At 42.7% G+C, this 288,358-nt stretch overlaps 2 protein-coding genes and 1 long non-coding RNA gene across 13 annotated transcripts; 2 read left to right on the top strand and 1 right to left on the bottom strand.

Annotated features, from left to right (window-relative positions):
- Positions 1-53,582: 53,582 nt before the first annotated feature.
- On the top strand, positions 53,583-148,239 carry TNC (tenascin C). Of its 9 annotated transcripts, XM_019454038.2 has the most exons (29): positions 53,583-53,917; positions 81,761-82,354; positions 85,048-86,457; positions 87,751-88,014; positions 89,013-89,128; positions 90,101-90,257; positions 93,641-93,910; positions 95,185-95,370; positions 95,611-95,700; positions 97,147-97,410; positions 105,590-105,862; positions 106,681-106,953; positions 107,557-107,829; positions 110,274-110,546; positions 112,840-113,112; positions 114,256-114,528; positions 120,476-120,748; positions 122,314-122,586; positions 128,117-128,239; positions 129,606-129,749; positions 131,925-132,044; positions 134,105-134,248; positions 135,016-135,146; positions 138,408-138,540; positions 140,196-140,347; positions 141,114-141,210; positions 142,434-142,595; positions 145,129-145,292; positions 147,505-148,239. In XM_019454038.2, exons 2-29 carry the CDS (start codon positions 81,898-81,900, stop codon positions 147,613-147,615), a joined length of 6,879 nt encoding a protein of 2,292 aa, XP_019309583.2. In that variant the 5' UTR covers positions 53,583-53,917; positions 81,761-81,897; the 3' UTR covers positions 147,616-148,239. The 9 variants fall into 9 exon arrangements, with proteins under 9 accessions (XP_019309583.2, XP_019309586.2, XP_019309584.2 ...); XM_019454041.2 differs by lacking the exon at positions 107,557-107,829 and having other exon boundaries at positions 53,585-53,917; XM_019454039.2 differs by lacking the exon at positions 114,256-114,528 and having other exon boundaries at positions 53,585-53,917.
- Positions 135,419-231,482, bottom strand: LOC109269915 (uncharacterized). 2 transcript variants are annotated; one of them, XR_008424322.1, is made up of 4 exons: positions 231,097-231,482; positions 137,349-137,539; positions 137,143-137,194; positions 135,419-135,957 (listed from the first exon to the last, which is right to left on the bottom strand). It is a non-coding gene; the product is annotated as an uncharacterized LOC109269915 (long non-coding RNA). The 2 variants fall into 2 exon arrangements; XR_008424323.1 differs by lacking the exon at positions 231,097-231,482 and adding an exon at positions 138,176-138,333.
- Positions 215,499-251,302, top strand: TNFSF8 (TNF superfamily member 8). 2 transcript variants are annotated; one of them, XM_053908232.1, is made up of 5 exons: positions 215,499-216,235; positions 226,052-226,094; positions 238,848-238,919; positions 240,612-240,713; positions 250,480-251,302. In XM_053908232.1, the coding sequence occupies exons 1-5, from the start codon at positions 216,041-216,043 to the stop codon at positions 250,569-250,571; spliced, it is 504 nt and encodes a 167-aa protein (XP_053764207.1). In that variant the 5' UTR covers positions 215,499-216,040; the 3' UTR covers positions 250,572-251,302. The 2 variants fall into 2 exon arrangements, with proteins under 2 accessions (XP_053764207.1, XP_019309592.2); XM_019454047.2 differs by lacking the exon at positions 250,480-251,302 and having other exon boundaries at positions 215,507-216,235; positions 240,612-244,449.
- Positions 251,303-288,358: the final 37,056 nt, after the last annotated feature.

The following is a 288,358-nucleotide window of genomic DNA, read 5'->3' as shown; positions in this document are numbered from 1 at the left end:
TAACAATAACAATGAAATATCACATTCAGATTATGTTTACTGTTGGCCCAGGAATACAAAGATGTTTCAGTTGGCATAAAAATCTATCAATTTAATCCACCAGTTTAGAATATTAATTACAAAAAACATATCTCTTATTAGTGAAGAAAAATCCATCGATGTAATTTGGCCTTCAACTACAAAGAGAACTTAAGGAAAAGTAGAAATATAAAGAAATTTTCTCAAGTATATAAAGGCTTCATCAAAAATATGCAGTAAACATTATCATTTTCATCATTATCAAATACTTATTAAGTATCTAATTTGTGATAGGCATTGTTCTAAATATTATGTATGTATACACACAGAGAGAGAAAGGAGGATTATATATATATATATATATATATATATATATATATATATATATATATCCCAAGTCATGTATATCCCTAGTCACACAACTTTTAAGTAACACAGCCTAATTTCAAATCCACCTGGCCCCAGAGTTGCATTTTTAACCACTATGCTCCATGGGCTTTCTATGATGGAACACTAGAAACATTCCATTGAAAATCTAGAGGAAGCCAAGGAGGCCTGGTGTCACCCCTACTATTCAACGTTGTCCAAGAGCCCTGGCCAATGGAATAAGAAAAATAAACACATCATTTTAAAAAATAGATAACAAGAGATAAAATGGCCTTAACTTGCAGACAATATGATTAGAAAATTCAAGATAATTACAGATAAAACTTTAGAAAAGAAAGAGAATTCTGCAAATTGCAAGACCATTCACAAATCAGAAAATAGTTCTACCAATGAACAAATGTAGTGGAAATTAAGGATACTTTCATAATAGCAAGAAATAGTTTAGGGATCTTAAAAAATAAATATTTCTAACAAAAATGTAAATAAACTTTTAGGAGAAAATTGTAAGGAATTTTTAAAGGATCTAAAAGAAAGCCTAAATAAATATTTATAGAAGAGAAGATTCACTATGAAAAAAAGTCTCTGTTCTCCCATCAAAATAATCTAGATAGTCATTCCAACTTCAGCAAAAATATCAAGTTAGAGCTTATACTCTGCATATGGAAGAATAGAGAAATAAAAAATTTTGAAGAAAAATATTTAAGAGTACCAAAACCAGGAGTGCCTGGTTGGCTCAGCTGGTTGAGCATACAACTCTTGATTTCGGCTCGGGTCATGATCACACTCCATGCTAAGCACTAAGTGTGGAGTCTGCTTGGGATTTTCTCTCTCCCTCTCTCTTTGCCCATCCCCTTGCTCGTGCCCTCTGTCTCTCAAAATTAAATAAATAAACTTTAAAAAATAAAAGTATCAAAACCAGACATCAATCCTTATTCTAACAATATAATATTCAAGACAATGTGTTATTAATGTAAGAAGGACAAATCAATGTAATAGACTCAAACTCCTTGAAACAGCCTCATGGAAACTTGGCATTCTAAATAAATAGAGAAATTATAGACTATTCAATAAATGGTACAAGGACAATTGGCTTTCACCTGGAAACAAAACAAAATTAGTACAACATAAATTTGCACTAGAGTAAAATAAATTTCAGGTAGATTGAAGATCATAATGTAAGAAGCAAAACCTTTATAAGATAATGATTAAAAAAATACTCAGAATCAAGGATTTACTAAACCAGACACAAAACCTCAAACCATAAAAGTAAAAAGTTTGATAAATTTGACTGCAGTAAAACTAAACCTCTTTTGCATGGTAAAGATGCCACAAAAAATGTAAGCAGCATGCTGTAGACTTGGAGAAGTTATCTGCAAGTTTTGTTAGTTTTTAACTAACCAAATATTAATATGCAGACTTCACAGAGTAAACATTTCTACAAGTCAATAAAATAAACACTAAACATTAAAGACAGAAAAGAGTCAAGGCATGAACAGGCAAGTCAGGAAAGAGAAAATTCCAGCAGCCAATAAGTACATGAAAAGAAAATTATTCTCACTAATAAATGTAAGTTAAAATGTAATAAATAAATTTGAATTTTTTTCTAACAAATGCAAATGTATAAAATGAAACACTTTGTCAAACCTATCAGCTTGTTACATATCTGACAATATCATTTATGGGTAAGGATGTAGGAAAATGGAAATTCTCCATAAAGTGCTGTTGAGAAAGGAAATTGGCATGGCAATGTTGGAGAGAAATGTGTTTGATATTACCTAGTAAATAGAAATATGGGCCTATTATGTGACCTGGAAATTCCATATCTGGGTATTCATTCTACAGGGACTTAAGCAAATATGTATACAAAGAGATGTGTACAAGGATGCCTAGTGCAGTGTTGTTGGTGATTGGGAACATTTGAAACCAACCTAAATGCCTGCCAGTAGGAACATGGATATATTAAATGGTGGGATATTCACACAAGAGCACTCCATAGAGCAGTTCAAATGAATACACTTTATGTATATGTAACAACATGGCCAATTCTCAAAACACAATATTGCATTGAAAAAAGGAAATTTAGGGACGCCTGGGTGGCTCAGTCGGTTAAGCGGCCGACTTCAGCTCCGGTCATGATCTCGCGGTCCGTGAGCTCGAGCCCCGCGTCGGGCTCTGTGCTGACAGCTCAGAGCCTGGAGCCTGTTTCAGATTCTGTGTCTCCCTCTCTCTGATCCTCCCCTGTTCATGCTCTGTCTCTCTCTGTCTCAAAAATAAATAAAGGTTAAAAAAAAATTAAAAAAAAAAAAAAAAAAAGGAAATTTACAAAAGGTTATATATAGTGTGATAGAATGTATGTAGTTTCAATGCATGTAGAACAATACCATATATTCCTTTTATAGATGCATATATGTAATTTTTAAAATTGCTAACATTAAATGATACAGCTATTCATTATACTATGAGATACTTTTCCATATGCTTATATTATTTTATAACATAAAATCTTTTTATAAACAAAATGAATTAGAGAGGGCAAGCCTCTAGGCAGGGAGAACAATTAGGTCATTTAACATTTTAGGCAAAGCACAATGGTAATTTGGACCATGATGGGTGGGTGGTGGGTGGTGACGGTGTAGGGGAGGGTGCCACATCTTAAGGAATATCACAAACCAAGACCAAGGGCAGAAAATGTTTTCGCCAAACTTTAGGTCTGAGATCACTCTGGTAGCAATACTTAATGTATAAGATCAGTTGGGAGCATTCCTTTTCCTCCCTCCATCAAAACCAGGGAAATAAAAGCTCAATAAATATTGTTATCAATTTTAAAAATTTTAATGTTTATTTTTGACAGAGAGAGCTAGAGAGAGAGAGAGCATAAGTGGGGGAGAGGCAGAGAAAGAGGGGGAGGCACAGAATCCAAAGTAGGCTCCAGGTTCTGAGCTGTCAGCACAGAGCCCGACGTGGGGCTCAAACCCACGAGCTGGGTTTGCAAACTGGGTTTGCATGACCTGAGCCAAAGTCGGATGCTGAACCAACTGAGCCACCCAGCTGCCCCAATATTGTTATCAACTTAAAAACATGTATTGGGTTGCATGTACTTAGAGTTGTGGTCTAAGAGGAAATTGACTTCAGTAAGCAGACAAGTAACTTCTGAGTGGATGTGATCAATGTCCTGTTTTCAAGGGGAGGCATTAGTCACAAGGAATCCATAGACCAGGAATGTAGAGCAGCAGAATGGAAGGACCCATGTAGATAGATGCCCAAGAAGGCATTGATCCATTGCTCAGCCTTTAAGGAAGATCAATGGTGAAGCATGCAACATTAGATGTTACGTTCCCTTTAAAAGTTTTGCAGAAGTAGTTCAGCATTGAGTAGACCTTTCTAGATTTGTATTTATGAGCTCTATGACTCTGAGCAAGTTATATAAACTTTCCAAGCATCAGTTTCCTCACCTAAAAATGGGAATAATAATAGTACCTCCTTTAAGGTTTATTATAAGATGTCAATTAAATACAGCATAAAGCCATCCAGTAAATTACAATTGTTCAATAAATGTTAGTTGCCATAAGTTATCATTGCCTATGTTCCAGATAGAAAGAACCTAAATCCAAAGCAAATCCAATCTATCTTCTTCGGTCCTTGGCAGTTCTTTGTGCAATATAGTCTCACTGCCCTAAGCCTGCTGAATTTTTGGTTGCATCTGGAAGAGCCAAGAATTGAGCTAAATCTACCACTATCTGATTCTACTTTCAAGGTTAGTACAGGTCAGAAACCAGGACTCATGGAGCACCTCTGCAGCCCTTTCCTGATATGCACACAGAAGCAGCCACTCCATAATTTTTAAGTAGGCTAAATGCCAGAAATCTTGAATATATCTTGTAACACCATATGTCTCAGTCCTAGTAGATCCTTTGAAGATTACAACAGCTTGCTGGGTTCATCCTTTTAGTTTTTTAAATTAAATGTTTAAGATGCATCTGGGTGGCCAACTGTAAACCTCCTCTCTGCATTAATTATTTGCAGACATTGTTGCTATGAGTTAGGGTGGAGGGTGCTAGAAAAATCTGTGTCACTTGTTCTGCATCAGGACATAGTTTGGTACACATATTTACAAGTGTGTGAGCTCAATATAAAAGTTTAACTTTGTCCAAAATATTAAAATATGTTTCCTGACACCTTAAAAAATGGAATTAAATTCAAAGCAGTCTAGAAATACTAAAGAAGTCCATCACACAAGAAGAGGATAGCATCCAAAGGAAGTAAACACTTTCCATATGCCAGGCACTCTGCTAGGAACTTTAAATGTATTGTACTATTAATCCTCATCCCCACCCCCCACTAAGAAGTTGCTATTACTGTTTTTTTTTTAAACCCAAGAGTCACCTTTTTTTTTAATGTTTATTTATTTTTGAGAGAGAGAGAGAAAGACAGACAGACAGAGTGTGAGCAGGGGAGGAGCAGAGAGAGAAGTAGACACAGAATCCAAAGCAGGCTCCCAGCTCTGAGTTGTCAGCAGAGAGTCCAACGCAGGGCTTGAACTCCCAAACTGTGAGATCGTGACCTGAGCCGAAATCGGAGGCTTAACAGACTGAGCCACCCAGGCACCCCAGAAGTTGCTATTATTGTTACCTTCATTTTACAGATGAAAAATCCTCAGGATCAGAGGATTTAAGTTGCCTAAGGTCATACAGCTGACCCAGTAGAGCCCAGCAGAAAAGCCAAGTGGTTCTGATTCTAGAGCCAAAGCTCTTTTCTCTACTAGAGCTTCAGGAAGAATGGATAGGGAAGTATGAGATGAGCATGTGCATAGGACTGAACAGTTGCCAGCATTGTTCTAAACTGCTGTGCAATCCTCACAACACTAGGAAGAGGGCATTATTATGATCATTATCCCCATTTTATAAATTAGGAAACTGAGGTTTGCCCAAAAATATCCAGCCAGTATGGGCAGAGCTGGAATTCTAATGCAGGGTCCACTCTGCTGTATCGCCTGTTGGGAAAGAGTGCAGCACATGACAAAGTTGTCTCCAAATGTACAGAGTCTTTCTGGTATTGTCCGTCCTGTTGAGAATGGTATCCTTTGGCTAATCAGTGATGCTCTAAATTGTAGGAGCGGAAAAGGCCCAAAACTTTTAGTTCAAATAGGACCCAAGACTCAGAGATGGGAGTGGCTTACTCAAAGTTAAAGGACCAGTCAGCGGTAATGCTGAAGCAAGCCTCCCAGTCCCCTGGCCTGAAGGCTGTATAGTTATGAGGAGGAGGATCAAAGGGCAGAATTGCTGCTCTAGGCAGAAATACTGTAATGGAAACCATTTTACAGGCTGGGGTAACACAAGTCTTCCTTCCTCATCACATTTTAGCTCTGGGCAGAGTCTATGACTCATCCGGGGCATTTGGGTGTGTTTCTTCCACAAAGTCAGGGTATCCTGGGCAGAGTCCCAGAAAAAAGACAGAAGGAATCAGAGGTCTCCCCTACTCCAGAGACAGGAAAGTGGCTGTCCATCCAGAAGTACTGAAAGGTCCCTCAAGTGTTCCCCTGTTGTTACCAGGGGAGTATGGACATGAAATTTCATGGCATCTCTCATTCATTCATCTCAAGCATGAGAAAATAATAGTTCTGGAGTTGGAGTATTGAAGTGATAGGAAAAGAGTGAGTTTTTAAGGCAGATTTATTTGCACTCAAATCCTATTTCCATTTCTCACAAAAGGAATGAGTACTTTCATTTGTGCAGCCCTCAGCTCCCTCATTTATAGAATGGATATCATAAATGTCTTTCTTGTAGCATCACAAGGGGGTTCATAGAAATAAAGTATGAATGTTTCTAGCAGAGAAAAACTGTACAACAGGTGCTTAATAAAGGTTGAATTTGTCTCCTCTTAGTAAGGCTGAACTAAATCCAATGAAAACTATTTGGAGGATAGAGTAGGCTGAACATACGGCAGAAGGGAACTTGTATGTGTGGTTAAGCTAAGGGTCTTGAGATGGAGGTATTTTCACATGGGTCCTTATGAACTGGGGCAAGAGTGACAGAGTTAGGGAAAAGAAAATGAAAGGAGCTACATCACTGGTTTTGATGATGAATGGAAGGCCATGCTCCAAGGAACAAAGGTGATTGCCAGGATCCAGAAAATTCAGGGAAACGAACTTTTCTCCAGCACCTTCAGAAGAAGTGTAGCCTGCTGACACTTTGACTGTAGCCCCATGAGACTGATTTTGGACTTCTGACCTCCCAAACTATGAAATGATAATTTTTAAGCCAAATTTGTGATAATTAGTTATATCAGCAATAGAAAACTAATACATTAGAGTATATTACAAGCAAAACATTCACCCCAACACTGAGGGCATACTTGCACCACAAGTGCACCACAGCTCATGCCCAATAAGAAAGGATGAAGCAGATTGAAAGCTTTTCACACCTAGCTTCTGGATCCAAAATCACCAAGTGTATGAGCCCCTCCATCCCCCCGATCAGAATGAGTGTGGGTTCAGAGTCCATAAGCATCACGCCAATGGCATTCCTTCCACATAGAGTATTACTCCCACTGCAGCAGATCATATGGGTCAAAATACCCACTGCCCCTCTCTACTGGGCCCATCCCTATGAGAGTATTATCTTTCCTGTGTCCATGACACTTGCTCTGGTTGGCAAGAAGTGAGTTGAAATGGCATTTCTCCCCAGATGCTTTGAGAGCCATTGCATGCCTCTGCCACCTTTCCTTTTCTTCTGCATGGAATGTCATGTCCCAGACTAAGCTTGTATATCAGCCTTGAAGAAAGAATAGAATAGTATTGTCGTCATCCCACAGTAGACATGAGTTTGAATTATAAGTAAATATTTGTTGTTTGAAGCCAATAAGATTTTGGAATCAATTGCTATTTTAGCCTAACTGACCTTACACTTAGGGATGCATGCAGGCTTCTCCATGCCACACACAGCCATAGTAGCCAGCAACTTTCCTTTCTACCTGGGTCTCTATTTTACATTCTATCTACACATCCATCCATCCATCCATCCATTCACTGAGTGTTGACTGGGCACCAAGCTTGGTGAGAGACATCAGAGCCACAATGAATAAGACATGTCGAGAGGCGGAGCTAATCATGTCAAAAACTAACTTGAATGGGAAGTGGTAAGTGCAATGTTAGAGGAATGTGTAAAGTGCAAAGGGGGGCCAGAGAAGGAGCAATGATTCAGACCAGTGGAGGGGCTCAGGAAAAGCCCCAGCAAACTCTGCAGGAGCCCTTCACTCCACGGCCCTCCCATAAAGTGTGGATGACACACTTTAGGTATATCTTGTTATTGCCCCTGTTCTCTGGAACACATACCTAGATGAAATGGTGACCAAGAAATTGAGTGAATTGAGTGAATTGCCCAACACAGCAGAATATATGTCAAATTCCAAGAAACATGGTAAGAATTCAGAGGAAGGACAGAATATTTTTATCTTGATTCTGCAAGGAGGTCTTTGGAGAGGAGGCTGGGTTTCAGCTAAGCAGTGAAAAGTGGGTTGAATTCTTCCCAGTGAGAGGATTGGGTCTCTCCAGTAGAAGAATGCAAGATAAAGGCCTGTCATCCTAACGTGACACAAGCCACTGAAGTTTTCTGAACATGGAAATGGCATGGTAGAAAAAGCATTTTAGAATAACGGGCAAATGACTCTGGCATTGTGGAGGATGATATGGAAGGGCCAACTGGAGATGACACAACGAATTAGGAGGCTGCTAAATGTTCTGGGAAGGAAGTAAGGAGTCCTTTGCTGGGAAGGGGGGTGGTCAGAAGGATCCATAATTAATGGTGTAGAAGTGCTAAGAAGAGTTTGGGCAGTCATGGGCAGTGGCCCCAAGGAGCCATTAGAGTTGAGTCCTGAATAATGAACAAAACTCAGATTAACTAAAGGGATCAGAGCAGTGTAAGGAAGTACAGAATTTCAAGGTGACATGACTAGCTTGGCTAGGTAGAAGTTTTCTGTAGTGGTACGACTAAAGATGAGGTCAGCAAGTTAAACACAACAGTTCTACTTAACATACATGGTTCCTTTGCTTTCCTTCTTTTCATCCTCCGAAGAGCCCTGTATATTTTGCACTATTAGCCCATTTTACAGATGAGGCAATGGAGACTCAGACTGGCTAATAATTTGTGGGGCCTACTGAAAAATGAAAATGTAGGACTTATTCCAAAATTATTAAGAATTTAAAGACAAGGGCACTTGGGCAGCTCAGTTGGTTGAGAGTCTGGCTCTTGATTTGAGCTTAGGTCATGATCTCATGGGTTTGTGGGATGGAGCCCCGAATGGGGCTCTACACTGATAGTGCAGAGCCTTCTAGGGATTCTCTCTTTCTCCCTCTCTCTCTGTCCTTCCGCTGCTCACTCACACACACACACACACACACACACACACACACACTCTCTCTCTCTCTCTCTCTTTCAAAATAAATAAATAAGCATTAAAAATAATTTAAAGACAGTGATAGCAGAGCAGTGAGCTAAGCAATCTGTGCATTGGGCCCTGTGTGATTGTACAGGCCACATATCCATGAAGTCAACTTCAACTTAGCTGCTATGACTGTCCCAAGCTCATGCAATAAGAGATTGTCATGGTTGGAAGTCACATTTCTTTCCCAGCAAATGGGGAAGTGGGTTGATGTGGAAGCTCTAGAAACCTGGGTCTCTAGTCACTATGATGTGTAGAGCCCCAAGTGTTAATAAGAGTAAATCATCTTGTTGCTTTGAGCCACTGAAATCTTGGGGCTGTTTGTTATGAACCAATGTATTGGGCCACAAACAGATTTTTACAAATGAAGTGATTTAGCAAATGAAATATAATAGAAACTTTCTTTGTGTATTACACATTGTAGTGGCATTTCTCATGAAACTTTTTTCCAGGACACATGTATGTTCAGAGTCATAATATAAAATTGACTTCTTGCTATGGATCATGTCAAAAAGTTTTAAAAGCCACTGTTCTACATCATGCTTTCAGCACAGGAAAGGAGAATAAGTCTACACACATCACTTCAATGATTTGGAGACTCATAATTCCTTTTAAAATTAGCTAAATGGGGGGAAACTTGAGTCCTAATTGCCAGCATAGTTAATGCTTTGGACTTTACAGTTTCCCAGATAGGAAGCATTCTAGATTCTATCCAAGGAGAAACTTGAACTTTGTAATGTGCCCCTTTAACTCCATTAATCCCCCCACCTCCTCCATCCTAACTTATTCCGCCATGAAGTCATCGTTTCCGATACAGGAAACAAAACTTCATTGTCTTTTGACACAAGCCGACAAATCCGGGCACAGATGTGCCCACTAGGGCAACAAGTAAAAAGCAGGCAAGAAGCCATTATGTCACCAGCTTTGGGCCTGATGCCAGGCCCCTTCCTTTCTTCTAACCCACGATGGGGCTGAGCCCCTCAGAAGTGAGTCACCGATGAGTGCCAGCATCTGCCCACGGAGGGAGACACACTTACTCAGGAAAAACTCTGCGGGCAGCATTGGTGCTTTGCTATGCCAGAAGCTGTCAAGCCTGCTTCTCACCACTGCAACTGTGGGACCAAACCCCCACTTAAGACAAAGAGAGCTACAGAAGAACCAAAAATAGCTTATTTTCAATTACTTGCTGAAAACTCCCAGATGTGAGCGGCAATGGCTGCGTGGTACACGCATTTGAGTTTTGAGTGTGGGTATTCTCTCTAAATTCCTCCCGGTGGCCAGCAATTTGAGGCAGGAAGGACACTATTAATCATTTAAACAAAGGCTGGATTTCTGCCCCACCCTTCTTTCATAGGGCTTGACTTCAGGGAGTTAGAGGTTGAGGGACATTGTCCATGATTTCTCTCTGGGCAGTAATCATCTTCCCCGGATGTAAGGTGGCTGCATCCAGCTTGTCAAGTTCCTATCTCTAGAATATGTTTTGAGTCTCATCTTCTCTCATTGTATTTCCAGACCACCCTCATTTCTGGCCGGAAATAGTCTAACCTCTGTAGTCTCCAGAATTTCACTCTTGCCCTGCACACTTCTCTTGTGGCAGAGAGGTGCCACAAATCTTAAATGCAAATCCAAGCAGTCACTTTCTCCCTTAAGATCTTTCATTAGTTTCAATGGCTTCATTAGGATAAAAACTAAGCCCTGCCAAGGTCAACAGGACTCTGGGGGTCTGGCCCCTCCCACTCTCAGGGCTCATCTCAGGATGGAGAAGATCCTTTATCCTCTGAGGCTTACAGATGTTCATTCCTCGCTACCTGTCTGTGGTAATAAGATTCTAGCACTTGTTATGTGCTAGGCAGTGTGCTATGGAGAGAAATCTAGCAAAGAAAAAATTGTTTCCCCAGCAACTGCTCTCAAAGAGCTCACAGCTAGTGAAGCAACAGTCAAGTGAAGTGCCAGTAACAAAGCACTGTGTGTGGAAGAAGGATGCAGGAAGCATGGACTTGGGCATTGGGGAAGACCTCCTGGAGAAGGGGCACCTGATCTGACTCCTGGGGGTTTGCAGTGGCTCCACATCACCAGGATTGAGTGACCTTCTGGGATACATCAGGCAAGAGCTTGCCTCAGAGCCTGCTGTTCTTGCTGAATATAATGAAACCATACTTTTTACATGCTCCATGTTATCAAAAACTAGTCACCCTTCCCTTCTCAGCTGAAACGCTTTTTCAAGAGACCTGCCAGGACCCTCAAAATAAACCAAGTCACCCCATGTTCTCTCTCATGATGTTATCCTATTCTGCTACTGCTTTTATCATGATATATAAAGAATATGATTTTTGGGTGCCTGGGTGGCTCAGTTGGTTGAGCGTCTGACTCTTGATTTCATCTCAGGTCATGATCTTGGGTTCGTGGGTTTGAGCCCTGTGTCAGGTTCTGTGCTGGTGGTGTCTGTCTCTGTCTCCCTCTCTTTCTGCCCCTCCCCCACTCTCTCACACTCTCTCTCTCTCTCTCTCTCTCTCTCTCTCAAAAATGAATAAATAAACCTTAAAAAAAAGAATATGATTTTGAATGTCTCTCTCCCACTAGACTAACTTCACAGGGACAAGGGGCGCCTGGGTGGCTCAGTCGGTTAAGCATCCAACTTTAACTCAGGTCATGGTCTCACCATTCATAGGTTCAGGCCCCGCGTCGGGATCTGTGCTGGCAGCTCAGAGCCTGGAGCCTGCTTTGGATTCTGTGTCTCCCTCTGTCTCTGCCCCTCCCCTGCTCACACTCAGTCTCTCTCTGTCTCTCAAAACTGAATAAACATTTAAAAAAATTTTTAATTTCACAAAGACAAGGACAATATTTGTTCCCCCTCTGTACCCATATCTTAGCACGGTGCCCAGTACATTGTAACTAGTAAATAAATATTTGTTGAATAAGTACTAAAACCCCTTGAAAAGACTTCTGTGACATCTAAATGTTTGCAAATGATTTATTTGGCTAAGAAACTATTATCTTCCTAAGAACAAATGACTAAACCTGTCTCCCTTTTTTCTTTGGATGCCAGGAAAGCCAAAGCCCCAGTGAGGCTCAAATATATCAATTCTGTGAGTACGTGAGGTTTGCATATTTGTATTTTCTCTTCCCTTAGTCTTAATTTTCTACTTTCAATTACACTTTGTCTTCTTCTGTGGTAAAGAATACTATGTGGTCCTACTATGGGATACCATTGCAAACCTCCATGGTAAAATTCAAGACATGAAGGCATGTTCAATTCTTTGAGGAAAGAAGCAAAGGTGTATATTTATCTCTTTGGTGTCTGAAGAAATTTCAGATTGGAGGCATGGAAAGGGACTGGAGCAGCTGCCATGGGAGTCAGAAGGCTTGGAGCACATGTTCATGCTATTAGCCTCAGCAATTCACTCCCCAAACCATAGACTCCCCACCTATAAATGAAAGAAACTCTTGTGTATAATGCACAACACTATTGAAACACTGTATGACAGCACTGTGTAGTCTGAAAAGCAAACACACGCATGCACACACACGCCAGAATATATGGCTGTGATCAAGGGGGGAAAGCTTTGATGAGATCACATTTGATTTCAGGACTGGCTCATGGACAAGTTTTTAAGTGAGTAAAGTTTTCCACTGTTGCGTTCCTTCTCTCCAGCGTCTCTTCTCCTTTTGGGTCTTACTCATAAAGCTTCTCAGTGCTCTCTGGCTTAGAGACCCCCACTGGGACACATTTTCCTTCTACTTCCTATTGTTCTCCATCAAGAACTGTCAGTCCTGTGAAAGGTTTTTCTCATGTCTCCTGAGTCCTCTAGGTGATAAACTCATCTGGTAAACTAATTAAAGCTAAAGATGGCTGACGTTGTAGAAAGAAAGATAATTGAACAATTAATCTATAACATGAGTAGGGCCATGATGTGGGAGGCCAAAAGAGGCTTCCCAAAGGAAGATTTATGCTGAGTGCAAAAGGGCAGTCGAGTTATCAAAGTAGAGGAGGAGAAGGAGAAAAGGTCTGTGAGCAAGAGGAAACAGCATAGTCTGAAAAATGAAGATGGGTGTTAACTTTGGCTTATATTTCTACCTGCTAGTTCTGAACCACACTGAAGTCTGTATCTCTGATAACCTGAGATATTGCAGGATGAGGATAAGCAGGGAAATTCCTGAGGCAAGGAGCTCTCTGGCTATGCAGGGAACCTCATCTAGGAAGCATGACAAGGTGGGGGCAATGGTCCCAAGACCCGTGGCTATAGGGGGCAGGAGGAACTCACTATGACATGGAGCTCTAGGGAAAGCTCAGGACTTGTTCAGTGACACTTTCCTGGGGGATCCAGCATTTGTCATCCCTCTACCAGTAGACTGACTGGGAAATGGCACCCCTAAAGATCACCAGCTGGATCAAGGCAATCTGGCCAGCAAAGCAGACGTTCATTTCTCCCTACAAGTCTGCGGTAATAAGATTCTAGCATTTGCTGTGTGCCAAGCAGTGTGCTATGGAGAGACTCTAGCAAAGAAGAAACTGTTTCCCCAGCAACTGCTCTCAAAGAGCTCACAGCTAGTGAAGCAACAGTCAAGTGAAGTGCCAGTAACAAAGCAATGTGTGGAAGAAGGATGCAGGAAGCATGGACTTGGGCATTGGAGAAGACCTCCTGGAGAAGGGGCACCTGATCTGACTCCTGGAGGTTTATAGTGGCTCTACATCCCCAAGGATTGGGTGACCACAAACAGCAGCTCTCCTGACTCTCCCAGAATCTCCAACAAGCTCCTCAACTGCTCTTGGAAGATATTTTGACCACATGATAAAGAAATCACTGTTATGGGCAGAATGTGTTCCCCTCAAAGGGGAACTTTGAAGGATTCATAGGTTGAAATCCTAACCTCCAATGTGATGATATCAGGAGGTGGGGATTTTGAGGGTGATTATGTCTTGAGTGTGGAGCTCTCGTGAATGAGATTAGTGCCCTTATAAAAAGAGACCCCAGATGGTTCTCTTGCCCCTTCCACCATATCAAGACACAGAGAGAAGACAGCCATCTATGAACCAGGAAATCGGCCCTCACAGATACAGAATCTGTGGCTCTCTGATATTGGACTTCCCAGGCTCCATAGCTACAAGAAATAAAAGTTTATTGTTTAAGTCATGCAGTCTATGGTCTTTTGGTCACAGCTGCCTGAACTAACTAACTGTCTATGATCCTGGGAACACCTAGGGTCGAGAGGCTTATGCAGTGCTCAACACTTGCATCAATCTTCCTGTCTCACATCCTCAAATAAAGAACAAATTATGGCCAAGAATCAAGCCATCTCCTTTTCTTTCCCTAACAACACTTGGTACATACATGCTCTATAAATATTTGTTGATCTGAAATGAATTCATTCCATTTTGGTTAATTGTTATCCTCAGCGTTTGCCAAGGAAAGTGTCATCTGCCCAGTATCTTGTAGTAGGAAGATAATCGATAAACATTGACACCAAAGAGGCGCCAGTTTAAATTCCAGCTCTGATGCTTACCCTCATGTGATTTTGAGTGAGTTACTTGACCTAAGTCGTATTTTTCTCATATTTAACATTAGGATAATATCTCCTTTGCAGTGCTGTTGGATTGAGGATTGAATGTGATAATGTACTCAGACAATACTGAGCATGGTAGGTTCTCAATATAAGTATTTCTAATAACAGCAAAAGTGGGTTGATTCTTAGTATGTACCAGGTAGTTGGCAAAAGAAATTTACATACATGATCTCATTTAATTTTCACATTGGCTCTAGAAGACTGGACCCGTTCTCACACCTATTTAATAGGAGGGAAAACTGAGTCTCAGGAACGCCAAATAATGTGCTCAGTGTCACACACTGGTCTGTGTGGCACCCACCACACTCTACGCCTGATTCTTTTCCATGTCAGAGCCTGAGCACTAACCATGACCTTCAGCTGCCTCACATATGGTGTCCATCCCTCAGTGGGGAACATCAAGATCACACAAAGTTATATGATTTATGCAAGGTCACACCACAGATCACTGGCTGCTGTGCCATGTTGAGAAATGCATTCTGGTAAAAGGACCTTCTCACCATGGTTAGGCAATAGGATCCAACATCTCCACTCCTTTTTATAGCTGGAAATGATGTGTAATTGTGGAACCCATGGAAAGGCTCAACAATGCCCAGCACCACTAATTTTTGTTGCCAGTGGCTTAGCTTTTTCATTAAGACCCACGAAGGAGGGAGAGCAATGAAATGCCAGCACCCAGCACATAAAGCCCATCCCAGGAAGGTTCAGAGGTGACAGAAAACACATTTGGGCTCTGCAATTGGCTTGAGAATAAAGTGATGAGTGGTCTGGTTCTTGTTTCACCACATTCTGTCAAAGGACCTAATTTACAGGCCATGCCCATGAGGGTATCTGGACTCTGTCAACTGCCCCCAGGATCTATGCCTGTCTAGACCAGCTGTCAGAGTTAAAGAATCTCAAGATTAAAGTTCAGCTTAGCTGTCTAGATTGATGGGATGAAGATTGATAATACAACAGTATCATCACTAAAATTTACTGAGGCTTCCCCATGTGACAGTGCCGTGGTAAAGGACTTGGCATTCATTCTCTGTTAGTAGACACAACAGTCTCAGAAAATGAATGATCAATTTCATATATGAAAACAATAAGCCTTAATAATTTGCCCAATAATCCTAACAGTAATATGAAATTTTTCTTTCGCCACTGGTTCCAACTCTGTATCTTCTCAGCAGATAATATCCATTTATTGTGTTTTAAAATCACCCTTCGTTATTTTTATAGTCTTACCCTGGCAGGGTAGGTGTTGGGTGAAAGACACAGGCAGCCACATGTTTCATTCTTTACCATAGACTGTGTCAGGCACTTATTACACATCTTCCAAATTATTCTTCACAAAACAACATGTTATCATTTCCTTTATGGTTAAGGACAGTGACACTCAATGAGGGTAGATGATTTGCCCAAAGGACATATTGTGTAAGTATGAGCACCATAGCCCCTCTGACTCTAGCTCATGCTTTTTACACTACCCAGGAGAGCAACCTAACAAGAAGACAAGAAAAGTCAAATAATATGCTAGATGAAGGGCCTGGATGATTCACCAGTTACATGATATATCCTAGAAAAATGTGGCATTCTGTTTCCACGGAGATGTCTCCGTATCAGAAAAAGAATAACAATAGGACACAAAGAAATGGTTTAAAAGGTGTAGATATTCCTGAGTCTCTAAATTGTCTTAGATGGGAGGGAAGGCTGGGCTTGTTTGAACTGAACCTTTGATTCATTGATTGCTTCATTCCATCATTCATAGTTATTGCACGCTTGCCTAAAGATGCGAGAATCTCCAGAATGCAGTGCCTGGCCCCAAGTAGGAGCTCATGCACCACATGAGGAAAGAAAGGAGTGAGAAAAGAAGGAAAAGATGTGAGACCCTGTCCCTGTCCTCAGGAGCCCAAAGTTTAGTGTCAGTCTGGAAAGGAAACAGGCAATGCGTAGTAACCAATACAATTATTAGACGCCAGTTGTGATGAAGGCTATGAAGGAAGAAGGAAAAGACGAATGTCATGCAAGTCTCCCCAGAGAAGTGATATGACTTTCAAGCAGAGATCTAGAAAACACATTTGAGTAGAACCTAAGTCAGAAGTTGTAGGAACAAAGCTGTTCTAGACAGAAGTATGCCAAGGCCCAAGGTGCTGGGACCTCGTCAAGGGTTCATGCATCTCAGAAAGATGGCAATAGAGATTGTGGGTTCATGTGTGGGGAAGCCCAGGGCAGCATTGTTGGGGCTGGAAGAAATGGGTCAGGAGATGAGCTGAAGAGACTGACAGAGTCCAGCTTTTAATGAATGTGGAAAGAGAATATGAAAACATGGGCTTTTTGGAAAAGCAGAAAGCCATGAAGATTTTCAGCAGAAGTGAAATGCCTTTACACTTGTCTGTTACACATAGAGTGGATTGGAATCGTTGAGACTGGGGTCAGAAAGATAAGGTAAAAAACACCTGCCATAATCCAAGTTAGGACTGTTGGCAACCTAAGTTAAGGCAATTTCTGTTTCAGAAGGTTCATGGTCCAAAATGGATAATTGGAGATGTTTCAGAATATTCTGAAAACATAAGCAGAAACTCTAATGCCAGAATTAGTGGTGAATCTTCCATAATTATATACCTTTGTGGACAAACCTCTAATTTTATCAAATATAATAACTACAATAACAAAAATTCCACATACTTGCATAAATATTATAAATGACAATGTGTTCCCACTTAACCTTACACCCAGATAAGTCAGCTATTCAGTAGGTATTCAACAAATAAAGTATTTCACTGGATCCCCCAAATGGTTCTTTGAGGCAAGCCACAGAGCTATGATAAGCATATACATTTTGCAGATAGGAAAAGTGAGACTCAGAGAAGCCCATGAGTGCCTGAGGGTTCAAGGAAATTCCAGACCCAGGAGCAAAACTAAAATTCCACGTGGTCTTAGTCAGTTATTCTAGCCACCTCCACTCTGGAGCCCAAGGGCATAATTCTTGGGACAAATAGAAAGGAATCTGACTTTGTGAGCATCCTAATGACAGTTAATCTTAAAACTTATTTTTAAGACACAGTTTTAAAGGAGGATTTGAGTTCAAGGTACTCAAATACAGCTGGGAAGCAGGAGGAAAGCAAGAGAGCTTGAAACATCTAAGGAGACAAAAAGTGAAGATGATCTCTCCCCCAAGGCTCCAAATATTCAGGTCAAACTGAGTCTTAACCTGGCTTTTTGAGTGCTAAATCCATATTTGTGCACATTTATTCCTACTGACAACAAGTAAAGGTCTGGTCATTGTCCCTGTCCTTGGCTCACTCTCCCTGGCTTCTGCAGCCCCACACATGTCATGAGTCCATCCTTACCGCTGGCACCTGCTGAGCTAGTGCTGGCTGCCAACAAGAATTTCTCAGGGGTCTGGGCCCTGGGCTTCCCTGTCCTGGGAGAGCATTAGGAAAGACACAGCCTGTCCCAACAGCATTAGGAAAGACACAGATGGTAAAATTCACTTTTCTGCCTCCAAAAAAGCCACATCCTGCCAGGATCTTCTTGACTCTGGATATAAGGCTCTTCCCTCAGTCTCCCTTTCTGGGCCAGGTGGAGATGAAGTCAGCCTTTTGGCTCCTCCCCTCCAGCTCGTCTCTGGCCATTCAACTCAGACCACAGCTCTCCCACACAAAGTGAGGCTGATGACTAACCATTAGGAAAAGAAGTTTGGGGAGGTAGACCAGAAGGAACAGAAAGCACAGTTAGATACTGCCCTAGACCCCTATGGTAGACAGTATTATTGTTCATCCACCCTGTGCCTCTTGCATGGAAGATTATTCACTCTCACCCTGTTAATTTTGTGAGAGTCGTGTGACTTGCTTCTGGCCAAGGAAGCATGAACAGAGGTGACCTGTGTCACTTCCAGGAGGAAGCATGTAAGAGTCCACATATGGTTACTGTGTTCTCTGTTTACTCAGTTAACACTCTAGGTAGAGACTGCTCCCTCAGCTTGGGTCCCAGGCTGAGGTTAAAATGGAGCAAAGCCACAGCTAAGCCAAAGGCCACATAGCATGATAGAGAAATAAACTCTGTGGTTGCAGAGTGAAACTTAGGGGTCATTTGTTCCCTAAGCATAATCTAAACTATCCTGAGTTTCTCTGACTTCCTTTCTGCTCTCCTCCAACCCACTAAAGTGAGGCATGTACTTCCCCTCCAGGTTCTCTGAAACAACTCATGCCATGTGTATCTATATCCTAACATGTACCATAGCAATTGGGTTTTTATGTTGAGTAGCTATCCACCAGCCCCCAGGTTCTATGTTGTTTGATCTATATCTACACAGTTCCTAGCATATGGGCCTCACTTACTAAATGCGTATTGAAATGAACTGAATTTATTTATTCCTGAAATTCATGTTTTGTGTTATCCCTTCTTTGAGTATAACACTTTGCTCTATACTTGTATGAATGGTACCTTTATTAAGCTCCGAGGAAAGTAGGGATAATATTGCCTGACTAATTATTGGTTGACTAACTAATTGACTAATTGTTGGTTGACGAACTTACCACACATTCCTGGTGGCATTCTCACTTTCTCATCTCCTCTAAGGAAGCTGGAAAAGCAACCAAGAGTGGTCATGGAATTTGGTTCTAGACAATTAAACATAAGTGGGTATTTGCTAGGTGTTGTAGGAGAACTCTTGCTTTCTGCTAAAAGGTTTGTGTAAATAATGTCACCTATCTCCTTTCTTTTTGATTTGAAGCTGCCTGAGATGCTTGGAACTGTTACCACCAACATGAGATTGTTACACAGTGGGGAAGAAGACACTGGCTCTGACATTGTTAGGGTGAGATGTCCTGATAGGTGAAAAGAGTAAACAGAGTTGTTCTTCCCATTGTTAGTGTTTTTGTCACTGTCAACCAACCACATCCTAACTGGTAAAGGGCATATGTTGTTTATTTTTGAAACATAAACCTTTGCCACTTGCCTTCCTTGTCTAATGCTTACTGATCCTTCAAGACTCAGCTCAGTCACTATATCCCTCCTGAAGACTAGGTTGAAAATCAAAGCATAAACCCTAGATTCATTCTGCCTGGATCAGTAAAACAAGCCCATTTCTTTTTTTCTCTTTTCTTTAATTTGAGAGAAAGAGAGAGAGAGAGCAGGAGAGAGGGGCAGAGGGAGAGGATCTTAAGCATGTCCCACACTCAGTGTGGAGCCCCACATGGGGCTCAATTCCACAATCATGAGATCATGACCTGAGCCAAAATCAAGAGTCAGACACTTAACCAACTGAGCCACCCAGGCACCCCAAAACAAGCCCATTTCTAAGTGAATCCTTTTGCCACATTATGAAGAGCTACTTGTATTATCCTTACCACTTCTTAGTGACGAATTGTGCTCAGATCTTTTTTTTTTAGTTTATTTATTTATTTATTTTGAGAGAGACACACACAGAGAGAGAGAGAGAGAGAGAGAGAGTGCAGGCAGGTTAGAGAGAGAGGGAGAGAGAAAGAATCCCAAGCAGACTCCACACTGTCAGCACATATTCCAGTGCCAGGCTCAATCCCACGAACTGTGAGATCATGACCTGAGCTGAAACCAACAGACGGATGCTCAACCAACTGAGCCACCCAGGTTCCCCAGGTTCTGCTCAGATCTTTGATATCTGTTAGGTTTCTCCAATGAAACCATTCTCTCTGGATTGCACATTTTAAGCTTTCCCCCAACAGAACTTTAGTGTCTTTTCTGTAAACTGCAAGGGGTTTGGCTGTAACCTGGGGCCAACCTGGGAAATGCAAAAGGCCATCAGCAAGATCTTCTGCCTCTATCACATACTTCAGGTTGCTGGTTATGTTCAGACCCCAGAAGTGTCTGTGAGGATGGATCTTACCGAATTCCTGATATTTCCCCAAGAATCCTCTCTCCTCAGTTCTTTTTCTTGGCATGGGACTGGAACTAAATGTGCCCCCTTGTTTGGCTTCTGCAAAGACTGTCAATTATACTGCCCTCTACCCAGCAGACCCTCCCCCCACTGCATCATCCCAGTAAACCAACACACATCTCATTGTGTCAAATGGTCTGGGACGGGACCTAGGCTCAAACCTTACCACAGTAGATATAGAACAAAGAAAGGAATGGCACATCGAGGAGAGGGTAGGAGTGTAAAGACATCTTCCAGATCCTTGTGCACAGAGATGATGGTATAACCCAGGGCTAATGGGCAATCTATGGACTTAGATAACCAGGGCTTAAATGTTGACTCCACCACGTAATAGCTGTGACTTTGGGGGAATTAACCTCACTGTGCCTCAGTTTCTTATTTAAAAAGTGGGAATTACAGGGGGAGCCTGGGTGGCTTAATTGGTTAAGTATCTGACTTTGGCTTAGGTCATGATCTCATGGTTCATGAGTTTGAGCCCCTTGTCGGGCTCTGTGCTGACAGCTCAGAGCCTAGAGCCTGCTTCAGGTTCTATGTCTCCCTCTCTCTCTGGCTCTCTCTCTCTCTCTCTCTCTCTCTCTCTCTCTCTCTCTCTTCCCCCCACCAAAATAAATAAACATTAAAAAAAAGAATTATAAAAAGTGGGAATTTAACAGTACCTACCTCATAGGTTGCAGTAAGAGGATCAGTTAAATCAGCACATTCAAAATGCTTAGAACATTATCTGATGCATAGTAATTGCTCAGTAAATTCTAGTTGACATTATTAAACTATAAAAATAGAGGTAAATTGGTTGGCCTCCAGCATCAAGGCTCTGACAGGTGCTGTCAGTGTCAACCTTCTGAATATGAAAAATGTATGCAAATAGACAACCAATAAAAGGAATCAAGGAAGAAGAAAGCATAATGTCAATAAAAATTAGATCAATCAAAAGACAATTTTGAAAGCCAGATTGTTAACTCATAGGAAATGATTCTGGCAGTGGATCAAGTAACTCGATTTGGATAAATAATTAGGCTGGAAACAAAAATGACTAAAAGGAAAGGGGGTGAGCTCAGTGTCGTAGTTGAGAGCACTTCCTCATTTCACAACGTGCTTTCCCTGGGATGAGCTCAGTTTGGGATTAAGAATTCGATTCCCTCCTCAGAGATGCTGAACAGCTGCAATGCATTTTCAATTCTTGTTAAGGAAGTTGGATGCAGGAAGCTGGGGCAGGAATAGAAGGATGTGACACTGATAGAGGCCATATTCACCGGGGGCCATGAAAATGAGGTAGATACAGAGGCATCCATGATTTCCAGACAGAATTGTAAATTAGGAAACCTTCAATGTGGTAAGATGAACTCCTCCAAATATGCATTTCCTCTGTTCCAACTTGGAAATGATTAAGGTGCATCATAATTCTGTTGGCTAGATGCATGGGTAAATGCATCTAGCTAAAGCCCAGGTCTGGGAGCCTTGTACCACCAGCTAATCTGCTAAGTAGCCTTGAGTAAATGCCTTCCCCTTTCTGGGCTTTCAGTTACCCCAACTGTAAAATGGGTGAGTTGGATCATCCAAATCATCTTCCAACTTTACATGGACGTGGTATGTGGCCATAAAAAAAAGCAATAAATAACTGACTATTGTTGCAGTTCTAAGGACCCTAATACACAACACCCTATGCCTCTGTCCAAATTCGGCACCAACTGTATAATTGAAAATAGAGTCCTATTTAAAAATCAGAATCCAAATGTCAGCTTTATTAGGTAAAAGTTTGGTTGGAGAACATGGTGTGAAATCATGGGCTTTCTCACACTGCACCTGTAATTAGCATACGGGAACACCCAGTCATAGGCAACTCTGCTTAACCACATATCCTTCCCCAAGACTGTTTTCTTTAAAACCACATGGCAGAAAGCGCACCAGAACATAGCTCTTCTGCAGACAGGCAGAGCCAAAGAGAGAAAGGAGAAATCAGCTAACCTGAGGTCTTCACATTTAAGTGGGCATCACAATCATCTGATGGGCAGTGAGCTTGTTAACAGATGGCTGGGCCCACCCCCGGAGTTTCTGATTTAGGAGTAGTGGGGGGGAGTGCTGAGAATTTGTATTTGTAACATGTTTCCTAATGATATGGATGCTGCTTGTCCTGGGACCACATTGAGAACACTGAGCTAAGTATGCCCAGTAACTTCTCCCAAACTCATCAATATGATTCTCCCTCACTGGGAGTCAGAGGGTAGGAGAGTCTCCAGGAGCTCTAGTAGCTATTTCTACACATGCAGTGAGAGATGAGTGCTCCCCAATACTAACTATTGAGTTTTTAGTGAGATTTATTCATGTAGTACTTATTGATCTACTGAAAAAAATTTAAAAAAACTATGCTATTATAATTGTGCTTTATAATAGTAACTATAAGAATTGACAATTCATTAGAATACTGGTATAATTCCTAAGAATAATTATAATAACTTAAAAATAAAGTTAGATAATATAAAGTAAAAATAAAGTTAAATAATTTTCAGTGGGTTAGCTTCCAATGGAATATAATAATAAGCAGATGGACCAGGAAGAGAATTTCTACAATTCTTATTTTTGAAATTACAGCAGTGTTGAATTAGATATTGCCCTGGACCTTACACTTGTGTTATTGATTTAAGATTGCAATCTTTATTAAAGAAATATCAAGGGGTTGTTACTTTCTGGTATGGTGTGTGCAGGCAAAAGTCATTGTACTTAAAATTACAAAATCAAGATTTAGAATACCACGTTAGCTGTTTTCTTAATTGGGTGACCTTGGGTATGTCACATCCCCTTTCTGACCCTCTTCCTAGTCTGTAAAAATCACAGATGATAAGATCTTTAGACAACTGAAAGGTCTGCACACTCTAAACTCTGTTCAGCCTTGAGTACTTTCTATTTTTATGTGACTTCAGATGTGTAACTTCATTTGCTGCTTGTTGATTAAGAGCACTTAAAATCAAGCAACTCATCTCATTCAGTAAAGCAGGAAAAAAATTACAGATGCTTAGAGACGTAGCATGCTAATAAAATGCTAGCTGTCAAGTTAGCCTTCTTTTCAGTCTAAATTGATTTGATTAAAGAAGATAAGATTTCCTCTCACCCCTAGGTCTAGGGAAGAGCTCTTCATGCTAAATAGGCAGCTGGAAGGAGTTTAAACATTCCCCCAGCTTTGGAATTACTCTCAAAGTTGAAAAAGCTAAATTAAATCAAAATGTGTCATCATCAAACATTCAAGAGGAATAATTTTCATCATGCAATTACTTGGAGAGCATGGTTTCTCTGCCTTCTTAAAGAATGTCTACTATGAGGATTTGGAAACAGGTAAAGAGGAACAAGAAGATGAGTCTACTTTTATCTAATGAGGCTGACATTGGGTTTCTCTTGTTTAACTATGACTCTAATTTCAATACTGCCCTTGGTTCTGAATTTGGGGAGAGGGATGGAGTGTTGTTTACTGGGCCTTGTAAAACCACAGTGGTCATTTATTTGTTTTATGGCCATGTATCATGCCCATCTAAAGCTGGAAGGAAATTTGGAGTAGTTTAATTCACTCACTTTACAGGTGGGGTATCTGAAGCTGAGGAGGGGAAGGCATTGACTCACAGGTCAGTTAGCAAATTAGCTGAAGGGAGGAGCCTCCTGTCCTGGAATTAAAAAAAAAAAAAAGGGAGGTGCATGATGGTCACTTTTAAATCTCTTAATCAGATGAGAGTGGTTTGGCTGACGCTTAGCATTCCATGCCCACAGATAGGAGCTGGCTATTAAGTCTGGGCAGAGCATAGAGGTGTAGAAGTTGTTAGAGTCAAAGCCCAGGCATGTATGACTGTGTGGTGGCAAACAGGGATGGAACTAAAGAAAGAAGAGTTGCTAAAGATAAAATCCATGGGAAGATGAAAATTTAAGAGAAAGAGGAGAAATGGACAGTGTGGTTCAAGTAGAAGAATGATGCAAACAGATGCCAAAAGGAGATATAAGCTTCAGGAAGGACCAATTAACATGATCCATTCAATGAAGAGGTCTAGGAAGATGAGAATCAGAAAGATGGGCACCAGGCTTAGTAACATGAAGACAGGATTGACCTCAGTGGGAGCAGACTCAGGGAAGCGAGGGTGGAGGGAGAAGACTGGTTAAAATGAATTGACAAGTGATTATAGGATGAGAAGTGATAGTGGGTACAGACTCCGCAGGAATAAGTTTAACAGAGCCTGGCACAGAGTATGTGATCAGAAACATGGGAACAGAGAAGAAAGAGGATATAGGAAAAACAGGAAAAATAAAGAGGACTATATATCCCAGGATGGGAAGAAAATGCCATGCGGGGCACAGCAGAAGGACAAGGAGGCTAAGGTTTCTATGTAACTCTTTTAGGTAAATTGATAGTTATGTATTATTCAAAGACATATCCATGAGTTAAATTACAAGCCTGAAGAGAACAAAGAGAAGGTCTCTTATCCCTCTGGACAGATTCTTTGCATCTTTGGCACATTTTCTATTCAGTCTAAATATTTATGGACACAGCTTTACTTGGACTTGTACCATCTCCTTTAAGGGATGTTAGCAACATGACAAAGAGCCAGAGAGGGAGAGAGAGAGGGAGAGAGGGAGAGAAGGAGAGAGAGAGAGAGAGAGAGAGAGAGAGAGAGAGAGAGAGAAGAATGTTCAATGTAGGATACATAGTGGATGGGGTGGGTGTGGGTGTGGGGGCCAGGGGTTCTGAGCTCTACATTTTCCAGAGACATGTTTTGATGGAATCTGACCTATGGCAGGAACATGAAGTTATCGTCATAGGATGGGTAATCAGAATGATTCATTTGCTGTTGGCTTTACCTTTCTCTGTGTTGATGTCATGGCATTGCCAGTGATGCCTACCAAGAAGGAAAAGGTTGAAAAGCCCTTCTCCATTTGACTGCCTAATCACTTACCTGTGATCTACACATCCTGTGATCTGGTCCCTTTTTGCATCTCTATCCCCATCTTCTCTAACAGTAACCTTCACTAGGTCCTCTGTCCCCACACTGGCTTTTGCCATGACTCAAATACACCAAACTGGTTCTGACACAAGACATCTGTCCTGTTTTTTCCCTCTGCCTGGGAAGAAGTAATCAAGGATAACTGAGGTACATCTTCATTAGTTCTCTGACCAAAAGACGTCTCTTGAAGGAGGCTTCCCTGGCTCCTTTTTTTTTTTTTTTTTTTTTTAAATAAATCCCAACCCCATATCATTGTCTAGATCTTTGCCTTGGTATTTTTTTTTCATGACTGCTACTTTGAATATTTTCTTTATTTATATGTCCCATCTCTCCCATTACATAGAAAAATATTTTGACTTTCTTAGTGCTGTATCCCCTAGTATCTTAAAGAGTACCTGACACAGAAGAGGTACCAAAAAATATTTGGTGTATGGGTGAAATAGTTAAATTGATTTAATTCATTGATCCTCCAAGAACACTCCTCTGTTTTCCCAGGCAGGGGAAGGTGCCCCTCATCTCTGCTTCTGTAACCCCTTGATGTATATTCCATGTGATTATATAATGAATTAAAATAAATGTTCTCATGTCTGGCTCTCCCACTTGTTAGTAAGTTCCTAAAGCTGACAGCTGATTTTTTCTTTCCCTCCCCAATGTTACACAGCATTTTGTTCACTGGACTAAAGGAGAAAGGTTTTATACACTACATGCTGATAACTACCAGCCAGAAAAGAAAAGTGGGACAGAAGATGGATTCTTCAGATTTAGCAATGACTTCTCTAGAAGAAGGGGAGATTGTGCTCTCATGAATTAAATTAAAAAAAAAAATCAACCAGCAAAATACATTAAGTATCCATTCAGATTGATGTTCCTGGTCAAAAGGGAACATTTTTTAGCTGAGGGACAGCCAACCTCTATTCTGGCTGTGGACTTTATGTGAGAATGAACAAGGATGATAACCTTCCTTTCAGGCCCATTCCCATCTTTATAGTGAAAAGATTAGACCATGGGGTGTCTAAAGGTGCTTTTTAACCTTGATGTTCCAGAATTCTACATACCTTGGACAGTGAATATTGCAATTGAGTAAGAAAAATATGTAGAATGCATAACCCTGCCCTCAAGAAAGGCAAACTTGGAAAATTTGGAGTCAAATACACTTGAGTTTGAACTTTGGCTCTGAAACTTACAAACCTTGTGAATTTAGGCAATATTAAAATCAGTCTAACCCTCCGTAAAATTAAAACAGTAATTCCTAGCCTACACTCAGTAGACTGTAGGCTTGCTTTGCACTTCTTCATATATCCCACAACTAGTCTTTTAAGTGGAGCTGACTGAAGAACCAGAAGGGTTGTTTTGGTTTTTTGTTTTTAAAAAACACCTTCCTAGCATGTTGGGTAACTCAAATGCTGCTTCAGCTTCAGCTGACCCCTGCGTTAGAGTAGACAGCCTCTGTCACACAACTCAAGTTTTCCAAGTCCCCTTTGGGGCCTCTGAGCAGACTCCATTTGTGTACCCAGGAAGTTTTCTGAGCCATTTCTTTTGCTAGAATTCCATGGTAAACATTCTTACAGATGATTTACCGTCTGTCACAACACTCTGCAGCTCCCTTTCCAAAAGGAATTCCTACAGAATGAGGTCAATCACTTACTAATGATAACTTCCTTTTTTTTTTTTTTTTTTCCGCTCTTTTTGGTCTTGCTTTTAGGATGCTGAGCAACTCCTTTGGCTACATCGATGGGTCTCTTTCAACAGCTGTGGGAGCAAAATGTTCTGGTACTGTATGACAGGAGCCTGGAGGAACTGAGGAGATGAAGCACAGGCTCTGGGTCCACTGGGGGAAATGCCAAGTGAGTAGATCCAGTAACTGTGAAGTAGAGTTAATGAGAAGTTCTTAGATATGCTGCTAGAGGATTTGGAAATGGGTAACATGTGAAGATATTTGTCTTTCCATAGACGTACTTCATTCATCAATGGTCCCATAATGTCAGGAATGATGTTACTTCTTATTATGCTTCATAAATGTTGGAGACCCTTTGAAGAATTGAGCTAAGCACACTGTGCATGGAACTCCTTACTTGGCACACTTCTAGCAGCTCCCTCTCCCAGGCATGTAGGAGGGCAGGCCAAGGGCCTTCGCATAAACATCTCCCACTGCTCTCTTCAAGACGAGCATGAGCGTCTCAGGGAACATCAGAATGTGTGCACAGGCATATGCTCATCCTCGTGTGCTCTTGGTGCTGAGTTATGAATAAATTTAATAAATCACTTTATCTTTCATCTCATATAGTTAATGCTTATGTATGATGGGTGCAGAGGTAAGGGTTGAATAGATTGAAATGAAGATTCTTGGCCAACCTAATTTAGGAAACTTCTGTTTTTATCTCTAGCAGATAATAATTTCCCTATGACTTCTGATCAAAATGATGTTTCACAAACAGCAACAGAAGAACTCAGTTTCATTCAGTCAGTCTTCCAGTCAGTCATTCAACAGACTTTTGCAGAGCCCCAAGAGAAACATAGGCTCTGATGCTGTATTACCTGAATGTCAACCCCAGCCTCTTGAGTAAGTTACTTAATGTCTCTGAGCCTCAGTTTTGTAAATTACAAAGTGGAGATAATAACAGAACCTATCTCCTTGTCCAGAATATTGAATCAATGATGTAAAGTAGTGCTTGACATTGAATAGGATCTCAACAGGTATTAGCTATTACTTCTGAGAGTAGCAGTGGTATCCTAAGAATAGTAGTTGTAAAAACACAAAGGCAGCAGAGAACATGATGTATCGGGGGCATTAGCTTTCTCATATGGTTGGAGGAAAGTGGGTCTGCGTGAGTTTGAATGGGTTTGGATGGGTAGAAGGCAAGAGGAGATTCATAGATGAATTTCAAACGTCCCTTAAGTCCGGAGGAAAGAATACTGGAGAGGAAGTAAGAGGACTAGAATTCAAGCCCAAACTCTGACAGTTACACTTCATGTGATCATGTGTAGGTCACCTCACTTTTCTTGACCTTAGTGTTCTCACATATATAATGTGGGCTGTGCACTAAATGGGGAATGAGATGAGAACAGTGGTGCCAGGAGGGAAGAGCTGTCAAAGATGGACTCACAAGGTAGGGGTGGCCAGTAGGGAATGCTCTGCAGTACTCGATTGGCTGCTATTTTAGACCATCAGCTCCCAAGAAAGGGACTCTATCTGATTTACTATTATGTCCTTCATACTCAGCACCATGTCTAACATGGAGTAAATACTTAATGAAAAATTGTCAAATGATTGCTTGAATGGACAAACAATTAATAAAGAACACAATGTTTTGGAGAAAGTCCCTTTTATTTTTATTTTTTTAGGGTTTTTATTATTTCAGACGACCATTTCATCTCCAGATACTTCAAGTGCCTCTTTGGGGCTGGCTTTGTCCAAAACAAAATCTGTAGGGCTTTTTTCTAAGGAGTTTTCCAAAGATTCTCAGTTTCATGGAGCCAGACTGGGGACATATGTTTGGCATTTTATAGATGGAAGGGGGGAAAGGCAAATTCCGGAGTAGCACCAAGCTGAGCCCAAGTGATAAGAGAAATGGCTAGAGAAGGAACATTAAAATAAACTTTTTGAAAATACTCATGAGTGCATAAATCATCCCATAGCAATGCTGTCCTGATTAGAAACCCAAAATAGAAAAAAAAATCATTTTCTTCTGTGCTAATATTTCATTATAACTGCCAGCTCAAAACCCCTGGGAGCCTGGAGTTTGTGGATCTTTGAGGTGGGAGCTGGAAGGACTGATCTCAGAGCATTACCTTACAGAGAGTTCTCAGGAAAAAAAAAAAAAAAACCCACAGCACTGAGTGTGGGCTTCCGGAACCCTTGTGGAGACCTCTCATTCCAGCACAGGGTTTCAAGGAGGAGACGGGGCTCCCCCAGGGGGCTGGCCAACAAAAGAAACAGTTAAAGCATAAAGTCATACCAGGCATGATGCCAATCCCCAAGTAGCCCTGGGGATCACTGGCTGAGGACCAGACTGTTAGGGGTCTGCCAATTGGTCATTTATGCAGCACCCTCTGTGCCTATGACTGTACTTGGTCAACTGAGACCATAGTCACTGCCCAATACTCAGTGGCACGGTGAGTAGAAAGAGGAGAGGCTCTGTAGATATAAAGCTGTAGATTCAAGTGTTGGTCCTACTGTTAAATATTGCTTACCCAACCTAAATCTCCAAATTCTTGTTGAAAGAAAGAAAGAAAGAAAGAAAGAAAGAAAGAAAGAAAGAAAGAAAGAAAGAAAGAAAGAAAGAAAAGGAAAGATGGAGGGAGGGAGGAAGGAAGGAAGGAGAAAGGAAAGGAAGGGGAAGGAAAGGGAAAGAGAAAGGAAAAGAAAGGAAAAGAAAAGAAGAGAGAAATGCTGTTGTAAGAACTAAATGAAATCACATATTTAAAGCATGACTCCTTGCACACAACATAACTTTGTAGAATATTAGTGCCCTTCATTACAGTCTCTCACTGTTAACATAAGGATCTTTTAGAGTGCCCCTGTTACTCAGTGCAGAGGTCCCAAATTTGTGCAAATTCACATAAATTGGCCCTACTGTTGTCCCCAAATGAATATAAATTTAATAAGCACTTAAGGTGTTGGGGATTGCTCACTGTGGTGAGGGTAATGAGGGCTATCTGTTCTTCTTGAGCACATCATGTTCACCTGGCAATGTCTCCAATGACCGTATCCCTTATTGCTTGCAAAAGCCTATAATATTTTTCAGTTTAAACTTTCAAAAGTCAGAATCCCAGTGGCCTAGAAGATAGGTTTTGGGTCAGCCAGGACTAAATGAAAACGTCAGTTCTACCAATTACCAGTTGTGTGGTTCTGGAAGTGTTATTTAATCTCAGAGTCAAATTCCTTAGCCATAAATGAAAATATTTATACCTCATGACATTTAAATATTAAATGGAATTGCATGCACAAAATTATGCAACAAAGGAGGTACTCATTTGCTTTATTCATTCATTCACTCACTCATTCATTCAACAAAGATGTATCAAGCATTTTCAATGGGCCACATGGTACTCTGGGGACTGATGATACAATTGTGAACTAAATGATGCCTTGCCCTCCTGAGGCTTACTCTAGTAAGGGAGGCAATCAATAAAAAGATAAACAAATGATTTCTCTCAGCTGGAGCGCACTGTGGAAAGAAAGCAGAAGGGTAATAGGATGAACAGTGATAAGATGGTGATGCTAGAAATAAACACTAGATCCTTTCCCCTGTTGCTCACATAGTTCTTTTCCTTTTGAATCCCAAAGTCTCCCATCCTCTGACCACGGGCCTCCAGGAAAGATAAACAAGAGGTTATAGTCTGTTGAATGGAGTCATCTGACATCCTTTAGATAAAGTTGTAGACACCAACAGAAGAGTCCGTGGTCAACAGGATGGACAATTTGGGTGTTGCTTTGGAGACCCGTGGAGACTTGTAGCTATTCTGTCTCCGGGCTTGTCATGGTTGACACTACAGAGGCAATTCTTGGGGAATGACACTTCCCCCAAAGGATTCAGTCCTCAATAATGCCATTTTTGTTGCAGCAGAACATCAGTGACCTTGTTCTGAGCCGGGTCCAAGCTGAAGGGAAAGAAAGGAACGGCCAGCTGTGAAAAGATCAATTTGTTTCCAATCCACTCTTTCTTACCGTCAGAGCGGCTGGCTCCCCACATTGGCTGGGTCTGTCAGGGACAGATGCCAAGTAGGGCACAGACTTAAGAAACACCCCCTGTTCCCACTGAAGCAGGAGCATTCAGCCTTTTGAGCAGAGTCTGTGGCATTAGCCGTCACCCATCTGTATTGCTTTGGGGAGACACGGGTGGGGGCAGCCAAGAGGGAGGCTTCAAGTCTAATTCAAAACTGTAACTATTCAAATCCTGTTCTTACCTTTGAAAATACCTAGTGTTGGTTGGATGTGAGGGAGCCAGCACTCCCATATACCATAGTTTGGAGTGTAAATTGATATAACCTCTTGAGAAGAGTAATAGGAGAAACCCATGTGACAAGATCTGTGAGAATTGAAAGCTTTGTTGCAGCCAGTCCACTTCTAGGAATTTATCCTTCAAATAAATTCTCAGAAATGCACCAAGATGAAATCACAGGGATGTTTACTGCAGCATTGTTTACACTGTCAAAAGTCTGGACTCAACTGAATGTGATGTTATAGCTAAAAAGAATGAGGCACATGGAGATTTATGTGGAAAGAGGTCCAAAAGGAGTTGTAAGGCAATACGCAATTCAGTATGTATGGTAAAATCCATTTGTTATATATGAAGTTAATCCCTCCATCAGTGTATAATCCTGTTGTACCTCTGCTTATACTTCTGTCTACTCCCACCCCAGTCCTACAATTTGATAATATTCATGTGGTGAAAGGACTCATCTAGGGCACTGTGAGTGTGCGAGATGCTGGGAATGAGTGGAAACCTTCGGTAGATGTAACAGTAATAGGCCTTGCAAGCCTCTGTTAACTCCACTCCACCTCTGGGCCAGGGTGACGTAGGACCAGTAGCCAGGTGAGTAGAGTGTTGCTTTTATGGTTTTGATTTTTCCTGAGCTCCTTCTGGATGGGCAACTAAGACCACCCTGCATTTTCAGCATCCTCATAATGGCTGACCTATTTCCTTCTCTCAGCAAATAGCCATAGAGAACGAATGTGAAAGGAACCTAAAAGCTCCCTAAAAGAAAGAACAGTTCATATTTGCACAATAAGATTTTCTCCCTTCCAGCTTGAAAATGTCCACTTTCCAGTTGCAAATATGATTAAATTCACAACAAGCACCAAACGATGAAGAAAAAATAATTCTTCCCATCCTGCCACTAATTAGCTGTGGAATTTTGATCGAGTTTCCTGCCCTCACTGGGCTTCAGCTCTCCCTGTGGTCCCTGTGCTATTCCAGGCGTGGCTTATACAGAGCACCTGTGCAACTTCTCTCCCGCTTCCACTGACAGGCGTGAGCAATCAGTCATAGCATTCTCTCCTATAGATGATTCCTCTGAATCCTTCTTGATGTAGAACTCCAAGCAGGCACTAAGGATTAATCCAAGCCAGTATAGAAGATAACACTTCATGGGGTGCCTGGGTGGCTCAGTAGGTTAAAAGTCTGACTCTTGATATCAGCTCAGCTCATGATCTCACAGTTCATCAGGCTCTGCGCTGATAGCGTGGAGCCTGCTTGGGATTCTCTCTCCCTCTCTCTCTACCCCCTCCCCTGCCCTCTCTCTCTTTCAAAAATAAAAATAAATAAATAGACATTAAAAAGAAGATAATGCTTCATTGCCTTCTCCAGACTAGATGCTCTCTAAACTTTATTCCAGATTTAGCATTCTGTTTCCATAATTCAAGGATTCATTTGAATCCAAGCTCATTCATGAAGCCAGCCCAGATTGCAGAAACACAAGTTAGTTTTTCCCACTTCTGAATTATAGAATAGGATCCATATAAGTCAATATGAACTTGACTTCTGGCTGCTTTGCACTATTATCTTATTACTACCTGTACAATCATGCTGCCTCTCTGGGAAGTCTTAATTTAATTACAGAAATGATATAATTCACATCACAATGTTCAAACTCCAGTACACTGCACCCACAGAGGTACTCAAGGATTTTCTAAGGGCTCCAGTTGGCAGATAGATTTAAGGGAATTTTTAGGTTCTCAACTTTGATTTGTACTCTTTCTCAAGAATCTGAAGATAAGGAGTCTCTTTTCATAAATGTCATTCACTCACTTTACAAAAGGAAGCCATACCTCTCACTCATCTTGAGTTGCCTTGGGGTATAAAAATCTCTAGGAGACCAAACAAAAGTACAATTCAAAGTTCTGTTGAATGACTGATGATCTAGTAGCAAATTATTTTTCAAGTCATATGACTTCCAATGCTTTGTTCACAAAACTAAAGGGGGACCTAATTAAAATGTCAGTTGAAAAATTATTAAAAATGCTTTTTGATGATTATTCCTATGGGATTTTTGGCATACAACCTGGTAGAAGGTTATAACACTGCTATAACAAAAGTTCTTCTTTTCTCATCTATTCATTTCTGTGAATGGGTTTCTCAGTGCTTACAACCAAAAAAAAAAAAAAAAAAAAAAAAAAGACAAGAAAACTTGGAATGATATTCATATAATACCATCTCAGGTTAGCAATAATGAATATTCCTTAACAGATATATGATCTAATTGAAGAAAATTCATCTTATTCAGAAAGCATCTCCAATAAAACTTTGTTTCCTGTCATATTTATCAAAATCTTATTTTTAAAAATTTTTTAATTAATTATATTATTGAGAGAAAGAGTGAGAGAGAGAGATGAACAGAGGAGGGGCTGAGAGAGGGAGAGAGATAATCTTAAGCAGGCACCCACCCCACTGCCAGACACAGCCTGATGTGGGGCTCGAACTCACAAACCATGAGACATGACCTGAGTCAAAATCAGGAGTCAGATGCTTAATCAACTGAGCCACTCAGGTGCTCCTATCAAAATTTCATTAAGTGTATAGTGGAGTTGTCAACTTAGTACTTCTAATAATTGTTACAATAATTCACTCCAGAAGAAATTGTCTTGTACTAGAAACTTACACTTACCGAACATTAAAGAAATTTTAATATCAATTTATGTACATGTTTTGTTTTAGAGGAATAGGATAACATGATCAAGGGAAGACTTTTAAATATAAGATATACCACATTATGATAAACTGTGGAGGAAATTGAATGGAAATACACATTTAAGGAGAAAAGGAAACTATGTAAGTTTTCAGCTATGAAGAAAGATCTTATTCATATATTTCTTAATGGATAAATGATATCAAATCACAACAGAACTTTGGTTTTATCAAATCTATTTAGAAGAGTTTTATTTTTAAATTATATGTATTTAACATACTTGAAATTCTGTCCTTTGCAACTATTTAAACGTACCATAAAAGCATTTGTCAACTTGAAAGGTACATGGTTTTCCAAGATTATTTTAGAGGGTAAAAAGCAAATTATTGAAAACTACTGTATTTTACCACAGTAAATTCTCTTCAACAATTATATTAAGGCAGATCAAATGGTAGGTGTTCAAAAGGACACTATTTACTGATAAACTGATCTGTATAAAAGAGGTAAAGATGACACATTTTCTAAGTATAAATGTTTCCTGCCAAGTTAGGCTGAGATTGGAGTAAATCTGGGCCTCTTTGTCGACCCCAGTCTAGTGTTCCTACCCGTGAACCTATGCTACCCTTTGTAACTGGGTGCCCTATCTTGCCTTAGGAAATGGAAAGATTTTTAAACCCTGGTTTTTTGCTGAGAGGTTAAAAAAAAATCTCTTTGATTACAGAATATAACGCTGGTGCCTTGGAATCAATGCCTTATCTGGAGAACACAAGCAAAACAATAAATATTTTAAAATCATTTTGTAGGATGCCCTTTCCTTCTTTGGTCAATTCCAGATGTTCTCCTTTCTGGGAAGATTGTTGAACTGGGGTGAAGGCAAGTTAAGGAGATGATAGGAGGGGAAAAAATGCATGTTGTCTATCTACTGTTGCTTCAGTTTTAAGCAGGTTTATTCATCCATTGAATCATTCAGTAAGCCTTACCTAGACACTCACTCTGCACCAACTTCTGGGTTAGGATCTGGAACTTCCAAGGCTAAGAAGATTCAGAAACTCTGAAGAACTCAGAGTTTACTAAAGGAAAGATAAACTCATGGAAAATAAGTAAGATACTCTGTAGTAAGCATTATATTAGAAGAACCATGAAGACTCTAGGGATCAGAGAAGGGTGGATAGAGTGATCCTACAAAAGGTGATGATATTTGATCAAGTTTCAAGTAGGTGAAAAGTTAAGGGCAGTTCCAGCAGGAGGTACAGCACATACTTTGACATGAAAAGAAAGCTTAGCCTAGCACTGGATCTCTCAATTCCATTTTCTCCCTCAAAAAAAAAAAAAAAAAAAAAAAAAAAAAAAAAAAAAAAAAGAGAGAAGGGCTCTGAATCCATGGCCTTTAGTGCATCCAGTAAATGTTTTACCCTAATAGGAGGAGGGAATGTACCAAGAAGATAGCTACTCATTTGTTTTATCAGTGTTTATCAGGTACTTCCACCCTTACAGATGGTTCTACACACTTTTTTTGTTTTACAGTAAATTTGTCAAGTGGGAACTATGATTCTCACCTTATAATGTATACACTGAGTCACAGGTGGGCTAAGTAACTTGCCCAAGGTGACACCACAGTAAGAATTGACTGTTTGCAAACCCAGGCAGCCTGGCTTACATGCACTATGTTACTATTCTGGACTGTGAGAAGAAAGCATATCAAACCAGTGAGGAGAGCCCCTCTAGAGATGATTTTGGCCTACCTTTGGCTCCTTTGCAAGTGAGAGGTTTCTACAAATATGTGCTCACAGGCCATGTCTAGAGATGAATGGAACATGGGCAGTATGTCCTGCTGAGGCCAAGGTGACAAAGGAGTCTTATCATTGCTATTGCCTCTATTCCTGAGCTGAAACTTCCAGGTTCAAATGGTCGTCATCCTCTTCTTCTCCTAGTCTCACTTCGGTAAGCAGCATCAGCATCCACTGGGCACCCCCCTTCAGGATGCTGCTTCTCTCTATTTAATTACCCACATCTGCTCAGTCACCAAACTCTGGCAAGCTTGTCTTTAATGTCACTAAAACCTGCCACTTTACTCCATCCCCACAGCTCCAACCCTGACCCAAACCACCATTATCTCTTGCTTAAATGACTATGACAGCCCCTCAGTGGTCTCCCTGACTCCCATTTTCCTTCTTCCTAACTTCACTTCAAACTTCAACCAGGATGATATTTCTAAGGTATGAATCTATCCTTGTCACTGCCTTATTGATGTCCCAGAATGGCCTTCCATCACCTAGCTGGTGGAGAGATCAAAATCCTTCACATGGCTTTCAAGGCCTGTGTGAGAACCTGCCAACCTTGCTCTTCTCACAAGCCCACCCCCTGTGCTCCCTCTGCCACCCCACCAGCATTTCTAGAATGCAGGATGCTGTTTTTCAGCTGCACATTCTGAACGGGCAGATCCCTCTGTCTCTCTCCAACTCCCTTCCTTCTTCCCTCTCCTCTGTAACTCTAAATCATGTCTGAGACTCTGTTCAGGTGTAAACCTCTCTTGCAAGCTTCCCCCACCTCCACCCATGTAGATCTTCTGCTCACTCTGTCACGGCACTCATCACATTGGATTACAATTGTCACTTTACTTGTCTCCTCCCTGGGCTCTAAGCCTTTTCAGGGCAAGCCCTGTGGTTCATCTAAATTCCTCACTGCCCAGAGCAATGCTAAATATAGAGCAAGTGATAAATATATATGTATTAAATAAATATCCTCATATCATCTTCACCTTGTAATGGACACTATATGTTCTCAGATACTGTGTTTGCAAACCGAGTGATCAAAGAAGTTAAATGAGCTTGAACTTTGTCATTAACTCATTAGGGCCACCCCCAGCCTTCCTCTCCTGGGGATAGTAAAGATGCTTCATCATCTCCGTGAGACCATGTTCCCTTAGCAGGAGAACCAACTCATCCAGTTAATTGAAAACAGAGGCTAACAAATGCTTTCTCTACAATTTTAAAAGTCTGAGCAGACCTTCTGACTGTGGATGAGAACATAATGGATTTTTCACACCTGCTTTTCCAAAAACAGAAAAGCTCTGCAAAAGAAGAGCTCTTGTAACATTTCCTTTTTGGGGGGAAATTTTCCAATTCTGTGGGCCCTAGACTACTGAGTGGAAACCACCTCCTCACTTTTGCCTCCTTCCCAACACACACACACACACACACACACACACAGAAGCAAGTTTTTAAAGACTCCCTTTAATCAGGGATTGACCAAAGGAAAGGTTGTGTTTCATAAGCTCTTTCAAGGGAAAGGCACATTGGGGCTTGCCAAAGGTCAAGAAAGAAGTTCTGAAAAAGGGTAGGACACAGGGTGGCCCACGTGCCCTAGCTCTTTCCATGCGGTGACACCTAACTGTTTGGGAGGAGTTTTGAAAATCTGATCCTAAAATATATCACAACATCAGTGAGAATTCTTTGTATCATGATGAAGCACAGAACAATACACATCTTATGGTAAGTGCCTGTGGCAGAAGCCCAGGATGTAGTGCTCGGACTCCCTGGTTATGCTACTGTTGAGCTTTGCTAGTATTTGTTTTCTAATATAACACAAACCTTGGATGGATATTGCATTACTTGGGAAGGGAAAAGAAGAATCCCAAGGATATTTGTTCCTACCACTTTCAGGAACTATCATGCCATAGTGGTGGAGCATGCAGAGTGAGATGAGACCTACGTTTGTTTTTATTTTTATTTTTATTTATTTATTTTTTGAGAGAGAGAGAGAAAGAATGTGAGCGGGGAGAGGGGCAAAAGGAGACAGAGAGAGGGAGAGAGAGAGAGAGGGAGGAAGAAAATGAATGAATGAATCTTAAGCAGACTCCATGCTGAGCATGGAGCCTGATGCAGGGCTTGATCCCACAACAGTGAGATCATGACCTGAGCTGTAATCAAGAGTCAGACGCTCAACTGACTGAGTCACCCAGGCGCTCCTATTTTTAAACACTCCAGGGCTTAACATCTAGGAACCCCATGCACTCACTCTTAATATGGAACTGGTAGCATCTGCCCACAGTCAATTTGAGAAGATTCCATAAAAAAAATGTGTAAAACAATTATCCCAGTGCCTGGCACACGCAGGCTCATAATAAATGTTACCTTATTCTGTAATCTCATGAGACAGACACATATGGAAACAATTATTTAAGATCCTGTTAAAGTGAGTAACCAAGGAACAAGATACAAGTAAAATATAGAGACGCGTTCTGAGCAGAATATCGAGGAATGACTTACAGAGCAGGTGGCATTTGAGCTGAGTGTTGGAAGATGAAATGGCATTTTAGATAAGATGAGAAAGCTGTCTTCCCAGAAGTCTGTGTAACTGAAGCACCTCATTTGAGTGAGCAAAGAAGACATTTCCTGGCTCAGCTAGTTACTATTGTGTCATTTGTTAACATTATCAAATCTTTTCCATGTGTTTCTGCTTCCTATCCAGCAATAGATTACAAACGAGAAACTGAAACTCTAGTTCCCAGCGCATCCTCATAATTTGTCTCTTTCATGAATACCGATGGCCACAGGGTGTTAAGACACTGTAGAGTGATGATATAGTGACTCAGTCTTCTTCTCTGGAGACCAGAAACAGTTATCAGTCCTCTGGGGATGAAGGAAGGGAAGACATCATTTTATTAGAGAGTCCTTAGGAAAACCAAGAGTGGTACCCAAGGGGGCAGAGAATCAGTGCCCTCTCTGGCACACGTAATTCCTGTAAGAGGCTAGAATGTGTAGCAGAGGTTGTATGTGGACTACAGCTGCAAGGACACGTGACTAGAGGAAGTCCCTAGCCTAGTGACATGCATTTGGGTGTGTTGGTGGTGCCTAAGTCACTACGGACAAGCAGCAAGTTCTCACCAGGACAAGGCATGGGCAGTTCCATTGTGTTCCATGAAACTCCGTATTCCCAAGTGGACATTTTCACTTCCAGAAGGTCAGAAAAGCTTCCTCTTCAGGTGCCCACAGTACTCATCATGATCTAGTGCAGCCATATCTATCCCTTATGGGCCCTGTATTCATCCCTCCTGAACTACTTGCTGTTCCTGAATGTTCTTCCATGCCTCCTTGCCTTTGCACATGTTATGTCTTCTACCAGAACATTATTTCCAAACTGCTTTGCTCTGAAGATGTTTTAAGACTTGGCGTAGAGATAAACCAGCTAATCCTCTGTCCAGCCTAGGTTAGATGATTCTCATCTAGGTTGTTCCTACCTCTGCCACAGGACTCATTCTGCTGGATTGTAACAACCCCATTCCTCATCTTTTACACACTTGAGTATCAGCTCCTCAAGAGCAGGGACTGGATATTTAGGTCCCCACTGCCTAGCATTGTACATAGTATGCTCAAACGAATGTTTGTGGAATGAGTCAATGAATTAATTACAAAGTGTACATTCCCATGGAACAAAGATAAGAGGGCCCCGCTAATCCTTCTTCCGAAAGAGTTCTATTTTCATCCTATAAATTGGTCCAAACCCCAGGGGAGGATTGCTCACTACCTCGTCCCTATTGCCACCCAGGAGGGAGGTCCATACATAGAAAGAATTAGTAATCAACCGAAGGGTGAGATCTGAGGGGTGTGGCCAGATCTGTTACCTACCAAAATTTCTTCTATATCCTGGACCATCTCTTCGAAATTCAAGAACAAGTTCATTGATTCCCACTGTGGCAGGGACTGTCTAGCTCTTCATAAAATTTGTTTCCCTCACTTTGTCACTTAGCGGCTTTTGTCACTTAGTAGCTCTGTGCCCTTGGGTCACCCAGCTTCACTCACCCTATAACAGCTCTCAAGTGGAGATGGTAATCTACACATCACTGTTTCAGAGTTAACATGAAATAATAGTTGTTAAACACATAACCTAGTATATGGAATATTATAATCACTTAATATTAGCACCCATTTTACTCTTTCCTGTGAAATACAAACTCCTTCAAGATTTCTATAATTTATGTGTTTCTTTTTTAAAAATTACAGACAACTTAGCACCTGGTGTGATAAGCACAAGAAATACACACAGAGAAACACCCAGTCCCTGCCTTCAAAAGAGGATTCCAGCATCCTTTGCCTCTTTTCTATTTCTCACCTTTCTCCCTTTTGATAGATAGACCTGCAGACAGACCCTCTCCTTGCTCATCTTGGGATGCCTTTGGCTTTGGAAGGTCAAAGGCCGGCCCAGAGAGCACCAGGCAACTGTGGGTCTCTCAGAGCCAAAGCTGCTGTGGATGTAATCCGATCTGACCACAGAGAATGTGACTAAGCGAAACCCCATCTGCTGTGAGGCTTCCCATGTTCCCAGGAGGGACCAGAGCAGGATATGAGGCGGTGGTGACTGCGAGGTGAGGGGTCTGTGCGGAAATGGTGAGATCCCCCACGTGTACTGTGTCTCACCGCAGGCCTGTGTGGGTCTCCCCCCCAGCATGACATCATCCTGGAGCTCACTCAGGACTCCGGTCTCTTGCACACTGTTCCCTTCATGGAGGCAAGGATTTGGGATGAGTGTGAGTTTGTGTGTGTGTGTGTGTGTGTGTGTGTGTGTGTGCACGCGCTTGCGAGCTAGAGGGTATAAACCAGGGTTCCTCAGTCTCAGCATTCCTGATATATTTGTACTGCCTACATCTTTGGAAGTTGGGGGGACATCTCATGCATAGCAGGATGGTCAACAGCACCCCTGGCCTCTATCCACTAGCTTCCAGTAGCGCTCCCACCCAAGTTGTGACAGTCAAAAATATCTTCAGTCAGGGGCGCCTGGGTGGCTCAGTCGGTTTGGCGTCTGACTTCGCCTCAGGTCATGATCTCATGGTTTGTGGGTTCGAGCCCTGCGTCAGGCTCTGTGCTGACAGCTCGGACCCTGGAGCCTGCTTCTGATTCTGTGTCTCCCTCTCTCTCTGCCCCTCCCCTGTTCACGCTCTGTCTCTGTCTCTCAAAAATAACTAATTGTATAAAAAAAATATCTGCAGTCATTTCCAAATGCCCCCTGGGGAGGAAAATCCCTTCCTACCCAGTTCAGAACCACTGGCACAAACCAAACAGTGAAACAAATCAAACCCCTTTTTATTAAAGGCAGGGGAAAGAATTCAGGAGGTAACTAAACTACAGTAAGTCCCCAGCTCCTTATCTAGTTTTAGAAATGAAACAAAAGCTGCTAAGGAAGCTTTATTCGATAGTTCAGATGACATTTATTCAATAAAGAGAAAAATCTAGAAGCAATAATAACTACCGACTAATTAGCACTTTCTATGTCCTAAGCATGGTACTAAGTCCTTTATCTCACTGGCTTTTAACGACAGCCCCGAATGTCACTGTTCTTATCCCCATTTCATGAATGAAAACACTGAGGCCCAGGGAGGTGACCAGTCTTGCCCAGGAGAATGAAGCTCAAAAGTCATAGAGGTGGGATTTGAACCCAGGTCTGCATGATTTAAAGTCCCAACTCAGAGCCATTGGGTAATTTTAGTGCATTATTTTGAAGTCTGTATGCAACATCATAAAAATTTCAAACTCTGTGACTTAAACCAGTGAGTATTTTATGAGAACTTCAACATTCAACATCAGCCTAGACAGAAGTGGGTGGATTTGAGTGGAAGAATCAGACTTCCTAAGCTCTTACTTAAACAAGACTAAACAACCCACATTTATGTATCAGCACGAGATAGCACATAATTCACCCCTAAGTCAGTGGTACCTGTTAAAGGCACATAAAGCAAATAGTATGCTGAAGAGAAAGAGTACATTTCAATGACTATCTTTCTAATATTCTGTCCCTGGATGCGGTGGCCCGTGTACCACGAGGCTCCTCAGTGATGATGTGGAGCTGAAAGTTTGTACTTGGCCTTGGACAGTGCTGGGATCTAATTCCAGCTCTGACAGTTACCAGCTGTGTGGATTTGGGCAAAGCACTTTACAATGGGGAGCCTGAGCTAACTCCTCAGCAAAGTAGAGATTAAAATACTCAGCTCTCGTGCCAGTTAGATGGGCACATTTCAGAGTTCGTTTGCCTTGGTAATTCTTCAAGGGCAGGATAGTGGTGATAAGCAGGGACTCTGGGGGCCACATGAACTGGATGGAGTCCTGGTCCTGCCATTTGTCAGCACAGCCTTAGACAAGTTATCTCACCTCTCTGAGTTCCTGAGCGGTTTCCTTAACTGTACAGTGGAAATAATGATAGTAACACCTCTCTGATAGGTTATGAGGATTAAGTGAGTTACCATCTGTAATGCACTCAAGTCCATAGTACAAAATAAATATTATAGAAATATGTTTTATTTTTTAAAATATTTTTAATGTTTATTTTTGAGAGAGTGTGAGCAGGGGAGAGGCAGATAGAGAGGGAGACACGGAATCCGAAGCAGGCTCCAGGCTCCCAGCTGTCAGCACAGAGCCCGATGCAGGACTCAAACTCAGGGACCAGGAGATCGTGACCTGAGCCAAAGTCAGACGCCCAACCGAGTGAGCCACCCAGGTGCCCCTATAAATACGTTTTAAATGAGTAAAGTGAAAACTCACATCCCCTTTGTGTAAATTGCAAAGAAAGCCCGTGTCATTAATGAAGAAAAGTAGTTTATGTTATTTTTTTCTATAAATAGCAAGGCATTTTAAAATATCTTAGTATTTTCTGGAGAAATTAGTCTTGTGTACAGAATAATTAGATTATTTTTTAAAAATAGAAGTTTTAAAAAATACCCCTCTGGACTGAACTAAGTCCAGGAAATGAGAACTCATGTAGAGCACCTCACAGCACTGGGTTCTTGTTGTATCACACTCCATCACTGTTTTGTTTGTAATTATATATTTTTTGTGTATTTATGTGTTGAATGGCCATCTTCCCCACGAATCAGAAAGTTCAATGAGAATGGGAGCTGTGCCTTTTATTCTCTGCTTGCCTAGCACCTGACTTAGTGTGTGGCACATAACAGATACTCATTTAAAATATGCCAACTACATAGAGAACGTTAATGCACTCTTTCTCCCTGCATTTTCTTGTAAGGTAATGAATCTCCTGATACTGGGAGCATTCAAGCAATGGAAAAACTTAGGTTCTCTATACCTCTGCATCCCTATCATAGCCTCTCACAGTGACTTTCACAGCAACACTTTTTTTTTAAATTTTTTTTAACGTTTATTTATTTTTGAGATAGAGAGAGACAGAGCATGAACGGGGGAGGGACAGAGAGAGAGGGAGACACAGAATCGGAAGCAGGCTCCAGGCTCTGAGCCATCAGCCCAGAGCCTGACACGGGGCTCGAACTCACGGACCTCAAGATCATGACCCGAGCCGAAGTCAGAGGCTTAACTGACTGAGCCACCCAGGTGCCCCACACAGCAACACATATTACATTGTTCTGCAATTACCTGTTTCTGTGTCTGTCTTTTCCCACAGGGCTATAAACACCTGCAGTACTGGATGGGTCACCTTTTAATCCTTGTGACAAGGTCCCATTACCCGTACCCAAGGTGTGATACATGTCTGAGTCCAATAGATAAAATTTGTAAAAAGCAACATCCAACAGTCAGGAACAAAAGATAGCAGCCCTTATTTTTATTGCTACAGAAAATCGTAGGCAATCAATAATTCTGTATTCAATTGGCTGCTTTTATCAGGAAAAAATGTGAGCCAGATTTTTCACATCCAAGCTTGTGCTTCAAAGATAATTAGATTCAACCATTCATAAAACAAATATCTATAGAGTGCTTACTATGTGCCAGCCACTGTTCAAGGTGCTGGTTAAATCTTGTTGGGTCATTCGAGACCTAGAGAATGATTTTGCCATTGGGCATTTTTCTCAGCTACCCAAAGGAAACCAGATGTTCCTACTGCATTGTTAGGGTTAGAGAGAGCAAAAGGACTTAGAAGTCTTGGAGACAAACTCTCCATTCTCTAACCTCCACACCTTTGGAGAAGGGAACACTTGATACACAAAGGAAACAGTTAATTAAGCCACAGATACTTCATAGCCAGAGGGTTTAGCCTCCAAAGCAGGTGCCTGGTCATTGGGAAGTCTGACAGACTTACATGTCTCATCCCTCCGACCATGATACAACTCCCCTGAAAAGCAACTTCCTTTGTTACTTCTCTTTGATTGTTCTCAATGGGAAGGAAGAAGGAAGTTGGTATTTTCTTTCTTTTTTTTTTAAACATTTTTTTATTTTTGAGAGACAGAGAGAGACAGAGCATGAGCATGGGAGGGGCAGAAAGAGGAGGAGACAGAATCCAAAGCAGGATCCAGGCTCTGAGCTGTCAGCACAGAGCCCGACGTGGGCTTGAACTCACAAACCACGAGATCATGACTTGAGCCGAAGTCAGATGCTTAACCGACTGAGCCACCCAGGCGCCTCAGAAGTTGGCATTTTCTATGGCTGGGCATAAGCTGGTAGCTTTATGTCTATAGTCCTGTAGTAGATACAATACTCTGCAATATTGGACCATAGGAAACATCTCATTTCCTTATTTCTCCTCATTTCTCTCAACTCTACCTTTCTGCTCTATGTCCTCACTCAAGTAACTGGTAAAATTAAAAATAATAATAATAATAAAATAAAAGTCACAAAGTATCTGGTACAATTTAATCTCAACTCTGGTGGGGAGTTGTTCCTGGTTTCTTCAGCAGTCCAAGGGTCTTACAAGTCCCAGAACATCTGGGAACCACTGCATGCCTCATGAGACTCTGGCCATGGCAGATTTTGTTCAAGCCTGCATTCCTAGAAGCGAGTGGCTCTGCTTGTTGCATATGCAGCTATGGTGCTGGGATCTCAGCAAGACCTAAGTTCACTAGTTGAACTAATATGTAAGTGCCATCTTTGTAGGTCAAATGTAGTCGAATACCAGCAGTTTCCCATAAATCATCTGTTAGATTCTGCAAACAAGATTGCAACTTGCTGAAGAGCCAAAGTACTTCCACTTCTCTTAAAAGCATCCATTCACTACTGATTTGTGCTCATTAAACCAGGCTCCCAGAAGATTTCTCATTGGCAACACCATACTAGCTTAGACGAGCTACTGGCAAAATATACTTCAAAGTAATCACCCCTCCACTGGTCTTCTACAGTGCAGCTGTCCCACTGATTCATTCTGGCTCCCACCCTCTCCTGCCCATGGGGATTATCAAGGCTTCACTATAACTTCCTTATAAAGTATGCTCAAGGAGGAAGTCTTCTATCATCTGTCTCAAACAGTGAGTCATGTATCTATACTTACTGTAGAGCACTCCCTGTGTACCATCCTTCTGCAAGTCAGGTCCAATCCTGGCCTGGGCAGGTGTTCCAAAGAATTTACAAAGCCTTTGAACTTCCCCTACAGAGGCCATTCTCTGAGACAGTGCCTGAAAGATTGGCTTGGCATCTCATTGTGGGACTCCTTCAGTCCCCAGATACGATAGCTCCATCTGATGAGGTCACTGAGTGAAATGGACACCTGAGGGAAGCAAAAGAGAGAGGACTTGCAGATTGTTCATGGGAGCAAGGGGGAAGAGCGGTGCCTGGCGAGTGTCCCCTTACCCTTCTCAGTCACCTTCTTCTATCTTTTCTTTCTAAGTCTACTTAGAAACTCTGCGTGAAGGATTTTCTAAGATATAAACTCTTCCAGTTTCTGTGAGTCTTACAGAAATCTAGACAAGTCGCTTCCTCCATGTGAAACATTGCTCCAGGAATAAGCAGAGTTGGATTTTAGCCTCAGCTGACCACAATTCACAATGTGTGGGCAAAGTAGGCCACTGCTCTGAGCCTCCTTTTCTTATCTCTCCCTTCAGCACAATGATCTCTTAGCTCTTTGGACTTGACAAAGTATGCTGTGGATGGGTTTTCAGAGTTATAGATGAGCAGCTACCCAGATAAGCCTGACACTTATTAGGGTCAGGCTGACTCTGGAATGATAAGGATGTAATGTTTAATTCCAGTTTTACCCCTGTCTCTGGGCTAAATCACTCAACACTGCAAAACTCCCGCATCAAGAGGCCACTTCAAAACTGTCAGCCTCATGGGGGAGGTTGAGCTCCCTCCAATTTCCATTTCTTTCCCTGTCTTCCAGACAGTGCCTAAAAAGTCATATTAAAAGAGGTGCAGTAAGAAGATATTTAAAAAATCCAGTGGGATAGAATTATCATTTTTAAGGTTCTGCTGTGCACAGGCAGAGACATTACCCCATTGAGCCCTTGTATTAGTTACCTGTGGCTGCTGTAACAAATCAGCACCAACATAGTGGCTTAAAAGAACAAAAATTTATTCTCCTACAGTTTTGGAGAGCAGAGTCTTTATTGGGCTAAAATCAAGTCGTCCACAGGGCTGGTTCTTTGTGGAGGCTCCAAGGGAGAATCTTGTTCCTTGCTTCTTCCAACTTCTAGTAGCAGCCAGTATTCCTTGGCATGTGACCACATCACTTCAATCTCTGCTCCCTAATCACACTGCCCTCTCCTCTCCTGCTGTCAAATCTCCTTCTGCATCCCTCTTATAAGGTCACTTGTGATTGTATCCAAGATAATCTCCTTATGGCACAAACCTTAATTTAACCACATCTGTGAAGTCCCTTTTGCCATATAAGGTAACATTTATAGGTTCTGGGGAATTAGGTCATGGCTATCTTGGGGAGCCATTAATCAGCCTACCATAGTCCTCCTGTCAACTCTATGAAGTGTGTATTCTCACCCCCATTTTACAGACAGTGACACAGATGGGGTTCACAGCAGAGAAGGAATTTGAAATGCTTCACACACGAATAAATGATAGAACTGGGATTAAACCCACACCTGTCCAGTTTCAAATGATGGGCTTCTTCTGTTATACCCCTGTACCTCCTAAAACTGATAAAATAATACCCCATATATATGGTTTCCAAAGTAGAAACCAAGGATCCCAGTATTTCACTTGGGGAGACCTTCTGTCAAACCATGTATTGGTTATATGACTTTAAACAAGCCTCTTGACCTCTCCTAACCTCAGTTCCCCAATCTGTAATATGGGGGTAACCTAGATGTGAGAACAGAAGTAACATTAATGCTTTGTAATGTTATTAGCAAATATAAATGGGTATATTTCCCACCACCCCTGCTGTCAGAAAGCTGAGGCATAGGGAAGGAATAGAGGTAAGACTGCCCAGTCAGGACAAAGGCCAGCTCGTGGGTGCTCCCCAAGGAGAAGAGTGATTCCACACTTCTGTGATACTAGTCCACCAACCTCTAGGTCCTGCTAAGGGAACTTCCAGCTCTGAGGCAAGTGATACCATCCACCTGACTCCAAATAGGGGAGAATTGTACAGCACCACTGAGGAAACAGAATAATATGCAAAGACTCAGAAAGCAATGACAGAACAGGGGCCTTAATGCCCACTACAGAAGGGATAGGTAAATGTAGTTCCACTTTTCAAAAGAAGCTAACACTATTTCTCTCAGATAAACAATCTCTAAAACCAATATCAAATATCCCTTCAGGAAAATACCCAGTGAGCTTGTGTGTGTGTGTGTGTGTGTGTGTGTGTGTGTGTGTGCGCGCGTGTGTGTGTTGCATGAGCATAACAGGATGGAGGGGAAATCTATGTAGGCTGTTTGAGTAAATAGAGTAACCAGAGCACTCACTTTGGTCAACCTGGAAATCTCAAGGTGTATCTCAATCTCTGTATGTTCTTTCTGTTAAAGAACTGTTTATTTCTGTTTATTTTTGTTAAATACTGTTTATTTCAGTACCTTTCTAGAACATGGCTCTGAGGTGATGATAAAGAGAGAAACTAAAGGCCCAGAGTAGAATAAGTGACTTGTGTATAATAGCCAATGACCACCATTTGGAGATTATTTAGAGTGTAGCAAGATAAACATTTGACTAAGTGTATTTCCTTAAATCCTGAGAACAATTCTGAGAAGTATCAGTGACTATTGTACCTATTTTACAAATGAAAGACCTGTAACACACAAGTTAAGTAATATGCCCAAGGTCCTACTTCTTTTCATAGCTAGTTAGTGGTTGAATTAGGATGGGAACCAAACGCATGCCAGATACTTTCACAATTCCAGCATTAGCACAGACGAGTATGCATTTTCCCCTCCACCCTGCTGCTAGATCACCCAGAGACACTTAACCACTTGCCTCATTAGATTTTTATTCACAGACGCCATCGTCACAGTGGTCCACCTGAGTCCAAGCATGCCATCTTTGCCTTTGGGTAATTGTTAACTTAAATACATAAGGAAGCACCCCCAATAATAGGAAGTTGGGGATGGAGTTTACAGGCTGAGTTTGGATCTTTTTCTTGCTGCCATTTATTATTCCTGTGTCTGGCACAATATACCTAACATCTCTGTACCTCCTAATCCTTATCTGCAAAAGGGGAATAATGGCAGTATCTACCCAATAGGTTAATTGTAAACATCACAGAACTAAATACATGCTTAACTACTTACAAAGTGCCTACATAACGGTGACTATTTATTTATTTATTTATTTATTTATTTATTTATTTATTTATTTATGGCAAGCTGGGAGAATGGGAGACAGAGAGAGAGAGAATCCCAAGCAAGCTCTACACTGAGAGCAGAGCCTGATGTGGGGCCTGATCTCACAACCTCAAGATCATGACCTGAGCTGAAATCAACAGTTGTACACTTAACTGACTGAGCCACCCAGGCTCCCCTAATGGGGACTACTCAATAAATGTGAGCTACCATTTTCTATCATTGTCCACAAACAAAATCTAAGAAAAACCAAGGAGATAAAAGGAAAAGGGACAAGTTAAACTTCCTCACAAGTGTCTCACTCAGCTGTGGCAAATCAGTCAAGATATTTGATCTGCATTAACTTCAAAGCTGTGTATTCCCTCTGTGACCTGCATTAAACCCCAAGATGGTTTGACTCACTTGTATCTGTCACTGCAGCCTGAGCTCAGACCAGAAAACATACCCCAAACCACTTCCCCAGCCATCTGTAGGGAATCCACAACTCCAGACTTTCCAAAGGGCCAATGCTAATCTTTTGAATCCTCCCTCTTCCCCTTGTGCCTCCAGCTGAGAAGCTGTTTTTAGAAAGTGTTAGAAGACAAGACTGGGCCAGGTGGCTTCAACTCCTTTCTCTCCTGCTAACTCTGAAAAAATAATTTAGATAGAACCTGGGACTCATGCTTCCATAAGTACAATACAGCCATGCAAAGTGTAAGCTTTTGATGGGATTTTAGGTGGAAAAATCATTCATCATCCCCCAAATCTGCCTAAGTCATCACAGTTTCTCTTCCACTTCCTTAATCTTTAAACCAATACTAGGAGGTACTCAGGGTAGGAATTTTTATCCATCTCACTAATGAGGAATCAGAGTTTCGAAGAATGGACATGATTTCCTTGAGGTAATTCACCTTGTAAATGATCATGTTGATTAAACCCCAAACTACCAGTCTTATGCCTTTTCCATCATCTAGCCAATCAGTTAGTAAGTCATTTCATGGGAACATTAACTGACTTCCCAGTGCTTTGGGAGGGAAAGCACCATTCTTGTCCTGAAGGAGCTCTCACAGTTCCACTGGGGAGATGGATAAGTAAATCACTAATAACAATAAAGGCTCCAATCATCCAGTAAATCATTCCAAGAAAGTTGGTATGTTTTTTTGTTTGTTTATTTACCTTCAAAATCCAGCATTGATCTATGTCATTCTAAACCCCATAGTTTTCAGGAATGATATTCAAAATAATTGACAAGTGGCATGGCATAGGAACCACCCATGAATAGATGCTGGCTATAATAAGCAGAGGAAAAGGATGGTGCCTACCCTCAAAGTGTTTATGGTCTAATGGGGTAAAAGTGTTCAAGAATTAAAAATGAAAGCCTGGATGAGAATAGAAAAGGTCATGTAAATGTTCTTGGATGTACAATGAAGTATATCTTGAAAAATAATATAAGAATTTGCCATGTGGACAAAGTGGGAGGAGGGTTGTTCTAGGGACAGAGAACTGAATGTACAAAATCTCAGAGCCCTCTAAGTTATTTCTTTGATTTTTTTACTTAAAAATTTTAAGTTGCTAAGATCCTTAGGGGTTGCTCATTTGATAACCAGGGCACTGAGAGCCAAGGAAAGGAAGGGATTTCCCCAAAGTCACACAGTAAGTTGATGTGCATCAAGGACTTGAACCCACTTAAAGCCAAAGCTCCATCCGCTCTGCTATGCTGACCAGAGAATTTACCTAGTGATTGATTATGCAGCTGATTTGCCCTATTCAGTTGAGCAGGAAAGCTCTCCTCTAGGTTACAACTCATTCAATGATGACTTTCAGCTTTTTGTCCTTTGTCATCTAAGGAAAAATCAGAAGAGATAAATAGAGTACTGAACAAAGACTTGCAGACAGCAAGTTGGGGAACCTTGATGCTAAACAAATGCATGTGATTGAATGACCAGCCCATTGTGTTGGATCAGAGCTCAGTCTTTGCTTTGGGAGAGATTTCTGGCAATTGTAGAGTCACATGGGATTTTTGGACGGGAGTTAGCACACTAGATGAATCCCAAGAAGAGGAGGAGGTTGGGAGCAATGGAGTGGCTAAGCAGGTGGGAAGCAAGTGATCCTATAGGAAGTGGGTGCCAGACTTCTCAAGGACATGGATGCTTGACTGTCTCAGCTCTAGTCCTGGCCAACATTCAATTCACTGGCTGATCTGTCTGGAAAAACAAAACAAAACAAAAAAAAGCATTACATTTAACAGACCTTCAAGGAAATGAGAATGATCTCACCTGAGGCAAACCTTTATGCTCCCTCCAAACCACAGCCTCCACCAGCAGCCCGTGAGGGAAGATTACACACAAGCAACAACAATGTCAGTCTTTGGCCAAGAACTCCATGCAGAGGTGTTTACAAGTATTCACTCCACTCTCTCACATGGAAAAAAGCACTTACAGTACCAAGAAGGGAAGACTATAAGAGATTTGATGCCAAGAGGTGTGGCCTCTACCAAACAGGAGGATGAATGGTTATTAATTCTATAAACATCCTCTGTTGTAATGTCTAGGGTGAAAAGCAGCCATGGTAGCCTTGGGCAAGTCATTTCTCCTCTGCGGACCCCCTTTCTTCATCTATGCAATGGATGTATTGGACACAACAATCTAGCTTTCCTCTCATGTTCTGTGAGTGAAAAAGAAAGAACTCAATGGTAAAGCACAGCATGTCAAACATTCAATTGTTCCTCCATTATGTAATTTATTCAATAAACATTTACTGAGTTTTTGCAATACCCAAGGCTCTGTGCTAGGCGTAGAAAAATCAGGTGTGATCCCTGTCCTCTGGAAGCCTAGAGTGTAAGAGGAAAACCTAGACATACAAATACCAAGTACAAATAATGAATATCCTAACAGAGTTCCCAAATGCTATGGTGGATGGAAGCACTTCTTATGGAAGAAATCCAGGAAGTTCCATCATGAAGTTGGATCAAAACTAGATGATAAGCCTATGTGAGGAGGTGGAGGTACGGATTCTAGGTAGAGTACAGCATTGGCCAAGGTTCAAGTATTGGAGAGCATATGCAGACCCATTTGCCTGTAATGGAGGCTGTGAAAGGTCAGGGATGGATGGAAACAATTCCTTGTCTGGGCTCCTCTTACTCAAAAGCCAAGGTGTGGCTCAAGATGCCACATAGGTTTTGGAGAAAATTCCTAAAATTTGTTTCTCTTCTAAATATGCATAAATAAAGCTAGCCATGTCTTGTCTATGTTATCAGAATATACTTCTATTATAGTAGTTTAATGCTAGTAATATTCTTGTTTGTTTGCTCCACTGGCCTATTCTTGCCTTGAGGGCCAGCCTGGTGATATTTGGCTTTGTTTTCCCTCTGATTGGCTAAGCCACCTATAGTAGACCCTGGTCAATGGCTGTGGAATAGTACGAGGGTAGGGGGGGTCAGGTTGGGGACTTTCCCAAAAGTCATATTTATTACCTAGTTTTCTGGCATGCTCTCTTATCTCAATTAAATACACACATAATTGCAAATATATGTTGATTACATATAATATGTGAATATAACCTATATGCCATATGACATGTACTCTCTACTATTCTAATGTTTTAGCCCCTAACCTGAAACATAAACCTGGTAGAATCTGGAACACCAAGAGGCACAGAAGCATTCACTACTCGTTAAAAGACACAGCCTTGTGCTACTGCAACATACTTTGGCTAAAACACAGAATTAAAAGCTTCCAAAACAACCAACATTTGAATCAGCCAAAATGTTCAAAAGTTCACATGGGCTGTTTTATGACATGACTATTTATGGGCTTTCTTGCTGTCGGGAAAAGTCACTTAAGCAGAGAATCCTAGAATGCCAGAGCCATAAGGATCATAGGGATGACCTAACCTTGTTGCACTTTTTCCAGATGGAGAAACTGAGTCCCTCAGCAATAATAACAACAAGGAATTGTATCATTCATTATTAAAAGTAGGCAGATAAATAAAGCCTTCATTATTAGTGATCAATTAAAAAAACAACAAGGGTCTCCTATTTAGCTGTACGGAACAAAGAAATCTATTTTCCATATTTAGATGGTGACTGTTGTACAAGCAGTTTTATATAAGTCAATAGGGTATAAAACATTTAAATATCATCTACAATGTTCCTGGGCAGTGATGTGTAATAGAAAGAACTACGGAGCCCAGTGTTGTCATCAAAACGCTTCCCGGGTGTGTTGCCTAAGTAGAGTTAAGTTACTTCTCCGAACCTCTGTTTCGCCATCTGTCAAAGGGGACGACACCAGCACCTCTTGGAATATAGTGTCTGTGAGCATGTAACGAAATAATATCCATAAAGTACTTTGCAGAGCATCTAATACAGACTTCATACAGGCGGGCCCAGCGATAGCCACAGGTTACGCAAGGCCTCGTCTCCCTCCACTATCACAAAACCACTGAGTGTTGTGACAAGCTCAAGTGTGGGTGCCGTGCCCTAGCTGCCTCCCCACTGCCTCAAATGCCTGTGTGTGCCCTGCGGATACTCCGTGCATGCTAACACCAAACGAATGGATGACTCAGAGCTTGGAAAGAATCCACAGCAGGCTGGAGAGCAAAGGCACAGTTTATGTCTCAAAGATTAAGTTGTTACCTTCCCCTCCCCCGTGTGCCGGACACCTTTCCACATTGAGAAGAAACTTCAGAGACCTTTCCCCAGGAAGTGCAACGTAGAAGACAGGCCCACTCACGGGCAGTGGGGCCGGACGGTGAAGCCTCTGAACAGCTGGGCACGGCTCCCTCCCACACAAGGGAAGCCGGGCAGATCTGCGCTCCCAGCACTGCCCCACCTGCTAAGCACTAATCCCGAGTTCTCTCTCTCAGCTGGCCCAGAGAAACCCAAACGCCCCATGCTTCTGAAGGGCTTTATCTCCTCTTTCCAGGAACTGAGCTCGGCCCCTTTCCGAGGTGCCGCCCGCGGAGCAGCTGCCGCCCTGAGCCCAGGCGAGCTCTGGGTGGCGGTTTCAGCCTACCCGAGTAGCAGAGCTGGAGCCTCGGATCCTACTCCCTCTCAGTCCCTGGGCTTCTGTCTCACAATTAGAAAATCCGTTTGGGGAGCAGAGCAAAAATCACACCTAGCTAACAGCTGCTCCGGGTCGGGGGTGGGGAAGGGGAGGAGGCGAGGGAAGCTGGAATTCCTACTTTCGCCATAAATTGTATGCAAATGGGTTCTTTTCCTGGCAGGGAGCAGGGAGTGAGTGCGTCTTTCATGAGCTAACCCCGTTCCGCTGGGAGGGCTGTTCCTTTAATTCACCAACTGAAAAAGTAGGAAAGGATGTCTGGAGGCGAGGCGTCCCATTACAGAGGAAGGAGCTGCTATATAAGCCAGCCAAAGCTGGCTGCGCTGGCCACAGCCTGCCTACTGTCACACGCTCTCCCGCGCGCGCAGACACACACCGGCCTCTCCTCTGCACAAAGACTGTGCGCTGGGGGTGACAGTGGGGGCAGCGCACGTGGGAGCCCCGCTGCTCACAGCCAGGTCCTTATTCCATGGAGCTGGTTCATTTAAGGATCTAGGTCTTTCCCAACTCCGGAAAGGTAAGTGTGCTTCACCCCCATCAGCAAAGATCATTATGGTACACTGCATTCCCGGGACCAAAGATGTTGTGGATTCATAATTATAACACTTTTGCTGTATCTTCGCTGCCGGTAAAATGGGGTGTTTGTTGTGATCCGATGCGCCTCGATTGTCTTCTACTTGTGACTTCCAGTCTTGTAGATTTTTGTTGTGTGTCGGTGGGTTTTACTTCTAGGAACAGCCACACGTGGAAGGAACTTTTGGTAAAGTTTTTATCTCTGCGTTCTTCAGAGGAAAAGTAAGAATTTTCTGTTAGCTCCCTGCCTGGCTGATTTCACCTGTGAGTGTTTTTGTTTGAGAGTTAGAGAGGTGGAAGTTGAAGGTGGACATCGTTCATGGCCTCCCTGTGGGATGGGTTAAGGGAAGGTCGATAGAGGGTTGTAGAGAGAACATTAAGATTGTATTTCTAAACGGCGTTCACCTTACAGTTTACAAAAGGTTTTTGTCCATCCATCATTCCACAGCATCCTCCCTGTGGTTAGGCATGGAAAGGGATGAGGCCAGAGGGCAGAGGGAGGGGGCGACTCCTAGGGCCACATGAACAACTATGGACTTCAAGGTGGGAGCGGTAGACACCAGCTTTTATCCTGAAGGGCAGGGGGCCTCCCCGTCGTTGATACCTCCTGAGTCACTGATCCTTGGGCTGGGTATATGTGTGTTTCCAGGGTGCTTAGGGCCAGGAGTATCCTGAATCTTTCTAGGATCACCTCTCCCTCCTCACCTCTCCCTCCTCACCTGTCATCACAGAAAGCCCTGAGAAACACCTTGCCCCAGGGTTGGGAAGCTCTACCTGGAGGGTTGTGAGAAAAGCACAGGGGTTCCTCTCTTTCACCAGTGTAATAAGGGGATTAAGAGCTCAGGTTTTGAAGCCAGAGGTCCGTCACTTTGGTATCCCCACCACCCACCATCAAAGGTGTTACACCAATGACAATATGTAATCTCTATGAGCCTTAGTGTCCACTTATCAAAAATGGGAACAATAACTTCTGTTGTCATTATGAGGAGGAATGAGGCATAAAGCATTTGGGAAAGTGAGTGTTCAGTAACTGGAGGTTTGGATAATCATTGTCATTATCAGAAATAGCCATCACCTCGGAAGTTAAAAGAGGCATTTAGGCAATCTTGGATTGTTTTTCATGTGTTCCTCACTCCTTTACCCCCAACCCCCATTTTTTTAATCTCACAAGTCTGAGGGTGTCTCACTAGGCTGGCAGGTCGGAGACTTGGCTGTATTTTATAAGCAGGACATTGTTCTGGCACAGGTCGGGGAAAGGGAGCAGCCCGAGGGCTGGAGGTAAATGTCGAGTTCTGACTCCAGATGCACAAGGTTTTGAGTTTGGGCGTTTGCAGATTCTAAAGCTGTCAGCTATAAAGTACGATGTTGCCCGGGGACTCTTTGGAAATGCTTTCCATCCAGAGTGAGAGCGGGACAGGGGAGCTCCACTTGAAGAATGAATGCCTCTTTTTCATGTTTTGTGGACCTTTCCCCCTTTTTTATGAAGGTTTCCCATATGTGCTTTAGAAATAAAACCTGCTGCCCACCCCAGCCAGCTTCCCGCCTTGCCCTTCAATATGGTAAGCCCAATTGAGGACTGGAGGAGGTTTGTTCAGTGCTAAAGAAGCCTGTGGAAAGTTTGCTGGCATTGTATGCATCTCAGCCCATTTCAGTTGATGTAATTGTGCTTTGACCATGTGTTTCAGGCAGGTGACGGCATCTGGGGGAAGAAAAGGGTGGCAATATGAATGTTCTCTGGTTTGCTCAGAACAGTGTGAATCAGATAAGGATTGAAAAGGGGGTATTATCAGCTTTACAATCTTTAAAGTATTTTTTTTCTATGCTTTGTTTGAAAAAAACCCAGCTTCCCTCTCTCATCTTCCACTGTACTGCCTGTATCCTCCTCCCAAAGAAGTTACTGATCTTCCAGCTTTCAGTGATGTTGTCATATAAAGAGGGTGATGATCTGTATCTCTCAGGGCTCTTGTGACATCCAAATGAAATAATAGATGGCAGACTCAGTATCTGACACATAGTAAGGGCTCAATAAATAGAGGGCTTTTGTTGTTGTTTTTTGGTTTTCTTGCTTATCAACTTATAAGGACTTATCTGAAATTAATGTCCTAAGACGGTGGTTTTCAAACTTTTATTTAGCCGTGGAAATATTCATTAAAGGACACTGATGGCAGAACTCCAATATGAGAGGTAAATGTGGGGCTGCTTTGGTTGAAGTGAGGGTGGAGGTTCCAAAACTCGCCCCTTTGTTCTCAGCCTCTGGTACGTTTCCACAGAACCTTGAATGACACAAAACACGGTATAAAATAATGGACCCAGGCAGTGTGCATTCAAGCTGCGATTCTGCACTTCAACAGGGTCGTTTGCCCCTTCGGGTCCTCACCTGTAACAGAAGCCAATGCAATTCCCCAAGTAGTACAGTAGATAAGAATATAAGAAGTTTAAAATGCTTAATGAAGGAGGATTCTTTTAATTAATCTTGAGGATAACAATAGCCAAAATGTATGGCGAGCCTACTCTATCCTTAAGATCCCTTGTGTACATCATCTCACTAAATATCCACAGTCTGTCTCTGAGGAATGGACTGTGCCTACTGGAAAAAGACATAGCTTGAAGGGGGGAGTGAGCAAATAATTTTTCCAGAGTCCTAGAACACAGAGTGATGGAGCTGGTTTTCAGACCCATGGTCCCCAAATCAGAAGCACATCCCACCGTGTCCCTTCTGAATGCTGCTGCTTTCTTGCACTACCTTTAGAAGGAAAAAAAAAAAAAAACAAAAAACTTCCTTTCTGACTAAATCCACCCCTCCAGCCAGACTGTGGCCACCCTTAAATACAGCAGTAGCCTGATCATATAACCAGAATGGAATTTGGAAAGGGAATTCAAGCTGACAGAATGAAAAACATGTCCCCTTTAATCCTGCCCTTTCTAATGCTCACAATGAACCAAGTACACCTAGTCCCTCCTCCCCCTGGATTTCTATGGACAGATAGCCATGTTTTCTTACAGGAAAATAATACCTAAGCTGGTGTAAAACACAAGTCCTTCCAGACTGAAGTCATTTTAGTTTGAAAAGTAGGAAGGAGATAACAAACCTTTAGTTCACTCCAAATACCCAACCCCTTTGTGATGATAAAACACACACAGTAATTAATACTGAGGGCTAACTGTGTATCACTTATGTGAGAGGAGGGTTTGTCTATGGTTTTTCATCTAATTCTCACCCTAACACTGCAAGTTGTAAATCATTTGCTCCAGTTTTATGGACAGAGGACCAAAGCCCAAAGAAGTTAAGTGGCTGACATGAGGGTTTTCCATAAGTGAGGAGCACTGTTGGCTTTGAAGCCAAACCTTCTGACTAAAACTCTACTATTCTTTCCACTATGCTGCACTGCTTCTGGTAGGCAGGGCTGACCTCACAGAACCTTGAATGATGTCTTTCAGTGATTGGCCAGATGGTAGAGAAGCCCCCAACTGGCATTGGTGTCTATTGACTTTACAGAACAGCCCTGCCTGTATCATTTTTCATGGTGCTCAGAAAAGGTCAGCTCATGGTGGTGCACTTCTCTGCCTGGAAACAGAAAAGTTCAAATTTCAGCCGAGAGAGAGACAGAGAGAGAGAGAGAGAGAGAGAGGGAGAGAGAGAGAATGAGAATGACACTAAAAGTAGCAATCTGGTTATTCCTGTTAGTTTTCATCCCAGGAAAGTAGGCATATACTTTGCTGTGCTCTGCAAGCTGGAGCTCATGGGGAGGGCAAGGCTGTACCTGTCCCTGCACCCTCTTTGAGAGTCAGGTGAACAGAGCACCTGGTATAAAAGGGCCGACTGGTGGGCCAGAGTGCAATCAGTGTGCCCAGTCTTGGGGCAGTGAATCTCAGGATGATCAGGAAATGGTTGTAGGCTCCAAGCCACAAATTTCCCTGAAGTCTCAGAGATGAGGGTTATGGTTCAATCGCTTCTCACTTTGAGAAGATCAACGGGAATTCCCATGAATCTAAACGCCGCCAGTTAGAATACCTTCAACATGTTGGGAAACGTGAGATGAAGGCTTCCTTCCAAGGGGGACAACTCCCTCAGAATCCTGCAATCTCCAGGCAATAATTCCATCCGTGCAAAAGATAGCAGTGGCCTTGCCTACCATAAAAGGGCTGTACATACCTTATAAGTTCTTGGTGGAGGAGAAAAGTCTGTGTACCTACCTGATTCTAACCTGGGAGACCAGACTTTTATTTCAGTAATTCCCTTATGCCTAGAATTTTTTTTTCTGTTTCCTTTTGCCTTGTCTCATATTTCTGGCCTCTATTAAGCAGCAATCTAATTCAATACTATCATTGCATCCTTTGACCCTCCATCATGGAATAAAAGCAAAATGCCCACCCTGAAAGCAGATTGTGAGAGTAAAATCCCTCCCATATGCATTTCTAGTCTATTTGCACATGGAAGTGAAAAAAATCATGTCAAGTTGTCTCAGATTTTTGAAATTTCCAGAAATCCACAAGTTCTTAATTATACAGCCATGGTAACTCAAATAGTTTTGGTTGGCCCTCTAACACCTACCCACCCCTCAACACCCTGTGTCAAGAACCAGAGAGCTTTTTGTAAGCTCTGAAAGTAGACAGCTTTGCTTCAGAACTAACTGGTTAACTCTTACCCTGGAGGAGATGAGTTGGCTGCTACTAACTTCTGCATGAATGGGTCCAGAAAGTTCTTTTAGCAGGGGTGGAGGAGGTGATTGTAATAGCTAAAATTTCCTGACAGTCATTATGCCATTTCATCATCAACCGTCCAGCAAGTGTAACTGTCCCCCATTCAAACACAGGGAACCTGAGGCTGAAAAAGTTTAAGTAGCCTCCCCAACACCACACAGATAGTAAATGTCTGAGCCAGAACTCAGACCCAGCTCCCAGTCCTGCACATGTGGCTATAACCATTAGGATATGCAAGCCATACTCAGCACCTTAATTCTATCCATCTCTTGACAACAAAGAGGGCTGGACACCACAAAGCTGAGAAAAAATCAAAAGCTCATCTTTCAGACCACCATGTTCTGTTCAGCTGGGCGGCCACTGTTACTATCTTCAACTTGCTCCTTCTGGTTTCACTTCCTGTGGAAACTGTAATCAAATAATTAGCCTATAATTCCTAATGTAATGTGTTTCCTCTACGGGGCTCTAAGCTGCCTGAGGGTGAAGCCTGACTCACTCCCCGCACCCTCTGCCAGTCTGAGACCTGAAGCATGAACACTCATAAGCAAGTGCTGCCTGATGCAACCAGGCTTGCCCTGCAGGCTGCCTGAAATACCCCTCTTCCGGGTTCCCACAGAGCTCTCTGCTTCCCCCACTGACATCTGTGTATCATGTATACTTCGATAATCACCTCCCCCCACCCCACCTGCCTGCACACCCCCAAGGTCAAGATCATCGGTGAAGCAGGAACTGTGTCTTGCTGGTGCTTGTGTTCCCCAAAGCCTAGCTACCTGCTGACAGGTACCAGGCCCTTAGTAAGTTGTTCTTGAAGAAACTCTCTGCTGTCCCAAAGCAAATGGAACAATAGCGCAACACTGCCTTGCTTCTGAACTGAGTTCTATGGTTTATGCTGGATAAATTTTCAAGAAAGTAGGATACACATGAATTTATAAGCGTATAAAATAACTTTTCCATGCCTCACTTTTGGATGGTCCCAGAAACTGTAAATAACCTGACAGATAGGTAAACTGAGGCCTAGAAAGGTTGTCATCAACACAGAGTAGGAAGTGGTGGCACTGTTGTTCCTTCCCATGCCAACTCCCGTGACTATGCTTCTTCCACCATGCCACTTAGCACTCAGGTGTTATTCCCATTTTTCAGATAAGAAAGAGGTTAGAGACAGCAGGCTACTTTCTAGAGGGATATTTACACTTTTATTTTTTTAATTTTTTTTTTAACGTTTATTTATTTTTGAGACAGAGAGAGACAGAGCATGAACAGGGGAGGGGCAGAGAGAGAGGGAGACACAGAATCAGAAGCAGGCTCCAGGCTCTGAGCCGTCAGCACAGATCCTGACGCGGGGCTCGAATTCACGGACCGTGAGATCATGACCTGAGCCAAAGTCGGACGCTTAACCGACCAAGCCACCCAGGCGCCCCTATTTACACTTTTAAAGGGTAGTTCAATAGAGAGGGCAATGCTTAACAAATAAGAGAATTACTAGTGATGGACTTCAGGCAAGGGGATGCTTTGAAGGATTAGGAAAACCCAACTTTTATCACCCAGGGCCCAGGGATGTGTTCAGGGGTAAAACCATACTTAGTAGATAGAAGAAAGATGGCAGAGACTCAATATTGAGTGCAAGTCAGTATATTTTTGTTCAGAACTCGAAGCCTACAAATGCAGCATAGGGAAGTCCTGGGTTGTAGCACTGCACTGGGGATCTCAGCGACACTGGACACTGTGCCACCCAGAGACTAGCAGGAACACTGCATCCAGTAGGCACCAAGATACGAAATAACAACAGTAACAATAATAGTAAAGCATGTGAGTGCATCCAGACAAAAAAGCCATGACTTTCCACTTAGGGAAGAAACAGTCTGGGAGAGGCAAATACCTAGGGAGCCTCAATGCAAAGGAGGGAACCCACCTGTTGGGAAGCTCAGGGAAGAGAAACTCAGCTCATGCTGGGCATAGGCAACTTTAGTTCTACCCCCAAGGGAAGTCATCTGCTCCTTGGGAAACTTATGCCCTGGGTCCTGGGATGGTCTCACAGAGGTAGCTTGTTGCAGAGATGTCACAGTAGAGTGTTTCAACTCATAGGTAGGTTGTTAAAAAATGTTTTCCTTAGAACCCACAGAATTTTGAAGTTAAAAAGGCTCATTGGCAGCCTCTAAACCAGGGGCTTGGAGACTGGATTTAAAAGACTCCTCCAAGGTGATTTGGAGGCTCCCACAGAGAGATGGAGAGGCCAAGCAGGGGCTCCATTCAATCTTATTTTAACTTAAGCCCCTCCACTTTTACCTGTTTTGTACATGGAGCTTCCTCATGAAATGTTGTTTGGTGAAGGAGTTTTGTGGCAAAATAACAATAATAACAATAATAATAATAATAATAATAATGTTTTTGTAAATTGCTGGCCTAGTTAAACTCCCCTCATTTGGAAGATGGAGAAACAGATTCAAAGGAGAGAAAAGTCCTCCTAAGATCTCACGCCAGTTGGCAACAGGCTCAGGACTCAGTCCGAGGTCTTCTGACTCTTGCTCTTGGAAGCCAGGGACAATATAAAAAATGTCAGAGTTAATATATTATTTAAAAAGGAAAAATTAGCAGAGTCTTACTCTCTGAACAGCTTTAGTGCACACGGGTTGAGGCAAGAGTCCACTGTATTTGTTATCTCTCACTGCATAACAAATTGCTGTGAAACTTGGTGGTTTAAAACAACACCCATTTGTTGTCTTATAATGTCTAAGGTCAGGAATTTGAGCATACCTTAGCAGGACGTTCTACTTTCATGGTTTCTCACAAGACTCAGTCACAGTGTTGGCCAGGATTGGGGTCTCATCTTAAGGTTCAACTGAGGAATTATTAGCTTCCAAGCTCACTTACGTGGTTGTTGGCTGCATTCAGTTTCTTGAGGTCTCTTGGCCCAAGGCCACTCTCAGTTCCCTGCCACATGGAACTCTCCAGCATGCCCATTTGTTTCATCAAAGCCAACAAGAGAGAGAGAGAGCCTGCAAGCAAACAGACATCACAATCATGTGCAGCTTAATAGTGGAACTGATATGCAACACCTTGGCCATATTTTGTTTTGGTTAGAAATAAGCCACAAGGCTGTCCCACACTGAAGGGAAGGGAATTGCACAAAGATGTGAACAGCAGAGGCAGTATCATTGGGGCCCATCTTAGAGCTTCTCTGCCCCTCCAACAGTCCAATGTTACCTATTTCTGACAACTTCTTACCAACAACAAGTTCACCCAATCCACCTGCACTTCTGTTAATGAGCAATCAGGAATTATGGCAGCCACTAGAGGGGACTGGGTCTTAATTAAGCTTTCTATCCATTTATAAGGGAGAGCCAGATGTTTTGCATTAGATGTCCTAGTTCACTGTGGAGCCATAATTCATCTTGAATATCCCAGGACAGGATCTTTCAAGGCAATGACTTCAAATACATTTCATTCAGTGACAAGACATTGAAACTGAAACTGAAACTCATCCATTGTCTCCCCTCCCCAATCTATTCTTCTGTTAGCAGATGTGAGGAAGACTAAAATTTGGGACTAATTCTTTCTCCCTTTCCACTTTTTCCTTACTATGCCACCATACTCCAACTCTTGTGGACTCTATTGCCTTAACAAGTAAATCAGATCATTGCCTCCCCACCCACTCCCTCATCCTCCTACTTCAGGTCGTGCATCTCACAGATAGACCACAGCAATGATTTCCCCATTGGACCCCATCCCTCCAGACTTTCCTTTCAATGTGTCCCTCAACCTGGGTTGTAGGTCAACATTCCCAGGCTTAAAGGTTTCCAAATGGTTCTCTTCTGGCCACAGGAAAAATTCAGATCTCCAACCTGGCATTCAGTTTCTTTCATGGTCTGGTTTCCGGCCTCCAAACAGACCTTTTACTTCAGCTATAATCCATGCTTTCAACACCAACTATTTCATGCTTTTTATGCCCTGGCAAATATCACTTCCTCTTTCCTAGAATATCTTTCCCTATGTTTTTCACCTACTCCTAATCTCCTTTTAAAATTCAATTCAGGAACCACCTCTCTCCTCTGGGTCGATGAGATGTCCCTTTATTGTCATCCCCTTCCACCCCATATTTTTTTCTGTCATCACCGTTATCATGCTGGAATTGCCTGTCTGCTCATAGATCAACTCTTCCTGTCAACTCTTGAAAGGAGAATTTGTATCTGGTTCATATGAAATTGAGCACAACTGAAATAAAATTAATCTTCAACCACAGACAGGAGTCCTTGCTGTGTCCCAGATTTGGACCTCCGCTGCCTCATCTGAGTTTATTCAGAAAGCCCAGACCTTGAAGTTGTTTTCATGCCTTGCCCTCTAGGCTCTCAACTGTGCAGAGTGATGTCATAACATGTGACAGGAGGAAGCCAGCCTAGTTCTGGGACAGGAAACCGTCTCAGGACACAGACTTCAAGGAATGTCCTTGCTTTCGGAGGAGGCCTCTGGGATCAAAGCATGCCCTGCCTGGGATTTGGAAAAACCAGTACCAAGGACAGAGGAGACCTGTCTGGGGATTTGAAGCTGAGTGACAAGAGATCCAAGTATCTGGAGGTTATAACAAGGATCAGTCTACAACCGGTGGGGGTAATGAAAGGACACCAGGGAGGGATGGAGACAAAGAGCTCTGTATCTTAGGACATGAAGAAATTCATAGCCCGGTGGCCAGGGGAGGATTGGCTAATGGTTAAGAGTCTGGCATTGGCATTAGTTCTGGGTTCAAGAGCTTGATATTTTCTTGTTAACGTAATCTTGACCAAGTCTTAACTTCTCTAACCCTCGTTTTCAACCATATTAAAGGCAAAATAGTAGCACCTACTTCATAAGGTTATTGTGATGGTTAAAATACATAAGTGAGCATGAATTGCTTAACACAGCACTGGCACTTGGGCATAAATGTTTTATAGTCATTGTTACCTGTTGTCACAATTGTTGCTGGTTATGAGGCTCCATTAGACAAGCAGTTCCCCAGACTGTGGCCTGCGGCGCACTGTACTCATGAGATGCACCTGTAAAAGTGTTCTGTGGACAAAGGGGTTTAGAGGACACTTGGCACTGTGTCATGTTCTTGGGAATTCTTACTCAATACATGGTTCTAAGGGTGGAGATATAGTAGATAAAGGAACATTCAAGATCCTTATAAGCTCTTCATAGCGTTTCCATTATAGTGGAAGGAGGTAGATGATAACAAGGAATCAAACTTATAAGTACAATTTCAGGCAGGTATTTGCTAAGAATAATCAGAAAACACAATAAAGGAACAGGCAATGACTGGTGGTGAGTGGGATACTCTTAAGTAGGGTGAGACATGGAGATGACATTTAAGCAGAGATCTGAATGAACTAGGGAAGTGAGCTCTGTAGATAGTGGGTAGGAGTTTAGATTTTATTCTGAGTGCGATTAGAAGAGTACATGCTCTGAGAAACCTAAGCAGTTAACCAATTCAGCTTTGTTGAACCCAATACCCCCCAAGTTACTTGACCACAAATGCCATTTTCCACAGGACATGTACCTAAAAACATCTTGGAATATAATCTGGTAAATTCTGTACTAGAGCACAAGGCTTCATAGATTTTTTTAAAGGACTATAAATTTGCTCTCACTCATCTGGACCTACAGTAAAAAGTCCAACAAACCACTTGGGCTGACACGGGCATGTCCAGAGCAAGAAAACCTAGCTCTAGAGGTAAATACTTGCAGGGTGTCACCCTAATTAGCAACTCTTTTTGGCCAAGATGATCGATGAGCACATCCAGGCTTCAGTAGACTCTGGAATCCCATCTCAGGCCAAAGGAAACTTGCCAACATCTGCCTAAAAGCTAATAAGTGTTTGCAAACAGTACACCTTGGCTTAAGCATTCTCCAAAGGGGAAGTGTACAAAACATGAGGTCTCCCAGCCAGAGGCTCTGGGAGAAAGAGCCTGTCTCTCTTACAAAGAGACAGCCACCAGATTGCTACTAAAGATCTAGGAAATGGAAGGTGAAGGTGTCTGCTTGGGCTCTGATCTCTCTATTGAGCAGTGCTAATGTAAATTTCCACCTGATATGAACGGCAGGAAGTTGCTTGGTGAATCAGCCCAGCGTAGTAGTTGAGAACAAGCATTTTAGAGTCACAAATTAGGGTCCAAATGCTGACTGTCCCTCTAAACCAGTCATTGAATCTAGCTAAGTCTTGATTCATTTAACTTCCAGATATGCATAATAATACCTGTCTCACCAGGTTGTCATGATGAATGAAAAGATATATGATAACATGTATAAAAATCATCTAGCATAAGGCATGGCACAAAACAGGTATATAGCAGGCTCTCAACAAAATGTTAGTTTCCTTCCTGTCAGGTTCAATCTGTATTTGGTTTTATAATAATAGCTATCATTTTCTAACAAACTACTATATTCCAGCAAGGGTCAGGAAACCACCAGGTGGTGGCTTATTTTTGTAAATAAAGTTTTATTGGAACACAGCTATGCTCTGGCTACTTTCTCTGCAGTAGTAGAGTCTTTGTGACATAGAACATCTAGCTGCAAAGCCTAAAATATTTGCTATCTGGTCACTTAGAAATAAATTTACTGACTCCTGCCAGTATGCTAATTTACATATATAATTTCCAATCACCAGAGCCTACCAAGGTTTATATTATTATACTTCTACGTATAAAGGGATTGAAGCAGAAACAAAAGCTCACCTAGTAAGTCCCAATCCAAAACCATAATGCTGAAGGAAGCTTCAAAGAATGACAGAAGAGTGATTCATTTGTGTGAAATATCCTCGATTTCCCCCCTGACCACCTCTGTCTTTTATCTCTCTCAGGCTAAATTTCTTGATTTTCCTGCTGAATTAAATGCTGAATTAAATGTTGCTGTCCAGAAGGGATCCCCCTCCTCTTTTCCTTATTTGTTTATTTCTTTCAAAATGAAAGTTGTAATTCCTAAACCCTCTGGAAGACCCTCATGCCTTGACTGATTTCTTAGAAACAATAACTCTGTTTTTAGTTGTACATAGCATGAGGGCCAGTTTTCCAAAAAGGAGAGATTTGTTAAGCTCCTCTGTCTGCTACTTCTCACTTTATCTTCCTCTCACTTACTCACTTTCTCTCCAGGCCAGACTCAAAGAGAGTAGGCTGTTTCCAGGGGCTTTAAAGATTTGCCTGAGACAAAATTATTATAGAGCATTTGGCTCTGTGCCCCGCTCAAGTTCAAAACTGTACATTAAATGGCTATGTGCACTCCAGAACCCCAGACCCACCCTCCCAAAGGGCCCCATTTTAGGGATCCAACAACTCTACTTGCATCAGTGATATTGGATGTCATCTGTGATATTTATTGCATAAATATTAATTCTTTAAACTGAAAAAAAAATGAATCTTGCTTAAAAAGATAAGTTGGTGTAGCAGAAAGAGTATAGGATTTGGAATTCTACGACTGAGTTATTAATTCTGAATCAAATAATTACTGCCTGGGCAAGTTATTTCATGTTCTGAAGCCCTCAGCTTTAATAACAGTAAAATACGAACAGTGCTTCCTAACTCACAAGGTTGCCATCATAATTAACTGGCATCTGTTAAGTTCCAGGCACAGGATACATGTGAAACTATCTGTGTCACTCATGGTTTACATTGGTAGAAAGTCTCCATCCAGGAGCTTTATACTCAGAGACTGGCCATAGTTAATCATCACTCCCATCTAATGTGTAAAGAAATGGAAGGAGAGGGTCTAGATTTGTTCCAAATCTGCACTTTCCCTATTGTGTGTCATCAAACCAAATCCTGTGATGTATTTCAAACACAAAATAATCAAATAGCTTTGGAAAACACTATAAACTCTCCTCCTCTTGGAGATTTCCAATGAACACAAACACATTAAAGACTCTGGAAACCCTGAAGTAAACAAAGCTGTGTAATTTGTTTGGTTTAAAATAGCATTTGGTTTAAAATAGCATTTTCCAAACATGTTTTTCCCTTGCATTAATATTTGCCAACATGTTGTAGATTCCACTTTAGAAAATGCTGCCTATAGTTATAGAGCTAATTAAATCCAAGTCAGGGGTTCGAAATATCTCTATTTCTCAGGCTCGTGTACAGCTTCCCAGACATTATCCGGAAGTCATAAAGTTCCTTCATTGTTACTGTGGACCCTGACAACTGGGTTTTTTGGAAGTTTGCCTTTTTACTTTGGTTGTGCAAACCACACTTTTACATCAATCAAGGATGACTGCAAAGGTGAGGGTTAGGAATGGGGTCTCTGACATGTGAGCCAGTCCATCTGAATTAAACCCCTGCTCCCCTCTGTCTACCTGTGTGAGCTTGAGCTGTTTCCGTTTCCTCATCCCTAAGCTGAAAAAAATAAAGGTAGCTACCTCATAGGTCTTGGAGAGAATTCAACGAAATACCCACACAAGATACACATGAAGCAATTCTTGGCACAGATATCTTCAATCAATGTTAGCTGTTATTGAAGCATTTAAACAGCCTCGTTTGAGAAAGAGAAAGTAGACAATGAAAGTATGTTTCCTTGCATGATATCACACAAATTAATTGCTGGAGCAGTGTTAGTTTTTTTCTGAGAGTCCAGTTTCTTGCTTCCAATCTTAGAAGCATAGTATCAAACTTTATTGCACTTGACTCATACAGGCTTTTACAATTGTCAGAGAATCCATCTGGCTCCCTCTGACTCAGGCCTCAAACAGCATTCCATGCATTTGAATATCAGCACATTGGCTTGGAAAAGATTGCCAAAACTACCTAGTCTTGCTATGCCAAATATTTGACACACATATCAACACTCCTTCACTTTGGTACCCATGGCATTCATTGCTAAGCCATCACAGCACTTTTTCCCCTTGAGTGCAAAGGAGGCCATGGAGTCTTTCTCAACACAGTGCTGGATAGCCATGTCAGCTCACTGAGGTTGACACGTAAACTGAAACTTAACTGCTTTCCCAAACCAATTCAACCTCTCAATCAATGCTTGAACCACCTCTACAGTATTACTATCTATTTTTTCATCTGTCCGATGTTGTGAAGCTCCCCTATTAAGAGAAGCTACAGAGGAAAAGAGAAAAAGAGAATAGATACTAACAGTTGGATAGCATTTACAATCCTATTATTCCATTCACTGTCTCCAACAACCTTGGAAAGATCCTTATTTTACAGCTCAAGAAGCCACAATTCAGAAAAGTTATGGGACTTTGTCTAACGCTTCCCAGAAGGTAAACAGAATTTGATCTCCTGTATTTCTGCTCATCACAATGCCTCCTTAAGAATTTTCAAAGTCTTTCAAGGCTACATCTCTGGCATTGGGTAGTAACAACAGCTTCACAGAAGTCACCATGTCACAGAGCCCTTGTCAGAAGGTCTCTTATTTAACGTTGAGGTATGAGCCAGTCTGTAAACCTTCCTAGATAAATCTCTGATCTCTTCACCTTGGCTCAAGAGCTCAAGAACCAACTTCTAGTACTTTTGAAAGAGTCAACTAGATTTCCTAAAATTCTGGATGAAAGCCAGAGGAGGTCATTGTTCCATTAGGAAATGAACTGAAATTTATGCTTGAAACAATTTTTCCAGAATTTTACAGGAACCTATATTGTTGCCACTTGGTCGGACCCACTTTTTATTTTCCTTTATGTCTAGGTAAGGAATAGGAGAGAGAAAGCAAGTGCTCTGCAGAATTTTTATTTCAAAAATTGAAACCAGACCACACCAGGGCAGTCTGTGGTCTGAATGTATCAATGGATCTAGTCATATTTCATCTGAGCTTTTCTTAGGTATACTAAACCACAAATATGAATCTCATTATTGTGTCTGGATGGAAATATTTTATGGATTAAGATTTGTGAGCTTAATTTGGTTGGTAATGAAACTTCTGTTTGGGGGATGGGAAGACAGAAGCCACAAAGCACCACCAGTGTTTTAGCCAAACAACTAAAGAAAGACACAGTATTGGGGGGTGGGAGGAGGGAGTGCTGAACATAATATTGGCTACTTGACATGGGTCTGAAATGAAATCCAAATTTAAGTTCAGCAGAAATATTGCCAAATTAGCGGTAGACCACAGGTCCCTAGAACCAAAGAGTCAGGGGCTAGGGGCACACAATCTTGCTTATTTGACGAGAGAGTGGATGTGACCTGCTCAAGGTCTCACAGCAAGAGGCTGGTAGGACTGTGCTGCGGAGCTCATCTCCTAGCCCTTTAATCCACTGTACTCCCCACCACACGGTCCCAGGAGAGCCTCAAATCTCTGGGAGCTGAAAAATAAAAGTCAGAATTCAAAAGGAGAGAGTGATCTAAATTTAACCAACAATGAATACTGCAAGAAAATTGGGAGAATGGATAATAACCCAGGATGCTTCATTCACATTGAAACCAGAATTTTACACTGAGTATATCACAGGCCTGGTCGAGGTCATCTCCTGCCAAATGTCTAGTTGAGTTGACCTTTATCATAGAGAAGGTTTATCTCAAAGCAGATAGTACTGGGCTCTCAAGAACCCTTGAGGTATTGACTGGAACCTCATGGGAAGGAGCCCACAGCGTCTTGGTCAATTTTGTAACTCCTGTGCTTAGTGTGGTATCTGGCACACAGTACATACTCACTGAGTAACTGAGCAAATAAAAATGAACTAATTCTGGGAGTGCAGCTATGATGAATTCCTTGATACATCTTGTCTTAGAAGAGATCATAGGAGAACTAATTCCGTTAGGGCTATCAGGAAAACAAAAGTATTTGTTCTTTCATTAATTCCATGAATATGTCTGCTATGTGTAAGTTCAAATCAAGAAATATATTTAGCGTTATTTTATGTAAATATAAACATATTGTGCCTTCACTATGCTGTAGACACTGAGCTTGGTGTTGGGTACTAGAAGATGAATGACTCAGATATAGTTCCTGCCTTCATGGAGCTTAAAGATTACATACAATCTAAATCCTTACGGTCTGACATAAATACAAGATAGAATTGGTTTATGTTCTAAAAGAAGAAGATACACATACATAATAAAGTCACCCAAAGTCAATTTTAGAATGACACATGATGGAAATAATATCAAATTAAGAACTCAGAGAATTCAGAAAGAAAAAAAAAAAACAAGAAAACTTCTAATAACAGATGATTTTTTGAGCTCTATCTTGAAGGACAAATAGATTTGTTCACTCAGAGATGGCAAAGGGGCTCTTGAGCAGCCTTCAACAGATCTGGTACCCTCTCCCATTGATAACTGAGATATGATCATGTCTCCAAAGATTTTCTCTTTTGAGCCGGGTGTTTGAAAGTAATGGAAGCAATGCTTGGGACTGGTCTTGAGCCATAACTTTTTCCCTTGGCCCTCAGCACAAAATGCTGTATAAAATCGTAGTTCAGAGCACTTACTTTGGACTCAGATGGACTTGTGTTCAAATCCTGACTCTACTTAATGAATATCTGAACTTACATAAGCCACTTAACTATTCTCTGCCTCATTTTCCTCACCTTCAAACTGAGAATAAAGATAGTGCCTCATATTATTTTTCTGAGAATTTAAAGTTGGAAATATAAAATGCTTACTGGCAAAATAAGCCATGCAGTGAATGGTAGTTGATGATATTTTTATTACTTTTGTTATCACTGTTATGATTTCAGCCTCTTCCTTATCTTCTCAATCAATATTTGGTGATTTTAATCATTTCCTCCCCCAGGAAGTCCTCTGGGAACTTCCAAGCTCAGAGTGATACTTCTTTCTTCAATTCCTTCATTCAGACCAGCACTGCCACTGAACCCTGCATTGTATTTTCTAGTTTCTGAGATTTCTGGAAACAGAGAGTAAATCCTTAGTCTGCCTCATCTCCCTAACAATCAGCACACTGTGCAGCCCATAAGCTTGAGAGTATGTGCCATGTTCCCAATCTGCAGTGACACTTAAGAATAGCACAAATATTAAATCCAGAGTACATGGATTTTAAAATCAACTGCATTTGTGAGCTTTTAGGAGGAAATTATAAGCTTTATAATTAGAACATGCTGATCTTCTTCATTGTAGTATCCTTCATGGTTAACTCAAGGCTTGGCAGATGGTAGGTATTTAACAAATATGTACTGAAAAGATGTATAGTTGGATGGATGAATGGGTGGATGGATGGAAGGAAGGATGGATTGACGGATGGATGGATGGATGGATGGTTGGATGGATGGATGGAAAATTGAAGAAACCTTACAGGGCCAAGAAACCTGGAAATCTCTTAACACAGGGTCTCTCCAAGATCCTATTGGTGATATTTTGCTCTGGGAACCTTTACAATGACCTTTACTAGAAGCTTTCCATATGCATCTATTTTTTTTAAATTTTTTAACATTTATTTATTATTGAGAGACAGAGAGACACAGAGTGTGAGCAGGGAAGGGGCAGAGAGAGGGGAAGACACAGAATCTGAAGTAGGCTCCAGACTCTGAGCTGTCAGCACAGAGCCCGACGTGGGGCTCGAACCCACGAACTGTGAGATCATGACCTGAGCTGAAGTCGGTTGCCCAACCAACTGAGCCACCCAGGCACCCCCATATGCATCTATTTTTGAAGGGCTCTCAGTAGCCTGGGAAAACCAATAAACCTCAATCAAATTCATTGACCAAGAGGGAGGATCTCTGGGTTTTAATATAAACTTTACCACTAATTAACTGCTGACCTTCTCTGGTGTTTCTGTTTAGTTATTCCCTTTCACGGCATGTACTACCTCTAATTATTCGCATGTGGCGGCCTGGAGTGATGTATTCATAACATTTCTGAAGTAGGGCTCTGCAGAAATGTATAGGTGTTGATCAGCAATGCCTGCCATGTGTACTACAAGGATGTGTCGGTGCCACAGATTTGCCACCCCAGGACTCAGTGATCCTCCCAAGTTGCTTCTAAGCCTTGCTCCACTCTGATTTTGACTCTATAATCTGATGTCTGTCTGTGTCTATGGAAAATGCTGAGAACCTGAGCCAACCATTTCCCGTCAGGAGTGATGTCTTAAAAGACTAAACCACAAGCAGCCTGTTCTGGAGAAATCCCTGGCAGAGCATCACGGACAACCATCCCAGTAGCAGCACTGCCTCTTGGCCAGAGTACTGACCTCCCAGAAAAAGAGCTCCACCCTAGGCTCACAGAATTGTTTTTCTTGCTACTGAATGGGAATAGATCAGGAGGAAAACCCGAGCTATCTCCTAGGCCTCCTCACTCCCCTGAGGATTTCAGAATATCCCTGTCACTTGACAAACTGAAGTACTGACAGTGATACAATTTCAAGGAAAAAGCAATCGTGGGCAAAAGGGGGCTCCTCCACATTCCTTTACGAATCTTTCATCCTTCAGAGACTAACCTTTCACTAACTGCCTTCTCTAAACAAAGGACACAAATCACCACACAAAACAACATACATTAGTTACTGAAATCTCTCTCCTGTTAGGCATTATCCTAAGTATTTTCATAGATTATCTCATTTAGTCCCATTGTCTCCCAGATAGAGTTGAAAGAACTTTATTGTAGGGTTGGTATTCTTGTTACCATTTTACAAACAAAAAAGTTGGGGCTCAGAGAGGCAGTGTTACATATCCAAGGTCATAGTCACTAGATGGAGCCATGTGAAGTTGCCTCTGTCCAACCATTTGTGACCTACAAAAATGCGGCAATGCCTTACGGGCCAAATTGATAGCAAGTGGCAGAACCAGGGTTCAATAGTATCTGACTGATTCTAGAACAGATATTCTCAAACATAGCACAGACCCTCCTTGGATAGTTGTCAATTTTAGTGTTTATTTTCCTCTGTAACTGTTTACATGTCTGTTTCCTTTATTGAACCATGAACTCAATGAGAGCAAGAATTACTGTCATGGGTCTCTGAAACACCTCACTCTCCTTTGGAATATCTTAGCACTCATTCAGTTCATCTCTGTTGAATGCAGGAATGAGTAAGTTTTTAAATGAATTAATTCTCAGGCCTCTAGGATGATTGCTGGCTCCAGTAGCATCCGAATTGGGCACTAGGTAAGCCACCGTGCTATCTGAGTGGATAAATGCTTTTCAGTGCTGGAATTCAAACACCTAGGGCTTGGAGGTGCTTTGGTTTGGCAGTCAGAGCTCTCTTAATTCTTTGAAGACAGGTTGTGCTGGCCTCACTCAACTGTAAGGATCAGATGTCCTCGGAAAAAATTCACACTTAAGGCTGTTTCCTGGCTCCTCTCTCTTCCTGACACATTCCAAGAAGGAATTTATGGATGTTGGGAAGGACAAGGGGTGAAGAATTTCTAGAACCTTTAAGAACGCCCATGTAAGCAGCTCCATGCTTAACTGACTGTGCACAATAAAATTCTCTTGCCTGTAAGCAAGAAGAAAAATTTGGTGCAAGCTGCCTCATATGTTGCCAAAATGATGTGGAAAGAGATTCATCTGCATTTCTAAACAGTAGGAATCCTCGTTGCCCCCAGCCTAGGTATTTCATGTACATGCCTAAGTCAACAAGATAGATATATTCTGTGAGCCACTAAAAATTAAGTCATAAGTAACGAATTCTGAAATGTGATTCTAGCCAGTTGGAAGTTTAATCTTTATCTAAAAATGAAATTGTTTATTCTCCAGCTGTGACCAGGAAAGAATTCAAAGATTGTTGATTCCTTCATCTAACAACGGTCTTTGTCCTGTGGTGAGGTGCCTAAAAATAACTGATAGTTTATGTCATGCTGCTTCCAAAAGGTTAGCTACCAAACAGCTCTACTTGGGGATGGGGTAGGGACAGATCTGATAAACAGACAAGAGGCACTTTAAAGCATAAAATTATTGTCCAAAACGTCCTTGGGATATGGCTCCCATGATACCAACCGTGGTTTCCCCATCTATTAAATGAAGTGTTACATCAGAGTAAAGTTCTGAATAAAAATATGTAATTCCAAGCTCTGGAAAATGATCTACACTGGCAACATCTAATACCAAAGAAGTTGAAATAAGAACTAATTTTTATATTTTAACAGTAATGAAGTCCTAATGGTTTAACACCCTCCCCCACTTAAAAGAAAAAAAAAAAGGCTTCAGGACCATTATTTTTATCTTTTTAAATTTTGAGAGGGAGGAGGCAGGTACCATAAATATGCCAGGTATTTGGAGACCAAGGGACTGAAGACAGAAGCCTGTGTTCTACCTAGTCCCCTTAGCAGAGGACACTGAGCTATTAGACATCTATTCTTAGAGAGATGCAACACTGCTTCCTGGGCTTAGTGCCAACTCTTCACATTGACCTTTCATGTACTCCTTACTATCATTCTACCAACTCCATGTGCTTGCTCCTTTCTGCTCCCCCTAATGTTGTTGACATGCCCAGGAGAACTAACCTTCAGTATTCCATACCCTTTACCCTACCTTTGCCTCTATCAGGGAGCCACAAAGGGAAGCATCTGTTATTACTGTCATCTTTTTTTAGTTAAATGCTTCTTTCTTTATTTATTTAAAACATTTTTAGTGTTTATTTCTTTTGGGAGAGAGCGAGCAAGCAAGTAGGGGAAGAACAGAGAGAGAGGAAGAGAGAGAATCCCAAGCAGGCTCTGGGACGCCAGCACAGAGCCCAACGTGGAGCTCAATCCCGCAAACATGAAATCATGACCTGGGACAAAATCAAGAGTCAGACGCTTAACTGACTGAGCCACCCAGGCGCTCCTATTTATTTATTTTTAAAAAGAGAGAGAGAGAGAGACTGAGAGAGGGGCAGAGACAGAGGAAGTATCCCAAGCAGGCTCCAGGCTGTCAGTGCAGAGCCTGATGTGGGGCTCAATCCCAGAAACCTTGAGATCATACCCTGAGCCAAAATCAAGAGTCAGATGCTTAACCAACCCAGCCACCCAGGCACCTCTACTGTCAACTTCTTTATTCTCCTTATCAGCCATGCATCCCAACTTTTTTTGCCTTTTCTCTGTTCCCTTTCTAAACTTCCACAGGCTTCAGATTCTACCCACCTACTACAGTGATATCCATCCACTTTTCAAAGTGCCACCCATCCTTCAGATCCATCTCAGATGGCATTTCTTTCAAACTGTTTTACTTAAGCCCCTCACAAAAGTGCAGCCTCCCTCCACTTTAAACATGAATAGAGTTAAGCCAGCCAATCTCTGTTGTTACCTATTATATTATTATAATCATGATGTATCTCTCTGATTCTCTCATCCTTTCTAGATGCAAAATTTTCTTTCTGATCCATTCCCTATTTGACCAGTGTTATTACTGCTTCTATTATTATTAGCCACTATATGTAAAGTACCTACTGTGTGCCAGACACTATGCTAGTGGCTTAACATACATCTAACTTCATCCCAAAACATGATGAAATAGATATATGTATAAGAATGTAGGGGATGAGGCAAGTGAGGCTCAGGAGAAAGTGAATGTCCACAGTAGCAGCTACTAAGTGGAAGAGCTAGATTCTAATGTAGGTCTATTTCCAAAGACCAGGCTCTTTCTCTCACACCCAGCTGCTTCATTGACGGAATAGTTTATATTACTGAAGTAAATGGACTGAGTCCCCTCAAAAACTTTGGGACAGAGTAGTGTAGGGTCAATAGAAGAAGAGCCATAAATTATCTTTGTTTGACAAGTTCTAGCATCTTCCAAGAAAAGGGTGAGGCAGAGTAGGACAAGATGTTAGGCATGGCCAAAATGGTCCCTAGAGTAGCTAGTCTTTGGTTTCACTTGAAGAGAAGAAACTCATAGAGAACTTGGGGCTCTAAGGGATGCAGAAAGAGGAAGAAGAAAAAACTTCCTATCCCAAGGTAGAATGGAGGGTGGGAGGGAAGGATGCTGACCTGAGGCAAGATGGATGTCCCTTCAGATTTGAGGAGGACAGTAGCCATTAAGACCACATGTACCTGGATATGTTTGAACATGTAAGGTCCAAAAATGTAATGGAAATTATAATCACATACATATTTGCTTGTGTTTAGAAGATGCCATCTTCTCTCACTAGTCTCCTTCCTCAGGTACTACCTGACGTACTCACCCATCTTCATTAAACAGGACACGTATCAACATCATATAGTGCCTCTTTGACCTCTCTGAGCTTCAGTTTTCTCATTTGTACCATGGACTTACTATCACTAAGCACCCCTCTAAACCAATACTGCTCAGTAGAACTTCCCTGAAACAATGGAGGTGTTCTTTATCTGCACCGATGTTATGGTCACTGGCCACATGCCATTGTAAAACACTTGAAATGTGAGCATTATAACTGAGGATGGAAATTTTAATTGTATTTCATTTTAATTCATTTTATTTTTAACATCCACTGGTGACTAGTGGCTACCATATTGGACACCACAGCTCTAGACCAATGAATTCAAAATTTTCTACTTCTTCTTGAACCTTCTATCTTATGGGGAAATGTTTATGGTAGTTTTTTTTCCCCTCCAGATTAATTATGTTTTGAGAAATTAACAGGAATGGAGGGGCCTAAGGGGTCTCATAAAAAAATAGTGTGCAGGAGTTCATTTGGCTCCAGAAATTGCTTTTGATAAAGACACACAGTGAAGTTTGATCTGTGTGTACTTTTCTGCACCCGGAATATCTGCTGAGACAGAATAAAGACCTGGGCAACATGCAACGCTTGGAAATAGCCCATTTGTCCTAAATGTGTGACCATAACAATCTATGATTGAGCCAGTGCAAAAGCTGTGTCTCTTCCTGTTGCTCTCATTTGAAAATATCGATGCTAAGCAGATCCTTTAATCTTGAAAGATTGATAGACCCATACGTATATTTATACCCATATGTCCCAAAGCATATTTGTCTGGGATCTCTGAGAAATCTCCACTTCCCTGCAGAATTTTTATCCCTGTTTAAAAAAACAGATTTGTATATGCCAGGGTAGGGATTTCAAGAGTTGAGAGAAAGCAAATTCTAGGCAAATTATTCATTGAAGTCCATACTTTTCACTACAGAAGCTTCGCTTTGATGAGCTCCTGCTGCTGACAAAGATTGTGCCATCCCCACTACCTGCATTATCTCATGCACTTTTCACAACAATCCTTTGAGGAACCTGTATCACATTTTAACGATGAAGTGACTCTGGCTTCAGATAGTAGATAACACTTTGCCCAAGAAAGAGAAAGGCGAACGGTGACTCAAACCCAAGACAGTTTGTCTACAAAACCTGTGTTCTTCAACACGAGTCTACATTCCAATGCCTTGGAGCGTGCTATATTCTCAAAGAAGCCCTTTCTGTTGGAGAGTTCCAAGTAGAAAAATATTTCTCCTGTTGTGCTGAAATTTGCCTTCTTGTAACCAGCCCTCCTCCCCACCCCCAACATAAACACACATTGACTCTTGTTCTGTCACTGAGGGCACAAGGGACTAGCCAGTTCCTGCTTCCTTAGGATTTATACATGGTCATCCTGTCTTTCTCAACCCTGGCTTTTTCAACTACAAGATAAACACACACAGGTCCACACTCATTCCTCCTACAAGATCCTTTCCAGACTTTCCGTTGCCTGATCACTTCCTATAAAGATAATAATCTGCTTGTGCTTTTTAAAGAGTCTCTATAGAGTGAGTCGTTCATTCTGAAAATTTAAAAGCCCTACTCTCAGAGCATGATCCTTCATACCTAACCTAAATGTCACCAACTGGAATCTAAAGTAATTATCCCTAGGTCTATCCTCAAAGGAGACATTAACCAGCCAGTTGTCTGCAGGAGAATATTTTACATTTTTAAAGGTTATTCTTTGCTCCCTATTTTCCTCTCTGGTGTAAATATTTCCAGTTCTAGAAAATTTATCTTCATAAGGTTTATCTCCTCCCCCCTCAGCAATTTCTGCAGTTCCTCTTTCATCTAGATCCAGGTGGCTGCAGAGTTTAAGACAGGATTCAATGTGGAGGTCAAGCTTAAGTTTAAGCAAAGGGAATCTAGTGCCCTGAACTCATGCTAGGTTTTGTTCCTAGGAATGCAAGAAATAGGGGCTACTTTTTAAAGTGTGCCTACTATGGGCCTGACGCCATGCCAGGTACTTTCTGTACAGATTTCTAATCCATACTTCCCTCTGGAAAGACTCCGACTCCCATTTTACCAATAAGATCATGGTTTAGGGAGGATAAATAGGTTGGCAAAGTTACAGAGCTAGTGAGCGACACTGAACCCAGGTGTGTCTAATCCCAAAGCCTGGGTGTTTTCCTCCACACGGAGATGTAATGGGTCTTTTCTAAAGTATAAAAAAAATCCACCTGCCCTCAGACCACCATGAGCCAGTGGGAAATACACAACCCTCAAGAATCACATTTCCTTCCTCCAAACAATGTGGTGTTGGCTGTGCCAGTACACGGCTCTTACATACACGGTGAAAAATCCTCACTCAACCCATACTCTGGTCATTATTACCCTAGACTCATTGCCTCAGAGTCTCAACCCACAATTCTAATGGCCTTTTAGATGGAAATTTAAGTCATTTAGCAACACACAAAAAAAGCATTGGATAAAAGTCCAAAAGCATTTCAAGCTTGGCCCATGGCCCTTCCTCATAAAAAAAAAAAAAAAAAAAAAAAAAAAGAAGAGGCTAAGAATTGATGGGAAGGGGGTGGAAGGAAGGACTTTGTGGAAGGCAAAGAGAGTTAAAGCGATTGCAATAGAGTGTGCAATTAATGAATATTTGTCCAGTAAACAAATAAAATGGGCTATGCTGGTTTAAAAGAAAAGAACTTGCCAAGTTTCTCTTCTTCATAATAATTTTTATTCAGTGAGCTGGCCTACACCACAGATCCACAAATTCTTATTTAGGAAACTAATTTGAATAAGAAAGCATACTCAAAAGAAGTGTTTGCTTCCTTTTTTTGTTGCTGTTGTTTTTGTTTTTTGTTTGGTTTTGCCTAACCAGGGGGTAGATGCCCTAAGTAGATGTTACATGGATAGTTGGTAAAATATCAAGCATGAATATAATTAGGCTGTGGTGGGGATGTGTGGATAGGAAGTTCTTGATTAAATGCATAGCCAATGAGGTGCCTGGGTGGCTTAGTCAGTTGGGCATCTGACGCTTGATTTCAGCTCAGGTTACGATCTCACCAAAGGTGAGATCATCCTTCCTGACAGGGCAAAGCCCACTTGGGATTCTTTCTCCTTCCCTCTCTCTCTGCCCCTCCCCTGCTCACACTCTCTCCCAAAATAAATAAATAAACTTTAAAAATAAATACATAAATAAATAAATAAAGTGCATAGCCAGTGTTTTCTAGCTCCCCAGACCCCTGCTCAGTCCTACAGAATGCTTCTTAGTTCCATTTTCCCTGCCATAATCCCTCTCCAGATTTTTGCAAAGACTTTCTGTTGTCATGCAGGAGGCAATCACATGGTATCATGTTGATGCATCCTATCACGGGGATAAGACCTTTCTGGAAAAAAAAGTTAGAAAACCTCCATAGGATAAGCATTCTAAATACTACATCTAATTGACATAAATAGCTAACTCTGAATGAGCGAGTAAAAGAGTAGCATGGGTGATTGAAAAATGCCAATTTGTGAAATGACTGATTAAAAGCCAAATAGCCCTCAACTATTTTCTTGAACTACATTTAGGTGTATTTCCTAATTAAAGAGGAGTATGAATGACTTCATGCCCTGTATATATTGTTCCCATATGCATCCATAGCATGTTTAGGCCAATATTATAACCACCTAAGGTTTAGCCATGTCTCCCTATCCATTCAATAATTTCTCAGGGTGCCTGGATAGCTCAAATGGTTAAGCGTCCAACTCTTGGATCTCGGCTCTGGTCATGATCTCACAGTTTGTGAGTTCGAGCCTCACATCAGGCTCTGCACTGACAGCACGGAGCCTGCTTGTGATTCTCTCTCTCCCTCTCTCTCTCTCTATCTCAAAATAAATAAACTTAAAAAATTATTTAAAAAATAATTTCTCAAAGACCTTTGACAACAACCCTTTCCTCCACTATGTTGATTAGCTGTACTGGTAAATAGTCATAAGACAGATGAATAAGACAATTTAGCAAGGTAAGAACTGCCTCACAATAGCATACTCTCCTCCATACTCTGTTGGTACCTAATGCTTTTCACTCTCTAAGGCTCAGTTTAAATTCTATCCTTTCCAATTACCACTCTTTTGACAATTATTTTTATTTTTTTCAAATTTCATAAGCAGTTATACTCTATATCACAGTATCAGTAATTTGCTTTCCTTCTTGCTTTGTTCCTTAAGTACTAAATGTGTGGTTCCATTTTATTTATAATCTATTGTTAAGGCCTCTAAGGGTAGGCAGTTGGTCTTATGTTTATTTCTACCTCTACAGAACTCTGATTATTGTAGAAAACTCAGTATATTAATCTGCTTGGGCTATTATAACAACATACCATAGATTGTTATTTTGGCTTAACAACAAAAATTTATTTTCTTTTTTTCTTTTTTTTAATCAATGTTTATTTATTTTTGAAGGAGAGAGAGACAGAGCATGAGCAGGGGAGGAGCAGAGAGAGAGGGAAACATAGAATTTGAAGCAGGGTCCAGGCTCTAAGCTGCCAGCACAGAGCCCGATGTGGAGCTGAAACTCACAAACTGTGAGATCATGACTTGGGCTAAGTCGGATGCTTAACCAACGGAGCCACCCAGGCGCCCCCAAAAATTTATTTTCTTACATGTTCTAGAGAATAGATGTCCCAGTTCAAGGTGCTGGAAGATTCAGTTCTGGGGAAGCCTCTCTTCTTGGCTTGCAGATGGCTGCTTTCTCACTGTGTCCTCACATGACCTTTCCTCTGTGCACAAGCAGAGAGAAAGAGAGAGAGGGAGACAAGAGGGAGAGATCTGTCATCTGGTGTCTCTTCCTTTTCTTATAAGGACAAGAGCACCAGCAGAGTAGGGACCCTCCCTGATGACCTCATTTAAACTTAATTACCTCGCTAAAGCCCCATCACCAAATATAGTCTTATGGGTGGTTAGGGCTTCAATATATGAATTTGAGGGGAGATGAGGACAAGATTTAGTCTATAACACTCAGTAAGACTAGTACAAGTACTTGTAGACTGGATAAAACATCAGAGGCTGGTGGGCATTCTTTCTGAGCCATCTCTTGCCCTTGATCATGGTTTGAACAACTGGTTTAGAAACATTGTGTCAGATTCTTCACACAAAAAAACTGACTTTTTAAGCCTTTAGAAATAAATCAAGGAAAAGAGAAACAGAGGCTCAAAAGAGGTAGAGTATACTATTCCTACAGCCGCATAACTAGTAAGAAGCTAGGCTGTAATTGAAACTCACCTTGCCTTCTGGCATTCATCGTTTGAACTTCTGCCTCCCAGAGCAGAGAGAACCAGTGGATGCTGCTCAATGCAGATTGGAGGATCAAAAATAAGAGACAGGAATTACTGGACATCTACTGGGATGATGACCTTCATATCAATACAAGGACTCAGTGGGCTCCTCTAGTAAATATTGAAGGGATCCGTAAATCCATGAAATATTTCTACTTAGTATTTTTACTGATATCATTACTTTAACCCTCACTTTAGCCATTCACTGTATAGAAAGTAACATAGGACAAAGAAAAGTTACATGACTTACCCAGAGGCACAGAGCTAGAGCTGAGATCAAAACCCAGGTCTGGTCTATAATATTCCAAATTTTTGTCCTACTGTCTATTCTCAGCTGTCTCCCTATATTTCCAGAAGCTGAAAAGTGAGTGAATCATGCCTTCAAGATTGTAATATTCTTTTATTTTTTATAAAAAAAATTTAACGTTTGTTTTTGAGAGAGAGAGAGAGAGTGCAAGCAGGGAGGGGCAGAGAGAGAGAGGGAGACACAGAATCCCTCTCAGGCCCAGAGCTGTCAGCACAGAGCCCCATGTGGGGCTTGAACTCACAAACCATGAGATCACGACCTGAGCCAAAGTTGGATGTTTAAGTGACTGAGCCATCCAGACACCCCTGCAATATTCTGTTAGAGACCAGTTTGTATCAGCACTACGGTGAATACTGAAAGAATATCAGGAGAACTTCAAACACAGGAGACAGAAAATCAAAATTCACTTGGAATGATGATATTCAATAGATTCAATCAGTAATGGAACTAACACACTTCTTGTTTTCCCTTATTGTAGAAGAGAATTCCTTCAAGAAGATCAGGAACAAACTGATCTGGATTCTACTCTGTGCTTCCACATCCCCACTTCTGCCTGAGAGTGAGACACCCTAAGATCCAAGAACATAGAAACACCCAGCCAAACCCACCTCCACCATGGGGGCCATGGTGATGTTGGCGGGCATCTTCTTAGCTTTGCTTACCCTCACTACTGAAGGTGGGGTCCTCAAGAAGGTCATCCGGCACAAGCGACAGAGTGGGGTGAATGTCACTCTGCCCGAGGAACACCAGCCAGTGGTGTTTAACCATGTCTACAACATCAAGCTGCCAGTAGGTTCCCAGTGCTCAGTGGATCTGGAATCCGCTAGTGGGGAGAAAGACCTGGCCCCACCACCATCAGAGCCCAGTGAAAGCTTCCAGGAGCACACAGTAGACGGGGAAAATCAGATCGTCTTCACACACCGCATCAATATCCCCCGGCGGGCCTGTGGCTGTGCCGCGGCTCCTGATATCAAGGAGCTTCTGAGCAGACTGGAGGAGCTGGAGAATATGGTGTCTTCCCTGCGGGAGCAGTGCACCACAGGAGCAGGCTGCTGTCTCCAGCCTGCTGAAGGTACGCCCAGCGCCTCACTGTCCAGATGGGAGAAATGATGGGCGTGGCCAGATCCATCAGTTGTTTCCAAAGGGGTTCCCTGTGGGAACTAGCCTCACAAAGTGTTCATTGAAAAGAGATTTTATGGTCAAATAAATGTGGAGAATGTAACCATCTCTGTTCTGCTCTTGGAGAGTCTTGATGACAAATGTTTCTCAGAGGAGTTTCTAGGCTTCTGAGAAGTCTTGCTTGGAAAAATCTTGTTCCATTTTAATGGCTAGTCTCTAACACTTATTTGACCACAGGATCTACACACTCTCTACCTCAAAACCTGTGAGCATATTTATGAAGTTTCTGGCCCAAGATCACTCCCTGAAAGGTGCTGATATGGCCCCATCACCTCCTTGTACAGGCTTGGAAACTAAGGTCCAGAAGGAGGATGGGATTCTTCAAGGTCCTGCCACCAGTGGCTGAGGTAGGACTTGAGCCACGATATCCCACACCCTGGTGTTTTTACAAAGACACAGTTCTGTTTATGGTGGTACTAAATCTGGGAATTGGAAAATAATCTTCCAGTATAATGGCAACTCCAATGACGATCACAATATGCATTGAGCCCCTTTATGTATCAGGCACTGTAACTCATTATCTCATTGAACCCTCCCAACAACCCTCTGGAGTATGGTTTAATACTCCCATTCTACAGATCTGACAACTGAGATTCAAAAAGGGCACCAAGAGTAATAAGAGAGAGGAGCTCTGAGTGTGCCTGTGGTCTCCAGAACTCACACTCCCCCCATGATACTCTGTCTCCAGGGCATCCTCTTTGTCGGGAATTTTGCCACTTCCAAATTGTGTTCATCTCTACTCCCTAGAGCTGACAGAGCACAGAGCACCGGGACTTTAAGTAGCTTCAAATCAGAGATGAACCTCTTTATTACTGCCACTCAGAAAAAATTACCAGAAAGCACTTTGATAAGGTATTTCAAGAGTAGTCCTAATTGAGGTGCCTGGGTGGCTCAATCAGTTAAGTGTCTGACTCTTGATTTTGGCTCGGGTCATGATCTCACAGTTCATGGGTTTGAGCCCCGTGTTGGGCTCTGCACTGACAACGTGAATCCTGCTTGGGATTTTCTTTCTCTCTGCCCCTCTACCTCTTTCTCTCTCTCTGTCTCTCTCACTCAAATTAAGTAAATAAAACTTTTTATTTATTTATTTATTTATTTATTTATTTATTTATTTATTTTACAATGCACATGTATTTATTAAAATTTGGAAGGAAAGTAATATAAGGATTAAATGGTACTTCGTTATTTTAATTTCTATTTATTTGACAATTAGCAACCTTAGACATATTTCAATATGTATGTTTAACAGTTATATTTTTTTAATGAATAAAACATTTTTTTAAAAAGAGTAGGCCTAATCACCGTAAATGGAGAGTACTATAGGGCAGGCTCTAGGTTTCCAAGGCAAAAAAAAAAAAAAAGTTTTCTTTATACACAAATTACTTTATATTCAATATCTATCGATTCCCTGGAAAATGCAAATGGGAGTTACACAACAGGGTTAATGCTAAAGACTGGGTTGAAATAATTATTCAGTGTGGTGTTGTCCAGTAGAAATATAACATGAGCCAGATATGTATTCTTAAATCTTCAGTAGTCACACTAATGATATGAAAAAGGAACAGGTAAAAATAATTTCAATCAACTGTTTTATTTAACTCAGTGTAGCCAAATTATCCACTTTTCAGCCTAGAATCAATACAAAATTATTAATACAAAAAAAGGATATTTTATATTCCCTTCATTAAGCTTAGTCTTTGCAATCCTATATGTATTTAACTTCCTTAGCAACTCTCAATTCAGACTAGCCACAATGCAATTAATACCCACATGTGTCTAGTGGCTACCATACATGAAAACATATATTTAATTCTTACCTTTCCAACCATTTTATTAATTGCCTTGCTCCCTGCTGTAGAGCGTAAACCCACATACCGACTTGAGTCAACCCCAAAATCTCTGCAGGAGAAAATCACAATGAGAACAAGAGTAGGTTCATAATGTCCTCACTTAACCCTGATAAACCCAAGGGAAGTGGGCTCTTGGTACCACTTGACCGATGAAGAAACTGATCTTCAGAGCATCTAAGTGTCTTTCCAAATGCGGCACAGCTATTGAGCCAGAATCAGAATTCAGAGTTCAGTTCAACAAATATTTCTTGTGTGAAACAATTGTTCTCTTATGTGCTTGACCTTGGCTAGGTTCGGGAAAAATAACATGGCCCAGCATAACCTGTTCCACAAGGCAGTGGTTTGTAATCACTGGGGTCCTGGGAATACGTAAAAATTCGATAAAAACTATAGATCCTCCCCCAGGGAGGTGGGGGGAACACACACACACACAAACACACACACACACACACACACACACACACACACACACACACACACACCACACACAGATACACACATTAACACACAATCTTGCACATGAATGTACAATTTCAGAAAGTACAGGTTACGAATTCGTGCCTACTCTAATTGGATGCCAGTCCCCTCTGATTTCACACACTAAGCAACTAGTTTTTAAGCCAGTTGGAGCCAGAGGGTGCCACCCTCTTCTGGCTGAATTTGAAGCTGGGTTTGACAGGTGGTGACCTGGAAACCAGCTGCTTACAATCAGCGGCCTGCCTCTTCTCTCTTGTAGGCCGCCTGGACACCAGGCCCTTCTGCAGTGGCCACGGGAACTTCAGCACGGAAGGATGCGGCTGTGTTTGTGAACCCGGCTGGAAAGGCCCCAACTGCTCTGAGCCTGAATGCCCAGGCAACTGTCACCTGCGGGGCCAGTGCCTTGACGGGCAGTGCGTCTGCGATGAGGGCTTCACTGGGGAGGACTGCAGCCAGCTGGCCTGTCCCAGTGACTGCAACGACCAGGGCAAGTGCGTGAGTGGGGTCTGCGTGTGTTTCGAAGGCTACACGGGGGCCGACTGCAGCCAGGAGGTGTGCCCGGTGCCGTGCAGCGAGGAGCACGGCAGGTGCGTGGACGGCCAGTGCGTGTGCCGGGACGGCTTTGCGGGCCACGACTGCAACGAGCCCCTGTGCCTCAACAACTGCTACGACCGCGGCAGGTGCGTGGAAAACGAGTGTGTCTGCGACGAGGGCTTTACGGGTGAGGACTGCAGCGAGCTCATCTGCCCCAACGACTGCTTCGACCGGGGCCGCTGTGTCAACGGGACCTGCTACTGCGAGCAGGGCTTCGCGGGCGAGGACTGCGGCCAGCTCAGCTGCCCGAACGCCTGCTCGGGCCGGGGCCGGTGCGAGCAGGGCCAGTGCGTGTGCGAGCCGGGCTTCGCCGGGGCCGACTGCAGCGAGAAGAGGTGTCCCGCCGACTGTCACAACCGCGGCCGCTGCGTCGACGGGAGGTGTGAGTGTGACGACGGTTTCACAGGTGCGGACTGCAGCGAGCTCAGGTGTCCCAATGGCTGTAGCGGCCACGGCCGCTGCGTCAACGGGCAGTGCGTGTGTGACGAGGGCCACACAGGGGAGGACTGCGGCCAGCTGCGGTGCCCCAACGACTGTCACAGCCGGGGCCGCTGCGTGCAGGGCAAGTGCGTGTGCGAGCAGGGCTTCCAGGGCTATGACTGCAGTGAGATGAGCTGCCCCAACGACTGCCACCGGCACGGCCGCTGCGTGAACGGCATGTGCGTCTGTGATGACGGCTACACGGGCGAAGACTGCCGCGACCTGCGGTGCCCCGGGGACTGCAGCAACCGGGGCCACTGTGTGGACGGGCGGTGCGAGTGCGAGCACGGCTTCACGGGCCCCGACTGCGCGGAGCTCGCATGCCCAGGCGACTGCCACGGCCAAGGCCGCTGCGTGAACGGGCAGTGCGTTTGCCGTGAAGGCTTCATGGGCACAGCCTGCAAGGAGCGGAGGTGTCCCGGAGACTGTCACGGCCGGGGCCGCTGCGAGGACGGTCAGTGCGTCTGCCAGGAGGGCTTCGAGGGCCCGGACTGTGGGCGTCGCTCCTGCCCCAACGACTGCAGTGGCTGGGGGCAGTGCGTGGAGGGCCACTGCATCTGCAGCGAGGGCCATGCTGGGGAGGACTGCTCGGAGGGTGAGTCCGTACTGAACCAGCGCAGCCTTGGCTGTGAGGGAGCCTGTGGTGGGTGCGCTTTGGAGAGCCACCTGTGTGCACGCGCACACACGCGCACACATGCACACCTTTACAGAGGCCCTGGTTATTCACCTGTCACGGGGCTATCTATTTGAAGGCTCAGAAGCTCAGGGAGGTCATAGAATTGTCCCAAGGACACCTAGCTCATACATGGTAGAGCTGTTTGGTTTACCTGACTCGTCTACCCCAAGTTTAACGCCCAGTGCCCATGGTGAGGTAGACAAAATGATTTTAACAGCCTCTTTGCTAAATATGAGCCTTCTCTCTTACTCCCCACTGACACCGAACCAGAAATAAACTAAAGCCCTCTATTTGGATGGAAGCAAAGACTCAGCTCAATTGAATGGACAGTGAGATTACATTAAACAAACTGTTTTAACTGCACACTCAGCTAGAGAGTGAGTGCTAATCACTTATGAGGCAGGCCCATCTCTTAAATCATTTTTTTTTCATAATAGTCTTTAATCCCAAGGATTATGAGCTCCTTAAAGGAACACTATCCTGACAGCACAAGGCACAGTATACAGTAAGTGCTCAATAAACAGTGAGTGAAAATACAACCAAGAATGATAATGCTCATGTTCAGTGAGGGGGGGGGGGGTCTTTGTACCCCTCTCACGCACCCATACCGTACGTGTTGTAATAGAGAATTTCTGCTCTGATTAAAGGTATTATTGATAGGGATAAATAAATGTGTTTAATGTGCCCAAGGCAGGGAAGCCTGGTTGAAAAGAACAGCAGGCTGGCAAGGAGGAGGTGTAAGCCTCAAATGTGATGAGATACACAAAGTTGGGCCAGTTCTTCTGCCTCACTCACATCTAGAAAATGAAAGAATTGGACCAAATGAGTCCCAGATAGCCTTCCAGCACTAACAGCGTGTGATCTCAAGTTCAGAGCCGGGAGCTAAGCTCAGCCTGCACGTTCCCATGCAGATGGCCTGAATCTGAACTAATATCCAGAGAACAGAGAATTCAGAGGGGCCGGGTCCCAAAGAAACCAGAAGGCCATGTTGCAGGCCCAGAACTTTAGCCTGAAGGCCACCAAAGGTTTTAAGGTTGGATCACAGCAGGGGGTCCTTGATGACCTTTTTCATTTTAAAAAACGGAAGCTGGGTTTTAGGCCTCTGTGATTGGCCGTGGAAGGGACAAGTCAAGGGAAACAAACCTAGAGAGAATTCACAGAGTACCTTACTGACAAAACCCGACCCAAGCTGTCCTTTCTTATTCCTGCCAGTGTCCCCTCCCAAAGACCTCGTTGTGACAGAAGTGACAGAAGAGACCGTGAACCTGGCTTGGGACAATGAGATGCGGGTCACCGAGTACCTCGTCGTGTACACACCCACCCACGAGGATGGCCTGGAAATGCAGTTCCGCGTGCCCGGGGACCAGACATCCGCCACCATCCGGGAGTTGGAGCCTGGTGTGGAGTACTTTATCCGCGTGTTCGCCATCCTGGAAAACAAGAAGAGCATTCCCGTCAGTGCCAGGGTGGCCACTTGTGAGTGAGCAGAACCCACCCCCAACCCCCTGACAGCCTCTACCGCCCTCTGTTTTCCCAGTGCATAACCACCACCCCCATGAGTCCCTGCTCCACCTTTGCCCCCATAGCTGTATAGCTGTCCTGTCACAATTACACCAATTAAGACCTTGGGATCCAGCTAAACCCATTGAATCTTTTTTTTTTAAAGAAACCCCTCATATACTAATTCACTTGACTCATAATAACTCTATAAGATAGGGGCAAGTATTAACCCATTTTACAAACGAGGAGACTGAGACTGAATGGTTAAGCATCTAATCCCAAATCATAAATGGTGAGGATTTAAACCCTGGAAGTCTGGTTGCAGGTTGATACTCTTAACCATTCTGTTCTACTACAGCCTTTCTATGGAGCTCACTGTCCCTATATGTTTTCACAAAGTGGAAACTTTACAGAGTTCAAGTTATTCCTTTAAGAATCCAATATCAGTATAATTACCTTCATACCTTAAAAGCAAGTTGTGTCTAGAAATTGATCTTTTTCTTTGCTTAGCAATAATAACATTGGCTGCCACGTATTAAATGTGGGCCATGTGCCAGGAGGCATGCCCAGCAGTCTACGTGATGCAGTATATCACTCAGTCCTCACTTAGTTCCCCAAAAGAAACAGGCATACTTACCTCCCCCTCCTGAGTGGAGAAGCTAAGGCTCTTGGTACAACTTGCTTACGCACACAAAGCTGGTAATGGTGGAGCTTAGATTTGAGTCCATTCTGTCTGATTCCAAACCCTTCTACATAACAGGTTTAACCATACAAAATTGCCAGTGTTTAATCATATGGTGGGTCCCGATGTTAATTTTCACACTGCCTCATCAGTAGACAGTATCCCTGAAGCAGTCAGAAATACACTCCAGCCCTGACGGAGTGAGGCATCCACCAGTGGGGTTTAGGGGAATCACCGCTCTGTCACTCTCCACACACACATGCAGAATCCTTCTCTCTGGTCTTCCTGACAGACTTGCCTGCACCTGAAGGCCTCAAGTTCAAGTCCATCAAGGAGACATCTGTGGAGGTGGAGTGGGATCCTCTGGACATCGCTTTTGAGACGTGGGAGATCATCTTCCGGAATATGGTAAGGCACCCAGAGGAGTGGGCATATGTGACCTCAGGGATCTGAAAGATGGTCCGAGGGCTCTACACACTTTTATATCAACTTTATTTCCTTAGCTGCTGGTGGGGGTCAGGGCTGTGCTTAGCCCCTGCATGTTTGCATATATATTTTCAGTTATTTTAAGAAGTCAGTAAACATAGCTCTTAGGGCTGTGAGCTCAGGTAGATGCTAAGCCATCTTAGGTTCCCTTTGTGCCTCATGGTCTGGCAAATCTCTACTCGGAGGCAAAGAAGAGAAGAAATGACCTCTGTCTCCAAATGTCCCCAGGCATATCTGAGATTGAGTATCCCTTCTCTCTGGGCCTAAAAGCACGTATGAGGCAGGAAAGTGGGTTCCTGAGTCCAAGCCCAGGCTCTGCTACTAACTAACTGCATGACTATGGGACAGCCACCCAACTTCTGTGATGCCGGCTTCCCGGTCTATCAAAGGAAGGATTGAGTTTGTGGCTCTAGAACTGCTTTGGCTCTCACATTCTGTCACTTGACTTGAGTGTCAGAGGAGTGAGCAGATTGGTTTACAAGAGGGAGAAGCAAACTTGAGAAATGTCCTTATCATGTCTGTGTCCTCAGCACCTGCCAAGGTGATCTGATGCCTAGTGAGTGCTTAGTGAAGGAAGGGATTCAGAGGAGTAAATCACATGAAAGAAGAGGCTGGCACCTTCTTTAGTTCTTTTTTTTTTTTTAATATGTATTTATTTTTGAAAGAGAGAAACAGAGTGCAAGCAGGGGAGAGGCAGAGATAGAGGGAGTCACAGAATCCAAAGCAGGCTCCAGGCTCTGAGCTCTGAGCTGAGCTGTCAGCCCAGAGCCCAACACGGGGCTTGAACACATGAACTGTGAGATCATGACCTGAGCCGAAGTCAGCTGCTTAACCGACTGAGCCACCCAGGCATCCCCTTCCTTTAGTTCTTACCAAGGTGTTCCTATCTTTCAGAATAAAGAAGATGAGGGAGAGATCACCAAAAGCCTGAGGAGACCAGAGACCACATACAGGCAAACTGGCCTAGCTCCTGGGCAAGAGTATGAGATCTCTCTGCACATCGTGAAAAATAATACCCGGGGCCCAGGCCTGAAGAGGGTGACCACTACCCGTGAGTATCACCTTTAATAGCACTGACACCGTGACAAAGCTGATTGTACCCCATAGCACCTCTGGTTGATAACATTTCCCCTTACACAACATCTGCATGAGCTAGATTTTGCTCTATAAAAAACAAACCCCAAACTTAGTGGTTTAAAACAATGGTTCTGCACGGGGATGATTTGGGGTTGGTCTCAGCTGAGCAATTCTGTTCTTGAGCAGGCTCGCTTACACATCTGTGCGGGCTGGGGGCTGCTTGGCCTTCGGTGGTCTTAACCAGGATGGTGCCTTTCTGCTTCACCTGGTGTCTCAGCCTCAGTCTGCCAGCCTGGGCCTGCTCCCCCGGCAGCTGGACTGGCTGAAAAGTGGCACCATATCACTCTGTCACGGCAAATCTCAAGGCCAGTCCAGATTTCAGGGGTGAGGAAATAGATGCGTTTCTTGATGAGAGGAGGCTCACAGTGACATTTCAAAGGGGGCACAGGTACAAGATAGGTAAGACCATACCACATCACCTAATCTATATACCAGTCTTGTGAGAGAGGTAGGGCAAATATTATTGTTATTAGTAGAAACTGAGGCTTAGGGAATCTAAATCAATTTAACAAACACCACATGGTTAACAATATCAGGGGCAGAGCTGTAAGCAGGGTCTAGTTTTGTAACTTCAATCCCCTTACCACTAGCACTGACTAGCCTCTGGTTTATGTAGAATGCTGACCCCTTGTCTCCAATAGGAACATAAATTAAATGTCACTCAGTAATAAACATGTCAGAGCTTCTTGGGGATAGAATAGAATTTGGCACTAGTAGATCCTTTGGTGAGGGGAAAATCAATCTGAATTTGGAGCTGTTTTACCGAGAAGCAAATTTGTTAAACATCAATAAATAAACAAATAAAATGATGTTGCATTGCCAGTTGAGAAAATCTTTTTATCTTCAAGATACCGTATGTGCCAACTGTTTCAGAAATTGATTCTTTTTGGCAAGAGATTGTTGGAAAAGTTAAATCTGTTGACTAATGACAAGAAAGAACATCTTGCATTTAAATATTTGCACATTCTGCCTAGCTCTGAGCCAACTCCTAGACTGTCTCCTCTGTAAGCAAGTGTTTTCCATCATGCTGACACCATCCCTCTGTGGTAGGTAGAAAGCAGGTATCAACAGGAAAAAAATCATTAGATCACCACCAAGGCATAGAAGAAATCAAGCAAATGCTTACTTGCTTTTGTAGGGAAACTACAAAAAAATTTTTCTTTTGTCTGTCCCTTTCTTTTCAATTTAATTCTGGGGATCGGCTGCTTTATTCTTCTAAGCAGGGCAAACATCCCAATGCCTGAAGTTCCTTAATCACATAAATATCAACACTGAGAGGCAGACGTGTATGTGTTCATTTTGCTAATACCTGAACTTTATCCAGGCTTAAAGGACCTTAAAGTTTGGGTGACAAAGCATTTTTGGCTCCTTCCCTCTGGTATCTGTATAAGGCTGTATGACAACCATTTCTGGCATCTGGATGCTTTTGAGAGGCGTTCACATTTAAAGGAGAAAGAGCACGGGCTTTGGACCCACACACACCCGAGTGTGAATTCCAGCTCCACGGCTTACTGTCACCTTGTGCAAGTCTGCTTCTTTAATGACTCTACCATCGGGAAAATGGGTTTACAGTGTCCTTACGGGGTTGTCATGAGAGTGAGGACATACATGATAGGCACTGTGCTTGGCATTGTAGTAAGAGCTAGTGTCCTCTGTTCAAGGGTCCCAGATTTGGGGGGTGATCAGTGAGCTTGACTTGATCCAGCCTTCTTATGAAAGGGCTGCTAAGGACCGTAGCAGGTGTGGTGTGGGTGCTTGCTGGCACCTGTAAGCACACGGGACAGGCAGCTTCACGGTGGAATTGCAGCTTCATTTTCATTGTGCATTCTACGGGTTCATCGTCTGTAAGCTGAGACTGATGGATCAACACTTTGAATTCAAACAATGGACCGTGTAGGTTTCTCACAATCAGCTATGACTTATTCCTTCTTCTCATTCCTATATAAAACTAAAGTTCCTTTCATTTGATATTGTTTCCTCAACCAATGCTGAAAACACAAACTTAGCTATTTTTAAATTGAAGAAATAAACACTAACTAAATGCCCTAATATCTTAATTTTAGGCATTTACCGAATGCTTGGTCTGTCTTAACGTGTGCATTAAAATTGTTTATATCGTGAGAAAAAAAAAAAAGAATGAAGACATAAATGACAAAGTCTGCTGCTATGCTGGGTACTAAAAGGGTTCAAGGACCCACTCTCTAAATGAATGAATTTAGGCCCTATCTAAATTGAATAACACAGTTTGAATAAACCGTAGAGAAATGTGGTACACAACAGTGAAAAAAGTGCATTAAGGCACTCGTATTTTTAATCGTGGCAAGAGCACTTAGAATGCGGTCTACCTTCTCCATGAGTTGTGAAGTGTACGATGCTGTGTTGTCACCTGTAGGCACTGTGTTGTCCAGCACATCTCTAGGACTTATCCATCTTATGTAACTAAAACTTTATACGCGTTGGGAAGGGTAAATGTGTTTACCTGATTACAACAGGGTCAAACAGGGCCCTCGTTAGGAAGGGACATATCAGTGAGGTTTTGAAGGCTGAATGGGAGATTTTTTTGGAGGGGGAAGGGCAATCTCAGGAAGAAGATACAAAGGAAAAGCAAGGGCAGAGGCCAGGAGGTAAGAAATAGCATGTCACACCTGCTGTCACCACACAACAACACAACACACACAGCACAACACGATAACACCAGAGTGGGTGGGGTGGGAGGAGAGCTGAGACAAAGGCACAAAGATGGCGAGGCTTGGGATGGCTGTGACTTTCTGTGTGGAGTGTTTCATCACAACTGACTCTCCATACCTGGCCAAGCTAGGGGTGGCCTCACTTTTTGGCTCCATAATTCTAATGGAGAAGTCATCAACCATCCAGGCAGTTTTGCCTAATTAAAAAGCCAGAGAAACTAAATCAATGTTTGTCTGTTTGTTTGTTTTCTAATGAAATAGGCCCTAAGCATGTTTCTTCAACTTAAGAGAACCGTACTGATAATAACAACAGGGCTACGACCATTTATCATGTAACTGCCATGCTCCAGGCTCTGTGCTAGATGCTTTGTGAGCATTATCTCCTTTAATGTGCGAAAAAAAAAACCCAATAAATCCTTCAAGGTAGTGGCATCATCCCTATTTATAGCATGTCAAATAAGAAATTGAGACTAGAAAGACAAAAAAGGTCAGATGGTCAGTATACACCTACCTATTCAGGAGTGGATCTGGATGGCTGCAAGCCTCTCTCTGCTCAGCCCCTAGCCCTGGCCCCAGTCTCTGAAACCACTCCGTTGTCTGCCTGTAACAGGCTTGGATGCCCCCGGCCAGATAGAGGTGAAAGATGTCACAGACACCACTGCTCTGATCACTTGGTTCAAGCCCTTGGCCGAAATTGACGGCATCGAGCTCTCCTACGGAATCAAAGACGTGCCCGGCGACCGCACCACCATTGATCTCACACATGATGAGAACCAGTATTCCATCGGGAACCTGAAGCCGGACACCGAGTATGAGGTGTCCCTCATCTCCCGCAGGGGCGACATGTCCAGCAACCCTGCCAAAGAGACCTTCACAACAGGTAACGGGCCCTCGCCTGTAAACAGCCAGGAAGGGATTGTGACTCCTCTCTCACTCCATGCTAGGGTGCCTTCCAGGCTCCTTTTACAGTAGGACAATGGAAAAGGAAACTTCATTCCTTTAAGTGTTTATTCTAAAATATTGTAGAGAGTAATATATATTTTTAATGTTTTTTTTTTGAGAGAGCGAGAGAGACAGAGCACAAGTGGGGGAAGGGAAGAGAGAGAGGGAGACACAGAATCTAAAGCAGGCTCCAGTCTCTGAGCTGTCAGCACAGAGCCCAACATGGGACTTGAACTCACAGACTGTGAGATCATGACCTGAGCTGAAGTCGGACACTTAACTGACTGAGCTACCCAGGTGCCCCTAGAGAGTAGTATTTCAAAGAAAAAAAAAAACTATACCCAAATAACCTTCCAAAAATAAAAATAAAAAGCATACATAGGGGCGCCTGGATGGCTCAGTCGGTTAAGCGTCCAACTTCGGCTCAGGTCATGATCTCACGGCCCCGTGAGTTCGAGCCCCGCGTCGGACTCTGTGCTGACAGCTCAGAGCCTGGAGCCTGCTTCAGATTCTGTGTCTCCCTCTCTCTCTGACCCTCCCCCATTCATGCTCTGTCTCTCTCTGTCTCAAAAATAAATAAACATTAAAAATAAAATTTAAAAAATAAAAATAAAAATAAAAAATAAATTAAAAAAATAAAATAAAATAAAAAGAAAAGCATACATAGAAGGTGCTGCTGGTCTGACAGTCTCAGACAAAAGCTGATTAAAATAAAATTCAAATAAATATTTTCATAATAAAGTACAGTTTATGGAAAGCATGAATGACAAAGAGGCCTGTAACCTCTTAGCCTGTGGCAGCCTTTTAAAAGTTCCAAGATGTCAATCAATCACTGATTCAATAAATATTTTCTTTGGAGCTCAGTGAGCTCCGTGTGATTTATTAGAAATGCAGCGATGGGCACAACAGACCAGTTCTTACTTATACTCACAGACCTTATTTGTAAGTTTCTGTTTATATATATTTTTTTAAGCACAAAATCTGGGGAGTGCGTGCATGACTAGAGTATCACACACATCAGTAAAGGGGAGAGGTGCCCTACATGCAGTATTTGTTTCCATCTGTGCATCAGCAGTACAGGTGGGTGTGGGGGAGATACTGTCGTTTTTCTCCAAGGGTAGGTGCCTTTCATGTTTCCGCTTGAACTGTCAGACTCCCACTCTCCCGGTGCCTGGTGTTTGTGATATAAATGTCCCTTCCTGTTCCACACAGGCCTGGATGCTCCCAGGAATCTCCGTCGCGTCTCCCAGACGGACAACAGCATCACCCTGGAGTGGAGGAATGGCAAGGCAGCCATTGACAGTTACAGAATTAAGTATGCGCCCATCTCCGGAGGTGACCATGCTGAGGTGGAAGTGCCAAGGAGCCAGCAAACCACAACCAAAACCACGCTCACAGGTGAGCTGCGCACCCCAGACCCAGCGGGCCCCATTTTGCAGCCCTCCACAAGGAGAAAACGCTGCGGTTCCCAGCTACCTCTCTCACTCGGAATTCAGTGACTCAGTCTGTAGAACATACCAGACACTGAGAAATCACGGCCTCCGGCGACAGGCAGCTCAGGGCCATTCTTCTGATCCTCTGAAAGTCTTTCCAGTTTGGGGCTGAATAATATCGACCTGCACATTCTTTCTCACTTAGGTCTGAGGCCGGGAACTGAATATGGGATCGGAGTGTCTGCCGTGAAGGCCGACAAGGAGAGCGATCCGGCCACCATCAATGCGGCCACAGGTGAGATGCCCCTGGATCCTGGATCCCCACCACCACTGGGCTCCTGCATACAGACACGCTAGGGCCCAGGCGACAGAAAACCTACTTTGAAAGAAACAGTAGACACACAGAGGAGAAAGAGGCCCCTAGGATCATCCAGCCCAGATGTCTAATTCCAAAGTAACATAAGCACGCCACATCTCAATGATACTGAGGGGAACAAGAATTTTTTAGGAGAAATTGGAACCAGAGTTTATAAGAAACCTGCAAACTTTTTTAAGTTGGTAATCATTTCCATTTTTTTGGTAAACCATGAACCAATCCAAACATATCTGGGGGGTTTTCTCTTAGGAAACACCTGACTTTTATTATGTACCCTCGTCCCACAGATGAGAAGTGGCAGGAACATGGTTTCAGACAGACTTTGCTCTTATCCATTCCATCCTGAAGCTCCAGCCTCTGGATGAGGGTGGTAAGGAGCGGTATGATGTGAAGCCATTGGTTCTTTCCTCAAGTTTCTTTCTTTTTTTTCCTGGAAAATTTATTTTTAAAAAAAAAGCAAGAAAGGAAAGGAAACTCTTCCCTCTACTTCTCCATCAGCCTCCTCCTTACTTCCCCCAGGCACCATGAAGAAAAAGGGTCTGGTGTACAGAGAGAACATAGATCGTGCCTCGTGGAGCTTCCTCTTTATGCAGGAGCCAATGCTAAGCACTTGCACACATACTCTTTTTTATCTTTTCATTTCGAGCTAATTGTCAATTCACATGCTATTGCGAGAAATATCACAGAGAGATCCCCAATGGATAAAGCTGCGTAATCCTAGAATAGTATCACAACCAGGAAACTGACATCGATGCAAGCTATCAACTTTATGCACACTTCACTAGTTTTACATGCACTCACTTTTGTATGTGTGTGTAGTTAGTTGTACATAATTTTATCATCAGCAGCTTTTTTAATCCACCGGTGTCTTTAAGACACAGAATAGTCCATCAGTAGGATCGCTTTTGTCCCCTCTTTTGTAGCCACAGGCACCTCCCTCTCTCTCCCTCTCCCTAACCCTTGGCAAATCCCTGTTCTTTCCTTCATCCCTGTAATGTTATTTCAAGAATGCTACATATAAAGATTCACCCAGTATGCAGCCTCCAGAGATTGGCTTTTTCCCTCAGCGTCATTCTCTCAAGGTCCATTCAAGTTATTTAAAAGTTCTTTTTAGATGCTTTTAATGGAGTAGTACTTCATGGTATGGATGTACCACTATATTCTTCTTAATCTTCCAAAATGCCAAGGCAACGTTCAGCAGCAGTTGACAAAAGTGAAAACCCAGGCTCAGAGGGGAAAGTCGCCCACAGCCAGCCAGCCCCTGTATGCAGAGCTGGGATTGGAGCCCAGAGCTGCCCTCCAGCCCCAGAAGCAGCCCAGCCTCCCAGCCTGAGGAATGTTCATCTCTCTCTGCTTTCCTCCCAGACATGGATGCACCCAAGGACCTCCGGGTTTCTGAAACCACGGAGACCAACCTGACCCTGCTCTGGAGGAAGCCTTCGGCCAAGTTTGACCACTACCGCCTCAACTACAGCCTTCCCTCAGGGCAGCCGGTGGAGGTGCAGCTTCCGAGAGATGCCACCTCCCACGTGCTGAGAGGCCTGGAACCCGGGCAGGAATATACCATCGTCCTCACAGCCGAGAAGGGCAGGCACAAGAGCAAGCCGGCGCGAGTGAAGGCGTCCACAGGTGAGGTCGGCCTCTGAGCTCCCTCCACACCCTCTGTTGATTCCAAGGTTTGCAGGCCCCTAAGTCGGCCTGTCTCCATAAGGGAAAGCAAGTGAGAAAACACGCAACTGTCTCTCCTCGTGCCTCCTCGACATAAGTAACACTGTGAAGGAACCACTTCCCCACCTTTCCCCTGTCAGCTGATTCGGCAAAGTCTTCCTGCTGGGAAATCACTTAGTGCTTGCTAAATATTTCTTCCTGGGAGAACTTAAAGCATCAGGGTTGGTGTTTGTCTTTGGTTCTTTTTTTTAAATTAATTTGGTGCATTTTACAGACTCTTTCAAATTGTTTCTGGGGTTTTTTCTGTCCCCCCTCTCTCTTTAGCCTAACGATAACTTACTTTGCACTTCATTATTTTTTCAAGACGGCCATGACGTTGGTAATAATTCTTCGGTTATTTCTCACTAAATGTTTTTTTAATGTATTTATTATTATTATTGTTTTTAGTAATCTCTACACCCAATGTGGGGCTTGAACTCACGACCCTGAGATCAAGAGTTGCAGGCTCCACTGACTGAGCCAGCCTGGCACCCCTCCCACTAATGTTTTTATTCCAGGTCTTTTGCTTCCCTCTAAGGTTACCTGAAAATTTGCATATGGTCCTTTGAGCAGCCTTTCACAGTGCCCTTCCCATTTTCTCTTTTTCCCTAGTCGTCAAGAGGCCAACTTGGTTTGCTAAATCCTGATCTCCAGTGTCCCTTCCACCCCAGTTATCCTGTTCTTTGTACCTGCTGCCACCCTTCCTCAGTGGCTAAGTTGAAAAAACGATCAGAAAAACCATCCATTCTTCCTACATGAAAAATATGTGCATATAATTTTGGCCCCAAACTTTTCAAAGAGGTATAGGCAGAAATGTTAATTCTATAAGGCTTGAAAGTAATATTCTTTAGTCTTGATTTAATTAGTATTTATCTAGAACCCACTGAATACACAGTATTGTGCTGATATTTGAGGGACAAGTGGGTCACATACTTAGCATTGTTATTTTCACTTATGGGCTCCTTCTCCCTGTCTGTGAGGGAGACTAACTAGAATGTTAGATGGATGGAAGGCAGTCAAGGAAAAGGGGTGAATGGGAGAATCAGGGGCAGCCAGAGAAAGTTTTAGGGAAGAGATATTACTCCAACTCAATCTTGAAAATCAGAAAAGGCGTTGTAATGATGGGCAAATTTGGATATGCCTTGAAGAGTCTTTGTCATTTGTGAATGAACACCTTCACCTACATGTAACAGAGAACTCAAATAGCAGTCACTTAAGCAAAACAGAAGTTGATATCTTCTCTTAGAAGATAAATCTGAGCCTAGGTGGTTCGGGTATGGCATAGCAGGTCCAAGTTAGCAGGGACTTGGGTTTTTCTCTGTTTCTGTTCCACCATTCTTAGTCCTTGGCTCTAGCAGTACAGCCTTCACATCCGTGTTCTGGGCAGCATGGAGGAGGAAGAATGAAAAACAAAAGGGAGTAGTACCTCCTAGATGAGTCTCTCTGGAAACCTCACCGTTGATTTCTCATAGTTCATAGGCTGCTCCTAGCTATAAGCAAGTCTAGGAAAGGTAGTCTTCTGTCTCAGCATGTCACTGCCCACATAAAACGGTTGGAGAGAGAAAGGCTATTTGGTAGAAAAAGATCAACCTCCTCAGAGAGTCTAAAGTGAGCTCAGGTGGTCAATTCTATGGACTCTGTGCATGTACTGCTTCCCACCCAGCTATGTGATGATCCTTAAGGATGCTCTGGAGGGACAATTTAATCCTAGAGAAGGGAAGAGCAAAACAGAATCCAAAAGAAATAATTCTATGGTAGAGATTTGAATATTTCAGATTTGTAAACATGAACTTGTCATGAGGTGTCAAGAGACAGCAAAACAAGAGAGAATCAGAAAAACAAGAGAGAAAGCATTTCTTTCTCTTTTTTCTTCTTCCTCTCTTTCTCCTCTTTTCTTCTTTTTCTCCTCCTCCTCCTCCTCCTCCTCCTCCTCCTCTCTCTCTCTGTCTCTCTTTTTGCCTTTCCTTGGGTTTGACAAATGCTATATCAAAGAGTTTCCTATCTCCCCTCAATCATTTTACCCCCTGGCTGGAGCTAGGTTATCTCCTGTCTCCAGGGGGGAAGCCCCAGGCCTCAGCCGCTCAAGAAGATGAAAGCTTTTAAGTGAACCACAGGCTTGAATTACTTTGTCTCTGACTAAGAGCCCAGTTTTGGCATCCCAAAGGCTCAGTGGTTTCATTTCCGCAGCCATGCATTCTTAATACAGTTTCCAAAAAATCATGTTGCCTATTTAAAGATGTCCTTCATTTCAGTAAAATGGGCAAAGTTCCTTTTATTGGCTCTTCCTCCACAATCTCCATAATATTTTTCCCTATGGCTTTCTCCATAGAACAATTTAATTTCTTAAAAGTTAGGTGGGCGTTTCTTTCCTCTCCTGAATTCTATGTTTTCAAGTCTCCTACATTTCCTCGCTCAATAATGTACTGCTACTGAGCTTCATGAGTTAAGTTCTGTGGCTACTGGATCAGTTAGGACATATGTGTGCTTCCAAGGAACTTGCTGATAAACAGATTGACAGACAACAACACAACACTCCACTTTCTAGAGTTGGGGGTACAGAGGATGCAGCAGAAGCACACAGTGACTCCTGGGCATCATGAAAGGCTTAAAATGGGGGGAAGCTCTTGCACGGACCCATAAAGACCAACAGGTCTTGGTTGTGGAGTATGTGTAAGTACAAGTATAGGCACTTGGCCTTGTCCATATGGGAAGAACATACATATGGAAAGAAAAAAGAAACAGATACAGCGGGCGCTCTTGGGCAAGTGTTCCCTGTGGCTGTGAGTCCCAAAATGTCAAAGGACTTCAGGTTCAAACCTCAGAAGAAAGGAACTCCCAGTTCTGCATCACAGACTTCTGAAGAGCAGCAGTCTGAAGTGCTATTCATTATCTGTGGGTTTTATGGAGATGTGGAATTGGCTGCCCCTAAAGCATTTTTCCCCCAGAGAATTCCGGAGCTCTAGCTGTGGAATTGATGCAGTACCAAATTAAAAGTATGCATAAGCTAACTGCCCATCACACCTGAAATACAATCCAAGGACCCTACCACAGCCCACATGGCCCTACGGAATTTGGCCCTTCCAATCTCTCTGACCCTCCCACCACTTGTCCCCTTATGCATTTCACCGTGGTCACCCTGGCCTTCTCGCTGTTCCTTGAGTATACCAAGCCTGCTCCTACCTTAGGGCATTTGTACATGCTATACCGGCTACCTAAATGCCACTCCTCTCCCAGTTATTCATCGGCATCTCCCTCATTTTATTCAACTCAAGTGTCATCTCAGTAGACTTCTCTGGCCACCAGTGTGAAATCATGTTCCCATCCTGATTTAGCCCTTCATGCTGCTCCAGAGTTCCTCATGACACTGACCTGGCCTGATACTATTCAATAATTCATTTATTTGCCTATGACCTGCCTCCTACTACCAACCAGAATGTAAAGACTCTGTTTCCTTTTATCCAGTGCTGCATTCCCATTGCCTTAGGCACAGCCAAGCACACTGTGTGTGCTTCATGAGCATTCGGGGACCCCAGCTACTCCATAGGGGTAGTGTTTCCATTGAACTTCTTGGTCTTTTCCTTCCACGTTTGCATTAACAGCCCAAATGCTATACCTTTAGGATTAAGGGAAGGGAAGCTATTCTGTTGTCTTCAATTAAGCTTACTCTGGATACAAAAGGAAGGAAAGAAAGGAGGGAGAAAGGGAAGGGAGGGAGGGGGAGAAAGAGAAAGAAAGAAAAAAACAGGGAGGAAGGAAGGATGGAAGGAAGGGAGAGAGAGAGGGAGAGAGAGGGAGAGAGGAAGGAAGGAAGGGAGGAGGAGAAAGATACTATCCCTGTTAGTGTTGAAGAAAATTAGTGTGTTCAAGGCCTCTCCCCCATGCCTAACCCCACCTTTATGTTCTGATAAACTCAGAATATACTCTGCTTAATCTCAGAATAAGAGTCCTGCTTAAAGTGGAGGCCATGAATTTGCCATAAGCAGTAAAGGACAAAGCAGACAGAATATGTAAAACACAAGGCCAATAAAGCATCTTTCCATACCAGCGTAAGACTCAACAATGATACTCCAGTAATTCTCCAGGGTTTGGGAAGCAGAAAGGTGGAATTTTGCTTATAGTCACAGCTGCAAGTAACAGAGAACATTCTGCTGCGATGCCATTTTTATTTTTTCATGGAGCAAACCAAATTTATTCAAATATTTAACCATCCAACAAATATTTATTACTTGACTGCTATGGGCCAGGCAATGCTGGTATATAGAACAGGAAGACACAACCCCTCTCCTCAAGAAACGATGCATGTTGCAATGAGAAAGAGAGAACCCAAACCCAAATTATAAGAATATAGCTAGTCTGTTTGAGAGGGAAGTGTGGGAAGCTATGGGAGCAGAAACAACTACCCATTCCAGACCCAAGCAAAGGGGAGGAAGGGTATCAGAGAAGGCTCTTCGGAAGATGTGATACTTGGCTGAGTCCTCAAAAAGGAAAAGGAGAAGGAAGTGCAGAAGGGGGTAATGACATTTCCAGCAGGAGGAACAGCATGTGAGAAACTCAAAGGCATGAGCAACTTCACATTAGTGAAACATAAGCTATCCAGTCCTGCTGTATGATGGAGGGGAGAACAGCTAGGTATGGGGTTGGAGACATCATCAGAGACTGTCTACAAGGGGCAGTGAATATTGTGTTGAGGGGCTCTGGCTTCATTCTTGACAGTGATAAAGAGTCACTGAAAAGTTTTCAGGCAGGCAAGGCTTTTAATTTTAATTATCTTGACTTTTCAAGATGAGATCAAAGCAATTAAATCTACCCTTTGGGGTCCTTGGGCTTGAATTTGGCCATCCCCCCGCTGTGGGAGAATCACGGTCTCCCATTAATGAACACTAAAAGTGAATTCCTAATCAGCCAGCACTTGGTAATTACTATCTTCAAGATGGTGGAAGATTTAAAGTTGGCACATCTAAAGGTTTAAAGTTAGCACAGCCAGAAATTCCTTCAGGCCAGCTGGTCAAGCCACCATGAGCATAGAATTGGGATTTCGAAATTCTGATTTCCCAGGCCCACTGACATTGTTCAGAGGGTAGATGCCAGTGCACAGCTGTAAGAAGAAGACAACAGCCTTTTCATAAAGAAATGCCAAGAAATCCAGCGTGCAACTCCACAGCGGAAACACCGGGCTTCTGGGGCAGTGAGCCCACCAGTGTGTCGTTTGTTGCTGAAATGTAGAGTCTGCATTTATGTGAAGCCTTTTGGTCCCCACCTCAACTATTGTCTGCTGTATTTTTATTCGTGTTCTTCCCTCCAATTTCATAATTATTATCTCTCTCCCTTTAATTTCTCAGTCAAGTTTATTCAGCGAAAGTTACAGCTTTTACTTATCTGACTAGCATTGATTTAATGAGAGATTGCGGGCGCACGGATATCACCCATTATGGAAACACTCACAGAGTGCTCACTAAAGATAAACTGATACTCTTTCTTGATTTGCTTAGCCAAAAAAAAAAAAAAAAAAAAAAAAAAGTGGAAGAATAGTCAAACATTTTGGTGAAGTATTATCCGCGTGATTATTACTATTTACTGAGCAACATGACATTATGTGAAAATTACTCTGTCAACTGTATGAAAAGATGAAGCAGGATGCGAGGGGCATTGTATAATAGTATCAGTGGCATATAAAAAAAGCCGATCCAAAGAAGATGGTTCTCCTCAAGAAAAGACACTCCCCACTGTGGATCCCCTCCTGTGCTCTCTCCATCCGTCTTTACTGCAAAAGCTTTCACAGACAAACCATCATCACCTCCTGCCTGCCTCAGTTAGGGAACTCCCCTCACCTGCCCCCCACCCCCCACAACCTGATTCCTAACAGTGTCTTCATGGGAAAAAAAAAAAGTTTTATGTCAGAATTAGAGAGACAACTTAAAAAGCAGTTACCTGAGAAGGAAAGACAGTGATTTAATTCACATAAAGGGGAAAATCATCAATGTTAGCGAAGTTCCTGACAAGCAGTTTTGACAGAAGGAGGAGAAAAAAGAAGGAAGTAGGGTAAGAGGGGACATTTATGGGCTATAGGATTGATTTCTTCAACCTTAATGTGTTGCTTAGATTGTTTTTTATGCATGAAGACTGCTAGAATATTTGGAAAGGATGCACTTCTGATTTTAGCTGTGCTTAAATCCCAAGGCCATGGAGACGACTGTTTTATCTCTGTAGCATTGCTCCTGGCCTCCCAAGGGCCAGTGGGTTTAAGGATGAGTGACTCTCCCTTTCTTTCTCCAAAACCAGACAGATCACTTTGAGTTATAGGTCCTCTCTTTCTCATCAAGATCACATTTTTGTGGTTAAGAACTGCTACGAGGTTCTGGGTGAGCTTCAGGGCATGAATTTGGGTTAAATGAGGAGCCTGTATGATGTAGTTCAACATCAGGTATGGTGCACATTTCCTGTAAGGCCCAGATAGTAAATATTTTAGACTTTTCAGGCCATAAGGTTTCTGTCACAACTATTCAAGAGTGCCTTTGTAGCACAAAGCAGCCATCAACAATACATGAATGAACAAGCATGGCTGTGTTCCAACAAAACTTTATTTATGACACCAAAATTTGAATTTCATTTGTATTTCCATAGGTCATGAAATATTCTTTTTGGGTTTTTCCCCCAATCATTAAAAAATATAAAAACCATTGTTAGCAGTTCATTACCAAAATAGACAGCAGGCAAGATCTGACCCTCAGATCATAGTTTACAGACCCCTGTTCTGGATCAAACAAGATTTGAAGGAGGATAAGCTTTGTCAATATAAAACATTAGGAAGAACCTTTCCCCAGGACTTGGAAAAGTCTGAATTAAATAGATTCTTGAAAAGAAATCCCTCAGAAAGGATATCTTCAATTTTTTTTTTTTAATTTTACTGTTTATTTTATTTTTGAGAGAGAGAGACAGAGCACAGGCAGGGGAGGGGCAGAGAGAGAGGGAGACACAGAATCCGAAGCAGGCTCCAGGCTGCGAGCTGTCAGCACAGAGCCTGACGCAGGGCTCAAACCCACAGACAATGAGATCATGACCTCAGCCGAAGTCGGACACTTAACCGAGCCACCTAGGCGCCCCTTCAATCAGATTTCAAGCTAGGATTTTCAGGTTAGAAGTGTGCTTTAATGGACATAGGGTCCATTTGAAACTAGCAGCCAATGTGAGGCATAAACACAGAAACAATTTGTTCTTTTAAATGAGCTCAAGGCAGTTCTTGCTCGGTTGTTTACAAGATCCATTTCCAGAGGAAATCCTTTCTTCCTAGGTCATACAAAGCCCATTTAAGCTCAGCCCTGGGCAAATTATCACCTTGAAGGCATATTCAGACAGGTGCATTGTTATTGTACTTTTTGTGTTCAGGAGATGAATGAAGATAATATCACCTTTGATTTTAATTGAGCTTTAATAAGCTCTGTTCCTCCCAGGCCTTAGTCTTTCCATCCAGTAAGGGGCGATCTTGCAAAGACTCCTCGCCTTCCTCAGTATGCCTTCCTTGAATTGTGGTTAATTTATCTCTGATCTTTCTGAAGTAGTTTATGTGAACTGATTTGAGCCTCAGAAACGGTCAAAAATTCCAACATAGAGACTGTAAAACAGACCTTCCGGAGGAGATTGAGGAAGCATGAGAAGGAAGGGAATCTAAGAGGAGCCCATTTTCTCAAAATACAGAAGGCTGAGCAGCTCAGACCAAGAATCCTGAGAATAGCAGAAGGCTGTTCCTTATGATCTCATCCTTAGAATGAGAGACACTTTCCAAAATGGAAACTGAAGCCTAGAGCACTCCTAATGTGGATATGTAGAGTTTTCTATATTCACAGGACACTGGTCAGTAGGAATATGCCATTTCCACAAGACACACCCAAATATGCCACAAGGCAAAATAAGTATTACATTGATTTTTCTGGTGATGTTTTGATGGCAACAGCAGCACTCGGGGATGCAGAAACGCGGGACTCGGCCCTGCCCCGGCTCCCACCGCAGGACTTTCAGCATTGGCAATGGGTTTGCCATTTCTGGGTTCCCAGAAGGAGAGCGATTTGAGGAATGGTTTAACTGACCCATCTCTGTCATTATTCAGACCATGCCCCTGAACTGGAAAACCTCACGGTGACCAAGGTTGGCTGGGATGGCCTCAGACTCAACTGGACCGCAGCTGACCGGGCCTATGAGCACTTTGTCATTCAGGTGCAGGAGGGCAACAGGACGGAGGCAGCTCAGAACCTCACGGTGCCCGGCAGCCTGCGGGCTGTGGACGTCCCGGGCCTCAAGGCCAACACCCCTTATAGAGTCACCATCTATGGGGTGATCCGGGGCTATAGAACACCAGTGCTCTCTGCTGAGGCCTCCACAGGTACCTCTTATCCTTCTGTCTCTAGCTTCTGTTTTTCCTAACAGGAAACTACCCACAGAAAATCAGACACAACAGATAACCAGACACAGTTCACTTTAAAAAAAATTTTTTTAAGTTTATCTATTTTAAAAAAGAGTGCAAGTGGGGGAGGAGCAGAGAGAGAGAGAGAGAGAAAGAGAGAGAGAATCCCAAGCAGGCTGTGCAGTGTCAGCGCAGAGCCTGATGTGGGGCTTGAACTCACAAACTGTACGGTCATAACCTGAGCCAAAATCGAGTTGGACACTTAACCGACTGAACCACCCAGGCACCCCAGACACAACTTGCTTTTGAATGGACTCATTCTGCCCCAAGTTATGGCACCATGGTGTCTAATGGAGGGAAGTCATCAGGCTACATAACACCAGGGGTACGTTTGACACCACAACCCACGTGAACAACACCCTTTGGAGTTGTGCACAGCCCTGCCTGGGGACCATACACACAGCCCCAAAGGCAAGGATCTTTATCTTCACAAACAGGCTCCCTCTTGGCAAGGGATGTTAAGACGTTATACCTAAAAGGAAAAAAAAAATCACAAAATTAATCTCCTTGTCCACTGAAGGTTAGGACAGTTCTTTAGTAAAGTAAGATGACAAATATTTTTCTATACCTCATGCTCTTTGTTCTATTCCTCAAATTCAGGAGGAATAGCTGCATGCTGCATGTTTATTAAAGACAGTCATATATTTTTAAGTAATATAAAGCCTATTCTTGTGTTCAAGACTCCTGGATCTTGCTGTGTGATTTGATCATTAAACTAGTTCTTTGTCCTTCTCCAGGGGAAACTCCCCATTTGGGAGAGATCATGGTGTCCGAGGTGGGCTGGGATGCCCTCAAACTCAGCTGGACTGCTCCGGAAGGAGCCTATGAACAGTTTTTCATTCAGGTGCAGGAGACTGATACAGTAGAGGCAGCCCGGAACTTCACAGTCCCCGGAGGACTGAGGTCCGTGGACCTGCCTGGGCTCAAAGCAGCCACTCATTATAACATCACCATCCGTGGGGTCACGCAGGAATTCAGCACGACTCCTCTCTCTGTTGAAGTCTTGACAGGTATTCTAGACTGGTTCATTAATTTACTTCCTCCCCTTGTCTCTGCTCGGGAGGGATCAAAGCTCTTCCTGCTGTAAGCTGGGCTCAGCCCCTGCCACATTGGGGAACACCGGTGAATCATCCCCGCTCCCATCCGAATGTCATATCCCTTATTTGGCCAAGTCCGAGTGTAGCATGTTAGCCAATCCCATGGAAAATTCCACCTAGTCTTCCCTTACAAAAGTGAGAGGTGACTTTTCTTTCAAAGCAAGTTTTCAGTCATAACAGCTAAGAAGTTGGAAAGCACAGTTTGCAAGTGGGAAAAAAAAATTGGTCTGAGCTCATTTTAAGAACACACTAAAAGATTCCCCCAAAGCCCCATTTATATGTTAAGAATGGAAGTTATGAACAATTCCTAGAACTATCTTTCATTCCCGGAGACTGAACAGAAAACCCCTGGCTTTAGTGCCAACAGAGTGTGCTCTACACCTGCTGTAAATCATGCATCTGTAATCAACACTAACCAGACAACTCATCCCAACCTCGGCCAAAATGTCATCTCACCTGAATCCTAGCACGCAATTACCTTTTTTAGTAACTCAGCAACTCTTTGTCCTTATGCAGAGGAGGTTCCAGATCTGGGAAACCTCACAGTGACCGAGGTTCGCTGGGATGGCCTCAGCCTGGACTGGACGGCCCCCGAGGGGCTCTATGAGCAGTTTGTCATTGCAGTCCGGGAGGCTGACCCGGCCGAGGAAGCTCACAGTCTCACGGTTCCTGGCAGCCTACGCTCCGTGGAAGTCCCAGGCCTCCGGGCCAGTACCCCTTACACGGTCACCCTGCGTGGCAAGGTCAGGGGCCGCAGCACTCGACCTGTTGTTGTGGAGGCCATCACAGGTATAGGACCCTCCTCCCATACCAGGGACATGATTGAGCCAACCTCTCTTTGGAAGAGAAAGAACATTCCCCACGTGTCAGAGTGTGGTTTCAGTGTTCCGACAGGCAGCACGAAGGGAGGCTCTAACTCAGGAAGGGCTGGGTTGGAATTGCACCTTGCTGGATTTTCTTGGGTCTAGCATTTTACATTTCTGAGCCTTCTTTTCTCACCTTCAAATCAAAGATAATACTCTACCTCAGAACATGGTCCTGAGCAGTAGATGAAATAATGACCAAAAATGCTTAGCAAAGCTCCATTCCTGTAGTAAATATTGAACGGCACATAGCTAAATATATAAGATAACCATGTATCTACTAAAAATAGCATAAACAGTAGGGCCATGGTGGCACAAGAATAGGGTCAGAACTTTCTAGAGAAATCTTACCATTAGAGGCCTCAGAGGCCCTAACGTTGTCCAACTTGTAGTCACATCTCTATGGAATAACCTTTGAAATGATCTTCTGCTGAAATTGTTCAAGTCTGTCTCTCCTTAAGAGACACTCAGGGAAGGCATATTTCCAAGAAAAAAACAGCCACATTTGACTTCAATGTTTTTCATTCAGTTTAGGGAGGAAAAACAATTTATCTCAATTTGTCCCCTGGAAATATGCTGTTCCATCTGTCATTGGAAACTCTGTGCTGTTCATGAGTTTTTAGAAACCGCTTTAAAGGGGGCAAATGGGCCAAATTTTTGGTAATCGGGTTCTTATGCTGGGCCCTAAGTCCATACCCTTCTCTATCTATCTATCCTGTGTTTTCATAATACTATCCAAATAACCTAGTTCAAATAAATTGTTCTCCTTGCTCACATACACCGAATAAAGTTGGTGCTTGTGAGAAACGACACACAATTCCAAAAATGAGAAAGGTGATGTTACGATCCAGCTGTGCTGGCCGAGTCAGTGTTGTCCTGTGCTGCCTGGAATGTCTTCAAACCCAGTGAGCCAGAGGGGCTATTGAGACACCTGTGATCCGGATGCAGGATGCTAACAGTCTGTATCTAACAACAGAATTCCTTTTGCACGTGAAACCTTACCAGGAACCCCACTACGTGCCAGATAAGTGAACAGCTCTTCTTGATGAGCTAGGAGGGCAGGGAGGACTGCCTTCACTGATATCCCCACAAGAGCACCAAGGCTACATGGTCATTTGAATACAGCCCCTCAAAAAGGCTGAGTTTGCTCAGACTCACAGGCACCGAGAACAAGTGCCTCGGGTGCACCTTTCTTGGCTGGAATCTTTACAGGTATTTTCTTTTCTAACTTCAAGTGCATGGCCACGGCAGCCTTTAAAAAGTCTGAGTGGTTGCATATAATCCTGAGAGGTATCCCACCAAGCAGTGGGTTTTCCCGTATTCAGAATCCAGACTTTCTAAAATCGGCAATAAGAAACACGTTAAATCTCCTTGCTACATGGTGGGAAGATCAATAGTGGGCCCTGCTCTGCACCATTGACTGAGCAAAATTTACCACTTTTAATTAAAAGTGGGCACTCATTTCGCACAAATGGCTTTGCTTCATGATGCAGCCACTCTTTGTTCTGGCACAAAGTACTAGCAGAAGGTAGGAGGGAAAGAACCAAGCCAAGAATCTAGTGCAGAACATTTGATCCCTAAAGGCCAAGTAGAGTCCAGAGAAAAAACATCACACATGTCCACACTGAGACAACATACACTTTATAAAGCCTGCCTGATAGCAGGTGGCCAGCAATAAGACAACCTCTTCAACGCGAAGTCCTGAAATGAGGCCAATAATTCTCTCCAGTATGGTTGCGAAGTTCCAAGGGGAAACATCTAAACGGTGATGTATTTGTTGGGCAGCCACTTACTGGGCACTCACGATGGCTTAGGCATGATACTCAGGGGTTTATAAATGGTATTTAGCCATCACACAATCCAATGATATGTCAGCCCCCTTTATAGGTGAGCAGAGTAAGACTCAGAGATGAGCTGGGTGATGGGCCCAAGATGACCTGGCTAATAAAGATCATTGTGGGAATTCCAACAATGGAAGGCCCAGCGGCCTCCAAAGCCTCCACTTTTAACATCCCTACCCCCCTTACCCTGACCCACAATCCCACTTTTCCAACTGCCCTTTCATTTCTGGCCATGCATGTGCAGAGACCCCCTGTGGGTTGTGCAGTGGTCCAGACAGTATTGCCATCTCAAGGATGAACAGCGCAGATCTTCCCCTTTCTGACTGGTTTCAACTCCTGAAGAAGGGCTGTGGCCAGATTACCACAATTCAAGTCAGAAGTAAATGCCCAGAGACCAAGAATGACCACACTTGCACACAAAAATTCTCTCGCCTCTTTCTCTCTTCCCTAGAGCTGGGCTGTGGGATGTTTGGTTTCCTCCTTTTTTTGGTTTGCAGAACTGACAAATAACGTCTCTGTCCTTCTTCAGAGGAGCTCCCCCAGCTGGCGGACATAGCTGTGACCGAGGCTGGCTGGGATGGCCTCAGACTCAACTGGACCACAACTGATCAGGCCTATGAGCACTTTGTCATTCAGGTGCAGGAGGCCAACTGGGTGGAGACAGCTCAGAACCTCACGGTGCCCGGCAGCCTGCGGGCTGTGGACGTCCCGGGCCTCAAGGCCAACACCCCTTATAGAGTCACCATCTATGGGGTGATCCGGGGCTATAGAACACCAGTGCTCTCTGCTGAGACCTCCACAGGTACCTTCCTCCCCACTGTTGATGCCCCTCCCCAAGCCACCCTGCTTTCTCTCCATGAAACTTTGCGGAAAGTCAGCTTCTCTCCATGTCTGAGTCCTTCCCTTATGCCCCTTAGTGGCTGGTCATGCATGTCCAGAGACCACACCATAAGCTGTGCCTTGGTCTGCATGCCTCTGCCATTTTGAGGATGAATGATAAAGATGTTGCCTTTTCTGACCTCCAGCCTCCAGCCTCTCCCAGACTTCCTACCACTAACTCTCTTTTGAATGATGGCTTTCGGTTTCAAGAGACAGCCTGATGGTTTTAATTCTCTTTTCCAGTGCTAGGATATAACTAAAAGCCGTCCCTTACCATGTGTGAGTTCTGGTAGAGCATAGATTATTTACTTTAGAGGGTCTTTTTGCTAGTTGGAAAAGGCGCTTTTCTATCCCAAATCCCTCAAGGGTATGGGCACTGTGGTTCTTGCATTTAAAAGAAATGTTTTAATTTAAATGTTTCTTTAAAATACACAGAGTATAATAAAAGAACTGAATTACCCTCCTCCGGGCAGTTCTCTCAGATACTGAGTCATTGTTAGAACACCAAATTAGCAAATAGCTAGACCAAAAAGAAAAAAAAAAAAATCACACAATTATGACTGGAGACAGTACCAAAGAAAAAGCCATTCATTCAGAGAAGTACACACAGCAGCATTTGAAGCAAGGAATGTCCCAGGCTATGAATGTCAAAGATCCGATGCCCTTTTTGCTCTTTTAAATAAGAGTTGCTCCCTGGAGTGTTGGCCTTTGCATATGGCGCACTCCCAGCACTGACCCAGGAGGGCGTGCTGTGCCTTCCTAGTCACTCCGCTCCAGTGACAAGGCAGTCAGTGTTTCCCCAGGGGCCTGCCTCAGCAAGCAGCCTTCCCCAGCACCGTTCTCCATTGCGCATCTTCCTATATGCCTCCCTTGGTTGGAAGCTCAGTAGAGGTTGTCTTGCTTGGGTTTGCGTATGCCTGCCCCATTTTCAGGTAATTATGGCAACCAAACCTTCATGCAAACCTGTACAACCTCACTGATTCCAGCAAAAGCATAGACCTGCATTTTAGCCTCAATCATTTCAATAACCCTCACTGAGATCAACAGAATACAGACAGCCACTGTATGAGTGGTGACCTTGAAATGCCTAGAAATTGCAACTGGCAACCATATCGGACATTCATAAATCATCCCTTCCCAGAAGGCAAGAGAAATCACCTGCCGCTTCTGATCTTTCCTGCAGACCTTGTGGTTGGGTGCCCTTCATATTTTTATGTGTTTTTTTTTTTCCTTCTTAATGATAGCGACATTCCTGTTTCTGATGAAATGGTATGAGAGGAGGAAGGTCCATGACCCCATCTGATCTGTGTATCACTAAATGTGATGGGATGGGAAGGCCTTCCCCTTCCCTGCTGGAGAGGCACTACTTGCTCCTCACACCTTGCTTCTGCTTGCCTTCTGCATATTTTATTCCAATTGCACGGAAAAGCACTGGTAGGACCATCTCCAAGACAAAATGTTATTTCTTGGCCGAACAGGGGTTGCCTGACTGCCTTGCCTCGGCTCAGCTCTCTTGGTTGGCAATGTAAGTAGCAGCTTTCTTGGCTCCCGTAGAGGCAGTTAAGAGAGGACGAGCTATTCTAACAGAATATGAAAGCAGCTGGCCCTTGTCAGAAGTATGATGAAAATACCAAGAATCACACTGACAAGTTGCCAGTTCCCTTTAAGTCACAAAATCAGAAGCCTCAGGGTACCACCTTTGGGAGGGTGATGGCATCAGAATTATTTAGCCTTTATTTAAATAGATGGGAGCTCCCTCAAAGCAAAGGATGCCTGCAGGAGGGAGCCAAGTAACTGTGGTCTCCTGAGTGCAATTCTGGCAACTAAAGACTGCCAGCACTCATATCTCTTGACCGATGGCCAGCATCCCTGCGGCGGGGCTCCCAGAAGCATCTGAGCTTAGGCACCACGGTTCCAGCTGACATCATTCAGATGTCCTCTCACACACGGGATCTCAGCCAGCTTGATCATGTATGGCTGCTCCAGAGCAGGGGAATCCAATTTGCCAGACCTTCCTCTTTTCTTCTTTTAACAAATCCCCTTTTTCTCTCCCGCTGGCACTGACTGGTAACACTGCTTGGTTTCCCCCTAACCCTGAACTAGCAGGTCTTTCTACCCAGCCACGTTTCTCTTAACAACCTCAATCTTAAAACACAGGCCAAATAATCAACCCAAATTCATTTATTTTTTCTTCTTCCCTACCCTTCCTTTTTCAGCTGCAGAACCTGAAATTGGAAACCTAACTATTTCTGACATAACTCCTGAGAGCTTCAATCTCTCCTGGACAGCCACCGATGGGGCCTTCGAGACCTTTACCATTGAAATTGTTGATTCCAATAGGTTTTTGGAGACGATGGAATATAATATCTCTGGTGCTGAACGAACTGCCCACATCTCAGGGCTACACCCTAATAATCATTTTATTGTCTACCTCTCGGGACTTGCTCCCAGCATCCGGACCCAAACCATCAGTGCCACGGCCACCACAGGTACATCTGCCTTCTCCCATTCTGACCGCCTCTCTCTAGAGTCTTCTTTGCAGGGTGAAGCTGCTCATTCACTCCTTCTTTGCAGGGTGAAGCCACAGTGCATTAACTGCTCCACAATGCTAGGCTAGAACACTACTTAACATAACTCTCTCCAACAGCAGCCCAAATGGTGGATTTCTGTTAAGCCCTTTGCCTGATCTATTACTGACCAGGACATTTACAGCATAAAATGTAGTCTGGCCCAGATTGCCATATGGAATCTGGAGAAAAGAATTCTACCCTTCTATGCCTAAGAAGCAAGAGTTGTCCTTGATTTGGAAAGATGTCTGCATCAAAAAAGTCTTAAAAATTATATTTTGTGTTATCCTAATATCTTTGGCCTCCTAATACCCAAATATCCCAATGATCTAATGAAATCGTGTTGGTACTGTTATTTTTTTTCAACTTGGAAAATGATAAAAAAAAAAAAAAAAAAGATTACTAATCAGATGGATGCACAAGGAAGTCATGCCATCCAGACCATCCCAAATCCAATGCAATCTCTAGGAGAAAATACATGAACAGGCTGTCTTGCTCCCAGAAGAGTAAATGGTTGATTGCAAAAATAGAAGTCGTCATGTTTATACAAGGAACTTGGCCAGCCAGAGTATAAGCTGCTCTCACTTAAATTTGTAGTGTCTGTGGTACACATCCTATGTGAGGCCCTCTCTGGCACGCAGCAAAAGAGAATTCTCTATCTGAATTTGAAAGGAGAAGCTTAGCCATTCAAAATAGCATTCTTAGCACATTTTGGATAATGAATCCAAGAAAAAGGTTGACATTGTAGCATCAAAATCATCTAACACTTAAGTCACCCATGGCTGAGGGAAGGTCTGTCCTCATTCTGCGTGAGACTACAGATTGTCAGCAGGGTGGTCTGTCATCTTCGCCATATTAAAGTACACAAAAACCTGGAGGAGAAAATTATTCAGCCCCTTATATTTGTTTCTCATGGCTCAAACTGGGTTTCAACAAGGACAAGTCTTTTACCAAAGGGTGAAGTCTAAAACTTTATGGATTTAGTCTTACGTGTTTTAGTTTTTGACTCTATCGTAATAGTGTTTTAAATTGACACGCTTTCATATTTTTTTCTGCTTGCTTTAGTGGCCGAAGCTCTCCTTAGCCACCTCACTATCTCAAATGTGACCTGGGCCAGTATGGCCCTCTCGTGGAAAGCCCAAGAGGCTGCCTTTGATAGCTTTCTTATCGAAGTTAGGAATTCTGACCACGGCCAGGAGACGGTAGTACGTTCTGTACCTGCGGCGTCTCGCAGCTCAGTCATCACCAACCTCACGGCTTCTTCTAATTACACTGCACACCTTCATGGGCTGATGGGCGGGCACCGCGCTCACACTCTAATGGCCCAAGCAACCACAGGTATTTCCCACGATGGCTTCTTCACTCTCCATTGAAATTCCTCTGGGGAGCAGTCCCCCAAAAAGCCCTCGCTACACATTTTTCATCCTCCTGGTTCCTCTAGATCTTTCCCAAATTTGACAGGGCCACCTAAATCAGAGCTTTAAAACTTAAAAAGAAAAACAATCACCCAGAAGTCAACCTCTTTTTTTCTAAATGTGCACTCACATCTGGAGTTGCTCTGTTTGTTTATATAGAGTTAACCTGACTTGCTTTGGTTGAATTTCTACATCATCCTTCTCATCTGATCTTGAATAATCATTTCCAGTTCTACCCATTATCATCTGCCTGTGGTCTAATCAGAGTTTGCCTATGACATTGCCAAAGAGGTGTGTGCATGCCAGTTTGGGTTCCCTGGTCAGAGTGATATTCATCCTTTTTCTCTCTTCCAAGATTCTAAAACACAGTGCCAGAAGCATGCGAAGAAAAGACCCTAACACACACTTCCAGAGCCAGAGGACCCAGTGGTCTCATCTTGTTCTTGAGACTTTTATTTGCTTGCATTCCCTACAAATAGACTGTTCTCTTTTGACATTTACCCCACCAAGCATGCTTTGTCATCTTCTGATACCTGTCACAAAATGTCCACCTTCTTTCATCTGTCATCTTGTCCAAATCTTGGTGCATGTGGTGAACATTCGGAGTATTACATTTTTGAAAATATCTATGTTTCCTGGAAGCATATGGCATGTCCAAGAATTATTTCGAAGGGTTAGAAGTGGTGAGAGAAAGATATCCCAGCTTGCATGGAACACTGGCCATACCTTCTCTCTCACTCACTCTTCGAGGTTTTTCTTACACCTCACTCCTGAGCTTGGTTGCACCCTTTGGGAGACAGCTGGAGGCCAAGCTGGCCATGAGAAGCTAAGTCTTACTCTGCATGGTGAATGTGTTCACATTGCCAGTCTCTTTTTGGTGGCATGAGAAGAATCCTAACATGCATCCTTAATTTGAGAAATTGCTGCCACAGCAAAACACAGGGAAAGAGCAAACAGAGGCCCACTTGGAGGGTTCTACCTTTAGTGCGGTTGAGGTAATTTATGCCAATGTTATGGCTAAAAATTATAGCGTCATTATCTTCTCAAACTAATTGCTAAGTTGGAGATTCCATGCCGTTACTTATGGCTATCTTCTGCTTTGGGGCCAGATTCTTTTTGCCCTTAGGGACTTTGTGGCATCAAATTATGCTGTGCAACTGTCCAGTTTAAGTTTATCCAGATGAGTCCCTTCTTTCCTCCTATTACTGGAGCTGCAGCAAAACAACTCCCAAGTCCTTGGAAGAAATAGTCTGCTTCTTCCCAACCTTCAGTGCCAACCCTGGTACCTCAACCCTCCAGGACTGTTGCCTCTTTCTAAAATAAAGTTTCAGTCGAACTTACTTTAAAGTTAGTATTCTTGATAAATGTGCATTGAGGAGGCCAGATCATATACATCCTAGTAGAAACTAGCAGTACAGGCCCCCTACATTACAAAATGAGTTGCCTTGATCACTGATCTCCTAGTCTTTAAGGGACAAGAGAATATCGACCTCCAGGGGAACCACTTATCTTTCCAAATTATCCAGTAAGTGAATTTTCTAGTTAGAAAATGTAACACCTAACTTTAAATTTTCTTTTAACTTTTGCATACACCAAGAATTTTTTAATGAAAGCCATTTTTACCTTTACGGTATTCAGGGTAAAATGCAGATTTTCTTATGGTGTATAGGAAACCTTTGGATTTCTAAAAACTATGGAGAATTTCTCTTGTATGGATATTAGCCTTTAATTTGTACAATCGAAATAGATCAAAAGAAAACTAAATAAGGAAACTTCAAAGTAGCATTTCCTAAGACATGCTCTGTGAACCACAAGCTACTTGAGATGTTCAAAGAATATCCTTTGAAAGAGTATCCACTGATCAATGAGTTTATGAAATTCTGGGCTGCACAAAATTAAGTAGGTTTCTTTACAGAACCAGCATTTGAGAGGCTATAAAATACTCTCAAGCTTTGGGAGTGAGATAGAATACCCATACATACTTTACTAAAAGCTACTTTTCTTAGGACATCTTACAGAGCTAGTGTCCCACTGCAAACCTTTAGAAATGCACCCTAAATATTCTCTGTTGCTCCTATCTGCCATTCTAATGCCTGTTCACCTTTCTTCCTATGGCCAGCAAGTAGTCGTGTCTATACTTACAAAGAATGCACATCCATACCTGCAGAGAAAGTATATTCTCTAGCATTAGTCAATGCAGGTGTAGCCACAGCCTAATATACTACCTTTCTGCAAATATTTGGAGGGATTGGCACTTTTATGTCGTATGGCTATATTCTGGAAAAATCAACTGCTTCCTCTAATAATGCATCTCCTTTCTCTTCTGCCCATGTTCCTCTCCCTTCAGAGCCAGAGCCACAGCCACAGTTGGGCATTCTAATCCTTAGCAATATTACTCCTGACAGCTTCAATGTGTCCTGGAGCATTCGAGCCAGGTTTTTTGCAAAGATTGTTGTCAATGTTAGCGATTCTCACTCGCTGTATGAGCCCCAGCAATTCACGGTCTCAGGAGACACACAGCATGCTCACATCACGGGCTTGCTGGAGAACACTGGCTATGACATTAGTGTGGCAGGGACCACCTGGGCTGGGGACCCCACGAGACCCCTCACTGCTTTTGTCATGACAGGTACTCATTCAAAGGTTCTCACTTGTCCATTTAGAATTTTGAGATGGGGGACAGCAGAGTGGAAAGGTGATAGGCATTCTAAAGGGAACGTCAACCCCCAGTAGAGTCTTCACTCCAGATGTAAACATCTAAGTGAAGAGAGATCAGATCCTCTGGTATTTCGCAAAGAGGGATATTTTGCAGCTTTTCGTGGGACATGGAGACCATGTACTCAACAGCTGCATAAAGCTTCCAAGGATTTTCCTGTCTAGCTTTATAGGCTGATACATATTTTAACAATTCTGGCTGAAAAGTGAGTTCTAAGTTACCCACAGCCTGGAGCAGGAATTTTTGCCATAAATCATGCTAAGTAAGGCAGTTTATAAACCACTTGCCCCAGAAATATAATAATATCTCTTTTTCTTTAAATAAAAAAAAACAAAACACTTTGTCTTGAGTCAGCATCCACAGCAAATTACCGAAGGTTTGACCTAGGGTAGCAGATAAATCCAAACTTAATTGAAGCTTACCCATTTATTGAACTTGACCTCCAACCTCTCTTTGATAAAGAAATGGCTTTCCGTTTTCTTTCCTGAGATCATCCCAAATCAATGGCAAAGGCTACATACCTCAGAAAATATTTAGAAGTCTCTTGCCTTCCACTACTGATAATTTTCAGGAGACTGACTTTGCCTGCTGATTCACATTAAACCAGGCCTCTCCCAGCATCTAAATCGCTACCGATAAAATATGTTAATGAGATCAATTAAATATTTAATTGGAAGCAGCCATGATGACCTAGAAGTGTGTGGGTTTTGATATCAGACCTGAGTGGTTTCTGAACTTCCCCCACATATTCTTAGCTGCATAACCTTGGCTGGTTCTTAACTGTTCTGAATTCCAGTTTCCTTATATTTGACAAAGGGACTCCCACAGCCATTTCTGTCAGCTTTGTCTCAGGATCTAAATGGATATGATAAAGTTTAATGGCTTGGCATCCAGTAGGCATCTTACGATGCTGGGTTCTTTCTGCTGTTTCCTAGGAAGTAGCATTCTTAAAAATAAGCAACAATTCTAGATAGAAACTCAGCAGCTATTGTTATGAAATCATGATTTTCTTACTATTTTCAAGAGAACGCTGGACGTGTTTTAATGTAAGATCAAAAAGTGGTTTTGTTTTCTGTCCCGTTGCCTACTGTGAATTCAGTCATTCAAAAAAGTCTTCAAATGCAGAACATGGTCATTTCTTAGTGGGGCAGGGGAGAGAGTGGTGGGGGCTCCCAGTCTCTTGCCTCCCGATGCACAGGAGGGCAGCAATGGCCAGCCACAGACCCCATCAGGCCATCTCTTGTAGCCTCCCGCAGGACCTCCCGCAGAACGGAGAGAAGAAAGGCAGTCTGGGAGGGCTGGTCTTGGGAATCCTAGATCTGGTTACAGCATTGTCTCAGCTAATCCTTGAAGTGAAAAGACCCTGAGTTTTAAAAGAAGCATATTTTTAAAAAGAAAAAAAAAAGCTGAACATGAATGACTATAAATAACAAGACTTTGATTGACTAATTAGCCTGAATGCCCTTCTTTTCACGAGAATCCGCTGCTTTGATGGTGTGGAGGTACACAGAGGCTAGCTATCCAAAGAGGCGCCACTTACCTAAATAAACTCAGCAAAAGAACTTGAGACCATTGTCTTGCAGACAAAGAAGTCTGTTTGCACAGGATAAGTGATTTCATCTTCGCCTTAAATAGAATTATGATCTTTGGAAGATCCTTACCTGGAAAAAAAAAAAGCCTCAAAACAAATACCAAATATGCTAAATCAGTACAGGAAGTCCAGCCCACAACAAAATTTAAATCTTTGCTTTGGGGATGAGGATATTCATTTACTTGTTCATTCAATCACCAATGACTTCTTTGTAAAACATTTTTCTTTACATTGCATGGATTAGACTCTGGGCATTAGTGTAAGGTCATTTATCTCTTTGAAAGTTTCCATTTAGAAGCAGCAGAAAAGAAGGCTGTAAATGAGGTGTAGCTAAAGCAGCCTTGGTCATGGAGTTCCCAGCCCCATGTCCCCTCCAATAAAAAATACACTCACTATTACTGTGTTTCGTTTTGCTAGAGCGGGGGGCTCTGAACCTTCTCCACCAATCCTACTTAAGCCTCCAGACTTGCCAGCCCTGATGGGGTTGACTAATTAGACACTGGCTTAGAGTGTGGAAAGAGCATTGAGCTTGGAATCAGATGGCCTGGGTGGGAGCCCAGCTTAGCCACCCAGTAGATTTGGAATCCTGTATATAAGTCATTGATCTCTGTTTCCTTAGACATCACGGGGGAGAGGGGGAAGGCAGCAGTAGCTATTTCACAGTGTCATTATGAGGATTAAATAGGAGAATAAACATGAAGCCTTGTCAATTGGTACTTAGAACTTAGCACTTAGAAACTTAGCTGATATAACCTCACTATTTTGGGAATCCCAGTGTGTGAAAAGACCCCTTGATGCCTAAGAAATAAGGGTGCCTGGGACACAGATGTTTGGTGAATGAATGAACAGATGACACCAGAACTTATTAAAGATCCCGACATGTCCTTACCTCCTACTTTATCCAGGAAAACAAACAGCAAAAGAATCAGTGAATCATAGTATTGCTTACTAGACCATAACCCTAATTTGTTAATTCTGCCACATGAAAAAAATCTTACCCCCTCCCCCTATTTCAGCTAATGAAGATGTATGTCACTAAGGGGCCTCATTAACTTGATTCAAAATGTGAACTAGAAGTGAAATGGAAACATATGAAGTGTACCCAAAAGGAAGTATATCAGTATATTGGGTGGGGGGTGGGGGGAAGAGCTGATTTCCTTCAAGACCAGAAGACAGTTGGAAATAGAGAAAGAGGTACAAACCCAACACAAGATATCCAATTATACAGGGAGCAATTCATGGCCTTTGGAATGAGATCCACCTAAAAACCTTGCTCTATCACATACTAGCTCTGTGACTTTGGCCAAGCCAATCAACCTCTTTGAAACTCAGGCTTTTTTTGCCTGTATAATGGGAATATTATCTATCTCATAGGCCTGTTGAGAGATTTACACAAGATAACATCATCTGGCAGCCAATAAGCTCTTACTAAATATTCGTTTTCTGAGAAATTAACACATTTAGTGTTTGATTGGGTATATCTCAGTATCCGTGGACATTTGTGCTATCCCTGCAGGGTCAGTGCTGCTAACCTGAGTTATTTTCACTCCTCCCTTCTTTCAGAGGCCCTGCCCCTTCTGGAAAACCTAACCATTTCCGACATTAATCCCTACGGGTTCACAGTTTCCTGGATGGCATCGGAGAATGCCTTTGACAGCTTCCTAGTAGCGGTGGTGGATTCTGGGAAGCTGCTGGACCCCCAGGAATTCACACTTTCAGGAACCCAGAGGAAGTTGGAGCTCAGAGGCCTCATAACTGGAATTGGTTATGAGGTCATGGTCTCTGGCTTCACCCAAGGGCACCAAACCACGCCCTTGAGGGCTGAGATTGTTACAGGTATTTGGATTCAAGTGAGCCATTTTCTCCTCTCCTTGGTTCCCTTCCATGTAATCCATCTACCATATTACCATGGTTTTAACATTCTTGTCCATTTTCTCTGCTGAATCCATAGATGTGGCCTGTTCTTTTGTGTTTCCCCCCACCACACTCTCCCTTGTCTTATGTCTCTACTGAACACTCCTCTTCTCCCTCTCCAGAAATGAGAAGGTCAAAATGTTTGCCACTTGGCATCCCAAGTCCTTTTAGACCATGTCTTGTCTGTAGTTCTTGTGTGCTTATTCCACATCATCCTCTCCTGTGTACATCCTGGCTGGTCCCCAGCTATGTTTCAGCCTTCTCAAAAGAAATATACCAATGAGTATATTTCAAAGATATACTTATTTACAGCATTTTGTCATCTTAAAATGTCAACTGTGATCTTGATAAATCTACAAGGTGGGCTTGTTATTGAAAACTCAACTGCAGACCTATTATATTGGTAAACACTAATGTCATAGAGATTCTTTGACACAGACTAAATCCATAATTTTCTCAAGACTAATAATTCCTAGAGACACATACATTAACAACATTAACAGTAAAAACTCTGTGTTTCCCAAAGTCTTTCTAGATTTTACTAGTTCCATAGAATATTCAAAGGTCCTACTTGGTGAAGAAGTTCCATGATCAAATAAGTTTTGGAACTACTGAGTTAAACATAGTTTAACAGGATCCTTGACAACAAGGCTTCACAGAAGATCTCAATGTGCCTGTGTCTCTCCAAAAGGGACTTATCCAGGCAGTATTTGACACTGGGTGCCTTTTAAAGAAGAAGAACAAACAGGAATAGTTTGCTCTGAGTACACTTTGGGAAACTCGGCTCTAAATTTACCTTGACATTGAGTTTTGTCTGGTTAAGGCAATCCAAGATAATACCTTGGGTCCAAAGTATGGAGCACAAGAGGTTTCAAGCCTCAGTTTTACCTTCTGAACATTTACCTAATAGTCAAAAAGGCAAGCAAAAAAGTCGAGAGTAGGAGCCTTCTTTAGTACAACAGTACTAACAAGAAAAAAGCAAAAATACCATAACATAACATTTTAAAGGCCATTTTGCTCAGGATCAAGGGAAATATAATCAGCAGTATCATCATAGGCAACTCTACAGATCATTAATACTGGTTTATTTATCTTTTTAAAAGAAAAGAAAAAGGTCTTACAGAGGATGGGCACTCAGCCATTGGGAGATCAGAGCACAAATGTAAACAAGTTATTGGCTTTGAACTTGTTTAATAATGCATGGGAGGGGCCAAAGCTGAGTCCAGATGTAGATTTATAGAATTGCTTTTAGACAAAACTCACATATGCAAGCAGCCACTTGGCTTGTAGTGAATGTGTGAATTCCATCTTTCCCTTCCCCTAGATCTACTTGTTTGTGTTGGATAATTTTATTTTTGGTATTCAGGACACTTCTATCTCTGAGAGCCGCAGGGCCACTGAATATTGATACGCCCACTGGAAAAGAAGATTGCACTGGCTGGTAAATGATGTTCTCTCTCCTCCTCCCACCATTTTCTCCCATCTAGAAGCCGAGCCAGAAGTTGACCACCTTCTGGTTTCAGATGCCACCCCAGACGGTTTCCGTCTGTCCTGGACAGCTGATGAAGGGGTCTTCGACAGTTTTGTTCTCAAAATCAGAGATACCAAAAAGCAGTCTGAGCCAATGGAAATAACCCTACTTGCCCCCGAACGAACCAGGGACATAACTGGCCTCAGAGAGGCCACTGAGTACGAAATTGAACTCTATGGAATAAGCAGTGGAAGGCGATCCCAACCAGTCAGTGCTATAGCAACAACAGGTACCGTACATAAACAGGATATAACCAAGAAAAGTCATGACTTGGGGATTTTCTTTCACAGGGCTGGGAAATTACAAGATCTTTGAATGCAGCCAAGGTCTTTCAATTATAGACAGTGTGAGTGTGGACAGTTTGGCTAAGCCTTAATTCAAGAAGAGTATGATGCCATTTATTGAATGGGGCTGGGAGGATTGAATGAGATAATCCATGGAAAGCCCATAGCAGAGGATTTGGTACATAGCAAAAACTCAGTAAATTAAAGCTATTTGGATTTTCATTGTTTTCATTAATACATCATCATCATTACAATTATTGCATTTTTTATATTCCAAAGACCCTTCTTTAAGACAATTATCCCATCTTTTTTTTTTTTTTTTATGCAGAAGTATAATTCCTTGTTCTTTGGTTAAATGTTTGACCTTAGAGCAGGCAGGGGATAATGGAGAAGTGGTACCTCCACCTATAAAGATGAATATTTATCAGTTGCTGTGTGTGAATAATCAGTACCGTGATCAGGAAGGATCAAAGGAGGGAGCTGGCAAGGTCAACAAGCTGCTCTTCATGAAGCTCACTGATTTTATGTGATATTCATAACAACTTTAAAAGGCATTAGAGGGCGAAATGCAGACCCTTTTCCATGTGAGTTGTTTCAAGGAGAAAAAAGTTGATTGGTAACAGTCTCTTTAGAGGGAAAGATCTATGAAAGGTAGGGTGAATTCCTTCCTGAAATTGAGGGAGAAGGAGAGACATAGCACTCCCTAGAGAGAGACTGCTTCAAAGAGGGATCAGAAGAAAGAATCACAAAAGCACAAGGAGGGGTAAAAGGGACCAGAGGAATGGTATATCCCAGCCTCTTCTGTTTGTGCATGAAGAATCTGTGGCCCAGAAAGCCGATGTGATTTGCCTAATGTCACAAGGCCAGGTTTGGGGTAGAACCCAAACACCATCTTATTTTAATTACTACTAAATAAATGTAAGCAGGCTGGATGACAGCTAACTGACAAGGGTACATACTTGCTGTCTCTGACAGGCATTGAGTGCAACATTAGCCAAAACCTTCTCTTGGTCCAGAGATGGGTATTTTATTACATCAAGTTTCAGGACCTACTGAGCTAGGAGACGCCACCTACAGAAACCATAATCAGTATTTGTAGGCGTGGAGGAAATGCTGAAATGCAGACAGCAGTTCAGTCCGAGGAAAAATCCTGTTTCTTATTAACTTGGACACCCTATCCCTGGGATGCGGGTCCTTGTCTCCTCCCTCACTGTGGCTGCCCATAAAACAACTTGAGATCAGAGACGGAGCCTGATTTTTGACCTTGGTTTATAAACACTGCCTTTCAAAGTTTACTTCTGATCACTGATTTTGTTTTGCTGATCTTTTTTTCTAGAGGCCCTACAGTGCTAAAGCAAGAAAAAAAAAAAAAAAAAAAAAAAAAAAAAAAGAGAGAGAGAGAGAGAGAATGAATAATCAAGAGCTTTTTCTTTTTCTTCTTCTTTTTTTAAGAACAAAAGAAAAGAAAGGCAGACCCCATGCTTTGGAAAGCCATTCTTTGATTTCTTTCTTTGGGGTTTTGTATTTCACAGCCAAAGTGTGTGTGTGTGTGTGTGTGTGTGTGTGTGTGTGTGCGTGTGTGTGTGTGTGCGTGTGTGTGTGTGTGCGTGTGTGTGCCCGAATCCCCTCTGTACTTGGAGAGGACAGGGGAGGTGACTCCATTAGACAACACACATCTGATTCCACCATCACCTCATCAGCTTTAGAAAGTTTCCCTTCCATTTTTCTATCCTTCCTCCTCTTTCCTCTCCTGCACAGTAGTAAACCCTTCTCTGAGATATTCTGTTCCTCCTTATCCTCATAAAAGCTGCTGCAGGTTCTCCTCTGGCTTCCTCAGCACAAGCTGCTAGCAGCAAGTGCCCAGCGGCAGGGAAGGCTGTTGGGGGCAGTGTACCAAGTGGTGTGGCCTGGAGCCTCTGGGCAGACTCCCTGGAGTCTCATCCTTTCTCTCTACCAGCTGCGTGGTCTTGGGCAAGTCCTTTCTTCTCTGAACCTCAGTCCCTTCATCTGGCAAGTAGACTTGAACTCAGAATTCAGCTATGAGGTTTAAATAAGCCCATGACTGTTGAGTATTTTGTTGCCTTGCCCATTGTAGCAATATTAGCTATTCTTATGTTTGGGTGATTTCAAGTAAATGTTATTTTTTCATGGATCACTTGGTTCAAAATTCAAAAATTAAAAAAAAAGAATATCTAGCAAAGTCCCTATTCAGCTATGTCCCTGCTACCCAGTTGTTCTATGTAGAGGCAGCCAATTTTACCACTTTCTTGTCTATGCAGATAGACAAAATTGACACAAATCTAAGCTCTCTTTTTTAAATTTTGTTGGGGCAACACTCTTGCACACTGTAGTGTATGTGTGTTTCTGGCTTATTAGATCTGAGAAACAATCCCATGAGCCTCATTTACTTACTTAATTATTCCCCTACTGGTGGATACTTAGGTCATAAGTTTTTGTTCCGTCTGGTGATCCGTGTATTTGCAATGGCTCCTCTTCCCCTCCGTTGTTTGAGCCACATCTTCACGGCAGTGGTGGCCTTCTTTGGAAAGCCCAGAGTTACCAGAAACATCTTTTGCCATTGGGGATTTAGACACCAGTGTGTGTGCCCAAATAGAGGGTCCCCAGAATAGACAGAAAATAGTTAAAAATCCAACAACAGAGTATGATGGCTTTATTCTTCTTCTCTGGAGTTTCTAGTGCTCAGTGAGGAGCCTGAAATGCTTCCTTAGCCTGTCCCCATCACTGCCTCCAGACACACACACATCCCTGGTACTCCCTTCCTCCCTGGAGGCCAATGGGGGAGTCTGTGTCCCTTCTCCCAACTCCCAGAATGTGCCGCCCATTCCCCCCTAACATTCCTTTCCCAGCAAGTCCTCTGCTCAATTCCAGTTCAGATGCACTTGAAACCACACACCGGAGTTGCAACAGCATTGTGCCCCCGGGGCCTGACTCAGCAGGTCTGCAGAGACCCTTGCTTGGCAATCCTTCCTTCTATATGAACCAGGCTCTTTATGCTCGGTGCCTCTGGCTCTGACTCCCATGAAGCATAAAGATAGTAACCACCAATTATAAAGCGTGAGCTCCATGCCACATGAAGCCGGGCAACAGACACACTTTCGTCTCACTGAATCACCATGACCCAGCCAGGCCAGGGAGTGCCACAGTCAGTTCCACTTCACGGAAGGGAAACTGAGACCTTAGGGGGTAAGGTGTTTTTAGCAGGTAAGGCCAGAATGGAATTCAAACCCAGGTCAGTCTAACTTGAAAATCCTTGCTCTTAAACCATACTGGCTACAGTAGCTGTCCCCTTAGCTTAATATAGGACCTCGGACATATGAAGTGTACAAAAAAAAAGTATGTTGAAGGGAGAATAAATTTTTAAAGCTGATTATCAAGGGCCAGGTGATTAAAGCAATGGACATTTGCTCCAGATTTGGGGAGGCAAATTTTTATGCAAATTACGGATAAAAGCCCTCATCAACCTCCTTGTGAGGTTTTTTTTTTTTTTTTAACAATTCCAGATGTTTCCATAATGGAGTTTTTATTGAAAATCGTGCATCCACTTGGGAAGAGAGACAGAGGCATTGCCTTGCTTAGGTCTTCCCAGCTTTTAAGTAGTATGATTTAGTTGCTGTGTGAAGCTCTGTCTTTAGGTTCCCATTGACCATCTCCTCTGCTGTGGTCCTGGAGACTTAGGGCATTATTTATGACAGAAGAAGATATACTAAAATAACAAATAGTCTTCCACACCTAGGAAGGCCTATTGTCCAAAACTATCACCCCAATGAACCTAGAATTCCATCGCTACTGTCCCATTCCTTCATGTTATTATACATGGCTGTTTTCCTGCCACTCTAATCAGGCACATCCCTCAGGCGGGCACGATGTATGAGGCTGCTAATTCTTATGGTTTCTACAGCATGGCAGATAATATTGCCATTTTGTAGATGAGAAAACCTAGGATCTAGAGAAACAAAAGCCGTGGCCACAAAGATACATCTAAAATGTGCTAGGACTTGTACCAGTGAGGTTTGCAGTCAGAGTGAAAGGCGGTGTGGACCCTGGCGAGCTGCAGGAGAGCCACAGTGCCTTCATCTGCACACCTCACTGGGGTTTGTTGGTTTGTCTTCAACCGGCCTCATCTAGATCTTTCTTGGAAGTTACTTCAAAATCCAGGGTAGCCCATGGGAAAAATAGTTACATGGGAACGAAAGAGAGAGCAATCATGTTTACTGAATTCTTACTTCATGCCAGATTCTGTTAGGGGTTTTACGTCCATCAGCTCTGCTAATCCTAAAAATATTCCTGTAGGTGGGCATCATTTTTTCCACTGGACAGATGGAGCAACCGGGGCCCACAGAAGTGAAGGGACCTGCCCCCAGGTTGCCCAGGCCCTCCATGGTGTTTGGACAATCAAGATCTTCGGGGCTCCAGAGCCCTTGTGGTTTCCAGAGCTTTCCAAGGAGAGGGCAAAACCCCAGTCAACCCCTTCAGAGTCTGGAGGTGCTACCAGGTCACAGGAGAAAGCCAAAAGAGGAGGGAAAAAGAAATGGAGAGGGAAGAAAAACATCTCCCCACAGTGAGCTGTGGGTTTTAAAACTTAATGATCAACGTGGGTTGGAGAAGGGAAAGATGAGAAACAAGTTCCCTGGAGGCCTGAAAATTGTTTCCTGAACTCTCTGCTTAAACATGGTCAGCTGAAGAGGGCAAGGAGCTAAGCCAAGAAATACAGAACAAAGCCAATGGAAACTGGGTTTGGGGGGAGGTATGGCTGTAGCAGAAACATGGCTTTCCCCCCAGGTGGGCCCAGTGTGTGTGAGGTGTTTGTTTGGTCTCCTGGTTCTGGACCTCCATCCAGTTCTAGGAATGGGTTTGTCGAGGTCAGTTTCCATGTGAACATTATTTCCAGGATCCCCAGGATTCCAGCCGGCTCTGCTGCCCAGTCCTGGGACCCAGAAAGGTCACACCACAACAATGTGCATTGGAGAACCAAGCTTCAGTTTGCTCCTCTGTAAAATGGCTACAACCACACCTTCTCAGGGGTTTCTAAATGAGGGTTAATTCCAATCAATTGCAAAGAACCATACCATTGTCAAGTCTTAGTATCATTTAATAAAAAGGAGCTACAATGCAAAGTTTGAAAAAAAAATGCTAAAAATGAAAAATGATAGGATGGCATATTCCAAGCTGAGAAACCAGCCAGCCTCACTTCCTTAGATGTCAGCTGTGGTGTTAACATTGTACTGAAATGAAACCGAATGGCTGCTTTACAGCCCTGGGCTGTAGAATTGTAGAAACAATTGTTTCTATCGAGTCACAACTTGACCCTAGACCACCACATTCTCTATCCTAAAGGCATGGCTCAGCCAGAAACTCTAGGGGCTGTGTTTTCCTGGATAAGGAATCCAGGAAGAATCATTGATGAGCAATATAGTTGACTGTTTCTGGGTTTCTCCTGTGCTTTTTCCTTGACAGCCATGGGCTCTCCTAAGGAAATCAGTTTCTCAGACATCACTGAAAACTCAGCCACTGTCAGCTGGATGGCGCCCTCTGCCCAGGTGGAGAGCTTCCGGATCACCTATGTCCCTGTTGGAGGAGGTAGGGCACTCGAAAAGGGGAGGGGAGGAGTGGCCTGGAGGGTGTGAGTGGGATAGTGAAGAAGCCCTGATACTTGCCATCCTCCCCAAATATGATCAAAGAAAATTATTTCCTTCTATTTGAGACCACCTCTGTAGATTTCATTTGTAAAGTGCTCTAAGATCCTTGGAAGAATTACCTTGTGTAGGGTCATTTTATGAAGACCCTCTCCAGCCTTGAAGTTCTCAACTTCTGTGAGAAATGGACCCTGGGGCACCTGGGTGGCTCAGTTGGTTAAGTGTCCAACTTCAGCTTAGGTCATGATCTCACGGTTTGTGAATTTGAGCCCTGCCTCAGGCTCTATGCTGACAGCGTGGAGCCTGGAACCTGCTTTGGATTCTGTGTCCCTCTCTCTGTCTGTCCCTCCCCCACTTGTGCTCAGTTTCTCTCTGTCTCTCTCAAAAACAAATAAACATTAAAAAATAAAAGAAAAAAAGAAATGGACCCCAATGTTGTTTTCTCATAATGGTAGAGACTCTAAATACACTGGCCTTTTTCTCTTTGAGCACACTGATCTGAAAAGTTGATCTTGAGCTGGATGTATGTGAAGTTTTACCCTTTGATTTCCAATTCGGCCTGTCTCGGTACAGATGGGGAGTTGTGACTTAGTAGAGCTGAGAGTTCCAGTCCAGCGCACAGGGGCCACAACAAAGACCATGCTTGGCTGGGGGCGGCGGGGGCGGGGATACACAGTCAAATCTGCCTAAAGACATTCTGGAAAGCAGAAGGATATACAGAAAGGATGGTTAATACCTCTTCAAAGGGATGATGTAGCAGCCCAGTGGAAGTTTGGCCAGCTGATACACAAGCTCCTCACCAGCCCTGAAATTCTAAGAAGTATAAATTCAGGCCTTTTAAATAAATATAAGTACGGACTTGACTATGACCATCTTCTTTTCTTAAAGAGTAGGATCTCTGCTAGTAAGGGAGTCTGTATATTCCAAAGCTAAGACAATGGGTTAAATATACCAGATATACGTTAAGAGTGAGCTTTTCATAGTCTTTGTGGGAAAAATAAATAAATAAAATGTGCATGACATGCCAACTCTCTACTGAACGGAAACTTGCCATTTTTAGCACGTTGTGATTTCATGTTTTTTCCGCTCCTGGCTTGCTTTTTGGCATCTGCATGGATGGAAAAAAAGCATTATACAAAAAGTAAGGCCTCTTCTCTTACGCCAGAGGGTAGGAGCAAATGAGAGGAAGTCAAGAAAATGGTACTGGATAAAGGCATAGTTTCATTTCCAAATTGGATACACCATTCTTGGGGCGATGGTATGTTTCAGGGAGGTTCACCATTCCCGATCTTGCTTTTGCCGGGTTCCAGGGACACCCTCAGTGGTAACTGTGGACGGAACCAAGACTCAGACCAGACTGGCGAAGCTCTTGCCTGGAGCAGAATACCTCGTCAGCGTCATCGCCATGAAGGGCTTTGAGGAAAGTGAGCCCGTCTCAGGATCGTTCAGCACAGGTGTTTTTCTCACCTTCCGTATTATTGCTCATGACTCAGCAGCTGGAAAATTTTCCTTTATTTGGGAAACCCTAGTGGAAAATGGACTGAATTTGGAGCACAAGAGACCTCATTTCTGGCCCATCCCCAGCCTTTTATGGGCAGGGTAAACTTGCCTTCATCCTTACCCTCCCTGGGCCTCCATTTCTTGGGTTAGTGTGGAAGAAAGAGTACAAGTTTGGGAGTCACACTGACCTGGATTGAAATCCCAAGTCTACCACTTCTAGATACATGAGCTATCAGTTAATATCTCCAGGATCTGGTTTCCTTCTCTGTAAGATGGGTATAATTCTGCTTCCCTTGCAGGGTGCTGTAAGGATCACATGAAATGATATCTGTAAAGCTTCCGTAAATGTAAATGACTGTGCACATTAATCCACGTCCTTCCCTCCCTGCCTATTGAGGCAGTCCTTCCAAACAGGTGCTTCACACTGACATGTAATGGGGACAGCCATAAAGTACTCTTGATTGGGCAGTCACTGTATTCCAGGCACTGTTACTAAACCCTTTGCCGTTAAATCATGAAAATGGCTGTTATCATTCCCATTTTGCAGAGGACACAACTAAGATCCAGGGAAATTAAATACCTTGGCCAAGGCCACAGAACTAGTGATTGCTGAAACAAATTTGAACTTGGGTCAGCCTCACTCCAAGCCCTGTGCTCTTCTAAATAGAGGATTATTGTCCTATTATAACCTGATTTGTACAGCATGCTGTAAGAAGGGGGAAATAATGAATTGCACTGAAGGAGAATGAAGTGGAAAATTTCTTTTCAGGCAGCCATGTCTCTGAACAATTTATCCTTTGATAGACGAGCAATTATCCAGTCTAATCCATTAAGGGATCCAAAGAATGGGCCTCATAGGAAATTTTAAAAATATCCTAATAGTCTAAAAAAGTTGATAATATGCAATTAAAACATCCCATCTGAACCCAGAGTCCTGTCCGCCCTGCCACACAGGCCCTATTTCCCCCATAGAAATCTTTCATTCATGACTCTCCACAGCAACAGATTGCAAAAGCTGGATGCACTTCCTCCTGAGGCCCATTGTCCTCGGCATTTAAAGGAGATCCTGTACAGGCAGGCTGAAACAGGAAGGAACTCAGAGCAGACCGTGTGGGCTTCCAAAATTATTCTGCCTCCTCCTGCTTCTCAGGCGGGTCATCACATCTCTTGGAGCTCAGGAGCCTCATCTTTGAAGTAAACTAATGACTACTGCCCTCCACCCTCCCAGGGCCATTGTCCTAGAATAACTGAGTAATAAATGCAGATGCTAGGGGGCAACAGTCGTATTTAGGTTAGTTTCTGAGAAAGGGATATTGGGTAGTATGGGCTCAGTTGGTTAAGCGTCCAACACTTGATTTTGGCTCAGGTCATGATCTCATGGGGCATGAGATGCAATCCCGCGTCAGGCTCTGCACTGGGTGTGGAGCCTACTTAGGGTTCTCTCTCCCTCTCCCTCTGCCCCTTTTCCCCACTCAAAAAAAAAAAAGTAACAATAGCAGCTGCAGTGAGCTAGCGCTATCCCAGACATTTCACACACATCGTCTAATTCATCCTTAGAGCAGCCGCCCTCTGATACCTGAAGAAAGTGAGGTTTGGAGAAGGGCACACAGACACTAGGCAGAGAAGCTGTGGTAGAACCCAGGGTCGCAGCCTCTGGGGAGCCTCTGGCTCCATGTTGCCTGTGAGCCACCTAACTGGAGCTATCCTTTAAAGCCCAGAAGAGCCTCTGGCCGCCTATGCCCCCTGTTTTTGTAACAAGTGATATGAACTATAGTGATAACCCTCATCATGTGCCCAGCCCTTTACAGTTTATATAGCTCCTTTTCACCTCCAATATCATGTGAGCATCAAAATAACACTGAGGATGAAGCCAGACAGAAGCAGTATTCCCATTTTACAAGTAGGGAAACAGAGACCCAAGATTACCTAACCAGCAAGGGAAGGAATCATGACTCCAACCAAGGTGGTCCTGGCTCCAGACTCAGGACTCAGAACTGTCCACACAACAGACACTGTGTCCCAACCCCAACACCAGGAGTCTAGGACCAGGGAGACTGCAGAGCAGCTGTGTCTGATGTCCTACCCCATGACTGCCTATCTCTCCAACATATAGTCACCTCTCTTTGCAGCCCTGGATGGCCCATCTGGCCTGGTGACAGCCAACATCACTGACTCAGAAGCCTTGGCCATGTGGCAACCAGCCATTGCCCCTGTGGACAGTTATGTCATCTCCTACACAGGGGAGAGAGGTAAGGTCATGTCTGAGACCCTCCCCACCAGGAGGAGTGTCTGTCCTGTTCTACCTCTTCCCCATCACCTTTGGTCCAGGATGGCAAAACTACACGGGTAAGCTGGAAGGCCAGAGACATCCTTGTGTCTATCAACCTCGGAATAGACTCATGGGCCGAAGGCTGGGGCTGGATGGGTGGGTGTGGAGGGCCCGGCCAGGGTGGGGGCAAAGGAGGCCTTACCCATCCTCATGTGCTTGCTGACGAGTAGAGAGCATCACTGTTGTGGTTACACCAAGGAAGGCCAGGAGGTAATTTCAAGGAAAACAAAGAGCACATCTCCAGCCTGCATGTGTCTCCCCAGCCTGTCCCTCCTCCCCTGCTAGTGTCCCTGCCTGTCACTGTGAGACTTCCTCTCTAAGCAGCAGTTGTCATCTCTTACAAAGAATGAGTTCAAAATCTTGAGTCTTAAACAGGCCATTTCAGGGGCACCTGGGTGGCTCAGTCAGTTAAGCGTCTGACTTTGGCTCATGTCATGATCTCACAGCTCGTGGGTTTGAGCCCCCTGTCGGGCTCTGTGCTGACAGCTCAGAGCCTGGAGCCTGCTTTGGATTCTGTGTCTCCTTCTCTCTCTGTGCCCCGCCCCTGCTCATGCTCTGTCTCTCTCTCTCAAAATTAAATGAAAAATTTTTAAAAATTTAAAATAAACAGGCCATTTCAGGAGGTGCTGGGGAACCTGGGATTCTTAGAGGCCACAGAGGGAGCCAGTTGTAACAGGCGTGATTGAGAAATCAGAAGTGATTTCTCCTTGTCTTTGCAGATATCTGTGCTAATTCATTTACTCAGTTATAAGACTAAACACTTGTTCAGGGCACCAGCATGCCATGACCACCAAAACATAAGATCAAATACAAATAAGAGAGAGGAGAAAGAGATTTCTTTTCGGTGAATGAATTCATGTTTTTGTAATGAGCTACCCTAGAAAAAAATTTTCCTATCTTAATCTCAAAGCATATGGAAGTTTTCATATTTTATGGTTCAGTATTGTTTTACTTGCAGTGACAATGTGAAAGGCACCATAACCCATGTCTGGGGCCTCTGAAAATCTTAATTCTCCCTTGGACACTAGCTAAGAGAGTTCTTTGTAAGCATAGAGCAAGTTGGGGGTTGAGGGAAGAGAGATTCTTGGGTTTATTCTTTTTACACTTCTTTTTCTTCACTCATTCATTCATTCATTCATCTCTTCAATTCTTAAATATTCCTTAAGAGCAAACTCCTCTGAGTCAGGGAATCTGGGGTTATCACACCTATATATAGTAAATTAGACTATAGTTCACAGCGATTATGGAACGAGTCGAGGCAGGTCTAGAAAAGGGGGTTTCAGGGATGACAGACAGGATGACCAGTTCATCCCAGTTTACCCAGGGCTTTCCCAGTTTCAGCACTAAAAGCCCCACACCCTGAGAAACCTCTCAGTCCCAGGCATGCCAAGGTGGTCAGTCACATGTGACTCAGAAATAAACACACATGCCTGGCACCATAGTTCAGTATCTGTCACTGGACTTGACCCAAAGAGGTCTAGGAAGCAGTAACCAGGCTCTGGGGTGTCTGCAGTTGCCCAATTTGTGTGGCTCCCCAGCCTCATGATTTGACATCTGTCAAATTATAAAAGGACATGACAGTAAGCCAAAAGGGGGTGAGAGCAAGCAATGGGACACATTAAATCTGGGCAGCCCTAGGCTTGGGGACATTAGCTACAACTCTCCTCTAGCTGGTTCCCACACCTCAGCTGCAAAGCTGCCCCAGCCAGCACCATGTGGAAAGCCCTGACCCCCCCGTCCCCTTTCTTTTTGGTGGTGCCCAGAAAAATCCAGTCCCCGTGTGATAAATCCTTTGTATATGAGGTGAACACTCCTCATATACAGAGCGAGGAGTGTGTGTCATTTCAGAAATCAAAACCTGCCTTTCTGCAGGGTCACTGAAAATTGTTACTAGAAGTAGATGTGTGTGCCATGTGCCAAGTGTGCTGACGGCTCACACAGGGAGAGGTAACTGCCTCGGTGTGTGTATTTTATGTCTAGTGCCAGAAATTACACGCACGGTATCCGGGAACACAGTGGAGTATGCTCTGACCGACCTCGAGCCTGCCACGGAATATGTGCTGAGAATCTTTGCAGAGAAAGGGCCTCAGAAGAGTTCAGTCATCACTACCAAGTTCACAACAGGTACAAAGATGCTGGGAGTGGGAAGACGCCCACCCACAGCCTTCATCTTCAGTGCTCATGCTCTCTAACCCTTCTTTCTTAAGTCAGATCCTTGCAATGTGATGATGTCAGCATCAGCTAAACTCACCAGTGCCCACTCAGTCAGGACCTTAAGAAACACACCATTTCCTTTTGAACTGAAATGACCTGTTCTCCCCATGGACTAGGAAATGGTTTTAAAAGGAGGGCTTTTTAAGTGGAAAACCAGGCCCCACTGGCCCCAAACCCACTGTTTAATGATCCATGTTCTAGGCAGGGAAATATTTTTAAGAGAAAGATGTTTCAGGCACGTTTTCCTAGACATCCATTGGGTTTTTATACATTGAGATCTTCTTACAAACTGTGGCAAGTAGGGAAATAGAGGAAGCATCCTCTCAGTAGAGGTGAATGCCAATATCAGCATTCATCTGTCCTATTACTGAAGAGCAAGAGAGGTTGGTAATTACGTTCACAGCTGTGTCTTTCTCCCTAAATCCACCCAAGGCCAATCAAGAGTATATAGAGCTCAGGAAAATCTGGCCCTTAGGATGAGATGAACCACAGAGAATTATGTCTTTAGAGATCACATGACTCAACCTCCTCATTTACTGATGGGGAAGGTTCTGCCCAAGGTCATACAGGTCAACGGTAGGGCAAGGACTTGAACCCAGGCTTCCTGATAACCCAGCCAGGGATTTCTGTCCTATAGTTGCTGACGTATTTGATAATAAATGACTTATCTTCTGCAGACCTTGATTCTCCAAGAGACTTGACTGCTACTGACGTTCAGTCGGAAACTGCTCTCCTCACCTGGAGACCCCCCAGGGCATCTGTCACCGGTTACCTATTGGTGTATGAATCTGTGGATGGTACAGTCAAGGTAGCTTGAAGTATATAAACTCTCTACTGCTGTTTGAAACATGTACATGATCCTCAAAAGAGAAAAGAATTACCCTAGGGTTGTTTCTCCCCAATACAGCTAGGGAGCTGAGAAGAAAAAAAAAAAAACAAATTAATAGGGACTGGATGTCATGCCAGACCTTCTGAATCATATTCTCCAGCCTCCCTGTCTCATTTTAACCAGACTCCAGTTTTGATAGCCCGCCAAGATCAAAAACCACTGCTCACAAGACTTGAGGACATTTTAGGAGCTGGGTTCATGGTGCTTTAATGTTTTATTAAGCAAAAGCCAAAGGCTTCTTCGGAATATTTGCCATATATACAATGTCACAGATGGTATCATTCCATTAGATATTGAAACATACATCACCATGTTCTTATGCCATCAACCATTAATACTGTTTACAGCAGTTATTTATATTCTCTCCTCTTTTTCCCGTACTTTCCAATTTGAAATAACTTTAGCTGTTCCTTTCACATAAGTGAACTTTATCTCTAAACTTTATTTTCTAAACTTGTTACTGAATTTTTAATTTTGGTCATCACATTTTACATTTCCAAGATCTTTTACTTATTCCCTGTTCATTCATCTTCTTTTAGCATATTGTTTATATTCCATGCATCATTTTCTTGTTATCTCTAAGAATATATGTTACTGGTATTTTATTCTACAACCTGAATAGTGTCTCTTCCAAGTTTTTTCTTTCTTTCTTTCGGTTCCACTGCTGTTGTTCGGTTGGGTCTTCTTTCATGTTGGAGACTCCCACCCAATGCCCGATGGCCCTTTTGTCCTTGAGCCAAGAATGAAACAGTTTATTGGGAGTCCCAAATGCATACACAGGTCTTGTCAACTATGGGGCTCAACATAGAGTGAGTAAGCAAGTACCCAGTCATTTTGTTGGGGGACTCACAAATAGTGGTACTATAAGCCTTTGCTCTTGAGCTAATCCATCTCTCTAGAGGTTCCTCCAACCCTTTCAAACCAAGCTGCTAGGAGCATAGGTGGAAGAAGAGCCTGGGCTCCTATGTGAACAAACCTTCATTTCTGTTTCCACTGTAGCACCACTGAGCCTGGTGGATTTCAATCCAGAATCTTCTCTCTGGCTCAGTCTCTCCAGAGAGTAACCTCAGCCTTTCATCTAGACTGGGAAGGACAGTCCTCTAGACTGTTGAAGAGAGCTTGGAGAGCTTGGAGTCCTCTAGACTGTTGGAAAGCTTGGCATCTATTCCTTATTTAAGCTTTTAAACACACCTTTGTTCAGCCATGCCCCACACTAGTCTTCAAAGGCATCTTTGCTTTTGTACACATTCCATTCCTGAACTTGCTGGACTCTGTGGTGTTCATCAACCCGCTTCTGACTGGCCCCACCCCCTTAGTCAGTTATGCCCCAGCTTTCTCAGCTCTGCCCCCTCACTTGTCACTCCATGGCACCCCTTCCCATCTGTCACGATCCTGTTGACATTGCAAGCCTGTATCTGTCCCGTCTATCATCCACCTCATCCTTGTGGGCTTATACTTTTTATCCCTTTACCCTCATTGTAGTGGGTTTCAGAAGAAGATAGAACTAAACTGGCATATCCAATCTCCCATGTTTAACTAGAAGTGAACACACATTTCTAGTCTCTACCATGGCCCTTCTTTGAGTTGAAATAACAACAAACTAACTCCCTGTGTTCATAGAGGAGGCAGTCCTTTACATAAGCACCTTGTGTCAGCGTTCACATAATGTGAAATGAATGCATTGGACTCACCAATCTTGAAAGTCCCTTCCCAGTCAGGCCTTCTAGGACTTTGTTTACCTGAAGTCCTGAGCCTCATTTCGATCAACCCTGACTGCATAGAAAGCCACTTTTCACAGCAGCCGGGAGAGCTGAGGGGTAATTGTATCGCCAAAGTAATTCAATGAACCCAGCTTTGCACCTGATCCTTCCCCGGGGACCACACAAAGGTCACTAGTGTCCACTTACTGACTTACTTTGCTACATGTCCAATCCCTGAGTTTGTATGTTTCACCCAAGAAAATCAACCTGGTAAAGGAGGAAAGAGTCCTGGGCAGGATGTTGGCAGACAGAATGCAAGACCGTCTTCTGCCACCAATAAACCGTGGGGTGAGAGCAAGTCTTGCAGCTCCTTTGAAATTCAGCCCCCACCCTCCATCTGGAAGAATCAGGATAACCTCACCTTCCCGGTGCGACGGTGCGAGAGAACCTTCCAGGCACCTCCACACTGCCTCATTATTGCCTACACCTTGTTGGCTGTGTTTGCAGGTTGTAGACAGCACTGATGAGTTTGGTTTGCCAGAAGCGTAGGTTGAATTTCAATTCCAGACACCAAAGTCATCTGCTAAAAGGTGAATTCTCAGGCATTGGAAGCTAGAAAGAGGATTTGAAAAGGAAGATCTCTTGAAAGCTGAAATCAATGTCCTCTGGACAGCAGCCCAGTGAGCAAAATCACAACCTACAGGGGTAGTTAGGAGACGTCTGACAGCAGAGGCACATGTACACCTCTCCTGAACAGTTCTGTCCTGGGAAAGAGACATGCCAGCTCAGCTCAGACTTTCATTGTGCCGTGCCTACTGAACTACTGTAGTCACCCCCCGACTCAAGAGATCCCCAGACTGACTGCATGAGAATCATCTGAGGAGCTTCTTAAATATGCACCCGGCAGAGCCCCACTTCTGGCTCTTATGACGTAGTCAGTCTGGGATGGAGCCCAGGTGTTATATTATTTTAAAGTTTCCCAGAGGAGGATGAAAAAGTGCCATATTAGGGGCCACTGGTATAACTGGTCTCTAAACCTTTTGCCCTCTGCGTGATTTACCTTGCTACCAAATTAAGCTGGGTTCACATCATTCATTTGTTCAAAAGCCCTTTTGGGAATCTGCAGCTTATCCTGACAAACTTCAATTTGCACAGCTTGGCATTTAAGGCCCTTTGGCATCTGGTCTTTTCCCACTTCTTCCACCACTCCACCACCCAAAATCAAGTGTGTTTGAGATAAATCATTACCTTCTCATATTATTTTCATTTGCTCACCCCCTCTGGCTTCAGCACCTTTTCTCGTGCCTCAGTCTCCCCATTTCTGATGTCCCAGAAGTAAGCATGGAGCCTGACACAGAGTGAGACTCAGTGGATTCTTCTGAATGAAGAAATGAATGGATGGGTGAATGAATGAATGTATCATCTGTACACTGATGATGTATGTGGACAAAAACTATTATATTCTCTCTTCTGCCCTTAGGAAGTCATTGTGGGTCCAGAAACCACCTCCTATAGCCTGGCAGAGCTGAGCCCATCCACCCACTACACAGCCAAGATCCAGGCATTGAATGGGCCCCTGAGGAGCAAGCTGGTCCAGACCATCTTTACCACAAGTAAGAGTCTCAGAGTATATCTGAGTCTTGAGGTCAAACTTTGTGAGACTAGACCAACCCTCCTCTTCTCCTCTGATTCTGAGAAAATTTTTCCATCAAACCCCTTAAAAGGATCAATGCCTTGCTACTACCTGAAAGTCTGATGGATGTGGGTACAGGAAGTTAAGGACCTCATTATGAAAAGGAAGGAGGGCCAGTAGGGAGACATCTATATTCAATCCCTATCTCCACCACTTGCTCGTGTGTGATTTAGGAAAGTTGCTGTCATTTTATAAGCCTCAGTTTCTTCATCTATACAATGGGATCAATAAGCATCCCTTCCCCATAAGGACCTTGATCTCCTAGCCCAGGGTGTGGTCCATGGTCTAAGCTCATTGTAAGCTGTGTCCCTTTTTCTCTCCTTCAGCATGTCAGCATTTACAAAGCCTGTCCACATTCAAAATCAAAAGCAGTCCTCCCACCAAGACGGTAGGATTATCATGCCCAGTTTTCTGTTGGGGTAGCAGAGGCTCCCAGACACAAAATGACCTGCTCAAGACTATAGCATGACTTAGAGTCTGATCTGGGCTCAGATGTTCCAGGCCCAGAGAACCACCCCTACACAGCAGACACTGGCTATCTTCGGCAGACAGAGAACATGCAAGGCATTTCATTGGTGAATTAAGAGGAAGCATGCCTTCCTGAGGGAGGGGGGAGTCAGCCTTTGGAAAGGCCTGGATGTGGGGTACACAGAGTGCATTCCGGTGCTGCCTCTGGCCCTTCACACTCCCCACAAGTCAATCTGCACACATCTACTGAGGGAGGTGCAAAATTGAAAGTTATCTCTTTGCCAGATCTCATGCCGGGTACTGGGAGCACAGAAATTTGAATGTGCTTTAGAGATGCTCCCAGACCAGAGCCGGGAAAGAAACAAGGAAACAGCTAATGATACAACCTCCAGTGAAGGTGCAGTACAGGGAGGAGGTCAGATCAGAAAAAAAGAACTGCTGTGACCGTCAGTTCTCCATCCCACCTGCTAAGCACACCTCCAAAATTGTCCATGTCTATCAAGTTTTATTCTTTTTGCATCACATCACTTGGAAATTCCCCAGACATTCTTGTTTGGTCCCTCTAAGACTCCCGGGCTCAGGGCAGTTAAACGACTTCTCCAGTGTCCCAAGACAAGGAAGTGTAAGTTCAGGACTAGAATCCTTGTTTTTGGCTTCCAAATCCTCTGAAGAGATTGGGATGCATCATTATTAGATGCCCAATAGAGTGTCCTGATCCACAGTGAGCCACCTGTGGGTGCCTAAGACCCAGCCATCTGGCCAGGACCTGGGTCTTCATCAGGTGTTGCCTGGCTGCTCGAGGTAGATCAAGGTCAGCCCGATACACACTCCTCACAGGGGCTCAGTTCTCCTCCCACTGATATCATTGGTGGTTTCCATGAATATAAGAGACTGAGATGGGTCCCTTATATCCGTAATCTCTAAAGCCTCATTGCACCCCCACCAAATGGGTTTTATCCTTATCTTGAACATGAGAGAACAGAGCCGCAGAGAGGTTAAGTTGCTTACTCATAGACATCTAGCTAATACACAGTAGAGGTGCAGTTTGAAATCCCCTAACCCAATCCTCCTTCTCTAAGAGGGCCACTCTTCCTATTTATCCTGCAGCTGGACTCCTGTACCCATTCCCCAGGGACTGCTCCCAAGCAATGCTGAATGGAGACACGACCTCTGGCCTCTACACCATTTATCTGAATGGTGATAAGGCCCAGGCTCTGGAAGTCTTCTGTGACATGACCTCTGATGGGGGTGGATGGATTGTGAGTATCACCGAAACAGGCTCCAGAGTCCTCCTCACGGAGCTTGGGGGCAGAGGGCTCAGCAGGGGGGGGAGGGGGGAGGGGGAGGTCCTCCCCATGCACTCAGACACCAACTGTGCATGAGGTTTTGCAAGACAGTGCCTGTCACACAGAGACACTCAGGAACTATCTCTTAAACAAAGGAATGGGAAAGAAACTGAGGATTAAAAAAAAAAAACGAGAAAATAATTTTCTTGTAATTTATCTCATCTGACCCTCAAACAGCTCTGTGATGCATAAGAATGACAGTGGTCATGGAGCCTATCATGTGGATTAATTAGCATTTGCTAACCACCAGGCACTGTGCTAAGAGTTTCACATGAATTATTTGCGATCCCATTACTGTTCGAGCTGGGTAGTATTTTTTTTAATTCATAAACTTTGTTTTTCAGAGCGGTTTTAGGTTCACAGCCAAAGTGAGCATAGAGTGAAGAGAGTGCCCATATACCCCTGTCCCCACGTGCATGGCCTCCCCCACCAGCAACATCCTACACCAGAGGGTGCATTTAGAACCTCTGCCTTGACACATCGTTATCACCCAAAGCTAGGTGGTATTTTTAATCCCTGTTTTTCAGGTGGAGGTGGCCTGCCCAGTTACACAGCAAATTAGTTTCAAACAGAGCTGGGGATGGATGCTTTTCCCAGTCTGATGTTCTTCCTCTCAGAAAGATTCCTTCCCTTTCTTTCAATAGCTAAAGCGCACCCTGATTCCTTGGTTATGTTATAGGTGTTCCTGAGACGCAAGAATGGACGTGAGGATTTCTATCGCAACTGGAAAGCCTACGCTGCTGGGTTTGGGGACCGCAGAGAAGAATTCTGGCTTGGTAATGCAGCACTGCATGTTGGTGTCCCAACTGCCCATTTCTGCCCTCCTTGTCATTTGTCCTAACAGCAACCCATGGGAGAGAAGGAAACTAGGAGGAAACAGTGGCTGTGGTAGTAGACGCAGAATTGCAAATCTTCAATGGAAAAGACATTAAATTCTCTAGGTCATTAAAAATAAAAATCTGGTTGAGGCACCTGGGCGGATCAGTCAGGTGAGCGGCTGACTCTTGATTTTGGCTCAGGTCATGATCTCAGGATCGGTCATAAGATCAAGCCCTTCATCAGGCTCAGCTCGGAATGTGGAGCCTGCATGGGATTTTCTCTCTCCCTTTCTCTCCGCCCCTCCCCCACTCGTGCTCTCTCACACACACTCTCTCTCTCTCTCTCAAAATAAATAAATAAACTTAAACAAAATAAAACTCTGGTCTAACCTTGAGCCTCGTGGCACTCATGCAAGGTTCAAAATCCCCACTTTGTGCATGGGAGAGAGAGATGAAGCTGTGTGCCTGCGGGAATCTAGCCAATAAGCAGTTGAGCGGCCTCTTGAAATTCCCCCAGACCAACACCACAATGCCATCATCCATCCACCCGTCCATCCATCCATCCGTCCATCCATCCGCACATGCAGCTCACACTTGCAGATAATCTCCCCGTAGAGGACACTGTTCCGCACTCTGGTGCCCAGGGCCCCAGCATGTCTCTCCGGCTGGCAACCATTGCCTCTCTCTTGCAAGAAGCTTGGGAGTTGAAAAGGTGCTTTCTCCACCTTATCTCCTTTGATCCTTTTTTTAAATGTTTATTTATTTTGAGAGAGGAAGAAGGGGAGAAGGGGCAGAGAGAGAGGGAGAGATAGAATCCCAAGCAGGCTTCGCGCTGTCCGCTCAGAGCGGGATGCAGGACTTGATCTCACAAACCATGAGCCGAGATCAAGAGTCCTACTCTTCATCCACGGAGCCACCCAGGCACCTCCACTCTGATCTTCACAATGCCCTAGGAAGTTGGCAGGGCAAAGATGTCAACCCAATTTTACCCAAGGCTCAGAAACATCCTGTGTTTTGCCTGGTGTTGTGCCAGTGAGGAGTGGACCGAACCACAAACCCGGGTTTATGTGACACCAGCCTCTTCTGAGAGCCTAACTTGCTGCTCCTATGGGGTGGATGGAGTAGAAACAATGGCCTCGGTCACTCGTGCTGCCTCTGTAACCCTTGCCTATCCTCCACAGGGCTGGACAATCTACACAAAATCACAGCCCAAGGGCAGTACGAGCTCCGGGTGGACCTGCGCGACCACGGGAAGACCGCCTACGCCGTCTACGACAGGTTCAGCGTGGGAGATGCCAAGACTCGCTACAAGCTGAAAGTGGAGGGGTACAGCGGGACCGCGGGTAGGTATGGGGTAGCCACACTTCCGATCTCTGGAACCATAAAAAGCCTTCCTTGTGTTTTTAGCTAATTTCCTCATCACTCCTTGCTTCATTAATCTGTCCACTTATCAGATCAACAAAATACCTGAATCCTTATTAGGTACTAATCCAGAACGGCAGCTGAACAGAGCTGGCTAGATATTTTAGTCACCAGAACAGAGTAGGTTGGGAATCAGAAAATATGTCTTTTTCATACCCATTTCTAGATAGCAGTTTTAGGTGGACAGAAAAAACAGTCTCCCGGAGGCCTAAATACTCATCTAATCCAGTGCATCTAAATTTATTGTGCACATATGACCCCAGGGGATCCTGTTAATGTGCAGGGGCTGACATCCCCAAGATTCTGCATTTCATACAGATCCCTGGTGATGCCACTGTTTGGGGATGCTGCTGGTCTGCGGACCACACTCTGAGTAGCAGACAATCCTCTCCATCACTAACTGCTTGAATCTTTTCTAAGACATCCTTGCCACGTGGTCATCCAGCCTCAGCCTGCACACCTTCATGACCAAAAGCTCACTGCCTTTTTTTTTTAATGTTTATTTATTTTGAGAGAGAGAGAGACAGAGAACGCAAGTAGGCTCCCCTACTTGGGCAGAGAGAGAGGGAGAGAGAATTCCAAGCAGGCTCTGCACTGTCAGCACAGAGCCCGACATGGCACTTGATCCTACGAACCTCGAAATCATGACCTGAGCCGAAATCAAGAGTTTGTCACCCAACCAACTGAGCTACCCAGGCGCCCCAGCTCACTGCCTTTCAAGTGGCCCTTTCATTCCCTTTCTGATACAAAACCTAGCTCAGATCTTGAAGATTTCATGGACTTGAAATGGCCTTGGTGTGGTTTTTCTGGCTCTATGGTAGAGGAGAAATTAAAGAAGCAACACGCATCCAGGCCACTAGGTAGCATCTTCTACAGATATTCCACATGCATCACCCCCCCTCAGTTCTCACAGAAACTCCTCCAGGAAGATGTTGCTGTTACACAGATGAAGAAACTGAGGCCCAGAAAAGTTGGGCGATTTGACCTGGGGTGAAGCAGCTTGTAGAAGGTGGACCCAGGGGGGCAGGCTTGGCTGCGGACGAGTGTGCTTGGTAACGAGGAGGGATGGGGTCTGCTGGCAGGACCCCCCGGTAGCACCCTTACCTGCTTTGGGGTGGCATCCAGTTACATCTATGAAAACACAAAAGACAGAGCTATGCTATGTTTCCAACCTCTCTGAGCCCCGCGGGGAAACATCCATAATGGGAAGTGTCTCCAGGTAAAGATTTGCTGAGAGCCAGGTTGGATCTAAGGAGAGAGCAAACTCTTCTGAGATCAGTCTGGTGGTAGTGAAGGGAGAGAGGCCCACGGGCCAAAATTGTTTTCCTTCCTGTGTCCCTTAAAGAATCCTGGCCTTTTATTACCTGGCAATAAATGTCTCTCTGAGTGAAGTGGCTTCAGGCAAGAAGGATATTGTCACTGGGCAAAGCAAAGCCACTAAGCAGCAGGAATGCGACCTCCACCCATCTCTCCCTGCATTTCCAGAACCCCTTCACTAAGGTGACCCTGGTAAAGCCACCTCCTCTCGTGGCAGCCGGCCCTCCACAGGAGGTCGTCTTGTTTCTACCATACCCACCTGTTCCTGGTAGCTTCCTCATTAAAAAGGCCTCCGAGACCCTTTGTACTTTGCTTCAAGATATCAGGGTAAAATGTTTCACTGTCTTGATATGTTTGTGCTCTGTGTTGGCCAGAGCTGGGAGTGCAGGGACACAGAAAGAAATGGCACTTAAATGTCCCTAAAATGCAATATATTAAATGACAAACTGGATCCCTAGATAGTGCTACGTACAAATGGGCATCTTGTCTAAGGATCAGGGAACACTGGCCCCATAAACAGTGAAAAATAACTGTACGATACACACACTATTTGGTGGCCTCTAATATGTAAAGGGTTTGATTACCAGGGTGGCAATAAATACTTGTATTTGCTGGGGGGAGTGCACCATTATTAAACATGGGTTTCTCACCTTACTCTCTGAGCTCCGTTATATAAAGGAATACAAAACAGTGACAGAAGTCACAACAGTCACAGCCATTATACATACTACTCTACCCATTCAGCATATACCTTCATATCCATTGTCCAAACAGCACCCTGAGGTGGATAGAATCAATGTGCTAGCTCCATTTTATAGAAGAGAACACTGAGGCTTAGTAAGAGGCTTGATGTGTGCATGATCACACTAGGGAAGGAAAGGGACAGGACTTGAAGCTGGACCCTCCAAAGCCACCCACAACCTTCTTTCTACCACCTTATGCTGCTTCTAGGAGAAGCGAGCCCTCAGAGTGAGCCCTCATGTCCCCTCCAGCCCCATGTTTGACCCTAATCCCAGGTCCAGTGTTTTAAGGCCAGGCCACCCCAGGCCCTTTGAGTGGCCACCCTGGTTCTGCCCTTCAGAGCCCACAGGGACACTCCAGCTGGGATTCCTCAGATCCATTGTTTTCTCTCTGCAGGTGACTCCATGGCTTACCACAACGGCAGATCCTTCTCCACCTACGACAAGGACACGGACTCAGCCATTACCAACTGTGCCCTGTCCTACAAGGGGGCTTTCTGGTACAAGAACTGTCACCGTGTCAACCTGATGGGGAGATACGGGGACAACAACCACAGTCAGGTGAGTAAACTGCGAGTGCCTGGGGCAGGGCTTGGGAAGCCAGTTGGGGGTGACAGGCAGGCACCCCAGCCCCTCAGTTCTGGCTGAGACTGGGAGGGGGCAGCAACCTCCGGGAAATGGTGGCACCTCTGTCCCCAGCAGGGAGAAACCTCAGGGACACTGCGGGTCAGGTGAAATCCTAGAAGCAGTCCACATTAACCCATGAAGATCCTAGGACAACCACCAGTCATGTGGATTCCAAACACAGAACGTTCTCCTCGGACAAAACCTTTGTCTGTGGCCCAGAAGGAAAGCAGATAAAATGCAGGCTGTCTAGGTGAAGCAGGGGTGAAAGCAGGGTGCTCTTTCCACCTTCTCATGTTGCCTCAAGGATGCTTCCATAGGAGCCTTTTTCCACTATCTTTATTTCTTTGTCCCCTACCACCAGGACAATACAAAATCCTTCTGGGGGGAAAAACAACCCAAAAGCTGCCTGCCCAAAAGGAAACCTTTCTTTCCCATCTACTGTTGGAAGAAGAACGAGCTGATAGAAAAGGGCCACGAAGGAGTTACGCGAGTCCTGCCCCAGCTCTGGCAGCTGTGTGGACTCTGTGATGTCACTCTCCCTCTCTGGCTTCAGTCTCCAGGATAGAATGAGGAGGGCTCATTTCCAGTTCTGCGCCTCCGTCAGAGGGAAGCAGGAGGGCAGAGGAAGGGCAGCGCAAAGCCCAAGCTATCAGGCGGCAGTGCTTTACCATGACTGGGTAGTCACAGACGCATTCGTCCATGGGGAGAGCCAGCCTTTCCCAAATGTCACCTCCCTGTCAGATTCAGACACTGCCTGATATCAGTGAATGCCAAACACTTAGAATCACGTAGTGTCTCAATTTTTTTTTTTTTTTTTTTTGCTTCATTGTACCAGCCATGAACTTTTCCATGTCCCCTCACAGCCCTATGTAGCTTAAAGAAAAGAGGGGTCATCTGTTAAGTTTCTAAAATTCCACATATGAGTGAAATCAGATGTTATCTGTCTTTCCCTGAGTGACCTAAGGGAAGGAAAAATAAGATAAAAACAGAGAGGGAGGCAAACCATAAGAGACTCTTAAATACAGAGAACAAACTTGAGGGTTGATGGGGTGGAGGGGGTGTTAAATGGGGGGTGGGCATTAAGGAGGGCACCCTTCGGATGAGCACTGGGTGTCACACGTAAGAGATGAATCACTGGGTTTTACTCCTGAAGCCAAGACTACTCTGTGTGTTAACTAACTTGAGAATAAAAAAACAAAAGTAAATTTAAAAAAAAATTTTTTTAAAAAAAGAGAAGAGGAGTCAGAGAATGCGGTGGTGGCCTCACAGGAGCACTCCCGGAAGCAGACATCCCTCCCCTAGTGGGAAGAGGGCAGACTCTACCATCTGTAGACTGTATGGAAGAGTCAAACATGGAATTAGGAGGCCCAGACACAAATATAATCTTTTCTTGAGAAAGAAAAATCTTTGGCCAAATTTCCAAGGATATTTCTCCCTATTGGAGATTAGGGAGGTAATATTTACTTCGCACCTGCAATGTGCCCGGTACTATAATCACTCCTTTACAAGTTCATTTAATTTTCATAGCACCCTTTCAAGGTTGGCACTATCAGACCCTAAGAGGAAAAAAAAAAGATAGTGAAACTGAGTCCCAGAAAGTTTTGATGATTTGTTTAAGACCACTTATGCCTCAAGTAAGAGCACTGAGCTTGAACTCTGTATGTAAGTAAGAGCGTTGAGGTTGAACTCTCTATGTCAGGTTGTACAATTTGTGTTCCACCTGTGCTCTTTCTGCCATTCCATACAAACCCTTATTAAAATACTCCGTGAGAATCCCGTGAATTAGAGACTCCCCTGCATATAGCTACTCAATTCTGTAACTTCCAGTCACGACCTGAATTCCTTCACCATCTATTCCTACCCATGGGAAGTCTCATCAGCCACCATTTTGTTTCACAATGGCAGCTCAAAGCTCAATGCCAATGCCGGTGACTTCTGACTAAAGTTTTAAAAACTGAGTCAGATTCAGCCAACTCCTTTGAAGTTTTCACTACACAGACCAATAGACAGATAGGCAAGAGACAGCTATGAACTACCACATGGTCAGGTTGAAACAGAACTCCTTTTGTTCCGTCAACTAAGCAGCAATGATCAATGAACACTTTGCCTGTTGGAAACCCATCTGGAGGTCTCCTCTCTTTTACAGGGTGTCAACTGGTTCCACTGGAAGGGCCACGAATATTCAATCCAGTTTGCTGAGATGAAGTTGAGACCCAGCAATTTCCGAAACCTTGAAGGCAGGCGCAAACGGGCGTAAGTTCCAGGGACAACTGGGTGAGAGAGGAGTAGGGCCCAGAGAAAGAAGCAAATTTTACCAAAGTATCAACACAACCAGTCCAACCATCAAGCCACACCCGGGTATTTGTCAGGAGTTAAAGTTGACCATGGATCATCGGGGCCAATGGCGGAAGCACCCGCCTCACCTACCCTGCGAGTATTTCCTTCGCACCAAAGACAATGATCTCCACAGGTTTCTGTTTTGTTGTTTGAATCAGCAAAAAATTTTCCAGTGACAGCATCACAGTGGTTGTCCTTCTCTTGGGTGGCTCTGGGAATGGGAGAGGGGTAGGGTGTACAGTGGTAGTCGGTGTTAGAACCAGCTGTATTTTACACAAAGCTGTATAATTAATTATCATTATTTTCGTCCGCAACGATTCAGTGTGTGTCATTGGAGGCCGTCCCCAATTTTTTTTTACATTTCATACAGCAAAAACCAGAAAAGCAATACTGTTTCGATTTTAAGGATATGATTAATATGATTAATATAATAATGATGATGATGAAAACTAAGGATTTTTAAAGAGATCTTCCTTTCCAAAACACATCTGGACAGTACCTGATTGTATTTTTTTTTTTTAATAAAAGCACAAGTACTTTTAAATTTGGCTGTTGTTTTGCCCTTCGTTGTTGAGCCTGAATTCCACCAAAGCCATATTTGAACAGACAGAGGAAAGGTGAAGAGGGATGGTGGTCAAGTCAGAGAGGAAGAAGGAAAGGTGGGAGGCTACAGGCTGGGGGAGAGGAAAGCACCTTTTTGAACAAAGTTGAGCAAGGTTGGGAAAAGGTTACCACTTAAGATTCAGTCTCTTACTCAACATTTTCAAGACTAATGGTTTGTGCTCTCACAGAGGCTCTCTTATACCCACCTTCTAAGGTAGCCTGCTAAAACTTCCATGATATAGATGAGGTGACAACTGTTATCTAGCAAGGATCAAGATGCCCAAAGGCAGACAGCCTGCATTCACACCTTGGCTGCACCATCCCCTAGTTCTCTTACCTCTTTGTGTCTCAGTTTCTTAATGAGTAAAGTACGGTTGCTCACACTTCTCCATAGCATTTCTACGAAAAAATAAATGATATCATCCAGATGAGGCCCCTACCATGGTGCCTGGTGTATATTAAATGCCACTAAGTGTTAGCTGTCTCTGCTATCACTTTTTTATGACAGGGTGCACAGAAGTGTAACGACTTGCCCATGGCTACCTACCCACTTAATCATAGAACTAGGATTTCAACTCAGGTCTCAAAGTTCTTGCCCTCAGGACCCCGGTGAACATCCCTCCTTCCCTGAGGAAATGCGTGCTATGGGTACACATTACAGAATGATTGAGGGTGGGGAAGTTCAGGTGGATCCTTCCTACAACCCTGAGGTCTTAGAACTAGAAAGAATGTCTTTTAGGAATACCTCCTTCTCCCCCAGTCAGAGTCCGGTGTCCCCCAGCCTCAGCCTGAATGCATCTCGTGGTGGAGGGAACTCACTGCCCAGCACAGCAGATCTGTTTGTATTTGGCAAATATCAAGTCAGAACCACACATTACACATTTGTCTTTTAAAACATGGTGAGTTGGGGGGGGGGGGGACAACTCCCAGTTGATTCTCTCAGAGATTTTCAGTAAATGGACTTATTTAATGAAAACCTTTGGGCTGATAGGCCTCATTCAAATGGAATGTGATGGCTCAGATGCGAGGATGAGAAGAATTCATGGCTCAGGCCAGATCCTTTGCTGCTGAGTTTATCTTGCTTTAATAAATGCCATCGTGTTATATACACAACTGGAAGTTCCCGATCATAAGACTTGTTGCCTGCAATTCTGCCATAGCAACGCTTGCCTTGCTGTGTAAACCCCAACAAACGGGCTCCCTATAACAATCAAGCCTTAAGAGGGAGGCTTAACCCTCTGTTGACTGCTCCCTTGGGAGGCTCTGAGCCCCAGTCCTAGCCCCTCCCCCAAATACAGATGTAACTAAGCTGATAAGGTACTTCCCAGAAGCCACATCAGAATCAAATTCCGGTTGGTGAAGAATCCCCATCACATGGGAGTCCTTGACCTTGGCCCTGGGAAGGTGTTAGATACCCCCATATGGGGATGGGTAGGCTGAAGGTCCGGAGCCAAGACAATGCTGCATAGTCGGTTTCAGACTGCCCACATACTAGTCAAAGCATGAGCTCACCATGCCTCAACCACGTCCTTCAGTTGGTGACTCTGGCTTTGTTCAAACCACCTCCTCCATCTCAAAAGGTCTCCTGAAATTCTAGTCCACCCTCAAAGTCCAAGCCCACTTCTGTCTCCCCACCAAGAATGAATTTCCAAGGAGTCTGGTCTTCCCTTTGCCCTTCCTCCGTCTGCTCCCCTCCCTTTTCCCAGCTTATACCCTTCGAAGCCATCCCGCATGAATGATATCTCAGGTTTCTGGTGAGATCAAAATGGGAAGTGTTGGGACACTGAAGGCAGGAGACTGGGCAGTTAGGGGTCAGGGTACTTCTTTTCCAGCCCCATCCCTATAGCATCACAGGGGGGTGACTCTTTGCATCCTAACAGAGGCACAATGCCAGTCCATCGCCCATCTCCGCTCAGCATCCCAGGTTTTGGATAACTGCTCCCCCCACATGCCCCTTCGGGCCTAAGGATGGTCTCTGCACCTCAGCTTCTCTAGACCTGGGAACTGTGTTAGCCCTAATGGCTCTCCTCCACATTGCCCACACCTTTAGAGACAGTCCCTCAACTTCTGCCTCTCCCAGGGACCCTGACAGACATGGCCACACTCCGGGATCCTGGGCACCACTGTTACAGCTGCCTGCTTGCCTTACACCATTATTTATTTCTACTTGTGCCTCCCACCATGGAAGCCACAGAAGAAGATACTCTTCCCTCCTCCCTGTGGGAGCCAGGACACATAACATGAGCTTTGCCCATTGGATATCTGCAGAGGGACTTCTAACCTTGAACAAGGAATTAAAAGCAAAGAGCCTATGAGGCTGGCTTCTCCAATGCTACCACAGAGTCCGTCCACAAATCACCATTCTTTGGGACAATCGATCCCACCTTCTCCCTTTCTCAGCTTGGCCCTTCCACGCCACTCTTCTTTCCACCATTCCTGGCCAACTCCAGGTATGGGGGATCCCTGTGGGCTGTGCTGATTGGTTCTCTTGTTCCAAGATTTCTCTTTTCCCTTTTCATTTAATAGTCAGTACTGAATACAGCCTACACGAGCAGCACTAAGTGAAGAAAATAACCACGGGCCCTGGCCTTGTGCGGCTTCCATGCCAGGGGGAGGCTGGCAACAGCCACCATATCAGACAAGTGAATGTATAATTGCAAACTGAGTGAATCTATAATTGCATGTTTTAGAAGTAAATCTGAGACACTATGAGAACATCTACGAGGACCTGAGCGGGAAGGCTTCCCAGAAGAAGGGCTTCTGAATCGTCACCTAAACAATAAGTAGGACTTAACCAGTGAAGAAGGCAGGGGAGGCAGAGGACAGAGTACCTCTAGAGGCCCTGAGGCAGCCAGGCCATGCAGAAAAAAGACAGAGGCAGCTGCAAGAATCTGGTCCCGCAGGTTCTTTTGGTCCAGAATAAGGATTTTGATCTTTTTCCTAAATGCAATAGGAAGCTGCTAAGGAATTTTTAGCAGGGGATGATTATGATCGTATCTTTTCTTTAAACCATCTTTTTGTTGCAGTTTCAACTTGGGCAGAGAGGTGGGAGATGGGAGGTGCTGCAGGGGCTGCGTAGTGGTGCCGTGGGGACGGGGCATATGGTCTGAGAGACATTTAGAAAGTAAAACCCACAGGGACGTGGGGGCCCAGAGAGCTACTCCACGTCCACACCCAGTTCCTGAACAGCTTTCAGTTCCTGCAGGTCTCTTCCAGATGTGGCTCCATTGTCTCATTAGGGGTGTGCAGAGCTGGAGTCGAGGTCTAACCTCAGGAACCAGGAGGGCTGTAGGGTCCCAGAGCGCTAGGCATCTCTCCTCCAACGTTGGATGGGGGGCGGGGGTGGGGGAATCAGGGAGGGTCCCTGGGGGTTACTGTGGTTAGAATGAGGAAGGATTGATGCCAAGGGGACTCTGTGGCTGCATTGCAAAGGGTGAAGGTGATGGCTGGGCCTTGCCCTGGGGGCTTTGTGTCCTGTGAGTGCAACTGAGAGTTGCTGACGGTGTTTAGGGCAGGAGTGACAAAATCAGGGTCGCTCTTTAGAAGTCCCACTCCCTTACTAGAAAGGCATTTGCTCAGGCTATGTCCTCTGGCCTCAGTGGGGTGTTAGAAGAACTCACAGGTGTCCCCTGCCAGGATTTGGGTGGATGCTCTATGCCAGTGGCCAGCAGAGGGCTCACTCCCCCACCCACCTCCCTCCAGGACCAGCCACACAAATGAATTTAAAGTTCACAAAGGAAGCAGGAAAAGGCTCTCCTCTTGAAAATCACTCCAGTCTCGCCAAGACTGGAAAATAGATCTCAATGTGTTACGGAAAGAAACACACACACACACACACACACACACAGTCAAAATGAGTAGTTCCCGTGTTAGCCCAATGCTTGCAACTACGGGTGAAGCTGTTTCAGAGCCATGAGATGACTTCTCCAAGGTTCAGAGTGCCAGAGCAAGGACTGAATCCTAGGTCTTCTGACCCCTTAGGCCTTGAAGAGCATCTATTGGCATACTGATTCCTTTATCCATTCTTCCATTCGGTACACAAGGAACACCTGCCATGAGCCAGTTCCCTCATAACACTTTACAGTTTACAAAGCCAACGTGATCATAGCTTCTCTAAAATAATCGTCTTTGCAGTCAGAGCTGAGCTGGCATCCGTTTTCCAATTACTGAATGATCTTGGCCCAGTCGCTTAATTTTTTCGAGTGGCCCTAAAAATAGGAGTGAAGAAGACATACCCTGGAGAAAGTGTGATGATTTAAAAGAGAGGAATGGACAGCACCTGGCCTGGAGAAAATGCCAATACACATTTCTCTCTGAAGTTGATAGTTGTCTGAAGCTGAGGAGCAGGATACAATACTCAAGTCAGCCAGCAGATGGCAGGCTCCCCCGGCTTTCTGAGGGCACTAAGGGAGGCACACACCCCCCCCCCCCCCCCACAGGTGTTCACGTGGCTGCAGTGATGCCATCTGGGCTCCCAGGCTCATAGCAACCTCCAGGAAAACCCCTTCTCTGCCTTCACTCCAATCCCCTGCTCCATGAGAGGTTCAAACCCTGCCGAGGGGGCAGCAGGGTCATGGGGGGCTGCCTCTGCTGTTCTGGTCTCCCCTTTGGCTGCACAAGCCTTATGTCAACAACCACAAGCCTTCTTGCAAATGTACACCGGGGTGGGGGTACATTCCTGGGGGTCAGGGAGGGAGGGCTTCTGGCCCACGTGTCCAGTCCCCACTTGGATTCTATAAAGACCACCCCTCTTCTCCGGCATGTGTAATGGCTCCATTGCAGTGACGTGTCATCACTGACTTACTCCCCCCCAACCCCCATTACTGCTCCCTTATTGTTGGTAGTGAAGGGTGAGCTCACACATCTTCTGCTGCCCTATGGTGGCTCCTCTGGCTTGTCCGTGGCCCCTCAGCCACGTGTCTTCTCCTTCCCTATCGCTTAACTGTCCAGCACAGAGTGAGGCCCTTCTGGAAATGGGAACACGTTGCTATTGTTTTACACTCTCTTCTCCTCAAAAGGCTGGTTTAGCTGGCGATCCCTCTGGATTACCCCGAGCAGCTTGGGCAACCCCGGAAACGCCGTCAAGGGCCCTGTGTCCCCAGTGCTTGGCTCCTTGTGTCAGTCTACACCCCAAAGAGGTGTAGAGTGATCCTCTTAAAATGCTGAGTCAAACCATCTCATTCCACTGCCCCAAACCCTCCAAGCTTGCCTTCTGGCTTACAGCAAAGCTCGAGCCGTTACAGTCCTTGAAGCCCTGAGTGATCTGTCCCTTGACACTTCTCAGAACTCGATGCCTGTCTCATGGAGATTTCGGTGCACTGGCCTCTCTGCTGCTCTTCAAACCCAGCACACATGCACACACACGGCTCGCTTTCTCACTTCCTTCGGGCAACCTCCCAAAGCCGTCTGCTCAATGAGACTTTCCCTCACCACCCTGTGTAAACACACGCACGTGCGAATCCACGCACACGTACACAAGGCCGCCCGGCCCCAGCACTCTTTATTTTTCTCCGTAGCATGTCTCCACCTGACATGCTGCTGCTGCCTTGTTTATGTGTATGATTTCGAGAAATTAAGCTCCGTGACAACAGGGACTTTATATGTGTTTGCTCCCCTGTTGTATCTCCTGCACCTCAAATAGAGCCCATTCTAGGGTCTCCCAGTCCTTATGTGTTCACTGAACATGTGACCAGACCTATTTTCTATTTCAGTAAGCGTCAACTCTGTCCCCAGATCGTCATGTTAAGCAGAAACAAACTCAGAGAAGTGATTTTCCCAAAGCTGTCATGCAACCAGAATGGATTCCTATTCAGTTCCTGCTTGCCCACATCATTGCCACAATAGGTCAGAACCTGATGGTGTGGTTTAAAGAAGCAGCAGAGGAATTGCTCTATCGAGAGCCCCAGGCAGCAACCTCTCCTCGGCAGGGGAAGGCCGTGGCTGAGATTGTCTCACAGCCAAGGAGGGAGAAATCCAGCAGGACATTTAGAGAGAAAAGCACCATAAATATCAGTCAATTCAGAGACAGAGCATGGCGTGTGTCCAACCAAAGTCACTTGTCCAGGGGCTTTCCACACATGTGGTCCCTCAGAGAGAAGCCTCCCAATTTTGGACCGAGGCCCTCCCACTGCACCACACCACAACTGAGAACCATCGTTTTTCAGGGCTGGATGGGAAGTGAGCAAAATTAGTGACCTCTCAGGCCTTTTATTTACATATATTAACTTTAAAAGGGAAGTGAGAAGGAGAGAAAGAGAAACAGACACAGAGAGTGAGACAGAGGCAGAGGTACAGAGAGAAGGAGAGACAGAGAGAAAGAGACAGATACAGAGAGAGAGAGGCAGAGACAGAGACAGAGACAGAGAGACAGAGATAATTTTCCAGGTACAGTAGAAGCATCATAAACTAAAGTCACCTAGTTGTGGGTTCAAGAATTTCTCCAAAAAGAAGTATATGTATTTCCTGACAATCAAGTCCTTCTAGGCAGTTAGCAGAGGAGAAGGGGGAGCAGGCCTCAGGTGTGTGAAAGGGGTTTGGTCTACACAGCACACCCAGCTCAGCCGAGGCTTAGGACCGCACTCCCCCTGGGCACCCTTCAGGGGAGCATCAGAGTTAAATTTGTAAAAGCATCGATCTCTCCCCAAAAGCCCAGTCCTAAGGCAGCAAAGAACTTTCAAGTGAGTGCCACAAGGGGCTGGCTCCAGGACAGGCTACAAACTGCACGAGGGCCCGGCTTATTCCCTGTGTTCCCCCTGCGTCTCCAGCACCACATCCACAGTGCGTAGTGCTGGAACGGAGTCGCTGCACAATTAAGACTTCTCGATCAAGACATCAACTTATATAACTGCCAGGAAGTTCTAAGAAGGGCACTGAGGTCATGACCAGGCCCAGTGTGAGAGACAGTTACACTCAGTTAATAGACGTCTTATTAATCTACTTGTCATCCTTAGAATGGTAATTACTTAGATGATCGGATAGTGAAAAAACTGAAAACACCATGTCCTTCAAGAAAGATGGGATAACGAGGAAGGACATAATCTCCGCATCAGAATCTCTGCAGGCCTCTCATGGAACAGCGAAAGCAGGCTTATCCTATTGGGTGACAGAAGGTAGAACTGGGAGCCCATGGTGAAATCTACGTGGGGCAAACAGTACCCAAATAAGAAAAGGACTTATGACCGAAACCATCCAGGGAACAAGCAGGCCGTCAGAGAAGCAGTGAACTCCTGGTACTGGAGAGGTCCTAGGTCTTAAGGTTCACACACTAAATAAAGTAGTGTTATAAAGTCCCTTCCAGCCCTAAAATGGACTTATTCTGCCCCTCCGGCTCAGTCAGTTGCCGCATACAAGCTTTCCAAATGCTTCTGCTCCAGTCACCAACCTGGGTCTCAAATGCAGCAAAAGGAAAGGGCATCATGACAGAGTTAAGACACCAGGAAACACAGATGTTATTTGAAGAAGGCAGCCCCTTGGGGAGACAGGAGATAAACACAGTGTTGACTGTCCCTCTGATTAAACAGAGCACTTCCTCCAGGGAACACAGGGCAGAAGGAACCACACTTGCCAGTTGGCAAAACCTTAACTCTCTTAAAAATTCTAGGTTTAACGAGTTTCTTGGAAGCAAGCTTCTTACAGAAAAAGAAACCTGTAACCCCAACCATGACCCACAGGCAGAAAATTTCACTGTCCCCCCCAGCCCCCCTAACACACACTGGGATATTTGCTGCAAGAGATTGTTCAGGGTCAAATTCCACTTTCTAACTTTACTTAGGAAGTCACAGGGGGCTTGCACAAAGAGGCAATCTCTAGAAAGGAGATCTGAAGTGTAAACTGGGATATGATGTTATCATTCAGCCTCCAGGATCACTCATCCCTTAACCCTTTCTTCCCACTTAATCTGAATGCCAGAGCATTCAAGTAGAATGTACGTGACTTCATGTACATCATATAATACGTGTTTTTAATGCTAAGGCTTGAAACCACCAGACACGGAGGCAGGACCAAACGGTGGGTGTGTTGGAGGCAGAAACCATTTCTTAGCAAACTCTGTATCGGCAGCACCTGGTGGGGAAGACAGCACTATGCTAAATCAGTGAATGAATCAATGGACCGATTGATGGCTTCAAGCTTTGGCTCGGCTATGGAACTAGCTGTGTGACCTTGGTTGGGTTGCAGAACTTCTCAGAGCTTTAGATGTTTTCATCTATAATTCAGAAATACTAATAACCACCTTGTATGATCTCAATAAACGCAGTAATGTGTATAAAGTGTCCCGAAAGTGTCTTGCTTATAGTAGGTGCTCAGTAAATTATGCCCCTTCTACTCCCTAGAACCGTCCGTCACACAAAGGAAATGATCAGTACACATTTGCCTGGCTGATCAATACTTGGAACTAACATGAATGAAATCAGTTAATTGAGGAGGAAGCACAGACAGGCGGGGTCATGTGCGTTGGTTCAGGTAGCTGCTCCGTGGAAGAGGTGGGGGCAGAAGAAGAGAAGTAAATCCAACATTTAAATATATCTCTGCTGTGAGAGGCAGCCTCCACTCGTATTTGTCTTTCATTTACACTGTGATTCTCTCTTGGGCATTTCGGCTCATAAAGACAAAGTTTCCAGATCTTCTGGAGGATTCATAGAAGATGTATGCCTTTAAAAGCTTTTCGTTAGTAAAGCTGGACATACAGATGTGAGCAACTGTACCCAAAGCCATATATCCTTAAAGGACCCACGTAATAAAGTCCTACTGTGTCTAGTCCCCCTTCCCTACCCCCAAGAACGTATTTCCGCAAATGAATGTGTGTTTGATGCTGTGATCAGGAAGCGAGATCAGGTCATCCAACGTGCCTCCTCACTGCCTTAGCTGCAGAGACAGCAAGGGGAAACTCATTACCCACTTATATCAATCATCATCGTGGCCCTGGTCAGTGGCAAATCTATTCCTTCTTGTTTCTTCCACCGGTTTCTGTTCTCTTTTTCATCCCAACGGTCTGATTTTGCTTTCCGTTTAATCCATAAATCTTCCTGGAAAAAAAGGGAAGTGAGAAGAACACCAAAGATATAAAATGGCACACAGATTCCCAATTTGGACTTTCCTGGTCTGAAAACAGACCTGACTTCTCTCCCTCAGCTTCACCATCTTTAAATGAGTGATTTTGCTAAAACAACAAGAGCATCGAACCCCTACAATAAGCACCAGCTGAATGCCAGGCACCGTTGGAAGTGCCTCCCGTGTCAGAGACTCACGTGATCTTCCCCTATATTCTGTGAGGTAAGGAATATCATTGTACCCATTATACACAGGAGGAAACTGAGGTATGGGAAGGTTGGGGAACTTCAAAACCACACTATTGTGTTTTCTGTAATACGATTCGAATTATAATGGAATGCTTTAATTTAGAACCTCATCATCTGGGACCCAGAAGATGGCTGTGAGTATAATTAATACACTAGAAACACTGATAAGGGGGCCAGCCCACATGCTAGAGGCACCAACTGTCATGATAAGGAGTAAATTCCATGTTCCTTCTACCATTCAAATTCCGCTCTCAGGAACTGCAGAACCTGACGGCAGAAACTATGAAAGCCAAGAGGTTATTTATTGTTGTAACTGGGTTGGAAGGAGAAAAGACCCATAAGGTAAAAGGGCACACAGCCTAATGTTTTCTCTGCCTGCAAGGCAGACACATCACTCCGCAAGGTCTTTCTGGCCTCATGCCTCTCCGCAGAGGAGAATTGAGACCAGGACGTGATGAGGGAAAACCACGGGCTTCTGGGTGACTCACCCTGTGTTCAGGCGAGCAGGTCCTGCCCAGCTGGCTCTGACAGGGAGGGGGTTGCTCTCACCTGCAGCTTGGAAATCTACGGTCAACAGAAGGGACTACCCTGCTGTTTTGCGTTTCAGAGTCCCCAGAATCCCAGGGGCCACTCCAGGCTGCTTTGCTTTCTCACCAAAACTCGAAAAGAAACCCCCTCCAAGTCCTAGAATCCCTTTGCCATCAGGGTTTCAGAAAGAGCTACAGCCAATTGAAATGCATCTTCTTCAGGGTGTGCGTGGAAGTCACCACTTCTCCCAACCTTTAATGACATCATCCGTGCGGCCACCCCGAGGGAGCGGAGCCCAGATACACAGAAGTGCCCTTGAAATGGCAAAGCAGGACCAGGAGGTGAAACCTGGCCGTTCCCAAGAGAGTCTCCTGCCGGCCCGACAGTGCAGAAATTACGCTGGACCTGCTGGCCTCCTCCCAGGTGCCCCTGCTGCCTGCTCAAGTCTGCTAACTGCTTGCCTTCCTTGCTGTGTCTGACTCTGACACCTTCTATCCCAACGCCTGATCATCAACCAAAGTTTTAGCACTCTTTGGTGCCTGTTTCCTGGACTGGCAATGGCATTTGACTCTCTTTTTCTGTAACGAGCCCAGTCCATTACAGGTCTTGTTTGAACGGATCCCACCACCAGGGTACATGCACAGCCTGGTAGGCTTTAAGCTACACTGGACAGGCTTCCATAGAAGGTTCATGCAAAGAAAAACATCATAGAGTAACCACAGGTAGGCTTCTTCAGATAGGATGTTACCTTCTGCACCTAGACCTTTAGTATGGCACAGAGCAACCCTTAAGTGCAAAGAGGCCCAGAGTGGGAAACAGCTTGCTAAGACGGCCTCAGGGGACATTTGCCCTCCCTGGTCCCTGATGTCAGTGCAGCTGCAAGAAGCAGGTTCTCCTGCAAGCATGCCTCTCAGTCTCTCCATTTCTCTTTCCTCAGAGCCTGGGAAGCCACTCTGATCTAACACAAGGACATTTTCAGAGTGGGAGGTGGGACATACCTAGGGACCCTCAACCAATGAAGGACAGGAACACTGGATGAATGCCCCTGTCCTCTCCTTTCACAGAAGGAGGCACGTTCAGTATGCCTTCTCATGGGGCCCCAGTGGGACTAAGCCACAGTTGTCCTCTGCAGGAGCTGAACAGCAAAGCTCATGCTGGCTGTCCCTTCCTCCCTGTCTCAACCTGCTCTCACCCCTACTCCTGCATCTGGGAATCATCTTGCAAGCTCTTGCCTCAGGCTCTACTTTAGGCCTGATGAGCTGAGGCTATAGTTATAGTGAGAATCAGGAGTATTGTCTAGGATCAAGTCAGTAAGGTCAGTATGAGCCAGACAGTGAACAGGCCATGGAAAAACTTTAGATTTCAGATTCCATTGCCTGGGTAGTTAAGATGATGGAGCCCAGCCTAGGAATCCAGCCAGCAGGACTTTGGGGCAGGGGGCAGTGATGGCTGGGGATCTGGCCTCACCAGGGCTAGATGGAGTCTCTGGGCCTCTGCTGAGCTGGCTGAGATTCAGAGAAAGAATTGGAATGGCTAGGGACACTGATGCAAAAAGCCGCTCACCAAAATGGGGCCACCAGGGAAGCCACAAGATCAAGGTCTGACTCAACCCTTCTGCCAGGGCCCAGAACTCATCTCTAGCACATTGGATTTGGCATGAAAATAACCACAGCTTTCCTGAGTGTGCCTATTTTCAGCCTGCTCAACAGTTTTCATAATGAGCTCATTTGGTTCTTAAAACAACCATATAAGTCATTCTCCCCATTTTATAGATGAGGAAAGTGAGCCCACTACGCACTTGAACCAAGACTTGAATCCAGAGTTCTTGGGATTTCAAGCTGCAGTCTCTGGCCAACCAACTACCCTGCCAGGATCCAATGGAGCTGCAGTCCAGGTTCAAGGTCAACAACTGACCTTGCAAATATAAGCTTGAGGACTGCAGTCAGGACGAGCTGGGAGAGGTAGAAGCTGATTCTCAGTGTCAAAATGCACACACGGCATGGGTTCACCAGCATTGCCTAGGGACAGATGCTGCCTATGTCTTAGACTCACAGTGACAGTGACCGTGTCCTATGAGGTCACATTGCAATTGTCCCTCCATTCATGTACAATGTTTCTCAGATAGGTGATCTACTTTTAGGGCCTGAAGGAAAAGACTCCAGGTTGGGGTGGGCAGGATGCTTGTCATTTAGAAAAGAACCCACAGCCAGGCTTCTATCTGCAGGCCACACTCCCATTTATAAAACATATTCTAGTCCTTGAAATCACGATGCTGAGGATGAGTAGAGAAAGCCATATGACTCCCATTCCAGAGAGGAGTAACAGGATCAGAGATGTTGAAAGGCAGGACAGTGTGACAAAAATACCATCCACTGACCACGGAGCCAGGAATGCCCAAGCTCTGACCTCGAGTTGCCTTGCCTCACCACCAGCTCCCTATTCACCTCGGACACTGACTTTGCAGGCTGTGTGTTGCAGAGGAGAGGGTTCAAAGGTGGAAGGAGCCTAATCCCCCAAACCACCCCACAGAGCAGAGATCAAATCCACAAGTAGCACTGTTCTGTGACATGAGCAAGTAATATATTTTTATAGCATTTTGCCACGGATTGCATGAAGTTGTTTGTTATAGCAGTTAGCCAACCTTAGCTAATACAGGTCCTCTGCAGTCAAGGTGGTTTTCTCTCTGACATCAGTCCAGTGGATTCAGCATCATTTGGAGCTTCCATCTGGTGCTTTTCAAGCTGGTCTTCACTGACTGCTCATTCCTTGGTTTCTGTGATGTCTATTCTTGATGTCAATTCCAAGGGCCCCATTGCCCTTGAAACCAGCGAGGCAGCAAAGCCACACATGACCCAGCTCTCCTTCCTGGTGGAGAAGAGCCAGCCTCATCAGATAATCCAAAAGCCAGATCAAAGGGCACCAGACCCAGTCACAGAAGACCTGATACTGACCTTAGCTTGACTTCTAATTCGCTGTGTCACCTTGAGCACATTTCCTCAGTTTTTGGTCTCGCTTTCCCATCTCTAGAACTGTGGGGTTTCCCTCAGTGATACCAAAGCAACTGCTAACGCTTTAGGATTCTGACATGTAGATTCAAGACCCGAGAGAGAAAGGTAAAGGTTAATTACTCAAAGCTGTGGGATAATTAATGAAGGTGATTTCCCCCAGACTCTAAGGGAAAAAAGATTTTGTTGAAAAGGAGAGAATTGTTGAGGCTGATGTTATGTTTAGGAAGGCAAACCATCAGGCCGTTTCCATTTTGAGTCAATCCCACTGTTTGAGAGGTAACAGAAGAGAAGGGAGAGGCCACAGGCTCTGATTTGGAAAGACCTCTGTTCAAATCTCGCCATTACTCCTAATGACTGTGTGTTTGCAGGAAGTCACGTCTCTAGCCCTCCATGTTATCACTGGTAAAGCGGCACCTGTCAGAAAGCTATGGTAATCAAATGAGACAGTGAAAGTAACACATATTGTAAGTTGCAACAGGGAGTTCCCTTTACTGTCCTCATGCTAGGGCGAGGGGGAAGCAGGGAGAGGGATGGAAGCATTTCCTTCATTGTGCAGCTAATCATTTATCTCAACATTGTGTGTTAGGTGCTCACAACATACAGATGAATAAAACATAGCCCTTGACCTCAAGGTTTCAACGTCTCGGTGGAAAGACAGACGCATGCACAAGTTACTGATCCCCTAATATGATAACTATCTCACACACGTATAAAGAAGCCAGCACCACCCTTTCTAGAAGACGCCTAGAGAGACATACATGGGTGCCCATTGAAACATGTACAGGAATGCCTACTGAAATTCTGGCTACAAATTTAAAAAGTAGAAAAATGTTGAATGTCCATCAATAAGAGAGCAAATAAAATATAGCACATAAATAACTAGAATTATTAACATGTAGCCTCATTAAGATTGAATGAAAATTCAGTTATCAGATTATATGTACAGTTAGGTACCATTTGATTAGATTTTAAAACCACACACCAAACGTTCTGTGTTTTTCACGGAAGTGTGCAGTTGTATGTATTTTTTTAAATTTTTTAAATTCATTTTGAGAGAGAGACAGGCAGTGAGAAGGGACAGAGAGAGAATATCAAGCAAGCTCCATGCTGTCAGCACAGACCCTGACTCAGGGGCTCAAATCCATGAACCGTGAGATCATGACCTGAGCCAAAATCAAGAGTTGACACTCAACCAACTGAGCCACATAGGTGCCCCAATGTATATAAGTATTTTTTTAATGTTTATTTATTTTTTAGAGAGAGAGACAGAGACAGAGACAGAGACAGAGTGTGAGCCAAGAAGGGGCAGAGAGAGAGAGGGAGACACAGAATCTGAAGCAGGCTCCAGGCTCTGAGCTGTCATGTCAGCACAGAGCCCAATGCAGGGCTCGAACCCACGAACCGTGAGATCATGACCTGAGTCGAAGTCCGACATTTAACCGACTGAGCCACCCAGGGGCCCCAAGTATTTTTTAAATGGACTAGAAGAATCCACATCAAACTCATGAGCCTGGTGGCTTCTGGGAAAAGTAGGCAGGAAATGGGTCTAGGGCTAATGCTCAAAGGGGACAGTAATTTCATCTGTAATGTTTTGCTTATGTTTAAAAACTCTAGAAACCAGTATGATAAACCTTAGCATTTATTTTTTGCTTTGTTCATATGTGTGATATTATTCTTTATACCTTTCTGTATTTTTTAAATTTCTCAAAGTAAAAGTAATCAAAATATAGCAATGGGTTGTACAAAGAACCATGAAAAAGTCCTTCCCTCAGTTAACCTAAGCTGACCTCAGAGTAAGTAAACGTTAGAAGGTAGTGGCCAGCAGGCAAGATCAAGGCTGGTAGGAGTTGGCCAGTGGTGGCAGAGGGTCATGGAGAGTGTCAGTCAATCCTGTTGACACTGTCTGGGAGTCAGCATGAAACTTTGATTTGAAGAAATGAAGAGCTAGTTTTCACTCCTGGATTTACCACTTACTAATATAACAAGGTCGCACATGTAATCATGCATCGATTCTCAAATTTATTGCTGTCTCTAAAGAAACTAGTTCCTTATGCCAGTTAACAGATAAAAGGTGGACTTTAAATTCTATATAATTTATACTTCATTTCAGCCAAAAGTTTAAACAGTCTCTTTAGGAACTTCTCAATACCTCCAAGAGAAAAAGATCCAATTTCTAAAGGAATAGTTTTCTGCCTGCCATCCCCCGACTCCTCTCCAAGATGGCACCTGGGTGTGGTTTATGCACCCTCATGGTGGAAGGGAAGCACTGGGGCCCAGAGCCCGTTTGATGTTGGTGTTAGAAGCAACACCCTTGATCTACCTAATTGCAGACTGACCTGCTGGTATTTGCATTTGAAGTCTGCAAGTGGTGAAACTTGAGGTTGGCTGGGTTGCTCTCTCTCTGTCACTCTCTGCTCAGGCAAAGTCTGGGTGCTCCCTGGCTGATTCAGGCCCCCCTCCTCTAGACCTTTGTGAGGCCTGGCAGTGAGTCCATTCAGCTTCAGTCCAAATAGTTTGTTATCTCTGCAGCCTTCCCTACAGAACCACCTTGGTCCTGCTGTGATGGACCTTCTAACCAACACCCAGCTGTCTACAGTGCACAGGAGCCAAACCCAGCTCCAGAGGGCTGAACCTCTCAGCTTCCCTGGGCCTCAAAGACACTACACTGCCATGTTTATTTTGATATGGCTTCCCTGGCATTAGTATGGTGTCTTGCAATGTGGCTCTGCCGTGTGGCTCCCCCAGCAGAGAGTGGAAACAAGAACTGCCCTCTGTTCTGAATATTTCTTCTACTTATCTAAAGTGATTTTCTTCTCTTGGTCAAATGCTCCTGTAGGATGTTTCCAGTCCCCTCTCCTTCTTTCCTCCCAGTCTTCTTTCCATAAAACCCTCAGCTGGTGTGATAGTTAATTTTATGTGTCAAGTACCACAGTACTCAGATATTTGATCAAATATGTCTGGATGTTGCTGTGAAGGTACTTTTCAGATAAGATTAACATTTAGACTTTCACTAAAGCAGATTGCTCTCCATAATGTTGGTGGGCCATATCCAATCAGTTGAAAGCCTTAAGGAAAAGACTGACCTCCCTCAAGGAAAAACGAATTCTGCCAGCAGATGGCCTTCATACCCAAGCCTCAATGTCAACTCCTCCTGGGATTTCTAGCCTGCTGGTCATCCTCTTCTTCTCTATAAGGTCCAGTTTATAAGGCTGGGGTCTTACTAAGGAGGTCAAGTGCCTATCTTCGGGATAATGAATTTGAAGGAGGTAGGAGGCTGCAAGGAAACCATGGCTAAAGGGGAGAAACTTACATTTGTTACTATAAATTTTTATCATCATTACCATGTGTGACCTTAGACAAGTCTCTTGACATCTTGAGCTTCTCTCTGTCTCACAAAGTTACTCAACTAATCAAGACATTATTATCACTAGTAGTCACAGTAAAGTTTAATTAAGATCGTGAGTGTTGGAATTTGAGGTTTTGCAGGGGTGAGGGCCAGGTAATGAAGTCAGTGTTCATGGGCCACAGTTAGGGTTTTATGGAGTGGATGTGCATAAGGTAAGTTTTAGATGACCAAATCAAGGCTGGGTTATAAAATCCAGGTGGAGGGTAGAGCTGGGACTACCGTGTGGTCAGCTATGACAGGACCAGTGATGTGGGGGCAGTGGGATCACAGTCGAGCAACAGAGACTAATACCAGCTACTTCTTCCACAGTTCTTGTCCCGAATGATGTGATCATAGCAAGTTTGTCTTTGATTAAAAAAAAAAAATCCATGCTGGAGCCAGCTTTACCTTCTGCCCTGCCAGGTAAGAAGCAAACCTTCTAGCAACCTCACCCTTGGAGTCTGAGAAGGACGGGAAATTCCCCTGGAAGCCCAGAAAGAACGGAGGCCAAACTCTGGGCTTTTTCTGAGCAAACATTTTGAGAGAAACCAAAGTGATGATGATGTGGAAGAGCAAGCGGGGCTGTCCCCTCAAACAGCAGCAAGGCTGGTGAAAACACAGGGATTAGTACCGATGAATCATTGCCAGTCCTCTCCCTGATAGCGCTTGCTCATGGCAACCCAATAAATACCGGATCTCCGAAAGCGCTGACAAGTTACCCACCATGCCTGGGAGTTAGATGGTTTTTGAAATTGGTGGGAGGAGAAAGCGAGGAGCGGAGACACGGGGGCGTGCCCCCCTTCCAGAATTCGCGTTCTTCCTTTTGGTAAGATGGTTTCCTATTCTTTCCGAAGTGTGGGTGATTCTAGAATCTAGATGAATGGTGCCCAATCCCAACCTTCCGTTCTCCCATTGAGGGGGTGGGAATTCATGTCCTTCTGTGACTCTGGCCCTTTGAAGCAAGGAGGAGATGCTTGGAGGCAGGTTTCCTTGCTTTGGGTTATTAACAGCAAGGGCAGACTAAAGGTCTTTGGAGCACTGCTTCAGACAGAGTCTAAAGTGAGCCTTGCTTTAAAAGAGGCAATATTCCACTCAATGTCTTGATGGTGCTGGTAGATACACAGACCTATACATGTGCAAAATGTGTAGAACTAAACACACACACACACACAAACACACACACATAGAGGTAAGTACAAGTAAAATTGAAATCTAAATAACATCAGTGGATTGTTTCTATCTCAACATCTTGGTCTCAGTATTCTATCTTACTGTAGCTTTGGAAAATATTACCACTGAGGGAAATTGGGTAAAGAGTACACAGAACCTCTGTATTATATCTTTTAAGAACAAAAACAGGTTAATTGAGATATGATTCACCTCCCATACAATTTCCTCATGTCAAGTGTCCAGTTCAGTGGCTTTTAGTACATTCCCAAAATGGGCCATTCATCACCATCATTTTAAAACACTTTAATTATCACAAGAAAGAAACTCTGCTCCCTTTATCTGTCGTCTCTTAATACATCCATCCCCCAAGCCCTAGGCAACTATGAATCTACTTTCTTTCTCTATAGATTTGCCTGTTTGGGATATTTCTTATAATTGAAATCATACTGTAGGTGGTCCTTAGTGATTGGCTTCTTTCACTTAGCAATTATGGTAGGGTGTATCAATATTGCATTTGCTTTTTTTTTTTTTTTTTTTTTGGTAAATAAGATTCTACTGCATGGATAGACCACATTTTATTTATCTTTCATCAGGTGATGGGAACTTGTGTTGTTTCCACTCTTTGGCTATTAGCATAATGTTACTACAAATATTTGGATACTAGTTTTTGTACAGACAGGTGTTTTCAATTGTCTTAAGTGTGTACCTAAGAACAGAATTGCTGAATCATACGGTAACTTTCTGTTTAACCTTTCCCTATGGTCTTGGGAAGGTCACTTCTCCTTCTTTCCTACTAAACAGGCATCACCACATGCCCCTTACCAAGCTGGTATGAGGACTACCTACATAACATAATTCAGTGTTTCCCAAACTCCAGTCACTTCTGCATCTACATCCTCACTTCTACCAAATTCACTTACCACAGCGATTGTCATTTATTTACTACTTTTTTCACTAAATCGATTCTTTTCTTTGCATAAACAACCTTATTTGTTAAAGGAAACAAAAGCGGATGCTCATTTGTTCACATTTTGACATCTCTGAAAGCAATGTGTTTCTTATCCTGCGTGATAGAGGATGGTTTAATTAGCAGAATTATTTTCCTTTCTTAATGGAATATAGAATAAGGTTGTTTTTATAATCAGCAACATTTTAAGTTCTATTAAATATGGAATGTCATTTCTTTAAGTAGAAAAATGGGGCTGCTTATTAAAAATAGAAGGAGCCATTTAAACAACTACATTTTATTAAATCACATTTTAATTAAATTTCAGCCAGAGTTTGCTGCCTGCAAATATTGTTAGCCTGAGGTCTACTCCTGATCTATTAAAAAAAGGGAATTTAGCAAGCAAAGAGGGTTAGCAATATAACTCACTAGCACCAAACTGATAGGATCTTCATGATGCAATAAAGCACCTAATTCCATGTTACGCATAGTCACACTATGTAGCACCTAAAACCATCTCCAATAGTAGCAAGTGTCTTTCTTGAAAAAGCACTGGGGAAAAGCTGAGTGCCCTAGCAGCTGAGACCTGCATCACTGCTTCTGGGAATTAGGGATGATATACTTGGAGTCCCTAGGGGAATGAAAAGTACAATGTAGTGTTCCACCCTGAGATATCGTGTAGCAGTGGGAAATGTCAATTAGAAGCACACCCATTGACTTGGATAGAGTCTGAAAATGTTGAGTGAAGGAAGGAGAAACTGAATGAGAAACACATCGTGGCATCATATATAAAAATTAAAAGTTTACCCATTCACCATAAACACTACACATGCTCAAAAATATACACATATTTTTAGGATGGGTATGGGGAGCATGGGAGAGGGGAACAAGGGTACAGTGAAGAAAAATAATATTGATAAAATAAAACAGGAAAGTCTGTTTGGACCAAAGATCATACTGTGCCCTGAGACAAAGTGTTTGCGTTAACTCAAATATCCATATAAAATACATAAACATAAATGTAAAATTCCTATCAGTATCACATAGGTATACAGTAGATTCTCAATGAATATCGATGGTTTGGCTTTAGGGTACTCTACAAAGGCTGTCTAGAGTGTCTTCAAGAATTCAAAGTGGCACTGAATTCCCAGTGACTGCCCCTAGGTACATGTCCCTTAGCAGACCCCAGAATTGTGTATGGTTCCTCCACCCCAATGCCCTCCCCCCACATATTGGACACCTCTATTTCAGGATGACCCACCACCAACAATGAGCCCTCCCCACAAACCATGGGGTTTCTAAAGCCAGGCTGATTCCCCTGAAACAGACTCACAGACTATAATGAGTTGACCCAGGTAGACACTACTTAGGAATTGAGTTTCTCCATCCCCTTTTATAGAGAAGGGCAGAAACTTGATGGAATCACACAGTGAATTAGAGGCAGTTTCATAACTAAGACCAGGTTTTTTTCCTTTCATGTGTACACACATCCTGCCCCTCTCCACATTTGGTCTGTAATGCCCTTGATCTGACCTACCAATAAGCCAGTGGCAAGGTTATTGAGACAGGATTTCCATCCTCAGTGGGGCAGGTATTCATGTCTAGAGTACTTCTCACCAGCCCCTGAGGCACCAAGACATCGGGAGGCCAAGAAATTACTCCAAGGTCAATGAGTGCCTTCCCAGAGGAGACAGAAGTGATGAACAGCCAGTGGTATCATTTCTTAATACCATTATCACTAAGGTGATCCATTCTCAGGAAGACAAACAATAGAAAGGCCTATAGGCTGTTTTGCATTTTGGCCTCAGAGAGAGGGTGGGTGGCAAAGATAACAAAAGTGGTGAGGTGGGCAGAGGCATGAGCCATTTTATGAGAATTGTCTCATATTCCCAAAGTATATACTATTACCTCCTTTTTACAGATACTAAGAGACTCAGGCCAAGTAACTTGCCCAAATTCACCAAACTAGCAAGGGGTTCCAAACAATGTGCCTTTTTCCAAAACCCTGGTCTGTCCCCTCTGCTGGTTCCTTAGACCTGAGAAGAAAATAAGAGGTTCTGTGGGGGCTTAGAAAAGAAAGAAGCTCAATTGTGAAAGGGAGCATGAATCCAGGAGGATTTCATGTGCCTCTAGCACTTGACATAGGTCTTCAATGAAGGGTATGATTTCCATAAGTGGACTGGGGAGGGAGTTTTAGGTAGAGAGAACATACAGCAAAAGTATCAGGCTGGGAAAGCACAGCGCATGCCTGGTGCACCAGGCAGGTGGTTGGGTCAGAACCTCAGGTGAATGATGCAGAACAGAGGCAGGGCAGTGTGCTGGATGGCTCCATGCAGTTGGATGGAAGCATGGGCTATCAGGCTCAGGGGTCTGTGTGCACCACAGCAGGCACTGCAGAGCTCATGGAAAAATTTAAGGTGGAACATGGCTAGAAAAGTTACCATCCCCAGAGCCTTTGTGGTTGAGGAAGGGACGGATCAAGAACATAGGTTTTGGATAAAATTGACTTGAGTTTGAGTCCTAACCCTGCCATGAATTAGCTATAATCTTGGGCAAGAGGCTCATCCTCTTACATCACATTTAGAACAGGTCTGGCACATAGTAAGTGCTTAATATTAAGTTAACAATGATTATGATAATGATGAAGATGAAGGTAAAGATGGCAACAAACAAAGGAGGAGGAAGAGGAAGGGGAGAAGGAGAAGGGGAAGGAGAATTTGTTGTAATCTATTTGTTGTAATATAGAGGGGAGGGTGGCTCCATGAGTCAAAATTTACTGCTGTCAAAATTTACTGAATTCTATCCATCCCTGCCCTCAAGGAATTTACAATCAAAAACGTGGAGGCAGGCAAGGGCACAGATATATAGGCAATGCCCTAAAGCAGAAAAGCCATCCAAACTTGACTGCTAGGATGAGCTTCAAGTGAAGAGCTGGGTGCCAGGGGTCAGGGGTGGGGGGAGGTGCAGAGGAGGGAGGGGTGGAGGATGGTGGGGGGAGACAGCACTTCTGACTGGAGGTATCTGGGAAGACAGAGCAGAAGCTTTGGTTTGCTGAATCTGAGAGAAGACTAGGAAAACCAGTGTGAAAAGAACAGAAAATGGGCAGTCCCAGCGTTCTGGGCAGCAGAAAATAACCCATTGTTTTGACCATGCCTCCTTAGAATAAATGTACAACTTTTTTTCCATCTTTGTCTCTTTTGCTCAGGATTCCAAGTCCTGAAGGTCCCTTCTTGGTTTCAAGGAGGCCAAACACCAGGAACTTCCATCATGGGAGCAGATTCCTTTACAGAAAGAAAATATGGAGTGTTGCCAAAAGAGAGGAAAAGATACAGATTACCAAAAAGAAATCAACACTGCCTACAGCTCAGGCAGACAAAGCCAGTTGACCACCCAGTCTCCTCTGATTCAGTCCAAAGAGACAAAGTGCCCAGTGTGAAATCCTGCCTTCCCGTGGACATCCTTTCAACTAGGAATAATGAACTGGGAACATGAGATATCGGCAGAATCCAATGGGTGGAGCCCCTAGGGAACCTCTTGGAAAGGAAATGCCCCCTTTGGGGTCTGGTCCTTCTATTCTTTGCACCTGAAAAGATGGTTGTGAAGCCGAGATGAGCAGCAACATTCCCGTTACCTGAACCCCTAAGCGGTGCTTTAGGGCTGCAGATGGGAAGGGAGGCTTCCCATCTGGGAACAAAGGACAAAGGAGGCTGGGTCCTGCAGGACTCTGCAAAACTACTTACTTTAGAGCAGAGACAAAAGGAGAAACTCAGGCAGTCTGACTTCAGAATCCACATTGCAGCTAGTGTGACAGGTGTTTGTGGTAGGGGGTGGAGAGTTGGCCGTCTCCTTTCATTGGAGCTCAGCTCTCAAATGATGACATAGGAGGCCTTGCCTGACCACCAAAATAAATCAGAATTCCCCCACTTTATATGAAGTTACCACAATTATTCGTGCCTGTTTGTATAATGCCATGTCCTTTACTGGACTCTGAGCTTTGCAAAGGCCCAATTAAATCTATATCTATATACTTATATTATAGCTATATCCACATCCATTTCATCTATCATCTATCTATCTATCTATCCATCTATCTAAAACACTTGTACCCCTGGTACCCAGCACAGTGCCATGTATAACATAGGTCTTCAAATCTTTGCGAAGTAAATGAATGAGTGAATGAATGAATGAATGAATGAGTTGAATGAAATTCAGCCATGAGCTGAAACCATATCCTCAGGCTCCTACACTGCCTTTACTTCTACGAAGAACAAGACATGAATAAACAAATTAGGGATGCCTTGGTTCTTTATAAGAGCACAGACACACCTCTGAAGATTCAGGGGCTGATTATTCAATGTGTTGTCTCTCCAGGGATTTCCTCTGAATATTGCCTGACCTCTTAAAATGCACACAGATTCTAGGAGCATGTCTCTTTCCCTCTTCAGGAGAGCTTTGGTGGAGAAAACATTGGTCCTGCCTGAAGGGTGGGCATCATGCGGGGTGTGATTATTGAGTTTCACACTCTCTACTATTTTCCCAATGGACCTTCTGATGGTACCCCACCGCCACTGCAGTAGCCCTGGGGTCAGTGGCAGAGAGTAGCACGCCTTTCCACAGCTCTGAATCAGGGCTGCTTGTGTATCATGCACAGTCAAAGCCACATCAAAAGCTAGAGTTGGGTTGGCGGGTCTACACTGAAAGCCCTCAGGAGCCACAGCTCGGGAGGCATAGGGCTCCTGAGGCAGCCTCTTGTTCCCTGGGGGACCAGGTACTTTCCTGAAGAGAACACATCATTCAGCTCTTCCTGTGCTTTTACTGTAAACTCTTGGTTTATTACGCACCTAAGAGGAAGGACAGAGGGGAAAGAAAGAGAGATAGAGACGGAGACATAGGGGAGGTTTGATATGAAAGCAGCACGGCAAACAGAAAGAGACATGTTCAGAGCTATGAGCCACAGGCCCCCACCTCAGAGGCAGAGAGGGAGGCCCAGACATGGAAAGCAATTGTCCCTGGAAAAGGAAGCTCACAGGGAAGGGATGAAAATCCAAGCCTCCTCATGCTTTGCCCAGTGCTCTTTCCACACATCTGGACTGCCACTGTTCCTGAGACCCCTTTAGAATCCAGGACCTTCTGCATAAGGGACAGCCTCAGGAAGGAGGTGAGGCAATTCTATGTACTAAGACCAAACAGCCCATAGCACAAAAGACACACTTAGATGTCATCCAACCTATTGGTGCCAGTCACTTGCATCTGGCATCTTAGAAAACACAGAAATAAAAAGCCAAGGCTGTGTTCTCGCTGAGCTCCTAGTCAGGTGGGGGAGACATGGACAACCCCAGCCAACTGGAAGAAGCACTTGCCTTGTACAGCAGAGAGATCTGAAGGTCATGATGGGAGAAATGCAGTGAACCAGGCATCAGCAAAAGTTTCCTGTACTTTGGGGTGAGCCTATGTCCACCAGAGGAAGGAAGGTTACCATAGGCAGAGAGAAACACATAGCAAAGGCCTGGAGGTGGGGAAGGATGTGGTGTCCTCCAGGTGTCCTCACCTGTGAGGCTGAGCTTATTTGTAGGGGACAGTTGCAGAGAACGGACCAGGAAGGTAATTCCAACCAGCTCTGAAACCTCCAAAGCTGGGAGCCTGACCGAGCTCATGTTCCTGTAGCCAGCACAGGGCTGGACCCAGAAGAGCCAGGTACTGAATGAGCGCCACTGGGTCTCGACTGGGGAAACTTTGGGCCTTAACACAGTGTAAGATGTTAACCACATTGTCTCCTACTACCTGGGAATTCGTGCAGATACCACCCCCACTCCCTACCAAAGACCACCTAGGAAGCAAAACCTCTGAAATAGCCCATCTTCTGAAGCATAGAAATTCTGTTAATACTTGAAGTCAGGTGGCCAACATACCCCCATCACTCACTCTCAGGCTTTATGAAAGAGTTTACAATCAACTCTTCTGGGGGAAGAAGAAATCAAAGAATGAGGGACTTTTTTGAGAAAGAATTTGCAGGGTGCTCTCCTTTTGTTCACCCCATCCCACCATAGGGAAGGGACAGATGTAATTTCTCCCACCTCAACACCAAAGAAAAGCCCTTCAAGAGGCTTTACAGAGAGGTTGACCCGTGGCCCCTGCAGTGTGATGGTTTTGACCTCTGGTAGGGAAGGGAAGTACTGTCTCTGTACTTCCCTCCTGGAAGACAGAAGTACTGTCTTCAAATCTCAACTTCTTTTACTCTCTGTGTGTCTAAAATTGAACATAAGTAGAACCACTTGGAACATATCTACACCACACTTTTTTCACTCATCAAAAAATTTTGGAGATTTATCCTTGATATTGTATTTACATCTGGTTCCTTCCGTTTCAACTGTCATATGTATGCCATCATGTTTAATTTATGTGTTCCCTGTTTTTCTAAAGCACAAAAGGAATGCATGATCAATACAGAAAACTTGAAATATACACAAGTGGGTATCTATTTTTTTAAGCCTGTCATATAGAGCAGTGATTTAGACAAATCAATTCGGCAATTTATTTATTTAATGCTTATTTATTTTTGAGAAAGAGACAGAGAAAGAGTGAGAGTGGGGCAGGGGCAGAAAGAGAGGGAGACACAGAATCCAAAGCAGGATCCAGGCTCTGAGCTGTCAGCACAAAGCCCGACGCGGGGCTCAAACTCATCAACTGTGAGATCATGACCTGAGCCAAAGTCAGATGCTTAACCGACTGAGCCACCCAGGTGCCCCGAAGGGATGGATTTAAAATTTTAAAAATAAATTAATTAATGAAATTAAATTAAATTTATGCTAGTCACTCTTCTATTTAGATACGGACCAAAAAAAAATTGTGTTCTGGGCTTCCTGAGTTACATAAATGTAGGTGACACTGTGGAGCAAAGTGAATAAGGAACAGAAGTATTATTGCATTAGAGCTGTTATGGAGACCAGTTGTGTAAAGAGTAGCTCACTAAGAGCAAGAGCAGTCAATTCGTCTAAGGAATACAGGGTAGGTCTTCTGGGAGAGGAGGGATAAGAGAGCCCCATCGCTGCTCACTGAGATTTCAAAGTGAGGAAGAACTCTAAAAGGGAGAAGGTAAGGACAGGAAGGCTGGTACCTAATCAGAGGTTCAGAGAAAGGCAACAGGCATGGGAAATAAAGCCATGCTTGGGAAAGTGAAACATGTTCAAAGTTAACATAAGGAAAGCTGGTTCAGGTACAGTACTCAGGCAGAGCATAGCCATGTGGGCAAAAATGCCTAGGCTTGGGGATGTAATTGAAGAGAAACGATTCCTCTGGAGACCACATAAATTTGCAGCCTGGACAAGTAGTCGGACCAGCAAGCACATTACTGTAGAACGGAAAAGCCACCGCAGGGTGCTGCAGGGTTGAGCTATCACAGCGCCACCGTGAGGCAGGATGAAGCACGGTCTCAGAATCCAACTTCCCCTCCAACTTTGGAATTTAGAAGAGAACCAATCCTGTTGAATTGAATAGGCATCTAAGGTTCTTGGAAAATCTGGAGAACTGGGGGAGTCTGAAGAAACAAAGAAAAAAAGGAAACACTACATTTCCTTCTGGTGAGCATGTGGGTTCACAGGCAATGACTGTGACCTTATTCATATCCTCAGCATGTCATAGGGATTTTAGAAAAATCTTTTCCCCAACCTATCATACTGTTTTGACAGACTTTCCCCACTTGAATTTCAAAAGTCAGAAAAAAGTGGGAAGTCACTGCCTAGAGTCATCCCACCCACCACTCAAAATTAAGTTTAAAAAAAGAAGGATATTTATTTTTATGAAATGCCATACGTGTGTCATTCAGTGAACATTGGATTACGCACTCCTTGATTATTTTATTCTTTTTTTAAAAAATTGTTTAATGTTTATTTATTTTTGAAGGAGAGAGTGAGACAGAGCATGAACGGGAGAAAGCAGAGAGAGAGGGAGACACAGAATCCGAAGCAGGCTCCAGGCTTTGAGCTGTCAGCACAGAGTCTGACATGGGGTTCGAACTCACAAACTGTGAAATCATGACCTGAGCTGAAGTTGGACGCTTAACCAACTGAGCCACCCAGGCGCCCCTATTATTTAATTCTTTAAATCAAAAGGTGACAGAGAAAAAAAAAAAGAAAAAAAGGAAAGCATTTAGCCCCAGGAACTGCCCAATAAAAATGTAACAATTCTGTGATGATTTGAATAGTTAAGCATTGTGCATAGTTAGGTATAAACTCTGCTTGTGTGGAAGAATTAAGACCGCTAAACATTAATGGTCTCACTTATTCTTACCTTCTTTTGCCCTCTGCCCTCTGGCCATGTGCAGGTGATATTAAGAACTTACAGTAAGAAATCTAGTACTGATGTTGTCCTATCCTGCTGTAGCTAATCTACAAATCCCAAATGTCTTTCATGAATCAGCTGGAGTAGAGGCAGAATGGAATCCATGCAGCTGGGTGTGAATTCACTCTCTGTTATGGGTGAGCTCTGTGACCTGGGGCAAAATGCTTAAACCCTTGAAGCTTATAATGGGTACAATCACATAGACTTTATAATAGTGTTGGCTCTGGTTACATGAGATAACATGTACTCAAACATGGTGGGTACACAATAAATAGCAGATGCAGGACATGTTTCTCCCTCTCTGCTTCTCCTCATTCCTCTTCTTTCTGACTCCACCTTGGAAAATCTAATTTGTAGATTCCATACGAGGCATGAAATGTCAATGATGGATGGAGTAGCTGTGGCACGCATTCCTAAGAACTTAAGCCTTCCTCTAGGTATGCTTTCCACAGAGCCCTGTGGGAACCAAGCTTCAAGCTGGGGGCCTCTAGCCAGATCCCTGGTGCTGTGCCAGGCCAGGGTGCTTCAAGATAAGGTGGAGATCCCCAAATGCCTACATCTCTGCCCCAAGCAGTCCCACAGAGCTAAGTAGCTCTGGCATTTAAATTGTACGTGGGATGGTTATCTTTATCTATGTTAATATCAGTCAATGAGGTATTTGAAAAATTGAGAGATATTCTCATAATGCCTTGCGTTTGAACTGTTTCCTAAACATGTATATATCCATTATCCCCCCCCTTTTTGAAGTTTACTAATTTATTTTGAGAGACAGAGAGAACAAGAGGGGAGGGGCAGAGAGAGGCAGAGACAGAATCCCATGTAAGCTTTGCACTGCCAGTGCAGAGCCTGACACAGGGCTCAAACCCAATGAACCAGGAGATCATGACCTGAACTGAGGTCAAGAGTCAGACACTTAACCAACTGAGCCACCCAGGCACCCCTCCATTATCCCTTTTGATCTTTATAACAAATTCATGAGGTTCACTGAACAAGTTACAGATATCCCACCTTTGCAGGTGAAGAAACTATTGTCTAATGGGGAAGCATTTTGCTCGTGGTCACAAAATAAAATAAGTGGTAGAACTGAAACCAAACCCAGAGGGTTCTTCTTTACAGATACTTATTGGATCAAGGGCTTACTCAGTTTCTACATCCATCCATGTCCCTGGGTATCAGCTGTGTGACTTACTTTGGTGCCTAGTCATCGTATCCTGTCATATGCCCCATGGCTTACCTATCCCATCCCACTGCTGAGTGCATTTACTAGTAGCCATGAGATTATTAAAGAAATAAGGGGGTGGGGAGAGTAATTGCAATCTTTTCCATTCACACTTCAAAGTAATTCTTGGTACAAAACAAAACTGTCATAGTTTTTGCTAGTGTTCTTCTGAACCATGCAGAGAAAGCAAAATCTCAAGGACTAAGTCTCTGGCTTCTCTGGCACTTCCTTAAAGCCAATATCCTGCATCTCCCATTATCTTCCAAGAGAGAATTATATTAACCTATTATTTTATCTAAAATCATAACGGTAATTACTTTGATGAACAGGAAGACATCTTCATTAAGACAAAAAATTTAAATATGAAAAAGCATAACCGTGAAATAACTCATAATTTCATGGGTACATGTGTGCTTCTATGCTTTCTCTTTTCACTGCTTCTGAAACCTGTGGACCTCACTTTGTTCCACTTGCACTCACATGCTGTGGGCAGAAAGACCATAAACTTCCTGTTGGCTTCTTTCTACTTACAGAGTGCAGTGCAACACCATGACTAGGAATCTTATCCAACCAGAGCTGCAGAGAAACTACTGTGTCAAAATTTCCCCCTAGTCTTTCTGTAAGCATCATTGGGTCCATGCTTAATGATGGCACTTTCTTCTTTAAAAGTAGACAGGCCCTGGGGCTCCTGGGTGGCTCAGCCTATTGGGTGTCCTGCTTCAGCTTAGGTCATGATCTCACGGATCATGGGTTCAAGCCCCACATCAGGCTCTGTGCTGACAGCTCAGAGCCTGGAGCCTGCTTCAGATTCTGTGTCTCCCCCTCTCTCTCTCTGCCCCTCCCCTACTCATGCTCTGTCTCTCTCTCAAAAATAAATAAGCATTAAAAAATAATACTAATAATAATAGTAAATACATAAAAGAAGACCGGCCCTGTGGCAGCTTTTTCCCCAAAGAGACTTCCATTTATTGGGCAAAGCTGAGTTTTTACTGGTCACATTAGGGAGAATACCATCTTGAGGAACTATTTGTGTGTCTCAAAAGGGGCAGTCAAGGGTAACATTTATAGTGTTTGGGGATCCAAATTTAAGTATTTCAGGCAGATCTTTGTCCTAATAGTTTAAGATTAGAGGACAGGAAAGTCTAGTGTCCTGAGGGGAGTGTTACTGAGTAAACAGTTGTTTAATAAGCAAGAGGTTTTGCCCAGTTGAGCAATCTATTGTCCTGAGAAGGGTGGTGTTCATAGGGATGAGCTTCCAATTGTCCAGACCAGGATGAATGGTTTTAATGAGGTGCCTGAGGTTAATAATGAAGTCATTTATTGGTTTACAGCTTATCTGCTTGGACAACAATTTACTGGAACAAATGGAAAAGTTTCCTTGGGCCTCAGCCTCACCTCTCTATCACTAAGTTCTGGGAGTTGCAGGTATCTCCATTTACTCTGGATGTTGTAGAGGTGGAGCCCCTCCCTAAGGAATGTACTGGAAGCCTCCTCAGAACAAAGGAAGGCAACGTGTCCCAACCAACTCCTATACAAGTATACATAGCTCTGACATGGCTTTGTAACTTGGACTGTGTCCAATCAGACTATATGTCACCATATATGGGAGACGAAGAGGTAGAAATTGCATAAAAGGTTATACCCCGCTGTGCTCGGAGCTCAGTTTTTTCAGATACAAACCCACTGAGCCCGTGCCGGCATGACAAATAAAGTTGCTTCCTGGACAAAGAAAGCCTCCGTGTCCCATCTCTCTGTGTGAGAATCCTGCTATATGGAAACCAGAGGACAAACTAAGAGAGGAAAAGATGGTTTTTGAGAGCCCTGCTCCCATGGTGGAAAGAGATCATGCTGGGAACACTCCATGGAGGAAAGTGCCAACTGTGCACAAAGACTGAGCTGTCTCAGTGAACTAATATTTGTGTTAATAGGAGAGCATGAGGATGTACTGGAGTGGGGTGTGTGTGTGTGTGTGTGTGAGAGAGAGAGAGAGAGAGAGAGAGAGAGAGAGAGTGACACACAGACAGCTGGGGAAGGGGGGTGGTAATGAGGAAGAATATTCAATTTCCACCTCTCACTGGCAAGAATAATAATCACCAAACTTGGCTAATCACCAAACTGGAGGAGGAAATGTGTGGTTTCATCCCCAAGGGGACATTTGGCAATATCTAGAGACATTTTTGGTCATCTCATCTGGAAGAAGAGTGCCATTGGCATCTAGTAAAAAGACACCAGGGGTGCTGCTCAGCATCCTGCAGGGCACAGGACAGCCTTGCGCCACCTACCTGTGACAAAAGATCATCCAGCCCACAATGTCAAGAGTGTCTAAAGAAAAAAGAAAAAAAAGAGTGCAAGGTTAAGAAACCTTGAACTATAAAAGAAGGAGGAGGAGGAGGAGGAGGAGGAGGAGGAGGAGAATCACTCTGAGGACATAGGAAGAAAGAGTGGAGGGAGAGAAGCAGGGGTCAGAAGACAGGAAAACAAGGACAGGGACCTGGGGGACTCTCTGGGAAGAAGTTGACTTACAAAGTTAAACTTACAAGGGGGCTTAGAATGATATTGTATGAATTGCTGGTGATCTTTTATGGCTCAACATTGTAGTGAAGCAATTCCCTACATCACTAAATATTCTTTGAAAACATGGCTTTTAGTGGTTTAAAAATATCCTCACATATACCTATACCATAACTTTTTGACTATTTTTTATAGTCAGAGTATTTCCATTTTATGGTGATATCAGTAATAGAGAAAAGAGTACTTGAATAAACATATCTTTGTGAACATCAGATTGTTTCCTTAAATTCTGAAACATAAAATTATTATGTGAAAGGATGTATATGTCTTATGTCTTTTTGATACATGTTGCCAAATTGGCTTCCAGAAAGATTCCCCAGTATACACTTCCACCAACAATGATGGCTCCTGGAGTTTATTTTCAACCCTTATGGTAAAGGCTCAGTCACTACCATTGAGCTATTTCTACCTGATCCCTCTCACTCTCCAAAGAATGTGTCTGTTTACAAACACTGAACTACTACGGATGTCTCAACCTTCCAAATCTCAGTTCTCTCTTTTACGAAATTATTGGAAGTCATTGCAAGTTGAGAAAGCAATCATCTCCCTAACTGTATTCTAGAAATGTGACTATTATAGTTTTACTTTAATTAAGTGACTCATCTGTAAAGAAAAAAGACATATTGGTAGGCATCTAAAATACCACCCCCACCTCTAGCTTCTAAAATGGGAAAGGTAAGATCTAGAGGAAGAACCAAATTATTAATCTCAGAGTCAGAGGACAGTTGAAGTTGCAACCCAAACCCTTTATTCTTGGTCCTATACTATTTCTGAGTCCAGCTCTCAAAATATCATTAAAAAAAAAATACACCTCAACATGTGACATTTTTACAGATTAGGAACTTGGGCTCAAAGGAATTGAGCATCTTACTCTCGGTGATGTTACTGGTAAGTGGCAGAGTGGGATGCCAGCTAGTTTGACCTGACTTGGCTAGTTGGTATGGGAATCTAGTGAGATCTCTGATGATCCAGAAAGTCAACAGCTATGGTGGCTTTCCATAGAAATCCTCAGGGGTATGAGGGGGCGATGGGGGCTAGATAATGTTCTCTTTCGTATTTATATAGACTTAGTTAAATCTGCATGAATTAATTAGCAGTGTCTTTTGTAACAAAGTAATTTATCTGTGCATACAATGGTGCTATTGTTCTAGTAGACACAATCTACAACTGTATTGTATTCCAGGGTGGCCGCTTGCCACATGTGGTTACTGAGCACTGGAAATGCGGCTGGTTCAAATTGAGATGTGCTTGATGTAACTAAACAACAAACTGAATTTTGAGGATCTGGTATGAAAATAGGAATGTAAATGTAAAATATCTCATGAATAATTTTTTAAAGTGTTTGTTTTTTTATTGATTTATTTTGAGAGACAGAGAGAACATAAGCAAGGGAGGGGCAGCGAAAGAGGAAGAATCTCAAGCAGGATCCTTGCTATCAGCACAGAGCCCAAGGCAGGGCTCCAACTCACAAACTGTGAGATCATGACCTGAGCTAAAATCAAGAGTCGGCTGCTTCACTGAACCACCCAGGTGTCCCATGAATAATTTTCTACATTGATTGCATGATTGGTTTACATAAAATATATTATTAAAATTAATTTTAACTGTTGCTTTCTTTATCTACTAGAAATTTTAAAATGTCTATATGGCTCATGTTATATTTCTCTGGGACAGCCCTGGTATATACTACTTGCTAATTCTGTGATCAAGGCATCTTGATTATCAGTGAAGAAGGATCTAATGGACGATGTTTTGATTTTTGATCATCCAAACTAGAGATAACACCTAGAATCCTAGATTGTTACTTCTGGAAGGAATCCTTGGCAGAGAATTCTAATTGTTCTGCAATATCCATTCTCCTCTTCTCTCAAAGTGAGGAAACCCCAGTTTTTAGCTGGCTTTGTAGCAGCTAAGAACAAAAACTATGATCCCCAGTCAACTTTGCAGCTAGATGAGACCATATGACAAAATTCTAGCCAATGGGATGTGAGTTGAAATGGTGTGTACAGCTTCCAGGTTGCATATTTAATCTTTAGGGGTGGTATGTTCTTGGCTTTTTATAATTTCCTGCTTTCTGGAAAAAGTCTCCTGGGTCTTTGAGGATTTCTTAGAGTAAAGACATTTTGCAGCATACATGGAATGCATACTCTAAATCAGTGACTATGTCTTCAAAGGAAGAATATATGGATTGGCAACCAAGGGTCTTGAGACTTCTCCATGAGGAAAAAGGGCATTTTCATCCTATTTAAATCACTGTTTCATACAACTAATTTAGTCCTAATTAATACAGATGCTTAAGACCATTTTTCTTTACCACTTCTATATCACAGGACAATTATATATTAGAGAGGGCTAGAGGATCCACATTCACACAGCAACTTAGCATGAGAGCTGGTTCTTGAACCCAGGGCTTCTGTTTACCCTTCCATGCCATGCACTGTACTCAGCTAGATCATCCAATTACAGTCTGTAAAAATACATTCCAGAAGATACAGGACATAAGTGAACTGTTTGCATTGGATCCAAGAGATAAGAATCTCCATTTGCTCATATAATAGCTATTTTAAACTACTTCCTTAAAAGCTCAATGATCTGTGTAAAGTACCAGCAATGCAATAGCAGCTTACTTGAGCATAAGACGGACAGACAGACATAAAATATACTTATCAATGGCATCTTGCTGGAGGCACCAAAATAATGAAATGCAATCTTGATGTTACTTGCTTCCTCCCTGCTCTCTAAAATCCAGATGAAGTCAGCTGAAACAATTAATTCCATGCTCCACAGAAAAGCAAGGACTGTAAAATTTCTGTAGATTTCCTGGGGAAGGGGGCTGGGTGAGGGGGGTGTATTCTGATGTCTCCAAATGTGGGTTCCTGATTCTGCAAGTGCTGTTTATTACACATTGCTACAACCCAGACAAGAAATCCAACCTCAACTTCTACACACACACACACACGCACACACAGCATCTTGCATAGAGCTGATAAGTACAATACACTTACTTGAAGATTTACCTAGGAGATAGGAAAAGGGTTACATATCAACAACTTCAAATCGAGTATTTGACATGTCCCTTGTGAAACTTTCTTATGTCCACCCTGCCCCCAAACATCCTGTGGGATGCTTTTCCCAAGATCAACAACCAGCCAGATCATCCATGTGTCCTAGATCAAGGGGGCATGAGTTGGAGAACAGAGCACTGGTTCATGGCAGCCCCGGGCTGCCCCCTCAGCCAGCCAGCTTCAACAATGGCACCCTACACAACTTGCACCCAGTTGCTCTGGCTTTACCCTGGTAGTCCTCAGCCACAGACCATCTCTCTAGTCCCTTCTCCCCACTCCTTTACATACCTGACCTCTCCTCTTCCTCACTGATAAAGAGATAGAGACATCTCTCTAAAATCCTCTTATATCCCAAGTCTGGATAGTTTAGCCATGGTCTTTCTTTTCCTTGAGCTCCTGTCCCTTGAGGGCTTATATTTAAGCCCTTTGGATGTGGTCTGCCCCCATGAAGAGAAGACTGATCTTAGATGAGGCAGCTTTTCCCTTCTTTCCAATGGCAGGAGATGGCTGATTCCTAGAAGGATTCTTCATTTCTGAGGAAATAGTCCTTCAGTCCTGAAAGGAGATCTGGGTGGCAGGCATAGCATGGCATTCATAGATTCTACTTCTTGTGCTATTTGGATCCACTTCTTCATGTAAATTCTGAGAACATTCCTTCAGGATTCTAAAAAGCTTATGGGAAAACCATAGCCCCTACCACACTACAGATTGTCTCAGGGCTTTAAGTGATATCCATCATTCCCTGCTCTGCTACGCTTGCTAGCTTTCCCTTGCCCTCAGCTACAACCTCTGCTACTCTGGGTGGCCTACACAATGGCATGATATACTCATTCTGGAAGGGTCTGAGGCCATGGCCACCATGCCCTCGATACTGTGACTGCTGCATTTGTCCACTTACTATCAGGATGGGACAAAGGAATACCAAGGGAATGCCAAAGTGAGTCACCGGAAGACCAAACCTTCTTTCTTACCCCCACTGAGTAATTCTTCCTCCTATGATGAGAAATAATCACCCCTATCAGGATGGTGACTCCTCTTCTTGCCTGATGATCTCTTGGGACAAGATGCCCAAAGCACCTCAGAAACAGTTGAAAGAAATTTCAATGGATCTCTCCTTGTGTTCCCTTGAAAGTATTCTCCTTTGAAAACCAACACCTCTAAACACTCAGAATTCAGATTTGCCGTGTTTGCATAAATTCTCCAAGTGAGGATTACCCCCATGGCTATTCCTCAGGTCACCAATCCATATATTCTATCTCTGAAGACATGGTAACATACAAAGATAACAGATGTAGGGTATGCATTTGGTATGATTTTGTTTTCACTCACTGAGGAATTTTACAGAAATTTCATGAACTTTGCAAATAAAAATATATTTTATATTTACCATTTATAGAGCTTTTCATTCCTTTCTGCAAGTCCAGATTTCCATTAGTTACCATTTTCCTTAATTCTGAAGAGTTTATTTTTTTTTCACATATAATCCAAGCTTACTAGCCACAGCCTCTCTCAGTTGTTTTCTCAAAACAAAACAAACAAAACAAAACAAAACAAAAACAAAAACAAAAACAAAAACCCTTTATTTTGCCTTCAGTTCTGAAGGACATTCTTGTCACATACAGAAGTATAGGTTTACTTTCTTTTTTCTTCCAGCACTTTCCATTCTTCTGGCATGCACAGTTGCTGATAAGAAAGTGGATTTATATATTTGTTTTCCTATATAGATTTTTTGGGCTGTTTTTAAGATTTTTCTCTTCATCACTTATTTTTAGAAAGAAAATGTTAAATGCTTATTTTTGAGAGAGAGAGAAACAGAGCATGAGCTGGGGCAGAGAGAGAGTCAGAATCCCAAGCAGGCTCCAGGCTCTGAGCTGTCAGCACAGAGACTGATGTGGGGCTCGAATCCATGAACTGCGGGATCATGACATGAGCCAAAGTCAGACACTCAACTGACTAAGCCACCCAGGTGCCCCAGAAATTTAATTAATATACTTCTTTGTGTGATTTTGTGTTTCTCCAGCTTAAGATGTGTTGACCATCTTGGATTTATATTTTTTATCTAATTTATAAAATTCCTAGCCATTATTTTTCTAACACTTATCAATAGGTAGAAATTTAATATATGACTATTATGTTTTTTAAACCAATGACAAAAATTATATCCTAGGAAATAAATGGCTTGGAACAACTGGTTATCTTTTTTTTTTCCTCAACCTTACTCCACTCACAGCAAATGAGTTGCTTTTATATTAACAACCTAATGTAAAAAATAGAAACATAAAATTTTTCAGTGAAAGTAAAAGGATCAGTTTAGAAACCTAGTGTGAAATGTTCAAGTTAATGCCATAGCAAAACTTGTATGTATTTATACAAAAATTACTGGCCCTGCTAAAAATTAACTATTGGCCAACTGGGTAGGCATTCCCTGGCCATCCCCCAAATCAGATATGCTGTTTATAATTGTGGAGTTTATGGCAACCATGCTCAAAATACTTTATCAGCTGCTCTGTGAAAGAAAAATTATGAAGATCATATGCTATTCTAACATTCCCTTTTATTTGGTTCAGCTAGTCAACAAATAGTAAACCAAAACCAGTAATTTTTAAGACAAAATAGAAATATATTTCTGTTCCATGCTTATGTTAACATAGCAGTTCAAAGGGGCACCTGGGTGGCTCAGTAGGTTAAGCGTCCAACTTCGGCTTAGGTCATGATTTCATGGTTCATGTTGGGCTTTGTGCTGACAGCTCAGAGCCTGGAGCCTGCTTCAGATTCTGTGTCTCCCTCTCTCTGTGCCTCTCCCCTACTCATGCTCTGTCCTGTTCTCTCTCAAAAATAAATAAACATTAATAAAATAATAATAAAATAAAATAAAATAAGATAAAATAAAGATAAAATAAGATAAGAAAGATAAGATAAAATAAAATAAAATAAAATAAAATAAAATAAAATAAAATAAAATAAAATAAAACATAGCAGTTCAAAGCTTGAATATCATCAGATACCCGGACTCCATCCTTTTTACTGCTCTGCAATTCTCAACATGTAGCACCCACCTTGGGATCCAAGAGCCAAATACTTTGTTTTCCATATATCTATTTTATCTTGGTCAACCAGAAGGACATACGAAGGAGAAAATCATGTCCCTCTCTTTAGGAATATTTCCTGAAAAAAATGCCAACACTAATTCCATGTGTGTTCCATTGGTAAGAATTTAATAACATGGCCATGTCCAACTTACAAGGAAGTCTGGGGAATGAGTTTTGTCCTGGACTACTGCTTCCAGTAACTTTTACATACCACATTACTAAGGGAGATTAAGAGACAAGTAGCCTTTGTGCCTTTCATTCTGGCCTTCGACAAAATAGTTTGGCCACCTATATATAAAGCACTAGTGACAGACCCTAAGATGTAGGATGAACAAGCATACCATCCTAGGCACGTCCCTCCTACATGAATCATACAGTCAAGTAAATATATACAAGTTAAGAGCATGTATCTATCTTCTATGCCCTTCCTACAGCCTTTTTCCAACCACTTCTGTGTGTAATGCTATTCTGTCGGTTTAATTCCTACAAATCACTAATATCACCATTAAGCTCCACAAGAACTAAGCATCACATTGGGCAGTACAAGGGATCCTTTCTAATTAAAGAAAACTTCAGAGACTGTTAATGTTTTGTGGTTAAGAAAACTGAGGTCCAGAGAGAAAGGGACTTACCCAAGGTCCCTCCTCCAATCTCTTTGTTGGCAAGGACTCAGATGGCTATCTGAGCATCTGTCAGGACTCTGAAATTCAAGAAGTAAAAGCTGAGCTTCCCTCAGGATTCCCCTGCCATGTATTAGTCATAGGGAAAAAACCCTGTGGACAGCCACCAACTAACTAATGCTGCTGCTATAAAAGTGTAGCTTGCTATACACTTGAAGTTCTTACTCTTAAATGCGAACCAATCCCACCTACACTGCTGAAGTACCTTTTGAACCAGCCTCTGTGCCTGGAAAGAAATCATGCTTGACAGAAGGAGATCATACGGGATCTAACTCCCTGCACCAACACTTACTAGCTGTGTGTCCTTGAGAACATTGCTTGACTTTACTGAGGTACAAGTTGTTATCTCTAAGTTGTGGATGACGATCTCTAAGCTGGAGTACTAAAAGGATCCAGTGAAATACATTAGATGATACCTGTATATCAAGCACCACACCCAGTACTTACCAAATGTTATTTTCATTCATTTACATGTATGTATCATTGCTTCCAGGGAGAACTTCCTCTACCAAAATTATTTTGGCTAATTTAACCACTTCAAATCCTTCAGTGGCTCCCAGTCACTTGCAGAAGAAAGTGAAAACCACTAGGCATGATTTTCAAGCTCCTCTCCTTTAAAAAAAAAAAAAAGAGAAGCTTTGGAAAATCAAAGATGGAACTAACTAAAGTAGACATAAGTCCACTGACTCCTGTCTGAATAATGTCTGAACAAATAACTATAATACATTGTTATTTACAAAGAGTTATTGAAGAAATAGTTATAGTAAAGTATAGGAAGTACTACAAGAGAGATTTATATAGAGCACAGCAGAAGGAGGCCCATTTATCATACTGATGCTTATGTCTTTTCAGCTATTCTCTCCAGGGAGTGAAATATATCCTAAAAGATTAAAGGGAATCATCTCTGGGTGGTAGAGTTGTGGGTGGTTTTTAATAATTTGTTATCAGTTTGAATATTTTCCAATTTTTCAACAGAAAAACATTTTTCACCTGTGTACTAAAGGTAAAATGGTAATGATAGTCATATGTTGTGCCTCGCTAAAAATTAGGCAGGTGAAGGAAGTGATAAAGGGAAAGTTTGTGAGTGAAGTCAAACAGTAGGAGACTTAACAACGAGATGACCCCAATGGCCCTTGGGATCATAAACAAGTATATGTCACACAGAGGATCACCAGGAGTATATTTTGTCTCAAGCCTCAAGATCATTTTTTTCATTCCTGAGACTCTATGGCTGTCTCTTGAGGCAAGACTTGCAGTTGAAGGGCATTCCCCAGTTCTGAGATAAGCAGCTAACAAGAGATTAATATCTAAAATAAATTAGAAAATCATGCAAATCAACAAGAAACAGACAGCTGCCCCAATAGAAATATGGCAACAGGATGTGAACAATTTCAGAAGGGGAAGCCTCAAAAGCTAACAAATTGATGAAGAGGTATTCAAAAGCATAAGCATTTAGGGATGCCTGGGTGGCTCAGTAGGTTGAACGCCAACCTCAGCTCAGCTCATGATCCTGTGGTCCATGAATTCGAGCCCTGCATTGGGCTCTGTGCTGATGGCTCAGAGCCTGGAGCCTGCTTCACATTCTCTGTCTCCCTCTCTCTCTGCCCCTCCCCCACTTGTGCCCGGTTTCTCTCTCTCTTTCAAAAATACATAAATGTTTTTAAAAACTTATAAAAACAAAATCAACAAAAACAAAATCATCAGCATTTAAAGAAATGCAAAAGACATTTTGGGCCCAGGAACAATTATAAATGTTTTACACTAGCAAAAACTATAAAATTGTGTTTTAAAAACTTTGTCAGCAAAGATGTGGAGAAATTGGAATCCTATCACTGTTCACTGTTGGTGGTAATATAAGATGGTGTGATCACTATGGAAAACAGTAGGGAAGTTCCTCAAAATATTGAAAAGAGAAATACGTGTAATCCAGTAATCCCACTTCTGGTTATATATCCAAAAGAATTGAAATCGGGTCTTGAAGAGATATGTATCTGCATTCCTACGTTCAATGCAGCATTACTCACAATATCTAAGAGACATAAACAACCTAAATGTCCACTTATGGATGAATGGATTAAAAAATTATGGTGTAAAAACAGGGAGGGGGACAAAACAGAAGAGACTCATAAATATGGAGAACAAACTGAGGGTTACGAGAGGGCTTGTGCGGGGGGGGGGGTGGGATAAATGGGTAAGGGGCACTAAGGAATCTACTCCTGAAATCATTGTTGCACTATATGCTAACTAATTTGGATGTTAAATTTAAAAAAATAAAAAATAAATAAAAATATGGTGTGTGTGTGTGTGTGTGTGGAGTGGGGGGTGTATACACACACAATGGAATATTATTCAGCCCTAAAGAGAAAGAAATCCTGCTATATGCAACAACACAGATTAACTTGGAGGACATTATGCTAAGTGAAATAAACCAGTCACAGAAAGATAAATACTCCATAATTCCACATACATGAAGTATCTAAAATAGTCAAACTCATAGAAGCAGAGAATAGAATGATGGTTGCCAGAGTTGGGAGAAAAGGAAATGGGGATAAAATTTCAGTTATGCAAGATGAGTAAGTCCTAGAGATCTATAAAACAGTGTCTATGGTTAATACTGTATTGTGAGTTTGGAAAATCTGTTAAGAGGATATATCTCATTTCATTGTAAATGTTCTTATAACATAATAATAACTAATAATAATAATAATAATAATAGCCTAAAGAGGCACAAGAAAACTTTTGGAGAAAGAACAAAAGAAAAAAAAGAAAAAAAAAACAGGAAGGAAGGAAGGAAGGAAGGAAGGAAGGAAGGAAGAAGGAAGGAAGAAAAACTGGATTAGCAGGGATGTGAAAATACTGCTGTCATCATGTCCCAGTGATGAGACATCATGGAGGGCAAAGTATCAATACTTAGTCCCATTACAAATACACATATCCAGCAATCTCTCTACAGGGTATAAAGCACAAGAAATTCTCACAGAGTTTCATCAGAGGACATGCCTGGAGATGTTTATTACTGTTTTTCTTTTTTGGAGCAAGTAAGAGGAAGGGATGGAAAATAATTTTGATGTCCTTCCCTGGGACAATGGGTAGATAAAAGTAGGGATATATACCATAAAACATCACAAAGTATCAGGCAGGAGTTCAAAAGAATGGCTTAGATTAGTGTCATAGCAACATAGCTAGATCTTAAAAACATTGCCCTTAACTAACTGGAATTAAAATTTTAAAAATAAAATAAAATAAAATAAAATAAAATAAAATAAAATAAAATAAAATAAAAACATTGCCCTTGGTGGGGAAAAAAAAAAAGGAAAACCAGAATGGACATGTTTATGGAGATTCAAACTATGTGCATATATTTTGAGAGAACTCATACAAAAAAAGAGAGGGTCATAAACTTAATAGCATCTCTTTGTTCTACCTCCTCCCACACTCCCTTCATGTCTGTACTTTCCATGCCAACAATACTGAACTGCTTGTAGTTCCGCCAAGTCAGCATGCTATTTCACTACTGTCTGCCTTTGTACATGCTGCTCCAATCCCCAACCTTCCCCTCTAGTATGGGGGATGGGCACACTGAATCGTACTCACCATTGAATCATTAGAACTTATAGCTTGCTACGTGGCACAGGTGTAACTGATCAATAAATAGTGCTAACTTGAACTCATTTTGGACACCCTCATCAGGCCTCCCCTGCATCACAAACCCCCTCCATCCTTTCCCCATCTTTTTGTGTAATAGCTACAGAGTACTGAGTCCCTTCTAAATCCCAACACAATACTGCTATCTGGAAAGCACACACTTGAAGGTCAAGAACCTGGGAGTTCAGTATGGAAAGAGGACCGGAGATATAAAAGTTCCATATGTTGACTGTCATTTCATGCCCCACCCATTTTCTATAAGGTACCCCTTCTTCCAACTGGTACACGCTAGACCAAAGAGTCCCCCTGACTTGCTTCCTTCATGAGTAAATCTCCTGCTGTGGGCCAGGAGCATATGTCAGCTGATGTGTTTGGTGGGGATGATCTAAGGTCCCTTTGTTTTCACAGAATTTCAACCAGTTTGCCTATTTTAAGGCTCATGTTTACCCTGTTTGGAAGTTCCAGAATCCAGAATCTTTCTGGGGCTCTACAGTGTAAATCTCTTTGCTCTTTCTCTTCTGCTTTCCCAGCTCACAAATCAGACTTCTTGGGTCTGCTAAAATCAGCAGGACTAGTTGTCCATCTGCTTTCCAGCCTCCAATGTTCCTACCATTCCTTCTTCCCTTCTTTTTGTCTTTGAGAGTTTATGCCATACATTATGCTAAAATCTCAGTCACTGTCATTTTATTGGTGTTTCAGGACAGAACAGGGATAATTGAGTATGTTCAATCTATCATCATTAATAAAACTGCCCATTTTCACATAGTTTAAATCATTTAAAAAAAAAAAGCCTACTTCATCTGAGACAAAATGGGAAACTTAGTAAGATTCATCTTCCATTCTTGTCTCCACACAACAGATCTTAAGATGTTAGAGAAAACCTTGATTTTCCCCTTTTGATTCCTCTTTTCTCCTAGGTAAAGACAAGACACCCCCCCCCCCACTCTAGTATTCATTAAAGTATTTTATATGTGAGCAATGGAAACTATATCCAGCAAAAATACACAAAAAGAAGTTAAGGGCATATGGGTGCATTGGAAGAAATAATACAGAGATAACCCAGTTGTGTATACCTAGATGGGTGGTTTTCAAGGCCTTCCAGGCCTGCATCGTCAGTATGCCTTGGCACTTTCTGAAATGCAAATTCTCAAGCTCCACCCCAGACCTACTGGATCAAAAATTCTGGGGATGGGTTCCAGCAATTCCTGTTTTAATAAGGAGATTTTGATGCACACTCAAGTTTGGGAACAACTGTCCTAGAATCAGCTATGGCCAAGGACATAGGGAGATAAAGAACAAATCTGGCCACTGGGATGCAGTCATTTATAGTATCTGAGAAAGAATGATTATAAACTGGAGGCCCTCTCAATTGATACCAGTTATACTCCAAACTCCCAAGAATTAATAGTACTCCTATGGAAGAGATAGCTAACCTCAAGTCAGTCTATATTAAAAATGACTGCCCTCCATTCACATTTTTGTCTCATGGTTTTACTTGCTCTCGCCATATCCTGTGTATGAGCATCTATTCTAAGAGAGCTGACCCAGATATTTGCCATCCTGTCCATTGGGTGCTACTCATAATTACAGACTGGAAAACAGCTTTGTGCTGAAGGTGTGGCTGATAGCCTCCAAAGAGCTTTGCTCTCAGGAGCTGAAGCTTAGGTTTTTCACCAAGAGCTAATCTACAACAAAGACAGTGAATCTCCCACCTTTGGTTTGGTTTCATTCCAGCCATAAAAATGGAGGGGGATGGATTCAAAGGAGAAGCTTGACATTGATATCTGAGTTACCGTGATTCAGACAAGTTTCTGAGACATTTCAAGAGGCTGTTTGAAAAGTCATACATAAAATATAATCTGTTTTTTTTTTCACAGGGTCATTACTCCTCACCCTTAACTCAACTTGTTCAGATTGCCACTAACAGTCTACTATACCAAAGATCCAAATACTGAAATGAAAACAATGGTTTCACTACTGTGCCCAGCAGTGTACAAAGCCTTTACATATATTATGCCAATTCACTTAAAATTTACAACCTTCCTGAGTTTTAGCCTCCTTGTAAATGGAAAGAGGCTAGGGCTCAGGACGGATGAAGAGTTGACCAATGCCCCACGGCTAGTAAATCAGTATAAACCTATTTCTATGCTGCAATATCTATGATCTTAACCACCTGTCACACTGTCTCCATGACCACAGAGAGCTATGTTTCAAATAAACCAACTCCCGGTTCAGACAGTACTGGGTCACTCTAAAAGCTATCCTGAATTTTTGGGGGCCCAAAATACACTCCTAATCTGCCACCCAACAATCTTGTCTGCCCGACACATAAGTGCATGTCCTTTGAGACCCCATATAGGGTCACCTCCTCTGTGAAGTCTTTCCCACCACACCCCAAATCGGAACCAGTCACTTATTTCATTCTACTGTTACTTATTCACCTATCTGCCATCTCATGAATCTGTGAGCTCTTAGACTGAGCTTGATGGACTGAGCTGATGGATTGTTTTGTTAGCACCTAGGACAGGGCTAAACACATAGTGTATAGTTAGTGGTTGTTTGTTGATTCAAAAAATAAAGAATGAGGGACGCCTGGGTGGCTCCCTCAGTTAAGCGTCTGACTCTTGATTTCAGCTCAGGTCATGATCTCATGGTTCATGAGTTCACACCCCACATCAGACTCCATGCTGACAGCAAGGAGCCTGCTTGGGATTCTCTCTCTCTCCTCTCCCTCTGCCCCTCCTCCACCCCCTCTTTAAAAATAAATTTTAGGGGCGCCTGGGTGGCTCAGTCAGTTGGGCGTCCGACTTCGGCCCAGGTCATGATCTTGCGGTCTGTGAGTTCGAGCCCCGCGTCGGGCTCTGTGCTGACAGCTCGGAGCCTGGAGCCTGTTTCAGATTCTGTGTCTCCCTCTCTCTCTGACCCTCCCCTGTTCATGCTCTGTCTCTCTCTGTCTCAAAAATAAATAAACGTTTAAAAAAATTTTTTAAAAATAAATAAATAAATAAATAAATTTTAAAAAACTTAAAAAACAAAAAAAAAGAATGAATGGAGAGATGGATGTGTGGTGGGTGGGTTTCAAAGGAAAGTGATAGTGGTAAATATAGGACTTCAGTATCCTGTTAATTAGGACAAAACCAAAGCTATTTATCTGCAAGCACTGGTGCCTAAGCCCACTGAATCCGGCCCTTGCTTTGTCTTGTCTCTACCAATTTTACATGTCTTCTATCTCCCTCTTCTTTCTTCTCTCCCCATTTCTCTCTCCCTCTTCCCTTTAAATGCCTATAATACAGAATGGAAAACATACATGTAATATTTTCATTTGTTGCAATATATGATTCAGATATAAATAATATTTCCCGTTCTTAATTTCAAAATCCAGTGGATGGAACACTTTTGTAATACCTAAAAATAAGATCCAAAACACAAACACCCACATATCTCTCCCTTGAATTAAAAACATACACTAAGTTGATTTTCTTTCTTTTGTTCTTTTTCTTTCTTTCTTTCTTTTCTTTTTTTTTTTTTTTTTTTTTTTTTTTTGGTGAGTCAGTGACTATCAATAGGAAAAAAATTATCCAACTCGGTTCAATGGTAGGAATTGACACAATTTTAGTACCTAGTAATTACCAGCAATGTGTTAATCCTATACATATACGATAATTAATCATAGATACAATATATAAATAAATTATATGTTTGTATGTATAATGCATTATATAATCTATATAGGTGTATTCTTTTTAAAATTATTTTAGAGAGAGAAGAGTGCATGGGCTGGGGGGAGAGGGGAAGAGGGAGAGGAAGAGAGATTCTCAAGTATGGAGCATGGAACCCAACATCAGGGTTTGATCCTCTGACCCTGGGATCATGACCTGAGCCAAAATCAAGAGTCAGACACTCAACAGAATTAGCCACACAGGCTCAGTTATATTCTTATATAATATGTATTCTCCATCTTCTTACTTCCACTTATACGGAGACAACTGAGGCTCAGAGGGGCCTCAGTGACTGTCAAAATATTACCCAGTAAGGGAGAGGAGGAGGTGGGATTCAAACTCAAGACTCATGCTTTCTCACTGGATTAAAGATTTTTGTACATGAAATCAAAGGGACTGTATTGGTAAAAGAAAGGAAGAGGAAATATCCCCAGCCAAAAACAAAAACCTAGGACTAAGGAACATTTTTTCAAGGAGAATACCACTCTGCCACGGTTTTGTAATAAAGGGTGTAGATCTTGCATGCTGACACTTCCTATGATTCAGCTCTGCCGTCTTACTCGGCTCTTTGCGAAATTAAACCACATTTTAGAAAAGGAAACAATATCAGACTGATAATAATTTCTGTTTAAAATCTGATAATTTAAAACAAAGGTGAAAGCCAATGGAATGACATAGATTTTTATCACCCCTTCTAGTCACAGAAACGTTGAGTGTGAAAAACACTTGAATTCCGAATTCCAGAAACAAAACTTTCTTTGCTGGCTCTGGAGGTTTCTCATACTGTTTCACAACCTACATGCCCACACCCCCACTCTCACGGCGTCTGCTTCCTCTTCCTCCCTCAGCCCATGCCACGAACCCGAAGGCATGCTACCAGCGGAGGCTATGTGGAGAGGAACCCAGGAGTCCTTCCCAGCATTGGCCATCCCTGAAAGTCTCCAGAGGCCACTTTCTTGTGATTTTCCCAGGCTGCTCTGGGCTGAGCAAGAAAGGATGAAACCAGGCAGGATGTTAGCTCCACTTGGGTTCTGAGAATTGCTATTTGGCCATGGTTTTCTCTCATTTGAACCAAAACAGCAGGAAGGGTAGAAAGTGTAAGAAAAGAAAGTGCTCTTGGGGAAGCCATCAGAATGAAAGCAGGTGGGGTCTGCAGGAGACCTCAGCTCTGACCATGGCCAAGTTGGCTGAAGCTGCCAGGCCTCCCTCTTGCCCAGACCATGGGTCGTCTCCCAGTGTCTGTGTTCATCTCTCACACCCCGTCAGCTGCCGATTGTTATTTTGAACCTTCCTTCTTGAGAAGTCATGTATCCCATTAAATGTGAGCTTGTCCAAGGCCAAAACTAAGCCTGTACTCTTCTGCCTCTTGACAAAGTTTTAGAGCTAGTACAATCTGAGGTTGAAGATGAGCTATGGATTTAGATATAGATCTGACTTCAAATTCTGGGTCTATCTATTGCCATCTATGTGCCTTAGAGCAAGCAACAATATTCCTTCATGGGGCTCCATCCTTTGACTTCTCTGTGAGAATGACTCCCTAATGTAGGTCTTCATTTTCTACTGGTATAGTCAACCACCTGCTAAACACATTCACCTGGGGTTTCCTTTGATGCTTCAAATATGAACAAAAGAAACCCTGTTATCTACTCCCCCCTCCCAATATCCGTTATCCTGTTCTTTCTTTCTGCCCATGGACCCCCAGTCATGTTGAATCAGAACATAAATCCTGCTGGTTCTTCTCCCATAGCTCTACAATACACCTCTTCCTTCCTCACTTCATGGCATTTCATTCCCTTGCCTGGGCACACGTCACACTAGCCCTTACACCACAGCCAGAAAAATCACCTTGACCAAAATACCCTTCCACCACCTCCACCACCATTGAAAAGCCGTCAATGACCTTCTGACCAAGAAAAGAGTACACACTTTTTGGCCTGGTCCTCAAGGCTCTTCATAATCTGGGCTCAGCTTCTTCCAGCATCATCTCCCAGGGCTCCCCCACCTAAGGCCTCTGCTCCTGTCAAATCATTCACTCCATATGCATGCATTCATTCCATTCACTAAGTATTTGTGGAATACCCACTTTGAGCCAGGCATTAGGAATATAGTGAGTGAATAAGCAGACACAGACTCTTTGTGGTGGAGTAGACAGACAAATAGCAAATTGTGAACTCCTGGTTAAACATGATAGACTGACCACAGAATTTGCATGTTTTCCTTCCTCTTGTTAAATGAAAAAAAATGTTTAAGGTGTAAGTGGACAACAAATTATAATGAAATTTTGGAAGACAGTATGTAGACAGATGAGCAATGATCGACTTAGCAGAATGGAAAAAAAAACTTCAGTATAAAAGCCTGGAGACATGTATGCTTACAAAAATCAGTCCTGTGCCTTGCTGAATACCTGCAAAGTGGGACCCTCAGAGACCTGATGCTCTACAGAAACAAGGGACAAGACATGAGGCTACCCACGAGGCTGGGCACAGAAAGGAAGAGTAAGAACCTTAGATTCCCCCTTGGTCCTACAGAACCTGATGGCTGCCCTGCAGGCAGAAGACAGGAGAGATAGTATCTGGAGAAATTGTTGTAAGAAGCTTCAGACTCATGCACATTAGGCACAGAGCAGAACAGAGGTGATACATGGGACTAAAAATAATCATGCCACGCACGTCACCATGAGATGCACTGATAAAAAGATGATTCTAAAAATTCCTAGATGGAGGGTTGGGAGAGAGAAGAATATCACATACAAACATATACAAATAAACAGAATTGCAATCAGTCATCTACCAGAAATTCTAGAAGCTGGAAAGCCTCCAAAGTTCTGGGGAAATTTTTAATCTAGAACCCATGACTTAATTCCACGATCAACAAACCGAAGGATGGGGCATATGGAAATTTTCAGACTTAGGAAGACTCAGAAAATTTACCTTCCACACACTCTCTTTTTTAGGAAGTTACTTGAGAATGTGCTCCAGCTAAGCAAAGGAATAAAACCAAAAAGAGGAAGATGCAGAGACCCAAGAAATAAGGGGTCCAAAACAAGAAAGCAATGAAGGGAAATCCCAGGATGCTAGCAGGGCAGGACATAAAGAGAACAAGCAGTACAGACAGCCTCAGGGTGGAAGGCTCTAGGACAAGAGATGCAGGAAAATAAAAACAGCACACATTAATATCTGGTGTGTTTTATCATTTAAAACAAGGGCTTGCAAAGAGGCACCCACGGACAAATCCTACTTGCCAATTGTTTTCTGTAAATAAAGATTAATTGGAACATGGCCATGCCCATTCATTTACATACTGTCAGTAGCTAGATTACATGTTGTCCTTGACTGAGTTCCCTCTGTAACAGCTGAGCTGAGTAATTGCAACAGAGACTGTCTGCACTGAAAAGTATAAAATTCTTACTATGTGATATTTTACATAAAGATTTTGTCAACCCCTGTTTAAAAGGGGAAAATAGGGGGCGCCTGGGTAGCTCAGTTGGTTAAGTGACCAAAACTCTTGATTTTGGCAAAGGTCATGATCTCTTGGTTTGGCTCGTGGGATCCAGCCCCACTAACAGTACAGAGCCTGCCTGGGATTCTCTGTCTCCCTCTCTCTCTCTGCCCCTCCCTCATTTGTGCACGCTCTCTCTCAAAAAATACATAAATAAACTTTTAAAATTAAAAAAAATAAAAGGGAAAAATTACTGATCTGATAGAATGGGTAACAAAAAATAAAAAGGATAAGAATAGGTTTAGAAAGAAAAAAAAACCCACACAGATTAGGGGTAAAGAGGCCATTGTAAACTCAGGACATACAAAGTTGTACAAGAAAAGAAAGGATGCTAAGATAGTACTTGGACTCTGTGGTGAATAACATTTGCTTGATTGTAAAAACGTACATACTGATTCTGATTCATCCAAAAATTATGATATAAATATTCAGGGAAAAGGAGAGGACAAATGAGATGTATGAAAGGTCAAAATTGTCATCCTACTATAGCAGGAAGTCAATAGAAGTCTGACATTGATAAATCAAGAGATTAACAATATAAGCATATTTTCTGGAAATACAGAGGCATATGCCATAAGAAATCATGAAAAAGCTAAAAAGTGGTTTGTCTGGTGAGCAGGACCGAAAGTAGTAAGGATTGGTAAGCAGGGCACTGCTGTTTCCATTATAAATATTTCAATACTTTTTTTTTAACTGTGTATACATATTATTTGATGAAGTAACAACTTTCAAAAATACACAATCTCAAAAATTACAGAAGATACTAGGTTGTAAGCTAGCCAGCTAGCCAGTTTAGGTGAAAGGGCCTCCCAGATAGAAGGACTAGCATGTGCAAAGGGCTGGGAGTAACATTGAGAGTGATTTAAACAACTGGAAGTGGATGGAACTGGCTGGAGTTGAGGATACAGTGGATACAGAAGGATTCAGAACCAAACTAGCAAAGACAGCAATAAGGAGACCATGATACCACCATGAAGCACCCCAAAGGCATTGTTCAATCACTGGCTGATAACATCATCAGTGGATTCACAAAAAAAATGACCAATATTTGCAGCAAATTTCTTCCTTTCATGATTTTTGCACTAAAAACAGACTCAAATCCATGACCCAAAGAACGAAGTTACTGTACAATCAGAAAGTAGAGCCAGATGGTATTTGTTTCCTTCAAGATGCTATGTCAAATTCTTCTATAAGCAATAAGGGGACCTCCCAATGTCCCTCTCAGCTTTGAAAGTGACCTGCCTTTCTCAAGTAAACTCTTGCTCCCACACCTACCTACTCCACCCCCTTAATCTTCCCTGGAATTTTGGGTGCAGAATTCCCTCCAATCTCTTTTTGAGCTCCCATTTGCCACTCTTCCACCAAATCCAAAATCTTCATCTTTGCCATCACTTGAGTGATTTCCTAAGTGCCCTGTTCTCCATTCCCTTATCATTCTGTTCTAGATGTCTCAAACAGACTTGGATCTTTCAAGGAAGGACCTGAGAGATGCTCCCTCCCTACCTTCATGAGGAAAATGGACCCCAAGAAAAGAAATGATTTTTCCCCAACATGAGGCAGCAAACCGAGGGCAGAATCGGGATCACAATGCAGATTGCACCACTTTTGGTTTGTGAGGGCCTCCCTTAGGACTTCAGGGAAAAAAGCTACTAGACACAAGTTGGCAAGAGCCTGAGATTGTGAAATTCTCAGAAATGAATTTCCTTTTTTTCCCCCCAGAGGAAAATCCAGAGGATTTTTCCTCAATTAAATAAATAGCAATTAATATTTGGGGAAATGTGTTCTGATTATATTTTACAATTTATGTGCTTGGGTTAAGGTATACCCAGATGTAATTATTTTTGTGAAATATCAGTTAAGATTCTGCAGATTAACTGCTACTTTCTTTAGAAGTAGCAGGAAGTCTCCACATTATTGCTGCTGATGTTTTCTTGTAGGAATTCCTAGGACTTAATTACAAATTATTTTTATTGGACTGGGATGAGGCAGCACTGAATTAATAATGTGTCCTAAACATTAATTTAGTCAGTGATGCTCAGTCATTTTGGTCTCAAGTCTCCTTAGCCTTTTGGAAATCAAGAACCTCAAAAAACTTGTGTTGGTATGGGTTTATCAATAGATACTATTTGAAATGAAAACAGAGAAACTTGACTTATTCATTCATTTAAAAATACCAATAATAAATTACATGTTGACATACATGATATTTCTGTTTTTAACAAAACACTATATTTGCAAAAAAATAGAAGAGTGGCGTTGGTTTTACACTTTTGCAAATCTTTTTCATGCCTGGCTTAGTAAGAAACCATTGGAAAATCACATCTGCTTCTTCATTCAGTCTTTTGCAGATATCCCACGTCATACAGCCTCTGCAAAAACTCCACTTAACACTCATGAGTGAATGAGCTTGAAAGAGGCCAAAAACATCTCTGTATTTGTGAAAATAGCTTTGACTTCATGGGAACCCTAAAAAGTTTCCAGGGATCCTCAGGGGACCACATTTTAATTACTGAAAACCAGAACTGCTGGCTTAATTAAAATAAAAAAGCAAAATGTATTTATTTACTCAAACATTTGTGCTTTTACACTTACCCTTCCCAACCAACCAGAGAAGAGATATGTGTATATCCCACCACATATAAGAACGTGTTTGTTAGTAAGGACATTGGTGAATTTGTTTTTAAACATTTTGGATGCATAAGCCATGACTCAGGGTCTGTGGGAATTTTTGGGCGGACACCCAATGGCCAAAGTGATGTCATTCAAAGGTGATGGACTTACTTTAGTAAGTAGTTCTTGAATGCTCATTGGGAGCAATTCATTTGGATCCGCCACTCATTCAATAGCTTACCCCAATTCCAATCCATCTGTGTGAAGTCTAGATTCCTGTTTCAGGAAGCAAGGTATTTTATTTTGCAGACTTCTCTTTTCTTGTTTGTGTCACTTTTGGTGGGGAGACAATGCCCTAAAGTTGGCATCTGCAGAGCAAAACAATTACCATATCAGTAGTCAGCTGCGCAAATATCAATTTGCACTTTTCTGAGTGCTGGAGTTGAGGGTGAAGAGGACCATGGCAAGAAGTGATATGTACGGTATAAGGACTGAGGTTGTGCAGTGAGATGGAACTTGTTTTCAATCTCTTTCTGTGACTTGTGCAAGCTGCAGGATTCTGGGAGTCTCAATATCTCCCTTGGTAAAACTGGAATGACAATGCCAGTCTCCCAGGGTGGCTGGGAAGTTCCTATGGGGTGATGCATGGAACGTGCCTACCACTGCACTTGACCCACAGGAGAGCTTCATAAATGGCAGCTGTGATGATGCAGATCGTGGTAATGACATGCAGCAACAGCCCTGTGGTTGGCACAGCCAGTTGACTCAAGGACCCACAGAGGGGCTCCGATGCAGAAAGAAGCCTCCCTTCCCTACTATGTTCTAGCCGTGAAAGCCATCTTACAGATCCTCAATTATGTCAGGCTCCTCCCACCTCAGGGCTTTTTCCTAAACACTATTCCCCCTGCCTGGAAGCACCTGAGCCCCTCTATACTCACAGTCACCCAGTCCACCATGTACGTTCCACAGGAAAGCTCATCAGGTTTTCCACAAAATCCATAAACAACTAGAAAGGTTTTCTTTGACACTCCTACCCAGTCTCCTCAAGGATACAATCACCCTGAGCTATTTGCTTGATGTCAGCTAATCTGTTTGCCCAAAAAATATGCACATGAGAGCCCCTCTTCCCAGACAACCCCCCAGGGATTTGGGCTTGGGCTTCCCTCTCTCCCTGCCCTTTTTCTTCCAAAATCTTGTTTGGGAACTTTGCTAATTAAAATGACTGATCTCTTTTGCCTACAAATAAAGAGAGTGCTAATAATCCAAGTATCTCTGTATAATTCTTGGACATTACTCTGAGGGTGATGAACTGTGGTGCGACTCCCTAATTTGTCCAGATTTCCACAGGTCACAAAGCACATCACACAGCCTTCTTCCTCTCCCTGACCCATTGGTGAGCTAAAAGTCAGCAGACTGCCATTCACTCTTGTTCTCAAGACTACTGTTTTAGTTCATTGAAGACCCCTGGCTTTGTTTCAGCATATCGAGAACTAGCCTGAAAAGGGAACAGGTGAATAGCAGACATTTAGACCACAGCCATCATTTCAAAAATAAGACAGCTCCTGTTAAACTGATAAAACCACAAGAGGGAAAACTGAATCTCCACAGTGGCTTCCACAGTGATTTTCTGATCATTGCCTCAGACTTTCCCATTTAGGTTATCCACCTCTGTCCTGCTACATTATTTTTTTAACAACTTTTCTTTAAGTTTATTTATTTATGTTGAGAGAGAGAGAGAGAGCAGAGAAGGGGCAGAGAGAGAGGGAGAGAGAGAGAATCCCAAGCAGGCTCCACACTGTCAGCACAAAGCCCAACATGGGGCTCAAACTCACAAACTGTGAGATCATGAGCCAAAATCAAAAGTCAGATGCTTAACTGACTGAGTCCCCCAGGCACCCCTAAATTACATATTTAAACACAGCTCTAAACTTGCCACTCTTCTTGAAAATGTCTAATGTGCCACCACTGCCCACAGCCTAAAATTTCAGCTCCTTACCCTGACATTTGCATCCTTCTGGCTGCATCCCACTTCATCCAATTTCTCTTTCTTTGCAACTCCACCTCCCATGTGCAAATGCCAGGTAGCCCAGTGTAAGACTGTCTTGGTGAAGGGAGCAATGCACTGACTTACATTCAAGCCAAAGCTTCTCTCATTGGTACACAGACCAGCTACTTTGAATAGTACTGCCTCATGCAGTTCTCTTCCCCTGGAATGCCTTCCACCATCAAAGGTAAGATCATCTATCCTTTAAAGCCACTCACGTGCTGCAACCTCCAGGAAGTCTTCCCTATTCAGCCCCACTGAAAACAGTCTGTCATTCATACTGCTTCTTATACTACTTACTATCATGTCTTATATTAAAATTCTATATACTCATATCCTAACTCTTCCAATAGGCTACTTGATGGAAAGACTATGCCTTATATGCCTCTATTTCTGCCTCCCTCTCCCCCTTAACCCATACAGGTCCTGGCATACAGTGTCAATTAATGGCCTTAAGCAAATTAATTGATAAATACGTCAAATTTGATCATGACACTCTCCTGTCTAACCTCCTTCTGCATCAATGGCTTCCACTGCACACAGATGAAACCCTAACTCCCTAACAGCAGCTATAAAGCCAGGTATGTTTGTCCCTGTTCACTTTTCCAGGCTCATGCAGCACCACTTCTGCTTGGTGCCTACATACATGTCTCTCCCCCATATGTCCCCTGAACACATAAAATTCTCTCTGGCCTTGGAGCCTTCATACATGCTCTTCCCTCTTTCTAAAACCCACTTCCTCCCATTAATTTTCCAGTCCATAATTTCTGACATTTCAGGTTTCAACATAAAAGCCACATCCTCAAAAAGACCCTCCTGAGTATATTTTAGTCAGGTCCCTGGCAGGAAACAAATGTCACATACCAAGTAGGTGAAATGTTAATAAAGAGCCTATATACCAAGGTATGGCCAGGGTTAAGGGACACCAAGAGATAGCACAGTTAGTCATGGCTAGTAACAGCAGCAAGCCATTACCTCACCTTGGCCTGAAGCAGAAGGGGAGGGAACATGTGCCAGAGCCTGGAGACAGCAGGTGTAAGAAGAAGGCTACCTTACAGAATTGGTGGTCTTCACTTGAGGGTCACAACTAAGTAGCAAGATCTGATAGAAAAGGAACGAAGGACATAAATACCCCAGCCTCCTGCTTCTCCCACTGTCCCAGCGGCCAATTCTCAACTGAGAGTAGAGAAGCCCTTTGAAGGCAGCCCAGCCAGGGCAGCCTCCCAGGTATGGTGGAGAAGTGTGGGAAGAAGGATGACAGAAGCTACCCAGCACACCAGCCATTCCCAGGTAGACCCTCCTGTTATTCTGCCTCATAGCAACCTATTCTTCTTCTCCTTAGTGTTCAATAAAACGTTCACCCTCGTATCTTTTTGCTGAATGTCTACAAGCACTTTCAAATTTTAAGTTCCATGGCGGTGAAAGGCATGAGTCTTATTTGATGTGCTCACTGCAGCATTCCCAGAAGCTAGCCTATCATAGGTGCTGGATAAATACTCGCTAGTAAATGTGTGAACATGCAGATCAGTCAGACATAGTAATACATGTAATTAGACACGTACACATCTCAGTTTCAAAGGGAGAAACCTCCTCTACAGAATTAAGAAATGCCAGGAAATTTCACATCAAAGTCAATTCAATGAAAACAAAATGCTGCCTAGCATAGAAAATCAAACTCTAACTTCAAAAAAAAGTTGATCATTTTCTAAGAAGAGAAGAAAAAAAGTCTTTCCTATTAATCTGCTGTGAAAACACTCTGAGCCAGACTAGATAAGCTATCGTTGTGTTATACTGAATTGTTCTCTACCCTAGTCCACACTGCACGTTTAAATAAGGTCAAGTGCAAGCATTCCTTGTTGAACTCTATTTCCAGCAAAACCTTGGCAGCTCCCAAACCCAATTTATAGCTTCAAGAGAAGGAAAGTGCTAGCAAACCCTCCATTCTCTCCTCCTGGTCTTAGGTTTTCATGCATCTCCCAAAAGCCTAGATTTCTATGAGCTCTTATGGTAATATTATGAGGAATACAGATACAAAACTTTTAAATCAAATTCAACTTAAGTTTGTATTACATGGGAAGTGTATTTTATAGACAGCTGAATTTCACACCCAACCACAAATGTCTACATTTGCTTCTCTCTTCTGCCCCCCAACACATTCGCGCTTTGTCGAGGAGGGAGAAAGTCTTCTTCCTTAGGGCATTTTACACAGTATGATTTCAAATACTTCACCTTTCTTTCAGTTCCTCAAATGTGTCATGTGCCATGTTCTCTCCAACCACAGGACTTTCATGTTTGCTGCTCCCTTTCACTGGGAGATGCATCCCTCTTTTCTACAACTAATTCTGCAAAAATAGACTAATATTTATACCTAGATCATAGAGTGGTTATGAGGACTCATCGGGATAATAATGTAATTAAGATAGTATACATAAGACACGTTAAACAGCTCCTGGCACATAGTATGATCTTGTTTGTTTGTTTGCTTGTTTTAGTAATCTCTACATTCAATGTGGGGCTCAAATTCACCACCCCAAGATCAAGAGCCGCATGCTCCTCCAACTAAACCAGCCAGGCGCCCCATGATCTTGATAAAAATGTAATCATCATTATCATTAGAAATTGCTCCCAAATTAATCTTCAGATCTGTTATCAAACGTTACTAGCTCAGGAAGACTTTATGTCCCCCAGATTAAGTTGAGTATCCCAATTATGCTCATTCCTGTGACTGGCTACCTAATTACAACCCATAATTAGATGAGATTCAAATAATCATAAAAAGAATATATATGTCCATGACTAGGCAGAAAGAAAGAAAAGAAGAAAGAAGAAAGAAAGAAAGAAAGAAAGAAAGAAAGAAAGAAAGAAAGAAAAAGAAAGGAAGGAAGAAAAAGAAACAGAATTTATGTAGCAAGCAAATTTATTGGTCTCCACTCTATCTCTAGTTTCTAGGAAAATGTTTCACACTTAGTGGTCAAAATACAAGTTAAATGAGATGAACGGACATCATCTCCTTCTCTGACTGTGGCACTATAATCACCATAATTTTCCACACATTTCCTTCATATTCATTATTTCAAGAGTTTTAAAAGTAAGTATTTGAGGGAATGGATGTATCAAGAAGCCAAATGACCAGAGATTCAAGTTCCCAGAGTCACAGGTGGACCAGAACCCAAGTATCCATACTTCCAATCATATAACATCCTGAGTACAAGCAGAAAATGGCACAAGGTGTCTGTTATGGACTGAATTTTTATCTCTTCCCCAAATTCATATGTTGATGCCCAACCCCTAATGTGAATGTCTTTGGAAATGAGGCCTTGAGAGGTAATGAGGTTTAGACGAGGTCATGAGGGTGGCATCCTCATGATGGGATTAGGGCATTTATAAGAAGAGACCAGAGAGCTTGCTTTCCTTCTCTTGGCTACATGAGATACAGTAAGAAGGCAGCCATCTTCAATACAGGAAGGGAACTCTCACCAGAACCCAACTGTGGTTGCACCCTATCTTGGACTTCCTAACCTCCAGAGCTGTAAGAAATAAACGTTGGCTGTTTAAACCGCCTTGTCTATGGTATTTTGTTATAGCAGTCTGAGCAGACTAATACAGTCTCCTGGGGAGGACAGGAAGGTGTGGTACTCTGCTGCAATCAAGAGGTCCTCAATCTTCTTTATATAGTTTCTCATACAATTGTTAGAGCCAACTGTTAAAGATTAGTTCTGAGAGAGTGTATGAAGAAAATGCTTATGTTTACCACACTATTTCTTCTTCCTGGACACACAGAAACACTGCATTTTCCAGCCTCCCCTGTTCTTAGATTGGGGTCATATGGCTAGTTCTAGCCAATATAATTCAGGCAGTTGTGGTATAAGCCACTCCCAGGCATGAACTATAGAATATTCCATGTGCAGTCTCCCACACTCTCTTCCCTCTCCATAGCCAATTTGGAGACCACAAAGGTTACCCATTCCCTGACAGACTTCATGTAAATGAGAAATACATTTTTGTTTTCTTAAGTTCCTGATATTTCAGGGCTAATTTGTTCCTGCTGCCTATCCTAGTAGTATCCTGACTAATACAAAGAGGCAGAGTGAAAAAAAAAAAAAAAAAGGAAATAAAGAAACCAAGAGTTTGACATCAGCTTATAATATGACATCGAAAAGTCATCTCTCTGGATCTGAATTTTTCATCCATTATACAGAGACATGAATATATCATCATGTATGGTCCTTGATTTTGCAAATTACCTACTGACTGGACTCAGTACTTCATATATGCTTCTCTCCCACACATAAACAACCTCTGGAACTGCTGGTAAACCACACTGTTTTACTAAAGAATTTTTGGGGCGACAAAATGGATTATACCTAGAATGACCATATGTATATGGTTTAGGCTAGGACAGTGCCCAGTTAGACCCATTTTCCCACTGTAATTCAGTGTAATTATTAATATGAGTCCCTTTGGCCTCTAAGGCATCCTGGTTTAGACAATAAATTATAAGTTAAGCTGGTTATATATTACACACAATATATAGCAACTCTTACCTGACATCTCCAAGCTGAGACTCTACCATCCCCCACACCGTTTCCTAAAGTGCTTTCCTGGATCTCCTGAACACAGCTCATTAGCTGAGAAAGAGCTCAGAGAAATATACCAACTCATAACTCCTCATCATATTTCATTGCTTTAAACTAGTCATATGGCCCACCTTATCTACAGTCATTGTAGACTTCATGGTGATCTTATGTGCCCAGAAACAAAAACAAATAGGTAAGTATGAGTGAAGGTTTACCAAAATGCCTTTGCCTTCTCTTTGGGAAAATGACTACGGTTTAACCTCAAAGCAGTATCCCCTGATAAAGGTGGGATGACATGGCTAATGGGGGAAATGACCTCTGATTAATAAACAGCCTCTATATGGGGCAAACTGTGCCTAAATACCTGGTGGAAAGCCATAGATTTGGGACTTTGGAAGCTGTGAAAACAGATATTGGTTCCAACAGAGCTTGGGGGCTTTTAAAACAGAGTGGCCCCTATACCCAATGGTATAGTCTCATTATGAGGACACCTGTGTTTTTGGGGGGAGAAGGAAAATAGACCGTAGACTGCCATGAAGATGCCCACTTAGGAGACTCTCTTGGTGCTATGGTCTTGGCCTGCTGTGTTTCCTCTGCTGTGTCCTTCTTAGGGAACATGTGGGTTTGGTTATCTACTCTATGCAAATAATGGCCCTTAGAGAGACAACATCAGCAGGACCTGGAACTTGTTAAAAATGCAATCAGCCCTACCCCAGACCTACTGAAGTAGAATCAACATTTTCACAAGATCCACAGGCAATTCCTCGGCATGAAGGTTAAGAGGGAGTGGTATAATAGATGAACCCAGGATCAGAACTGGTGGTCACTCAGAAGGGGCATAACAGTGGACACAAGCTAATTTCTGCCACTCTTACTCATCGCCAGGTCAAATCAATATCCATGCATATTTTCCTCTTTTTGTTTCTAGTTTTTGCTTGTAATCACAAAATTACTGATTACAAGTAAGAGAGGTTAGATCCTTCTATTTAATTTACAATTAATCAATTAGCCTTCAATCCCAATGCAGCCGAGACAATAGCTTCCACAATGTTCTAAATGTATTAATTTTTAAACACTCACAACAGGTGTTCTAGGGTGTTTTAAACAATATCAACCCTTTAACCACACTGAAAGGGAAAACAATTGCTGTCCCATTGCCAATGACAAATGAGACAGGGGGCCAAGTAGACCCCCTCCAAATTCCTCTCCCCCCAAAATACTATCACATTAAAGCAAGAGAAAGAGGAAAGAAAGGCAAAGCCATATGACCTCAGGGGTAGAAGCCAGTTTTGTTCAGCCCGCTCCTTTAAGGGACATTCACAGGGAAACCAAAGACAGGATCTCACAACAGGAGTTCAGTGCCAAGAGTACTTTGACATGCCATGTCTGAGTGCCAGTCCCTTAAGGACAGGGGTCTCATCTTCTAAGGTTTGACCAAACAGAAGGATGAGCTCCTTGGGCTGATACCTTATGCTCTTTCAGTTCCCATTGAGGGTTTCCAGCTTGTCCGGCTATTTGTCAGCTATACTCACATTTTCTGATGTGAGGGACAGAATGGGATATCCCAGAAAGCAACTTCACAGAGGAAGGAGAAAAGGGCACACAGGGCTGTGTCAACCACTCTGTGGGCTGGTTTCAGAGGTAGAAATTTAATTTTAATTCTTATATATTCCACATTCCCTAGAAAGAGGTAGTGAAAGGTAGTACATGATATTCAGACAAGGAAATAATAGATTTTCCTATGACCTATAGGAAACTACATATATTAAAACAGAAAACAACATTATATGTGCAGTACTGCCCCACAATATTGCTTGTGGTCTCCCCTCTGCGTACAGATTCTAGGTTGTTTCTAGTACCCTTCTGTACCAAAAGCAACACATATTCATTGTAAATAATTTGGGACAAACATAAACATATATAACATGAAAATAAAAGAGTAAATATGCTTAGCAAAATTGCAGCTGGGAAGTTGCAGGAGGGAATAGAAGAAGGAAGGCAAAAATAAGAACAAATGAGCAAAGATGGAGGGAAAGAGCTTGGGAGGGGAGACAGAGGGAGAATGCAAAGGGGGAGTGAGGTCTTTGATGATTTGACCCGGGATGATGGAGGAGGAGTTTGGTTGTCTAGATAAACTCAGTGGTTTATGTATCCAGATTGGTGTCTAACACTTCAAGCCAACAAAAGGAAGAGTCCCGATCCCTTGGACAAATGTAAACTGAGTGCTCACCATGCACCAGGAGGTATTCTAAGGTGTTTAAACAATATCAACTCTTTAACCACGCTGAAAGGGAAAACGATTGCTGTCCCATTGCCAATGACAAATGAGATGGGGGGCCAAGTAGACCCCCTCCAAAAAGTTTCAAGCATTTACTTCACAGTGAGTGCTCAGCAAATGTTTGCTTGAGTAGAAGGAGGTAGGAGAGATGTGAAGTCAGGCCTGTATTTCCAAGACAATGCTCTGAACCCTTCTCCCCCCATGCATACTCCACTACGTCTTCACTGAGGGTACATCTCCCATTGAGGTGCTCCACACATTTTTCCATTCGTTAACACCTTTTGTGTGCCCTCTCATTGATCATCCCTCTTAGGACACTCACATTTTGTTCTTTCAGTCTAACAATAAGCCCCTTTCTTTGTACAGCTGAAAGTTTGATGTTAAGAAGCCAAGGTTATGTTGGGACTTTTTTGTTCTCCTTCCCAGTAAAGATAACAGCCACAAAAAGTGAATTGGTGCATTCTGTTGTGGTCAACATGTTTTCTCCTCTGCTTTTTGCTTCACAACTGCAAATATGTGCCACTGCACAGCTAACACATCTGTTCAACTTGAGATGGTTTACTCGGGGAATAAATCAATTTTTACTTCAAAAGCAGGACCCATTGAGCTTCAAATTTCTTAGAAATAAAAAAAAAGAAAAGAAAAGAAAAGCTAGCCCACTTTAAAGAGAAAAGAAAAGGTCATTTCCTGATTTTGCTAACATCAGGAAACAACACTTTAGGACATCTTTCAGTGTTAACCTCAACCCCCAACCAAGTCCATAAATCTAGCACAACCAGAGGATAGAGGTTGTATTCTACATAAAAGAAGTCTGAGTAACTCAGAAGTGAGCCATTCTTCTCTTCAAATGAAACAGATCCTAAACTTCTGAAAAGTTTCCAAATTTCTCTTTCTCCCCCCTACCCCCCTCTTTCTATTTCTCCTTTTTTTCCAAATTACTTTTGTTTGTTGATTTCTTTGCCCACCAATTATATTCCAGTCACTGTTCCAAGAAGATACTAATTTCCTTAGACATCTATGTGTCAGTTCCATCTGCTTTTATTTTGAGACATATGTGTGCCCTTACACTTAGGGGCAAGGACCAGAGTAGGGAAAGAGATAGGAGTTTGTAGAATGGAAGGCAGCAAGAGGGGAGGCGTCAGGGAAAGGATCAGGCCTGGGATCTCTTCTCTGAAACAAGCTCATATTTAGACTTCATTTAGGAAAATGGCACGGAGTCTTAAAACAAATGGTGTTTCTTGCAGTGTTAGGTATTTGAATTGGATTTATTAGGTAAATATACAATTTAAACCTTTATCGGGAGCATGCTAGGTGTGGACACATGCAAGCTGTTTATTTACTCCAGGGACATGCTGTGTTCTCAAAGTGATTACAGTGCAGGTGGGGAGACAGAGCTATAGGTAGCTACCTAGAATACAGGCAATAGGGCCTCATGGTGCTTATAGCAATTTGTTCTGTAGTCAGGCAGCCCTGGCTCAGAATGCCAGCTCCATCACTCAATATCAATACGACCTTGGAACAACCATTTGGCAGCTCCAAGCCTTAGTTGTCTTATCTGCCAAAGGGGAATAAGAGCACTCATGAGATAATTGTGCAAGTTAAGTGAAACTATGAATGTAACATGCTTGGCACACAATATGAGCTCACAAAATGTAGGTGGTGGGTGTAATCATAAAACTATTACTGTCATCATTATTGACAAGAGGTAGAAGTGTGCTCTGAAATCCTAAGGAGCAAAGAGAGATAGATTTCTTTCTGAAAGTCAGGGATGGGCACTCAGAGAAGGGACAATATTTGAACAGCAACTTCAAAAAATATGTTTTGAATTGCCAGAGCAAGAGATGTAAGAAAGGGCATTTGATGTAGTGGTGAGGATGCTGCCTGCGTGAAAGCCGAGTCAGGGAAGAGATTAGTAAGCTAGGGGTTCAGAATAAACATTGTATGTGGAGTGGAGCTAGGCTTTTGGTGGGATCAGAGCCTGAAAATGAGTCTTAGGAGAGGGCCAGGGAGGCCATGCAAGAAAACGTGACCAGGACTCCACAGACAAGGATGGATGCTGCAAGATTTTAAACTGGAAGAGGAAGGGAGTGAAATGACCTAGTACAGTTTGAGTGGGTATTTATTTATTAAACTAATGTACACATCAAATATGTCACCTCAAGGAAGCCTCCCTGGAGAATGATAGATGAGCTTGGGTTTTCCCACCATGCACATAGAATGCCCTGAATTATCTGGTGTTAATATCAATTACATTGTATTGTAATTATATATTTAATTGCCCATCTCACTCTCCTGATTGTAAGCCTCGCAAAGTCAGGGATGACATGTGGTGTTCAATGCTGTAGGGCACTGCCTAGCTCATAGTAGTGCCCTCAAACGCCCAATGGGTGACGCACCGTAGAATAAGTCATCCTGTCTCTCTTCACCTATGTTTTATTGATATGGAAATATCTTTTCCCAGCTTTGCAAAAAAATGCAGATTCTCCTCTCTTCTCTAGATGACAACAGATTTCTTAAGGACCATCTAACCTAGGAGTCTTCTAGTCCTTCAGCTCTCCTGGAAGCCCCTAGATGCCAGGAAAGTGATGTTCTTTTTTGTTGTTGTTTTGTTTTGTTTTTGCCTTGAATTCTCCACTGCCCTAGTGTTTGTTTATTGCTAGTTCTGCATCACTGAAAATCATAAGACTATGTTTCTTTTAAAATATTCTAGTATTTTCACTTGTTAAGGTTGGCTCTTATCCTGATTCATTGTGATGCCATGCATTAAATTCATAGATTACCATCAGGCATTTCAGAATATGCTATATATTTCAAAGCACCTATACAAGCAGCAAAAGGTCCATTTTTCCTTTTGAACTCATCTGCTTTTTACGATCAAAGAGAGTTATGCAACCCAGTATGTTTTCTTCTTTGCCCTGGTTACCAAGAAGCTCTGAAGTATACATGTTGTGCTCAACCGCTGAAAACTGTCATCCGCCTGGGTTTCTTAATCTCTTACTCCTTTTGCTTTACTTTACATCTTGGCTCCTACCTTTAGCCTTGTTTTAATGGCTTCAGTTCTTATATATCTGTGCATTTAACTTGCCTCAAAACCTTTTTGAAGTGGGCAGGAATAACATGTGTGTGTGCATGTGATGTATATATTCATATATATGGATATTACATATCATGCATGAACACACACACATATTCCCAATGCTGAAAGTATACCTGTCTACATATTTTCCAAATCTCTTCTGCCATGCCTCTCTTTCAGCTCCTGTGCCCTCTCCAATAGTCTACTTGGTCACACGCAAATGAAGGTATCTAGCTGCTTTACAATTAGTGAATCCCAAGAAAGAAACTTTTCACATGAAAACATGAGTTAGTAATATTAACATAAGTGCAGATTTTATGGAGGAGTCTGAGGAAACACATTTCTGTTCTTTTCTTCAAATCCCTTCTTTTGTAATACTGCCTTTAGTTGAGTTTATTTTAATACTCTAAATCAGGGGTCAGCAAACTTTTTCAGGAAAGGGCTAAGTAGTAATATTTTAGATTTTGTGGGCTATAAGGCCTCTGTTGCAACTATTCAACTCTGCCATTGTAATGCAAACACAGCTATAGGGACGCATGAACAAATGGGCATGACCATTTTCCAGTAAAACTTTATTTATAAAAATAGGCAGCAGGCTGATTTGACCCATGACCGTAGTTTTCTGTGACCCTAAACCTTCCACATCCACCGTGTCTTCAGTCACTAGATTCTCTCAGTGCAGTGTCACTCTGGCCAACACCTACGTCCAATCTACTCATGTTAACCCCTGCAAAACAGAGGGCTGTCCAGTTAATGGGACAAGATCCTTCTTGCGTGTTTTATTGCTTGAAAATACCCTGGAAGAGTTTGCCCTTCTCTCACATATACTAATAGTTTTTAAAAATATTTCTTTCTACCACATACAGTGATCACCACAAGATAACTTTAGATAAATATTACAAATATATTTCTGTCTGCAATAGTATTTTTACAGCCTACAGCCATATTTGAGTTTAGAAAGTGGACTCAATCAAAAGACAGAAAAATGAATCTTCATGTCAACATTCTCCAATGACATGACCCTGATCGCTAACTTTTCTATGCCTTGGTTTTCTCATCTGCATAATGGGGATAGGACTCCATCTGCTCAGAGGCCAGAGCTTAGACCCGATGATCCCTTATAGACTCTTCCCAGAATTTAGACAGACTATTTTCCTAAACCAATGATTTCCAAATGGTTTCAGGAATTTCAATTCCCTGGGATACTTGTTAAAACAGATTTCTGGACCCCAGACTGAGTTTCTGATTGAGTAGGTCTAGGATGGAGCCTAAGAATCTGCACCACCAAATTCCACTAGTGTTGGCCAAGGTACCACACTTTGGGTCTGTATGATAGAGATCTCACAGTTCTTTATACAGGGAAACAATGATGGGGCAGGGTGGGGGTGGGCAGTCCTATAGCTGGTTCCTCTTCATCTCTCCAAAATGCGGTTCTTTCTTGAAGGGATGAGAGATTAGTTCTGTTTGTCCACTAAGTCTCAGATGCTACAGCCATACCTCAGCAACTAACTACAGGTTGAAAGGAGGCTGGTGGTGACTCTCGTGGGGCCATGCTGGAACATAAAGGCTAATGGGCAGCCAAGTAACCCCGGAGAAGGACAGGGAAATGCAGAACCATTGAGAAGTGACAGACAAATATGCCATCACACAATTCCTTTGTATAAGCCAAACTTCTAGAACCTTCTCTTTCCATAAACACAATATCAACACAAGCATTGACTGAGGGTTGATCATACAAAGGTCCAACACCAAATAGTGCAGGGTGGGAGGCAAGGAATCTGGAGAAGACTGCCCTCAAGAACCCTGAGTCTTATTATGCCAAATGCAAAAGTCACACATGTTCCCACACTTGGCAGAGGTCAAAACAAGTAGATAATTGGATATAATGTTGTGTGGCAGGACCATGGAGTATTCTGAAGAGAGGTTGTTGGCAGGAGTGGGAGACCTGGGCAGGCTTCCCTGGGAGGTGGAGGCAGGTGGCAGAGGCAGGAAGGATCTGAAGAAGCGGCAGGGGGAGGAGCCTGGCAAGCTGGTTGGAATATTAGCAGGGAGGGGATGAGAACAAGCACATGACTTTATCTCTCTCCGTATGAACCCCCTCAGCTCATCTCCACCTCTCTGCCTCAGTTTCCTGATTTGAGGAATAAGGGTTTTGAGCTAAATCACAAGTTCACAAATTTTGTTCCATCCTGGAGGTACCCCAGGCTGTTAAAAGGTAAATGAGCATGCTGGGCCCAGCCCTCCCCCCGAGTCTTGTTGCCCCTGCATCAGCCAGAATAGCTCTGCTTTCTTACATTTCTATGCTCCCTGTACAGTTTAGCTTCCAGAATGGATTTGAAAGTCACTCAGCAAGAAACTCTATGAAAGCTCTTTCCATTTGTACATTGGGTGGCCAAATGGAAAGGAGAGAGAAGCCAGGCAGCACAAGGGATGAGACCATCAGGTTGGCCCAACTAGAGTCTAGAGCAGCTGGGCAGCCACAGGGGGTGAGACCAGCGGGGTGGGAACCAGGGAAGGTTGCAAGCTTGCGTGTGGTGGAGAGGCATGGGGACAGCAGTGAGATCGGGCTCACAAGCTGCTGGAGAGGCAAACGGATCTGAAAATCTCAACTGCTCAGAAGGTTCTGAGTCAAAACAAAGGATGATTTTTTTCCCCCTTGTCAGCCTTCCCTCTCAGGACATTGTACTATATGCAAAACGTGTAACTGTAAGACAAACATTTTTTTCCGCTGCCCTTCTCAGCCCCACGGGCCTTCAGGAAGACCTGCACTTCAAGCACAGCTTTTTTATTTTTCAACACCTACAGCTTTCATTCCATAATCAGAAGTTTTCCACTTTCATCAAAGAGACTGAAGACAAGCCAAGGGAGGGCTCTGTTCTCAGCAGTGCCTGGCAGGTTATGGAGCCCCCCGCTACCCGCTCGCTGCCCGTGCCCACCACTGGACACAGCTGTCTCACCAGATCATCTGGGCATGCACCCTGAGGACACTGGCTTGCTTCATTCCTACCTCAGTGACCAAACCAGATGAACAGGTGCACCCACTTCTCCCAAAACCAGGCCCGACTTGGGGCCCAGGGGTCATCAGCTTCCTCAATTGCAAAATAGGTATACTTTATACCATTCGAGTTGGCCCAAGAAAATAATTTACCTCTTGATGACTCTTCTGTTTCCAGGATCTGTGATTTTATAGATTCACGGGGGAGGAATATGCAGGCCAATCCCTAGAGCCTGACCCAATTCAGGTGATGCTCAGACGTCTGGGTTTTTCTGCTCACAAGTCTTCAATTGTGGCAGTGGCAATAATCCAAGCTGGGCTTTGGATACAAGACATTTCCTTATGAGGATCTGGGATTTCTGCTGGCTCTCAGAGATATACTGCAGCCAAAAATGAGCAGAAAGGCAGGGGAGGGCGGGCGCTACAGAGAACTGGGTACTTCCGAATGAAGTATTCAAAGAGCTACATCTGGAGGCACCAGCTATGCAGTGATTCATATTTTAAATGGGGTGTTGAAATGGAGATCATTAGTAACTGCAGATGTGACAGCTCTGTCCCCCAGAGAATCTATTATAGCGGTCCGGAGTCTAGACTCAGCCCCAGGGGACCACTGGGAATGTTTAACCAGGATGGGCCAACACCTTTGCCAAGTCTATCCCCATTCATGGATTTCCCTTACTAGACTATCTCATGTGATGTGTATGTCAAGGCATGGGGGGGGGGGGGGGGAGGGGAGGGGCATAGGACCTGCACAAGGACCCAAGGTCAATAGCGGGCAGGGCTGAGACCAGGGCTCAAGTTTTCTGTCTTCAAGCACAGTGATGATTGAATGCTTTAGCGTGGGCCATACAAGTATGGCCCTGCACCCAGGTGATCTCACTGATCAACATTTGCCACTTCGGTGGAGACAGTTTGCATGCTCTCTGATCCTCAGTTTTCCTATCCGTAAAAAGGAAATCGTAGCTGCGTCAGAGGGCAGAGGTGAGGGCGGAGTGACGCAACGTGTAGAGCACTTCTAGCAAAAGCACTGTGCCTGAGATAGTAGAGGCTCAGCTGTAGCAGTCACATGCACACATACGCCACACACCACACACACCACACACACACAACGTGCACGACACACCATATGTGCACACCACACATGCGCGGCATGCACAGACCACGCGCCCAGCGCCACGCACACACACAGCACCCAGAACACGCCCCCCACCATCTGCACCCGGGCACTTCCCCACCCCCACCCTCACCACCAGTCCTTCCCCTTTCTGTGATTTTTTTTTCAATCCCAGGTTTATATGCAAGCTTGACACATCCCAATCCAGTCAGCAGCAATTTTTGTTTAAAAGATCAGTGTTTCCATATTCCTGCTCTCTTTGAACTTGTCTCCACATTTCATGCTGCCATGGACTTGTCCCCTTTGGATAAATCTCCACTATTATGGGTCCTTTCTTCCCAGATATCTGGCAGCATTTCCAGATTTCAGGAGAAGCTGATAGGATCAAACTGAACCCTTTAGAGTCATTATACTCCAGTCCAAGGACTCCAGCTTCTCCGAGGCCCAGCAGAGACACATTTTCTGCGGAGGTCTTCTGAGCTGCAGGCCTCACTGAAGAGAATGTGCAGCTTCTCAAGCAGGAAGACGTTTTGTGGCTGAGTCTAAATGAAACAGAAGTTGCTTTGTGCACACACACACACACACACCCCGGAGTAGGGAAACCGTCATTTTCCTACTCGCCCTCTGACATCAACCACCTTCTCTGTAGCTACAGTCTCTCTGCACTCAAATTCATCCCTGGCAATGAAAAATGAGCCTCTCCCCTACCCTTGCTGCCGCCTTTCGCCTCACGCCCCCAGAGAAGAGTTTCTTCGTGTGGCAGCCGGTGAAGGTTTTTTTCCAAGTCACATGATCCAGGATGCAGGGGGAGAATCCTTCTTGGAACAGAGATGGGCCCAGAACCGAATGAGATGAGGAGAGATAGGGTGTGCTGTGGGAAGACTATATAAGAATGGACCCACGGCTGCAGCAAGCACTCAACCGAGTGGCCCCTTCTCAAGACACAGCCATGCATGTGCCAGAAGGCTCCGTCGCCAGCCACTTGGGAACCACGAGTCGTGGTTACTTCTATTTCACCACGACCGTGCTGGCTTTGTGTCTCGTCTTTGCTGTGGCAACCATCATGGTGTTGGTAGTTCAGAAGAAGGTAAGTGGATTTCTCTTCATCCCCTTTCCTTTCTGACTTATGTTCGGTTTTCCCCAGAGAGAGAGCCTTGAGGATAAAGTAATAAATTAGTTGAGAAGAAAAAAAGAAAAGTACATCTATCATGTAGAAAGAGGGTGAAAAGAAACAGGAACTTAAAACTCTCAGAAATAATTTGGCTTTTAAGAGAAAATGTGTTCAGCCATCATCTCAAAACTTTCCGGACTCGTGTGGGCCAAAAAAAGAGAGAGGAGCTATTAGCATTAAGAAATTAAGATTTAAATTTTGCTGGGCCAGAGACGTATCAAAGAAGGAAGTGATAAGGAAATCTGATAACAGATCTGCACAACGTGTTACCATGTCTTCAAGGTCTTCTGACCAGATTGTAAGGTTCTATATTCTCAGTGCAAATGTTCCAGAGATCTCTGGGGCCTCCTCCATTGCCAAGAGCTTTCTCAACAAGGAGCTAAGTTTCAGAAGCCAAGGTGCATATGGGAAGGAGCAAGACAGAAGCCAGGCTTAGCTCCTCAGAGCTAATTAAAGCCCACAAGACAAAGCTCGCTCCTGAGCACTGCTTGGAAGAACTTAGGATGTCACAAAAAACACGGAGCAGAGGAACACAATGTAGAAATGTTCTTAACACCTGTTCCCTCTGAAACTGCTCAGAATACTAAAACTACAAGCAATTATAGGTACCCACTGTAGAGGCAAACTGTCTCAAGAAATTGACTTTCTTTGGAGGAAATGGTAAGATTTGTTGTAAAAACAGAAGAAATGAAGGAGGACACTTCTTATTTTAGGAAATCAGTGTTTACAGACAGTCTGCCATTGCACATTTTGTAGAAAATACCATATTGATGGTATATGTTGCTCATGAATTTTTTTAATGAAGTAGAGTTTAGGTCAATTTTGATAATTTGAGAACCTGATCTCTCTACACACCCTGCCAAAGTGGGACTGTTTCTGGTCCTTCCTTCATAGCTCCCATTTTTCATTACAGTCCTGCGAAATTTGTTCTGGTTTTCCTTCAATTGTCTTAGACTGAATGTTCCATAACTTATAGATTGATGAAAAGAACTAAGCTTTAAAAGATTTTGGTATCTGTGTCTCAAATGTCATCAGCTTTTACGTTTAAATGAAGCTTTGAAGCTCATCTCTCCATAAAGGTGACAGAAAACAGAATTGCCAACATTTGATTTAAATAATACAATTTATGAAACTCATCCTTGAATGGGCTCATCTACATCTGCTAAAGAATAACACTCTTGAAAATATTCTAGGGCATTTTTTTTTGGTAGAGGGTATATAATTTCTGTAATTCTAACTTGAAGTAAACCAGAAGTATATCATTGTATAGCAGTGGCCAAAAAAAAGAAAAGAAAAGAAATTGAGGTGGCCTTTAAGAAGTTTTTAGTTAAATGTTGCAGCTAGAACTGTTAAAAAGTAGGGAGGGAAGGATGAATGGAAGTAAGGAGGGAGAAAGGAAGGAAGGGAAGGGAAGGGAATAGAAGGGAAGGGAAGGGAGGAAGGAAGGAAGGAAGGTAGGTATTGGAGGTGATGGTGATATATAAAGATGGAGAGAGTTCTAGAAGGGTCCTTATTCAAATCCATTCTTTCTAGGAAAGAACTAGAGTGGATCTTTCTGCCCCATTTTTGTGTATGTGGAAAATCAGGAACAGAAAGGAGACAGGTCTTAACTAACCCATCCTGAGAAAGTGATAACATCAAGACTGCGCTTGATTGTTTAATGAGAACAGCATTCTCTTTGCCAATACAGCCAGCCACAAAAGCACTAAGAAACTTTGCTCCTGCTTTTCCCTTGGGAGCTTTATTTTCTTGTGCATCCATTTCCTTGACTTAACTCCTCACATTAGGATGTGAAAAGATTCACTTCACAATCTTATTTGTATGGTTTGGTGTGCTGTAGTTTTGTAGCCTGGGAGATGTCAGTTACTTGCTTAAAAGCTAAGGCTTGCAAGACTAATTGTGACATTAAGTGTTAAATGTTTTGCACATATCATTTTCAATAAATTATTCAGGCATTAACTATTGCAAGAGCTAGAAAAAGTTATCCCCTTGAGTTATCAAGTAAGGCTTCTTGTAGGAAGAGGGAATGCAGGCTGACTTTACGAAAGGTAGAACTTAGATAAACAGAGAGATTCTAACAGAGACCTCTGGTAAAGAAATCAATGGGAGAGACCCAAGAAACTTAAACTCATATCCCAATTATCAAAAAATGGAATGGGTTGATGGCTATGTAGCACTCTGTGTGAGGATGGATGGGGGCAGTGATGGAGTATCATGAAAATGGTTTCCCTTGTGTTGCTTATGCAATGTACCATCTACTAATGTCTTTAAAGTCCCTGTGTGGCTTTTCTTAATCTATCTTTAGGCCAGTATATTTATTTTAAAATATTATATTCCTATGGCTTAAGAAAAGTAAACAGTACATAATGGAAAAGAAATTAAAACTCACTCACACCCTTCCCACCCAACCACCAATCCCTCTTTCATGAGATCATCACCATTAACAGACTCTTCCATGTCTTTTCAAAAATACATGCATCTGTAAATGCACATGTCATTATAGTAGACTCATGATTTTGCACTTTGTTTTACTGACTTGACAGTCTATCTGGAGATCATTCCATGCCAATACATGAAAGTCTGTCTCATTCTTTGGGAGAGTCACATAGTATTTTATTGTATGACTGCTTCATAATCTATTTTATCTGTGTCTAGTGAAGGACACTTAATGTTTTTCTCTAGAAGTGTTACCCACTGTGCACGTCTGCAAGGATATCTGTGGGATAAATTCCTAGTGATGAGAATAGAATGTGCATTTTCCACTTCAATAGATATTGTCAGTCAGCCTCAAAAGATATTGTACCAATATACTCTTGAGGAAGTAAAAGTCCTACCAACAAGGAGACACCTATTGACATCCATATGGGAAGACAGAAAACTGCTTTAAAAAAATTTTTTTAACATTTATTCATTTTTGAGAGACAGAGTGTGAGTGGGGGAGATGCAGAGACAGAGAGAGAGAGAGAGAGACAGAATCTGAACCAGGCTCCAGGCTCTGAGCTGTCAGCACAGACCCCGACATGGAGCTTGAACTCACAGACCATGAGATCATGAGCTGAGCTGAAGTTGGATGCTTAATTGACTGAGCCACCTAGGTGCCCTGAAAACTGATTCATTATTAAGTAAACACAACAGAGTACATGCATACCTCAGGATGAACTGTTACACAATTTATATAGCAAAGAAAATGAAAAAAAAAACAATACAATTGATCTTATCTCCTCCAGAGACAAAAGGTTATATAAGATAGGCTGCAAGGTTGACAGAGGTGTCATTTCAAAAGGTTCTGAAGTCTTCAATCTAAGGGCTATCTCTATAAACCTGGAGACTGGACTTATCCAGTCCCTGAAGTGATTTATTTACATTCTAAAGGTTAGAACAAGGGGTCAGGATCTTCAGGTTTTTAAGGAGACCCTTTCTAGAAAGGAGAGAAAGTAGCTGCCTCCTTTCCCTTTATAAGTAAAGATACTTTTTAAAAATTTTTAAAAATGTTTTTATTTATTTTTGAGAGAGAAAGAGAGAGAGAGAGAGAGAGCATGTGCACAAGTGGGAGGAGGGGCAGAGAGAGAAGGAGACACAGAATCAGAAGCAGGCTCCAAGCTCTGAGCTGTCAGCACAGAGCCCAACGTGGGTCTCAAACTCATAAACTGCGAGATCATGACCTGAGCTGAAGATGGGTGCTTAACAGACTGAGCCACCCAGGTGCCCCATTTATTTTCTTTTCTTTTTTTTTTTAATGTATCCTCCCAAAACCACTCTACCTGCCCACCAAGAGTGGACTGAGCGTCTGGTTAGGAGTAGTGATTGCTGGTGGCAGTGGTATGGTTTTTTGGTTTCCTTTAAGTTCAGATACAATATAGGGATGAGTTGAAATGATCCATGATGCTTCTCTCTACCCCTGATACTCTCTCCAATGCATTCAATTTGTCAATTAAAAAAAGTCCACTGGAAATCTTCTAAGGGGCAAGCCCTGTGCTAGGGTTGGGTAGGGGAGGACCCAAGTGGACAGGGCAGGACCCTGGTTTCCTTGGAGTTCTCTAAGTGAGGCCCAAACACCCAAGAGCTTGAGTTCAGGGCAGAGTGGCACAGAAGACCATAGATAGAAGGAGAGGAAGCGTTTCTGCTTGGGATGAGGGCGTGGCTTGCAGAAGAGCTAGAACGGAAGCTGAACCTCTTTAACACCCATATAACCTTTCACCTAAATTGGCCATGTTAACATTTTGCCCTATTTGTGCTCTTTTTAGATGTATGACAGTAAGGTGCAGACAGTGTGGCCTTTTACCTGCACATGTCTCGGCACCCATCTCCTCCCTACTGCAATGCCATTATCACAGCCAAGAGAGTCAATGTCAACTTAGAGATACCATCTAATAATAATGCACAGTCCATATATCAATGCCCACCCTTGTCCAAAAATATCTTTTACAGCAGTTGTGCCTTGTTTTGTTTGGGGATCCTAAATCCATACTCAGGTTACACACCACATTTGGTTATGTTTTTTTCACTCTAGAACATTGCTGTTTAAAGGGTGATCCCTTAAACAAGCAGGTGATCCTGCTTGTTGGAAATGCAGAATCTCAGGCCCCATTCTAAACCAACTAAATCAAAACCTGCTTTTTAACAAGCTCATATGCACACTAGAGTTTGAGAAGCAATCATGTAGCAATCCCCCCTGCGCTTTGTTTTTTGTTTCTCAGGACATTGACTTTTTCAAAGGGTCCAGGCCAGTAAGCTTGTAGAATTGGCCAAGTTTCAGATTTTTCTTAGTGTTTGCCATAATTACATTCAGATTAAACTTTAGTACAATAAACAATAGTTTGTAGGCAGTGTTACATACTTCTTATTGTGGCATGCCTAGAGGCACGTTAAGTTGTCCCATTATTGGTGATGATGTTTAATTCCTTAAGGTGGTGACCACTGGTGAACACCTTTTTCCTTCTTATTAATAAGTAATCTATGAGGTAATACTTTAAAGACCTATAAATATCTTTCACTCGGCAGTTTGGGCATTCCTTGATGATCCTTGTCTAAATCAGGGAATGCACTGAGGGTTGAAGAATGATGGTTGCCTAATTTTATCATTCTTTCCGTATTTATTAACTGGCATTCTTCAGTAAACAAGAGCTCTCCACTGGAAGGATGGTGGCAGGTGGAGCTGGGGCAGGGCTTTCCAGGTGAGGCAAAAGAATGAGCAGAGGCACAGCCCAGAGGAAGGCAAGCCCAGGTTTCAGGAGAGGAGTGGCAGGGCCAGAACAGAAGTCAGCCCACACTGCACAGGAGAACAGCAGGAAAAAGAGGTAGCTGGCAAGAAGCATGGATAGAAGTAGATAAGAGAGTAGGATGCTACGTCCATCAGCAGACAAGGAAGATTTCCTAAACCCAGGTATGAGCCCAGCTTCCCATGGCCATTCTCCATTCCTTGGGGAAGGAAGACCTCAGGTGTTCTGATTGCCTGTTGAGTAATGTCTTTAAGCCCTTGCTACTCTAAGTGTGGTCCACAGCCCAGGAGCACTGGCATCATCTAAAAGCTTATTAAAAATGAAAAACCTAAGGGTCCATCCCAGAACCAGAGTCAGCATTTTAACAAGATCCCTCAGGCAAAAAACACTGCTTTAAGCCACTCTGGTCCAGTTCCCACTTATACTACCCATACCAAAACAAACACTGCCTCCCAAAATTGTCTTTCTCCTGAGGACTTTCCGTGACCTCCATCTACTTTCTCATTGACTCTCAGGAGAATTTGCTGCCCTGGCTTCATCCTGTCCTATTCTAGAAAGGCAGCATAGTATGGTATTAAAGAGCATTGCCTTCCGAGTCAACACACTTGATTTGACTCTTTTCCTTGCTATTCACCATTTGTAGAACCTTCCGAAATCATTAAGTCACTTCTCTAAGACTTCATCAATCATTAACTCTTGGGTAAAGACCAAATGAAAAAACACATGGAAAGCATTAGCCCTGGAGGACCAAACACCTTCATGAAGTGCTTACTCATGCTAGCTTGAAAGTAAAGGAGACATTCCTGAAAAAAAATCTCCAGGGCCCATCTTACAAGACAATGTGAGGCCAGTAAAGAAGGGGATATGGAATCTCCCCAGCATATTCCAAACATTAGTTGCCTTGGGCCATTTTTAATCAGAGAGGACATCTTTAATCAAAAGCACATTTGGTATCTGCCTACCTCTGTGCAGCATTATTCATGAAAGAAATGAGCCTTTCAAGGTATTGGGGCAAATTAAGCACATCATCAGGATCAAAAGATCCAAAATAGCTATCATTTTCGAGTACTTGCCAACATTTTTTTTATACAGTGTCTTATTGTGTCTGCAACAACCCAGTAAAGGAAAGGGTGATTAGCCCTCTAATCACAATAATAAAAGGAAACAAGGAAAAAGAGTCATAGGCAGGGAACATGATTGAGATTGGGTCATTTCACCTGGGGACAAGCAGATTAAACATGACCGTTCTTCCCTCCATCCACAGAAACATTGTTGGAAATACTAATCAGATACCTGGAGTCTGAAACTAAAGAAGTACAATGAAAGAGGGGTGCCTGGGTGGCTCAGTCAGTTGAGCGTCCGATTTTGGCTCAGCTCATGATCTCACAGCTTGTGGGTTTGAGCCCTGCATTGGGCTCTGTGATGACAGCTCAGAGCCTGGAGCCTGCTTCGGATTCTGTGTCTCCCTCTCTCTCTGCTCCCCCCGCCCTGCTCACGCTCTGTCTCTCTCTCCTTCAAAAATAAATAAACATTAAAAGAAACAAAGAAAGAAGTACAGTGAAAGAAGTGTAACTGGTTGGTAACCATGGAAATAAAGTTTCCTGAGCTACTCAATGGAGCTGAGAATGACAGCCTGGGAGGGTCCATTAGCTTATGTCTATGTCCAGCCTATGTGCTATTGACCTGAAAGGCAAGTCGCTGGGCAAGATGGGCCACATTTCTCCAGCCAGGACCCAGAACACCAGACAAGATTTGGGAGAGAATTCTAGGACTGAGAGTCATCTTTGCCAAAGAGGAGTTGATGGACAGCACTAGATCATGCCAAGGGCATAAACAACTCTCAGCAAATTATAAAAGTCACCATCTCTTTACACCTTGCCGTTCTACGGCAAGGATTGCTAAAGGGAGGGGAGTGTAGGGGAGAATGAGCATCTCCATCCTTAGCTTCTGAAGCTAGCATCTCTCTCGGGGCAGTGGAAAGAACACCAGAAAATTTCAACCCAAGATCTGCCTCTGATTCATGAGTATTTCAATTTCTTGTTCTATTAAATTAACTTGATGGACTGAAAGATGTCTGGGTTCGCTTCTGGCTCTGCTTCTCTGATATTTTCTACCATGGGCAGCCAGGAGAGCTATAGAGACCTCATCCCAGGAGCTCTCCAAAATAGGAATAATCATACTTCTGTCTTGGATGCCCTCGGCCCCGGGTGAAGGTTTAAGCAACAAGATTCTTTCTTATACAAAGATGTGCTATTTTTGACATTCTCCTGCATAAAGTTAGGAAACCAGAAAGCCTTCAAATGACAGACAGAGGCCTCCTCTGACCCTCTTATGAATGAGGTCCTCCCCCCAGATATTATCTCTTACAACCTTGTTATGTATGTGAAGTGTGTTCTGTGGATCAGGAGCCTCAGCATCACCTGGGAGTTTGTCAGAACTACAGACTACAGCCAAACCCACTGTATCAGAATCTGCATTTTAACCAGCTCTCCAGGTGATTCGCATACTCATTACAGTTTGAGAAGGGTTATCTTGAAACACTCTTCCTTCACAGCCCTTGCCTCAACTTGCAGTTCAATTATATATTTATTTGGATATTTTAAGTGACTGCTTTAATGACTAAGCCATAAAATCCACAGGATGTCTTCAAGTGACTAACGTAGTTCCTGGCACACACCAGATCAGGTGTTCATTCAACATGTGCTGAATGTATGACTCTCTGGTATTTCCCGGACTACTCATAGAGTCTGGAAATGGCCCCAGTGGTTCTACTATGCCAGCCTTCTCTCACTGTCCCTGGATACTTTCCTGAATGGCCAAGAAATTCAACTATCTTAGCATTGCATTTCAATGTAGATGTTCTTCTTTGTGCATTTGCACATCACACTAATTGATGAACATGCTTGGTAGTAAATTGGCTGTTCATTAGATTTCGAAATGTTATTTGCAACCTTGAAGAGGCAACAGAGGGGAATTTTGCGATGTCAGGTTTTCCTATGAACTGCACGCATAATTTATGAGAGACCACAAATGTACTATTGTTACTTAGGTTAAGAGCTTTCAACTAAAACACTAAAATAATAGACTATTAGAGCCGAGAAGGAAGGCTATTCCAAGCCAAGTTCACTTCCTTTGCCCTGAAAAGCTGAAGCCCAAAAGTTTACACTGACTTCTGCCGTCTCCAAATAAGGGCTATGCCAGGGCTTTGCCTTCAGGAGTCTTCCTCCACTCACTACAACCCACTTGGAATGGAGAAGAGATCCATTTATCAGAAAATGAGCCATCAGTGGAAGGCAAAGGACAGCACCTCCAGGGAAATGATGGAATAAAAGGGAAACTCCAGATAGTCCTAGTTGTTCAGATAGAACACTAAGGAAGTAAGATGTGCACAGCTGCTAACTTCTTGCTCTGGACAAGGTTGGGGAGTTATTTCCACCCATGTCAATGTCACGCTTCTGTATTAATATTTCAGTCCAGTGCACTACAGGAGACCCCCACCCTGACAGTTCAAAAGAGAAATAAGATACCTTATACCTTCTTGGCAAGACACCTGAGGTGTGGCTCCATGGGTGAGAGGGGCGGGGAGAGAGCCTAGGGTGGGAATGTCAGTCTCTAAGGAATTTATTAGGGGTGAAAAATTTTGCCCCTCTGGTTCTGTTCTCTGCTTGCTCAGAGCACCCCAACAAGAACTCCCTATCATTCCCTCCATTCCCTCAGGTTGGAGGACCCCTCCTTCAGAACACAACCTGCTTCTATCAACCTTTTACTTACCTGTATAAATATTTATGTATATATTTATGTTTATTATACAATAAATAATCCAAAATATAATGTGAATTTATAAATATATAATATTCCTATGTGTTTGCTTTGTTCTATCATTATAAATATTTGGATATTATAATCATGTATAAATTTATAATAAAGTCATGAGAGCAGGGAACCAATTTAATTATTTATGGTATCATCACAATGCTTGGCATATAAACATTCAATTAATTCAGAATTTCCAACCACAGGAAATATAGAGATGTACCTTCCAAGGTATGTTTACAGCATACTTTCACTATTTGATGAATCAAATACGGAAAAAAACCCACATGTATTTATACATTAGACTTGCTTGTTCTTTTGTTGACCAAAGGGGGGAAAATATCAAATGCAGAGGTGAAAACAAAAGCCCTGGACAGGGTGATGAGTTACAGATTCTAGATCCCGACCTGCCATAAACTTTTCATTTTACCCTGCTCAGCCCCGACTTCCTCACCTGTGAAATGTGGACAGTAAACCCTGGCCTCACCTTGCGTTTCTAGTAGGCAAGCTATCAAGCAAATGGGTGAGTTTTCAATGTAAATTAGGCCTGTGAATTAATTTTTTTTAACTCAAGAGTCAAGTGGAACACAAATTCTAAATTGCACAGCACTTTGAGGACCAGAACGGAAAAGAAAAAGATAAGTTCTTTCCATTGAATGACAATCTCACACTGCCTCTCTTTTTCTTTCTTCTCTTCCAGGATTCCATTCCCAACCCACCTGGAAAATTCCCCCTTAAAGGAGGTAAGACCTTGGAATTGGGAGTAAATATGTAGTGAATCATCCATGTGACATCATAGTGGAGTAACAACCAGGAGCATCATAATATTGCCCAACAGAAAAGTGGGTGGAGGCAAAGGTGGAGGCTGCTCAGATCTGAGCTGGTGCATCTGGATTCATCCTAGCAGCCTCTGTTTGGCAGTCTGGTGCCTACAGCTCTCCCACTAATGAAAGTTCTACCAGTGACCTAGACTATCACATGGACATGGATAGGAATCCAAAGCAGTGTTGTGTTAAGAGCTTGATATCTGGAGTCAGACAAGTGTGGGTATGGATCTTGGCTCTACATCTCACTGGGAACCTTAGCTTTTCATCTATAAAATGGGAATAATAATATCTACCTCATGAAAGTATTAGAGAAGCCAATCAGATCTCATCCATAAATTGCTTGTGGTGGCTACTGGCATATAGTAATCATTAAATAACTGGTAGTAGCCAAAATGCATAATGAAGGTAGGATTGTAAAAATAGACTTTCTCCTCACCCCATATGTTTCCTATCATTGAAGTCACTAATCAATGCATTGTCTCTATGAGTCCCAGAGTTAGCTTAACATTGAGGATGAAAAGCTTTGAGATCATCAGGCAAACATTTTGCTTGCACAGAAGAGGAAAAGTAAGACCCAGTGAAGTGTCATATCCAAGGTCATTTGGAGCCAAACCCAGAACCCCGATGTCCTCATCTTTCATCCAATGTTTTATCCACCCCAGAACATGAACCCATCTCAGTTCTGTAAACTCTAGAGCCTAGATAGTAACTACAGCTGGATAACCAGACAGATCAGAAAAAAAGGTAAAAGAGAAAGGGTGGGACAACATAGGCACCCAGCTAGAGACACCAGAGCATCCGTGGGACGAGAGAACACAAGTGTGTGAACACAGCCCCAAATCCCAACACCATCCCACTAGGAGTTTGGTTTAGGATGCCTCAGTCATGCCCTTCCTTCTATCTGTCACAGAGAAATTTAGACAATAGAAGCAAGTGCCCCAAACAGACAAGCATTCTGGACCTTTCAAGGAAGACTAATAATTATAGCTTTGTCAACAATAAGTTAACCTTGGCTGGAATTACTTCGCAAGTGACCACAACTCACCTATTGCCTCTGTAGTGCAGAAGCAGCCATAGACTGTACAAATGAGCAGAGAGCTGTGGGGCCATAAAACTTTATTTACAGAATGAGGTGCTAGGCTGGATTTGACCCACAGACCAGAGTTTGGGACCCTGTTACGGAAACAGCACAGGCTTTGGCATCAGAACATGTAATGCATGCTCTCATGGAGCCTTGCCAAACAAAAAAAAAAAAAAAAAAAAAACAGGCACACTGACTCAGTGTCATTTTTCCTTCTCTGCTCCCACCATCCCACCACCACATCTACCCGGATCCTCTAAGGAAGACCAGAACTTCTCATTTCTTGAGAGAGAGAAGTCATCTGTAACAGGAACATACTTCAATGATGAGGATAGTATTGATTAGGCAATGGGACCTCAACCATTCTGGATCTTGGTTTCTGCACCTGTAGAGCACTGCCCATCATGGGTTTGCCAAGCACAGGGGGCTCTAACTGCTGGTTTTGTCCCTATGATGTTTTTCACCAGTCCAGAGTGAAATAGGAAGAAGGACAAGGTAGCCCCTTTTTCTCATAGCCAACTATTTTTAATGTAAGGGGCACTATTTTCTCTAAGAGTACATCCTTCCCTAAAGCATTAAAATGTCCTTTCTTATACAATGTGAAGCTGATATGGATGCAATTTGAGTTATTTTGTTTTGTTTTAGTGGGCACAATAGACAAAATCAAAAACTGTCTACTCTACATTGGTCACTGAATTTTCATTTGGGGGTAATATTCTTTGGTCCATGAAACACAAAATTGTGGGAGCCATGAAATAGGTCACTTATCAAATCCCTTCTTATCTTGGCCATCACTGTGTCGAATATACACTAATCCAAAACCACCCTCAGCTGACAATTCCATATTTCTGCAACCAGATTTTAGAAATGATAATAATCCCCACCAGGGCTATGAAACTTTTGTTAAAGATCTTCCCATGCCTCTCCTGGATTGATTTAGCTTCACTCCTGTGAGCAAACCACACGGGGGTTAGTATTTCTATATTGCAGGTGAGAATCTGAGGTCCAAGCCATCAAGGTGACTCACTTAAGGTCATCCAAGGAGCTGATGGCAGAGCAGGAATCAGAATCCAGGACTCTTCTGTGTTCCCTGTATGATGTGCTTTGGCCATGAAATGTTAGTGACCAGCTATGTGTAGTCCCTGGCTGTCTCCTATTTATAATGCACATCTACATTTCTCTTCACTTGGCAAACTGTAGACACAGTAGTAGGGTGAGGTGGAAAGCATATTACTTGGGCTCCAGAACTGATTTTCATCCCAGCAGTCTGTGTATCTCTGGGCATCTGTGTGCTAAAATGTGTGTATCTCTGTGTATCTATGTGCTAAAATGAAATGAACAGGTCGTTCCAGCTTTGACACTTCATGATGCTTTGATTCAGTATATAAATATAGAAGAAAAAAAAAGTCTAACGATAATCTTGAGGAAATCTGTAGCCACAACCTCCTTTCCCCAATAAGCCCCTCTTAAACAGATACAAGCAGCACTTTTCTCCTTTTGAAAAGCCATTGCAAGACATCCAGCAGGGGGGAGCCATCTCCCAGAAACCCCTAGAAGGAAGCTCCAGAGGTAGCATGTGGTTTGTCACTGGGGCGGACAACGGCAGAAGCTAGACACTTTCCAGAATGCCCTCTGCCGGCTAATGCAAATCATACATCATGAGGAGGAAACCAGCAGCAGCCCAGAGCCTAGGAAGCAGGGGTAAGGTACCTTAACACACAGTGACACTTAGCTGCAGATTAACCACAGGAAATCAAGCCTCTGTAATGAAGGGATTTCTGAGTCCCAACACAAGCTTCCCATTCCAGTCAGGAGATTGGTCACTAGCAGAGTTCCAGCTCACAATGATTCCACTGTGCTTAGGACACAGTGGACCATTCTGGGGGTTCAGCAGGAAGCCCCACTTCCGTGGGCCAGGAAGAGCACAGGGAGGAGAACCTTGCCCCCACATCCTTCTCCTCTCACCTAGAAAATAGTTAATAAGAAGCCACACACAGAGCCACCAAGAGGGTGACATGGGACAGCAAACATGACCCTTGTCTGTCCCCTGGCTGGGCCTATGTCCTTTGGACACAGAGTCCACTCTGTTCTTTCATCCCCAAATAAAATTACTCTGTCCCATCTCACTAGGGTGAGGAACCAAGGTAGGGCTCTGGGGAGAGCCCTGGGCTTCTGGGCTTTTTCTCCTCATTTCTTGTTCCAATTTCCTGCTCCTGCCACGTTTTGAATCTCACACATGCTCATGTAATGTGGCATATTTGCCCAAATCACAACACAGGCACCTTTGCCGTGAGTTCCAACAGCACCCCACCTCTGTGGATAACTATGTTTGCCACACCATTTAGGGTACAGAGAGAAGTTGGTGGGGCAGTGTTTTCCATCACAGAGATGATGCACATTGAGTACTAGGTCCCTCTGTTCTTGTAAGACCTCTGCCACTCCAGCCACTGGGAATTTCTCAAGGGACAGCTTCCCGCCCTGGGGTTCAGCCCTCCACCACCTGTGTACTAACCTTCTTTCCTTCTGTTTTTTCCTCCTGTTTTCACTTCCACCCTCCCCTTTTCTCCTCACAAACTCTGCCTTTATTTTATAGAATGTTTTTGGATACCTTGGTATCAGCCACAGGCTTTCCCAATATCCCAACATATAAGTGACAGTTCTTTCCACACCAGAGAAATTCTGTAGACAACTTTTCAACCAGTTTTTCTTTTATTCCCACACTACATACATAGGAGGCTCTGGCAGAGTGAAAACAGTGGACACTGATGGGGCACCCACCTTGTGCCAAGCACAGGGCTGAGTGTTTCACCACTCACCAGGCGGTCCTCACAACATGCCCCAAGGATGTTACTATGCCTGTTTTATAGGGATGGAATCTGGAGCACAGAGCGGTTTACTCACTTGCCTAAGATTGCACAGCTAGTGAGGAGTGGGGCAAGACCTCAAAATCCAGGCTGCCTCACCTTGCACTTTCCTTACCCAGGATTACATTGCCAGATGCTTAGTAGAACATCACTGTGCTTCCTTCCGGTGCCCCTACCGGTTCTCTAAGGTTGGGCTCCCTTCCAACACTTCCAACAAGGAAAAGGTGCTTCCTTGGCACCTGTTCCCACAGCTGTTTGTTTTCTTGTTATGGAGCTCTGGAGTGGTGGGGGACCTACAGAGCCCATGACAGGGAATCTACAAGCCATATTGAACCCCTAGCTTTGTGGCTGAGATGATATGAGACCCAGAGGATTCCTTCCCTCCCCACACCCTCCAGTTAGAAGTTGGCCTCTCCTGTGAGTGTCATGGGCCCCTCATATCCAGAGGTTCCTAGGGGCCCTGAGGAAGGGGAAACAGTGGATATACCACATGTGGGTCTTGACAGCCCCTTTAGTGCCTTCCCCACCCTCATCTGAATACCTTCTCCTTAATCCTGTCCCCAGCTGGAGATGGGCAAAGACAGAGAACAGGGTTGGGCTTTGGAATACCCACATTCCAGTCCGGGGACTTGAAGCAACACACTTTCCCTCTTGGGAGCTGGAGTTTCCTGTTGTCAAAGATATCAGGAGTGAGGGAAGAGAGCCAGATGACCTGACCCTGGCATGGATTTTACTTTGAGGGTGACATTCCTGGAATTAGACAAATTGACTATTTACCATTCTAACAACTTACAATTTTACATGGCTTGGCAGACTACCCTCCTCCCCATTCCCTCTGCTAAAAAGAAAGTGTGGGCATTAAAAAAAAATGAAGTTTGGCTCTTTAATTGTACCTAGTGAACCCATCCACAGAAACAATAAAAACCTCCCATTTGGGGGCAATGAAACCAAATCACGGAGGCTGGCTACTCACCGATCCCCAGCTGTCCCTGATGTCATAAGGCTCTCTGTGATCCAGGTGGTCACAGCCACACCAGGACACCACACTGGCAGCAAAAGAGGCAGGTAGAGAAGCAGCACCGTCCCCCATCACCCAGAACGCCTGAAAACAGCAGAGACCTTACTTCCATCAGATAGATTGAACTGGTTCTCAATTGCCCAATTCAGCAGTTGTGGTGTACCTTTTTGTTTGGTTTTGTTTTAACTTTTCACAGCAAGATGGGGCACTTCTGCTCAGGGAGCAAATTGCTTTTCAGATAGCCATAGTCCTCAAAGATCCTATTTGCTCCTCCATTTACTTTAAACACACTCAAAACCCACTCTTACACTGTCTTTTTCTCAAGGCAGAGACAACAGGGATCGGGAATCTGTCTACAAGAAATAAACTAGAAAATGGGCCACTCAGAATAAAGTGGAATAGGATCCTGCAGAGGCAATCCAGAGTGCTAAAGCAACTTATATGTAATCTCTACCTCTTCCCACCAAGAAAAGGGAGTGGGGGGAGAGAGGAGATCCAGGGGAGGTGAGGAGAGGGGTAGATACAAGAGGAGAGAAGAGGGGAAAATATTCACATCACTAAGAAACATATTAAAATTTATACTTGAATTTAGTGCATACAAATTACAAGGCTCTAAATCTAGAGGAAATCCTCATCTTTCCAATACTTCAGAGAAGGAGAAAAGGAAAGAAAAAGAAGTAAAGGAAGGAAAGAGGGATAGAGGGAAGTAAGGAAGGAGAGAGGGAAAGCAGGACTTGGATGATATAGCCCATCCAAGCTCTCTGGATGCCACCTGTGCTGGCTTGAATTTCTACAAGTCCAGCAGCGCAAGCCCTCGACCAGGGAACGGGAGCCAACCATCACCTAGCATCCCTTGGGCAGTGAATGACAAGTTCATGGCTATGCATTATCTCGTCTGACTTTCCAGCAATTCTTAAAGGGAGATTGTAATTATTCTCACTTTGAGGAGAATTCAAGGAAGCTGAACGACTTTGCAAAGCCACACAACTTAGTAAAGTAGTCGAGGTAGAATTTGAACCCAAGCCTGTTTGGGTTCCTAAGTGTGCTAACTTCCTAACTTCCTAACTTCCTAACTTCCTAAGTATGCTGTCATACTTCTGCATCTAGAATAGCTAGGAGGTGTTTTTAAAGTTATTTGAAATGTTAGCAGAGTTCACCATGTGACTTCAGATTCACCTTGCCTTTAAAAATATTTTTTATAATGTTTATTTTTAAGAGAGACAGACAGGCATGAGCAGAGGAGGGACAGAGAGCAAAGGAGCTACAGAATCTGAAGCAGGATCCACACTCTGAGCTGTCAGCATGTAGCTTTACACAGGGCTCAAACCCATGGACCGCGGGATCATGACCTGAGCCAAAGTCGGAGGCTCAACTGATTGAGCCACCCAGGCACCTCTCACCTTGCCTTTTAAAATCTAGACGTTAAAGATGCTTCTTAAATACACCTCAATAACATCAATTCCACCTGCATTTAAATTAAGTGAATTCCAAGAAGCCCACCCAGATAGTCAGATAGGTTTAGCTTAAATACTGCCACAGGATTGGGGCGCCTGGGTGGCTCAGTCAGTTAAGTGGCCAACTTCGGCTCAGGTCATGATCTCGCGGTCCGTGAGTTCGAGCCCCGTGTCCAGCTCTGTGCGGACAGCTCAGAGCCTGGAGCCTGTTTCAGATTCTGTGTCTCCCTCTCTCTGACCCTCCCCGTTCATGCTCTGTCTCTCTCTGTCTCAAAAATAAATAAACGTTAAAAAAAAATTTAAAAAAAATACTGCCACAGGATTAAAAAGACACCAAAATTCCAAAAAACTGTCAAGAAATTCAAATGGATTTCAGCATGATCTCAATTTGTGTCTACTGGTCACTCTTTATGGGCTTAACACAGAGCGTGCCATGCCAGGATGAGTATTCTCCAAATGATGTTGTAAATCCAGAGTTATCTAGTTGTCCTCTGTTTAAGAAATAAGCCATCTTGGACCTTTTCCACTACTAGTTGGCTTTGTGGCATTAGGGAAATGGTCAAGTTAAAGCCAGTTGAAATGACCCATAGGTTAAGGATCCACTTCAATTCCAAATTGTACTGATAATGGAGAGACTCTCCCCTAGATGTCACTGTTGGGACTCCCCTGGATATTCTGCCAGATGGAGGGACTACCAGGACATGGTAGATGCAGTCATTAAGATAATGCCTCTCCTTCTTGGAAGACTTAAAATATTTTCAACAGATGGAAGGAGCATTCTACACGCTTTTCTGGAACTGTCAGATGGTCTCAAACATTTATGCACATAGTTGAGAAACTTCAATCCACCATCTAATGCCATGAGCTTTGCTTTAATGAGCATTTCATCAGCCAGCTCACTCTGCTAAGTGGCATTGCTAAGCTGTCTACTACAACCAGGAAAAGGGGAGTAGGGGAGGAAGGGACTACCATTTCCTGAATGTCCCTCTAAGCCACATGCTGCACTGGCCACTTGACCCTCATTGCATCTTTGCAACAGCCATTGGGGTTGATTATTATCATCCGATTTTACAGATGCAGTAACTGAGGGTCAGTAAGGAAGGTGACAGTTAAAAGCCTTGACCAGAGTCCAGATGCTCTTTTTGAGATGCACTGTGTTTGTCTCATCCTAATATCAAACTGGAAGGTGCCTGGCACTCTGACCACATACCATCTGGCTGCAATGGTTGGCATGGTTTCTTTTGCCACCTTGGGCTTTGTTACATCTTGATGGAAGCCTCCTCAAGACTTTTGACTTATGGCTTGGCAGGGTTCAGCACATGGGCCTGAAGGCACCTGTTGGCATTCCTCTGCAAGAGGGAACTCATCAGTGCTCTTTTCCCAGTACCTCCAGCTTTTTCCTCAGTTTTAGTCCAGTGTGTATGGTGGCTGCAAACCCACTTCTTCCTACATTTAACCCTCACTCTTCCATGGAAAGACATATAAACAGAGGACATAGCCCTAGACTAGGAGTAAGGAGACTTGTGCTCTGGACTCAGCTCTGCCACTAATCTATGGTGACATCTTGGGCCAGACCCTCAGTTCCTCTGGGTTCAATGACCCCAGTCATAGAACTAGGGTCTTGGTCAAGTTGGCATCAAATGGCCCTTTCAAGTCTGACATTTTGAGATCTCAAGGGGAGGGGGGGGGGTGGGCCAGTCTTTAGGCTGCCATTATTCTGATTTCTAGAACATGATCCTTTCAACCACCTTAAGCAACATCTCTGTCTCCCTAGCTCTGTCTTCTTTGAAACTAGCCTAGAGGGTTTCATTGGCACTTACTTCTCTCCAGGCTTCCAAACAATGTCCAGAAAAGTTCCATGATCCTGGAGGAGGCCAAGCTTGGGCTTATAAATCTTGCCCATCTAAAGGCCTTGGTCTTCAGAAAAATTTACAGAGTGCTTAAGTTGTTTGAAAGAGGGAATGCTCCACAGAAAGAGTAAGATGCTCAGGCTCTGGTTCTGCCTCTGTAATTAACTCATGGAGTGACCTAGGACAAGTGTGCCATGGGAGTGACATTGGGGAACACATGTATTATATGATTACCAAGCCTGGACCAAGTGACCTCTCAAGGAACTTGTATTTTTACAAACCATGAAAATCCTTACAGATCCTGGCTGTATATAACTTAAGATTGTACCCAGACCTGAAATGTTCTGTTCTACCACTGCAGGTGTTTGGAAATCTAAATGTGTGAACATAGCTGCCTATATGGGGTAGAGCAACATGCCCACAAAGACAGACAGCCAAAACTGGGACTGAATTTCTCCCTGCTGCAGCAAGCCTGGCCATGCATAGCAGTCTACACAGTTTGCAAGGATAAACTAGAAGGGCCCTTCTAGATCATCAAACCCATACTGCTCTTCACTTAGCTAAGGACAGTAGAGCCCAAAGAGAGGAAATTCCAAGATTCTAACTCCCAGGTCATCAACTCAGCCATGACTTACAAACAATTCTCATTTCTCCGACCCGAGTAGTCAGTTCTTCTCATGAAACCCCTCCAGACATCACATTCATCTAGGAAATAAATGAAACATTTATTTATTTCACATAAATGAAATGCTGGTATGTTCCATACCAACATAAATGGTGGTATGTTCTCCCAGCATTCAAAATTCCAGGGATATCACAGGGTTCCCACTACAGGTAACACCACCTGTTTGTAAGTCACTCCTTCTTGTCTTCATAATCAAAACAGAAAGTCATATCATGGACTCATAAGGTGACACATGGCTGGTGACCCATGAAATGTCCATCTGGCTCTTGACAAGACACTCATGACCCTCAAATCAGCCCAACATGTCTTTGAATAGCATTAACTGGTCACATATTTGAGCTGCCAGCCCTGTGATTTACAATGTGATATGTGTGTCTTTAGAGAAGGTCTTCCCATAGCCTTATCTGAGAAATAGGGACAAGGACAGTGTTTGTTGTTAGCCAAGTGCATCATCTCTTCAAACTTCCACGTGGAGCCTTAGTGTTTGGGCCCCCACAGAGCAGGCTGCACTGCCTTCCTGCTGACAGCCTATCAGATGTAAAAGGCCAACAGCTGCCTTCCTCTGGGCTCCTCTCCACATTCAAAATCCCCTTCCACCAACAGCTTCCCCAGTGTCCTGTTCCCAGTCCCCTTATTCAGGTGGCTCCAGCAATGCCAATCTTGAAGAGGGTTGCCTATGTTTTTCCTTTTGTTGGAAGCCATGTAAAAGATTCGTAAAGAAAAACTAAAATACACCTTGCCTTTTGACTTCAGGAAATGCAAATGCTTCAGAATGAGGTGTGTGTGTTTTTTTTTTCCATCCTTGGGTTTCTCAGAATTACAGCTGAGGTCAACCAACCAAACACACAAAGACTGAAGGGGAAAGGAAAAACAGAACGTGCATGTGTGAGAGGCCAGCCCAGACTTGTACTTCTCCAGCCACTTGTTTACAGAAGTTTCCCTGATAGATGCCACCGCAAGTGACATGATGTGAGGGGGCCTCTGACCAATGAGCAGAGCCTGTTTTTGTAATTCTGATTCTCATGATGTGTGTTGGCCTCAGCCCAAGCCCAGGGCATGAGTCTTTTAATGAGTCTCTATCCTCCCATTTAATCTAAGCTCACCTGAAGAACTATGGGAGGATGAGGTTGGTATTCCAGCCCCAAGGGGAAAGCAAGCCAAGCATCCCCATTCACCTCACTCATGCCAGAAGTCACCTGATATCCATGGAGGGAAGTAAGAGGGACAGACTAGATGACTCAATTCAACAAACATTTACAGAGCATCTTTGGGGTGAGCAGTGGGGAGATATAAGTAGCTGTCTCTGCCCTGAGGGTTCACAGTCTAATGGAGGAGGCAAATAGGCAAACAGGGAAGGTCAGAGATGACTTCCAGGCTATGCATTAAATAAGGAGTACAACTCCAGTGAAGGGAGATTCCAGGTGATGAGGCAAATTAACCAGTATGGTCATCAACGATCTACCTGGGTGTTAGAGTCAGACAGCCTAGGTTTGAATCTCACTCCACCACTGACTAGCTGTGCAAATGTGAACAAGTCATTAACCTTTTAAAGCCTTGGCTTCCTTGTATACGGGACAGAAATCATTGTAGTACCTTTCTCATGGGGTGGTGGTGAGAAGTAAGTGAAAGACAGAATGTAACACACTTAGCAGAGTACCTGGAAAATAGCCAGCATTCATTTTGTACTAGCTGTTATTTTGTCTACTACTGCTATTGGGATTGAGAGTCTGAGGGAAAGAGGGAAGGTGGGGTGTGAGACTGGAAAATGCAGTAGGGACAGAATGCTAGGAACCATGAACTCCTGTGGAGGATCTTGGCCCTGATCCTGCAGGCACAGCAAAGTCAGAAAGGGATTCAAGCAGAGAAGAGACACAGGCAGGTATGCCTCACTGCAACTTTTTCTGACTTGATGTTCCACAAACTGGCCAGGAGGACCCTTAACACCACTCACAGTTCATTAGAAAATAAGCAGGCCTCACATTGTAATTTTGATTCTAACACTTCAAGAGTGTGGGCTGTGGTGGAAACAGGCAGGACCGAACACCAGGTAAGAGATGGGATCAAAAGAATGGCAGCTGGCCTACCAGTCCTCATCACCAAGGAGACCTTTGGCCCAGAGCATCTTTATGGGTTGAGGGCAGACAAGGATGAAAACTGTTCCCTGCTTTTCTGGGGGTTGTGGTGATGTGGCAGGGGTGAGGGTAGGGGGGAGTTGTTGTTGGCAGTGAGCTTGTTCAAACAGCAGAGGGAACTCTTCACTTAACTTTCAACTTTTCCAAGGCTCCATGGGGAAATGAGGAGGCCAGAAGGGATTTCCTCAAGCCTGGGGCAGAGAGGGAAACCTGGCAGATTGTGAGCCCAACAGATACCAATCAGAGATCCAGGGAGCAAACACATCAGGGTATGACTGCTTCAACTGAACTGGCCCATGGCTATCTAGTCTCTGATGGACAGAATGAATGGTCACTCCAGAGACACCATCAAAAAGAGGTCAGTGTCAGGTCTTAGATCTCCCAGATTTATAGATGGGAAATCAAGATCCAAAGACAAGAAGGAATTTACACAGAGTAAGTTGAATTCATGAGTCATTGCAGGAAATGTATAACTTGGTTCTTTGCATATAAAATAGTTTCTATAATAAGAAGCTGCTAAGCCAGCATCACCAGTGAATATATTAAAAATATTTTTATTTCTTAAATACCAAGATGACATAAACACTGTCATTTTCCCCTGCCAAGGAAACTCCAGATAGCAGGCTTCCTGCTTAGATCTCTTTAATCCTACATCCTCTTAAAATTGAGCACAAGAATGTGTTTATTGCCACTGTCCAGCAAATGATTTTGAGGAGGAAACCTGGTCTCTGGAATCAAACATGGGGATAAATCTCAACGTTATCACTAACCTCCTTGACCTTGTATCATTGACTATGTCTAGGCATCAGGATCAGTCTTGCAGAGTTATTCTGAGAATTACATCAGCAGAAATATATAAAAGTACACATACCAGTATCTGGTGCACTCTCAAAAGAAGGATAGCAGTAATTACTATCAGTCTTATCATTCTGACCATCCCTGCCTAGCTGAGTGATGTGGGACAATGTGCTTAATCTGTCTGGTCCCTAGGCTTTTTTCCATCTGTAAAAGGGACTTAATAATACCACTCTAATAGAGTTGCTGCAAAGATTAAGTGAATTGAAGTATGTAAACCGACAGGAATGGCACCTGGCACTTAGGGGAATTCAGGTCATATTAGTTTTCTTCCCCCAATTTCCAGTCTTTTGTAAATGTCCAAGTGGAAGCAACCAATTGAAAATAACCTTAAGGGGCGCCTGGGTGGCGCAGTCGGTTAAGCGTCCGACTTCAACCAGGTCACGATCTCGCGGTCCGTGAGTTCGAGCCCCGCGTCAGGCTCTGGGCTGATGGCTCGGAGCCTGGAGCCTGTTTCCGATTCTGTGTCTCCCTCTCTCTCTGCCCCTCCCCCGTTCATGCTCTGTCTCTCTCTGTCCCAAAAATAAATAAAAAAAAAAGAAAAAAAAAAAAAAGAAAATAACCTTAAGGTACTTGGTGGCAAAAATGATAAATAAACAGGTTTCCTTTTAGACCTCCAAATGGAAACAGAATGCTAATTGTCTCTATCAAAGGGTCATGGAAAAAGATCTGGTGTCTCCAGTTCCCAAAGTAGAGTAAGACATTTAATGTGTGATCTCCTTATTTTTAGGAAATTGCTCAGAAGACATCTCATGTATACTGGAAAAGGCTCCATTCAAGAAGTCATGGGCCTACCTCCAAGGTCAGTAACTGAATCTAGGAACTCCATCCATATGAGGGCCACTTCCTGTGGCCTTTCTGAAACCTCTAACCCAGAGGTCACAAGTAGAAGCCCATGGCTAAATGTGACCTGCAGATATGGTCTATAGCCTGCATGCTATTTTTTATAATTTGATTTTAAAAGCCTTAGGGGGAGGGGAACCTGGGTGGCTCAGTCAGTTGAGCATCTGACTCTTGGCCTCCACTCAGGTCATGATCTCACTATTCATGAGGTCGAGCCCTGTATCGGGCTCTACGCACTGACAGTGCAGAGCCTACCTGCGATTCTCTCTCTCCCTCCCTATCTGCCCCTCCCCTGCGCTCTCTCTCTCTCTCTCTAAAATAAATAAATGCACATTTAAAAATATATATTTAAAAAAGGCCTTAGGGGTAAAGGGGAGAACTCACAAGACTCTTCCTTCCTCAGCCTCCTTCCCAATTTTGCATTACCAACCTGGCCTCTGAAGGCATTTGTGTCCCACCCCCATGCTCCCTCTCTATTCAGCCACATACAAGTTTTGGGCCAAGTGTACAGTACTTTTCCTCATGAAAGAGAAGCAGGCTTTTAGTCTTTGCCTCTGTCAAGTTATTCACAAGGGAACCACAAAATTGCCTTGTCCCCCGACTGACAGCTTAATGAACATGCTGGCACATAGCCTATTTGCATATTGCAGCATGCATCAGGTAAGAGGCCCCTTATAAAGGAAACAATACAAGGCACTTACACTGCGAAAGCTGAGATATGGAGAGGATGGCCAAGATTCTCTGAATAGCCATTCTGCCCATTTTAAAAATTCAATTTTGCAGCTAGATTAGTTCTCACTCTTCAGTTGAATCACAATGAGGTCTAAAGGGAAGGCAATTAAAAGGAATGCCAGCTTTCCAGTTCTGAAAGGCACCCTGACTAATCAGTGCTGATTTTCACTTGTTAGGACTCAGAGAGACTTGGCTTTCCACACGAAAATGTCTGCCACATCGTCTGCTTTTCTATAAATCCCAGCTGGGAAGAGCCCCTTATTGTACACTTGTGTGATCTATACAATTATGTTTGGCTGCCCTTTTAAAGAGAGGAATACATTAAAAAATTCAGACAATGAGTTGTTAAGGATACATCTTAATATGAAAATCAACAGACTGCAGTTCTGCTGGACACTTGATGCCTGAATTGGTTACTAATTGAAAAAAACTAAATATCATATCTTAGATACTTTATGCAATGTCTACCAAATAGTACTCCCTTATTGATGAAGCATTCATTGATTGATTGAATAAATCAACATGATGGTCCAGAACTTATGGGGGAATACAGTACAAGAGCTCACAGTCTCAAGAGGGAAAGATAGTAATAATAATAATAATATAATGTAATATAATATAATATATAATTAAGTGGAAAATGATTCTATAAGAGGTAGCAGTCCATTACCATGTATGTTCTGACCCTTCAGCTTTAAGCAGTAGAGAAAAAGGAAGAGGGGTGTCTTGCACCTGTCCCTTGAATGTTAAGCAGTGCCTAGGTTGAGTAAAATGGAAGATATTCCAGATGGTTGGAACAGCAGGCAATACTATAGAAAACACGAGTCTCAAATGGGAAACCTTGAATAAAAACTTCACATTTCCAATCTGCCCCTGAAATATGCCCAATAATTCTGTCTTCTTATCCTTCTCTTTCTAGTGTCAAAGCATATAAACAAATCCAAGTTGTCTTGGAACAAAGATGGCATTGTCCATGGAGTCAGCTATCAGGATGGGAATCTGGTAATCCAGTTCCCAGGTTGGTACTTCATCATTTGCCAACTGCAATTTCTCGTGAAATGCCCAGAACATTCTGTTGACCTAAAGTTGGAGCTTCTCATCAACAAAGATGTCAAAAAGCAGGCGCTGGTGACAGTGTGTGAATCTGGAGTGCAAAACAAAAACATATACCAAAATCTCTCTCAGTTCTTGCTGGAGCATCTGCAGGTCAATACCACCATATCAGTCAAAGTGGATAAATTCCAGTATGTGGATACAAACACCTTTCCTCTTGAGAATGTGTTGTCCATCTTCTTATATAGTAGTTTAGACTGAACCATTTCTCCTGGCCTTCAGGAAGAAAGCAACTCTCTACCATACAGTATTCATCCATCAAACACTTGGGCAAAAAGAAAACTCAAGACCAAGACTAAAACCACAAAGGGTATTAAATAACACGCTTCTCCTTCTTGTCTCTTGGGAAGATACAGCTCCAGGGTTAAAAAAAAAAAAAAAAAAGAACAGTTTTGAATGAAGTATCTTTCAAATAGAAGGCAGGGAAGCAAGGCAGTGTGGTGGGAAAAGCCCCACATAGGTATTAGAAGGGATGGATTCATGCCCTGGCCCAATCACTAACTCACTGTATGACCTGGAGCTATTCCTTTCCCCTCCCTGGAACTCTGGATCCATGTCTGAGAAGTGAAGGGGCTGGATTTGACTCTATCCAAAATCTCTACCATCTCAGAAGACCAGGATCTCTCATCCCAGACCTGTGAACTAAGATCCCAAGCAGTGTTCTAGAAGCCCTGTAACCAAAGGAAAGGCCCTCACACCAGTATAAATCCAATGATACTAGTAGTATCTGGCTACATGTCACCTCAGCACAGTCAGAATTTGGGGACAAGACTCAGGGTACCTTGCCAAATGATGTGAACAGTGGGATCTAAAATGTATAAAAGAAAGGACTGCCCAACTGACCATCCTGAATCTAAGAGGCCTCCTGGTATTTGGAAAACCACCTGACCAGGCTTGACTCCATTCAAGTTAAAATTGACAGTAAGTCAATAGCAGACACCTTTTGTTTCTTGTGGGGAAGGGCTGTGCATTCTGCAAATGCTCCATCAGTGTGCAGTGGTCATGGTGATGCAGCCATTTGGTCAGGCAATAGCGGCCGCCATTTCTCACATGATCTCTCTTAGGGAACCATTTCTGTGGAGGGTTATTAAGGCCCCAAAGTGTTGTTGATAAATGATTATGGCCCTGTAAATGGTGAGAAGGACTTCTGAACAATGGTAAACTCCTCTCCTGAGTTGGGTAACCATGAGATTTCTCTAGCTCCGTCAACCTACCTTTACATCCATCCATCATTTCCAAAGGAGCACCTTATCTGTTTGAAAGAAGGACCATTCAGCTTGAAGTATAAATCCTCAGAATTTATGCTTCAGAAGAAAAAAGGGACCCTTAACTGCCATGCAAAAGACTGGAGCAAAATTTGCATTTTTCTCAAAAAAAGAGGAGGGAAAAGAAAAATGTAGGAAGTCGGGTGCATCTGTCAGAGAAAGACTAGAAAAAAGTGTAAAAGAAGAAAGAAAAAAAAAAGACCCAGTCATGTTGGTATGGATGAGAAGGAACTGGAAAAACAAAATAGCTAGGGAAAAAATTTAAGTCATTTGCTGAGCAGCATAGTATGTTAACCTCCTCTTCGGCCTCCTCTATGAAATATTCAGTAAAGTCTACATTTCTGATAACACTTTCTATGAGTAGATTCTTTGGGAGGAGCGGGCATTAGAAGTTTTGAATTGAGCAAGCCAAGTATGTTGCAAACACAGAGACAGGTTTCGAGGACCCAAAACTAGCAAGTAAGGGGGTATGTGGCATTTGAGTTATACTCTAACTCAGAAGGACAAATGAACCTTGTTTAAGCCAACTCATGCATTCTTGAAAAGGTATCTCCAATCTAAGCTTGTATAAACTAAGGAAATTTTCTACTGTCTCATACTCAAACTTCAGAAAGAATCCCATTCCTTCTCTGAGCAGAAACACCTGACTTTTGCACTTGAGTGATTCCTACTCTCAATCTCTGTCAAGCAATGCTCTGAAAGCCAACAGCTGAAGACACAGGACATTTAAAGCAGTTCTGTAGCAAGACAGAAAAAAAAAAGGTAATCATTAGCAACTCAACTGAAAATAATAGGGAGTGGATAACCTGGAAAGTTTAAAACTAGATTCTCTTACTCTTTGAGGGTTAACCAGCCCTTGGGAATGTGGTAGTATCTATGCAAATAAAATAAATAATTTCTCTAACTGGGAACCCAAGGTACCCGAAACATATGTCCCCTTGGGCAAAACCCAACTGGAGCTCACACACACACACACACACACACACACACACAGTATACATGCGGAACTTGTATAGAAGGATGATGTGTGAGTTGATAAGAAACTATCAGTGTAGATGTGTTCCTACCCTTGAGAAATTTATAAGACTTTCTTTCTCCAAAAAGTTTGGTAACTTTTTCCTCACCCAGTCTGTCTATCACCCACTGATGCCTCCTCAACTTACCCCAGTTCCCTCTTAAATTCCCCAGTCACACAAAGGTTGGCTCAGAGGAGGGCACAGCATGCCCAGGAGGGTTGATAGGAACAATCTGTAGAGGGAGGAAATACTGAAGGAAATTGGGTAGAATTTACCAAACAAGGGAGCCTTCCAGAATCCCTGGAATACCACTGATTATTCTGGCATGGGGGGACAAAGCCCTTAAGTTAAGAGGATTGAGAAGTCAGTCCCTGTCGTCTCTGGAAAAAATCCTGAGAGATGAGCTAAGCCAAAGTTTGAATGCAAGCCCACTAGAGGGCAGAGACATCAAGTCCTCACATGTGGTTAGCAGCAGAGCTGGGATTTGAGCTAGCAGCTGAGCCCAGCCTCCTGACTCCCCTCTCCATTATTTCCCACCAGCCTTTATTGGCTTTGTCCTGTAGTCTTTCCGTAATTCCTCAGGTCATATCTTTCCAGCCCTCCACCATGGTGGTCCCCAGCATTCAGGGACTTCCTTTGTTCTTCTTTGCACCACTTGGATCCTCCAGGATCATCATTCAAAATGAGACACAGATAGTCTGTAGATTCATGGTCAAATCACAGAAAAAGGTCAGGGTCCCATATAGAAAAGTATAATCACTCAGAAACTGAAGAAATAATTTAAAAATTAAAAGCTTACTGTTTTAATTTGAAGTTATGCATGTGTGTATATGTGTGTGTATAACATATGTATACATGTACATGTATGTGTATGTATGTGTATTATATATACACATGTTTGCGTTATATATGTGTGTGTTTTATATACACGTGTGTGTGTGTGTGTGTGTGCACGCCCACTTTGCTCTAGTAGTTGTTTTACAGGTCACCGGCTTAACCTGTTGTCAGGGGAGGAAGCTTGATTCTTGCTCTGGGCATTGCAAAATGTATATACACTCGTATTTATTTTTAATTATGAAAAGAACAGAAAATAATTTCTTCCAATGCCTCACTGCTTATTTAATAACTATTAATATTTTGCCATATTTGCTTCTGCTTCTTTTTAAAAAGAAAACACTGCAGATAGAGCAAAGTCTCATTCCTCCATCCATTTCCCTGTAGCCTCCCCCAAGAGAGCCACTGCCCAGAAGTTTGCACACCCCCTTCACTTACATAATTTTTTAGGTTTTTTTCCCATAAGTATGTATAGTACAATTTTGTGTGACTTTAAAATTTTTAATAAATGATATCATACTTCATATTACATTATGTGACTTGAAATTTTTCATGTAATGTTAACTTTTTGATATTTATACAGATTGACACACGTAGATCTGGCTCACCTATTTAACTGCTTTATCCTATTTCATTGTTTGACTATGCCAGGTGGTCCATGTTTCTATGGATGAACATTTAGTTTGCCTCTTGATATTGCTACAATGAACATATCTCCCTGAACAGCTCCTTCTATTTTTCTTTTTTTTTTTTTAATTTTTTTTAACGTTTATTTATTTTTGAGACAGAGAGAGACAGAGCATGAACGGGGGAGGGTCAGAGAGAGGGAGACACAGAATCTGAAACAGGCTCCAGGCTCTGAGCTGTCAGCACAGAGCCCGACGCGGGGCTCGAACTCACGGACCGCGAAATCATGACCTGAGCCGAAGTCGGCCGCTTAACCGACTGAGCCACCCAGGAGCCCCTCCTTCTATTTTTCTATATAGCAAAAATACTCTTTGAAAATTATAAATAGTACCCTGACACTACTGAGTGAACCTTGACTGATGAGGTTAGACCCGTCTGTGGTCACAGCTCACGAGCTGGAGCTTTGGAATCTAAAAAGCTCTTTCCATCTTTCCTAGAACTTCTGTGCTCTGAACATCCATTCCACACACAACTCCTGAATGCCAGTGTGGTGTGCTCCTAGGACCCCATGCCAGGTGCTGGTTCGTGACCCAGCACGGTATGAGCCATGGCTCCACCAGGCTGCTACAGAATCAGCTCCAATTAACATGGGGTCACAAGGCACTCTGGAGCTTCCCTGGGTCCAGTTCTTTCTCTAGAGAGTAAATAAAAAACACCAGAAAGCATGAAGGATGAGCACAACCCCAGGAGGAAAATTTTCCCCCAAGACCAAATGTCCGTATTCCTTGTGGTCTATTCCAGACCTCTTTTCTCTTCACACTCCATGCTATCTCCCTGCATGGCTTAATCAACTCCCCCTGGTTTCAATGGCATCTTCTTGCCAATGACTGCATAATTGGTCTCAAAGCTTTGCTTTGCTCCTAAAATTCAACCCCACATATTCAGTAGCCACTGGGCTCTACCCATTAGTTATTTCTGAGACCTTACAATGGAAGATTGGCACTCTACATCTAGTGTAGTGGCTTTCAAGTGTGTTTACCATGACTCAGGAGAAGAAATGCTCTACTCTGCAAACAAAAATGTATACACACACACACACATCTCTAAGACCAAGAATACATTAAGCAATACTTACCCTAACTGCTCATGACTAAGAAAAAAAAATCTTGTTGTGACCACCTGAATAGATTTGATGATGCTGTCATGAGTCACAACCCACAGTCTGCAAATGCTGTTGTAGTGTGACTTTCCCTGCTCCACAAGTTGGAAGGTTCAAAATACACTTTGCTAATTCTATTGCAGCTTGGGTTCTAGAAGAGTTTAGTCCAAGATGGACAAGATTTTAGAACGTTATCCGCTTTTCTAGCAAGCCCACTTCTGTGGAAGTGTTGGGTTTTCTGCAGGTGGCATTTGCAGAGGCTCCGGTGTTCAGATATGAGGTTGGTGGGTGCAGTGAGTCTGAGCGTAGGGACAGGAACATCCACTCTGCTGACATGTCTGTTGCAGATTAGCAGTGGTTCTAGATCTGGCAGCAGTAGCTGCTTCCTGATTATGGTGGTTTCCTGTTTGAAACAGTGGTGTTGTGGCTCTAGAGGGGCAGCTTCCTGATTGCAAGATTGTTGAAAAGACAGCAGCCAACCAAGCAGCCCTGTTCTGTGGGGCAGCATTAGAGGTTGCTCCTGAAAGCCCAACCTAGATTCTGTGTCTTCAGCCCTCTTGGCAAGTCTGTGATAAATGTCTTCCTGCTAAACAAGCTGGCATGACATCTGTTCTCTGTAAATGATCCCTGATGGATACAATCTCAACATGTAAAACTGACTTCAAAGTACTCACCCCAAACTTGTCACTATTCCTATGTCCTAAATCTCAAGGATGATCTGAGTCTTTCACAACCCTTCTTTCCTATTATTTATCCAATCAACATCTGTCTAGTTCATCAAGTTCTCTTGTCCTCACCAGCACCATCTCACCTGTGTCACCCTTGTCACCTCTTAACTCACATCCTGGCTCCTGTCTTACCTCTTACAAATCCCATTTCTAGATAGCACCGTCATTCTGGGGACTGAGTAGTAATGACCACCTATCAAGCTCTTCCATGTCCTGCACTTTTCACAACACACTCACTGAATCCTCAAAACAGCCCTGTGAGGCAGGTATTGTTATCCCCACATTGTGCACAGTGACATTGAGACTCTGAGACATTGAGTAGCACGGCCAACATCACACAGCCACTGGGTCATAGAGCTGGAATTCAAGTCCTGATGTGTGAACATCTCCCACTCCAACATTCAATTCTCCAACCACTGTGGACCCAGCAGCCTTCCTAAAATCTAAGCTCTCTAAACCAGCTCCCTCCACATCAAGATCTTTCTTTCCTCTCTCACTTCATGCCACCTCCCACCTTGTGCTTGATACTCAAATCACATTGAACTTCTCCCAGTTCCTCAAACCTTTCATGTTCAGTCTTGCCACCAGGTGTTTGGAAGTGTTCTTCCTTCTGCCTGGAATATTCACTTCACTCTCTCTCTGGCTAACTCTCATCATTGTTCTGATCTCCTTAGAGAAGACTTCTTGACTCTTCTGGCCTCACCTAATTCCCTGCTGTCTTCTTCCGTATTTGTCCTGTCCTTATGGGCATGATGCTATTTACCCTGGCTCTCTTTATGTACTTCCTCTCTGGCATCTAAACTCCTAGAAGGCAGGAATCCTGTCAATCTTATTCAGCACTGGGTCCTCACAGCCCAGCCCAACCCCTGGGACATAATAGCCGTTCAATAACTATTTCTTAAATGAATAATCAAAGAAAATCTCTAAAAACACAGACCATATTCTAGGGAAAAGATACCAAACAAGCCATCCAAAAGAGAAAAAAGGACTAAAAATTCTTTAAAAAGTATAGAAATGTGAATTGAAAGCCACCTTTTCTCCTAGAATGTTTCTCAGCACTCAAGAGAGTAAGAAAGCTATTAAAGAAAGGGGAAATGTCCAGACGCCAGAACCCATCTGTGCCATCTGAGAATTTGGAAGGCAAAAACAAAAACAAAACAAAACAACAAAAAACAAAACAAACAAACAAAAACCCTTCACTTGGATTATTTAACCCTCTCTATGAGCTAGGTGTACCATATTCGCTATATAATCCATTTCCCTTCCTGTCCCTATGAATTAGCTATATGCTATTGTAATCATTGTATAGGTGGGTATACCCACCCTAGAATTTAAATCAAATTTTGCTGCACCTTAGAATTAACTGAAAGACTTAAAAGAATTTTTTTTTCAACGTTTTTTTTTTTATTTATTTTTGGGACAGAGAGAGACAGAGCATGAACGGGGGAGGGGCAGAGAGAGAGGGAGACACAGAATCGGAAACAGGCTCCAGACTCTGAGCCATCAGCCCAGAGCCTGACGCGGGGCTCGAACTCACGGACCGCGAGATCGTGACCTGGCTGAAGTCGGACGCTCAACCGACTGCGCCATCCAGGCGCCCCTTAAAAGAATTTTTTTAATGCTTATTTGTTTTTGAGAGAAAGAGAGAGCATGAGCAGGGTAGGGGAAGAGTAGGGGAACAGAGGATCCAAAGCAGGCTCTGAACTGACAGCAGAGAGTCCAATGCAGGGCTCGAACCCATAAACCATGAGATCATAACCTGAACCCAAATCTGAGACTTAACTGACCAAGCCACCCAGGCACCCTTCAACTAAAAGACTTTTTAATGCCTGATCCCCAGCCCACAGCCCAGACCAATAAAATTAGAATCTCTGGGGTTACTACCCAGGCATCAGGATTAATTTAAACTCCCAAACTTTAAGTTAAGTTTGAGAGTTAGTGGTTTAAATCCTCACTATCTGTGCTGTGCCCTGAACCCATGCCAGAGAGCTAAAAATACAGAATCTCACATCCACCCAGAACTACTAAATTTTGATGAAATCTATGAGATTGTCATTCAGGAACACTGAACAGTTTGAGGACTGCTGGTTCAGATGACTTTCCCTGGTAAGCATAGAAGAGTTCTCTGAATCCATTATGCTTCCCCGTTTCCCCCCAGATGACTTTGGGAAATGGATTCTCCCTCCCCTTCTGCCATTTATGCAAATATGAGGGTCTAGACACTACCAAAAGCAACATTAAGTCACAATGATGGTATTCAGTTGTAATTATCACTGAGTTTTAAAAAATTGCTTTTGGTCCAGATCTTTACCTTGGGCAGCTTGGGCAAGAGCTGGGACAAGATTGTAACCAATATGTTGAAAGCTTGGGATGTAGTCCAATGTAGGGGATGTACTTGCCCTATGGTGGAGGAAAGAGAGAACCAAGTCTGGGGGTGGCACATGGGAATGAACGGTTTGGAAACCTGAGTTTGAATCCTAACTCAGACAGTGATTAACATGAGAATCTTTATGAGTCACAGACACTCTCTAAGTTTCCTCAACTGTAAAATAAGAAGCATGATCCTTTCCAAAGCTGTGGGAAGAACATACAAAAGCTTGGAAAGTGTACAAATGTGAGGTCTTTTATTACATTCAGTATCTGCAAAGGAGTTTCACTGTGGGAGAGGAGCAGGAAAAATCTCAAGGGCAAATATGAGGGCAATGATATTTCCTCAAACTCACTGAAGTCATCTCCATCTGCCTCTGGAAAAACCAGCCATTGGACCAACAAAGGTGTTCATGAGGCAAATCCCCAATGAATGCTTTCATACTATCGGGAAAACTCGCCCGGATAAGCCTATTGAATATTTGAGAGATGGAGTACTGGGGGTCACCTCCCTGTGTCTCCCTCATGGCAACACTATTCACATACTGGAGTGTTGGTGTTTGTGTGTCTTTTTTTTTTCCACTTAGGATTGAGCATCTAGGAGCAAGAATTCACCCCAAGCCCCAGCATTTAGATCAGTGTCTAGCACAAAGTCAGCACTCAAGAAATGTGTAGATTCATTTTCAGTGAGATAGGGAATTACCAGCTGAGGGTATCAGCTCAACTAATCAAAAACATGCTGCATTGCAGTCTGATCCAGCTTCGCGAACAGAAAGCTCCAAGTGAAAACCAGCTGACATATCTCATCATTTTGTTCCCACTGCTGGGGGCCAAGGAAACATAACTGCCATTTGTTTCTGACTTTGCCTTCTGCTATCACAACTAGTTCCATTTTAACAGCTGGCCTGGTGCTCTCAGCACCAGGGGCCGAAGTAGTCAGGGGAAGAAAGGCCACCACCCATCATGGGATTGACACATCAAGATGAGGAAAAGTCAAGAAAATGCTTAAGGAAGCTTCATTCCTACTGCCAAAGTGACTTTCATGCACTCAAATATACAGCCCTCAACTGAATCTGACATTTTCATGCTTCTTTTTCATTAATTACAGTGTGTTTACTTAAATAGCTTTATATCACATAAGTGTATATCATCACTGACACTGACTGAGTGTCTGCTTGCCAGGTTCCAGGCATCATTATTGAAGCCCTTGATACTGTTGTCTATTTCATTCTTATGCTGTTTTATGAGATAAAGGTTGCCATTCCCATGTTACAGATGAAGAAACGGAGGCTCAGAGAAATGCATACATATGTCTAAGTAGCTCAGAAGCCAGGGTGTAAATGCTCACAGTCTGACTCCAGAATCACATCCCTAATGACATTGCACTACTCCCTCTGAAGCCACCTGATTTTGCATATGCTGATCCCTTTATCTACATGGTTCTTGCCCTCCTTTCTCTGCTTGGTTAACCTGACCTCATTCATAAAATCTCAACTCAGACCTTATTTATCAAGAACCATTCCCAGGCTAAGTTAGGCATCCAATTTCTTCCTTGACATCCCCACTTCTATCTGAATACTTACCATCCTGTACTACAATTATTTGGTTGCAAGAACAACATTTAAATATAGTTCTCTTTCTGCCAGTATCTACAAAATAAAGTACTTCTTGCTTCCAAACTGTTTTGGTTTGATCCTGCACCATTCACATCCTACTCTGGATTCTGGAAGGGACCTTGCTTTTTTGAAGCCAGTGACCCTACAACCCTGAGTCTTCATGCTGGCTGCTCCAGAAATGCTGGCTGCTTCTCCTCTTGGTCTCTGGCCCCTCTAAGTGGGAAATCATGAACTTGATGACACCAATCACTGTATGCCTACTTCCACATAGCTAAGAAACATCTCACTCCCCACAACCAGAATTACCTAGGCCTTTTCATGACTTAGAATCTTGGCCCAACTCTTCCTGGTCCCGGAGAGAGAAAGAAGTGTGACCACCCCCAACCCAAAGTGCCAACTCATTTCCTGCCCAGAATTAACCACTTCCCAAAACGAGTGACTGTATGAACATCAATTCCCTTCAGGGGAAACCCCCCCCCTCCCACTAGGCTGTCACCTTACCTTATGACCCCAACCTGACAATCACCCAACAGCCTGACATTGGTACCCTCCCCAAAGTTTATGTGACTCATCCTTACCTACTATCACCTTGTTGTTCTGGGATAGTTCTTGACACATGGTAGGCATTTGATATACATATTTGTTGAATAGATGAATGATTGAATGAATACCATATTAGATGTCTGCATAGTACTTTAGAGCTTATAAAACTATTCTTTCAACTAACATGAGAGAATTAAGCCATGCACTCAGCTGGTAAGGGGCAGAGCTGGGATCCCCTGGCATTATAATTTCTTGTCCAGACTATACTATATTCTGAGGTCAGCAAACTATAGCCTCTGGGGTGTCTGCATGTTTTTGTGAATAAAGTTTTATTGGAACACAGCTGTCTCCTTTCATTTATTTACAGTCTATGGCTGGGCTGCTTTTGTGTTATGATGACTATAAGTTAAGTAATTGTGCCAGAATGAAGGACAGCCCCTATAACTTGCAAAGCCTAAAATTCTTACTATTTGGCCCTTTATAGAAAATATTTTTGGGGCACCTGGGTAGCTCAGTCAGTTAAGCGTCTGACTTCAGCTCAGGTCATGATCTCATGGTTTGTGAGTTTGAGCCCCAATATCGTGCTCTGTGCTGACAGCACAGAGCCTGGAGCCTGCGGCTTCTGTATCTCTCTCTCTACCCCTCCCTTGTCCACAGTCTGTCTCTCTGTCTTTCTCAAGGGAGACTCTCTCTCCCTTTCTTTCTCTTTGTCTTTGTTTCTCAAAAAATAAACATTTAAAAATTTGTAAAGAAAAGGAAAATATTTGTGGACTCTACTATGTATTACTGATGGCTCCATATGTGTTCAGATATGCACACTTGTACACCATACATCAAAAATTTGCCCACAAAGAGTACCATTTGGCCACTGCCTTTACCTGAACTTCTCAATGTTGTCTATGAGAGGGGAATGTGAAGTGTTTTGGAATCATATAGAGACCATGTCTGTAAGTGCTGATTAAGAGGTTCTATGGACAAATGCATGGGCTTTGACCACAGTAGTATCAATCCTAACAATATGAAGAAGTGACAAACTAAAAGAAGGTCTTAGATTCAAGTCCACCCAAAGCAGTGACAAGGGATCACTTCCAATAAGAGAGGACAGAAGAACCATGAAAAACAGAATAATTTTAAAATCACAACTTGGACGCCTTAGCTTGAGGAAATTCCTACACACCATTGTAATGACCCAATTCAGTCTAGTTGTAGATAATACAGTAGCTGACTATGAAACAGGGTTCTTGTTGTAGTAATAATAGTAGTAACAGTAGCAGTAGCGATAGTATATAATCTTGATGAAAGTTGCCAGGAGCTTTCTAATCTCAGAAGCTTAAATTAAATTTTGAGGACAAAAAAAGTTTTTCTTTTTTTTTTTTTAAAAAAACACATTAATAGACCTCTTAGTTACACACAAAAAAAGTGAAGATCATATTTTACATAAAAGTGGTTTGAGATGTGAGGAGCTGAGCTTCCTTATAATCATGAAGACATTTTTAATGGAAATGTCCCCTTCTAAAATAGGGATTCAAAATGTACTGCTCCAGGACAACTTTTGGTTCTTAGATTTGTATAGTTTTCTTCCATCAGCTACCCAGGGGAGTTTGGAAGCAGAGGCAAGATGGTAACTTAAGGGTCTTCCATTTACATTAGTAAAGGGAACTTAAGTAACTATCTTTGAATTATGGAACCCCATATATGGCTATTTTCTAGACTAAATTATCTAGACTTCCAGAAATATACTGTCAGGCATGGGATCCTATGCAAACATGGGGCCAAACCCAACACCATGGATGGTAGAACATTGTAAGTGCCCAAAAGACAAGGTACCATTCTTGTTCTTTGAATCAGATGGTAGGTACTTATGAAGCAGGCTCCAGGCTCTGAGCTGTCCACACAGAGCCTGATGCGGGACTCAAACTCATGAACTGCAAGATCATGACCTGAGCCAAAGTTGGACATTCAACCCACTGAGCCACCCAGGTGCTCCTTAAGGCTCCTTTCAAATAAAGGACTAGCGAACAGAGCTTTCTGTTTGAGAAGACATGTGGTATTGGGAAAAATTGTGAAAGACTGAACTTTAAACAGAGTACTGACTAGCTCATGAATTCAGATTATTTTAAGCTTTCATTGTCTCTGAGATTTTTTACCACGCTGAAATTGTAGAAAATTGATAGTAATGCAAATAATTCTTGTCCATAAAGATGCAAATTGTGTCCCATGCATTGCAATTGATTATAATTCTGTGGAAACTGACCAGTTTTGCAAGTTTTTCATTTATTTGTAACTCCCTCCCTGACCCAGAAGCATCTATTAGCATCTCCAGAGAAACTTCTTTGATAAACATTGGTCTATAACTTTTCTGCAACTAACTCAACAATGCCAGATATAGATACATGATGATGATGATGATAGATAGATAGATAGATAGATAGCTGATATAATACACACACAGTAGTGAGTGCAGTACAGATTTACAGTATTCTAGTGGTTCAGCTACTTTTAAATATTTTTGTTGGAGAAATATGATTATTTTGGTATTTCAATCCAAATATTGAAATACGGAATGAAGGTAAATATTGCATTAAAAAGGAAGTATTACTAGGCTCATTTTATTGACACAGAGAAATCGAGACTCAGAGATGAAAATCACCCAGCTAATAAATAAATGGAAAGACCAGGACTCCAACCCAGATATTTAGGAACAAATTAGTTTTTATTCTATTTCCTGAAAGTTTTTTTCATCTTTCTCTGAATACTTAAAGAAAGTAAAATTTCTGCATATTAGAGACACATCCATAATATCACAGCTTCAAAAAAGATTAGGCCAGTGCTATTTCAGAAATATAGTAGGAAAAGATCCCAATATTAATATTTTACTGTGCTATTGCAGACAGTAAATTTGATTAGCACAAAGGAAATGTGAGGAAAGTACAAGACCCAGATTTGCTTTTATAGAGCTTAAAAACTAATTTGGGAAATAAGCTATATGTCCCCAAAACATCCTGATTAAAGTATAAAATGATATACTGCAAAGCCCAACAAATGCAATGAAATCAGCTAATAATAATAACTAACACATAATAAAGTCTTACTATGAGCCAGGCATTAGTGTTAGTGCTTTTACGTTCAAATAACTCTTTTAATCTTCATAGGTATCCTATGCGGGTGGCCTTCATTGTATTTCTCATTTAAAGATTTGGAAACAAAGTCCTGAGAGGTTCATTTACTCTAGGGTCTCTCTGGAAATGTCCAACTAATGGATGGAACACCTATGATAGCTGTGAGGTTTGGCTTTGCAGAACCTCACTCTTGGCCCTTCAGGGAAGAAAGGGGATCCAGAGGACAAGTTAGATGTGCATACATGGTGGTGCTGAGAGAAAAGCTAATTCCTTCAAGAAGGGAATTGTGTTGGACAGCTTCCTGTTGGAGGATGAAGCCTGGCTAAAGCACAGCAGGAAGATTGTGGCCAGGGTAATGATAATAGAAAGAAGGCCAGGATAAGCAGAATGGCTCATGAAGACTATACCTTGAAAATATCTTGCTTTAACAGAATTTCTTTCATTCTTTGTGACAAATTTGTTTCATTTAAAAATAATGCAACAAATGGTATGGTGACAAATGGTAGCTACACTTGTGATGAGCATAGAATAATGTATAGAGATGGTGAATCACTATGCTGTGCACCTGAAACTAATATAAGATTGTGTGTCAACTATATTCAAATTTAAAAAATTAATAGAAATGAAAACGATAAAAACAACGCAATAACAAAGTAAAAGTACTGCTTGCTACCATTATTGACGTTTCAAGGTAGAGAAAGATAAAAAGTAGCAAGCCTTTTTCTCTTCTGCATCCAGGCTCTGAAACAAATTGAAAATTAAAGCAAAGATTAAGGTAGATAGGAAATTAAAATATCAACTTCGTTATTCTGAAGGGCCAGGTTGGGAGATGTAGCTTAGCTTGAGAGCCAAATGGGCCAACACTGCTAGCTAGGCTAGCTGAATCCCTGATCTAGACATACTGGCCTGTCATAGCCAGTATGAATCCTGGACAAGAGCAGGGGTCCCCCAAGAGAAAGATGAAGAGGGCAGTCAAGAGGAATATACCCACAGTAGTCTTCCCAGACCTACCAAGCAGATAAGCTACTCCACCAATCCTCGTGGCAGGATAAGCAAAGAGAGACATGAAGTTGTACTAACTGAGCTTCCTTCATGAGAAACATCTGGAAAAGAGATGAAGCGTTCCTCACTGATACCCATAATTCTTTTAAAAATTTCATACTAAAACACAAAAGAATTTTATTTACAAATGCCTACAATTAAAATCATACTCAGTGGTGAAATAGTAAAATTTGTCCACTGGTTGGTAACAAGGCAAGGAGGCCCATTATTACCACTTCTATGCAATACTGAACTGGAGTCCTAGCCAGAACAATAAGTGAAGAAAATGTATAAATAAGTATATACATACACACACACACACACACACACACACACACACACACTGTAAAACCTTGGTTTGAGAGCATAATTCATTCTGGAAACATGCTTGTAATCAAAAGCACTCATATATCAAAGTGAATTTTGAGAACCACTGGCTCATTTGTGATCATGTGACATTCAGTGTCACATACAACTCATATTGCAAGACATCACTCACTTATGAAGTTAAAATTTATTAGAAATGTTTGCTTATCTTGTGGAACACTCACAGAACAAGTTACTCACAATCCAAGGTTTTACTGTATATATATACATATATATGTGTATACACATATATATGTTTTAAATATCTTTAAATGTTATTATTAAAATGTTTTCTATAGTATATCAAAGACACAACCATAAAAGAATGATAAATTGTCATTCATCTAAATTAAGAACTTCTGTTAATGAATAGATACCATAATGGATAAAAAAGCCACAAATATTTGGGAAGATTTCATATATATATATATATATATATATATATATATATTATAACATGTAATAATAATAATAATATATATATGACAAAGGATTCACATCCACAATATATAAAAACTTCCATAAGTCAACTAAAAAAAACAAACCAATCTAATTTTCAAATGAGCAAAACAGGACTTCAAAAAAGAGAATATCTGTATGGCCAATAAGGATATGAAAGGTGTTTGATATCATTAGTAGTCAGAGAAATGGAAATTAAAACCACTATAAGATAACACTACACATGCTCCAGAATTGCTAAAATTAGGATGACAGACAATATCAAGTGTTGATGATGGTGTGAAGCAACTGGAAATCTGATAAATTGCAGGGGGAAGTGAAAATGGTAAAACCACTTTGGAAAATTATTTGGCAATATCTACTAAGGCTAAACATATGCTTGCCCTATGATCTAACCATTCTACTGCCATGCAGTCAGTCCTAAGAGAATTAAGGTCATATGTCCAGAAAAAGACAGGTACATGAATGCAACAGCTTTATTTTGTAATAGTCCCAAAGCAAAGATACCTCAAATGTCCCAACAGAATAATGGATAAATAAAGAATGGTATAATTACACAATGTAATCCTAGGCAACAAGGAAAGAAAAGCTACTGCCACACAAATAATATGAATGAAACTCAAAGACATCGTGTTAAGTGAAAGAAGAGCCAGACAGGAAAGAGAGCATCTCATTTTATTCCATTTGATGAATGGAATGCATAAATGTATGATTACATTTATTTAATGTCCAGAACTGGTGAATTAATCTGTGTTGGTAGAAGGCAATAGAGTTTATGGGGAGGAGGGGTGAGTATTGATTGATTGGGTATGAAGGAGATTTCTGGGAAGATGAAAATATTCTAAATCTATTCTGAGTGATGGTTACACGGGTCATATACATCCATGAAAACTCATCAAAGTGTTCCTTAAGATTTGGTCATTTTTACCACAAATGAAAATTTTAATTAAATTCAGAAATTTTTTTAAATTTACATCCAAGTTAGTTAGCATATAGTATAATAATGATTTCAGGAGTAGAATCCATTGATTCATCCCCTACGTATAATACCCACTGCTCATCACAAGTGTCCTCCTTAATGTCCCTTGCCCATTTAGCCCATCCCTCCACCCACAACCCTTCTAGCAACCCTCAGCTTGTTCTCTATATTTAAGAGTCTCTTGTGTTTTGTCCCCCTCCCTGTTTTTATATTATTTTTGCTTCCCTTATGTTCATCTGTTTTGTATCTTAAATTCCACAAATGAGTGAAGTCATAAGATATTTGTCTTTCTCTGACTAATTTCACGTAGCATAATACACTCTAGTTCCATCCACGTTGTTGCAAATGGCAAGATTTCGTTCTTTTTGATTGCCGAGTAATACTCAATTGTATACACCTATATGACATCTTCTTTATCTATTCATCAGTCGATGGACATTTGGGCTCTTTCCATACTTTGGCTATTGTTGATACTGCTGCTATAAACATTGGGGTGCATATTGAAACAACCCAACGGTATCCTTTGGATAAATACCTAGTAGTACAATTGCTAGGTCATAGGGTAGTTCTATTTTTAGTTTTTTGAGGAACCCCCACACTGTTTTCCAGAGTGGCTACACCAGCTTGCATTCCCACTAGCAGTGCAAAAGAGTTCTTGTTTCTCTACATCCTCGCCAACATCTGTCATTGCCTGAGTTGTTAATTTTAGTCATTCTGACAGGGTGAGGTGATATCTCATTGTGGTTTTCATTTGTATTTCCCTGATGATGAGTGATGTTGAGCATTTTTTCATGTGTCTGTTAACCATCTGGGTGTCTTCTTTGGAAAAGTGTCTATTCATGTCTTGTCCATTTCTTCACTGGATTATTTGTTTTTTGGGTGTTGAGTTTGATAAGTTCTTTATAGATTTTGGATACTAACCCTTTATCTGATATGTTTTTTGCCAATATCTTCTCTCGTTCTGTCAGTTGCCTGTTAGTTTTGCTGATTGTTTCCTTTGCTGTGCAGAAGCTTTTTATTTTGATGAGGTCCCAACAGTTCATTTTTGCTTTTGTTTCCCTTGCTTCTGGAGATGTATTAAATAAGAAGTTGCTGCAGCCAAGATAAAAGAGGTTTTTGCCTGCTTTCTCCTCGAGGATTTTGATGGCTTCCTGTCTTACATTTAGGTCTTTCATCCATTTGGAGTTTCTTTTTGTGTATGGTGTAAGACAGTGGTCCAGGTTCATTCTTCTGCATGTCGCTGTCCAGATTTCCCAACACCATTTGCTGAAAAGACTGTCTTTATTCCATCGGATATTCTTTCCTGCTTTGTCAAAGATTAGTTGGCCATATGTTTGTGGGTCCATTTCTGGGTTCTCTATTCTATTCCATTGATCTAAGTGTCTGTTTTTGTGCCAGTACCATACTGTCTTGATGATTACAGTTTCGTAATACATCTTAAAGTCCAGGATTGTGATGCCTCTAGCTTTGGCTTTCTTTTTCAGGATTACTTTGGCTATTCAGGCTCTTTTCTGGTTCCATACAAATTTTAGGATTGTTTGTTCTAGCTCTGTGAAGAATGCTGGTGTTATTTTGATAAGGATTGCATTGAATATGTAGATTGCTTTGGGTAGTATCGACATTTTAACAATATTTGTTCTTCCTATCCAGGAGCATGGAATCTATATATTCAATGTCAATTGGAAGAAATATTTTTAAAAAGAAGGGAAAAAACGCCACCTACTATCATTTCAATCCCATCCCTAAAGATGACATCTAGCAATTATTCAATGTGTATCCTTTTTCCTATGCTTATACATTCTTACCTTTCTTTCTCTCTACTCATCTATTTACCTGCCATATTCTGCCAAATTTCTGTCAATTGTAAAATGTGCCATCAATTTCTGTACCACCAAGAAAGAACGACCACTATCAATTAAACTGTAACCCACCACACATTGTAAGAAACATCCTAATTTCAGAGACATGAAAATATGAAAAATGTAAGTCTTAGAATTGGTAATACATATACACACACATATATAGCACATATACATTTTCTTTGACAAAAATGCAGTCCTGCTATACATACTGGTCTATGATTTGCTTTTTTGCTTATGCATATAGCAAAGATATCCTTTCATGTCAGTGCCTGCAGATCTGTCTTTGCTGTCATTGTTCTTTATTCTTTTAAATTACTGTCTAGTATTTCTTTGTGCAAAGGTGATTTTCAAACCATTTCTCCATTGATGAACAGATTGTTGAAGCTCTTGCTATTTCAATAAACCTGCCATCAACATCCCTGAAAAATACATCATTATGTACCTAAAATACAGTGAGAATTTTTTATGCATTAGGTTCCTAAAAGTGGAATTTAATGTCAATGGATATGGGCATTTAAGATTTTAAGATATCGTAAGTTATCATTCACAAATTTTAAACAAATTCACTCTCCATCCAATAGTGTAACGTGGTACCCACCTCCCTCACTTCAACAGCCATGAGTACTACCAATATTTATTATCTTTGCTAATCTAAGGGGGGTTATATGACCTTCTATTGACATTTTATTTGGCATTTAAAAATAACTTATGGAGTGCTGGGTGGCTCAGGTGGTTAAGTGTCTGACTTCAGCTCAAATCATGATCTAATGGTTCATGGGTTTGAGCTCCACATCAGGTTCTGCTCTGACAGCTCAGAGCCTGGAGCCTGCTTCAGATTCTGTGTGTCTCTCTCTGCCCCTACCTTACTCACGTTCTGTTTCTCTCTCTCTCTCTCTCTCTCTCTCTCTCAAAAAAAAATTAATAAAACATTAAAAAATAAATTAGGTACATGTCTATGCTAATATGAACTAGACTCTAGAAATATTGCCATATTAATTAAACATATTTGAACATAAGCTACTTACTGTGCTGTAGAGAAGGCTTCTGTTTTGAAAAGTGGTTATGATTGGATAAGGTTTTCTATGGGAATTCGTTGCCCTCAGAGTACTTGCCCTGTCCTTACCCTTTGCTGAGGGACATAGTTCTAGGTACCTTCTTAAGTACAGGAAGTCACATTCAGTACCCAAGTCATTGCCATTTGGCTTTAGGGAATTTGAGTAGAGACAGGTTACTCCTTATTGAGCCTCTACAAAGGCTGGTTACCTATAGTGCAAATTTGGCTCTGCAGAGACAACAGGGAGTAGATGGGTACACATCTCTATACTGCTTTGTACATCTCCTAATCTTGCTCAATCCCTCCCCCAACAAACCCTTCCATGACAACCCTCTAAAAATCCTACTCTGGGGTCAGCAAATATTCATAAATCATCAACTTTTCTTGGTAAGTTCTTTTTGCCTTAGCTGAAATCTGGCTGTTCTCTGAGACACTATTTCTCCTATAGTCTCTTGAATGGAAGGTGCTTTGTTCTCTCATACCCCACACCATCAGAGTCTTAAGATGGGGAAGGTGTCCTCCTTGTTCCCCATTTCTTCTTCCAAACCCTCCTCCCCCTTACTCATAAAACAGTCTCTGGTGAACACACATCCTTGTTGATATTATCTCCTGACCTCCTGATCACTCCCTTAACCCTTAAAGAACTGAGCCCCTGACTGTTTCCTCTTCATTCCAATTTCTGTATCATTCTCACTGGTATCAACATCCACACATAAACCTGTCCAGCACTTTAGTCTCCTGCTCCTTCACCTTTTCCTTCCCCCTATCTAGGCTACCCACTGCCATGGTCACATCCTCAATTTTTCCACCAATAGAAATGATATTATATGTAAAATATCAATGTGGGGCACCTGGGTGGCTCAGTTGGTTGAGCGTCTGACTCTTCATTTCGGCTCAGGCCATGATCTTATGGTTTGTGAGATCAAGCCCCACCATGAATAAACATTTTTTAAAATAAAAAATAGGGGCACCTGGTGGCTCAGTCAGTTAAGCGTCTGACTTTGGCTCAGGTCATGATCTGGTGGTTCGTGAGTTCAAGTCCCACATCAGGCTCTGTAATGGCAGTTCAGAGCCTGGAGCCTGCTTCGGATTCTGTGTCTCCCTCTCTCTGCCCCTCCCCCACTCACACTGTTTCTCTCTCTCTCTCTCTCTCAAAAATAAAAATAAACATCAAAAATTTTTTAAAATAATAAAAAGTAAATAAAAATTAAATAAAATATAAATGTATACACCTCATACCCTGACCACCCCATTCCATTGTTCCAAATCATATGCTCTAGAACAGCCCCCCCACCCTACCACAATTCTTTGACTTTATCCTCCAATCCCTACCATTTTCTCAGCACCCCTTAGTCTCTCCTGACTTTCTCTTCTTGCCCGTCCTAGATTGCATGAGCATTTGTTTTAATTACTTCCTGGCAAATCTCCTCAACTTCCTTGCCCATGGCCCATCCATCATTCTGGCCTTCACATACCAAATATCCCCTTCCTTTGAGGTATCACCCAGCAGCTATATGTTGCTGGAGAAAACAATCACACAACTGGACTGACAGGGTTCACATTAATGTAATGGTCCCAGGTATCAATGGGGTTTCACAACTGCCCAGAGGGCTGACCATCTTTCTCTCACAGGCTGACTTTCCCACTCACTGAGGTGAATAATTTCTCTCTCCTCATGTCTCCCACACCTCTTCCTCCAACCAGTTTCAGCTTATGACCTTGCCTCATACTTAGTTGAGAAAAATACAAATTACCAGAAGCAAACTCCCTCAACTTCTCACCACCCATGCTCAAGCCTAAAGTTTTTGTACTCATTCTCTCCTTCTTTTAGGCTATTATGATGAAGGAAGTGTCCTCAAGCCTACTAAAAGCCTCTTGGGCTCTGAATTCCATCCTATGACTTCTCTCTCAGCTTCCATAACACCACAATCACCTGGGTTTTTTCTCCCACCTCACTGGGACATTTTATTCAGTCCCTGGCTGCTCCTCCTCAACACCCTGAGCTTAGGATTCTTTGGAGGATCTTTCTTATTTCCTTCTATAGTCTTTCCCTCCATTATCTCTTCTGTGACCATAGCTACAAGTGCTATCTGTATGCTGTGACTACTAAATTTATATCTCCACTTCAGTTAACTAACTCCTCTGAGATCCACTCTTACAAATTCAACTATTTGACATATTCTCCCTGATATTTCAAATATAAAAGGTTTCAAACTCCACATCTTCTATTCTCCATACCACTTCCCACTCTCTGGACTTCCTCAGAGTTATCCCATCAACTCAATTGCTCAAATAGAAAAATTACCCTTTCGCTCATATCCAACATCCAAGCAACCAATAAGTGTCTTGTGCTACTCCCTAATGAGTGTTCTCATTTTCCCTCTTTCTTCATCTCTACTATCAGCACTGTAATCCAAGCATCATTCTCACCTGGATTACTAGAATAGCCTCCTGCTTCCTCTCACCTCTCCCTTGCTGCCTCCTCACCACCCCAATGCATCTTCCACCCACAAAAAATGATCTTTTTAAGATAAAAATTGGATTGTGTTGGTTTATTGGGCTCTCTCTCTCTGTCACACACACACACACACACACACACACACACACACTTTAGGAACCATGCTATCTCATTAAATTTGGAAACTCCAGAACCTAGCTCAATACTGGCACTTAACAGAGGGACCATAAATTAGATGAATCAGGGAAGTGGAGCTATCAAGGAAGTCTATAATCATCTGAAATCCAGGCACAGTGAGCTGAGACATTTATAACAGAATCAGAAACCAAAGCGCAAATGTAAAGGAAGAACAGTCCAGAAGTAGCAGACAATATGAAATAGAGAAATCATCAGAATTGGAAAGTGTTTGGCATAGTGCCTGACCTTTAACAGACATGATTATTACTAAAGAGAAATTTGTACATGGCAGCTGAAACAGTGGCAGTAGTCAAGTGCCATTCTGGGAAGGTCCTGAACTTTCCAGTACTTTCATGATGAGCCAGTCTTTTGGGAGTCAGCTGTGTTACTGAGATTCTTCTTCCTTATTCCTATGCATATCGTTGCATCAGGCTGAGGGATCTCCTGAGTTTCCTGAGTTTGAGTTGTCTATCCAAGTATTACTCTAAGACTGAGCATCTCCTGAGTTGACCTGGGAAAATTTCCAGTTATAACTGAAAAAATAACACACCAATAAAATCTATATGGTCCTTCCTGGAGTTACTGTTCTGTCTTTTTCACAACTCTGTCCCTGGTGTCAATGCACATTAGGAGCCTGGAACGTATATGTTGAAATGGATTCAACTGACTAGAATGTTCCAAGAAATTTGTTAATTCTGGATTTTCATATGATTTCCCCCTTTCTCTTAAAATAAAAGATGGAAATGAATTCTGGCAGTTTATTTTGTAGCTAATGAAGCTTTAACTGCAATGTGTCCAAATGTGAAGTCACCATTAGAATGTTACTTGGACAGACAACCCAAACTCCAGGGAACTCTTAATAGGACACATGTCAGGAGTGCCCCCTACATGTGACTGCATGCAGTACCATGATACAAGGGCTTTTCTAGCAGAAACCAATAATACCCACCACATACTAGAAAAGCTGACCTGTCCGAAGTACCTCTCATTGCTACATTCTGAAAGGGGCCTTAAACAATCACCTACTGTTGTTGTCTTATAAAGCTGAAGTTCCCAATACTAAACCAAGATATGCCAACCAAATCAAAGCAAATGTGATGTGATGGTTTAGGTTTTTCAATTCTCTCACCTCCAAATTCCTATCTTATAACCTGTGGACTTCCAATCATGTAGCTGAACATTGGAACCAGTTTCATGAACTGGAAACAGCATGGACATCAGAGCCAGAATCCCAATCACACATTTACTGCTTTGCTTTGAGGTCTTAAACAAAGCCACTTAACATGGCTGAGTTTGTTTAGTTATCTAATAAGTGGGTATAATTATGCTAACCTTGTAGTGGGTTTGAAAGGATTACAGGTAATGTGAGATCCTGCAACCTGGCTCACAATACGCACTCAATATTAAGAACAATTAGATATCCATTGCACAGGGGTAGGTTTCTTTCACCAACTTTACTGTAGACCTCTAAGACAACATAGTTTTTTATTTTTCTAATTTCCTTATTTTCTACAATGTAAGTGCTCAATAGCCAGATATGAATCATGGCTACTATATTGGACAGCCCGGGTCAATACTATTTTTCTTTGAAGAAATTATTAGGATATTTTTAGGTTTAAAATCTTGGTTCACTTCACTTCAATCTGTTGGTTGGTTCACAAGCCCAAGACCGTACAACTCAATAAGGTGTTTAATCCAGAAGGCCAAGTTTCAGACCCTTTCTTTCTTCAGAGTATCAGAAAAGGTTTTCTGAATGCTAAGAGTGGTTTTAGGTCTCTGAGTAAATCCTGTTCAATTTGGCCCACATAACAAATATAGTTCTTTCTAGATGCCATGGAACATCTATAAACGAGGTGTCCTTTGTCTAGGAAAGTGCCAGAACAATGTCACGATAGAGTCTTATATTTTTGCAAAGTCCCAGCTGGAAGAGCTCAACAAACTAAAGTACATCTTTCTTTGGACAAATGGGGAAGCTGAGGCTTAGAAAAGATGAGGAGCTTGCCCCAAATCACACGGCAAGCCAGTGCCAGAGGCAGCTCAAAGTTCACATCTCCTGGTACCCAGTCCTGGTTATATGAGGAAGGAGAGAGAGAGAGAGAGAGAGAGAGAGTAAGCAGTAGAGCCAAGTGGCCTCTCAAATGCCTTCTGGCTCAGGAACTTCCCAAAACTTGGAGTCCATGATTTCATAAATGGAAAAATACAAACCTTTTCCCCAGTAAAAACAGAATTGATTTTCCTGTGGGATGAAACAGCACATGCTTTGCATTTACTCAGAAAGTATTCAGGAAGAGAATTCTAGTGCAATTTTTGTTCTTCTGCTTCATCCCATAGGTTCCAGCTAAGTGGAACCAGGAAGATTATTTCCCACATGGTCTCAGTGGGCTACTGTTAACATTTGCTGCGACCTGAACAGATACTGAGAGCCCAGGGGAACCATAAATGTTCTTTTCTTTTTCTCCAAAGTAAGCTATGTCACTCCCCACCTACACCACCACCAGCAATCACACCCTAGTTTGAAATGCCATATTCTTAGCATCTTAGAACAAGAAAAAACATGTTTAATGGAGCCAGATGTGATTTTCCTAGCTGATTCTGGGGCTATGGAGAATATAGTGCAATTGAAGGAACAATTATAGACAAAAATTGCGCATAACTTCATCTGGTTATTGTTAGTTATCTTCATTTTTACTTTTATTATTATTAATTATTAAATTAGGTCACTGAGAGTAAGACCTGAGCCTTACTAAGGTTTTTGTTGTTGTGTGTTTTTGTTTTGTTTTGTTTGAGTTTCCCAGTTTGCAGCTTCAGGATTAGAACCATTGGTAATGGGTTGAGTTACATTTTCCAAACTTACCTATAATAAAAAAGAAAAAGACAATTACCTGACATGACTGATAATGGTAAAAAACAAACAAACAAACAAACAAACAAACGAAAAACCTCAGCCCCTCCCTGGATAAGTATACTTTGGATGGAACCCTGGAATCTGTTTCCTTAGCTAGTATTTCCAAATAATTCTTGTTATTTGGGAAAGTTTAAGATCTGGCAAGTTTGGGAAACACAGAATGATGGCATGGACTTTTAATCACACCCAAGAGAGATATCCATTGACCAATAGTTTAGAAGACATAGGAGCTTTCCATCAGTACAGAAGAAAACCCAGTCTTGGACCAAGAGTTCACACCATAAGACTCTTTCTCCATAGAGACAGGCCCTTGCCCTTCCCTACATCCTACGCAGTGAGTGATGACCTAACTCTGCAAGCCTGCTCATCTCTTCTTCCCCCACCCATTCTGGCCCCTTCCACTCAACTCAGCTGTCTTAAGTCTATCTGTCCTTCAGGGTTTAAGTCCGGTACAAGAATCCCTTATCCCACCATCTGACATTGATTGATCCCTCCTCTGAGCTCTTGCTTCTTGAGAACTGCTAATGGTGACATCTTAATTTCTATTCATTCTGATTTTCTTGAAGATTCCACACCGACGACTTGCCTGCCTGAATTACAAGCTCTTTCGATGTTGTGCACAGACTGAGTATAGCTGCTAAAGGGAAACCTGCAGGAATGAATGCCAAGATTAGGTTCTGGGAGGGCAGGCTGCTTCCCCACCAATGTACCCCAGTGCTTTATCCAACAGCTGGCACACAACAACTCTTCAATATACATTCTTTGAATACATGAATAAACAAATAAATAAATATATATATATATATTTCAAGCTATAAATAATTTATCAAACACAAAGTTAAAATTAAGATCCTAGAAACTAACCTAGATACAACTCATGATTTGGGTTTGTTCTAGTGTCTCTACCAGAGGTTCTCACACTTTTTGGTACCAGAAGCTCTTTTCATTCTTAAAAATTATTGAGGATCTTAAAAAGTTTCTGTTTATGGGGGTTAAACCTATTGGTATGGACTCTATTAAAAATTAAAACTGATCATTTAAAAGTATTTCTCTTAAAATAACAGTAATAAACCCACTGCATGTTAATGAATTAACACAAATAATATACTTTGATGAAAAAAATTTTTTCCAAAACAAAAATAAATTAATGAGAAGAGTGCCACTGTTTTACATCTTGCAAATCTCTTTAATGGAATCTCAATGGAAGTCAACTGGATTTTCAGGTCTGTTTGCATTCCTGTTGCTTATGGAAAACTCCACTGTGTACACTGTGTCACTGAGAGTGACAAAGGACAATGATACCTTAATGTCATTATGGAAATAGTCTTGGCCTTGTGGGCCTCTTAAAGGGTCTTATGGACCCCCAGGAATCCCCAGACCACACTTTGAGAACCATTTCTCCACACATTTCCTAGTGTGTACAAATTCTACACACAGGAGGGAAAATTGATCAAAAGATCTGTTACCCTGCTTCGAAAGAGATATAAAGGTTTATCTCACTAAGATAAATCCTTATACATGAGGGTGTCATAGCAGAGAGACTCAAATGCACATTCTCATTAAATGACTAAAATACCATAGATGATAAAATTCACAAAAAGCTTATCTTCATGAAACAGAATATTCACAGCAGCTGCACGAAACCATAGATTCTACAATGGCTCTTCTAACTTATACCTTACCATCTTTCTGTGTCTTTTCCTGAGCCTTCCAGATGATCAGGTGTTTTAGCAAGGAAACCAAGTGTGGCATAAGATGGTAGATGAGTATGGTTTTTAATTCCCATAAATGCAGATGGATCCCAGAATTTTCACCATCTAGCTCTTCTCTGTTCTGTCCTCCCGTCCCTTATAGCCTAAGGTTGTTAAAAAGTAAATTTGTATTGAATGGCCTCACATGGATTACTTATCTCATGGGTGGTCAGTTAAAATATAGCTTAAAGTTTGCCACAGAATGCAAGTTCAGAATTCTAACTGCCTGGATTTAGTTCCTGGTTTCTCCACTTACTAGCTGTGTGAATTAAGCAAATTACTTAAGTTCTCTAGCCTCAGTTTCCCCCTATCTATGATGAAAGTGATCATTGTACCTATTTCTTAGAAGTGTTAAGAGGATTAAGCAAATTAATACATGTAAAGTACTTCAGAATAGTGCATGACAAATAGCAAATTGTCAGGAACGATTAGTTATAATATATCTTTAAAGTTTCTTAAAAGGGACAAGAGTAAATTTTTGTGATTAACCTCACGAACCATAACTTAGCATCACTTGTAAAGATTTGTTTGTGGTAGTAATTTTAAGGCTGAATTCACTTAAAATAGCTTTACCCTAAAAAGATCAATTAATTGAGGTACCACTATGAAGTCATATGCTAACAAAATTTTAAAAAGGGAGCTTGAAAATTCATACCATTACAAACAAACTGTGGGAAATACCACCTCTCCCCAAAGCATTTGTGCATACATTAGTAATTAGCTTTGCTCTAGCAAGTACCAAATGCCAATTAAATTTGAGTTGACCCTTGGGTTAACTGTACACCAAGAGGAATTGTTAATGTCAAGCATTTACTGAGAACTAACAGATGTAACAAGTACACATTGAATATCACTCTACGTAAACCTCACAAGGTGATGAGGACACCTAGAGCAGCTTGGAGCAGACAACAGTCCTGCCCTCAGAAACTGGTAGAGAGCTCCACATGTATGGAAGAGTGATACAAACACAATGTCCTAAATACTAGGACTAAATAGACACAGTTAATAAAATGCCTATGAAAGAGGAAAAAGAAGGTCATTTCGACTTGAGGAATCTGGGAAGACTTTGCCAAGGTGGTATCTTTTGAGGTGAGTGTTGAAAGATGGGAGAGACTTCACCAAAAGCATGTGAGAGAAAGGGAAACCGCATTAGCAGAAAGCAAGAGTTGGCATGGTTGACTGATATAAGAAGAGCATAAGGCGTCAGTGAAAAGCGTTGTTTGGAACTGAATGGAGCAGGTCTTCCAAGCAAGGCTACGAAGTCTAGACTTCACTTAAAAAGCCAAAGGGCAGCCTGAGCAACAATAGGTATAAAGTCATGTGATCTACATCTTGCCGTTTTGTCACTGATTACTGCAGGATGGGTGGAAAGGAAGGCACTGGAGGAGAGGAAACCAATTATGAGGCCATGGCAACCATCCAAAGGGAGAAGTGGTTGGGGCATTTGTGATGCGAAAGGAAAGGAGGATGTTATATTTATTTTAAAAGAAGAATCCAGGGGCGCCTGGGTGGCTCAGTCAGTTAAGCATCCGACTTCGGCTCAGGTCATGATCTCACTGTCCATGGGTTCGAGCCCCACATCGGGCTCTGTGCTGACTGCTCAGAGCCTGGAGCCTGTTTCAGATTCTGTGTCTCCCTCTCTCTCTGACCCTCCCCCGTTCATGCTCTGTCTCTCTCTGTCTCAAAAATAAATAAACATTAAAAAAATTAAAAATAAATAAATAAATAAATAAAAGAAGAATCCAGAAGATTTGGGACTAATTAGGTGTTGGTGGGAAGCTATTCTATGCTAGACCAGGGCCATGTGTGTTAGAAAAGAAAGAATTTTTGAGACATCTCCAAAAAGGTAAATTTGAAAAGTATATTGGACTGAAGAAAAGAAATAACTCAGGGTTACCTGATTCAGAGTAAAGAAATAAGGAAGGAAACAATCCCACTAGAAAAATAATAAGAAAGAACTCTTACAGATTAAAAAGAAAATGAGTGGCGCCTGGGTGGCTCAGTCAGTTGGGCATCTGACTTCGGCTCAGGTCATGATCTCACAGTCTGTGAGTTCGAGCCCCATGTCAGGCTCTGTGTTGACAGCCCGAAGCCTGGAGCCTGCTTCCGATTCTGTGTCTCCCTCTCTCTCTGCCCCTCCCCGGCTCATGCTCTGTCTCTGTCTCAAAAATAAAATCAAAAAAATTTTTTTTAATTTTTTAAATTTAAAAAAAAACAAAAAGAAAATGAATATATCATTAGAAAAATATGTCATGGATATGAACAGGCAATTCATAAGAGAAGAAATAAAAATGATCAGGAAATATGGAGGAAAATGCCTAGCTGAATTGAGACACAAACAAATAAAAATATGAGAGATCACTTTTTGCCTCTAAGATTTGCAAAAAAAATACATAAATATTGGTAAGACAGACTACCCAACAGCATCCTTCCTGCCAACAGAACTCTAGGTTTTTTCAGTTAGTCAGATTTTTCCAGTTAGCTCTATATTTCCAGATCCTAATCCAGCCCCACCCCATTAGGGAAGAACCTTGATTAATCTGAGCCAAAATTGGTGATTCCATTCTGAATTGGTGATTGGCTTGAGAAGGGGCATATATTTTAAATCTAGCTAATAGTATGGGACAAAAACATATTGAGATGGATGAGAAAGGTCTTACATGGATCTAGCTAGAGTGTATTATGCTAAGTGCAATAAGTCAGAGAAAGACAAGCACCATATGATTTCACTCATATGTGGAATTTAAGAAACAAAACAGATGAACATATGGGAGGGGAAAAAGAGAGAGAGAGACCATAAAAGACTCTTAAAGACAGAGAACAAACTGAAGGTTAATGGAAGGAGGGAGTAGGAGATGGGCTAGATGGGTAATGGGTATTAAGGAGGGCACTTGTGCTGAGCACTGGGTATTGTATGTAAGTGACGAATCACTAAATTCTACTACTAAAACCAATATTGCTCTCTATGTTAACTAGGATTTAAATAAAAATCTGAAGAGAAAAAAAATTAAAAAGCCTTAGAAATAGTTTCTTAGGTCTCAGAAAGAGAGCTGGAGGCATTTCAGTACCCACTCTATTTGCCCCTGGATGCATGAGGATGAAATGCCTGGAGTTGCATCTATCTTGAGAAAATGAGGAGACCAAACTAACATGCTAAGAATGGCTTGGAGGAAAAGGAAAGAAAGAAAGAAAGAAAGAAAGAAAGAAAGAAAGAAAGAAAGAAAGAAAGAAGAAAGAGAAAAGAAAAGAAAAGAAAAGAAAAGAAAAGAAAAGAAAAGAAAAGAAAAAGTTTGGTATTTGATGTCATTCAGCATCAAAATTAACCTATTTTGGGATCCTCTTATCTTAGGATATCTTGTTATGTAAGATTATTTTTTTGTCTTATTATTTAAGTCACTTTTATTTGGGGTCTTAGTTTCTTGAAGAGCCCTCAATACCATTTGACCTGTGACAACAAATTTTTACCTACACAGTAGCTGCTTAATAAGTATTTGCTGAATGAATGAATGAATGAATGAATGAATGCCTGAAGCCTATGAGAATGATAATGAGAAGTGCCCAGAAGAATCATAAACTTCAAGTTGGGAAGGTCTTGGAGATCCTGTAGATTTTTGAGAAATCTCAAGGAATCAGTGAAAATGAGTGAGAAAATAGAAACTAAAGCAGGTTTGGGACTTCTCCAGACCAGCCTCCAACTAACTCACTGCTTTCACCCAAGAGTATTTCTCCCAAAGTCCCGGTTTGGGAGAAACCATGGATCTCAGGATTGGCTCTTTGCCAAAGGATCCAATGACATCAATCCTGAGAGGGGATGGGTCTCCACCCAGGAAAAATGAAAAAGTCCCCAAATCTAATATGCATAGGAGAATCCCTTCTTTTGTTCTTCCCTGGGTGTTGCAGCAGAGCATGGTGGCCGAAATCCAAGTGGGAGAGTTTGCTGGGAGTGGCTCTGTGGGTTCCTCTTTCATCACATAAGTTTGTTCAAACTAGTTCTGCTAAAAGTTGTGGAATTCTACTGGTGAGTTCATGAGCGAATTCACTTTCTCTCACAGAAGCAATTCTTTCTTGTGACAGCCTCAGCCTTCCTTCCAGATGAGACATCTGCTCTTTTTTGTTGCTGCCTAATTAATTCTTTTGGATTCTGCAATTGGTCATGAAATATACTCTGTCTTCCCTCCAAATTTAAAATTCAAATGTTAGTTAACTACTCAGAAAAAAAAAATAAGACCTTATTTCATGCCATGAGTAAAAATAAATTTCATAAGATTAAAAATTTAGATCTTAGAACACCATAAAAGCAGTAAGAAAAATATAAATGAATATTCATAACATCTTATAGTTATGATATATTTTCTAAATATGGTACTTTTTAAAGTAGTAACCACAAAAGAAAAGATAAATGGATTTTCTGTAAAAAAAAAAATTTTTTTTTAGCTTCTTGAGTGGAAAACTGAAACCTGGGGTGGGGGGCAAGAGTGAGAATTGAATAACTTGTCATTGTGCTTTTTTATGTATGTAGATTCTCTTTGGAAATCATAAAATAAAAATTCAAAATTTTAAACTCCTATACTTAAAAAAATCAAATGCAAATAATATGCCAAAAGGAAAATGTATTTGCAATATCTATCACACAGGTTATTGTATTTAATATATGAAAAGCTAGTAAATATTCATAATGCCATGTAGCCTTTTGATCAGAAATGGACTTTGCAGACAGACCAAGTGAGTCAGTTCCAGGGCTACCTCTTGCCAAATGTATGACTTGGACCATATTCTCTCTTTGTCTCAGTTTCTTTCTCTGAAAAATGAGGATAATGCTCTTCTGTGGTATAACAAGAAAAATAGTTGGTCTTTGTCCCCACCTCTTGGCATGGAACTCCTTAAAACCCTTGATATTTCCTAAGTAATAAGGATGATAGAAGCATCTATTGTTCGAATGAGGTGACTCTTGATGGGCCCCTAGACAGCTTCAGCATGGAAGCTGGTCCTAAAAAGACCAAGGCTTGATTACAAGCTTGGAACTTGCAGCCCTACCCTCCAATCTCCAGGGAGGGGAGGAGGCTAGAGAAAGAGTTAATAGTCAATGGCCAGTAAGTTAATAAATCATGCCTATGTAAGGAAAACTCCTAAGTGACAGAGATTTGAGAGCTTCAGATTTAGTGAACACATCAAGGGGTTAGGAACATAAAACACCCCAACAGGAACAGGGGCTCCTGTACTCTGGACCCTTCTGAACCCAATTCACCTCTTCAACTGGCTGTTCACTTATATCCTCTATAATAAACCTGTAACTGTAAGTGAAGTGCTTTCCTGAGTTTTGTGAGCCTTTCTAGCAAACCATCAAACCTGAGGAGGAGGTATTGGGAACCCCCAATTATATCCAGTCTATCAGTGACCTGATATTTGTGACTAGTGTCTGAAGAGAAGATAGTCTTTTGGAATGAGCCCTTACGTCTGCAAAGTCTGATACTAACTCTAGTGGTGAGTGGTAGGATTGAATTGAATTTTAGGGCAGCTAGTTGGTGTCAGAAGTTAGAGAAGTGATATTGGAAAAGACACTGTATATCTGGTGCCAGGAGAAAAAAAGCCTCTTACCTCCCCTAGAATTCAGATAGAATTGATGCAAGACATTTAGCAAATAGTTGACCTTGACCAAATATTAGTATTATCATCAATACTAGAAAAAAAAAGGTGAACCCAGCAGTTGGAAAACAAAGATCATTAACAAGTAAACCAAGAAAGAAGAAAAGCAAATGATCAATCAACATAAATAGGATCATCAAAGAAATGCATCTTAAAATAAGATAGTATTTTCTACTCATTTAATTGTCAAATATTAAAAATAATGGAAATGTCCAGTGTTGGCAAGAGGTCACTTCAATGATAGTATAAATGGTATGAAATTCCTCAATAACAAAGAGACAATATGTGTCAAAAGTCTTTTAAAAATTATATGCACACTCTTTGACCCCACTATTTTATTTCTGAGAATGTATCCTAAAGAAGGAAAGAAAAACATTAACTTGCACAAATAGTTAGCTGTAAAAATGCTCATTATGGCACTAGTCATAATAGCAAAAAAAAAAAAAAAAAGCCACTAAAAGGTGAGCATCCAGGGGAAGCATTAAATAAATCTTAATTCATCTTTAACAGACTATAGTGCAGCTTTTACAACAAAAATGTTTAATGGCAAGAAAGATTTTCATGATATACCAAGGGATTAAAGGGAGGTTATGGAACAGTTTATGTAGTATGCCAACATGGTCCAATGCTGGAAGATCCATCCTCCTCGGCATTATAGACTTAACTATATCCTCCCATGAAGGAAAGAGGGCAAAAGCTCTCCGGGAATCTATATATTCTAGAAGGAATCCCATTCACAAGGCTCCACTCTCATGACCTAATCACCTCCCAAGGGCCCCACTTCCTCATATCATTACTTTGAGGGTTAAGATTTCAACATATGAATTTTGGAGGGACACAGACACTCATTCCATTTCAGATAGGTTCCCTCCAGAGGTTCCTTCGCTCTTGCAAAGATTGAAGTCAAAGTTTTCTGTTAAACATTCTACACACCCGGAGTCAGCCACCTAATTGAAAAGTGAAAACCACAAGTAAAATCTTTGGTAAAGCAGTACTTCGCCAAATGAAAAAATAGTGCGTAACACTCCTTCCTAGCTCCATCACCCTCAACACACACATTTTTATTTCAGGGAGGAAAAAGTCCAGGAGAGGGGATTAAAATTTGTCCAGGAACCCAGAGTGGTATTCACGGAGTCATATTTGCCTAAAATCTCTCAGTGAAGAGTGAGGATCCCAGTGAGATTCAAAAGCCCTGTGGAGACTTCCAGTCAATTTAACTTGAGCCTAGGTAGGGCTGCAGTTCATTTCTGTGGTCGAAACCCAAAGAATAATCTCTCTTACCTCTATGCCTAGCCCTTGACTGCCAAAAATGTGCCAGGCATGGTGCCCAGTCAAGGCTGTCTCCAAGAAGCATCCTGGAGAAATTTGGAGAATTTCAGAAATCTCTGGCTGCAAACAATGGTCATTAATCAGTGCATTAACAATTCAAAGGTAATGACTGACAATCAAATTTGCCCCTTTCTAAACTCCAGCCAAGCACCGTGCTATGTTGTCTGTGGTCTGCAAGCTTATCTCTTCTCATCCTCTTAGCAATACAGGGCTGCAGGTCTATTAGAGTTGTTGTGGTTAATACTATCTCCACTTTAAGATGAACAAACTGAGGCTCATTGATGTCATTCAAGACCTAAAGGCTAGTGAGTGGCAGATCTGGGATTCTTGTCACCTCCCTAGTCTCCCCTCTTCCCCATCCCTGATCTATTGTCCCCCGTCTGACTGAGCTATTTGGAGTTTGTTGAAGGTACCAGGCATTTCACTTCCTCTGTGCCTTTGTGGAAGCCTTGGCCCCTGCTGGGGGAGCCCTGCCCCTCCCTTTCCCCCTCATTTGGCTCACTGTATTCCTATCCATCATTTAAGACCAGCTGGGCAGTTACTGCATCTAGGAAAACCTCCTAAACCTCAGGCTCTTCAGGTTAAATTAAAAACAGAGATATTCTTGCCCTTCTCTGAATGTGCCACAACCATACTTATTTCTATGTTTTATGAATATGGTCTTCCTTCCACATAAAACATTCTTTACTCACATGCACACACACATGTGCATGCACAAACATGTATATCCATGTACACTTACACACATGCATACCAACACCTCTTTCCCCTAATCCTACTCATCCTTCAGATATCCTAGAGGTCAAGAGCTCTAAGAAACCTTCCTTGTTTGGTGCCCACAGCCCCGCCCCCCAAGGGTGGTATCTCTGCTTTGTGGCCCCACACAAGGACTTCATTCCTATCACATTCTTCACACTGGTTTGTCATTTTTTCCACATCATGAATGAACTTTTTCAAGGTGGCAACTGTCTCATTGTCCCCTAGGTCAGAGTCAGTCACATAACAGGTGCTCGATAAGTACTTGTTGAATCAGTGAATGCTCACCCTGCCTGCATCCTTCTCTGCCTGTGCCCCTAGACTATGGAAATAGAGAATTAGGTGTTCCAGCATCTGGTTTCAGCTTTGGTTGGTATTATCATTGAAACCAGAGGCCCCATGCTTCTATGGCAGGAAATGGAGAATCCTTTAAAAAATCAAAAGAAATTTTTGCCAAGTACTTTTGAGAATGAAACATGCTGGCTAGACAGTATCACATTTCCAACAATTAGAAATAACTTGGGGTGGAGGGAAGCATTAGTCAAGAGGAGGAAAGAAAGGTCTTTACCATAAATTAAATCCCCGATACTATACAAAGTCATCATGAAAAGGAATTGTTCATTTACAGGAAAACTTCATATGAACTACTCCCTCCACTGTGATGGTTCAGTAGTCACCTTGATACTAAAACACTTTGTTTGCTTTGGGAAATTGTATTGATTCACCTTATATTTGTTAAGAGAAACAAAACTTATTTATCATGTATATAATAGATAACTCATTGACTTACAATCTCACACACTTGGTCATATCTGATCCCAGTGGTAGTTAAAATGGTAGAGATTCTCTTGGAATTAGGGAAAAAATGTCTGTAAGTTTTTTCTTCCATATATAGTTTATGTACACTTGATATCACCTGATGAAAATGACAATTTCCATCTGTGGTCTTCCTCCCCAAAACCTATAACTCTGGTCTAATCGTGAGGAAAATGTCAGACAAGCTCTGATTGAGGGGTATTCCACAAAATATCTGATCAATCCACCTCAAAACTGCCAATCTCATCAAAAACAAGAAAGTCTGAAAAACTGTCATATCCAAGAAGAGCCTAAGAAGACAGGATGACTAGGGGTGCTTGGGTGGCTCTGTAGTTTGAGTGTCCATCTGACTCTTGATTTCAGCTCAGGTCACAATCTCATGCTTGGTGAGGTGGAACCCCACATCAGACTCTGCTGACAGTGTGGAGCCTGCTTGGGATTCTCTCTCTCCTTCTCTCTATGTCCCTCCTCCATGCTCGCTCTCTCTCTCTCTCAATATAAGGAAATGAACTTAAAAAAAATACAGGACAACTAAAGGTAATGGGACACCTGGGATAGAACCCAACCTCAATGCCGAATCATAACTTCTTTCCATAATATGTACTTTTTCCCCCCTCGTCCAAAATGAATGCAGTGCTGTTTTCCACTCTTTTTTTCCTTTACAGTCCTCAAGCAACTCCTTCAAGTGATCATATAAATAGCTTGTAGCAGTAGGATGACAGCAGGAGAATATAAATGGGAGATGGGTTGGATTAATGATCCAGTTCTTCATTCATTCATATACCATGCCCTTTGTCATGTGCTTCTCAGTTTATTTCCCCACCCCTTGAATCTATGTTGGCCTAGTTACATGCTTTGGCTAAGGAGATGTTAGCAAACAGGATGCAATCAGAGGCTTGAGCATTTCAACTTGCTTCTTTTACATCTTCCATTGCCATGTGATCTGGCCTGAGCTAGCTTGCTGCAGGATGAAAGTCATGTGGAGCAGAGCAGAGCAGAGGCACCCAGCCTTGATTAACCAACAGTTGCCTACTCCCAGACATGTGAGCAAACTTATCCAAGATTGGCAGAGCTACTACCTGAGTCACAGATGACCACAAATACATGCACAAGCCCAGGCAAGATCAAGTCTAACCCAGATCATCTGAATCCCACTGACTCCTGAACTAAAGAAATATTTAATGGATGGTTGTTACAAAGCATTTTGTGGCAATAGAAAACCAATAATGCCCAACTAATACACAAATATTGGTCCATCCCAATGGGAGAGCAATTTCTTGGTAAGAATGAGAAGAAAAATTCCAGGAAGTCCTTCCTCCAGAAGAAAGGGCCAATAAGACATCATGACCTGTCATTTAATTACCAACTCTGGCTTCATCTCTGACCACGTCCAGCATTTACCCTTACTCTTAGTGATACTAAACACCCTAAATTTCCCTACCAGTATGGGGAGTCACTCTTGTATAGTGATTAAGCTTGTCAGACTCTGGTGTCAGACTGTGTGGGTTCAACTCTCCATCACTGACTTGGTTGCGTGACCCTGGGCAAGTCACCTGATTAGCTCTTTCATATATGAAATGGTGACAATGATAGTACATACTCATAGGGTTGTAAGGTTCAAATGAGGTGTAAATTACTTTGAACCGGGCCTGGTACATACAGTATATACTCAGTAAATGTTAACTAGTAGTTTTTGTAGTAGTCATACCAGTAGTAGTTGTTGTAATAGTACTTGGTGGTGGTGGTAGTGGTGGTGGTGGTGGTGATGGTGGTATTCTCAGGCTAACTTGTCTACCCAGAATGTCGGAAGAACTCTTCTTCACCTGGATAATTTCTAATCCTTCTTAAAGACTCTTGTTATTAGGGGCACCTGGGTGGCTCAGTTGGTTGAAGGTCCAGCTTTTGATTGCAACTCAGGTCATGATCTCACAGTTCATGGAACCAGGTTCCACACTGTTATAGTGCAGAGCTTGCTTGGTATTCTCAGTCCCTCTTTCTCTGCTCCTCCCCCACTCACACATGCTTGATCAAGCACTCTCTCGCTCTCTCTCTTTCTCAAAATAAATAAATAAACATTAAGAAAATAAAAATACTCCTATTGTCTCCTCCAAGGAGACTTTCTTGGCCCTGATACAGCCCATCCTGTGTCCTCCCTTTGCGCTATTATACATAATCTATTAACTTCTCTCCTCTGCATCCAGAATGGTGCTAGTAGTGAACCACCCCTGGAAGAAATCATAAAATAGTTATTCAAATCATTTTCTGTGTTTTGTGGCTCACATGAGACTCCCAGTTAAGAAAGCCTGGAATACAGAGAGGCAGGACTAAGGAGCTTGATTCGTAGGTACCTCACATAAGAAGGAGAGTTTCTTGATATTTGAGGCCTGGGAGGAAAAGAATGATCTAGAATTTTAAATAGTAGAAGACTCTTGTGATCTCTTCACCTAACTCTCTCCTATGGCTTTTCTTCTCTGAGAAAATCACATCAAGTCCCCAGCTTCAAGAAGAACCCACCATGTAGACTTTTTTTTTTTTACTTAATTCCAATTACAGATGTACATCACAGACTAGTGCTATAGGCATTGAAAGAAGGCACTCACTATACAACTTTTTATTTATGCCAGTAACTAAACTGCACTTTCTAGAGAGTTTGGTGAATGCCATGTAAGTCCAAATTTAAGGTAACCATACATGTAGGGAGAGGACCCATTTTTTCCTAACAAGATATTAATACAAAAAGTAATTTTTGGCTGAGCCGAATATATAACACTTTAGGGATAAACAAGAAAGATACATCATTCTGTTCACAATATTTAAAATAATCTAAAATAATGTCACATGTAAGGGGTGCCTGGGTGTCTCAGTCAGTTGAGCGTCCAACTCTTGACTTCAGCTCAGGTCATGATCTCACCATTTGTGGGATCGAGCCCCATGTCAGTCTCTGCACTGACAGCAAAGAACCTGCTTGGGATTCTCTCTCTCCCTCTCTCTGTCTCTGTCTGCCACCCCCCTCTCTCTCTCAAATATTAAACATAAACACTTAAAAATAATAAAATAATCTCATATATAAATTTTCATTAATGTGAAAAGATTCCTTTCTCCCACATGCATCTTCAACATCAATGTCTTTGTCATCACTAAAGCCATGTTTTGAGTCACCTAACCCAGTTTTCCAGAGCATATCATCTATACTTCTGGTTAAGAGCTATGGGTTAATCCACAAATTGTACTCACACTGCAAATGTAACCTCAAGCAACAGTACCCATTTTCCAGACATTCAAAGATTTTGTTTTCATTTTGTTTCATCTGGTGTGTATTTGTGATATTCAAAGCATAACCACTTAGTTCTACTGTTTTATGAAGCCATGTGTTAAAAGTTCATTTGAACTTTTACCTATCGCTTACATTTGGAAAGCAGAGCCCAAAAAAATTTTCAAATCTGAGTTAGATTCTTTTGCCTCATTCTAAATAACTACATCATATTACCTCAGTAGGCATCCGAACCTTGCATTGCTTGAGATCATTTCAGACTAATTATCTTCTTCCACCATTATATTGGTGATGGAATAAAATACATTGTGAAAGCATCACTTACTCTGTGACACTCCACAGGACAGGAGTTGAAGTTGAAGAAACCCCTTTCCTTAGGGGTAATTAAGTAATGGGTGGGTAAAGACCTTGTCTTATATTGGGGCATACACAGTAATACTTTTTATAAAGTCTATCTCATCTTATGAATAGTGCAAATAATATTGCAATGTATTTTTGGTGTTACAAATTCTAAGTTGTTAAATCTTTACATTTAAAATAACATGAATTATAAGGTCTTGTTTTTTAATATTTATTTAAATGGCAAGTCCCCCAACATGTAAATAAAGCCTGCCCACATCAGTCCCTCTCCCCATATACAAAGATCTCCATTCTTCTTATCTTGCCTTTTTGCTTTCTCATTCACTCAAGCATGTACTCAAGCAACACTGAAATTCATTCATTCACTCAAGCAACACTTTGAAAGCCTCTGCAATCCTTAATGTCTTATTAGCTCACAAACATCAAAAGACAGATTTCCTCAGGTTGCCTCAAATAAATGGCATGTGAAACAAATGCATTCCATAATATGTATCATCTTCATTAAACTTGGTTATTTCTTGTTCTAATTTATTTCTTGTAGAGTTGAGTCTTTTTCTCTTGCTTTCTAAACAGTGTTTAAATCAGGTTCCTTTATCAAAGTCTTGAATTTTCGGGTAGCTCTCAGCATGACCAAAAATGGAAAGGCTGGAATGGACCAGACATTGAAGGGGAATTCAGGATGCTGGCCTGCCTTAACAGCAAGTTCATGCCAGAAGATGGTGAGATAGAATGTGCAACAAGAGAACCTGACCGGATATTTGGACATTACTTTAGGCAATGGGAAGATGCTGAATATTTTTTAGCTAATCACAGATGTTAAAAAAAAATTACAGGCCATTTAACATAATGGTTAAGACTGAGCACACACAGTCTTTGGAATAAGAAAAGACATTACATTCATATCTGGTTGCTTAATAACTACAGGATCTTAGACATCTCACTTCCCACAAACTTCTGTTATTTGGGTGAACATAATAATATACACCTCAGAGAGTCATTGAGTGAATTTTTTTTAATATATTAAATTTATTGTCAAATTGGTTTCCATACAATACCCAGTGCTCATCCCAAAAGATGCCCTCTTCAATGCCCATCACCTATCCTCCCCTCCCTCCCACCCCCCATCAACCCTCAGTTTGTTCTCAGTTTTTAACAGTCTCTTATGCTTTGGCTCTTTCCCTCTCTAACCTCTTTTTTTTTTCTTTCCTCTCCCCCATGGGTTTCTGTTAAGTTTCTCAGGATCCACATAAGAGTGAAAACATATGGTATCTGCCTTTCTCTGTATGGCTTATTTCACTTAGCATCACACTCTCCAGTTCCATCCACGTTGCTACAAAGGGCCATATTTCATTCTTTCTCATTGCCACATAGTACTCCATTGTGTATATAAACCAAAATTTCTTTATCCATTCATCAGTTGATGGACTTTTAGGCTTTTTCCACAATTTGGCTATTGTTGAGAGTGCTGCTATAAACATTGGGGTACAAATGCCCTTATGCATCAGTACTCCTGTATCCCTTGGGTAAATTCCTAGCAGTGCTACTGCTGGGTCATAGGGTAGGTCTATTTTTAATTTTTTGAGGAACCTCCACACTGTTTTCCAGAGTGGCTGCACCAGTTTACATTCCCACCAACAGTGCAAGAGGGTTCCCGTTTCTCCACATCCTCTCCAGCATCTATAGTCTCCTGATTTGTTCATTTTGGCCACTCTGACTGGTGTGAGGTGATATCTGAGTGTGGTTTTGATTTGTATTTCCCTGATGAGGAGCGATGTTGAGCATCTAGTTATTGAGTGAATTTTAAAAGACAATGAATATAAAATACTTAGCATAGAACCTGGCATACAATAGGTGCTCAATAAATGGTACCTGTCAAGTCATGTTTGGGTAAAATTCATTTGTTAGGAGTGGGTGAGAGGCAGGAAGATGATTACAATATATAGGAAGTTTTGGATAATGGCTTGTAATCTTATAAAATTTGGTGATTAAGAAGACAAGACAGAAGATAGATTAAAGATGACCATCTAAACAGTGAATGTTAGGGTCTTCCAGAAGGAATGTTGGGACAGAAGGAGAAAAAAGGATAAAAGCACTAACGATGACCCAAGATAGCCCAGTTAAAGAGCTAAGCAAGTGAACTTTGACACTATTCCAAAGGAATGTCAGAACAGGGAGAAGAAAAGGATAAACTTGCTTTTAGACACATTGAGTTTAAAATGATCTTGGTACAGCTGGGGCATGTTCACTAGGCAGTTGAAAACACGAAACTCTCAAGAGATAAGTCACAGTAAGAGAAACTTTGGAAAGGCTTCTATTGTCCACAAAGCGGGGAAAACCTGAACCTCGTGGAGTCCATGGAAAAGGCGCTCTTACACACTTGATTTTATTCTGATTTTATTCCCTTCCCTGATCAACTCAAAGCTCCAAGAGAACAGAAGACCTGTGAACAGGAATGCTTAGCACAGAATCTCCAAAGCCAAGCTCTGAGTCAAGCACAGACTAGGCTCTCCTGGAACATGTTCTTCTATTTATTTATTTTTTTATTTGTGCTTCCTTGGCTTCTTTATTATTTTAATATGAAATTTATTGTCAAACTGGTTTCCATACAACACCCAGTGCTCATCCCAACAGGTGCCCTCCTCAATGTCCATCACCCACTTTCCCCTTCTATCATGTATGAGACAATGAGAGACCACAGCAAGTTCAGGTTTGATACTAAGAATTTTATATTCATTGTCTTTTAAATCCACTCAACAACTCTTTGAGCTGTATATCATTATGTTGTTATTATGTTTGCCTGAATAACCGCAGCTTACATGGAATGAGATGCCCAAGATTTTGTACTTATTAAGTAATGAACTTGCTGTGGTCAATCCGATTATCTCATCTCATGCATCTTGGAAACTCTAATCATCTCCTCCCACATCTTTGGTTTGTACAAACTAGGAACATAAATTACTAGTAGAAAACATCTTTCAAAACAGAGTTTTGTCGGTCAGCAGAATTATAGAATGGTAAGACCACCTCTGCTGGGGAAGAGATGGGAGATGCTTTTGGGCAGAGCTTTCAAAGGAGAGGGGGTGGATGCAGTCAAAAGCAATGCAAAAGTCAAGAACTCTGGAGGACAGAAAGGTGTGTGATTCCAAATTGGGAAAACAGCACCATTTACCTGGATTACCAAAACAGGACCCTCTTTGGAGGGCTCTGTCAAAGAGGATCTAGACGCATCCCTGATGGAAGAGAGAAGAAGGCAGCCAGAGTTGGAAGACCAGTTTGGCTCAGACTGCACCTGCTTGTGCAGCCCCTCCCTGCCAGGTTGGGACTCTCATTGCTCACACCACACCAGCTTTGCAGGGTGCTTTCCTCTGTTTCATTTCCACACTATGAGCCTGCTGTGTCCCAGTGCCCGTGCCACTTTCATCATCCAACTGGAATGAATGCCATCTTCAGGTGTTCTTTTCCAGTAGAATCAATACTCATCTCTTTTTACAAATGGCAAGAGAGAGAGAGAAGGCAGCCATGGAAAGTCCAAAATTCAGATAAATGAAAGCCAACCACATTTGAACAAGCCTATGGTCAGACAGGCTTTTCAAGACATTTCTACCACCATCATGATAGAGGGAATAAATGACTCTACCTAGTCTAAGAAAATCACACTACATAGATCAAAATGACTGAACCTCTTCTACCTGCCAAAAGATTCTACTGTCTATTTCCAAGGCAAAGTATGGCTTCAGGAAATATCCCTTCTTAGGCAACCTGAGTGTGGCTATAGTAAAGCATTCAGAATGGCCTGACCTTTCCCTTGAGGAAGAAAAAAGAAAAATCCCCAACTACTAGCCCTTGTGATTGGCTGGTCTATAGCAGAGGTGACTGCCAAAAATAGGGATTTAAACCACAAACCAAAATAGGAAACCACAATTTGAGGGAACCATGTACATACCTCTCTCCTAATCCTCTTGCCCCGGAAGGGGAAACTATCTAACAATCTGTGGACAGGGTCCAGGACTACTTTTCCTTCTTCGCAGCAATAATGAGTTTGACAGTTGGTGACCAACCTTGTTTTGCAAGAAGGAAGAGGAAATTCTTGCTAACCTCAGAGGCAGAGAATGCCAGGCCTGGGCAAAGCCTGATGATGCAGGAGAATGCATGATTATCACCCAGTTTTCTGAGTGTAATAACCTCAGAGTATGCTCTGAGGATGCACTGGAAAGGCGCCATCTCACTGTCTCACCAGGCCTAACGTTGACCCCTTGCTGGTCCATAAGCTCCTCAAAAGCAGGGATTTTACCTATCTTGTCCACAGGCCTTGATCTGCAGCTTTTGCCAATTTCCATTGCATAAATATTCTCCCTATGGTCAATTTCAAGCTGCCAATGTGATGTCACTGAACACAGAGTAAGAGACAAGCAATAACACATCATTATATGGTATTTTCACCATTCCGATACAATAGCTGTAAATAATCTCAATATAATAGATATAGATAGTAAGGAAATTATAGTAATAGCAAAAAGTAATAAAATAATTAAGATATGATGTCTTGGAGCACCTGGGTGGCTTAGTCAGTTTAGCATCCAACTTCAGCTCAGGTCATGATCTCACAGCTCGTGGGTTTGAGCCCCATGTTGGGCTCTGTGTTGACAGCTCAGAGCCTGGAACCTGCTTCCGAATCTGTGTCTCCCTCTCTCTCTGCCCACCCCCCCCCCCCACGTGTTCTCTGTCTCTCTCTGTCTCTTTCTCTCTCTCTCTCAAAAATAAATAAACATTAAAAAAAAAAAAGATTTGAGGGGCACCTGGATGGCTCAGCTGGGTAAGTATCTGATATCGGCTCAGGTTATGATCTCACAGTTGGTGAGTTCAAGCCCCACATCAGGCTCTGTGCTGACCGCTCAGAGCCTGGAGCGTACTTCGGATTCTGTGTCTCCCTCTCTCTTTCTGTCCTTTCCCTGCTCACACTGTCTCTCTTTCTCAAAAAAAGAATAAATATTAAAAAAAAAAAAGATTTGATGTCTTGAATATTCCTTGCCTTTGCTTTCATCATAATTCACCTGACTAGAAGTTTATATAATTTCCAATAATGGCTATATTTCACAACCTGCCACAAAATTCTTGAAAATTTAACAAATGAGCTGATATGAGCAAGTTCCAGCACACCGCTGATTCTAGTTACCTCTGCCCACAGTGTCAGTATCATCAGAATGGAGTGGGGCAATGCAGTATGCTTGGACATTAAAAGACTTAGATGTCTTAGAATTCAAGAAATGTCTTAGAATTCAAGAAAACTTTCAGGAAGATAAATTCTCCTTTGAACTTCTCTAAAAACACCTCCAGGAGAAAGTAACCCTCCTTTGGGATGCTTCAACTAGTAGATCATTCAGTTCCCCACATTCCACACAAGTCAGCATACAGGCATACCAGACGCCTAACTTGTGAAGTTGGAATGATGGCATGACGTTTGGAGAAAAGAGCACAAACCATCACCTGTCTCTGCTACCACATGACTGTGTGGCTTTGAGCAAGTGACTTCATCTCCCGTAGCCTTTTTTTCATCATCTGCAGAATGGGGACAGTACCTACCTATATGTGTGGTTGGGAGGTTGATGAGATCACATTTTCCCACTGGCTTTGTGAACTGCAAATTATCATAAAAATGTAAGGCATTGCTTCTATGTGGGGGATGATAGAGAAACCTACAGTCAGAAAGAGATGGGTGGGGAAGAAAGGAGGAAGGAGGTATTCAGTTTCTAAGAGGACAATGGAAGAAACCAGGAAGAAGAGGTTTGGAGTAGGAGGAGGTTAAGGGAAGTGGGCGAAGAGGGCAGTGAGCAACCCATTGCATTTGTAGGCATTGCCTCAATGTTTGTCCAGCCCTCTAGTCACACTGCAGCCAGCTCTTCCTTATTTCTTAACACTTCCTGTGTTCATCCTAGGACAAGGGCTTTACACCATCCCCACCACCAAGAATAGATTCTGACTTTCTCAGCCTACACCCTATACTCTTCTTGCCTGTAGGGACTCCTAGTCACAACAGAACCATCTCAACTGCACTGTTGGTATTAGAATTATCTGGCACCCAGAGCTCTGTTTTGAAAAAAAATGCTTTTTGAATTCAACTATCTTTCTGTCTCTGTCTGGCATGGAGCCTGAAATACTGCCGAGCCTTAAATGAGAAAAAAAAAAATGAAAATCAATTTTAATCAAAACAATGATTTGCCTCTGTAATACCTGCATTAATCAGGCTTTTTAAATATTTATTTATTTATTTATATATTTATTTATTTAGTGCAAGGATTCTTATGAAGGTCTCTTTCAAAGGCCACTTTCTCTGGCTAAGAAGGGATAGAAATGGAACAGATGGGATAATGTTCAGTGCTGAGATTTTGTAGCAACGGGACAGGCTATTCAGGAAGTGAATGTCTTCTCTTTACAAGAAGGACCCAGAAGAGACTGAACAATCTTTTAGGGAGCATGTTGCAGGGGTGTCAAAAGCCCCCAAAACATTGGCTTCTCAAGGTTCTTCCAACCTTGAGACTGTCTTGCCACCATTCACATACACCCTTCCTCAGGTCCCATCCTTCAGACTTAATAGCAGAGTAATTTCACCCTTTGACAAGGCTGTTGTTAACACTACCCCCGCCCCCGCACCCAACACACCCAGACAATAAAGTTATAGGGAGTCCATAAAATGGTATTCCTCACGAGGCCACTAATTTCCCAGAGTGTCCCCAAATCCCAGCCATAGTTACACTCCATAGTAATCTTTGAGACCATCATAGAAACTTGGGTTCAGAAATATTTAACTTTATAGATGGGAGAATCTGAGGCCCTGAGGATCACCTCTTAGTGTTATTTGTATCTGTCCCTCTATCCTATCTTGCTGGCCCCTGCCTTAATCATCTCTTAGATGGATAAATGCACTAAGCTACCACTGGAGACCCTACTACCAGCCTCTCTCACCTCCAATTCATCCCCTGCACAGCACTGGAATGATTGTTCTGGAATGCAAATGTGACCATGTTTTTCCTCTGCCTATAATTTTTCCATGGCTTATCACTGTCCACAGATATAAAAGTCTTGGTAAGCTTGGTTTACTGAGCCTTTGTGATATGTGCCTTCCCTTCCTCCCTGCTTTCTTCTCCATACAGCCTATGCTAGAACTGTGCAAATCACAATTCGTTGGCCAAAGACAACATGCTACCTCATGCCTCCATGCTTTGTGCAAGTTATTCTCTCCTTTGAGAACAGTGCCACCTGACCCAAATCACTCCTACTCTACCCAGTAAAAAACCTCTTCTCTTAATGCCCATTTCAAACACCACCTCCCCTTGAATACCTTCCCAGAGCCACTAGAGCAGATTCAAACCCCTCCCCTTTTGCACTCCCCTAGAATCTGGTATACCCTCCAACTCAGCAACCATCACACTCATCTTCATTTTACCTGTCTTCTTTTCCCAGAGCCGTGGGGGCTGAGTTAAATTCATCTCTATGCCCCAGGAACATGAAACAATGCATAGATCTTTTAGAAACGACTTGTCCAAGGTCACACAACTAGAAGAGGTCAAGTGTGAACCAGCTCCCAATAAACTAATTTACTTGGTTGCTTTCTCTCAGTCCCTCAGACCTGATTTTTTGTTGTACCTTTCCTCATTTTCCTTTCCACCCTTTTGTGAACACCCTAAAAAGAGCTGACCTGAAAACCCTGAATTTTTGCCTTTAAGCTTTACTGATTAGGTCATCCAAAGCAGCACAGCTAACATCCATGCTGCTCTCCCTGTCTCTCCATCTGGTTGTCAGCTATGATCCAAAACCAAACATATCTGGAGATTTTCCCATAGAGAGATTTCAAAGAATGAAACGATGATGAAAGCTTTTTTTTTTTTTCCCAAAATACTTTCATATTCATTCTTGAACTCAACTTTCTTCACATCCACTCATCCCACTTCATTTTACAGATGAGCCAGCAATTCAGAGAGGATGGGGAAGTTGTCCAGAGTTGCACAGTTGGTCATAAGCAAGACTGCACATGGCTTCAGGGTCCAGCACCAGTCCACAAATTTCTTGTCCATTCTCTAATAGTGAATTCATTAATTTATTCTTTCATTCATTTGTTGAGTCCCTACCATAAACAGGGCACTATCCCAGGTACTGAGGAGACAGCAGTGACAAAACAAAGTCTCTGCCCTCATAAGGCTTCCATTCTAGTTCTTAGTCTTACTTTTTATGAATCCATTCTGAATCACAGGAAAGATTTCGTTTTCAAAGAAGCCAAGAGCACAATGAGTTTATAATCAGGAAACCAAAAGAGAACTTGACTCCAACTATTGTTTTAGGTCACACAATATACCTTGGTGCTTTATAAGTCAAGACTCTGATTCCCAAGGAGAATTTCTCCAAGGGAGACAGTTAGGAGGATGACCTAAATGGTTTGGCACAACTTTGGGATAAAAAGAGACAGAACCTGGCTGTACAACCCCACGTAGTAAAAGTCAAGGTACGTAATGTAAAAATAACCAAGACTCTTCTTCCTCCCAAGCCATACAGCCTGATTTGAGGATGCACTATATTTCAGCCCCAAAGAATCCAAATATGAATGGGTTACTGTGCAGGTGCTTATTCCCCTTGAATGTTTTAGTCCTTTTTATTCTCTGATTGGTTCAGCTCATGCCAACCACTGAGGGGCAAGAGAACAGGGCTAGATTCAGTTGTAAGGAACCACACCAAGCCAGTCTTTGTAAACCGAAAGCTATGGTTGTACCAGGTTAAAGAAAATCTTATACTAGATGATGTAAAATACTGCTGAGTCCGTGTGTCAAAATGGGAAGTCCTTCCCTTTCCCAGGGCCTCAGTTTCTCTTGCTGAGACTAGGTGGATATCAGTCCAGGTGGGCTCTGTGGACTCTGATAAGTTAAATATTCCTGGACTCCACATTCACTTATTCAATAGGCATTTGTTATACACTGGCTATCACTTGTCGCTGTGACTGAGGCAGACCCAATCCTTACCTACACAGGCTGACTCTTACACATTTCTCTTCAAAACACACATTTCT

Source organism: Panthera pardus, unplaced genomic scaffold (genome assembly GCF_024362965.1).
Source record: "Panthera pardus isolate Hobbes unplaced genomic scaffold, ASM2436296v1 HiC_scaffold_20, whole genome shotgun sequence".
Taxonomy (NCBI): domain Eukaryota; kingdom Metazoa; phylum Chordata; class Mammalia; order Carnivora; family Felidae; genus Panthera; species Panthera pardus.
The sequence above is the reverse complement of the archived record's forward strand: the minus strand, read 5'-3'. Positions and strand labels throughout refer to the sequence as shown.

Bases quoted from the DNA above. Each gene is read 5' to 3' on its own strand.
- TNFSF8 (XM_019454047.2), top strand. From the start codon at position 216,041: ATGGACCCACGGCTGCAGCAAGCACTCAACCGAGTGGCCCCTTCTCAA. The intron at 216,236-226,051 runs GTAAGTGGATTT...CTTCTCTTCCAG, and splicing joins TGTTGGTAGTTCAGAAGAAG to GATTCCATTCCCAACCCACC. The intron at 226,095-238,847 runs GTAAGACCTTGG...CCTTATTTTTAG, and splicing joins AAAATTCCCCCTTAAAGGAG to GAAATTGCTCAGAAGACATC.
- TNC (XM_019454038.2), top strand. From the start codon at position 81,898: ATGGGGGCCATGGTGATGTTGGCGGGCATCTTCTTAGCTTTGCTTACC. The intron at 82,355-85,047 runs GTACGCCCAGCG...TCTCTCTTGTAG, and splicing joins CTGTCTCCAGCCTGCTGAAG to GCCGCCTGGACACCAGGCCC. The intron at 145,293-147,504 runs GTGAGTAAACTG...TCTCTTTTACAG, and splicing joins GGGACAACAACCACAGTCAG to GGTGTCAACTGGTTCCACTG.